At 39.2% G+C, this 249039-nt stretch overlaps 2 protein-coding genes across 6 annotated transcripts; one reads left to right on the plus strand and one right to left on the minus strand.

The window, feature by feature from the left end:
• Nucleotides 1-28836: 28836 nt before the first annotated feature.
• lace (serine palmitoyltransferase long chain base subunit) lies at nt 28837-100193 on the minus strand. Of its 3 annotated transcripts, none has more exons than XM_083124870.1 (12): nt 100081-100193; nt 59526-59746; nt 46956-47126; nt 45746-45900; nt 44132-44277; nt 43460-43678; nt 41974-42137; nt 40201-40362; nt 37300-37426; nt 35722-35857; nt 33860-33989; nt 28837-30646 (listed from the first exon to the last, which is right to left on the minus strand). In XM_083124870.1, the coding sequence occupies exons 2-12, from the start codon at nt 59697-59699 to the stop codon at nt 30539-30541; spliced, it is 1692 nt and encodes a 563-aa protein (XP_082980996.1). In that variant the 5' UTR covers nt 59700-59746; nt 100081-100193; the 3' UTR covers nt 28837-30538. The 3 variants fall into 3 exon arrangements, with proteins under 3 accessions (XP_082980996.1, XP_082980997.1, XP_082980998.1); XM_083124871.1 differs by lacking the exon at nt 100081-100193 and adding an exon at nt 80293-80382; XM_083124872.1 differs by lacking the exon at nt 100081-100193 and adding an exon at nt 59854-59871.
• On the plus strand, nt 59913-218293 carry LOC145989671 (uncharacterized). Of its 3 annotated transcripts, XM_083124873.1 has the most exons (7): nt 59914-61002; nt 164207-164242; nt 205843-206050; nt 206815-206856; nt 211372-211580; nt 215094-215199; nt 217029-218293. In XM_083124873.1, the coding sequence occupies exons 1-7, from the start codon at nt 60054-60056 to the stop codon at nt 217078-217080; spliced, it is 1602 nt and encodes a 533-aa protein (XP_082980999.1). In that variant the 5' UTR covers nt 59914-60053; the 3' UTR covers nt 217081-218293. The 3 variants fall into 3 exon arrangements, with proteins under 3 accessions (XP_082981001.1, XP_082980999.1, XP_082981002.1); XM_083124875.1 differs by lacking the exon at nt 164207-164242 and having other exon boundaries at nt 59913-61002; XM_083124876.1 differs by lacking the exon at nt 206815-206856 and having other exon boundaries at nt 59916-61002.
• The last annotated feature ends 30746 nt before the right edge of the window (nt 218294-249039 follow it).

Below are 249039 nucleotides of genomic sequence, written 5' to 3' on the forward strand. Positions count from 1 at the left end.
CGTAGAGTATGAATCAGGTTGCGCAATTCTAAAATTCCTTGTTTGGTGTCTGATGTACTTTGATAAAAACAAAAATCGTCAGCATATTGAATGATGTTGTGAGTGGCCCTTGGTATTTGATGTATATATTTGGTGTAAATGTTAAAGAGGAGGGGACTCAGAGGGGAGCCCTGTGGTATTCCGCTCCGAACCAGTCTCGGGCCCTTCACATCATTATGAAACCAGAAGACCAGAATACGTTCCTGATATAGATTCCAAGCTATTTTAGCCACAATCGGGTGAATGTTTATTGAATCAAGAAGATTGCATAATATTGAAATGTCAACGGAGTCATATGCTTTGGCGATGTCAACAAATAAGCTGAAGCAAAATTGGCTCAGGAGTTGGCTATTTTGGATGGCAACAGTGAGTGTAGCAATAGCATCCTGACTACCAAGACCGATGCGAAATCCTAATTGTGTGGATGGGAAAAATTGGCTTTTTTCTAGTGTCCAAACGATTCTATGTTGGAGGGTACGTTCGAATAGTCTATAGACTATAGGTCGATATAAAGAGGCTTGCATGGTTGGTTTGTTTGGTTTTGAAATAGGTATCACAATATGTTGGGTCCAGCCACGTGGTATTTTTCCTCTGCGATATACATAATTATAAATCGCAGCAAGAATTTCGAACCCTTGGACTGGTAAGTGCTTTAGAATTTCATAGGTAATACCATCGTAGCCAGGTGACGTAGATTTGATTTTATCAAGGATATTTTTTAGTTCTTTAACTGAAATAGCTGGGAAGTCATCAGTAAATTCGGTATGTTCACGGTCATGAAAGGGGGAAGGCATAGGAACGGATGGGGGGGGGGGGGGTGAGAAGATCCATAAAATCTGATTCCCAGGAAGTATCAATTGGACGTGGATGGGAAACATGGGGAAACATGCATTTCGCATATATAAAGAGAATTGAATTTCCGCCAAATTATACTAATTGGCACGTTAAGGTCAAGGGACTGACAATATGATTTCCATGCCTGACGTTTAGGTTTGATATATGTTTTTTTCGCTATCGCCTGGGCATTTTTTAGTTCTCGCCAGGTATCCGGCATAGGATATCTGGCGTATAATTTTGCTAATATTTTCTTTCTTTTTTTTTTAATTGCGGCACAGGTTGGGTTCCACCAATAGAGTTTTGGAAAACGGTCAAAAGAGTAAAACTTTTGTCTCGTTCCGCTGTCGTCGAGTGCGATTGTTAGCATTTGCAAGAATTGGGTATATGTAATGGTCCGTACTGAAGCCGAATCATCACTATAATATAAACGGAGGAAAGAAGTACGGAAATTTTCCCAGTTTATGGATCGCGTTTCCAGCGACGAACCGGAGGTACAGTTGTGCTTGTAGTCGATAAATTAGCCGGTAAAGAAAGGAAAATTAGGGTATGATCACTCTCTCTTAAATCTATGTCATTAAACCAATTGATGTTATTGAATATATGTGGTGATACTAAAGTGAGGTCTATACTCGTCGGGCTGGATCCGTTATGAGGATAATGTGTGGGGGAACCATCATTCAGAATAATAAGGTTATTTTCAGTTACCCAATTTTCTATTGTGGTTCCCAGCCTATCCGTCCGAGAGTTACCCCATATGTGATTATGTGCATTAAAATCTCCTGTTATCAAATATGGGCCCGGAATGATTATAAAAAGTTCGTTCAAAGCTGAGAGTGGGATATTCTGAGAAAGAGGGTGTGGTGGAAGGTACATAGATATAAGCGTAAATAAATAATGAGCATATTTAATTCGGGCGGCAGCTATTTCACCTTGGTATTTTTTTATTATTGGGAGGGAATGTGGAATGTTAATTACGGAATGGGGTATATTTTCATGGACATATACAGCAACTCCCCGTTGATTTTGGTCAAAGGGAGGGCCGTACATTATGTAGTGGGGTAACCGATAGTTCTCATGATGAGTACCTTTCACCTCCTGTAGACTGATAAGTTGTAGACGGTAATCCGCCAGCAGATCTTGAATTTCGCATTTACGTGCCGATAGGCTGCGCACGTTCCATTGTAGAGTAACAGGCAAGGACATGTTTTTAGGATAGGGGAGGGGAGGTGATATGGATAAATGTGAAAGATATCGGGGCGTATTAAAGACCCGATATAATAGACAAGAGGTGGGACGTAAGTTCTTGTATTCTTCTAATTATTTTCTTCTGGTCGTGTATTTCTGATATATTAACTTTTTGATTTGATTTGATTTAGTTTATTTTACTTCGCGTTTTGTGCCTCTTGGCTAATTTGCGAAGATGGGGATGAGTGATGAAATGATGAAATTGATGAATGGACATTCACAAACAACCAAGCCCGACCGGGATTCGAACCCGGGACCCTTGGCGGATATATTAACTACAGAGGCCCATAGATCCGGGATAAGATCAAGTAGAGAACGATATATTAATCGCTGTTCGGGAGATAATGTGTCTCTGGCACCATATGTCCGCATAGGGTGTAAAGTGTTATCGGAACGAGTCTCTGTTAGGCCTTGTTGACCTTGAACCTTCTCGTCCGTACGAATCGTGATACTTTCTGGTGTACTCTTGGGTGGGATCTCCCAAGTGCACCAGCTCCTGTGTTACGAGGTGGAGGAAAGGCTCGGGATCCTATTGGGGGCGAGGGATGGAAAATATCATCATCTGAGGCACTGGTAGAAGAGTCCGAGGTGTCAGACGTTTTCTTATTGTTTTTCTTCTTACGTCTTCTTCCTAGTGAAGGGCGCACCAGAGGTTTACAGTCCTGGGTAGAGTTAGCTTTATTATTTGTAGGAGGTTCTTGTCTCATGATGTTGGAATAAGTGTTTCTTCTTGTAGAGACCGGTGGTCCCCCAAAAGAGGTACCTGCTGCCAGGGTAGGTAAGGTTGGGTATGTATGTGGATCGTGTAGTGATCGTAATACCTCCGCCTTTGTGAGAGGAGCTACATATGTACCCCGTATTTTGTGGCTAGCCTCAAAGTAAGAAATATTTTCTATTGCCATACGAGTATGTATGGCATTAGCTTCCCTCCTAGCTGGACAATTCTTATCTACAGCATTGTGTTGTTCTTTGCAATTTATGCATTGGGGTGGTTTGTTGCAAGATTCCCCATGTTTTGTGGATCCACATTGTGGGCAATTTGCTTTCGATTTACACTGATTTGCACCATGAAACAGTCTGTAACAGCATTTGCACTGCAAGACAGGTCTAATACGAGGCTGTACGTCCTTGATTTCGTGATTTAATATAATCTTTTCTGGAAGTCTGTTTCCGCGAAAAGTGACACACACTACAGTGGAATCTCTGAGTGTGAAATTCGCATCAGAATTCCAAATTTTCTTTTGTTGTCGTTTGGCACTTATTGCCTGTATGGGGCCAGCATCAATTCCTTCCAGAACGTCTGTTTCTGTTAAGTCTAGGGCCACGCAAAAAATTAAACCCTCTCTTTGAACTAGCGATTGGGGTACGCGGGCCAGTACGGCCAGTTGTGTGTGTAATGTTCGGTCTTTAACGAAAGTGTTGGCTGCTTGTGCACTAGCAAATGTGACTCTCACACGGTTTCGTCCACATTGCTCTACTAGATCGACTGGGATTTCGTTTTAACGAAAGAAATTGCCCAAGCTTCCCCCATTAAGTTTGCCAATATTCTTATCCACTCCTTCCAATAAAACAATATATGGACCCGAATGATCCCTAGAATAAGTAAAGTTAGGTATAGCAGATGTGGGTGATTTAACTACTTTTTTCTGGCCTACTTCATTATTTTCCTCTCTTTGCCTTTTGGCAACACGTTTGCTTTTGTGATCCATCATGTCAACTTATTCTCGATCATTTTTATCTGCCCAGTCATTCTGGTTTTCCGCTACGTCTGCCAAAGTCAACATAGCATTTGATGCGTTAAGTTCATTACTATTTTCTTCCATGTTGGGACGATCTAATTGTTTCCAGGTATCTATCGTTTTGAAACAACTAGAATTATGTCTGTCACAACACAATCGGAGCACTCGATAGTCACACTTTTTTACGCTTTTTCGCGTTCAGAACCTGTCACGTATGTATTTATCGAATCCTGAACCTTTCACTTCTAATAACAACTAACTTTCAAGTCCACAAGTAATAAAAATCTTCACATTACTTTCACACTTTCAACCACCGATCATTTACAAGAGCTAACGACGATTCCATCTCGCTTATATCATTTCTGAAAGCAATAGAACAAAATTACATTCTAGTCATACGATTGTTAACAAATTCTAGGAACATTTTTTTGTTTCTTTGTTACGAAATAATTGTCTAGTCAACGGTTATTTGTATATGATAAGTGAGACATTTTAAGTGTGAAGAAAATCCATAAAAACAAGCAAATAAATTAAATTAATTGAAATAATCAAAATATGAAACTCATCCAAGGAGCCGCGGTGGTCTAGTCTGACAACCTCGTGGGAGATCCGGGTTCGATTCCCGGTATTGGTTTGAATTTTTCCATCCTTGTCCCCGCACCCAGCCTCATATCAATGAGTACCCCAGAGCAATCATGGGGGATAAAGGCTGCTGGAGCATAGTGCTGATCACATCACCTGCAAAATGGCCGAGATCGAGAATGTGTGGGGCTCCACCACACTACTACATGTGCCTTCATTGCACAGTGCTATATATAATTTACATTACCTTTACATATGGAACTCACCCAGGATGAAGATGAGGCGCGATGTAGAATACATGTTGCTAAATTCCACTGAGTCTTATTCTTGCGTTCAAAAGTAAGTTTAAGGACATTCCAACACATTTATCACTTCTAGGCGATCCATAAAGCACTTCTTCAACATTACGTATTTATTGATGTGGGTGTAGACTCAGCACCACTTGAGAGTTCACAAGGGGATGCGAAATCATTACCTGGAAGAACTTTCGCAATAATGTCGGCACACTGCGACGAAGCAAGGAATTTTCACAATTCTCGCGAGAGTCACTGCGCGACTTTTTACAAAAAAAATGGCAAAATTGAACTTTGCGGCCGCTTAGATTGTTTAGAAATATCGACGGATCCCAAACTACACTGTAAAGATTTATCAGAAATGCGCCAATATCGCTCTCAAAATCTACTATGCACGTGCACTATAATTCACATCTGGATTGTCTCGCTGTTCTTACCAACAAAACATTTCACAATTGTTAAGCTTATTGTAATTCGAATTCAGAAATTTAAACGTACCGCGTAAACAATGGGAAGGCGGACTGGTGATTGTGTATTCTTGTTGGCCTAGCATTTATCTACATTAGCAGCTTACAACGAACCAAGAACTTTATTTAGTTAATGCTCATTGTTCACAAAAAATACATGTTCGTTGAACATTGTTGCAGCTAATATACAAAACAACTTTTTTCTTTTAAATCATCCCTCATATTTAATTTTGAAGAATTCGTGGTTTTTTTCTAGGCATTCACTATTAAAGACGCGTGTGTTTGGAATGTTGTGCTTTTCTCCGTGCTGCATGGGAATAATAATTCAAATTATTATTATTATTATTATTATTATTATTATTATTATTACTACTACTACTACTGTTCGCAGATCTTGGACTGTGATAAATTAGCCATTTTTATTTTTTTCTATAGCATTTTATCTAATATTTCAAAAGCTGAAGGGGGGTTAAACCCAATAACCCCCGCCTGCGTACGCCACTGTCTGGGTTGGTAACGGCACACTCCCTCTTGTTTGAAACATGTCCGCCGGGCACGTAGCCAGGGGAGGGGCTCCTCCCAAAATCCTACAAATATCTAATTTAAGTAGTTTTGATTGATTTAGTGTTTTAAGTCCACTTTACAGTAGGGCTAATCGAGACTGAACTTACAGTTTAAAGTGAGATCCGAATCCGGGACCCCTTGACTGCAAGGTGACGACACTGCGCCATCGAGGAGGCCCTAATTTAAATAGTGTAATTAATTTTACTTCCTTAGCAGGATTAAACATCTTGTATAATAAGTTGTAATATACTGAGCAATTCATCTCCAGGACACTACACACACACACACTTTTTCGCCTTTAGATCGTGGCTGCTGATAAGGGATGAGCCCTCTACCAAAAATAAAATTCTGTCTACGGACCGGTGTCCGAGTTTTTCTTTTTCCTTTTTACTTTCTCAAAATGTAAAATCCCTTATATCTCCCACGGACACAGCCCTGGTAGATTGCTAGATTTTCATTATGCAAATATTGCTAGTTTTAACACCATTCTGTTGGGGTTCGCATCACATCATACAAAAATGAATAGACAAAGTCAGGATTATTCATCTAGAGGTGCTGGGGGGGGGGGGTGCGGAAAGAAATTTAGGGGGTGCGATTCTGAAAATAAGGAAAACATGAAACACGCATGCAACCTTTCAAAACTGGGGAAGGGGGGGGGGGCAAGGACAGTTTACTTTCCCTTGGTAGATAAGAAAAATAGCAAAAAGCGGGGTGCAACTGCACCCCTAATCGCTGCCACTGATTAACATAAATTACCAGTGGCGTAGCGTTATAGTACGCCCGGCGTTCCCAGATTTAAAATTTTAAAAATGCATAAATGCTGTAAATATAAAGTAAAACTTGACTTATTTCATATATGTTTGACCTTCATGGCATTATAATAGCTATTTTTCGCTATCCGCTTGCAACGCTCCACTAACAACACTCGTTCTAACATTTTTTTTTTTCAATGCCTTTCCTGGCCGTACGTCGAGCAGGTTCGGCGTAAAGGACTCTATATTCCTTGCTGCCTTTCTGGAGGGAAAGCTTGGATCTCTACAGTACGCGAGCAAATGCTCTCTCGTACGCCAGCGTACGGAGCAGAGGGCTACGGTGATTGGTTCATGTGACCCTTCCTGCCTTCTGAAGCAGACGACAGCGGTAGAATTCCTACCCGGTTCTTCGCTCATATCACTTGTGCTATGTGATGCTACAATACGCAATATTGACTGACGTAACTTTACCAAACCAAAATATACCACTTCTTAAGGGCCACTGCATTGTATAATTTATCGCACGAACAGCGATGTGCATTAAAAACTAAAAGATCAACACAGTTTTTGTCAAATAAGTTGATGAAGTCCTTGTGGTAGAAGTTCAGCCTGTGGCTGCTCTACCACTTAACCCGCAAAACTATTTTTTTTTTTATTATTATTATTATTATTATTATTATTATTATTATTATTATTATTATTATTATTTTGTTAGTTAGTATCTGTCAATGGAAATGTTTAGCATTCATTTGAAAACTCTTAACATCGAATGATCTCTGGACAAAATGATTTTAAAATGTTTATCAACATTCTCAAGATGTAATAAACAGTGGTCTGAATTACTAATCGGCACTGTTACGTCAGTTGAGTGTGCTATAGTTAAATCATCCACCCTCCGCCAAGATGACAGAGGCCCCTTATTCGAATCCCGGGGTGAGCACGGGTGTTCTTTGTGAGTGTCCCTTCATCAACTTTATCAATATCATCACTCATATTCATATTCGCGATTAACCAAAAGTGGTAGAAAAGCGAAGTAAAATAAACCAAATCAATCAGTAGTTGGATCACCCACAACAATGACGTCTACTGTTATTCAGAGGCGCTTGTGATTCAGGTAGGTTTCTTAATGACTTGCGTCATGCAGAAAGGTGTGTGTGTGTGTGTGTGTGTGTGTGTGTGTGTGTGTGTGTGGGTGTGTGTGTGTGTGTGTGTGTGTGTGTGTGTGTGTGTGTGTGTGTGTGTGTGTGTGTGTGTGTGTGTGTGTGTGTGTGTGTGCTACTTCAGGCAAATAAACAATACCTGTGGCGACTAATACCATAAGTAGATTATTAAGCAAGAAAGGACCGACCCTTCCTTCGGACTTGGCGTACCCACCCGAAATGCCCATGCTACGCCACTGTAAATTACTGTCTGAAATTAAAATATATTGTGAAATATATAACTTTAGATTGACATTCATTTTCTAGGGATGCTGTACCCCCTTACTCTCCCCCTGGACGCCCATGATGACATGTATTAAGTCCTATACTCCAAGAAAGTGGTCGTACAATACATTCAGATACACGTTGCAGTCTTATTGAACTATGTACTGAAATACAAAATAAAATAATCCTGCCCTTAAAAACACAATTTTTGAACCTTTTCAATCTAACCAATGGAGGTACAAAATAACGAGTGCATTATACTTTCCGTCTGCCACAAGACAAAACGCGAAGAGCACAGCAACTGTGTCATCTTCAAAAACCCTTCTGTCGCAACGAACTGTAAAATTTCTTCGTGAACATTGGGCCTCTTTCTTTTGAAAAAAGCTTGAAATGGTACGTTTACTAGACAGACATGTTACGTGGAACAAATAAATAGAACGTATTAAGAAGAAAACTACCCTTCGTGTTACAACTCGCACTAAATAATTTCCCGAGCACGACATGGTGATACCTTAAAAGCAGCTTAAATTTTTGCTCCAGTGTAGGCGGAAAATAAACCGTTTATCAACAATGCAAAAAAGAAAAACATAACACATTAAGCTATAGGCAATTATCAAAAACCACGAGCAGACCTCTTGAAGTAACAAAAAATGAAAAAAATCATAACAACAATACTGACACCTCTTTACAGAGGCTGCCGCCAGTACAGAAAAGTATCCGCACCTCTTTCAGTGCTTGCCTGTTGCATACAATAACAACGGTCTTACTTCAGTACCTATCATTCAGCACTCAATATGACACGACATAATATTACATATTAATGTTAGTGTTTTCAGTTGATCGTAGGGGGTGCGGAAGAAAATTAAAGGGCGCCCAAGCACCCCCAAGCGCTCCCCTGGTTAGTGTTGAGACGGGACAGGCTTTTAAAAATTCAAGACGAGACGAGATTGATCATGTGTCCCGAGACGAGACAGCATTTCACAGGATTTCCACGAGACGAGACAGGCCAAAGTCTCGTCTCGTGGGCAACACTACCCCTGGTTGAGAGTTACAATTACTTTCAGCATAAGCCGGCCGAAGGTTACTGCCATAAATCAATTGTAAATCGGCGAACTCATTTCTCTCAGATAATAGACATAAACAGTTAAGGAGTATCGGGTCTACATAAAACCTCTGTAACCAGGTGACTTATCTTGAAGGAAGCCTACACTTTTGCGATAAGCATTTATCCAAATAAGAACGATTGTTTAAGATACCTCACACATATAGATACAAAGTGCAAACAAAGATCCATTGCGACACAGAGGTTCGTTTACTCGTCTTCTTTCCTCGTGGATAGTGACCGCATAAAGTGCCCAGTTGGAGACAGGGAGTCATCCCAAAACACAGATAAATAAATGTTCTTCTAGCCAAAATATGCATTTGGGACAATCCATGTCAAGTGTTACTCATCCTTGTTACTCGACAATTTTTAAAAAATCTAATTTTTTCTGTGCAGTTACATTAGTTGAAAACAGTCATTATTTTAATTTTAGTGGCTGTAGGTTTTGAGTGGCAGCCATTTTGTTTTCAAAGATCCGCCATTTGGTGGTGTCGTAAGGGGTTACCGAATCTGAAATATATCAGCCCCTAATTATCCTATCGATGTGGAACAAAAACCAAAATGATCAGCAAACTGTAAGCTACAGGGCTGTGTATTAGCCATTGTTATACATGAATTATGAAAGGGTGAAATTTACGTTTGAAAAAGTAGGTCATTGACGCTAAAAGTCCCGATTTTAGCAGATAATATTTGCAAGAAAGGAAATGGTCAGGAAGTTGAGCTTTACTGGATAAAGAGCTCTGATATAGATGTGCTCATTCACCAAGTTTCAACCCTTAGACATGCCCCCTTTTTTTCTAGAAATGATTAAAAAGTTAGAAAGGTGAAAAAAAGTGCACTTTCACAGGTGGGGGACCTGATAAAAATATACAATCCCTCCCCATAACAGTTCGGTATGAATATATTATGTACCAAAAATTAGGATTTTCAGATTTCATTATAAGTACCTTTAATATTAACACAAAGTTATACCTACAAATAAGCATATGCCGAAGTACGGAGAAATGAGAGTTTACTGTATATACATCATAAATCAATTGACAGTGGACGAATAACTCACAAAGGGGTTTATCAAAGCATACAAGAAAAATTTATATGAGGTAAATAGAATAGATATACATGAGAGCAGTAAGCAGGTTTCTCGTTCCAAAATGCACAATCGTGTTCAGACATGCATCTCATGGGAATTCATCACTGGTGCCTCATTCAGATGCTTGCAGCTCAAGAGGAAGGTTGTGTTTCTGCAGTTCTGTGTATCGTTACATCCAGTTAGTGGCAAAATGGAATGTGATGTAGGTAAATTAAGTGGTGAAGAATGTCATAAGTATGTGTATGGGCCAGTATCAAGAAGCATTAAGGCACTTGGTGACTTCAGTGAAGAAAAGAGGAATCTTCTGATATTGAGAACAAGCAGTGGCATTGGAAACATATGCAACTACCATGAAGTGAAGTTTTCTCGAAAGTATCATCATCTTTTTGGTCAATCGTGTTGAGACTTTCAGAAATTACGAGTGCACACCTACTAAAGGAAAAGAATTATGTTGTAGATCTGATTCCTGGAAAATCATTATGTGCTACATGCTACACAAGACTATTTGTTGTGAAGGAAATAACAAAAACAATGATGTCACCTCCAAACAGGTGACATAGTTGCATGTATTTATGATGCAAACTGGTATATTGGAATTGTTGAAGAAGTCGGCATCGAACATGATGACCTCAAAGTTAATTTTTACGAGCCACAAGAACCACGAACTTCATTTCAAATTTCAAGAGACGACAAGACATGAGTACCTTTCAAGAACATTTTAAGGAAACTTACACCCATTGAGCTTACAACTGCAACTGGTCGGTGTCACACTAACACTCCTCAGTTGTGCGATGAAATCTCGCAACTTTTTTGTGGAAAACATTGTTTAAGTGGTAATAAGTAACCCAGTGTTGTTTTTGTATTCTTTGATAAACCCCTTTGTGAGTTATTCGTCCACTGTCAATTGATTTATGATGTATATACAGTAAACTCTCATTTCTCCGTACTTCGGCATATGCTAATTTGTAGGTATAACTTTGTGTTAATATTAAAGGTACTTATAATGAAATCTGAAAATCCTAATTTTTGGTACATAATATATTCATACCGAACTGTTATGGGGAGGGATTGTATATTTTTATCAGGTCCCCCACCAGAAAGTGCACTTTTTTTCACCTTTCTAACTTTTTAATCATTTCTAGAAAAAAAGGGGGCATGTCTAAGGGTTGAAACTTGGTGAATGAGCACATCTATATCAGAGCTCTTTATCCAGTAAAGCTCAACTTCCTGACCATTTCCTTTCTTGCAAATATTATCTGCTAAAATCGGGACTTTTAGCGTCAATGACCTACTTTTTCAAACGTAAATTTCACCCTTTCATAATTCATGTATAACAATGGCTAATACACAGCCTTGTAGCTTACAGTTTGCTGATCATTTTGGTTTTTGTTCCACATCGATAGGATAATTAGGGGCTGATATATTTCAGATTCGGTAACCCCTTACGACACCACAAATGGCGGATCTTTGAAAACAAATATGGCTGCCACTCGAAACCTACAGCTACTAAAATTAAAATAATGACTGTTTTCAACTAACAACATGGTAAAGTAACTGCACAGAAAAAAATAGATTTTTTAAAAATTGTCGGGCAACGATTTTCTCATATCCTGGACCACTTGACATGGATTGTCCCATTTGCGTATTTAATGTGACTGGCTCCCAAACAATATATGTTACTTAAATCGAATTTATCCAAATAAGCGACACTATCCGTTGAATTGCTGCCATACATTTCAAGAGCACATTGCGGGGCCCGAACAAATCACCTTCCATACGGCAGCTACGCCACTGCTCCTGCTCCTTATACCTGCCACAAGCATAAAGAAAAACTCACCGGTTGGCAACTCTGTTCAGGTGGAGATTCCATGGGAGTTTCCATCGCGGCACACACGTGTCTTCCAACGTCCTTGCCCGTGACGTGATTCTCTCCGTGCCTGCTGGCCTTGATTCCGATTCGTCACGTGATCGAACAACCTGTCAGTTTAATTCTTAACAGGTAGGCTCTGTGCGTCTATCTCTTTCGTCCTTTGTTTATTCCACCTTCTTATGTTCTACTCTTTTTCCCTCTTTCTGTTTCTTTTCATCTACTTCTTTCATTCCATCTCTCTCTTTCTTTGGCCCTTCGCATGCTATGACTTCGCCAAACATTCGAATGACAAGGGTTTATTTGTCATGTGGCTTGTGACTCGTGAAGTGGATAAGCACCAGTAGCAGCTGAAGTATATGTTTACAAGTTCTAAAGTTAACGCAGGACATTGTAAACGGAAACCCAGGACAATGGTGATATTTTTACACCTAAACGCCACGGAAGGATGCAGCAACTTTTCCGGTGGAGACGAGGCCAACTGATAAGAAAACTGCTTTGTAAGCATGTACGCGTGTAACTTTTCTCGAAGGGCGGGAGATTATTATTATTATTAGCGCGGTATTTGAGAATTTTCCATAGGGCAGGCAGCTACCCTCCTAGGAGCCACATATTAGCAAGCGCAAGGTGATGCGAAAACACCTTCAAATACGATCCTGATTGTAGGGTTACGAGAGACGTCCTCTTTTACCCCGAGGGCGGATATGTCCTCTCTTTCGGATCCTAACAAATGGTCCAGGCGGGGATTTAGGAAAATGAGGAAATGTCCTCTTTCTTGGGATATAGAGAACTTCAAGATCCGTAACAAAATTTTATATTTGTAAATAATTGTTAATATTGTCTTCGTGTTCATTTTCAAAGTAAGGAAATACAACACACTCAGGTCTCAGTTGCAAGCACAAAGACAAGAAATGTTTCTTCCAGGGGGTATTATGGCGCAGGTTGCTCCATCGAGATTTTTGGGGGGGAATTTTTCCCTTCAAATAATATAAAATTCAACATTTATGTCTTTTCCAAAATATATGTAAACATTTTACACCTTAAATGCACCATATTTAATCCATTAGATGAAGAAATGAAAGTGTTTAGGGCATTATCGAGGGGGGATATGAACTCGTACATATTAGGCCTTAATTGACACGTGGGTTATAAGGGGGATTCTGAATTAAACTTTGGGGGGACAGTATCCAACTGTAGGTCTTAGATTATGGCGAGTACTTTAGTTAGAGGGGGATTGAGCATTAAATTGAAGGGGGTATCCAATTCTTGTGTATTACTATTGTCTTAGACTGTTGCGGAAATTGTGGTGTGGAGACTGAGAATTATTTTTTTGGAGGAGGCAATATCCCTCTTGAATATTAACAGTAAGTCTAAAATTGGCATGGAAATTTTGGTGGTAGGATTGAGTATGAAATTTAAAGGGGGAGATAGAAAGCTCTTGATAAAGTGTTAAATCTTAGATTGTCAAGGGATTTCTGTAGTGGAGAGAGAGTTCGAACATTACATTTTGGAGACTTATTTAGCGATAAGGCATCCACACGTTTTCGACCCCGAATGTGCCAAAGGAAAAGGACTAAATATCTCGGGATCTTAAGAAATTATTGACACCCCATTAAATTAATATTCTTCAAAGCCTGCAAAGAAATGAATGTAAAAATGTTCTTGCTCGCTTCGCTCGCAATAATTTGTTGCTACGGTGTGTGCATTTCGCTTTAATGAGATGAATATGGAGTTTTTATACTAAAGCTGCATTACAAGACAAGCGATATTCTCGATTGATTGATTTGGTGTTTGAAGTCCACTTTATTCACTCTAGGCTAATCGGGACTGAACCTACAGTTTAAAGTGGGATGCACACGATATTCTCGGTTATGATGAACGATTTTACGGGTGGTCTTGAGTGATGGCAACCTGTTTAGGGAGAAGGAGCAGATCAATTATAATGTTCAGTAAAGCTAAGGAAAAAGTTATTTTCGGTAGACACGCTGACATAATTAAATATTTTGTGGGGATTACGATATGGTTTAAGGGCGCGAACGATATGATTTGAGGGGACGCATGACATGATTTTTGGGGGGAATGCGCCATTGGCGATCCCGCGACCACTGGAGTCTTAGAGCTAACCACTCCGCCACAGGGGTCGGCGCATGTTCCTAACAGTAGGTAAGAATATGCGAAACTTTGATTTGAGTTTCAATACATCAGAATTCAGAAATAATGATGCACAACACAAAAATCCAGTCTAATTTTGTGTAATTTTTTAAAAATAATTATTGAAATACCGAATGTTTAAATAAAAGGCAGATATAAAAACTTTAATTGCAAATTATACAATAGATGTTGACCTTGTAATCGACAATGTAAGGGTTTAGTTGAATAAATTATATTTTCTCGCTATGCCATTAACCGAGTTGTGGAGTAGTGTAACACTTCTGTAAAATCTTTTGTGGCATCTAAAAAGTCTTCCTTTTTAAAGTTTGTCATCTGGTTGTTAGCATTACTTAACTTATAGGCAACTTGACAATTGCAGGCTAACGGAATGAATGAGGAAGAGAAAACCCATCTTCAAAAGCTCCTTGCCAGACACGTGTCTTTATCAAGGTTTTGTACATTATAATTAGGAGTATTAAATTTCTCTATAAAAGAATCAATTCCGAAATTATTAATATCTACGCTATTTATGGGGCTCGGGGGCTGAAGCCTCCCCAGAAATCTCACAAATATCAAACTTAAATAGTACATAGTGGAAATTATTTTTTACTTGTTTAGCAGGCTAAACATTTTGTGTAATAAGTTGTACTTGTAATGTACAGATATATTCATCTTCAGGGTTTCTAACCCCCCCCCCCCCACACTTTTTCGCCTTTTGGTGGCGGCTGTTCATAAGGGATGAGCCCCTCCCGAAACAAAATTCTGGCTACGGTCCTGCTCCTTGCATTCCTTTATTCAGTGTAAAATGTTTGTTCCCCAGCGAAGGGGACGCGAAAGGACAAAACAAATGACTGTCGACTCTAGTCGCGAGTTTGCCAGGGTCTTTCTTATCTCGGCAGAACCGAGAGTGGATATGCCCCCTCAAAATATCCTGGGTACGGGACAGTATATTGTGCGAGACAACGTAAAACTTCTTCCAAAATGCGAGTGACCGTTTTATCGGGGGTCCTGTGTTCGATTCCAGGTGTGGAAACGTTGCAGAGTGGTTGGGATTTCACCTTGAACTGTAGGCACAGTTCCGGTTAACCTATCGGATCATTTCTTTCTTTCATAGATCCATTCTGGACAGGCACATTTGATGAGGGGGGTGTCCGAACCAAGCGTCTCCGGAATAATAAATAAATAATATTAAATGTTTAAATTAAAATAATTAAAATAAATAAACACTAACTATATATAATTAATTTAATATTATTATTACACGAATAGATAAAAAGACGCCAGCTTAATTGTAGTTAAGATCGGCATAATTATGCCCGGCAACGAGATTAATGTCAAATAATGAAGAATTGAATGTTTACTGAATAACAAAAAATATTTTAGATCCAGTTGGCGAAAAGTAAAGTTACTGATTAATATTTTAAGGATATTATCATAAATATTAGTGTGCAAGCATATATCTTTGCTACTGTCCTTCAAAGCCGCATGGTCCCAATATAATCCTTGCCTTCCAATAAGCTCAGAGGAAATTAATAACTATCGATCACACAACAAATGCTAAGCGAGTATATTTTCATTATTTAATTTTAGTACTTGGTAAGTCTTTCGGGAGGTGGAGGGGAGGTCTGAACCCAGTGACGGATCCAGATATTACAGTTGGGAGAGGCGAACTTCAGTCTGGTTACTCATCTACCGAGATGAGTAACACAGTTCTAACCTGTATAAACAATACAGATACGGTTCCCTTAGCAGGATTAGCTTTTTGGGGGTAAAAATAGAGGGCATGGGCTGGAATAGATGGTTATTACTGTGTGTCGTTATTATTATACATAATTGCTTCCATTGCCACGGTAAACTGAACGATCAGCTATGAGGAGTAAAATTAATAAACAAACAAAAACCCATTTCTGCAGTGATGGCAGGTTCGATCCCCTTTTGAGGCATCTTTCAGAGTGGTTCGGACTCAAATTTGAACTCTATATTCTATCCCAGGAATCTCTAGACCAATGCCGGGCATAACAGGAGAGAAATCTAGTGGGCGGAGCGAAGAAGTACACGCTGCTGCCAGGCACGTATCCAGAGGGGGGGGGCTCAGGGGGCTCGAGCCCCCTCCGAAAGTTTTCGATTTACACTAGATAAATGAGGTTTTTGGCTTGTGTCTGTGAAATAAAATATTGTGATTATAATTTACAGAGAGATATGATTATCGAGGAAAAGCGGAGAATGTTCTAGAACCCTGAGGGATAACCCTGTTATTGATAATATTGTAATGTAAACTTTTCTTGCTCTTTCGGTGTTGTCGCAAGAAACTTGAGCATTATTTAAAGATTTGTCAGCATTTGGAAGTTGCACAACAAAGCGATTCGTTGGATTAATAATTTTCTGAAAACCTCGGGAGGGAACGTTCTTGAGTAGGAGGTGGAGTCGAACTACAAAACATTTTATGTGCGGAACATTCCACAATATAATATGGATATAAATACGCGGATTCAATTTCACGGTTGGTCTGTACAACAGAATCATTCAGTAAGACTTCAGGAGTAAGTGTGACAGTCGATTAGTGATCAGTCAGTGTCGAGTGACAGTTTTATAAGATGTAGAGATTAGGGAGGGGAGAACTAGTGACACATTTTGCTGGAAAGTGCTGAAGTCTACCACTATTACAAGTTCGGGTCCAAAGCTGAAGACATTGCCCACAGTGTAGCTAGTTTCTGGTCATGAGCCGAATGATCGAAGGTCTCTAAAGTAAATATTTCAGCAGTAATGGGCATTGGAGCATTTTTTTTTTTTAAAAAAAAAAAAAAAGGAAATAAGCTACACAGATCGACTGAAATTCTAAGTTTTGAGTGACGATTTATTAGTGACCGGACCAAGTTTCCTGTATGCAGTCCGAGAGTTTCGTGGGTTAAAAAAGGACTTTTAAGTCAACTGTTTTGGAAAAACACTGAAACACTAACTACCACAAAGGGGCAGCCATGAAGGCCGAAAATTTTATGAATGTCGAGAAGACAAAGCAAGAAGATGTTGCATAGTATGTCGAAATTTTAGCGGAAAAAGCAAGCTCGACCATGACTCGAAAACCAGGGTCTCTGGTATATACCGTGCCATTCTTTGTCCTACCAAGTGAGCTACCGAGTCACCCTTGGCTTCGCTTGATCTTTTGCTGTCGCTGTAGAGCAATGGCACGGTATGCCTGGTGGAGCCTGCATTTTCCGCTAAATTTCTGCATGGTACATCTCTTCTGTATGCCCAACCGTAAGATGTTGCCTGTTTAATTAACAAGCACAGAAAAATGAGATAAAACTAAGGGACATTCCCACCGGTTGACAAGATATTTTTCTTCTGTGGTCAACACGAGCTGCCGTTTCAAGGTGACAATGAGATTCACTCACCAGGTTTCACACCGAAGCTACAAGCTATACGTGTCGCTTGAGGATTTCACAAATCGAACGCAGGCTTGTGCAGCCTGTCGTGCCGCTACGGTGTGAAAAGTTTCTGTTGATTGGGTCACTCGTTGCAAACGACGTGTGTGTGCCATCGGTCTGAATTCTTCCTAAATCTTGAAGATCCAAGTCACAAGGATGGAAAATTAGGATTTTTGTTAAAGTTACGTTTCGAAGGCAGGCGACAACACCATAAAGGATTATATCCAAACCTAGGAGAACACATTCGAATGGGCCCCTGTGGCTGAGTGGTTAGCACATCGCGCTGCGACGCCAAGAGTCCCGGGTTCGAATCACGCTCGCGCATGGTTGTTTCTGAATGACCATTCATCAATTTCATCACTCATCCCCATCTTCGCAAATTAGCCAAGAGGCACAAAACGCAAAATAAAATAAAATAAATCAAATCAAAACATTCGGATGGATTGTCCATTGAATAACAGCTTCGTGAAACGGACACATACACATACTGAGATCGTTTCGGCACAAACACAACGTTCGTACATTGCAACAGAGGAGTCGAGTGATAAAAAATATCCAGATATCACGTTCTGAAAGAAAAACAAGCAGCAGCTTAACAGTGGCAGATTTAGGAGACAGTTGCTCTCCATTTTTGGCCCCGTACTATGGCTCTTTAATGCTAACCTTTGTCTACCAAGAGAAAGTAAACTTTTCTTGACCCCTCCGTTTTGGAACTGAATCGCCACCATCGACCTTAAACCTTGCGACGTTCTATCTATACCCCTGTAAAAAAATGATGTTTAGCCCCCCCCCCCCCCCCCCCCCCGAAAAGAATTTCTGGATACGTGCCTGGCTGCTGCCAACATCTGTTAAGTCCACTCAATCTCGTTCCCTCTCGGGCGTCTCAAGTCGCAACTTGCGCAGATATTTGTTATCGTTCGCTTGCGCCAGAGATTCCCGGGACAGAGAATAGGACCAGTTCCCATTAGTCCATCATTAGCAAAAAGTGGGCTTAAATCAAACTTTAAAAGAAATATTCTCAAACTTGTTAAACTTTGAGATAAAAAAAGGGTCGCGTCTTGAAAAAATTGGACATAATAGAATTTCCAAAAATATGGCAGTTGGGAGGGGCGATCGGCCTCCCCGTGGATCCGCCCCTGTCTGAACTCACTCCCCCTAAATACGCGCTTCATTCTCAGCGCGGAATGCTGTAAGGCAGGTCACGGGGGAAAGTTGTTGAGAGTAGCACATTCTGTGAAGAGCCTTTTGCTGACAATTCTTCCTGTTCTCATGTACCTACCGTATGATAGGATGATGTAGAATTACTTTCTGGGAGGGTACAGAATATGCTGTTAACATATGATAACATATAGCGCAGGAAATATAATATGCAGACTTTACGAATTACGACACATTAAAAATTCATATCAAGACAATTACGAGCGCTCGTTTGAGGTCAGAGAAGCTAATTGTGACTGGACCTTCAGAGTGGCAGGAAACGAACCCAGGACCCTTGAATACGTACAGGGATAAGCTTTCCTCCACGCATCTTTCCCTCCAACTCCTGCCTCCCCCATGGCGCAGTGGTAGCGTCATTGCCTTGTAATCAAGGGGTCCCGGGTTCGTTACCCGGTGGAGGCACAAGTGGTTCGGATCCCACTTTAAACTGTAGGTCCAGTCCGATTAGCCTTACTGTGCATAAAGAGGACTTAAAACAGCAACTCAAACCCTCCAACTCCATCGGTTCAACTTGGGCGTAAGGAAGCATTCTCCACACTGCAGGCGCGGATCGCCTCTCCCAACTGCCAGGTTTTTGGCTAAGCCTAAGATTTTTGAAGACTGAAATGTTCTCTCTTTTATCACCAAGTTTAACAGCATCGGTAATATTTTTTAAAAAGCTGAAATCGACTTTATAGTCAAAGTAGGCCAATCGGAACTGCACCTAAAGTCTACATTTGAATCCGAACTACTGTGCAATATGCTTCAAAACGGGATCAATCCCGAGACCACCTGGTAGAATAGATTTTTGTTTTCTTTGTTGATTCACTTTATTCCTCACGTGACGGATCAGTTTACAGTGGCAATGGGAGGAAATATGATCGCACATGCAATAATAACAATCTATTCCAGTCGTGGGTTCCTATTTTTACAAAAGAATGCTCTAATCTCTTTAACATGGAAGTCAGATTGATTCCCGCTTACAGTGTGATGTATTGTTTATGTAAAAAAAAAAAGAGAGAGAGAGAGAATTCTAGGGTATACGGGAAAAGGCACACGAGCCACAATTTTCTGGTGCTTTCTTTCAAGTCTCACTGAACCAATTAAAGAAATTATTATAATTTTTTATGTTGGTCATGCGCAAAGATTCTTAAAAGTCAGGATCTAACGTCTATATCATGTGTGTAATGGTACAAACTATCTGCTGTAAAATTACGTTTTCCCAAACACCCTAAAATGGTTTCTTGGCGAGGTACACTACTGATATTCGCCCGCCTCTGCCAGCCTGCCCCTCTCCTCCATAGGAGTCACTGGTCTGCGCAAGCTCTTTTAGCTCTTTTGCGTGTGTTTTTGTTTATCAGTTTACGTTATTGCCTTGTAACCTACAAGATCTGGATTCGATTTCCGGCAGAGACTAATTTAAGTGTCTATGCCACAGAGTCTCGTAGCTAATGCCAGGGAATGAATGCTCTGTGTGTATATAGTCCCGATTATTGTATTTGTTCTAAACTTTGTTTTAATTTTTTACCATCAGCTGTAAAAATGAATGCTTCGGACTTCAACCTGGATGGGAAATTGCTACATTTTTTTTACAAAACTTCACGCATATAAGAATGTAATTCTTGAGAAACAAATCAAAAAAATCTTAACTAAATACAATTTTAGATTTCCAAATATTCAATTTAATCAAATCCCAGTACAGGTATATAACAATGTAATTTCATTATACTGTAAAATAAATATATATATGACCAGTGGTCGGAAGTAGCGTGCTACTTGTAGCGTCGCTACTGTAGCTAGCTACAAAATTTGTAGCGGGTGCTGTAGCGGAGCTACATTTTGAAAATTGTAGCTGTAGCTGTAGCGAAGCTACAAAATTCCCGTAGTTGTAGCGAAAATTTCGCTACAGCTACATTTCTTCTCTGCATTATGAGGAAACTTTTGAAAGTGACCACAGAGTTAAAAAAATCGACAATAACGCGTACTTTTGGAGGAAGTTCATAAAGACAGTCTATTACATGGAAATACGTATAATCTAGTTTATAAATATCTTGATATCGCAGATTATAGGTATCTGCGTAATATATTTCATTAGTATAGAATACATCTAATATCCAGATAACTAAACTGAACTGGCATATATGAATATATTCTGGCTAACTGCTACGTTTTTTTAGCTGCATCGCTATTTTGGAGAAACATGCCTCGTTTGCGGCAACCCTAAAACAAAGGCCTCATTTGCGCCACCCCAGGAACAAATCCTGTTGATATCTATGGTGTAAGAGGCAGGTAAATGTCATTACTCTCTGTGTATCACACAACTTGCAGCGCAAAAACTAGCAATCCAGTCTCCACTACAATGAGAAAGCAATACTGCCAGCAATCAATGGTTCAGCATTAATCATTGTTATCATATAGGATCTCACCAGCAAGAAATTATGCTGATAATTTGATAAATGATAGAAATGCACATTTTGGAATTACAATTATTTTCGATATAATAAAAAAAAAGGTAAAGTGCTCCCCTGTGCTTAGCACCACGCCATGAAGGCGTATACGGGGTGTGGGGGGTAACGCCCCACACTTTCTTGATCCGGTCGTGAGTAGGGGTGATGTGATCAGCATCACGCCCCTGACCGCCTTTACCCCCCAGGGTTTCCCCCAGGTACCCATGTTATTCGACGCTGGGTGAGCGCCGGGGCCGCTTCCATCGTTAGAAAAGTTCCCGGATTTGAACCGACCGGGGATCAAACCCGGGACCTTTAGCATGATAGTCAGACGCGTTACCGACTGAGCCACCGCGGCCATTTTCGATATAATATTTTTTCAGAAATTTTAAAATTGCAACACGTTTACAACACTCGAGTTTACACACCACTCTCCTCAACATATTTTATGATTTTGTAAAAAGTATGTACGAGATATTGACTTTTCTTCAGAAACGATCATTTTCTTTAGTTAATATACAGTTTCCAAATGCATGTAATTCTTCTACTTTTACGTCGCTTTTCTGTACCTTTTGCTAATGATGGCAATGAGGATGAATGGTTTATTTTCTTATTAGTCTCTCTTTCTGCCACTTTTGGCTAATTGTGAGAATGAGAAAGAATGGTGAATGATGATGATGAGCAGTGTGGGGAATGGAGGAGCAGGAGAATCCATCCTCCCAACTAGGTGTCTTTTCTAGTTTTTGTTTTATTTATTTATTTATTTATTTATTTATTCAAAGTTTCAGATACAGCACTTTTAAGGCCATTTTACACTGAAAACTCTAACAAATAACAAGAACAAGTCAAGATGGTTTAAGGTAAAAACAAGAAAAGTTAAATATAAACATAAGGCATAAACAAGGAAACAAACAAAGATTTACGTATTCATTTTTAGGGAAGATCGGAAAATGCTTTCAGGGGCAAAAATGTCTATGTTTATGGGTAAATTATTGTAGAACTGGGGCAGCCTGTGGAATAGAGCGCGCTGTATAAGAGATAGCCTAGCTGTGGAGGTGTGGAACAATTCAGTGTTTCGGGTCGATCGAGAGGGAACTCTGAAGTTGAATTCTGTAAGAAGAGATTCAGATCTTAATTTCCCATTGATGATTTTATAGAAAAAATTCATATCGGCCATATCGCGTCGGGTCTGCAGTAACTGTATGTTCAAAGTAGTCAGGATGTCAGGTTTCTGAAGATGCCGCAAAGAAGGAATTCTATGACGAACAATGGCGGTAAAGAAGCTGAGGACGGAATCCATGCTAGAAAGATTTGTATTGGAAGCCATGGCCCAGACTGGAGAACAGTATTCGAGAATCGGAGAAATGAATGACTTGAAAAACAGGCTAAGAGAAGTTGGAGTATCAATTTCAGTGAATCTGTACAGGAGGCCTAAGAAGCGCATTGCACTTTTAGTTGTAGCTGCGATGTGTTCCTTAAAGTTCAGCTTTCCATCTATGATAACACCTAGATCTTTTTGGGTCGCAACTGTAGTAATATAATTGTTTTCAAGAACATAATGAGAATGTATTTTTTTCTTTTTTAAAGAGACTGTGAGGGAGGAACATTTCTGTGGGTTAAGTTGTAGATTCCACTGGTTACACCATGTGACAAGTTCGGAAAGAGCATTCTGGAGAATCGCATCATCTTGCGTGGTTGAGATTTCTTTGAAAAGTTTACAGTCGTCAGCAAACATGAGTAAATTGACAGGAAATGAGGAAAGTCTTTGAGGGAGATCGTCCATGTATAGGATGAACAAGAGAGGGCCCAAGATGCTCCCTTGTGGTACCCCAGACAGGACAGGAAGAAAATCAGAAGAGGCGCCTGAAAGGGTGACACGCTGTGTCCGTGAGTGTAAATAATCCTGGATTAAGGAGAGAAATTTGCCATGTATGTTAAATCTAGTTCGTAATTTGTAAATAAGAAGAGCATGGTTTATTTTGTCAAAGGCTTTTGAAATATCCAAGTATATCACATCTAGCTGGGAATTTTTGGAAATAGCCCTGGTGGCATGTGAAAGGAGAACTGAAAGATTGGTCAAGCAAGAGCTACCTGGAAGAAACCCGTGTTGGGCAGTACCGATATGCGGAGATGTAAATCTGAATAATCTGTCCTTAATGATTTTTTCACAGATTATAGACAGAGGTGACAGGAGTGATATTGGTCTGTATGATGTAGCACTATTTTTGTCTCCAGATTTGTGAATGGGTACAACGTTGGCTTTCTTGAACATCTGAGGAAACACGCCTTCAGAGAAGCACCTATTTAGCAAGAGAGAGAGAGGATGAGCCAAGAAGTCGGCAGTGTTACGGAGGAAAATTGTGGGAATTTCATCTGGTCCTAAAGAGCGGTGTATGGGTAATGAGGCAAGGAGAGATTTAACTTCATGAGAAGAGGTTTTGATAGTGGAGAGAGAGTGTGAACAGACCGACTGCACGTCGGGGAGTGGGTTGGTTGAAGCATGCGAGGTGAAGTTTTCGTGAAAGAAACTGTTGAATAAGTGCACTCTTTTATCTCCACAGGCTGATTCCGATTTGTACTTGATTTCCATGGGGACGCGTGGTTTTTGCTTTCTTGAATTTAACAAAGTAAAGAATTTCTTCGGATTGGTAAGGCACTGTGCTGTTACGTTGTCTACGTAGTCCTTATATTTTTTCTTAAGTAAATACTTGGAGTGACGTCTAATACTACAGAACGTTTGGTGTGTATGCACATTGGGGCTTTGTTTCCACAGGTTCCAGGCTTCCTTTTTGTTTTTTAGCACCAGGAGAACTTCATTGTCAAACCACAACGGATATTTTGTCCACTTTATGCACAGAGACAAACTAATCCAGACTGGATCTGAACCACTGTGCCTCCGCCAGGTATCTAACCTGGAGTTCCTTTGATTACAAGGTGAAAAAGTTTCCACTGTGCCTTCAGGGAAGCATTCCCAACAGGAAACTTACATAAAGCATATCTCCACCTGTCGCTCATTTAGCTATACCAAAGAAGCACCCCCCAGCTATCCGCAAAGTTTGAGCAAACTCTAAGGAATTACGCTCGTATAACGATCTACGATCGTATTTTCCAGTAAGTACAACTATCAATCATACTAGGGGCTTCTTTTGAATATCCATGTGCTTGTTTAAAGTGTTTGTCTTATGCATAAGTAGCGCACATGAGTAGCGTAGCGAGCTACTTTTTAGTAAATGTAGTTGTAGCTGTAGCAAAGCTACATTTTTGGATAAGTAGCGGAATGAAGCTACTTTTAAAATGTAGCATCCTGATCACTGTATATGACCTACCCATGATTTCTTGAATGGTAGGCATTCTACCCTGGATGTAATTTTGGATGGGAAATTTACAATTTTAAGCTTTTCATTATTCAAAGTATTTCACATTTCATGTTCTTTTCCAAATTTTTAGTGCTTAGAGATCCAGGTTTGACTCCTAGTGCTGATTGGGGGGATAATTTGCAAAACTTTCTTAGCTTGAGATATACCACCCTCTGCATCCCCTTTCTCTTCTAGTATATTTTTACTGTAATTGACTTTTGTACTTTGAAATGGGAGGATAATATCGTCCCCACAGAGATAACATTTTTTTTCAAGGGATACTAGGCAGCTCTCTTAGTGAGGAGAATGGTGGGGGGGGGGGGATGGTATCCCACCAGAGAACAACATTTTCATCAAGCTTTGTATTCCCAGTTTATAAATTCACACCCTGAATGCGAGAGCTTATTATAGGGTGGCACACGAAGTAGCAGCAAATGCTACAGACTCTGGTTACTTTTTTGAGTCACCCTGCACTTTCAGGAGTTGTGTTCAGGATATCAGCACCAAAGATATTAATTATTTTGGCTGGCATACATTGCTTTATATTAATTTCTGGTATTTCACTAAAGTGTACATTATTTCTGAAAAGGTGACACGTTTCACTGGTATGTAAAAATTTTAAAATATTTAAAGATCATCATTCAATTTTACAATATCACTGTATTGCATAACTTGCATAAAATGAAAATCCTATTTAGAAATTAATTTGGTTTCTGCAAAGTCCCTCAATATGGCCCTTACACCACAAATTACATTTCAATCTGGTTAATGCCTGTAATTAAGATCATGATATCATATTCTGATTACCTACTGGTTGAGTGGAGGGATATCCTGATGATCTGCTGATGAAATAATATTGCACATTTAGGCACAAACTGGTGTTAAAATTTACAACTGGCACTGCGCATGCAGTTGTTGAAATTCATAAGATCTTGCATTCTAAATACCAAAACTCACCAATACACACTCCACCAAAAAGATACAAGTGAAACTCAATTGAGCTTTCATATTTTCTAATGGGTCGTACAATGTAACAATTCTTTCCAGGCATGAATGAACAAAGGTCTCCCCAATAGTGTAGTGGCTTGCATTGTCGTCTCCTAAAGCCTGTTCCGCTAAGGAATAAACTTCATACTGAGGGAAATAAACAAAGCGGTTGATAATATAAGACGTAAGTGAGTTACTTAAGATATATCCGGAAACTTACTTGTAAATGTTCTATTAATTTCGGTGGCCTCTTCCATCATCCACTTGGGAACTTGATGCTTTGCTGTTAAGTTGACTTCCGGTTCCTGTTGTTTCCTCGACTACCGCTAGGGGTGTTGGTGTAGCTATTTCGTCTGCTGCACGCGATTATATTTAGTCTTCGTTGAAAGCCAACATGAACCACTGAACCAATGGGCTTTGTCCAGTTGCCGTGGTGAGAGGAAATTCTCGTGGTATCCTGAGTAGCCAAATTTTTCGTTTCGAGATATTTTTGAAACAGTTCAAGCACGGTGAATGATAATGATTGCGGCCGCATAGAAAGCGAATGAGTCTCAGATTCCTAGCCTCTCCCTGAAATGCAAGTGAAGGGTGCATGTGGACAGCAAAAGGTGTCGTGTAAGACTGGACAAAAATCAGGCATGTCCATGGCATGTCCCACTCACCTCTCCAGAATCGATTCAGTCTTTCACTTCTTCCTAGCTATAGTCCGTCACAGGGTTCCCTCATTATGCAATTTTTCATCTCCGCATCTCTTGTCTTTTCTAAACTTACAAACTGCTTATCAGCGACGTTTGCAGAATGATTTCAGTTACTTATACAAAATTGTGAATGGCTAAATCCGCTGCAACACACTCCTTGAGGAATTCCACTTTAGAGTACCTATGCGCACAACTCGCAATACAAGGTTATTTTATACAAAAAAACCTAGACTGGAAATTCAAAAAAGATCTCTCTTTTATAGACTTTCCACACAATACAATGATCTCCCCTCAAATATTGATATATTTTCCTCCGAGTTTGCCTTTCGGTCTTCAATCAGAAAAAAATACTTGTAATTAATATCACATAGTGCCATCTCTTACTTATTTTTTTGTTCATTTGCTATTCACTTTTATGTTGTTTTGTTACTCTTAATAATTTCTTATTTATTTTTATTTATTGATTTTATTTTATTTTTTTATCTTTATGCTTATTATAATTATTGCTTTCTCATTGTTGACAATTTCAGTGTAAAATGGCCACCTGTGCTGTATCTGAAATTTTCTCAAATAAATAAATAAATAAATAACACCGCTTCCTCCCCAAGCCCCCTTAGGCGTCCATCATGCATGTGTGTTCGTGGGGGAGGGGAACTTCCTCTCATGTACCTACCTGGTTGACATGAACTCTTCTTGCTTCGGATTTCTCCCATCGCACATTCAGTGCCGACTTTGCAGTTATGTTTGCCAAAGTGTATGGGGAAGGAGTTTATTTATTCCTCAAGCCTTCTCTTGGACTATGATAACACTATTTCCGAAAGATTTTTTTTGCATCATTTTCAGGAATTTCAACAGCACTATTTCTGGCTCGCTTATTCTTATGGTGTTTTCCTTTTTGTTATTTAGTGTTGCTTTTCTTCCATTTTCGGCTACTTGCGACGATGAAGAGAGACTTAAAAAGAACACCCATGTTCAGGCCAAATTCGAATCCGGTGCCCTCGCATTCTAACGAATTGTGATAACTACTTCGTCACTAATGTCAAAAATTAGTTTCTTTTTCAAATAAATTTCAGGAATATTTCACATTTACATTACTTTGATTGTAGACGTGCAAATTCCAGTTAATTAATATTTACGCTGCAATCTTTCCGTTAGCACTTTTCTTCGAGTCTGAGCGAGACAAAATTCCCTGCATATGGTTAAATTGATTGATAGTAAGCAACACTGCTCCTTTCCGAACTCTTACTTCGGCTGTACTTCCAGCGACGAAGCTGGACTTTAACTCAAACAAGTGTGCCACTTTCTGTGAACAGAAGTGTACCATATATTCTATGTCTCAATCCTTGTTTGCAACCAAAACTGTCTCTTTATCGACTCTGGTGAGTTTGTGGTTTCATGAACCATCCAAAAGTGCAACAGTCTAGCATGAAGTGGCACATTCTGTTACAGAATCTAACACATCCTAAGAAGTCACGTGCTAAAGAACCCTTGCAGTTACATGGGATTCTTAAAGATACAACCACAAACTCTGTCAAAAATTAAAATAATATGCACAGAAGCTTTTAGAAGTACACCACAAACTAATTGGAATTTGTCCCACAATTTTGCAACAACCTATTCAGTGGTGTTAGTGACTTGTGTTATGTACATTGCCACTTGCTGCATACAATGCTGGTTCCTCTGAGAATGACAGTCATTCAGATTATGGATGTAGCAAAAACAAAGCAATTTAAGCAAAATATTTTCATTGCAGAAAATCCCCAACAGGGTCACATGGAGGAGTACTAACGAAGTCAGCAAAACCAAGGAAACAAGACAAGGAAAAAAAGGTAAGTCATATTTCACTTACACTAAGTATTTAGCAAGCAGGGTGGCTACTCTAGGACCATGAAAAAATTTAAGTATAATTCCCAGTTTTCATGGTGAATTTTCCAAAAATTTAAGGTTGCAAGCTGATGTTTTATCTATTTCAATCTCAACAGGCACTCAAAAATACTAACAATATAGAGTCTGCGTGATTCCAATGTTTCCAAAAATTCTAATTCAATTTAATTGAAAGGTATATTTAAAACATTTACTTTGAGATCCGTAGTTTACATTTGCCATTTGACATACTCAGACTCAAAATACAAGTTACAAATGTTACAGTGTATATTCTAATCTGCAAAAAAATGTTAATTGCGTAAGAATTCCAAACTCAAATCTACCTAATCATCTTCAAGATATCTTATCTTGCAATAATCTTCCGTCTGTCAGATTGCTCTACAAAGGACACTAACAAAGTAAATGGAGATCGAGAGAATTCAGTTTTATTTTTCAGCATTCATTTCCTTCCTCGATAAAAATAACAACTAAACTCTGAAAAACTCTCCTCAGGGCATTTATAAATATGTATAAATTAAATAGGATTTGGATTAATAAAAGTTGTAATTTTTCAAGTCTACGGAGAAAAATTCAAGCAGAATTCACACAATTCCCGGTGCCAATAATTCATGCAGAATTCCTGGCGAGTAGCCACCCTGGCAAAGTATAACAGCAAAGGTTTTGTTCATGGTATTTGCAGTATTAAACAAAGGTAACACTCGTTTTATAAAGGAAAACAGTGATCTGTTTTATTTTTAGCATAATTTCTTTAACAAAATGTTCTTTTATACAATGCGAAAGCCTTCTATAATTTTTTTAGCACATTCAATCAATTCATACATACAATCAGTGAAGTTAACGACACCACCTGGCAACACAAGTAACATCCATTAGATGCCATGCAATCAATACGAAGCTCCATACCCTGCTTCGTAAAGTCTCCATGCCATCTAATCTTCCGTATGTCACTACAAAATTAATCTTTTCACCTTGGTAAATTTGGTTTGTTTAAAAAGCAGGACGTAAAACTGTGTCACGTACGACAAGAGAACTAAGCTATTTTTTTCTCTCCACAGTATCATCTTTTATATGCAGCAATTAAAATGTAAAAATAGTTGTATCAAATTACACATGGTTTCAATAGCATAAATATCCAAAAGGTGAAAAGTAAAAAAGACAATTTCACAAAATACTCTCAAGTACATTCTCTTTTCATTGATATATACACATATGTATATATATATATATATATATTCTTAAACACGTAACACTCCTCATACGGCAGGCACTTTGAATGGTGTAACTTATATACTCATAGTTTTTGGTCTTGTACACAACAATCTTCATGGAATGTGACAAGGCAGTGCAAGGTTTCCTTAAACAAAAGAATACAGTTACCTCGCATTACAATAGAATATATCTACGAAATGTTTAAAAATATATTAACACATTTTTTAAATGTATGTGTGTAGAGTAACAATGTAAAAAAAAATAATAAAATGTTGCAGAAACCTGTTAAATCACTGGACATAATACCAGCAAGCATTTAAAGCAGTAAAATATACTGGTGAAATATTGATGGTAACGCTTTCTTCATTAGAAATATAATAAAGTCTCCAAAAGTAGAATATTGGTAGAGACATTGACTGTGAGGCGCACTTGAGTAACAAACATCGCCTGCAGATTTCCTGCCTCCTTCGTTTGTTACCTCACCAGATTCTATCAATGGAGAAGCATGGTAACACCCAAAAGAGACAGAAAACACTTAAAATTCACTTAAATAAATCAGATTGCCACTTCTTACAGTGCTTACATAAAACAAAAAAAAAAAAAGGCACTCTGCATGTGCAAAACTTTTACAATTATGAACACAAACACAACCACCTAATGACAATGCAAAAATCAGACTTTTCTTTACAAATGAAAAAAAAAATATGAGCAACCGCAAAATGAAAAAATCTAATTGGTGAAGGGCGACGTGATGAAAATGTTCTCTGCCATGTGTCCAACCACTTCCAGAAAAAAATAAATAATGCACTTAAAACAGCACATTTACACAGTTTCCCTGTATGTTTGGTGTGTATTTTAAATTCTATATATAAAAAAAATCATCCACTCCTAAGTTCCACTCAGCAGCAGTATGCAGCATGAAGCACTTGAACAAACATTTCGCTCGCTCCAAAAGTCCTCTTCTACCGGTTGTACAAGTAAACTTGATTTACAAATTGAATGGCAAAACTTCCGAGCATCCACTCTCATTAAGTGAAAGGAGTCAACGTCCGTCAGAATCACAGGAACTTACTTGTCTCCTACATTTAAGACTAAACTCGAGTGCTGCAAATACATTGTGCACAACCCGATGCAAAAGGCAACTTTTTCTTACTCCACAATACGTGAGAGCGTCCCTGCGCTGTCACTCCAACTCATCCTCTGTTCCGTAGACGATTGGTTCTTTGAGGCGAGGCCTCTGGGAGTACCTGAGGCCCAAGTGATCCGCTATCTCCTCGATCTTCTCCAATGCCTGGAAAACAAGATTGCACTGTGATACGCATTGTTTATTTTTGATATGTATAAGCTTCATTTGTTTATTTTCACATTAATCTGTTCTTATTGGTTTGAGTTTTCAAATTTATAGTTTTTGTAAAATGACAAGAAGCTAGTTAGGTTTCTAAATGTACGTCCTGAGAATGCTCAGTGCAGCATAACATTAAGGAGAGTCTGATAACTCTGCCGCACATGGAGATTGGGTAACTACCGTTACGTAGTAATCCAGGTGTCATGCACCGTAAGAAATGTCACAACGGTGAACCAGCGACATGCAAAACAGAAAATCAGCAGAAAGCTAAACACCTGTCAGACTTGTTGTTTCAGGTAAAGGTACAAGTATCGGCTGTGAATGCAATGAAAACATGGTGTTGGGCAATCTACAGGGTGATTCAAAAGTCGCCATACATAGCATAGAAAGCAGTTTTGTTGTTGCACATGTTCAATATGACCCCCGTTGTTGAGAATGCACATGTCAATATTAGTTACCTAAAACTAAGCGTATGTCAATGCCATTGTGTGTCATTTTACCTGAAAGAAAAGAACAGTGAGTGTTGAATCACACTGTATTGTGTAGAAGACACATGAGGCGATACGAACCAGATGATACATCATGATTGTATATCTTCTTCACAATTCTGTATATTGTGATATCAAATAGTCTTCACACACACACACACACACACAGAGCGAGCGAGCGAGAGAGAGAGAGACAATACACATATTGCCATCACATGATCACCTAGATATTCAGTGGCAATGCTTAGAAATCAGGAGGCTGCCTCCTCCAATTTTACAGTTTTTTGTACAGAATATCTTCCATAAAAAATCTAGTCCAAGATATGGCTCCAAGACTCTACCAGACCAGTAGGAACCCTGGGTCACACACAAATTCTCAACCTCTGTCACAGTGGTGGTGATATAAATCAGCACCACATTCTGGCTTCCTTTAACCCCTCCCCCCTCTCCCATTCACACCCACCCACCCACACCAATATTAAGAGGTTATGAGAGTCCACTCAATTTAAATTCACTCTTTACCAAAATTGAGCAGAAAGACTGGAATTAATTGCACAGTAAACTAAGGAACACAACTCAGGAATTCCGAAAATTGCTACAGGACAACAAATGTTGGTGCATAAAACAACCAGACAAAGGTAACCAATACGTCATAATGGAAAAATGCCAATACAGTGACATAATGTGTGAAAAACTAAACTCCGAAGGCTACAAAAACCCACAAACAGATACAACACAGCCATCCGCCGAGCCATAGAGAACTGTGCCCTCCTCCAAGAAAGTGAAAGGAAGAAATTAATCAACACCCACCCCAGCCTTCCCTGTGCATACGGCATACCCAAAACTCATAAACCGGGAACTCCTCTAAGAATCATAGTGGCCGGCTTCAATCAACCAAATGGCTCCTCCAGAAATTCACTGTTCACAATGACAAGCTAACCTACTGCTTAAAGAACAGCCTAGAAGCAAAAAAAATTGTCACCTCCTCCGTCAAAGCCAACAACTGTAAGCTAGCCAGCATAGACGTAGTTGATATGCACTACTCCATTCCAATCAGCCTTGCACTTGACAGAATGTGGCTCCACAGCAATGGCACGCCCCCATTGGTAACTGAAGGAATTTGCACCTCCTACAAGCCTGCCTCACCCACAACTATTTCCAGTTCGAAGACACTTTCTTTCACCAGACAGGAGGCCTAGGGATGGGCAACCCCCTCTCTGCACCCCTGTCCAACATTGTACTGCATGTGGCAGAGAAATCAATACTCACCCAAGCAGAGTTTGTTCATATAAGATACAGAAGATATGCCGATGACACCCTAGTCATTTACATGCAGGAAGAGGACTTAAACCATCTCAACAACATACGTCCTAACATAAAATTCACCGTTGAAAAGGAAGAAAATGGCCAGCTCAATTTTCTCGACCTCAGCATCCGATGGCACCAACACAAATTCATCACCTCCGTGTACAGGAAACCAGGCTCGGACACCCAATACATCCATGCAAATTCCAACCAGCCCCAAACTTCCAAGAAATACTACCTACCCAGACTTGCATTCCCTAGTGTCTACAAGGCTACATGCCAATACCACAACAGTTACATTGGCAGAACCATCCGCACTGTGCAAGAACGGATCGACGAACACACAAAAGATGCCAAAAAAGATCAAGCCTTTCACAATACCTCCACTCTACAAACCACACCACCTCTTCCATATCCATACTTAACCCATCCGGCTCTATCATAGAAAACACTGTCAAAGAAACCCATGCTATCGTGCAACCAATAGAAACCAGAGCTGAACCTGGACTTGGCACCCGGTCCCTAACAAAAATCCCAGCCACAAAAAGAAAAGATTCAGTGCACCCGCTCGACCCCACTAACGAGGAGAACAGAAACGACACCACACTGAGCAACACAACCAGCAGACAGGCCAGCCCCCCACCATCTCCAACTCCAGACACCGTAACCTTATTGAATAAAGGCAGAGAGCCTTTGAAATTAATCTGAAACAACCATAAAATTGTGTAATGCAGAAATACGAAACTTCAAGTAGGTAATTTTAAACCATGTTTACTGCATCCATCATGAATGTAAGTTTTAGTTTGCCACTTTTCATGTAGGGTTGATGTAAAGCCAAAAATTTGATCTACAATCCCAGTCACATGCTGAAACTGATTTACGATTGTTACTATCTCACAAATTCTCTACACATGACTGTTTTCACAATTTATTATATTAAATTTTAGCGATAAATTATATAACCTGTCAGTACTTTACTTGTATTTAGCTTCTCTACATGCAGCAGTTACGGAATTCCATTAAATGCTATATGAAAGAGGAGTTAGGGGGATTTTTTTCACAGCAAAATAGGAACTTGTAAAAATATTGATATTGTTGGCTCTTCCTGTCCCCCCTACCCCCAGGACAAAATTGATTTGATTTTTCTTATTTAGAGTCACTTTTCTGTCAATTTTGGCTAATCGTGATAATATAGGGACACTCGCAAAGAACATCCATGCCCAGGCCAGGATTCAAACTAGGACCCTTGGCTTTGTAGGGTGCTACGCTAACCACTCCACCAAGGAGGTAGACTATAAGAACCAAATGTAGGTGAACTCTTATACCTATTCTTTGGGACTACATTTGATGATGGAAGGTAACTTACCTCATCCAGCATTTCCTTTGTGTGCGAGGCAGACAAGCAAAACCTAATTCTGCCTTCCATAAGAGGGGTGGCTGGGAAACCAACCCCAACAGCAGCTATGTTTTTGTCTGTCAATGCTCTAACCACAGCCCTGTAACACAAAATATCACGTAAACAACAAAAACAGAGCAATTATGTTTCAACTGCAAACTCTATTCATGAAAGTAACAACAAAATGGAACACTAAACTACAGACTATTTACAGAAGTTACAATTAGGATATTGTATATATAGGCATATTGGAAAACTGCAAATATGATATTTCTTTAAAAATAACCTTTTTTAAGTATATCATAATGTTCTCCAAAGAACTGGGATCGAACTAGGGATCTTTAGACGTCCCGGTGGGTGGCGTATGTCGATCACCATTCCTCCTCATGATGAAAGAGCACTTGCCATTTGGACTTTATGCTTTCAAGTCTGGATCACACATACCGTATTTACTCATGTATAATGCACACTTTTTTCCAAAATTTTTGTGCCTAAACTGTGGTGCGTATTATGCACGGAACATTTTTTTCATGTTTAAAGAACCCTATCATGTTATTTATCGTTGTAAACCTTGAATTCTGTAGTTTCTGAATATGGCAACAGTATTCCATTCAAGATGGCGACAGTAATGTGCAATGCAATTGAAATAAGCTCATCACAAAATGAACGAACATTCTGATTTTTGTGGTACTTTGGATGAAAGAAAATAAGGAGAAAGAAAATAATAATTAAAATGTTTTACTGGCCAAATAATATAACATATATGAAAGAAATCTTGTTCTGCTAACTGCTTAGTTGAAGGTCCTGAATGGGCCTCTTATAAATGTTACATCAGTCATCGAAAAAGTATATACTTTGAAGGATTTTTTTTTTTTTAGAAAAAGTAAAGAGAGAATAAGCAAAACCACGTATAAAATTTTAAAGGCCATTTTCCACGATTTTTCACTTTGCTATGTAATGTTCTGCCACGCAAGAAGAGCAGGCAGAATTCAAGCATGCATCTCCCATCACATGGGACGTGTATCAGTGGTATTTTTTGGGCGAGAAATAACAGAAAATAACTTCCTGAGCACTGCAAATCCATAACGTAATTTTGATCTCCCTTTCTACTATTACAGAATAAATAAGGTGGTTAAAGAGTGAAAGCTTTGGGATGCTAAACACAGTGGAGGGAGAGGGGGAGGTGCATGGGTTGGTGACTTACTGTTTACTCAAGAGGATATTCTCCTCTTGGTCCACATAGCAACAGGTGACTTATTGAATAGGTATGATGTCACTAGCTCTTGATCGTCATAGCAACAGCTTTACAACATACAACAATTTTGTGAGCCTGGATTATACTGCACATTATACAAAAGATAAATTTTTTTGCCACTTTTCCCCATCAAAAACCAGGGTATGCATTATACACGCATAAATACGGTAGTTAGATGAGGCAATTACCTGCCTTTCGCAGATAGCTCTGATCTTCAAAGCGAACACTTAGGCATGAGCGTGTACAGTTCCACCAAAACTCTCCTGCCGCTTCCAAGCCACAATCTCGTGGTAAAAGACCTCTCACCGCCCATTGCACTCAATACTTATTCTCTCTCCTTTCTCCATTATGCAGAGTCATTACCCTATAATACCTTCTGGGTCAGCACCTTATATACTTGTTTGCGATACCACTAATTCAGGAAAGTTGTTTATCTTCTATGGCATTCCTTAGATACCTACGAGTGCAACGGCTGGTGATCGGGTTTATGAACTTCGTGCCAGATAAAGTTTCTCAGTTTTATGGCGATGTTACGATATTGGAAACTCGTGTGATATGACAAAATGAGCTCCCTTACCCTATTTTAGAATGCATGTAAACAAGCAGAGGCACGACTGGTGAATCCTCATTGCCGTATGTTATGACTCCCATCTGCTGCAGCCTTTTCCTGAAATACCTGCTGTTTCTTGCCAACTGCAACACACGCCTCTGGCCTGCAAATGGTTGAAAGCTTGTAAACAAACAACATTCTTCCACATTTTTGAGCACTACTAAGATATTGTGAATAACTTCAAAGAACTTTAATTGTACAAAAGAAAATCAGACAAAAAAAATGCAACAATACGTACACACACAGAATATTAGGCCTAAAAGATATTATCAAACTGCCTGTTATTAATTTTTGTTCTTCTATTTTGCTCACAATATTTTGTCTGCAAAACAATCACCATTAGTTCTTGACTTTAAACCACTAACGTGTCCCAACATGTGTGGTTAGTAAAAGACAGATGTCAACCAGAGATTTTAGGCTTCAGACAACTGCCTAAAAATGGTTAAATACAAAAATTTGTTGAATTTGTTTAATCTTACATTTCTTTATCTAAAATGTGTTTTATTCTATGAAATTTTATTATAAACATGTACCATTACCTGAAGAAGGGGGCAGTTGAACCCCCGAAACGTTCATATATCGACGAAGGAGACTCACGTTGCTGTAAGTAATTGACTTTTACCTTACATATTTATTTATTTATATAATAAAAATATATATTTTTTAATAACTGTATATCTTTCATATTTTATGTTCGGTACTAACGAGAATCATAATCCACATATAATTTGTGTAAAATAATAATTCTTGGTGACGACACTTTTGATTTTGGTGAATCACTGCTAACATTCATTTTACACATAGGATGCAGATACAATGTATCGCTAAAATCAATACGTATATCAACAGGCACCTATCTAGAAATATATTTCAGGATGGGAGGGGGTTCGATCTAAAACAAGTGTGTCATAATATTATTAATAATAATTTTAATTTAAAATAATTGTATTATATTAATTAACATTCAAAATTAACTAACATTATATTGTTATTATATGAATAGGTAGCACATATTCATTACTTAGCTTACAGAGAGTTAAGGTTGGCAAAATTTGTAAGAATAAAACACTTGCCATGACAAGGAAATTAATTTCAAATAGATAAAGAATTGCATTTTTATTGAGCACCAGAAAAGGAAGTTAGATCCAGTTGATGAAAAGTAAAGTTACTGGTAATATTTGAAGTATATTATTATAAGTAGTAATAAATCTTGCATAAATCTTCTATCGTGCTGCCAATCAAAGTTGTATCATCCCAATATAATCCTTGCCTTCCAATAAGTTCGGCAGAAATAAATAACCCTCGATCAAACAACAAGTATATTTTCATTATTTGTGTTAATATTTCATTATTTAATTTTTGTACTTTAGAAGTCTTTCGAGGGAGGGGGGGGGGGAGGAGTGGGTCTGGACCCCCTGGACCGCCCCCTAAATAAGTCCTTGCATATGAAATAGCAGTGCCAATACGGGAGAAAACAAACACCACCATGCATTTTCACCTCACCAAATAAAACAAAATAAAAAAAGCTAGAAATAGATAACCAACCTTCAAGAGTGCCATCCTCTCCCATAATAATCTTCATAGAAGTTATAATTTGTTGAGCAACTGGAGCGGACATTGACACTGCATAACAAGCTGCATGGCTGTGTATTCGGAGGTGGTCTATTAATTTCTGTAACAAAACACAAGCGCATTACTTTTTTATGCTGAAGGAACTTCAAATATTACTGCATGTGTGTGGGAATATAAGACCAGATAGAAATATATTTTACATGAATAACAACAATAAGTGGAAGAATAGATGAGGAGGTAAACAGAAGAGGACAAATGGGTGGTGGACTCTATCAATGCGTTCGAAGATTAACATGAAACAGGGATGTACCTATGAAACACAATAAGGTAATATATAAAACATACTATATGCCAATAATTATGTATGGAGCAGAAACTTGGACAATGACAGAGAGAGACAAAACAAAGATGCAGGCAGTGGAGATGAAATTTTTAAGGCGTATATTGGGGAAGACTAGGGAATGAGATCCAACAGACAGTGGGTGTGGTGAAGCTTTTGGACAGGATAGATCAGGCACAGATGAGGTGGTTCGGACACATGAAGAGGATGGATGCAGAAAGACTACCAGTAAGAGCTTACCATGCACAAGGGGTGGGAATAAGGCCAAGGGGAAGACTAAGATGTTGGTGGAAAGAGCAGATAGCGGAGAGTATTAGAAGAAGAAAATTTTGGAACACCGTGGAAAGAGAGTAGTGGTGGAAGACCAGGAAAAAATGGAGAGGCTTGACTTCTATGCCGACCCAGCCAGAGGCAAGAAACAGGGAACGATGATGAACTTATTAACAATCATCTATGGCCCCTTTGTACTGAGGGAGATTTCAATAAAGTGACTGGCAACATGCAACGTGGTGAAAGAGAAGTGGCATATGGTTGGTTGGTGGTACTGCAATTAGGCAACCAATCTATAATGTGCAGACGTCAGTTTTCGGGAAGATGTAGTTTATGGTATCTACAAAATTAGACATATGTTGGTGGCACCCGGTACAGCCCCTGGGTTCAAGCCTTTTTTCGGTCCTGCACAGATATCACAGTGAGCTTTATGTTGCAACTCAAAGCAATTTGTTACTTTCAGTGAATTGTTCTGATTTCTGCACGGGAAATACACAATGATTGATTTGGAAAAGAAATGAGACACTTATTCCACTTCTTTTTCAGGTAATGAAGATTCTTAATAATATTCATATTGTAAGAACCAAGTTCCACTTTCAACAATGTAGATGGTAACACTGTCGAGTTGCATGCGAGGCCTCACACTTAGGCTGTAGATGGAAATTTTATCTGCAGAGCTCTGTCAGCACTCCCATTAGTTTCCCTGCTCAGTTCGCAAAGAGGCCAATGGAATTGCTCTACTTGGTTTTGTAATCACCAGAAGATGCTGTGAACTTTCAGATTTTACCCAGTTTCAATGTGACTACAAGCACATTCAGATAAAATTTGAGATGTCTTGCCAGTATGTGTCAATATACATTTTGTAATCTAGTATCTCAATGGATGAGGTTTTATAACGTACAAAAACCTGGTGTTTTCTTGTTATGGGCAATGGAAGTTAAGGTTGCAAGACTTTCGGAACACACTGTGCTTTCAAGTTTGCGGTTGAAAATGTTTTCTAGATAGCTGTCACTGGGCCTTTCCTTGAGTTTACATACAGCCCATTGGGAAGAAACATTCACTGTGCATAAGCTCACCTCATACTCTACAATTAAAATGGTCCAGTTGGAGTGAAATGCAGTATGCCTTTCCAGTGAGAAAGAATTCATTTGTCTTGTAAGGTTTGTTTTCAAGTAGCACGTCGCTTGAATGAAAGGTAGCAATTCACAATAGTGTGAAATCTCCTTAGTCTGAGTTGGAGGACCACACTTTCACCCACGCAAGACTAATATTCCAAGCATTGGCCAGGAGCAACTTCTTAGACATAAATGCAAAATGTACATAACATATTTTATTATTTCCTCACCTAATGACATCAAGAGATTAACATAATAAAAAGTTAGTGATCTGATGTTAGTTCTAACTGTTTACCACCTTCTGCCATGTATGGCTCAAAGATACCTTAAAATGAGAATTAATTATAATTATTGTATAAGTGCATAGAATTTGTGCAAAATAATAATCCTTGGTGACTTGCAAAGAAATATTTTAAGACACTTTTGATTTTGGTAAATCACTGCTAACATTCATTTTGCACATAGAATGCAGATACAATGTATCGCCAAAATCAATACAGGATAAAATATTTCTTCATGTGTAGGGGCAAGCATATTTCGTTTTTGACGAAAAAACAAAATTTGAAAAAACACATTGTAGTGTTAATTTTTCATGTTTTTGAAAGGTGTCAGATGCATTTTGTGACCATGTTTTGTCACGAAATAATGCGAAATGAACTGCAAAAAGCGAAATGAACTCATAAACACGAAATTCAGGGTTTATTCACCGACGCGACACCTTCAGAGGTCGGAATTATCCTGCGAGTTATGCAATTCCCGGAAAATTGATTAATTATGCTGTTAATATTGGAGAAGCAAAAATGGACTCCTTTACACAGAAATAAACTTAATACTCTGATAACTACATAAATGTGCTATTAGAAGTGAAATGTTAATTCTGTGGAATAATTGTAGTTTTTACATCAAATTTAGGATTATATTCACAATTTTAAAACCAATATGTCTTTTTATATACCACTTTTCATCAATTTTTTCACCGCTATAACACTGATATTTTATTTTATTTACTGCTTTTGAACCCGAAATTGACTCAGTTTTTGTACCGAAATTTTGCTTTTTTATTTACTAAAAATATGTGCCTCTATTCATGTGTAACACACAATTTATTCAAGATCTGAATTTTAATCATGCTTGTGCCATGAACATTACCTTTGAACCAGCAATGTAACCACCAGCTGATCCAAAGCTTTTAGTGAAAGTTCCCATGTAAATATCCACGTCTTTGGGGTCGCATCCATAATAATCCACAACGCCTCGACCACCACTTCCCAATGCACCTATGCTGTGTGCTTCATCCACGTACAGATATGCCTGAAACAGAAAACAAATGCTTGAGGGAAACCATTAATTTAAGTACAAGTGTGCAAACCTGTTCATTTTGTATTTCATATGTATATTTTGCGTTAGTGCATTTCAAATCCAAACTCAAAGAAAACTATCAGTTTAACATGCAATAATAGAATACTACTAAAAAATGACGAAATTTGCCTTTGTTTAGTATATCTTGCGTTAGTGTATTTCAAGTGATGAATATTTTGGGATTTATTAGTTTAACTGGTTATAAATTTAAAGAACCAGTATCATGAAAGTTTACATGTAATATATGTAAATTAATATTGTAATACAATACGGCCAGTAGCTAATTACAACATCAAAAAAAAAAAAAAACAACTTTAAAAGCTAATGCATACAACATCCTATTTTATGTATGTTATTATTTCCACTGATGAGTTTCCCCATCTCTATTGTTAAATGAAATTTGCAAATTGTTATCAATAGCAGTCATGTAACAATGAAAAAGTGACTGAAGTTTCATGGACCTAAAATTCATGATCATGACTTTGCATTATAAAAAGAAAACTCCATATGAGGAATTTTAATAAACAAAGGTAAATGTATTACATTTTTACATAAATTACATCCAATTGTAGACTTTCATGATGCTGGTTCTTTAAATTTATCACCAAGTTAACTAATAAGCAGAGTTGTCTGGTTACCAATTCCGATAAACCACACACTGGTCTGTCCTGCAGTTAATGTACTTTTATAATACCACATTAGTATTTTTAACTTAAATGTAATAAATATAATTAGCCATAAAAGAGTCCCTAACTTTTTTCTGCGAAACTTACTTGTGGAGGCTCTATTAACCATACGTTAACCACCTTGCCAAGACCCTGAGACGGTTTGATATCAAAGTAGCACACAAACAGTGACCAAACTAGCCGGTGCTCTAAACAAACACAAGCGATATTTCTTCTCACCCTTTCACAACCCAGGAGTATATGATGCCCAGTGTGCATGCAATTAGCATTACATTGGCAGATCAATCAGAACCATCAAGGAACATATAGAACAGCACTTATCTGATGCAAAAAATCCCAGCCAACCACCAGACGCAAAGCACCTCAAGTTCAACAAATACATCAAAAAGTTTCAGTTAGGCATACATTGGACGGAATGATTGACACCAAAATCAGAGACGCATGGACTTATGCACCTTCCACCATGATCTGAATGACGTACTGCAACAACTTAATCTCGGTGCATGCAGCAGACAAACTGGCTACACTAGGGCTCCTAGTAGCATGTAGGGAACCGAAATCCAGCCCACCAGCGAAGCAACACGTTCCCATGCAGAGGCCACCGAAATTAATAGAACCTCTACAAGTAAGTTTGCAGAAAAAGTTAGTAACTCTCTTATGCCTAATTATTATCAACCACGTATTTTATTCCCAAACATTAATTAAATGCAATTTTGCTTTTTCATTATATTAGTTCTACCAAACACAAAGAAAGAATACTTGGGTTTGACTTTGCTTGTTCGTAAGTTTTTGCTGACAGGTCTTTCTCCTTGTGCATGAATTAATTAAAATACTTGTATTTGGTATTGTAAAAGTGGTACCATTTCAGTGCAATTACCTTGTACTTTTTCTTCAGTTCTATGATTTCCGGCAAGTGGGTGATGGAGCCTTCCATGCTGAACACACCTTCCACCACGATCAGGATCTTCTTCCAGGGACGGTGGGTTCGAGGCTGGCCATACACAATAGCCTTGTGCAGTAGATTTTTTAAAGACTTCATATCTGAAAATTACAACACTGCTAATTAGCTATTTAAGCGCCTGTGTTATTAATGCATGCTTAGAATACATCTCAGCACATATTTACTAAATAAAACAATTTAATCACAAAAAACCTAGGACAATGCAAAAATTTTAATTTCATGGCTGCATGCTGCATCGGTGGTACATTCAGAATGGCAGAGAAAATAAAAAGTGAAGGAAATATGTAATATAACATTCACTGGACAAAGTAGCACAGGAAAGAAATACACATTGATCTCTCCTTCGTGGCCTACCCACATTTTCAAGTTACTTCAATACATACAATCATGTATCAGATAGGCAACAATATAAAGCAGGAATAAAAATGTTAAGAGTTTTGGAAGCCTTCTCACCAAATGATCACGAAAAGTTTCATAATAAAGCACATGATAAACCAATTGTTCTTGCAGAAGCATATTATAAATTCAACATTTAATTAAGTTGACAATGACAGTTCAAAGAATGTAGAATGTACAATTTAAATATTGTTGCAGCCCTACCATTGACTTTTGAATTGAAATCTTGAATTGCACCCAGCATTCTTCAGACTGAAGATTAGTGCACTTTGCAGGCTGTTGCATCCATTAAATCAATGTACAAAGAGGAACACAAGCTCAACCGCTTGCCTTATTATCCCAAGTAAACTCTGGCAGGTGCTAGATGCACTTTTTATATTATCCTGAGAATAATCGGGCCAATCTACATTTCCTCCTTCCATTTTTTTTATCCCGTACAAACTCGGGATAAATGTCCACTTGGGAGCAGCATCTTACTCAGCTTGATGCTTGGAATGTGTAGTAAATGACGCTACTACTGCCCAGATTGCAATGCCCCTTATTTGTAGCTCCATGATTCAGAGTTCACCATACTGTGCATATCAAATATCTAATAATTTCAGAATAAGAACTGCAATATGTAAGCTTTTAAAAACATACTCTGTATAATTTTCATTTCATAAATACAATATTTAGAAGCAGTACAATACAAACTTTTTGTACAAATAAGTTTTCTTACATTATGTTCATGAAAATGAATGTTTTTCATGCATGTGTGTGCACCAGAGTTAACTCGGGATAATAAAGCATTAACAAGCATACAATATAGAACAAAGAAACTGAATTTTAAAAAATCCAAAATTTGAAATTAATTTTGAATTATTGGTATCCCTACAGCTACATGGCAGTTTTGAGATTAAAATTTCCCAAACCAGATTACGAAATTTACTCAAGGCAGTTGAACAACTAACGCTTCTCTGTCAGAGAAGTCTCCACACTTGTGTAAAACAAAGCAGGAACAACTTACTGTTGTGTTTGAAGACCCTTATGGTTGCTCCTGACAATCTGAGTCCTAAGATGAGGGAGGCGTGGTTCCTTTCGTCGCTGCACACCAAGCATCCTTTCGATATGAGGGTTGGCAGATTCAAAGCATTTGTAGCAAAGCCCATGCCAAACGTAATTGCATCCTCAGTTCCCATAAATCTCGCTGTGACCCTCTCCAGCTCCTGGTGAATACTCTGTGTTCCTGTAATCAACATTTGACAATCAACCATAACAAAAGTTGATATTTCAAGCATGTATCATCTACATCAACAAATTAAACAAGACTGACTGAAAAGTATTTCCAAGTTTAGAATTTCACACACACCTATGACCAACAAGTATCCTTGTAGGGGAGCAGTTCCAAAAGACATTAATATGGAAGGAAATTAAAATCATATGATCACTTTACATCACACCATGCTGTGAAGATTTTGCAAAAGTGACAACTTTCATTTGATTCGATTCTTTAAGTCAATTTTATGCAGAGAAAGGCTAATCGGGACTGGCCTACAGCTTAAAGTGAGATCAGAACCACTACGTGCGTCCACAGGGTATCGAACCTGTGACCTCTGGACAACTTTTCATATTCCCACCTTGGAAGCACATTATCAGGTACAATTTTCAACCCGAGGTGAAATATTAAAAAAATACTCACCCAATTCATGCCTTGAGCTGCACGTCCCAAGGCCACTTTCATTGATGGCTTCCACAGCAGCATCCGCACAGGGGCCGCTGTTCTCCGCAAAGCCCAGGTAATTGTAGGAGCCCAAATTCAAGCACTTACGAGTTTTACCAGTGAACCTATAAAGAAACAAGTGATTATTAAAGAAACACATTTGTAACAAGGAGGAAATCATGAAGTAAGAATCACTTTACAACACAGTGAAATTATCCTTGCATGTGTCCCTGAAAAACATAACTCACAAAATACCTGTTCAAGAATATTTTAGTGTTGTAACTCATTGTTTTAAAATTGTACACCGTGTGGTGGGTATGTTATGATGCCACAGAAATGCAAAAAATTACTTTAAATAATAATAAAATCAATTCATTTAGTGTTCAAGTCATGACTATACAGTTTACTATTGACATTTTATGAAACAAAAATGTTATCCATAAAGTAATGTGAAAAAAAACATGCTGGCGAACGTTTACCCCGAAAATAATTCACTAAGAAAACATTTTGTGAATTTGTATGTACATTTAAAAGACATATGTGAAATAAAATGTGCAATAAATTTTATTTATCTTACAAGAAATGTTGTTCATAAAGTTAAATTGCTCCTCAATCATTTCATGTGTTATGCATAATTTCATTGATGAAACAACAAAACTCATGAGTACACTTTATGTTACAAATAGAGTTTTTATAGCATATTTAGGTTCTTCCATTAGCTTTGTATTAATAATATACAGTTTAAAAAATAAATAAAAACCAAATCTATGTTACATGAATGGTGGTAAAAGTAAAAATCATATTGTACAAGTATAGATGATGTAGGCTATAAGAAATTTGTGGTATAAATTTCAACGTACAGTATTCATTGTAATAAAAATATACATACATAGCAAAAACACTTGCATGTGTTTCAATTATGTATTTCCGACACATAAAGCATAACTACTAATTTCATAGTGCACAATTGAGACATTTTATAAACTTTGAAGCATGCATATTCTCAGATTCGTTAGTGCATAAATCATGACTGTCTAGTGATCACAAACTGTTTGCACACACAGAACTACAAGAATACCAGCAGAATTTCCAGAGATTTTGATTGACAATTATTGTCATATAAAAAAAAATTGAGCAGCGCAGTGTCATCTTATTTATACACAGGCCGACAAGTGTGGCCTATAATCTACAACATGGCAACACACAAACTAGTCCCAAAAAACGTGAGTTGAAACATCCTCTCTACCATGATTATATCCAGTTTCTGAAAGTGAAGCTTGCTGGAATTAAGTATTTCTGATGAACACAGAGAAACATCCACCAAAATATGTAGTTTCATGCCAGTTGCTTTGAGTAATAAACAGGTCATGTTCAAATATTTTGTTTCCTTTTCATTTGGTAATGACTGCCTCATTACTTAATTGTTGGACTGTGTATCCTTAATTCTAATCACATCTTCAGCCAATGTGGATTTAAAGCTGAAAAGCACAGATAAAAATTTCAAGTAGAAACAACCACTGGAAGAATATCTGAAAAAATCTAACAGCAAAGATGAAACAAGTGACGATAAAATTATTGTTTAGCAATACTTACTCAAAACTCCAGCCATAATCTCGTGTGATTCTATCCTTCAACACTATCTCCGCTCCAGGCACACTGCATATGGGTCTGTTCCAACAATCTTTCATACGACGGTACACATATCTCAAGTAAAAACATTCAAATCTGTCATACAATGGTACATAGCCCTACAAGATGAAAAATGTGATTTCAAAGAATGCGTTATTTTCATTCAATTCCAAAATAATTAATCATTATCCTTCTATGGTCCTGCATAAGTCTTATTAAAACTAAGAAAAAGCAAGCAGCACATATTGTTTTAGATCTATCCTTTACCAAAAGAATGTTAATCCTGGATAGATGATTAGCATCACACAAACATTTTGAAAGTGCACACTTATTTGTGAATACCCCAGTTGACACAAATACTAAATATTAATGACAAATAGTAATGCAAATTTGACCTGACATGAAAATAACACTGACTGAATAAAAAGTACTATAAATTTTCATATTTTGTAAAATGAGAGGTGTGGTAGGGAGTAGTATGAAGTTATAAACAATACTCATTTTTCACAGAAATGTAAGCAAAAAATGCAGGCTCAACCAGGACTTAAACCCAGATCACTGACATACTGTGGTGTGGCATTCATTAGCTTGCAGATTCAGCTGCAGTAACACTGACAGACAATTCCACTAAAACAGCAGAAGCAAAAAATCAGGTGAAACCAGTCTTGGCTCAGTAGGCATGGTATGCAAAAGATTCAGGTTTGAATCCTGGTTCAGTCTGCACTTTTCACAAACTTCTGCATAGTAGAAGTGTCAAATTACGAGGTAACATTCTCTTTGCCTTTCCTACATTTCTTCTACTCAACAACCAAAGTCTGTTGGGTCAAAAGCATTCTTATCCCTTTGTTCGCTTCTAAATCTGTATTTAGAAAATAGAGGAAATTGGGATTCATTTTATAAGCCTCACATTTGTTGTTCTAGCATAATAAAGTTAGTTTCAAGATCATAAAATAAATACATTAATTAAGTTTTAAAGAACAAATCAATAATATGAATGAATTGTTTACAAAGTTGAACCCTCAACTACTCATTCAAAAAATATGACAAAGCAATGACAAGGTTAATTGTATCAAAATCTTGATTCTCATTTTCACTAACATTATAAACAATCTCCATGCACCCAATTCTAAGTTTTAAGATGATTAATTTAATAAGATCCATACAAAACACTTACCTTCCTATCTTTTTCTGTTGCTACTTTTGGTACAAAGACTAACTCATTTAAATAACCTAACAACATCAACAAATAAAATCCCAGGTAGGTCAAAACTGCGGTAATTAAAGGAACTTCTTCAAATGATTCTCTGGACTTCCTGTACTCTCTGGGTTTTGAATAGTTTGATACCTGTAACAGGAAAAGAAAATACAACTTCATCACAAATTTACCAAACAAACCTTACATCTATTACCTAATAACAAAAACTACAAGAACTAACTTCAGAAAATATATTCCTGAACCGCACATTCTTTTTCCAAAGTTGTCCGTATTAAATTTTCAAAATGACAAAAACATCACTCATTAATGTAACGTTTTCAGTAGTCTGAACATTGTTTTGATTTTTTTTTCTCTTTTTGATCTGGCATACTATTCAACCTATTTTCTTTCCCTTCGTGTGTCTTGTGCAGTTATATTAAGTAACATGTCTGTAAATACTTAAAGTAACACTTCATTAACCCTGCATTTGTTGTGCCATCTCCAGTTCCGGGTGTGTGCATTTAATGTCGCTATTTATCAATGATTGCTTTTCCAACACCCTTCTCTGTCTAGCTGAGTTTCTAACCTTCCTCTTCTACACCATGATTTTGTTTTTAGTTTTAGTAAGTTCCTCGAGCTGGTAAGGAGGGTTCGTTGAAGCCCCTTGCTGTCCGAGTCCATGCGCCACTATATGCTTGCCTAGTTTTTACTGAAAATCCAATCTGCCGTTCCGTGCCAGACTAATGAAGAGTGACTTTTTATAATTTTATAGAATCTGAATTGTTGAAAGAAAAGATTTAATCATATATATAATAATTGAGGATTTGGCATTTTAGACCATTAATTTAACAAATTTTCAAAACCTAGTCTAACACCATGTGTGACCATGGTCATAACTTTCCTCATGTGACCCACGAAGGGTTAAGTAACCCTGTCAAGTCTGGCTCCCATCTGACACCAGCACTTCATGAAGAAATCTTACTATTTTACATTATATACACAAACAATAATGCAGAAACAGTACATACAGGGTGTGGCAACTGAACCTGACTGTTTTTAATTACAAATAAAAACAATACTCTTTTGTGCAACAAAATCAATTTAATACTTGTTGAACTACATCTCAAAGTATTTGATGAAAATAACGTGAGTGGCAGTTTCATGCAGTTCCTTGACAAGGATGTTCATCTCTTGAATAGCACATCTGTGAGGTGCGGCAACTGAATCTGGCGGTTCATAAATCAACATGGAACGGAAGTTGCACGAAGTAACGACATTCAGCTGTTCGTCACCTCAAAGCATGTCAGTCAGCATGGAGCAGTGGTCGGCACAACACCCTTCTTTTGTTTGAGACATTTTTCATAATGAATGTGTGGTGGCAACACAGCGTGGCTTCCATCGGCACTAACATTCACCATAATCTGCCGGAATTCCATTTTACTGTGGGTAAGGAACTTCAAGGAGACGGTAGCAATGAAAAGAACACCTGGTGGACATCGCAAGGTGTAATGAATTAAATTGACCTGGTTGCATGAAAGTTTTTGTAATTAAAAACTGCCAGGTTCAGTTGCTGCACCATGTATATATGCACACACACACACATCTGTGTGCATGTGGAAATTAACAAGCTATTAGAACTATTAAAAAGAAGGTAAACATGCACTTTGCAATCTGTAGAGATATAAGTGGTTTTAATTTCCTTAGATGAAAAGAATCGTTCTGGACCCTTTGAGCATTACGTACAAGACCAATACATTTATTGTGGAAGTGTTTGGAACAAACCTGTCATAGCTGTGAATGAAAAATCAAAGATGCCAATGTTTGTAGCACTTTCATGCTCAAAATTCAAATAGCAATTTAAAGAGTTTGTGTCTCTAAAAAAAATTGCACAAATATCATACCTATAGGTATGAATGCAAGTGCAATGGTTATATACATAATTACTAAATTACTATAGTAATTAACTTTAATTGAAGACTGAGTTTTGGTCACTAGAATAAAATATATCTACTGATATGCAGTTCCATGCCAAAGGGTGCAATGCATCAACAATTCTGATGCATTATTGATATTCAATGAACAGAATTTCTTTAGAAAATGCACAAAAAACATGCATCTTGTGTATCACACATGAAGCAGTTTCAAAATGTGGAAGAATTTCTAAATTATTTAGGAAAAACTGAGCCAGCTATAAAATTGCATTGCTAAATGTGTTACTAATAAAAATTAAACAATAAATACATATTTGCATGGCAATGCAAATACACAAAATATTTCTCTGGCCACCAGTACTTGAAGATATTTTTAATATACTCAGCATTATCAACTTTATGGTACACAAATTCAACTGAGAAGTGCAAGCAGGCACTGGCAATGGATGTACAGTTTTCAAATGAACCTTAACAAGGAAATAGTTAGGTGGGAAAAGGATCTCCATATGTTGACAAAATTAATGGCATTATCCCAATTACGAATTTGCTCAACCCACCACCCCTTCCCATGTCTTTCTGATCCTCTCTCCCACCCACACATATTAACCTAAGAAACACCTCAATAGAATAGAAGTTGAATGAAGCTCACTGGCTGGGTCAAGACATGTGACATTCCCTTCCCCTGGACACACAAAAATAAAAATTACAGATTGTTAAAAATACAGATATTGCAATCATATCAACAAGAATACACAGCACATGCACTTTAGGTCATTTGTAACAAGATACTGCAGCAGTCATTTTGTGAACAGTGAATTTACAAATTAAACACTTCAATGGGTGAATTATTCCTCTTGTAGTTTATGGCTGTTACAGGCACTTAAACACTTTTTTTTTCATGTAACACTTCAGGAGAACACACACTCCCTTCATCAGACATTCATAAATCCTGAAACTTTACATCAAAAAATCTGTCTAAATGCTTGTAAGAATTCTAAACTACAACAGGCATATTTCTACAACACATACTAGGGGCATTCAAAAAATAATGAGACTGCTCCTAAAGAAAGAAAAAAAGACAGTCTAGTGAGTTTGTGTAGGAAGAGAGCATTTAGTAATTTACTAAAGTAGTCCACTAATTCAGCTTTTCATTAGAGGGTATCAACTAAATGCATGTAGGTGCTATCAAACAGATTTTAAATAGGAGAAAAGGATAGACTCAAGAAGACAGCCATGGAAACACATGAAATGATAAAAGAGGCTTATGGGAACAATGCTCTTTTGATTGACAAGAAATTTCACAAGGGCGAGATCACTGTGGAAGATTCGCCATAACCAGCATGCCTTGGCACCACTGAGGCCATGCTGAGAGAGAACACACGAATAACCATGCAACAACGAGATTATGAACAAACTGGGGATTGAGATCAGGGCTACCCATTCTACTCACCTGATTTTGCCTCCTGTGATGTTTACCTATTACCTGAGGTAAAGAAAAAATAAGTTTCATGGAGGCATGTTTACTTCTGATGATGAACTGAACAATGCTGTGATGGACATTTTGAACCAGCTTTCAAAATGTGGTTCAAAGCAGTTTGAGAAGTGGATAGGCACATAGCATTTATCCATTCAGATGCAAGGAGAGTACTTTTAAATGTTACCAACATAGTGCATTTACTGTGTTTCGTATGATTCACTCAGTCTTGTTCTTTTCTGAATGCCTCTCGTACACGAAGGAATCTTTATTTCAGTACTAGAGTATTTTCTTGAGTCTCTTGATGTTGCAAAAAGTGACCAACAGGAAACGTTCTTGATTTTTGCACCATGCTTATCCGACTGGTACCATAGAGGTTGGTTGTTGGATCTGAGAAATTTCAACGAAAAATGCAGGACTCAAAAACCAGATTTCTCACTGTTGATGTTTTAATTAATTGCTGTCACTCAAATTTCTACAAAGTACACCTCCAGCGTGTGCCATATCTTAATGCATAAGCATGTTTTGACTCTTGCCGACACACGTGCACCGAACATGTTAAGTCAAAAAGAGAAAATCTGAACTAAGATGAAATCACGATCCTAAATTGCCACCGTGCTAAAGTCCATCTACAGCATGCTCTAAAAGCTCAAGCAAAAGTGCTTTGTGCATACCTTTTTTGCAGGATTAAAAATGCAACAAACAGAATGTGTCTGCCTTGTAAAAAAAATGCGAAGCTTCCCTTACTTACTTCTACTACACTCATTTCCTTGTAGGTTGATCGTAACAATTTCACCAAACTTATAAGTTATTGCTGATGGTCAGCACAGTTTGCTCCCTCGCACAACCTGCATAATAAGTTCCTCCAATATTACTACGACAATGAAAAGAAACAAATGTGATAAAGGTAGACAAGAGGTGCCTCAACAGTTTTCATTACTTTTTACAAGGTATTGTTTGTCAAATACATACATCACGTTCCAAAACTGAACTGGGATATTTCGGCACAATTTGGTACCTACGTTGAGGACACACTTGCAAAGAATGTGATAGAAAAAGTCATAGTAAATGAAGACTGGTTCAAACCAAGAGGTGAAAAGATCAGCCTGCTTTTCTTAATGCAAGTCTACAGTGCTCACCCGTTTGTAGAAGCAAAATATGCGATGATCTTTAAAAGAAACATCATTAGAATTTTCAACTTGCTGCCACGCACCCTTTAGATATGACCTTCATGAAACGCAATATATGACTCTCCAAGAACTTGAAGTGACAATTCGCATGATATAGTTAAAAAAAAAAATCACATTTGAATTTTTCCTTGCAGGCACCATCAACCGAACATACCATATTTCACCGCATAATCGTCCCAGATTTAAGGCAATTTTCTATTTTTTTATAAAAATGGGGTGGAATCATTATGTGAACTAGGGATGGCCAAAAGTTACGGATCTGGATCCGGATCCGAAAGTTCCTGATCTCGATCCGGATCAGAGAGTTTCGTATCTCAATCCCATTATAATATTACCACACCTTAAAATGTATTATGATCTTCGATTACAAAGAAATTTTTCGTTAGTCCTACAAGAATTTTTTTCAAGTGTTGTTCCTAAAATACTTTGCTACGCATCCGCTAACACACTCGTGCACACATGTCAGAGGTGATTTTCTAAATGCCATTGAAACGAATATGTATTCATTCGAATGTATTGGAAATGAAAACACACATAAATGTGAGACATTCCATTCCAGGATGAAACCTTTAACACAAATAACAAGATAGAAATGTTATACAAAAATTATACAATTGTTCTACAGTTACAGTTCTACAAATTAAAATAAAATATTATAATATATGCAGTGTTAAATAATTACAAAGTGTAAGACTAACATGGGAGGTTATCTAAGTATCCCCCTCCGATTTCCATGAAACTTGGCAGTATAGTGGGGCCCAAAGGAAGAATTACGTGTTTTTTTGTTTCAGCTAAAAATCGGGTTTAGGGGGCAAAACCCCCTCAAATGTCAAGATGAAGACAAATTGAAGTGAGGATCTGACCCATGTGCCCCCCTCCGATTTCCATGATACTTGGCAGGTATATAGTGGGGCCCAATGGAAGAAATACGTGTTTTTTTGTTTCAGCTAAAAATCGGGTTTAGGGGGCAAAACCCCCTCAAATGTCAAGATGAGGACAAATTGAAGTGAGGATCTGACCCCTGTGTCCCACCGATTTCCATAAAACTTGGCAGGTGTATAGTGGGGCCCAATGGAAGAAATACGTGTTTTTTTTGTTTCAGCTAAAAAACAGTTTTAGGGGGCAAAAGCCCCTCAAATGTCAAGATGAGGACAAATTGAAGTGAGGATCGGACCCCTGTGTCCCCCCTCTGATTTCCATGACACTTGGCAGGTGTGTGTATAAACGGGCCCAAATAAAGAAATACGTGTTTTTTTGTTTCGGCTAAAAAACGGTTTTAGGGGGCAACCCCCCCCCTCAAATGTCAATATGAGGACAAATTTAAGTGGGCATTTGACTTATGTGTCCCCCTCCAATTTCCATGAAAGTTGGCAGGTGTGTGTATAAACGGGCCCAAATGAAGAAATACGTGTTTTTTTGTTTCGGCAAAAAATTTGTTCTAGGGGGCAACCTCCTCTCAAATGTCAAGATGAGGACAAATTGAAGTGGCGATCTGACCCCCTGTGTCCAGCTCCGATTTCCATGAAACGTGGCAGGTGTATAGAGGGGTCCAAAGGAAGAATTACTTGTTTTTTTGTTTCAGCTAAAAACTGTTTTAGTGGGCAAAATCCCCTCAAATGTCAAGATGAGGACAAATTTAATTAGGATCTGACCCCTGTGTCCCCCTCCGATTCTCATGAAATTTGACAGGTGTATAGAGAGGCCGTATGCCCCCTGTTTCTTCCTATGCCATATTTACGTGGTTTCGGGGTCAGATCCCCACTTTAATTTCTCCTCATCTTGACATTTGAGGGGGGGAATGAAAACACACAAATGTGAGACGTTCCATTCCAGGATGAAACCTTTAACACATATAAGAAGATAGAAATGTTATACAAAAATTATACAATTGTTCTACAGTTACAGTTCTACAAATTAAAATAAAAAAGTTCTGGATGTGGATTTCGGATCCGCTAGGATCCGGATCTGGCCATCCCTACTATACACCTGCCACGTTTCATGGAAATCGGAGGGGAACACAGGGGTCAGATCCCCACTTCAATTTGTCCTCATCTTGACATTTGAGAGGAAGGTTGCCCCCTAGAACAATTTTTTTGCCGAAACAAAAAAAACACGTATTTCTTCATTTGGGCCCTGCAAGTTTCATGGAAATCGGAGGGGGAGACTTAGACCTCCCTTGTAAGTGTATTAATTAATTACAAATCGCGCACGCACACTATATATATGTGTGTGTATGTATCTTATATATATATATTAGCAGGTAACAATATGTTATAAGCACATTCTTACTTTCCAAAGAAGCGCATGTGGGATGGCAAAACGGATCCGGATCCGAAAATTCTGGATCCGAATCCGAAAGTTCTGGATCCGAATCCGAAAGTTCTGGATCCGGATCCGAAAGTACCGGATCAGGATCTGAAAATTCCGGACCCGAAAAATTTTAGGATCCAGAACCAACAGGATCCGGATTTCGGATCCGGATCTGGCCATCCCTAATGTGAACCTTTATTTTTTTTGGTATTACCGGTAATTGATAAAAATTTATCACTAAGCTGTTTTGGTGCAATATTAGGAATTCACAAATTACTCGTGAGTGCACGTTCACAGACATTTTTCCGGTCTAAACAAAAGGTAACACATTACTTGTTAATGATTTGTGCATTACTGTAGAAATATTATACTCGACAAAATTTACTATAGATCTACCAAGCTTTCTGAAACCTCGAAAAATATGCAAACTACTGGCTTCCCCGTAACATTAACTAGTGACACTAGCGCCACTGCTCCTGCACCAGGGTTTCAGATGTGTTGGTGGATCTATAGTATTGCGAAGTATAGAATTACAATATTTTATCTTCTTTGCTGCTATATTTGGTTTCGTTATCTAGCATGCCGATGCAATGATGGAGTAAAAACAGGACATGACGATTATGCAGTGAAATGTGGTATACTACTAATTATCATCATCACTGATATTAAATATTTGCCATAAAATACATAATGGGAAATGCGTAAGAATTAAGAATACAGAGAATGTCCCCAATTTCTTTCCTACTTCTTATACTCACTAAATATGCAGTCCTCGTAACGTATCTGCAGTTAAGATTTGGGGGTCAGTGAAAAAATTGTACTTACGTCTATATGTTGAAAAATTACGTTCTTCATTACTGCGATCATTCTCCATACAGAAACATAGGAACCATGTTTGATGATATAAACAAGTGACATTCAGCATTCGTTGTGCTGTCTACAGCATTGCCACACTGTTCCTTCGTCACTTGCAGAGCATTAATTGTTGCTTCGTTACTTGAACGAGGTAGAAGAGCATGTGGAATGCTGACTTCGATTAGAGGTAAGTTAGGCAACGTTGTTCGAGCGTTCTTCTACAAAAATGGAGTCTTGCGCAGTGAGGAAGCTAGTGCTAAAAACCTAAAATTTTGTTACAATATGTGCTCATTGGCAAAACATTTAACTGATATCCCCACGAACCATTTTCGGTAAGGTTAAGGTAAGAAAGTATCTCCAATTTCGTTAATATTTGGTATATTAACTACTTTTGGCCTTCTAATCAGTACATTATGCACGGTTAGCCCCACGAACCATGCATAGGTAGCCCCACAAACCATTCACAGATAGCCCCACGAATCATTTCCGGTAAGTTTAGGCAAGCTTAATTAAAATTTTGATCCTAAAGCAATGCGATACAGCTGTAAAAAAAAAATCCACGTATATCGACTATTTTCCCTATTTCCACACGTGACCCCCGCATTTTAACAACAGATTCGTGATTAGAAGGCCAAATTTAGTTAGTATACCAAAAATTAACGAAATTGGAGACATATTCTTCATTCGCTCCGGGAAATGTTCCAAGTGTTTTAGCGTAATGTTTAATGGTTGTTGCAAGTTGTGGAATGATCTGCAATTCAATTACAATACTGAACACGATTGAGGATATCAATTTGAAGATCAGGGAAACTAATTTTAAAGATGCAGAATGTGATACGGTAATGGTTCCAATTGCTTTTTTCAAATTTTCCTACATGAAGACTAATTATCATAGAATTTTGGCAATCATGTCACATGGAATATGAACCTTCCTTAAAGTAATTAGCACTTTTTGGATTTCTAAAAAAAGTTATGTTGAAAAAAAAACTTAAAATTTACCTTATGCAAGCACATGGACACTGTATTTTCTGTTGACAAGTGACCAGTGACTAAGTATCGTAGACTAGTGGGATTTAATGTAGAAGTAAATCTGAACCTTAGTACAATGTATTTTAATGCTAAGAGAACCAAACCCAGCCTGCCTAACCTAACTACAAAAGCATATATTGAACAAAATCTTAAGTAATCGCTAAAACTCCACAGTATGAGTTTAACAGAAGTAAATCAAAATCAAACCATGTTATAATTGCATTCGTAGCATGATGAAATCGCAATAAAACAAAAGGAACTTGGTCCTGTTATAATTTCCACTAAGCACACAGGAGCATTATCATAATCTTAAGAGCATTACTCATATACACAGGGTGTCATTTTAATGGCACCCACAGACCACGTAAACGTACAGAGGACATCAAGACAAACAAAATTTTCTCAGTAACATATGGTGCGTAATTTCGGTGCTACAGTCACCCACAAAAGCCAGTTTTGCCACCTGAATTCTGGCAACCACACACAACATTTTATTGCATTTGTGACGCCATATCCCATCCTAAAGCGATGTGTTTCAGGGTTGCCAGGAACAGACATATTCTGTGAAAATAATAACAAAACACATTCTGTAACCTAACAGGAAGTAAACAAACGATATGAAAAATGGTAGAAAGAAAATAGAATTAAAGTGGAAGTGATCATATCATATTTTGTCTCAGATTACATGTCAAATACTTGCAAATCTAGTTACCAAGTTGGCATCTACAATTCAGCCTATCCACTTCGTCCTTCTGATACTAGTTGTCTGTGACACACTGAACAGATGACAAAATAGAAATGAAAAAAAAAAAAAAAATCAAAATTCCAAAGGTAAGCAACACATAATATAATGTATATTCAGGGCATTGTGAGGCAAGTGACAAAATGGTTCAAAATACAGGGATATAAGTAGTAGTAAAAAAACTCTCCGACGATGCGTGTTTATCTCCGCAACGGATACACATGTAATAGTTTGCAACTGTCAACAGGGGCAGTATATACGATACTGATTCATCATTAGATTGTTACAGTGGTTGTACGTGTTTTAGCCATAATGTAACAACGTGAACCTCTGATACTTCCGTTATCAGCACAAAAGGACTACAAGGCATCTGGACACAAACCTGTAGACATCAACCTTGCAACGAGATTTGCAAATATTTGACATGTAGCTGGGTGTAAACAGCCACATGTAAGCTGTAAGTCCAATAAAATTAATTATTGTTGATATTTGACATGTAGGCTGAGACAAAATCCGATATTGACACTTCATTTCGAATAAGTTTTTACGTTTTCTCATATCGTTGGTTCACTTCCCCCTTTCCCTGAGATGACTGCTGATCTTCTGGCTGGTAGACTATGGTCTTCGGTCTAGTGGATGCCTTTCTCGCTTCGTTTTACTGCAAATGTGGTTGGTAGTTTGTATTTTTCACAAAATGTGTGTTCCTCTCAACAATGCTGAGCGCTGTTTCGTCGCAGAAAGTGACGTCACAGATACGATCAAATGTTGTGTTAGGTTGCCAGCATGCAGGTGGCAAAACTGTCTTTTTGAACGACTGTAGCGCCGAAACTACGCACCAATAAGAAAAATGTTACTGAGAAAAGTTGTTTGTCTTGATGTCCTCTATACAAATGAAATTGTATTCTTATTATTATGTATTACTTTCGTCTCTTATTATTACTTATTATTTTTGTATTTGTAGTTAATCACTTTGTGCATTCATTTAATTTTGTGTATATCTTACAAGTATATATGTATTATTTTACTTTTAGCTCACTGCTCACATGCAGTTTATTATACATGTAACATTAGGTGACAAGGGTTAGGTGGCAGAGCAACCTATAGGCTGAACCTCGCCCTCTTAATAAAGAAATTTATTATTATTATTAACAACAACGATTGGAAAGCATGTTTGCTCATATGAACAAGTGACGTTCAAAATTCGTTAGTAATCTGCGAGTTGTTGGTGTGAGGAAGATGGCATCTTTGAAGGTAGGAAATGAAGTAATTTTGTAAGTTTTGCTTTGAAAAAAGTTATTTTTTTGTCTCTCTTTCAGTTTGGAACATATTAATAATATTAATATTCATATTTTGCGTACTCAATAATTTAGGACACTTAATGACTATTGTGTAGTTAAAATTTGTCGCTCAAGTGCTACGAAACTGACATTTTTTGACGGTGCCTGGTCGGAATCAGCCTTCAACCGTTAGAACGATGCACGGGTAGCTCCACGAACCATACACAGTAAGGTAAGGTTAGGTTAGGTTAGGCAAACTGTTAAAATTTGGGGTCATACTAATATCAGGAATATATATTTCGTTCTTAAAGTATTCAAAACGCAAAATCTTGCGATAAATAATGAGCAATCGTCCATTGCTGGTTTTTGCAAATTCAACATGTGAGCGCCAAATTTTAACTTCAGATTCATAATTAGGAGCCCTAAATTAGTGAGTATGCGAAATATGAACGAAATTAGAGAAGGGTCCGGTATTGTAAAATCGATCCATAAAGACAAACTATGTCTCCACTAAATAATGATTCTAGTCACCGTTCTTCATCCTTACAATTAATACATAGACAAAGAGGGGTTCGAGAGAGATAAAGTGGCATAATGTTACAATGTCACATATTCTGTTCCTTTCAAAGTAATCTTCCAGTTCCCAAAAAGCAAAATATGGGTGCCAAGGGACTAAAAAATATATCACTTCACAGCAAACAGCAACTGAACTAGAAACAACACAGAGATTGTGATGAGGCACAGCCATGATTTCAAAGCACATTAACAACTATATACATGACTTTACGAAGGCATTGAAAGGAGAAAACATACATTTTTATAAAGAATAAAATTAGGTAGACCAATAAGACTTGCAGCCACTTCTCCCCTCTACCTACACAGACATAACGTGTAGGTAGGTTGCAATAGTTGTGCATTTGAAATGCAAATTCAGGATTTTTCTTCTGAATGTGTGGAAGCAAAAATCAGGGAGGGAACATGATAAAAGATACATGAAGGTTGTTTTGGTAAAATACATCCAAGACAAAGCATGCATTGAACAGGCACCATATTTACATGTGATGGGTGGTGAAAGTAGAATCAGTGGCAGAGATAACAGTAGGTAAATTTTCCATCTCTTATTGCAGTTCATCTTTCTGCTTATAGTGCTTGTTTCAATTCTTTAACCTCACATTTCGAAAAACAAAATGAACAAACATTGACAATTTATCTCCAATCTCTTTGCCGGTGGCTGTACTAGGCAGTTCGATGTCACGAGCAAGATGCACATGCTTGTCCTAAGGTGATACACCCACCTTACCAGTAACCTAGCTATATTAAAAATTTGAGCCGGTTCTATTGGTAATGCAAAGAAAATCGAAGAACTTCTACTTCACATGTTACTAGTAAATATCTGAACAAAATAAAAGGTGTTTCAACTTCATGGTTAAATATAGCGTTTATATGGGATGCTAAAATACAAAATAATGAAAATACGATAAGTTTAAAATGAAGCAGAGTAGACAGAACAATTTCCCGCGTAATAAATTGAATTACGTTTGTGCGTCACAAAATTATTTATGCTCGTACAGGTGGCTGGCTCCATTATAAAAAATAACTCAAACTTTCGGCCAACTGTTTTAATGCATTAATTGCCGGCCAATCCCTAGTTATGGATTTGACACAAATCGTCTGCTATGCCAAACACAATTATAAATTACACAGACACTGATCCCTTATTATTACTAATAACTACACTTACCTGAGTATGATCAGTTTGTAGAAAGGTTGTGTGTCCATTTTTCTTTCCATTTTGGATTATGGTTCCGTTCAAGGCCTCTTTAGTTGTCACATCGCCTCCGACCCTGCCCTGTCTTGTGGCCATGTTTGATTCATGCACGGCACAGGAGTTGTGCTGCTGTGGATTGGGTGTCATAGTTCCAATTTCAGACGTTCTGCGCAAACGCAGGAAGAGTTGAGGTCCTGTAAAACGTGTATAATTTAATAATTGGATAATTGAACATAGAATATTACATTGTAAATGCTAAAATGAATACTAACATCTTAATTAGGAGGTACTTTATACATACCTACTGGTTTATTGTTTTTTAACACACTCTTGACCGGAAGTTTCACTTCACAGTATGACTCATCCTGCGGTTAGAGGGAGACTGTAAACTACCGGTCTGGTCTTGAGACTTTGACATCTGACAGCGAACGTAGCACGGAAAGAAGTTAGCCGACTTACCGGGAGCCACGTGATTTTTAGATTACTTTACAGTTTTCCAGTATGGAATCGTTAGGAGAAAAAGCGGTATCTGATAAACAAATACCTGAAGAAGTGAGCCACTCCCTCGCCAACTCAGGAGCTGAAATGAAGCGAGATCACGAATCTGTGGACGATTTCGAACATCTGGAGCCCGACTCATCGCCCCTTCGAGAAGGCGTAAGTCCAATTCTAGGAACAGGAGACGTCACCGAGAAAACGAGTGTTTTTGATTCAAAATCGGAATCTGTGAGTACTTCCCTAAAATTAGAGGACAATAAGGCCACTGAGTTGGATGATTTTTGCAAAAGTCTCTCCGGTGGTGATTCATCCCATCAAAAGGATGATTTTGCCTTTGCGGAACAAGAGTCATTTATCAAATCATTAGCAGGTACAGGTGCAGCCTTCCCAGAAAAGAACAATGAATTAGAACAAGCATCTGCTTTCTCAGACAAGAAAATGGAAGAGATTGATGATTTTCAGGCAGGACCAGGTAGTGTCGATGAAAACATGTTGAGTTTTGAACCATCGTTTAAAGGAAAAAGCACTGATGCAATAGGAAAGTTAGAAGAAAGTAGGGATTCCCCAATAGGATCTTCTCAACAGAAAATTGACAGCAGCTCGTTTGATCCGTTTCCTATAGAAGATAGCAGCAAGGTAAGTATTCAAGCTCCAAACAAAGATAATGAAGAAAAAGTTATTACTTCAGTTTTAGATGAATTTCCAAGTGAGGAAGAAAAAGTTGAAGAAGCCATATCCAATGCTGAAATTAAGGAAGATGATGCTTCAGAATTTGTTGAGTCTATCCAAGATGAAGAGCCACCTGTGACACCTAATGAAGATGTGTCGCCAACAAAAAGTGCTCCTCCCACTCCCTCAGCATCTCCAGAGCCAGTGGTAGCATCAGAAGGAAAAATAAGCCCAGTTTCAGTGGATATAGAGACCAAGCAGTTGCTAAATACAATGTGTCCATGTAAGTACAATACTGTTTATTTTTCTCACAGTATTTTTATTGCACTTCATAAGTATCAAGGTGGCGGTTAATTTTTCAGGGGAGACTACTTTCACTAGTGTGGTCAAAATATTTTCATTTTGTTATGTGGATTGCTTTTGATGTCGAAAACCAAAAAACTGTGATTGTCTACGCGTCACCCAACTTTCCGTATCCGGAAAACGCCTTGAACTCTCTATTTATTTCACTTTCCATATTCCTACTTACGTATTCTGCATTGAGAAACATTGCTGAAGGTGGCATTTCGCTTTTTTCACGGAAATAATCTATATTTTCGACGTATGAAGTAAGTTTTGTTAGTTTCTTTTCCCTTCGGTAACACGCTAAATGGCGGTCACAGTTTCACTACCGTGGTCGGCATGAAGTGTTTCCACCCTATTCCCCCCAAAAATACCTACGTAGCCCCACGAACCATTCATACATAACCCCATACTCCATTCGCGGAAACGTACCTTCTTCAGTTACAAAAACACGTGTTTGGAAACACTGACCGGGATTACGTCATCACACACAGGCAACATCCGGCTGGAAGGATATGGATGCAACAGCTTTCGTGCATCGGTCACACAATTATATAGAAAAATACATGATTTACTGGCAAAATTCAATGATTTCCTATCAAATTTTGCAGCATGGTAAATTTGCAATGAGGTTTCAGAAAGAAAACATACAAAAAAGAAATAAGAAAATGAAAAATGTGGCAGAGTACTGAATTATACAAGAAATACAGATTTTGAATATCGAAATGAGGCCCATAGTCTCTTCCTATCATCTAATTTAGATTGCAAGACCTCAGCAACGGAAGTCAAATGGGGACCTCAGTATCTGCCTGTGTCAGCTTCCGGGTTTTGTCTTGCAGCACTCCTCGCTGTGCTGGGCCAGGAGAGATGGCCAAATGGCAAAAGATGATTTAGGCAGAATCATACATTTTTGATGTTGTAAAGAATCTTATAACAACAAAATACTATGATTAATCATCATAGATTTTACTGTGTGATTATTGACACACATGAAGAATGGGTTAAGCAATATATTTTCTGAAATTGAAAAACTAGCGCAGAATATCTTTCTCTGTTAAATGTCGACACTTTCCAAAATTGCTACGAGAATTTTCTAGTAAATGGTTACAAATCATTATGGAAATCATAGGGGCCATATTTTGATTTTATCTTTTCGTAAACTAAACTGGGTGCCATTTATTCTTCATAAGATGTTAACAAATATTTAATATCAGTTGACCAGTCCAAAGAACTTGTGAGAGTTTTAACAATTCTGCAACCAGCATATCTGTTCTCTGCTTTGAACATACATGCATATAACAGAGATTCAGGAGAGAGTTCAGTTTTAAATTATGCTCTCTAACATCTTTGTGGGGAATAAACACCACTTGTATTTAAACTATAGTTGTCTAGAGAGAAATGGGGAAATGTTTATTCTTAAATTCACTTAGATAAAAAATCAAACTATTTTAATTTATTATTGATTTTTCCTAGTGTAGCTTGTTTTTATTGCCAGGTTAATCATTCTGGTAGAAACATGAATGATGCAACCTTCAATCGAATTTAAGAAAATAAAATTGTTACTGATTATAGGGATAGCCTTTATCGAGCTGGACTGTTCAAAAGGTTACTCTTTGCGACTGTGTATTACTCAAGCAACATATGGTTCATTTAGTTCAATATTCAGATAATATAATTAGTTTCTACCAAAAACACATTATTAAGAAACAAATAATGCAAAAATGCATCTCATTGGTGGTAAATTTCCTTTTAAACAAGAAAAAGGCATTTTTTTTTTAAAAAAAAATCCCAACCCTGCCAGTATATAATTGAAACTTGCATGTATTGTTTACATTGTAGAGTGTCTTTCTGCTTAATCTGGCCAGAGGACTGATTCTGGAAATAAATGTAGGAAAACTGAATATATCATAATTAATCTTGCTGCAAGATAACATGCAAAATTCCTGTCATATTTAGAAGGATCAGGATGTGATGTGATAAATTTGCTAAGTACCGTAACTGAAATTCGGCCCAGACTACAGTTTACTGTCAAATTTTGTGACTGAAACCTAATACATTCATAAGCATACTGCATATGTGTATAGAAGCATGTAACGATTTTCTCTTTTGTAAATGTGAGACATGAAAAAATATTCATAAACTGCCCATAATATATAAGAAAATAAGATTGAACTTTAGTAAAGTTTCAGACATCTGCTCAGATTTGTCTTTTATTTCTATTTGAGTTATTGAAGCATGAAAGCAGACTAAATTTTCATGTAAGAAAGTTCTAAACCTCACATGTAGTATTGTGCAATGTGTAATTTTCTTTTTCATTAACATGTGTTAACACTTCCAAAATGTATTAGTAAAATGCAGCTACAGTGACAATTCCCAAAGATGTTTGTTTTTGTAAACGTAGTTTATAAACTAATCTGCTTAGCTGAATGGTTAGCGTTCTCGTCTTTGGTTTGATTCCTAGTGGTAGCCTTCATGGACGTCCACAGGATTTTTTCCAGGGAGGGGCAAGGAAGGTATTTTTTCAAGGGGGGGGGGGGCAAACGAAGGCAAATTTTCACCAAAAATAGTGTTGTTCCATAAAAAACATTGCTTTAATTTGAATTTATGGTGTTCATGCAATAATTAACACAGATTATTGTGGCTAAAATGAAATTATATGTGTGAAATACATATTTTTTGGTTGACTTTCATTTTCCAGGGGGGGGTACGGCCCCCCCTTGCCCCCCTTCCGGACGCCCATGGTAGCCTTGAACATTTCTGTGTTGACTGAACAAACTGGGTGGTGCAACAGTCCTCACTTCGCCCAACAGAGATGAAACCATGCTCTTTAAATTAAACAACAAATATGCAATATTACATTGTATTAAAAAAATATTTTCAAACTTCCTTTTTAATTTTGTTGAAATTATTCTGAACTGAATGTGAGCCTGCTTTGAAGAAGAAACTAGTAATGAATCATGAAGACCCAATAGTCATGTGCCAGTAATAGAAAACCAGAGTAAGATAAGAAAGATAGAATAAAACTTGGACAGCCTTAAAACTTCACTACCTACTGAATGTAGTCGCCTTTGAAAATGCATGCTGTGTGATAATTTGGTGCCTATAATGAATTTTGATGTATTTTTTGTTTCTGTTATTTCAATTTCATTGGGTCCTTAGGGCATGTACTCCATTCGTTTATTTATAATTGTAAATGACAGAAAGATTAATGTGCTGTGTTTTGACTTGTGAAGATCTTGTACTTTTTTATGTTATCTTTTATGTATATATTGCAGTTTTATGGATTCCAGTAACAAAATAAATCAAAATATCATCAGAAACTTTATACAAGTAGTGTAATTTAAGTTTTGGTAGGGATATTTTATATTTTTTATTTCTTACTTATAGCAAATATTACAAGAAAGTAAAAGCATATAATTAATGATGGAAGACTGAATTTTATTTTCGTCAAATGCACATTGTATTCGTTCCAACTTAATTTTAAAGAAAGTTATTACCTGCTCATATAGTTGGAAACACTGTTCAGAGGGAATAGCATCTCCCCAGCTAGGAAAATTTTTGCTAAGCATCCTCCCAACTGTCTCACTGTCACCATTGTTAAACAATTGGAGCAGCTAACCCCAAGGCTCGACCAACCCCCTCCCTCGCAGCTAACATTTTCAGCTTCAATCGCTGGTTGGAAATATTGGGACTTTTATTTCACTAGTGACAAAGCACGGTGTCCAGTGAGGATACAGTACGAAGGTGTATGCCCTCACAAGCTGCGAGGACAACCACCAGAAGTTGGGTAGTTAGTGCTAAGGAACCTTTGAAGCTTCTTGCAGAAATGTTTCCAAATAAATTTTCAGTATGTCATATCAATATGCAAAAATAATAAGAGCAGCTGTAGTGTATGTGATAGTTCAGCATACATGCAAGGTTGTCAGCAGGCTTTTCCAAGGGCAGTGGCAAAACTACAAGGGGGGCTTCCCCCCCAGCCTTGGATGGAAATCAGTTCTGGGGGGGGGGGCAAAGGGCAGCTGCAGAAGCACAGAAGGCTAATTGCCCCTTCGACTTCAAATTTTATGGAAATAAAAAATACGTTTCGTAAAATATTCTTCCTCACTTTGCTCGCAATAACTGCTTTTCTTAGTCCCATCCAGTGAGGCAGGGGCCATTTTCCCCCAACCTTAGCTAGAAGTCAATTCTAGCTCACCTAGGGGCCGCAAACATTGAAGGAAAAGAAAAGCAAGGCTAGCAGAATCTAAGAGGAGCAAGACAAAAGAATACTCAAGATGTCCCTCCCCCCGGATTTCAAATTTTCTGCGAGTAAATACATTTCTTAAAATTTTCTTGCTCGCTTCGCTTGCAATAACTGTTTTTCTTAGTTTCATCAAGTATCGAATAGTGCAGAAATAACTTCACAGGTAACCTATTCAATATTTTTTAATTTTACAAAAGATTGGATCTAATTATCATTTCTGTGATGCATTGTAAATTACCAGAAATAGAAGGAAGACCAAATATGTATTTCAGACTGTTGCTGCTAAACAGTTTTGTATTAAATACACGAACAATTGTTTTGAGGAATAGGAACCCCCACATTTCTGAGACAATTTGTCATTTTTGCTGTTGGTTTGTTACGAGATGTATGAAGTTAATTGATTATGTAATGTATTTAAATAATATACGTATGTTACACGTATCTATTAAGAAAAACTTTGAATATGTATGCAATTAGTGTTAGTATGTTGCACATGTATTTTCTTATTTTACGTTCCACGATGTTGCATATGTGTAAAACATATCTTGTACATGAAAGATATGCATGTCATGTGTACATAAAGAATTATATTCGGAATGAATTTATCATGAGTTTTCTGTCTTTCAAAAGTACAGGTTGTGTAATTGTTTCCCATCATTAGCTAATGTGAAATTGAAGATGTTGAAAAAATATTTCAAAATCTTTGTTCCAACACATGCTTTAGCTTAGACTTCAACCCCCTTTTTGCGTGATTTACAAGGATAATAATGTTTTTGATACTACTACGACTAAATAATAATAATAATAATAATGGTATTAGTATTACCATTAATATTGATATATTATTATTGGCACGTTTATCCTGTACTTGCAGTGACGTGCACTGAGGAGTAGCTAGTCTAGCAGAGATAGATCAATCAATCTCAAATCTCTAATTATTTTCAAATCACAATATTTATTGTTTTGTTGAAGCCACAGTTCATATGCAACACTTTTTATCACTCGCTTCTCGTCCCTCGGTGCGTTCAGCGGCCTAGCTCGCTCTTTCTCCGCCTCACAGTTCCAGGTAGAAACGGGTTTTCGAAGGGAAAGGGAAGATTTCTGCCTCTACCTCAATTGGCCCCTCGTCCCCGCTCCAATGGTTGAAAGCCCGTGCTTTCAGGTCCTCCAGTCTATCTCCTATAGGACAGATAGGGGATTGGATTCCCTTCGCTTCCTTTGTAAATCCTCTAAAGAACTAAGGGGAAATTTTTCTGCAGTACTTCTGTCCTCTGTATTTACACTACTTTTTACACGTTGTACAATATGTATGTATAATATGGGATGTACTTTTATTATTTATGCAATTGGAACGTCTTATGTGCAGACAAACATTTTATGATATTTTGTAAAAAATATGGAATATATAATGATTAAATAACAAATATTTGCTCACGCTCTCTCTTGCTCTCGTTTTAGTAGTGTTTTATTTAAATATACTAATCTCTTGACCTCCAATAAAAAAAATAGAAGCTAAGCTAAACAATCATAAATACGGATGTATTTATTTGGGCAAGTGAACGCGCGTTCTAATTCTTGTTGTTGGTTTGGTTTATTTTACTTCGCTTTTCTGCCACATTTGGTTATCGCGAAAATGAGGATGAGTGATGACATAATGAAACTGATGAAGGGACCTCACAAAGAACAATTCAGGCCGGAATTCGTGACGAGCGTGCATTCTTGTTCTTATGTGTTGTACTCTGCCTGCAGTGAATAATGAGAAAATTAGAAATGAAAAATTTATCACAGAACTCAAAAAGCCAAATGAATATCATTAAAGAAAGTAGAAAAATGGTTTGTTTAAAGTTGTGTTTTGTTACCCATCGCTTTTTCTAGCTGTATAGATTTAATCAGAATAAGTAGCTAAGAGCTTGGAAAGTCGTGAGGGACAATCATAAACAGAGAATTCTAGGCTCCTGATTTCACAGTGCCCTGCGGATGCACTGGGAGGAAATTATTTGTATTTTCTTCTCTCTTCCATCGCTTTACCTAATGTCTGCCATGACGACGAACGTTGATTAAATTAAACGTGTGAAGAGTGGTTGCACATAAACACTCAAGCAAAGGCCAGGGTTCGAGACCAGATCCTTCAGTAACGAGATCGTGAGATGGGGAAATTATGGAAATCAAGCAATGCAAAATTTTTGAAGAAAAAAAAACAACAACCTTAATCATATATAAAGATGGTATTTGAAAAATTCAATTGAAAATTACTACTCAGGAAAAATGCAGTTTGCTTTACGATACCCACGTATCCGAATGGTTATTAGCGCCTTCCTCTCATCTTTGTTGTTGGCCGATCTCCGTGGGGGAGTGCAAGTGGTCGCGGATCGGTATCCGGTGGAGGCATATAGTGGTTCGGATCCCACATTAAACTATAGGTCTAGTCCCGATTAGCCTTTCTGTGTATAAAGTGGACTTAAATCGTCAAATCAACCATCAAATCAACCAACCGTGGGGGAGTGGTTACCACAGCGTGCTACAACACCAGGAGTTCCTGGTACGAACCCCTACCTGGACAAGGGTGTTCTTTGTGATTGTCCCTTCATTAATTTTGTTGTATCATCTTCGAGATTAACCAAATGTATAAAAAAGCAAATCAAATCATTCGTTGATTGATTGTTTGATTTGGTTTATTTTACTTCGCTTTCCGCCATATTTGGCTAATTGCGAAGACGATATGATAAAATTGATGAAGGGCAAGGGACACACGAAGATCACCCATTGCCAAGCCGAGATTCAAACCCGGCATCTCTGGCTCAGTAGTCAAATCAAATCGTTTTTGATTTTCAAAAGTGGGTGGAAGTTATGTGTTCAATTTTTTGTAGTCATTCCTAACTTTGCAATTTTTCCTTTATTTGACGTTCTTCTTTTAGGAATACTGGGCCCTAAAAGGGGGTGGGGGGATTATGACCCGTTGGGCACGCCACTCATTGCTACCCCAAGTGTCGACGTCACCGCACGTCACTGTGTACTTGCCCCCCCCCCCCCCCAGACAAAAATTCGTGGTTGCGCCTCTGGCATGAGAAGGTAAAGCAAAACTTCATTAAAAAGTCTGCTTCGGTTTGAGATTATTGTGTTCCATCAACAGCGTGGACCAGTCTTTCTTGTATTTGTCAGAATTTTAGGATGACATTCAGTTGGGGAGTGGCGCCTGATTGCCACACAGGGGACCCATGTTTGATTCCTGGGGAGAGTGGTATCAGGTGATTTTTTTTTCGACAGGCCCCTTGCTAATTATCGCCCTCTTCATGCTCGTGCTATTTTAGTCTCGAATTTTTCATCGTTGTTGGAGCATGCGACGTCATGAAGGATAGAAGGAACGCTTGGGCAGTGGACTGCAATGAAGCTTAAACAGGGTGACTCGGACGGACTGGAGGATTACGTAAACTTCGGGAACTTATTTCTTGGCTACTTACAAGTGAAAGCGATCAGGGGTACCCAAAGCTTTTCTATCCACGGTCAGCAATCACTTCAACTCCTCCCGGGGCATAATACACACTGATTCTAAAGAAAATACCGACTGGTGACAATGATCATGTGCGCCCGTGGATACATAATGGGCAGAAAAAAAAATATTTTTCCTTAAGCAAAAGAATCAAAGAGGCTTCATCTTGCTTCCTGACCGACAAGATCACCCGTGCCAAGTTTGGGTTCTGGAGGATAAATATCCCCTTCTCTGCTTTTGCACAGACAGGCTAGTCGGGACTGGACCTACAGTTTCAAGCGATGTGAAACCAAACCTGTTGTAAGGTCGACGACGTTGCCACTCTGCCGTCTGGGAGGTGTCTCTACATATAGTGAATGCGTCACAAGTTGTTTTTCTCGTTTCTGCTATATTTTCAGTCCTTGTATCCGGAACACTTTTAAAGGACATGTTTCCCAGGCGACATCCACCTAAAATGGTTTTATTTCCATTGCCGATATCGACACTACTTGTTGCTTCCTAGCATCAACCGCTGCCTATTCTCCCAAGAAAAATCCTCGGTCATCACTGGCGTACGCAGGAATTTATTAGGAGGGGGGTCGTATTGTGAGGGTGAATATCACATAACTGGGGGGAGGGGACACACTACAAAATATTTCGTATTTACAATTTTTAACCTTCGTTTTGAAAGATGTTCATCAAGCACCAAAATGATAACCGGCGCGGCGGCCATTTTGATGGGGGGGGGTTAGTATTTACTACCATTTTGGTTTTCCCGAGTTCTGTACTGCTTTCACATGAAAATATAGATTTTCTAAGAATTTCGGGAGGGGCTGCAGCCCCATCAGCTCCCCGCTGCGTACGCTAGTGTCGGCGATATATTTCAGGATATGCATGTTGTCCCCGATGGCGTAATGGTAATGATGTCGCCTGTAATCAAGGGATCCCGGGTTCGATACCCAGTGCAGGCGCACAGTCATTCGGATCCGACTTTAAACTGCAGGCCCAGTTCCGATTAGCCTATCTGTATACAAAGTGAACCTAAAACATCAATAGGACGGTAGACACTCCTCTTTAGCATCGTTGCTGCTTTCGTGTTGTCATTCTCCATTCTTTTTTCACGAAGGACTTCACCTTTGTCCACCCAAGTAACCTACAAGATAGATTTTCAGGGTTATTTCTACCACAGTTATAATCACACACACACAGAGGCGGCAATCATATAAATATGGGGGGGGGGCAAATGGACAATATTTTTTACATAATGTATATACTCCTTGAGGAAGTGGGGGGAGAAAGTGCCTCTTCCCCTAAGTCGGCGTTTACACACACACACACACACACACACACACACACACACACACACACACACACACACAGAGGAAGAGGGAGAGACAGGAATTGAGAAACCAAGAATTAGGGAGATAGACAAACATGAAGGAAGAGAAGTTGAAAACAGTAGAAGAAATAGAAGGGGGGTGAGAGAGAGATTGAGGAGCATAAGACAAAGGAAGATGAGGAACAAAGTGAAAAGAGAGAAAGAAAGAAAAATCTTAACAGCCCTGACGGATCTCCGCCACTGGTTATCAGATGAGCGATATCTGCTTGTGACCAACTCCCAGCGCATTGGAGTGCGTCGAAGAACCATTCCAGGAAGCCGTAATGTACACAGACAGAAATAGCGCCGCCCAAGTCATCCGGAAATTTCCCTGAGCAACGAATTCTCCTCCGCCAGGAGACTGGGGCGATTCCAGCACGGGCTGGATGGAAAGTTAGTAAAAGTTAAATTACTTATTCCTGTTGCATTGAACTTAAGAAGTTGTGTGCATTACACAGATATATGGTACCGATTCCAGACCTTTGGGCACTCCGAGAATGAGACAGATCTCTCTAAAATCGATACGAAACACAGGCTCTCGTTCGAAAACTTGGTGTGATGCCACAGAAAAGTCATGCATAATATATCATATATATTTTGTGTATACATTACAATACATTAATGTCAACAATGAGCCTGGTTGTATATACTCAGGACGTTTTTTTTTTGTTGTTTTTTTTTCATCTAAATGGTTTGTAGCATCGATTTTGAGTTAAATTTTCGTTGTTTAGCGTCGCTTTTCTTCCGATTTTTTGGTTCATCGCGCCATGAGAATTGATGAAGGGACACTTACAAAGAGCACCCCATGTCCAGGCCGGGAGTCGAACCCGGGACCCTCGGCGTTGTAGCGCGCTGCGAGGTCGGCGGTATGTAGCGTCGAAACGAAGCGTCAAACTAAATTTAATCGAGGCTGTATACACTGTGGAAATTTGTATGCTGGCCACGCTAGAATATTTCGAGACAGACCTTGTCGCGCACGAGACGAGACGACATTCAGCCAAATTTCGTTTCGATGCCATCCCCTATCGTGCACTCTTCCAGTGGCCAAGAGCGGGCTATGTACACCCGTTGAATTGCCGTTTGTGCTCCAGCGATCGTGCGATTTCTCTCATGTGGATCGAAGAAGCAAAGGGCGCTCAGACACATTGTATTCAGAGTTACAATGAACCGGGACCATCGTTTGCAGGATGGCTGTTCTCACGCACGCAGCCTTATTCCGGCGCTTCCATATTTATGATCCCATTGTGCACTTCTTCCTCTACGAGTAACTAACCCTGTGAAGAGATATCACCGAGAGAGATTGCCTCGTCTCGTGACTGACTCCATTCAGCGTGGAATTATATGAAATGCCCTTTCAACTCGTAAAATGTCATATTGCCTCCCGAAAGACGTGCATAAAATATGCTGAAGTGTTACTCGGCAAGGCTCTGAATTGACCCAGCGAGATAGATATTTTTTTTTTAATATTTCCCATTAACATGTTATATACAATTTGTTCATAGTTTTTAATTATTATGGCTACTAAATAATATTCTGAAATGTAATCGAACCTAAAATTTAACACATTTTCAATGCAGCATTTGAATTTGTTATTGCAATATTTAAACTTCCTATTATTGGGTAATAGATACTTGTTAGGATCATGCAATGTCATTGTGAATATCTAAATACATTTTTATTTGAAGCCCATCCACATTTTTTACAGACATCCAGCGTTCGACCCACATCAGAACGTGTGTAGCCGTCACTGATACAGAATGTCCTGTCGTTTTTGGCTAATCACGATAATGAGGATGAAATGATCACATGACACATTGGGACATTCCAGGCCAGGATTTGAACCTGAAACCTTTTGCGGCGCGACTGCGAGTTCGCCATTCAACGCACTCGGCCACCGAGACTGCTCGCATGTACGTTTAAGAAGGAACAATTGGTGTTTGCACGGATTTTATGAATACAACGGTTATTCCAAGTACGTGATTGTTTTGCGTTCCGAGTTCCACGCTTGATAGAACATGTTGATTGCATTTAGTCGCATAAAGTTTCATAACGAGATGCATTGAGGCAACCACTTAGTCACGCACTATTTTCTTCCAGTGCAGAAGAATTGTCGTGAACACTAGACAGCGTCATGACTTAAGCGTTGGTGACATTTATATTTAAATAACGTGTTGAGGTGCACGAAGGCTGTGAAGGCTGTGCGTCCGTAAGATCCCTCCGGTCTCTTGGAAGGGCATTGTGTGGAAATAAGAAGTGTCTTAATGAATTTTCTGAAAAGTCGTCCGTACAGGATTCACTTGTCACTGAAACGGAACATTCTTGACCCAACAAAATCCGACGTTCTTATTGGAAATTTCAAAAGGTCTGAAATTACGCTCTTACACGATCGAAGATAAATTTGACAAGGGTTTTACGTTTTACCGAAATGTGGCAGTGATTATAGCAAGAAAAAAAATAAGATAGCCGTTACAATTATAATAATTTTCCTTCCCAAAAGAAGACGTGTATCGAAAACTCGAAAGTAGTGCTGGTGGTACGTAGTGGTTCGGATCCCACTTTAAACTGAAGGTCCAGTCCAGATTAACTTTACTGTGAATAAAGTGGACTTAAAACACCAACTCAATCAAACAAACGAAAGTAGTGCGGTGTATTTTTTCTGCATTATAAATGTAATCCGAGACACCAGTGAAACTCTGTGATCGTAATGACATGAAATATTTCCACAAATAGGTGCCTTGTAATCAAGGAGTCCCTGGTTCGATGCCCGGTGTAGGCACAGAGTGGTTCGGGTACCACTCTAAACTCCAAACTGTAGGGGGGTGTAAGGGGTGACCTTCCAAGTAGTACACCCAATTGTCAACCTCACTTCCACATAGTACACCCTGGACTGCATTTTGCAGACGAACGAGGCTCTGGCGACTGGCCCCATGGCCAGTATATTTTTTTGTGTTGTCCTGTGTTTTGTCCTTGTGTGTGCTGAGTGCCTCTTTACAGCCTCAGCTTTTAACCGAAGTCAGAATATTTTAATATTTTAGTTACAACATGACGTTACAGTTTTGTTATTTTAGTTCTGGTAAGGGGCTGGACCCCCGCATAAAAGTGACTGGTGCAAAATGGCTTAAGTGCTGACGCACCAAAGACTTTAATTTCAAATTCTAAATTCTAAACTGTAGGTCCAGTCCCTCTCCCGATTAGCCGTACTGTGCGTGAAGACTTAAAACACAAACCCACCCTCACTCCCGAGATAGGTCTATATTTTGTTTATCTAAAATATCTAAAATAAAACTTAATATCAACAAAAAAGCTATTTTACAGTTCGTTGTTCAATGTCATTTATTATCCCATCTCTGTAGGCTGTACAAATATACATTATTATTTGAAGTACAATTATAATCGCCGTGAAATATCTAAAGACAATGTTCTACCGCTCTCCCCTTCTTTTCTCGCAAGTCACAGCCACGCGTTTGCACTTTGCTTGTCGGCTTCTGTTCACTGCGGAATAGAAATAAATGACATTTTGTGCCTCCATGCTTTTTTTATGTAATCTTGTTCAGTAGCACGTGCTCTGATTGGCCGACAGTCTTGTCTTGAAATGCTTTACTTAGAACAGTTCGTAAATAAGATTTCACGAACGTTGACCACAAACATGACATGCACTTTGACGTCATTTTCTTTAGGTGAGAAATTTAATATGATGTTCATGATTCATTTCATTGCGTACGTACAGCCTAAGGAATACGCCGAAACTCAAAGTTGGTATTCTTGTAATTTTGTGTCGGCTCCCTTTGTAACGCACCATGTTCGTCGCACTCGGCGGCGAATAAGGAGTCGAGGTTCTTTATGCACGGAGGGTCAATTGGGAAAGAACCTGCATCTTCGAGTGGATTTCCGACCACCGGATATCGAACCCGGGTGAAAACAGAGGCTTGGGAATATTTTCGGTCGCCCAAGTTCAAGACTACTGCCCGATGATAAAACCTTGTTCTGTCTTGTATAGTTTGAAAGTGCCAGGAATTCCCAACGTGACAATTACGAGTTTAACCCTGGTGACGTATTATGTTAACGTCTGCAGGACGTGATCGCCCGTGCTATTGTGAACTTCGATGAAATAATGTTAATGTGCGTGTGAAGAATACGTAACGTGATGCGTTCCACTTCCTCCTTCCTATCGCTTCGAGGTAGACGACCTGTCGTGGCATTGTGAATCAAACTGCATTAATTCAGTTGGCGAATTCAGACGCAGCTCCGTGGGTGCAATTAATCGGTGGCCGTAGAAGTTGCGGCACCTTTCTAAGTCAAGTCTCTAATGGGACTGGGACAACCTTCACGAGGAGGATATCACCATTTTCGAAAGAACTCTTCAAATTAGTTTCTTGGTTTAATATATTTTAAGATTGAAGTATAATTACAAGTCAAATGAAACCTTAAAAGTCCAATAAAAATTCTAGGGCAGACTGTACACAGCTCAAATTTACATGAGGTATTTACAAAACGACCTCCAGGCTGCAGCACTAATCAAGGGAGCTTCAAAACGCCATTTCTGTTATTTTAAAGATGGCGCCTCCTGTACACACTTGCACCAGTGAAGAGGAGCGGTTTCTTGCCCTCTGCCAGCCTAAAACTTACAGAAATTTCTCGGCAAATGAAAATTCAATATATCTGTGCATGCTTACCACACCAGAAAGTGTACTAATGGAGGTGAAAGTTCGACAATGGCCTCAGTTCGCAGGCAGAAGGGTGGAAAGGCCTTCGCACTGGCTCATAAGTAGACCTCGGACTTTAGGTTTATAACCTATGTTTTCCTTTGCAGGTAAATGAGGAGAACGTTACCTCAGTGTTTTATTTAAAAAACGCAACAACCGATGAAGTTTTATAGCGCCTAAAATAACCTATTTTGCTACCTTTTTTTAGGTTTTTATATATTTTTTAAGGTGTTATATTATTTTTACATCATACAGAGGTATTTGTTCTGTTTGGTAATGAAAAAATTCAATGACTAACTTGTTTGAAACATACTCTCTGCCGATTTGCCTCTCTAAGTCCATAATGTTTTGAAGTTCTAAACAAAACAAAACAAAATTTCTGGCGCCACTTTGCCTGTACAGTCCAAAGTGCAACCTTCTGATCCTTTTACTTTTGGTGCTTTCTAGTATTCAAATTTGCACCGTTGACTAAGCATCTGTTTAAAGATCATTTTCTGCATATAAGGTGATCCTCAGATAAAAAGCGGGATTTTGTTTGAGGATAATGTGGAAAATATTGTTAGGTATTGTGCAGGAAATTATACATAATTAATTTATCATATCGATAAATAACTTTTGCTAACAGTACAAGCATTAGTATTACAATAATTAGTGAATCATTTTGAAAATGATGCATAGACATGAGAATTTGGTTAGAAATTAAATTTTTTGATGGTTATATGTATATCTATTAAAATTCTCATTGTTCCTATGAAATTTTGTTTTTAACAATTCTGCCTAATTAGTTTTTTTCAGGATCTTTGAACCATTTTAAGTTTTTGGAACCTACTTCAGGATTTTTTTTAGTCTAATTTAATATTTTTAGAACCTATTTTAGGATTATTAGGACCTATTTTAGGAACCTAAAAGTAAATCCGAGGTTTACTCATAAGTGACTGCACGTGGACCCCAAAGACTTATTCTTCTTAAGGTATGCAGACACTAACTCATTCAAAGTTGAAAATATATGTAGATCAGCAAGAGGTCTGTGCTAAATTGCAGCCAACTTGTGCAATCCTATATACAGGATAACAAACAAAAACAAATTAAGGTTTTCTTTTGACTCTTCCTTGTACTTAGCCATCATTAGTATAAGTTTCTAATATTTGTTTTTTAACTCCTGATGCGGGGAAGCCGAACAAGTCTCACGGGAAAGTATCTCGAAAAGACTATTAGGAGATTTGGAAGACGCACTTTGGAGGATTGTCACTGAAATTGTTTCTTGAAAGTTTTCCGATGTGATGTTCGGTCCTTACGAAACTTCGCTGCTGCGGTAAATTGATTTTTGATGCATGCTTTCGTAACAAACAACCCAGTCCCATTTAATTCCGACATTTTGCATCAAGGATCGTTGAGAAGAGCGTACTCTTTTGAATCTTGCTCTGCCGAAAAGCTTAATTTGACGGAAGATTGACAACGTAAATTGGGAAAGATTTTACTACTCGACGAGATCAGGGGTCGTCGTATTTCTTCCTACCATTGAGATCATCGTAAAGGACAGTAATTGCAGGCAGAGTATGACCAACTCTTGCGTAAGGAAATTAAAGTGTAAAACTCTCAATTGGTGGAAGGCCTCGCGAATAATACATTGAAAATCCCATAAATCTTGGTAGTGATTGCTGCCACAACAGTTAAGCAATCCGTTTAGCTGACATGACGTCATTAGTGTGAGGTTAGGTTAGTTTAGATAGAAGAAGAGGAAGAAAACGTGTTGTGGTACTATTGCAACCATAAATCTTAAGTCTGCGTCTACTCAATGAGACTGAACAACCAACCAACCGCAATCGAAGGAGAAATCCTTAATAAGTGTAATGATAACAAATTACCTCTGTCTTTATAATTTGCTTATGTAAGTTGAGATGTTGGCCCGCAAATTAGATTTCTTGAACTTCACTACACTATTTTGTTAAATAACATTGTAACTCATCATTCTCAAAGCAACGCTTGTGAGCAGTTTGCAAGTTATATTAATAACTTACGATTCATGTTATTATAATTAATAAAATCTACACGCACAACGAAAATTCACAATTCAGTCAATCCTGTACAAAAATAATCGTAATTGTCAAAATGTTGGTGACACTTGTGTTTACACAGTGTTTGGCATACCCCCTCACCGTAACAGCAGAAGACGTGAGTGCATCAGCAACTGAGTCCACGTGATTTATTGGCCGGAAACCAGCAGGAGTTATTCCTAACTTTCTACAGCTTGCAATCGAAGGGTTAGGTCACCGATGTCAGAGGAATCAAGGGATTGCATCCAAGGGCAGAGAATATTTTACCTTGTTTCTTTTGGTTAACGGCATGGTAAATAACAAAAACACAAATATGAGAATGAATATAGAGAACAACAATAAGATGTGTGGACTGGGGCCGAATAGGAAATGAAGAATGATTAGCTGAAATCGATGAAGGAACACTTGGTGGAACCCCATGTCGGGATTCGAATCTGGAGCTTCAGTGTCAAGGTCGTGAGTCAACCATTCAAAGCGCTGGACCACCGAGCTCCGTAGTTGTATCACGTGGTGTTTCTTCATTCAGTCGTCTGCGTGCATCTATCATCTTAATATTTTTTTTATCTTTAGTCTTGCAACTTGCGCCATTCTTATGCAAGGTTGTTAAAGGTCCAGGAACCCATACATTCTAGTGGGTTCCGGAATAGGACCGGGACTTGACCGTATTTAAATTGATCCGGAAAGAGGTTCCAGGACCTTATTCTATTTGATCTGAAAAGAAAAGGGGGCTTCCAGGAACTTATTCAAATTGTAACACCATTAAGCCTTGTTTCCATGATTATGAAAAACTAAATATGCTGACCAAGGCAGTAATTTATTTTATTAAAAACATAAACTATACGTAACGTTTCAACCTTCTAGCAAGGTCTTCTTCAGTCTGGAGGGAGTAATGTTTGTGTGTATATATAATGCCCTGTTTTTGTATCTTGTTACTTTTGTACTTGATACAGAGTCTGAAGAAGACCTTGCTAGAAGGTTGAAACGTTACGTTTAGTTTATGTTTTTAATAAAATAAATTACTGCCTTGGTCAGCATATTTAGTTTTTCTTATTCAAATTGATAAAAATGGTTTCTGGACCGTATTTAAATTGGTACGGAAAAAAGGTTTCTGGACCGTATTTAAATTGACCCGGAAAAAAGGTTCTTTGCGGTCCAGAACCCATTTACGCTTGCTGAGTTTCTATCCTGGACCGGAATTGAATTTATTTAAAATTCCTGAACCTTTAACAACCCTGTTCTTTGGTTTTAATTTCTGAGTGACTGGCGAATCAAACTTCTTCTCGGCAGCTTTTATCCTACTTTCGAATTTTTTCTGTTGGGTTCAGTGTTTCTGCTCCAATCCCGGCTTATGTTTATCCAAAGCGAGAATTCTAATCTTTCGGACCAGGATTTCCTTCCAGCCAGCGATAACCGGTGGGAAAGACCTCTGCTCGCTCACTTTCTCCGCGGGTGGCATTGACTGCGAAGGTTCCAAAACATCACACGCCAGTCAAGTCGTCGGCTTCTGACCTTCAATATCAGCAAAACACTTCATTCACTAAAAAAAAAAAAAAAAAAGTTGCTTTCTTCAAGGCACCATTCAGAAACACTGAAGGAAAAAGTGGAGGCTGTTTTTGCTGTGCCATCAAACTTTATAAATTCCAAAAGTTCACGAGATACTGTAGGTCACTTGCGAAACGATCTTCACGCACATTTGCTTTAGTTACTTCTAAGAAAAATCGTTAAAAATGAAAAAAATAAAAGGTGTGAAGTTTCCATTTTTCGCTCACAACTTTTCTAGTCGCCACCTCGATGGCAGAAGTTGACTTACGATCTTGCCCTTTGCGAGTGCTTCGTGATCAGTTCATCTGAGCATCGTTCAACCTCTTTTTCACGATTAGCTCAAATAGAAAGTGAGCGACGCAAAAGAAAGAATAATACAAATACTTTTTCACTGTTTTTCTTTCTTCTGATTATGATGCAAGTACTGTGCAGTGGTTAAATAAGAAAGTAATCTTCACCGACAACCGTTGCTCCAGGAAGTATAACCCATGGAGAAATGGAAATACTGGGCATGAAATGTTTGTAAAGAGTAGACTAGAGAGCGATACAATGTTCAAGAGTTGAGCGTCTGTAAAAAAGATGTGATGAAACAACAGATACTCGTGTTTTGTCTTAAACCAGTCCTTGTAAAAACAAATTGCACAATTTTTTTGCCGCAGATTATTGTTTGTATGTATAGAACGGGATATATATTTACGAAATCTTTCCAAGTAACACTATGACAGTAGTCGAAACCGTAACGTCATACCTCGTACCTTGTAAACCCATTGCCCCCCCGTAAAGTAGCTTGCATAATGAAAATTAATCCCTTTCGAAAACGAAAGCTGCTCTGAAGCAGCACTTGTATATATCGCATTTACAATACAGATGCATTTTAGCACTCTATTTTGGGTGTAATCTATATCTTTCGTACTCACCTAGGTTGTAGTACCATCACAATATCGTAATTTTCATAGCCTTGTAATTAAGAGATCCCGCATTCGATTCCAGTAAGGGCTTTTCCCAGTGATTCACAAATCTCGCGCTAAATTTTAGATTGTCTCAATTAGCCTAATTTCACACGAACAGATACAGAAATAAGATTTAATTTGTCCGGGTTCTGATTCAGCAACATACAGATGGAGATGGTGTTTATTGCAGAAAGCAGCCAGATACCAATCAGCGTTCATCGTCCTACCTCTCGTGCCCGAGATGGCTGTCGACTGCTTTATACAACTTTTTAAATAGCGCGAGTAATCAAAGATTATTAGAGATTATAAGTTTCAATTCCGCCTATCCATTTTTTTACTTCCAATAGTTCAACGATTTCTGAGATATTGGTAACATCGGCGTATTATTTTTAGTACACTTTTCAGCCTGATCACCTACCTGCATTAAAACAAGTATTTTAATTAACGCCCTTCCCCATTTGACGCAAGTTCTGCGTGAGGTCCTCGAAGTTACAAACGAGTTGGTTGCAATAGTTCTTATATTTGGTGCCTTGCAGGAGTAATGCGAAAGAGAATTAGAAGTTCCACGGGATCCTGTTGAATTGTGCTAATTAATAATGGGGTTCCGTGCGGTGGAGTGACGTGGGTAGTGGTTGCAATGCATGCACCTTTACCCATAAATGGTGTTATTCGTAATTAACATTAAGCATTACGCAGCATAAAACTTTTTACTGGCATGCGTACACACGAATAGTCATCATCCCCAGGGAAACAATTGAATTCGCACACCTTAAAACCCACGCAGTAAACGTACCGCTGATTCCACGCACCATTCGCGGCCGTTTTACGATCCATCAAAGCGTGCGTGTCGGTTCGTTCGGATGCACTCTGCAGATTCCCCGTCGTGTTGACTTACCTTTCTCGAGATGCTCGTTCGTTCCAGTGTCCCACTTTGCAGACCCTGGCCTACTCCGACCGCGGCTGGAGGATGTCGGCGGCGAACTGGCTCTCGATGGCTGTTGCGTAATGCGTTGACCGTCAGCGTATATAGCCGCCAGGAAGAAGCAAAAGGGAGGGAATCCAGGATTCAGGAAACGGCCGCTTCCGACTGAGTAATTAATAACGCAAATCAACGCGCCGTGTTTTTCCACTTCGGAGGAACCCGAAGCGAATTCACGGCCAGGCGCTTGGGAAATCCCTTCGCTTTGTCCCTTCTTCGCTTATTTTAGGGTTACTTAGGGCCTCTGGGTCGGGTATTAAAGGTCGTCCCATTGTTCTTACTTCACGTCGCTGTGCATCATCCCGTACGTAAGAGTGTCGACTGCATGGGAGTACAAGCTTTGTGCAAATTCACTTTAGGCCTCCCCGATGGCACGGTGGTAACTTCGCCGCCTTGTAATGAAGGGGTTCCGAGGCACAAAGTGGTTCGGATCCCACTTTAAACTGTAGGTCTATTCCCGATAAACTCAAAAGTCCACTTGAAATACATGTCCACGTTACCGTTGTGACCATCGGGGATAGATTTTCAGTTATATAATAATGTTTACTACTTAAATACTATAAAATTGTAATAAATTCCATATATTCGTTTGGATATTGTCCATTGTAGTAAATTTTAGGATAAGATAGAAAAATTGTCTCCGATGGTTACAAAAGTAGGTAACGTGAACACGCTCATAAGCCAATGGAATTGTAGCCTGCGGTTTAATCTAGAACCTTTCTTTCTGTCCTTGTACGTCGCTCTTCTAGCTCGTGGGGTTAATCGCGAGGATTAGTATTTCTGATCTAATGAAGTGGATGATGGGACAAACAGTCAATGCCTTAACCAGAGTTCGAACGTGGGACCTTTTGTTTGTAGCCCGTTTCCTTGACCACTCCACAGAAGCCAGCGGATGAAGGACCAGGAATCGAGGTCAGGATCTTCGGGCTGGACTGACAACGTTAACCAGTACGCTGGTATTAGTTTTACAGTGTACACACAATGTACCAAAAATACAATATTAGTGGCTTGTACGTACATGCATGTGTGGCACCAATTGTGATGTGACATTTTAATTAGGAAATATAATTTAGTTACGGCAAATATATTTACTTTGTCTCTTGATTCTTTACATTTTTCTTACTTCGGTTTATTTGTGAGCTGCGTTGTCACGTTGTAATCCAGGGGTCCCGAGTTCGATACCCGGTTGAGGCACATAGTGGTTCGGATCCCACTTTAAACTGTAGGTCCAGTCCCGATTAGCCTTGCTGTGCATAAAGTGGACTTAAAACACCAACTCAATCAAACAATCAATTTGTAAGCTGATAAATACAACATTCCTTTCATATTATCGTAAGGAATCAAAATTTATTTTCCATATAAGGTAAGTAAAATCATCAAACAGTTGCTTAGAAAGAATTATGCATATAAGTGTGTAAATTGAAAGATATGCAATTAGATGCATAAAATTCTATCGGACGGGTAATTGACACACTAAGATGCATCAAAAGACACACTCCACAGTCGAAATTCCATTTGATGCAGTGGAAGTGCATCAAACCCCGAGACAATTTCCAATAATCCAAGATTACACGTTTAGGTGTGTCATTTGATGCACTAAAAATGCATCAAATTCGATTTGATGGATTTCGAGTTCTCTTGTGTGGGAGAACCGACAGACGCGGGGAAGGTGAAAGTAGTGTGAACAGCACCATGCTTAAACGTTCTTTACGATGATAGCATTGATGACGTGCTGAATAATCCCAAGAGCTTCTATGTGGATATATTAACTGTATTGCACAATCCCTGCTTGAAATCACCCTCCCTCACCCACGTGGCGGTCAGACGCGAACGGACTGAGGCATCAAGGAAAACTGATTTGTCAATTTAAAGAACAGTTTGGAAAAGTCGTTTTATTCAAAAGGACGTTAAAGCTCTCAGTCAATTTTATGTCATAGCAAGGTAACATCAGATAGTTTCCAGTTGGCTTAATTTTAAGAGATGAATAGAGTCTACGCGTACGGACGTTGTCGTTCATAAAGGAACTTTTTCTTTATTAGTAACTGAAAACAATTTCTTCATCCACTTAGTATTAAAAACTCTTAATACGTATTGCAGTTACATCATTGTCTAAGTTGCTACATTCGCGTGATCTTCCGGACCTGACGTCGTATTCCGGCAGCGTTATTTGCAGCGTTGCGGTTAGGATCGGGAGATACAATGAAAATGTAGCCGTGGCCTTCGTTGAACCTACCCGTCAGAGAAACCAGGAAGTATCAAGGGGAGGGTAATTTGCAAGACTATTTCGTGTGACGTCACACTTGATTTTCTTACCTTGTTAAAGTAGCATGACGAATGTTTACCCTGTATTAATTCCCTTTTCCTTTTTGTTCAGCTGCAGCGAATGAGTCGTCCACGGTGTGTCACGCGAAATACGTGAGCTAGATTCTGGGGATGCATTATCCCTGTTACAATTTTTTCCGTTAATCCCTGGGAAAGCGGCTCAAGGATTACTCAGCCCTTCCACTAGCGTCGAGATGGAAAATATTTGTGGAGTCCCACCTCCATGTCGCTATGTGCATTCGTGGCACATGGCACCTTCCAATCGCGAGATTCCCTGTTTGATGACAATATTGTAATCTCTATTTGATTACAATTTTTTATCACCGGGAAATGGCACGTAATGCATCGTTGTCAGATTATATTGCTACGGCTTAAGATGAATCCATAGGTAATCGCCTACATTTTATGATAATAGTGCTATGCAATATTTCCGGCTCGAAGTGCGTGTGTGGTGGAGGGAAGGACTTCATTTGTTCCAAACGTTAGCACAACAACACTAAAGGAAAAATAGAGGAAAAAGACCAATATTTTTTGTGTTGTATGAAAGCTGTAACATTCCAATGAGAAAAGCACATGCCTTTGATGGCAATGGTTCCGACAGTCGAATTTCAGTCTCCACACATGCTCAAGCACACAGAACCCAAAATGCGCCAATTGACACACATGTTGACTCCAATAACACATAATGTGCATTAACTGCAAATGATACACTTTTGGGTGTCGAAATACACAGAACTGCATAAAAGGGCACTTTAATCAGAATCTGTTCCGTGTGATTCGCTAAAAATGCATCGATTGGGAAGACCAGAGAAGATCATTTCAATGATAACAAGATTACACATTTAACTCTGTCAATTGATGCATTAAAAGTGGAATTTTGTTATTTTTGAAATGATCTTCCCAACGATGAGCCTAAGCTGATTTTTTGATTTGGCCGTCGGAAGTTCCGACAAGCTCTCTTGTTCGTAACATATCAAAGTACTGCGTTGACGCGGTTTTGAAGCGAGGATATCCTGAATGTTCGGCAACCAGATCAGCTCTTCTGTGCTGCTGCATTGCGAACACAAGGGGCGCAAGGTTCATATTTGCAAATTATTCTTTCGTACAATGTTTGTGAGGATCTGTTGGTGAACCCCCGGCCACCAATGTCCTTGTCCGTTCAAAAGGAATTTCGTGTTAATTGTTGTCGCTTCCTCAAATCTGAGAATTGATTTTACAATGTGACCGGAGCGCTTTGTGTTGCCCGGATGTTCGTGACCCGCGGGACGGAGATCGGACGCCCAGACGCCTACTTGCTGCGAAATAATGACATATATGTACATATATTGTACACTTACGTCGCAACATGAGATTGGATAAGCCTCGTCCATATTTTGCATTTCCGTGCTTCGAATTACCTTTGTGTAATTCTTCGTTTACTGTCAGTTCTACGCAGCTACTTCATTCTATGGTTGCTGATCTGGAGGGGAGCACAAAGTCTATATAATTGCATGTCAGCAAAACAAGAGAAATTTCCGTTAAGCAGATTTTATTATGTTTTCTGAGTGATGCAAAATTATTCCGCAAAATACAAGAAACTTAAAATGAAGAAGGTTTTAGGAGGGACAGTGCAATTCGAAATTAACAGACCTCCCTGAAAGATTTTTAGAAATAATTAATTTGTCGAGAACCCCTGTCTGAACCTACGAAACTCTTCTAGTACTTCATAAATGTATCCCGCGCCCTATCTCTCTCTCTCTCTCTCTCTCTCTCTCTCTCTCTCTCTCTCTCTCTCTCTCTCTCTCTCTCTCTCTCTCTCTCTCTCTCTCTCCCCCTCCCCCCCTCTCTCTCTCTCTCTCTCTCTCATAAATAGTAGAAAAGGAGCAGACTTCCTTTTGTCCATAGATAGAAATACAAACTACACATGTATATGTAAAAAGTATATAAATATTGCTCCTTCTCTCTCTCTCATAATCGGTCACAGTAACTTACAACAATGAGAGGGGATGGGACCTTGCAATCGCGAGATTCCCTATTTGATGACAGTATTGGAAATATAGATTACACATTTTTTTAACAGGAAATGACGCGCAATGCATCGTTGTCAGATCATATCTCAAACAGTGCGATTTGCTTACGGCTTAAGATGAATCCATACAAATGCTGACCACGTTACCTAGTAACTGGTTGAATGATCTCCACCTCTGCTGATGCATGTGGGTAGGTAGGCCCTGGCCCTCACGGGCTGTTGCGCCACGGGTTATTATTTATGTATAATTAATTAATTATTGTGGTTTTATAAATTAATGGAATAAATATGAGTTTTGAGCCAAGATAGTTGCTGTTGCTGACCGAGGAAGATTTTGTAAGATACACAGGGGTTATACTTTGTGGAGGCTCGGCCTGTGCAGCTCCCCCCGTTCAGCCAGGAGGCTCTTCCCCGCTCCCCTTCTGGCGGTGACCGTCACGCTCCGAAGTGTCGGGTCAACTGGATTCGCTTCACCTTGAAAGCCGTTGAGGGAGCGTCAAGATAAGGCGGCGTTTCCTCCTTTCGGCGGTTTCGTTTCGCAATGGCCATGTGTTCCTCTTTAACTTCCGACCCATTTACGCATCTCTCTGGTTTGGAATGTATTTTCCAAGTCGAACAGTGGCGACGCGAGACAAAATGCACAAAAATCATCATATCCTAAAGTATATTGAGTTAATCGGCCCATAGTAATCTGAGTAATTCGACAAAATTATCACGAAAGTACCTGTATAGGAAATAGGCTTCTGCAACTTCTATACATTTGTGTTTGCAGGCTCGGCGGTGGTCGAGCGCGGCAAATTGTCAACTTTCGCTGTCACCACCGAAATTCCCAGGTTTGAGTCCCGGTCTGGGTATGGTTGTTCTTTGTGCGAGTGTCCCTTCAACAATTTCATCCAATCATCACTCACCATCGTCGTCGCAATTAACCAAAAACTGCGATAAATAACAAAAAAAATATATATATGAAATTTATTTGTGAACGTGCGCAGAGGAATGCAAAGGTGAATACGTGGAGACTCGAGAAACGTGTCTGGAAGGTATCACAGAAGATCTGAAGGAGAGTGACAGAATGAATGTGAAAATTCCAAAAGTCGTTGGTTAATTAGTGAAAAAAATATTTCCTGGTCCCGTTTCGTTGCTCTGGTTGTCAAGCTAATCTTAGACAAATAAGGTTTCACCTTTCAGACTCTGAGAAGAGCTTAGGTGCTTGTGAGAATCCCTCCTGTCAATTAACCAGGAGGACCTCAGCAAAAGATGGCAGGTGTTAATGGCACAAGCCTGTTTGTTGATTCTCCTTTTCTAATGCAGTTTCAGAAAAAAACAAGATAGCATGTAAATTCGCGACTCTCCTTGTGTTCCAGCACCTCCCCGATAACGTAGTGGTAACGTCGTCGCCTTGTAACCAAGGTTTGATACCCGGTGGAGGCACTTTAAACTAGGTCCGGTCCCTGTTAGCCTTCTGTGCATAAAGTGGACTTAAAACTCAAACCAAACCAAACTCCTTTTGTTTGAGAAAAGGGAATTCTACATTTTCACCGACACACACTTCCTCAGATACCTCGCTGGCAACAACCAGTGTGTGTGTGTGTGTGTACAATGACACCACACTTGGCTGAATGAATTAGCATCCACGTGATGATCCCGAGCATCTGTGGAATGTTTGAGCGAAGTGCAATCCAGTGGACCCATTTATCATTGACATAGGTCAGAAGGTAGGAGGTTATCATTCGACTGGGTAACATGATGTCCGGGGGAAATTGCTAACAATGCCTGGAAGTTTTTGAAAATGATGCAGTATAAGCGAGTGTATTTGTTCATGACTGTTGTGTATTTTGCGAAGCATTTTATGAAGCTTAGCGAAGCGTCCAGTCTGTTGGTAGGTCTGCGTGTTGTTTTCTTGCAAGAGTCGTGAGCGAAGAACATTCGGGTGTGTAGTTCACGATGCAAATGACTTTGTCGCAGCCAGGCTGGAACAAAATAAAAATAAAAACATTTTGAGGAGAGTGATTCAGAAGAAAAGACGCCATTTGTTTAATTCCCGGCACGACACCACCCCATCCCATACTGTAGTGACCCGGAATCCCCTTGGATTGATGTCCGTCCACCTGCCGTGTTGCCTGGATTTTTTCACCGGAAGGTACCATCCACCATGCCATAGAAGAAATTCCTTCCAATTTAGTACCACATCTCACTGATTGCCTGATTTTTGGTTCACTTTAGAATTATACTTAACGTAAGTCAAAAAATAACCGTGCGATGTTCTTGGCTATCGAAATCACGTAAACCATTCGATCTAGTATCCTTAAACAGATCGAATAGTCCACAAAAGTCAATACTTGTGAAACACTGGATTTGTCCACGTTCTCATTTGTACCCGTGGGGCGTATTGCAATCAAGCAGTACCTTGTCTTTCGATGAGGAATGCAAGCAAATGCTACAACCATGCAACTACATAATTTCAACGAGGGTTTAACCAGGAATTTGAAGCTCATCGCTGTAAGGCCGTTTTATTTAGTGTAATTTTAGGGCGAAAGTTACCACCGTGTAGACATTTGGGAGCTAAACGTAGAACTAGCTATGCTGTGCAACATTTGATGATGTGTTCAAAGATTAGGCTGCTTGGTGATCAGCTCGAGTGGCCTTGTTGGGATGAAGCCTGTTTCTCACAATCTTTGCCATCACACAGTAAGGTGTTGTGTAGCAACACCTAGCTTACATGATACGGATGTGGAGAGTTCGCAAACGTGACTTTCCACGTTATCTGCGAGTTTTCGGTTGTGTAACAGTGATGATAAGTCATCACGTTGTGTGTACATGAAGGCGAATCCAAATATTATTCCACTTGCAAACGACACTAGAACGCATGACAAGGAACGCTGCAGCGGAGCCGTGACTGCCATTTTATGTATATATGTATGTGTATATAGTGAGATTTTTACCGTTCTGTATGTTCCACTTGAGTTTGCCAAAGTCAGTTGCCGACGGGGATAATCGAACGTGCTGTAACCAGCGATGTTGTGGATTGTATGTCTGCGTGTAAACAAGCCGTACACACACCCGTTGTTTACATGGAGAAATACGGTAGTTTACTCAGTCCACCCATATCATGTATCCCAGTGATCATAACCGCTGACACGTGCGTTAAAGTGGAACCAATGATACATGGTGTCTGGAATGGTTAGTTATTACTTGTAGTTACTTTAATCATGAAGTAGAAGTTGTGCCTACTGCCTATGATGTCTGAAGACCGTAATCTGAGGGTTATTTGTCATTGCAATTTAAGGACGCTGAAGTTGTATTATACATTCACGGACACTTCTGGGTTGTAGCAATCCCATTAACTTTCAATGTGATCGTTACAACCCAGAATTGTCCATGACAGTACATAAACTAAACTGCATGGCGCAAGATACACTCAGGGCTAAGCAAATTTTTCATTGGATCAGAGGTGCCCATCCCCCCCCCCCCAAGGGCCATGACGCACTCCCCCCCAAAAAGACAGAACAACCCCCCCCCCCCCCCGTTTATGCCGAATTAATGACTCAAATAATTTTTGTCAGACAAAATTTCCGGAAGAATATAATACCAGAGGTGCAACCACGAATTTTTGTCTAGGGGGGGGGGGGACAAGTACCCGGATAAACGTACCAATAATGATAACAATAACACTAATAATGGCTTTATTAGTATTATTATTATTACTACTACTACTACCAGTAGTAATAGTAGTAGTATCAAAGACGTTATTATCCTCATAAATTACGCAAAAGGGGGTAGATGCGCTAAAGCATTTGTTAGGAACAAACTATTTGAAATATTTTTTCAACACCGTCAATTTCACATTAGCTAATAATGGAAATCAAGCACATAAACTGTATTTTTGAATGGCAGAAAATGAATGATAAATGCATTCCGAAGATACATGTGTAACTTTCATGTACAACATATGTTGTACACATATGCAACATGGATCGACATAAAATAGAAAATACATATGCAACAAGTCAACACTAAATTGTGTACGTATTCAAAGCTTATTGAATACAAATATACAACACATATTATGTAAATACATTAAATTACAGAGCAAGAAAATTTTTAGATAAAATTTTTGCAATTGAAAACAATATTCATTTAATAGGGCGCAAATAATTTCATTGGACGCCATGGCATTCTCTCTTTTACAACTTTTTTTTAGATCATTCGGCACCCATGGCCGACTCCCGCCGCCCCTAGCTACAGCTCTGAACTTGACGAAAACGAGAAAAGCAGATAATGCGAGCGAAGCAAGCAAAAACATTGTACAAAATGAATTTTTATTTGCATAAAATTTGAAATCGAAGAGGTAATTGCCCCCCCCCCCTTTGCTACCCTAGAATTGGCTTCTGTTGAAGGTTGTGGGAGCAATGACCCCCCTGCCCCCTGTAGTTGCGTCACTGTATATTACAGACATATTTAAGCAATATATGTTTACTTTAGATACTTTAGGCTCACTGCCATTGTTCGTCAACCTTATTCTGCACAGTTTGTCTGCTCGACTAATCTTGTATTAATGCGAACAGCACGTCCCTCCCCCCCCCCACCCCATGCAAACCGATTCTAAAGGCATAAGAGGTGGTGTTTCATTTCAACCCTATCGCCACAATCACCCACAGGTAGGTAGAAAAACTAAACATAATAACCAAAACTAAAAATCAGTAACAAGTCAATCAAACCATGCGATCTCCCCATTTTTGTGTGAAGATATATAGAATTGGTATAAAATTTTGTCCCACCAAATAAATTCCCATGACGCAGGCGCGTCATGAAACCCCCCTTGTGGGCATCCCTGCATCTGATGTGTGCGTGGTCAGCGTATCGAATCCCATCGCCGCCATTTTGTGGCTTTAGAGGGAAGCCCATTCTTTCCAAGTTGCTCCCCAGTTGTCCTCAAAATACTGAGTCAGTACCGAAAGTACGAGTCATTGGGAATCGAACTCGAGACCGCTCGAACCGAAGACGAGAGTAATTGACCATTTGGCTACCCTATAGCCAGTTTAAATAGCCTTTTGACTTACACTAAAAGGCCTTCAACTGTCTGATCGCATTATCCGCATTATTTCCAATTCCTTCGTGGATAGCTTTCCACTAACGATGGCCGCATAAAAAAAATGTTCTCGTGCAAATGCATCTGTCACGCCGTTCGGAACGTGCTGGCAGAAAACAGGTGGAATGACTCTGAAGATGTGGTCGGTTGTAAAGTACTGGTTGGAAAGTAGGATACAACAATTAAACATTCAGAAGCACGTACATAAAACGAGTTTTGTGATGTGTTTGCCCTGATTGAAACAAGAATTGTTTTATGCGACACTTCATTTCAATTTGTGATGCGTTCAAAGAAAGTTTGCGAAATATATTTTTTTTACATTTTGTTAAACGCTTGAGCAAATTTACAAAAAAAAAACATGCTTCTGTTATTTTAGAAGTTATTTTGAAACTCTTGAAACCTATTTGCATTCTTGAGTCGATAATTAAGCTCCAACTCCAAGCTTGTAAGCTGTTTTACTTTTTCTTCGTTCGGGCACTTTAAAACATGTCAGAATTATTTAATGACCACGTCACCAAATTGCAATCTTAGCAAAAACCAATGGAAAGACAGCCGACTACAAATATTTTCGCACTTAAAATACTTCTGAGAGTGAGACAGGCTCGAAAAATTGTCGCCTATCCAAAGTGTGTTGTTATCTTCCGTGATGAAAATATTGTCCAACATCGTTGAGAACTGCATCGATGCAGTTCGTTCAAGGACAGATGAATGCCAACGTAACTCTTTCACGGCTTCAGGGTCATTAACATGTTAACTCTGCATGCTCTGGAAACGATTGCACAGAAATTCCTACACCGGTTAAATGGCTAGCAATGCGTAAATAAGCATTTCCAGATTGGTATCCAGCTAAGATCGCGTTTAAGTAGGAAATCAAGTTCAGTGATAAGTGTGTGTTTAGATTGATTGATTTAGTGTTTTAAGTCCACTTTATGCACAGTAAGGCTAATCGGGACTGGACCTACAGTTTAAAGTGGAATCCGAACCACTATGTGCCTCCACCGGGTATCGAACCCGGGACCCCTTGATTACAAGGCGACGACGCTACCACTGTGCCATGGGGAGGCCCCGTGTGTGTGTGTGTGTTTAGAGTAAGAAATATATAAGAGGGAAGATACGAAATGAAGCCAATCGTAAGAGGGTCGTTTTCTGAGGGTTTCGCACGGACTTGGCAATGTAAGTGTACGTACTAAGAACCTTTCAGAATAAGTAGGCACTAAAAGGTGAAGTTACACCAAGAGGATGGATGTTTGGAAATAAATTTTGACAAGAGGCAAAAATGGGGAGTGATGGCAATTAGAGGAAACTTTAATTGTTTGATGAGGAATTGCGAAATGCAAAGTATTGAATACCAGTCAGGTCTAGTACACTTTTAGCATTTCTATTTTTTTTCACCCCGAGTTCACAGCAAGAAGAAAGATCTGTGCTTCTGACCTTAAAAGGTTAACGACTGCCACTAACGAGCTAACGACGAAGGAGGTAACGTCCTTAGTCTCCGTCGAAAGAGCAACTCGGGATTCCACTGTGAATAGTGATGCAACTTTATGTACATCTCCAGACATTCATTCTTCGGCGGCTTGGCTTTCTTTTATGATAGCTATCTGGCATTTCTTTATTCGTATTGTTGGAGTTGGTTGTAAGTGAAAGGGTAGATTCATGTAGTAAACTCAACAGGTTTACGTCCATATACATAGCACGTATTGCATTTTATTGAGTATTGGACTCTGAGAGCAAACATGCACAACACTTGTGTACTAAACAGTGGCGTCGCATGCGGTTCGCATACGAGTGTTCACAATAATGTTTTTGTACTGAACGCAGATTTACTCATCTCCCTTGTTAACTTCATATTCAATTGAAAAAGTGAGACTTACAGTTCAATTTATTTTCAACAAGGACCTAGGGGAAATTGTCCCTCTCCCTCTTAAAATCCGCCAGGTTTAGCGAATTGTCGCTAAAGTTTGCAACTATGTAGCACAGACTTTTTCGAGTTCTCCTAGACATGCCTTGTAGCTATATGCTGCACTCTGGTGCCGAATGAAAGAAGTATTGTCGCTTGCATCAATGTTCGCACAGCGAAGTGAACATCTTCGGGGTATAGTGGCCAACAGCCCCGTAGCTGTCAGCTCTATGCAACACGCACAGCAATTGTGTTCAACGCCCTCCGTGGAACACTGTAGGAGTCAGTGTTACCAACTATCTAAAAAAGTTATCAGAAGTGAAATAAGTCGTGTCAGAGTAAATTGTGTGTATATACTCGCACATCAAACATAGTATTTTTCGAATAAATATACGTATGTGTGTGTGTGCATTTAATATGTACGTAATTTAAGACATATACATGAGTGTTCACGTGCTCATGTGAACATTATCAGGCGACGCGCCTGGTACTAAAGCATTTGAAACAAATCTGGTGTTTAAAATGCACAGGTGTGTGGAATACAATAAATATTTATAATTGCACAAAAAATTCCAAAAGTCAGTTATGTTGGTGAAAAACTAGGACAAAATACCTTCTTCCGTAAAGAATACAGGTAGAAGTGACGTTCCTGCTTGCTTATTCATTTTCAACGTTCAGCCCACGGAATGCCTCTTGGCAGGTCATGGCCCTTGAAGAGCCGTTGCGTCATAGAATTTAGTTTTATTAGAAATTACATAACTGTATACTTTAACTGACTCTCTAGCCTTCTTAAACCCGAAGGTTTCTAGGTGCAGGAACACAAGCTTTCCTTTTTCACAATGATATTTTTGTAACAAAGAACCGTCCTGTTATCTGAGCGACAAGCTGCAATGTTGTCATAGCTTCGTACTTTGGAATAGATAATCCTGCTGTTTTTAAGTTATAGTCAGTGTTCTCACGCCGATCATTCTCCAGATACGCGGTGTGTTTCTGATTTTAAATTGTAAATATGCAAAATATACCATCCGGCCAACCTCGGGGGCCATCTTGAGCGATGCTCGCTGATCAACATTTTCGCTCGTTAAGCAGACAGATCATTTACTTGACGCTTCGTGCTCACTGATCAAAGTATCATGTGATCAATGTGGCTGCGTCCAGTGGACAAGATTTCGGTGTTTGAAAAGCTCTTGATTATGGAAATAAAATAGTTGATGCGAACAAAACTGTCGAAATTTTATTTTCACACCCTTTCACAACTTTCCAAAACTACGTTGTATATTTAATTTAATATATATTATTTGGAATAAACAACACTTTTATTTTAATACAATTACAAAAACTGGAATATTACATTACCTTCTGTTACTTGAACTTCCTCTCTAATTACGCTATATCGCAAACCGTTAATCATAAATATTTCCTCATTGATCGCGAACCCGCCGTCCTCATACAGTTTTCTTCTTCTTCCCTTTGCCTAACGACATCGAAACACAGAAACGACATATTCTGTAGCTCAAACCTGTAGCGAGCTAGGTTCAAGTTCGCTCAGCGATCAAGTGAACAGCGCTCGCGGAGCAACGCCTATTTGGCCGTCAAGTAGCTGAGCGATCACGTTTCTCGCTGAGCGCTGAGATACTTGACGCGCTCCAGGTCGCAGAAATTATTGTAAATTAAAGAAATGGTAAATTTACAAATTAGAATCCCACCATCAAATTCCAAATAAAGCACAATGAAATGACCTCAATGCTGTATATGTAGAGAGAAAAAAGCCAACGAGTGTGCTGTTAAAAATTGTAAATAAACATCGTTTCCGCATAAGATGGAACGGATAGTTTGCAATCAGCACCTAGAACACCTGCACTCGTGCTGCTGAAAATTCTATTTACATAATCTTATCATCCAGTTAACTATTTCATAATGTCATGTGCGCGATGAGCAGAGGTAATACTGGTGCAGTGCTTTCCCAGAAATCACCCGTGTTATCTTGAAAGGCCTCGTGACCATCCACTTCCAGGAATGTAGCGATCGCTGTCCTAATTCTGTTACGTTTAGTGTGTTGGTGGAAACATTTCATCCTGCGTCCCGAAAACTGCTGTTCCAAGGCTTCGTCAAGGCACGGGTGCACATCTGTATTCATATAAAGTCTCCGTTGTCGACAAAACTGCCCCCGTGGCGCAGTGGTAGCGTTGTCGCCTCGTAATCAAGGGGTTCCGGGTTCGATACCCGGTGGAGGCACATAGTGGTTCGGATCCCACTTTATACTGTAGGTCCCGTCCCCATTAGCCTTACTGTGCAGAAAGTGGACTCAAAACACCAAATAAATTAAACGTCAAAAATGTCAGTGGCGGTCCTAAAGAGGGAGGCAGGGGCCCATGATCCTAAGAAAACTGTTGCCTCCTAGTGTTTTTCTTCTTTTTTTAAAAAGAAAAATAATGGCATCAATACCATGGGCAATAAAAATTGGACACGCATAACGTCAGAGAAGCGAGGGAAGTTTATTGGCCAGAGCGAAGCTGTACACCCTGCTTAAAGGCTGGTAACTGATGTCGTTTTCCGCAACTCCGTTCCTCTCCCGTGTTCATTGGTGGAGCCGTCTCGCGTCACTACTTGCGCAGAGACTTGCTTTCGTTTGACTGCTCCACAGTTAGCTGGGACGGAGTATAGATCGTGAACTATCCGCTTCCCTGCATGGCGTTGTGTGTTTTGCCTAACTGTACGGCGGGGGTAGAACTTGTCATTAAAAATTTGCTATAGAGCGACCACAAGAAAATGAACCTTCGCGCACCTTCCCCTCGATCCGTTCAACTCGGACCATAAGGAAGAGTGGAGACTCTGCCCCTCCCATCCACGCGGGAGTACGATGCACAGGAGTCGCGGGTCTGCGCATGCTCTTTTGCTGGCAGTTTCACTATACAGGGTGATTCTAAAGTCACTATACATTTCAGTGATATTGTGACAAAATACATTTCCTTTGCAGTAGAAGAAGAAACGGCCGTTTGTGCTCGTCTGCGTGGAATGACGTATGAACAAGTGCGGACGGACTTCGCTCGGAAATTAAGAAAACCAGGCTCCACCAGGTTCGCTATTAAGAACCTGGTCAACAAACTACAGCGAACAGGTAATATGGATGAAGAACGTCCTGGTAGGCCAGCCGAAACACCACAAATTGTAAAAATTGTACAGGACGCGATCACACGTAACCCCACCGCATCGACCATGCGACTCAGTATCCATAGCTCATAGCACGGTGGATTGGGGCACACCAAGCTTCTTACTATGCATGAAGAGAATGGGGCACCACCCCATTTTTCCATCATCGTTCGTATCATCTAAACGAAGTTTTCACCGGTAGATGGATTGGTCGTGTCTCGCAACGGGGAGTTGCCCCCCTCGATCTGATTTTTCATTTTAGGGTTTATCAAGCCTAAGGTGTACGAGGTGAAGATACACAGCATAGCCCAGTTGAAACAACGCATTACGGCCGCAGTTGCTGAGATTACACCAGCTATGTTGGAGAAGGTTAGGAAAATATTTGGACCTAAAAGGGATGAGGAGACTGCGATTGAAGAAGGTTACACAATTTAGAACTACATAATTTGTATTCATGTCCAGATATTATTAGAATGATTAAATCAAGAAGATAAGTCTTCTTGTGGTACAAATGGGAGAGGAAAGAAGAGTTTACAGGATTCTTGTTGGGAACCTGATGGTAAGAGACCTGTAGGAAGGCCAAGACGAAGATGGAGGGATAATGTTGAGATGGACCAATGAAATCGGTAGGGCTCGTATATCTTGCTCAGGATAGGGACAGATGGAAGGCCTGTGTTGCTACAGCCATGAAACTTCGGGTTTAAGAAGGCTAGAGAGTTAGTTATGTTGGAGAAGGTGTTTCGGACTGTGGTGGATTGTTGGCCTAGACTTGAAGGGTGTTTACCTTGAGTTACACTGATTTTGTCCTACTGTGATATATGTTTCAGTGTATTTTATACAATAAATCCTGTTTATGTAGAAATGTATAGTGACTTTAGAATCACCCTGTATTAGCCCCGTCTAGTTCGTTGCACCTTTTGACACTAGCTGTAGTGCAGGTGTATCCCGGTTTCTCAGGCTGGTGCAAGGAAATGAGGTTCAACCAAGTAGACCAAAAAGTACTACGTGACGATACACCGCTCCAGAACGTATTGCAAACGGTGCAGATACCAAATCGATGAAGTGGACGAGCCGGTGTTTAGTGCAGCGAACTAGATGGAGCTATTAAAATCTAGTCTCCCTTATCGCACAACACTAGAGCAACCTTCCGTTCTGACCTCAGACGAGGAATGTCTACGTTGTTAGGTTAGGTTTGGTTCTATTCTCGTAAATACACTGAATCTTTACTATTTATGCTAAGAGAACTAAACCTAGCTAGCGTATCAAGTTAGGTATTTAGCATAACAATAGAAGCATTTCCCGGTGACGTCAGAACGCAAGGTTGCTCTAGTGTTGTCCAAAAAGGGAGACCCATTAAAATCTACTCATCGCCGTATAGTTAGGCAACACACATAACACATGGCAGAGAACCGGGTATTTCATCATCTAGACACAGATAAACGTATTATGCGTCTAGGTGCCTGTGACTTTAACATTCTGCATGAAGTTTCTAACCTCCAAGAATTTGTGTGCGCCTTGTTAATTAATGCTTTGTCCGGCATCGTAATGGAGCAGCCTGGGACGGTCACCCGCCCGCACGATCCACCTGCAGAGGATTCTGAGGGAGAATCGACCGGGGCGATCGCCTCGTGGAAGCAGGGGAAGGGCAGCCACGTGCGCAGCGCTAACACTGCGGACTGCTCGGCGGCTGCAGCGTTGGAGTCTGATCTCGTTGAATTCCGATGAAGCCAGCTATGAAAAATAGGCAAAATGCATTGTGGTCCAAAGTCACAGGCAGGCGTGGTTATTTGGTTTTTATTCATATATATTAATATATCATGTATATTATAATTAATAAATGAACAAGAGATAAAAATTCAAAGGAACTTACTTCCTGGTTTATTTATAACGGTATCCCCTTAATGTCTATTGCATCCGTTCGCCATCGTTCCTATTAACGTGCGTCGGGACCTTTCTCCTGTTCTAGCAAACACTTACTCGATTTCAGAGCAACACGGTATCTACCAGTCAAGGAAGTCACGAAAGTCAAGAAAAAGTAAGAAGTCAATAAAAGTCAAGAAATTGTACTTGTGGTCAAGAATTTTCCCTATCACAATGATTGATTTAGTTTACTTCACTTTTTTGTCTCTTTTGGTTAATCGCGAAGATGAGGATGAATAGTGGTATGATAAGATGGATGAAGGGATAATCACAAATATATAGGGACAACAACATGAGCCCCACATAAGATTATTCTAGCTGTGAGTCGAGAATGCCACAACCTTGCTAGTCTGCCAAATGCAGTCCAGGATGCAATAATAGATGAAGCAAGTCTATTTCTCTTGTTAAATACAGCTTCAGGTTTCATCTTAACTGGCCCTTTGGTAGGGATTTTTAATTAAATAAATATGAATTTTCTTAATTCCTAATTTCCAACTTTACCTAAGTACGAGTATGTACATAAATAAAGGTTAAGAAAAACTGAAAAAGTAAAGAATTTTGAATTTGTTATTTTAGTAGATACCTTGTGCAAATTCTGAAAAATTCTTCAACTATTGTCTAGATATATCTAGAGGAAATTCTGAACAGGTCATTTTTTTAGAATTTGGAATACCTGAACGATTTTCGAAAGGAGAAATTGTCGGTAAAGTCTTTGCTGGCACAAGTCACAAACGAAAGATCCAGAAGCATGGACGTCCGCAGGATTTTTTTCCAGGGAGGGGCAAGGAAGGTATTTTTTCCAGAGGGGGAGCAAACAAGTCACATTTTCCCTCAAAAGAGTGTTGTTCCCTAAAAAAAATTGCTTAAAATTGAATTTATGGTGTTCATGCAATAATTAACCCATATTATTGTGGCTAAAATAAAATTATATGTGTGAAATACATAATTTTTGGTTGACTTTCATTTTCTATTGGAGACACGCCCCCCCCCCCTTGTCCCCCTTCCGGACGCCCATGTTCAGAAGGATGTTATCGAAACATCATCGAGCAAAAAGTCTCCTTCCGAAATTCTTCGCATTTCCGCCTTTTAGATTAATCGCGTCTCGAGCATGAATGGTTAGCAAGGTACGCTACCCATTTTGCAACGGAGGCTGGTTGCATCATTCCCAATCAGTTTTCACTACAAATATGAGTTAGCAGATTGTTGGTGACGTGATAGGCGCGGTATTTAATCAGTTGGGAAGATAATAATCTCACATTCATTTGACGGGTGTTTCATTCGACGTATTTCACGAAAGCCCTTAAGTCTTATCTGGAGTTCTTTCCCTATACGTTATCAAAACATTAGCCAGACATAAAGAGCGTATATTGAAGTGCAGATCATAAGAAAATTCCTTTATTTCGAAATCCATCAGCTGGTAATCTTCCAGGAAGGTAGCTTATTACTCAACGATCTTCGATACCACCGAAAGCTCAATGCAGAAACTAATACAAATAAAGATTGGTTTGTTTTAGGCGTTGAAGCAGCACCGTTATTTCCAGATAGGAGTTACGTGAAAATAAATAATAGGCTTGAGAGATACGAAAAGAGAAGAATTCCCGAGAATGAATTCTGACTTTCGTGTCTCAAGCAAAAATAGATTGGTTCTGACAGCAGTCTGGCATGCGATTTCTAAGGACCGAAAATTGAGATTTTTTCCTGGACATTGGAGCCGATAATTACTAAACGCGGTTTACCTTAGACAACATTGTTTTTAATTTGTTTCATGTTTAACTTTTTTTCTTTTGCTAATTGGTTTATTTTCAATATTTTTTTGCAATTTTGTATTCCATATTTTCTCTTTTTTTAAAAAATTTGTTGATTGTACTTTACTATGTCGTACATTTTATACGTATTTGCATCTTCCAAAACTCTAGAACGAAAAAATCGTCTTATAATTCGGTTCCAGTAAAGAAAGATAGAGAGATAGAGATAGGAAATACTTGAAGACTTGTAAACTTTGCAGGCAGGAGCAAATACAAAGTACAATAGGACTTACCCTTCCCCCTCTTCAGGTCATTAATCATCAAATATTCAGTTGACCAGTTATTGAAGGACCTTCACGAGTACCGCGACTCTCTTGTCGCTTATGAAAAAGTTCAAGCTTCATTTTAATACCCACAGCAATCTTAAAAATAATTTTCATTATTTTTTTTTTAAAATTTTTAGGTCATTGTTCTGAGCTATAGTTATGCCAAAGGACTGTAAACAACACTGAAACGGCTACTACCATTAAGAACGAACATCATTGTACTCGTAACTTTTAACAGCAGGTAAAGTGAATTGCATTAGAGTAGGTTTTGCAAGGAAGGATACCTAGTAACTAACCTATGCCTCTTTTGAACAGAGGCTTGCCAACCACATTCACCTGGCGACAGGGAAAGCGCTCGTGGTGTCATCCTCTCGTAAACTCGATCTTCCTTGTCCGAAGTTTTACATCTCGCGATAGACGAGCCCATGCGGGAAGTGCATACGCTACGCTTCCACGTACTAAGCTGCAACACTGTATGCACCGCAGATGTAGACATTTGTCGAGACGGTCATTTGTTTCCCAGAAGATTTACGACTTCCCGCAACCGTTTGCACAACCAGCGCATGATTATTTCTCCTCCTCCTCTCGTCAGTGTTCCACAATCGCATTCCTCGGCAAAGCTGCGTCACAATCGAAGGATGACGCACACAACGAGGTTTCCGTCCGGCCAAAACTCGGTGTGGTAAAATTAGCGGCTACTGTAAAGTGTTCGCTCCAACTTTTCTTTTAGGTCTCTTTTAGGGTGCCAACCTCTCTTCCTCCGGGTTCGATACCAGGTGGAGACACATAGTGGTTCGGATTCCACTTTAAACTGTAGGTCCAGTCCCGATCAGCCTTTATGTGCACAAAGTCAACCTCTCTTCCACGTGGGCTGCAGTTGACAGACTAGCGAGGCCACTGTTATCCTCTGTGGTGCTCGTGTGTCGTCTCTTCATCCATCATTCATCCTCATCTTCGGGGTTAGCCAAAAGTGGCAGAAAAGTAAAATGGAATAAATCACGTCAATAAACAATAAATCGTGGTTCGGTCCCGGAACCTCTACCTTCGTAACGCGTTACGCCCACGGAGCTCGTCCCTCCAGTGTGTGGTGAAAACTACGTCTGCGCATTTAAATATACCTTTCTCATAAACATGGGAGCTTTTGCAACTCTTTTAATGGCCCCTCTCGCTGCTTGGGGTGTCATGACGCAGACAAGCGACTTAAAGTAACACATACAAGTATGCATAAACGCAAATAGCAGATGCCTTACCTTTGTCGTGGACTGGTTGCAATTTAGGTTCCAGTTTTGCGTGTTGCTGCCAAAGTCACTCGTCACTCCGAATCGGAACATTCGCGTTTGAGCTTCCCGTCCGCAGGTGATAGCGGCAGAAGCGGCGTTATCGCGTTGCCATCGTAATCCTATTACGGTGACGTCACTTTGCATTGAATGGAACGTGATAAACGCAATCAGGCCACCAGTCAGAGGTTAATTCAATAACTGGAGATATCGCTTCGTTCCGAGTCATCCTTGGTGTTGCCTTGGCCGGGAAAAATTTCTTCGTCGTTGGATTCTGTATTAGGTTCGTCACGAATTATCACGTCGTTCTGCTTTTTGGTCGTTCTTATGCTAGGGATCGAGTGCCGGCCAGTGTTGTGTTGAGATTTGATTCCGATAAAATCACCCAGCAAAATTTCAGAATTACACCTACAGATTCAGATTTTAATGAAACTTTGTGTATTTGTTAATACTACAAAGCTATGGACACACAAATGTTTTCTTCTCTAGACTTCATAGTTACTGAGAAATTTTTCAATTTAAAGGAGAAACATTGGCATGATATCCGCAGTATCTTATAGTGATCATGCAAATTTAGTAACGTTAGACATTGACACCACAAATACATTACAAGGTTTTCTTCTGAGTCGCAGTGCAAAGTATCTTGGAGACAACTTTTTTTATGTAACATATATAGACCTGTACACTTAAACTTCAAAGCGATATGTCGATTTGACTCTTGAGATATAACTTTTTCTGTTAAGCATTGCTACCTCCATGGGCTTGGCAATGACCAATCGCGCAAAATTCTGAAACTTAAACCTCCTGTTTCTCGGTAACTATGAGGTCTACAGAAGAAAATTTTTGTATGCGTTCATAGCTTTGTAGTATTAACAAATACACCAAGTTTCTTTAAAATCGGAATCGGTGGATGTCATGGCCTGGGTGATTTAACATTGAATCAGTTATTAACAATAAAATGCTGAAAATCTGCAGTGCGGAAGGCATCAGGAGGCAATGGGATTTTTCTTCTCATCTCGAATCTAGATTGTTTGTTTTTTGCATCCCGGAAACAATCCCGGCGATTTGTTTTCTGCAGTTCTCCGGTAACTGTTGTAGAGCGTCTGAAGGGTGAGTGGTGGGTGGCCATGGATGTGGGGCAGAGGCGTGCGACCAGGAGATCAATAACTCCGTCTGCGTCGAGTCTGCCGGTGTGGCCGTGCAGCTGCTACCCCTGCGGAAGCGTCGTTCTGCGACATTTTGTTCGCCCTGTCAGATTTCTTACGTCCGTTTTCTCTGATAAACTTTCAAGTTAATAAATAACATATCAACTTATATTTTGGAACGTTGTTTACTATGTGGGCATTCAGATGTCTGAATGGCTCTACTCTCGTGTTCTTCCTTTAACATGACTTGTTGTCTGTGTAATATTACCTGAAAGTAAGTAACCGTGAAGTATAACTATTTAGCCAAATATATCAACATGAATCTTTAGGATTATATATTTTAAGATATCACGTGGAATGAAGTAGTTAGGAACGTTTTTATACCGAGTACTCTAAGCTGACATAAAATTGTTTTGTTGCAGAAGCTCCCACTAACGACCTCGTTCCTCCTCACCTTGCGCAGAAAATGTCAAGTTAATTAGCGTCTGTCAACAGTAGTATATCAAATTTTCTCTCCACCTCAATCCAGGAAGTATGATTACCTTATAATTCCACACATTCGGCCAATTTTTTTTAAAAAAAAATTGATGCCATGTTCAAGGTCTTTGAAAGATTTCGCGTGTTACCCAATCTCTCTCTCGCTCACACACAAAATTTTTGTGTGTGGTGTGGAACAAGTATTCCTTTTAGAATGTTGTAGGTTATTTTCTTTCCCTTACATGTGTGTGTTTACATGCAAATGGCAAGGGTGTAAATTAATTTTAAGCTTACACATGTGTGGAGGAACGGACTGAAACCAAGGGTTCGGAAACTCTTCTTGGTTGAACTGGCATCGGTCAACTATATTTTATAAGCGCCTGTTTGCTCATTGGTCAGTGCCTCTTCTCCTTTGCGAATCGACACCATCTGTACGGAAAGCAACAATTCAAAATACCGGATATAGTGATGTAGCAATGTCCTACGTGAGGATTCACCTGGAGCTACGACAACGAGAACCGCCCATGGAGACCAATTATTCCTGAGCAAACTAGAGTCTGGTGGTAACTTCGCAATCTGCGAGTTGAGGTAAATTGCCGAAAGCCCCTTCGCTGTCGCAAGAAGCTCTTTTGAGCAAAGGACATGCGCAGAAGCCACGGTGCGGCGGTTCGGTTCTCGGTGGTTGTAAACTTCCTTCTGTTCCTCTGCATTAAGAGTGAACAGGATTAACATAATTGATTTCTCGTCCTTTGTCTTGAGGAGGTGAAAGTAGTTTAAAACCAAGCTTGAATGAGGGAAGTGAATATGGGATTGAATTTCGCTCTCATATTCAGTGTAGCAATAATAACTTCGGAAGACCTTCCACCCCTGCGATTTTTGTTATTTTACGTCGCTTTTCAGCCACTTGTGGCTAATCTCTGCGATGAGGGTGAGTGCTGACCACCCCACCACGAAGATGGGTTTTCACCCCAAAGAGGGGCATCATTGTTGAATACACTTCACGGTAATAAATGCAAGGAACGCGCGCGCACAATCGAAATCTGAAACTGGAAAGGAGTTACCAAAGGAGAGGTGTTGGAGGACGGCGAATTAGCTCTGCAAAGTTGGCGGACGATGAAGGAGAAGAATCTTAAAGAAGATGTTGCACTGAAGGTAGTGAAAATAAACCAGCTAGATAAGAACACAAGATAGGGAGGATTGGTGTCGTAAAGTGAAGCTGGCGATTAGGCGCGTGTTATTATTTGAGAAGGCCAAAATAGGAATGGCAAGAAACCTTCAAGAGAATGATGTCCTTCGCAAGCGGTTGCTGGCGGGGAGGTTGTGTGTAGAGCGCCATAGAGGAAGTGGGCAATGGAAGGCTTTGCAGATCTGGACGTAGGTAACTCATTTAAAATTAAAGTTTAGAATGTATGTCTTAAGTTTAAAACGTGGCTTGTGAGCAAAGCCGCAGGAGGAGTAGTTACTCTGATTTGAGAACGCTCTTCCATCACACCACTTTGTCACGGGTATTTGAAAAGTCTCTGCTCGTAGTGGAAACTACTGCTATGTTAGAATAACGAAGCTCGGGTAAATGGAAGCATTTTGAGTAGCGATGTGTACAGGCTTGCTGTGAATGCCTGTGCACCTTCAGTTCGTTTGGTAGAAACGGTAAAAGGATTCGGTTATGGCGATGTGGATGTTTCATGTTAAAAGAGAGAGGTTTTCGTAGCCCGATTGATTGAGATGGGATTTCCCCATTCTATTTTGGTGTCCTCGATTTCTTCTGGTGAGTACCTACCCCCCCCCTCTCTCTCTCTCTCTCTCTCGTTTGGTCCAAACGGATGGTAGCTGCAGCCGTATTTTCCCCTCCATGCCCTCGCTTCCACTCTCATGCGTTAATTGGTCGAGTCAGTACTTGTCCAGATGCATGTACACATGCAAGAAAATTACTCTGGGGTGTTGAAATAAAATTGTTTAGCAGAAATAAAAAGATGCATAACAATCTACAACATTGCCATGAAACATATACGTTATAACATACGTACAATTCAATTCTTGTGTATGTATGATTTAACTCACGTCGATTATCTGTTTGAAAGGATGTCAATAATATGCATTCTTATCTACAGTCACCAGTTAATTGATACTTGTTTCTAAAATAAATAATATTGGCGTTCCTATGACATTGAAACAGATTTAAGTTGAAATATATGAAGAAATAAACAAATATTGCAAGTGAGGATATTTTTTTGGACAAACTGTACTATATATCCAAAAGTCACCGGACACTCAAGTGAAGGTGGCGGTATTGTCATGGTCTGGGGCTGTTTTTCTTGGTTTGGGCTCGGGTCATTAGTTTTGGTGAAGGGCAACATAAACAGTGATGTTTATGAGGACATTTTAGACAATATAGGTAGCATGCTGCCCACACTGTGGCAACGGTTTGGAATGATCCCTTTTCTCTATCAGCACGATAATGCCCCTGCCCAAAAAGCAGGTTCCATTGCATCGTGGTTTGAGGATGTGATTAGCTGGCCCACTCAAAGCCCCGATTTGTACCTCACGGAACATATTGGGATGAACTGGAGCGTCGGTTGCGTGGCAGACCCACTTGACCGAAAACCACTCGTGAACTATTCAATGGGAAAAAAATCCACCAACAATATACGAGAACTTAGTGGAAAGTCTGCCCCGAATGGTAAATGCTGTAAGCGAAGGGTGGTACGACATCTTATTAGTTACCTGGTTGGTGTCTTTGAAATGAACAGCACTGGATGTCCGGTGACTTTTGACTATATAGTGTGTGTCGACAGGCTTGAGTTAATTGATATTACTTTTTGAATGAGGAGGCCTATCGCCCGTTTTTGCACAGAGAATTCTTTTCAGTGAATAGGGAGAACGTGCACGTACGTCGATTGTCGTTCTTTTTTTTATGGATTCCAGATCGTTTTCTCTTTAACTGCTTACAAGTCAACTTAACACATGAGCAGATTATATTAAACGAACTAACAAAAATACACCGCAGAGGCATTGACGTCATCCGCCTTGAACAAATGGCAACACCATGCTCGCTTTTTTCCCATAATTTCATGCTGACAGGCAAATAAACTCGCATCGCTTAAAATATGCAAGTAGGAAAGCGGGAGGAATGGAGGGAACCGAGACTGCTACCAAGATTCCAAGTAGCTTAGCCCCCCCTTTTTTTTTTAAAAAAAAAAAAACATGCTTCTAGAAAATTCACCAAAAAACAATTTGGGGGAGCGGATTTTTCCACAATATTAAGCTAACAATTTTAAGACAACAAATAATAGACTCCTCACAAAAATTTGGAATATTGTTATATTAGGCACAACAAGTTTGGAATATTATTATATTTGGCAATAGGTGGTAGGCACGGTGGCAGAACGTACAGCAGATAGATACCATGTGTTGTTGCATTCCAAGGCCAAGTCTGTCGCCTATTGTCTAACATAACAATGTTCCAAACATTTTGTGTGGGGTGTGTAATTACTGTAAACAGTGCTCGGCAGAAGTTATATTATTTCAATACTCTCATTTAAGCTGTTCAAGAGTTTTACCAAAATAATTGTGTTCCTTTAGTGTTTATTTTTCCACAGGAAGGTAAATATTTTTGATACGGATTGCACCCCCCCCCCCCAATGAATTTTCCTTTTTTTCATTTTATTCCATCATCTTCACGGAGGGAGGTCGCCTGAATCCGGCCACACGCTGCGGTGGTTTTCCTCAATATCCAAGCAAGGACAAAGGACAAGGAAGTTGTTCGAGGACCATTGCAGTGCAATTGTGCAACCGAGGATGATAGGCCACAGTTGGCGAACAATTTACGATTGTCATTCTGAGCACGATTTGAGGAATATATATATATATAACAGTTCCTCTGCAAGTAGAACATTTTATGCCACTTGCATATAAATATACCTAAGAGACTGATATCTTATTTCAAAAAGTCAACCGCTGTTTCGATGGCAGATCTCAAAGTATTAATGGTCATTACACAGTTACCTTAAATGATGTAATTTTAATGATTTAGTTTGTTTTTTTAATATATATATCTATGGTGCACGTAATTGTGATTTTATAATCACTATGTAAATTCATGATAAAACATTCAAATGTAAAAAAAAAACCTACCGTTTTTGTGATTTAACACGTAGCCTGTTAAATGTTAACGGTAAAATATTGTAAATTTGGACGGTATCTTCCAAGAGTGTGGATATAATTTCGTGCAATAATGATTTTTCATCAGCAAAAGTAAAATTAACGAGCATATCTAAATTCCCGAACCCTCTCCCTGTAACCGTAGTGGTTCAGAAGCCACAATGACTATTCGATTCAGGCTTACACATTTCTTCTCGACAGGGATGCTGTGTTTGCATGCCTATGCTAATTTAAGGCGCGAAATCCCAACTACGGGGGATTTCCCTTCCCTGCCCAGGGCATGCAGGACCGAGTGTGTCGACACCAATGAATGGCCTTAGCGCATTGAATTGCTGATGAGAAAAACAAATTTCCCTAGATCCGGATACTTGCTCGTGAATATGGAAAAGAGTGGAATTGTTGAGAAGGCAAACATCCTGGTATGTACGATAACACGTTGCAACCGATCGTATCAAACCATTGGAGCTTAACTTATAAGGACTGACTAAGCTTAGAGGTTTCAGGTCGCTAACTGAGTATTATTTCGCAATTGTTCTGAAAATATCTTGAAGTTTCGAAATCTTGCGCTGCCTCCGCACTGGTTAGTGCACCGGAAAGCGTTCTTTAATGTTTACGCTCGTCTACAGACAGGGTGATTAAGAAATCTACGTATTGTTAATGACATGGGAACCGTAGGAGGCACTGAAACTTATTAATTTATTTATTGAGAAAATTCCAGATACAGCACAGGTGGCCATTTTACACTGAAATTGTCAACAATGAAAATGCAATGATGCTAATAATAATAATAAGGAAAAATATAAAAAATTTAACACATAGCAAATTAACAAAAAATAAGTAAAACATGGCACTATTTGATATTATTTACAAACATTTCTTCTAATAGATGACCGAAAGGCAAACTCGGAGGAAAATATATCGATACTTGATGGACGATCGTTGTAGTGTGTGGCAAGTCTGTAAAAGAAAGATCTTTTTTGAATTTCTAGTCTAGGTTTTTTTTGTGTAAAATAATCTTGTGTTGCGAGTTGTGCGCATAGGTACTCTAAAGTGAGTTGCAGCGGATTTTGTCATTCACAATTGTGTATAAATAACAGAAATTATTCTGCAAACGTCGCTGATAAGCAGTTTGTAAGTTTAGAAAAGACAAGTGATGCGCATATGAAAAGTGGCGTATTTTTTTGTATTATTATTTACCATCCACTGAAGGACGCCCTCCAGGGACATTTTTAAACTAGTCCGATATGCAGGCAATAGAGTTATTTAAAAGAGTGGATGAGGGGAGGGGGCCCTGTGGTTAATGCACCCCATCTGGTTGTAAAGTTTTGCCTCCATGTGTGGTTTAAGTATCAAATATCACAGTGTTTATGTGGCCAAATAGAGGGAGAGAAATATTCGGAGTTCATGTGTCACGATGTCTCCCTGGATTTTTAAGCCGACTTCCCTGGCAGCATGGCTATCACAACACACTACTGCCTCTTGATGTTTGCTACCACTTGGCTAGTCTACCAAGAAGGGCAGACTGAAGGAATTCAGGGTATATTTTAATTGCAATTTTCATCTCCTCGTTGTAAGACTTAATTCATTGCGTATAAATGTGTGATTGACACATGTGTGCTAGGCAAAATATTCACACAGGACATGGTACACTCCTGTTCAGACAAAATGGTACATTCTTCAACTGTTGAACCCTATAAAGAGTGCCACTTTGTGAACAGGAGTGTACATCGCAGTTGTTTCTATCGTTTATGAGCTCCGCACATGCTGTTGGTTTCCGATAGCAGAAAACATTTTAGCATTTGCACTTTTAAAATTTTGAAATAGTCTAGTTTCGCTAAATGTATGACGCAGATTTTTCGAAGGTCTAAGATATTCACGTGAATATTTAATTGTCTAGGATGCGGGGGATGAAAATGACTCCCCACTACCTCTTCCTCTCGTTCACACTCGGATCAAAGTCCTCCTCCAGCCAAGTGACGCAATCCCCCGGCCTCTGCTTCTCCTGCGTCCTCCATCCCCGCCTCCTTTGCTGTTTAGCATGATAAATGCAAGTTTTCTGGAACCTTGAAAAACTTACAACCAGCATCGTCACGTGATCCGGCACTTCCGACTTTTTCCTGTTGGCTTTGACCTGCAGAGCCAGTTCTTTCAATTAAGATTACGTGCGTTTCGGTTGTTACACAACGGTCGCAGGTAAATATTGGATAATGCATTGCAAAGGAAGGTTCCAGAAGTACAAGGACGGCAACAGAGATATGTAGCTGCATTCAGTGTATTGCAAACACGCCACTCTCGTAGGCAACCGTACGATATGGTAATTCATGTTCCATGCAATGTGTGATCTGTCCAAGAATCGCTGTCAGAATTAAAAATTAGTTTAGCGTCCAACTGCATCTTGTTAGTTCGCCATTTTGGGCACCTGCACGATGACGATGGGTTTGCATGCTTTACTGATCTTTTTAATAATGTAGAGACATGGAATATTTTATCTTTTCGGTAAATTTGGCAATGAGAAAGTTTATTTAGATTTTATGCGTCACTAATTTAAACCAGATCCGTTGTGAACCCTTCCCTGTCAGGGCCTCCCCGATGGCGCAGTGATAGCGTTGTCGACTTGTAATCAAGGGTTCCGGGTTCGATACCCGGTGGAGGCACATAGTGGTTCGGATCCCACTTTAAACAGAAGGTCCAGACCCGATTAGCCTTGCTGTGCATAAAATGGACTTCACGCACCAACTCAATCAATCAAGGTAAGCTCTTGCGTCACTGGAGGAAGTAAGCGACGTGATTGGTCAGTTGTGAGGTTCCCTTTGCTACGCGTTACAGCAGGCGCTCGAAACAGCCAATCAGATGAGCAAGCGTTTGAAATCTGGCCATGCTCTTGTGCCACTGGAGACCGGGTATAACGCCGGCCGTACACTTTAGTTGCGACCCTGGCTGTAACTGCAGTTGTGAAATCCAACAGAGAACAACCACAAAGACTGCCTCAGCCTGGAGTCCAACCAGAAGGTCTTTTATTCGCAACACAAGTCAATTTGTATACTTTACGCAGTCAAGACATTAAAAGTTCTCGAAGCATCGTGTTGTTCAAAAGGTTTCACCTATCAAGGGTAGTTTCAAAAGAAAAATACAGGCGTATTTTAAGTGAATTCATATCACGTGGTCCTAAAACTCGTGGAAAATTAGGTTTCTAATAGACCAGGGTGCGGTGGCTACTCACCGGAATTATTGGCTCCGGGAATGGGGCGTGATTTTTCTCCGTAGACGTCAAAAATTCAACTTTTATTAATCCAAATTCAATTCAATTCAATTTAATTTATATATATATATTTAGAAATGCCCCGAGGCAAGTTTTTCAGTTTAGCATTTATTTTTGTTGAGGAAGGAAACTGCATGGAAGATTAAACATAATTCAATTCTCTCCATCCGTTTACTTTGTTAGTCCTTTGCTGACAATCCGACGGGGGGGGGGGGGGGGAGATTTTTTCAAGATATAAGGAAGTTGATTAGTTAAATTTGAGTTTGAAATTCTTGCAAAATTAACAATTTTTCGTAGATTAGTATATCCCGTAACATTTGTGACTTGTGTTTCAGCCTGAGTATGTGAAATGGCACCTTAAATATTTTATATATACCGCTTAATTGAATTGAATTAAAATTTTCGGATATATTAGAATCCCACAGACCGTTTATATTAATAATACATTGTATATTTGTGTGGGTGGAGAGAGGCGGTAATACGTAAGGTTAAAATAGAGAATATATCTATTTGCTTGTACCCTTGAATATTTGGAAAGTTCGCCTTGAGAACCGGGAATTATACTTGAATGTTATCATGGTCCTAGAGTAGACACCAGTAGCGTAACTAACACGGTCTGCGCCCCCCCCCCCCACAACTTTCAGTTGTGCGCCCCTACTCGTTAAAAAAATGTTTATCTTCTAAAATTGTATTAATTCACGCCTACATTTAGGCTATATTAGGTATACAAATATGAAAATACATACATCAATTTAAATCAATGTAAAAACTGGTACGAAAAGTTATGACAACAGACAAACTAAAAAATAAGATATTGTAATTACATATGGCAGTACACTGTTACTACAAAAATTACGATGCTGTTAAATGCCCATTACTAGATCTGTGTTTTTTTATATAGAAACAAGTTCTTGTGCTAGTTTGGTTGAGACCAATTTTCGAGCTATTTCGTTTTCGATTCTTAAGAGCGCCAGTCCACTCAATCTTACTCTTGTCATTGTGATTCTCAAGTAATGTTTGATCAATTTTAGCGTGGAAAATGACTTCTCAGCTGATGAAGACCTCACATGTAGGGTCAAATACAGCTTATAATACGTTAGGAATGCTACTAGCTAGAAAATCAGGTAGAAAATATTTATTTTAAAACAGTCCAATGGGTTGAGAAAGTTACTGATATGATGTTGATAACATGGTAGAAATTGTAAGTAGGGGTGGGGAGCGGTGAAAGTCAGCACTTTTGACTCTCTCTCTGCACCCGCGCCCCTTGTTGGTTGCAAAGTGCAACACTGTTCGTCTACTTCGTTGATTTGGTGTTTGCACCGTTTGCACTACGTTCTGGAGCGGTGTACGTGAGGCGTTCGTTGAATCTTTTGAACTTGAACACAGCAATTCGTCTATTTGGTCGAACGTCATTTCCTTGCACCAGCCTGACACCAGGACACACCTGCACTACACCTAGTGTCAAAAAGTGAAGCGAATTAGATGGGGCTATTGAATCGCACTTGGCGACAGAAACCAAATGGCGCTTAAACATGGGAGAACATCTTCAAACTCCGGTAGCGTAGATATTTTGAGTGGACTGTTAGTTTTCCTTGCGAATCAAGAAATTCAATCCACCCTTGGTAGTTCATTATGTACAGGGTGGTCCATATTGATGCACATGCACATTTCTATGAATGGAACAAGCATATTTATTATGCACGTAACTAGACATCCGGATTTATATGTTCTAAAAAGTGTCCTTTTAGGTTCCTAAAATAGGCTCTAAAAATCCTAAAATACGTTCGAAAAACCTTAAAATAAGTTCTAAAAATCCTAAAATAGGTCATAGAAGTCTTAAGTTAGGCTTGGAAAATCCTGAAGTAGGTTCAGAAAACCTTAAAATAGTTCAAAATTCCTGAAAAATGCTGATTAGGTATAGTCACTGGCAATGAAAATGGGACACCTATATCCTGAAATACGCACTATCTTGCATAACGTTGTGTGTGTTGCCCAGCCCTACGGCGATGGCAGAATTTACTATTGGAAATTTGCTATTAAAATCCACTCTTCGCCCTATACTTAGGCAAAAAACTTTTTTCATGTTATCCACAGTCAAATTCCGCAATGGCCTCCCCTATGGCGCAGTGGTAGCGTCGTCGCCTTGTAAGCAAGGGGTCCCGGGTTCGATACCCACTTTAAACTGTATGTCCAGTCCCGATTAGCCTTACTGTGCATAAAGTGGACTTAAAACACTAAATCGACCAATCAAATTCCGCAAATTTTGTCTGCGAGGATTATTTATATGCTAAAAATTATATTTCAACATTAAGATGGTGGTCAGTAATGCAAATTTCAATGCTGAAACATTACTTCGCAAGGCATGAATGCCACAAAGCACCGAACTGAAGCGAGAGTGAGCAAGACCGCATTGGTTAGAAGTTTGCATTTTGGACTGTGCAGGCAATGATGGAGATAAACCTTTTGCTTTGATAAAACACCATAGACCTGGAGGAAGGGAAACCGACAGAGACTATGTTTCAAACACGTTCGTAACCTTTAAAAATATATATAAAAAAACCCAGAAAAGTCTTGATTTAGGTGCATAAACCTAAAATAGTTTCTAACAAGCAAAATAGTTTTTTTAGACACTATAAAACTTCATCAGTTGTTCCGTTTTTTAACGAAACGCTCATATAAATTATTATTTCTATCATACCTGTAAAGGAAAAAATAGATTAAAAACCTAGGTCGATACATAACCAAGATGCAGTTATTTATAGCACTATTCATCGTTTGAATATAACATCCTGTAGATTTCTTGTCGACATTAGCTGTCTCACTGATGTTTTTCACAGCACGCAAGATTACCTTCTCAGATGGTGCTTAACGCATCTTGAAATGTTTTCTGAATCTCCTTTGTGATGTAATGAAGTTTCCGCTAGCGAGGAACGCTTCCACATCATGAGCAATTTCAACCGGAGTGCACAGCACCATAATTCATTACGACAATAAAATGAAAATTGAATTAATATATACTCCCTGCTTCCAAATACCATGCATTTGAAAAATGTTAGAATATTCCTACTGTCTGAAAATACAAGATAAAATGTGTCCCATCAATATGGACCACCCTGCATTTTCAATCTTAGGAAGGAGGCCTCCCCGATGGCGCAGTGGTTGCATCGTCGCCTTGTAATCAATGGGTCCCGGGTTCGACACCCGGTGGGGGCACATAGTGGTTCGGATTCCACTTTAAACTGTAGGTCCAGTCCCGATTAGCCTTACTGTGCATAAATTGAACTTAAAACACTAAATCAACCAATCAATCTTAGGAAGGCGCTTCATGAATTTCGTGATCTCTGCCAATATCGCTATTGTTGATGCGAGTCGCAAATTATAATGCAGAATTTCCCGTTACTGTACTGCAGGAAGGGGTATAGATTTCAGATCACCATAGCTTCAATCAAAGGGACTAAAAAGGACAGGTTTTAATGGCCGTAAAGTTCTGATGGTGAACATTGTTCCTGGCGCAGGCCATCGTCATGCACGGATAGTAACAACGGATTTCGCTGTTTAACAGTTTTACTAGAGGTTTAATTGAGCATTCGTCTTGGACAATTTGCGTTAAATTCTGAGCCGTGTGTTGCACATTCCGTGGAGGTTGAATACACGTCGTGACATTCAGGCTTAATTTTTGCAAAACAACCATGACCGACAGTGTTGCCAAACTAGAGTAGTGAAAAAGGAGCCGAACGCACCCGAAATGGAGCTAATAATTGCTTTCAAGGAGAGAAATTCATGAAAACGTCCTTTCTCCAAACCCGCTCGAGAGCGAGTCTAAGGCTGTGTCCGAAAGCTGCAAGACCATACTTGAAGCGAGCATACTTCGAGAGCATACTCGCAGTGCGGTCTTGAAGCCTGGAAGCGGAAAGCTTTCGAACTGCACTTCGACTGCAGCGCCAACACAAGTGAGGAATGCAACAAAAGTTGCTTCGAAACTAAAATTATCAAACATCGACTGTATGTGCCACTCTTGTTTTCCGTGAACAACACACACATGACTCGGCGTGCAGTTTATATAACACACCACGTTATTAATTATAGAAATATGAAAGAAATTTGCTCTTTCAAATTAATTTTCACACATTCCGCAACATGGTTTACGATCGCGGGAAAATAAATTGTTTTCTCACTTTTAAACACCTTTTCACTATAGAAGAAAGAAACCACGCATATATGAATAAAACCAATAAATAAAATTACATAGTATTTTAAAAACTTGTTTACTTACATTTCCACACAATGGAAGAACTACAACTACCAGCTGATTGACTTCAGACGTCCATTTTTTTAACAAATGAAAAGCAAGCACAGATCGCAAGTGTGCACCGCTCGTGTGCTGCGTCCTCTGGTCTTGTACACTCGTTTGCTTGGCGCTTTCGAACTGCACTAGGTGACGTCACTTCCGTCAAGACTGTACTTCAAGTATGTACTTTGTACCTTTTGGACACAGCCTAAGCAAGGGACCAAGAGTTCGAAAAGCATGTCAAGGTGCGGACGTACCGACAGAGATAGACTGATGTGGATTGAGGCCAGCCTCCGTGACGTATTGCTTAGCACAGCGCGCTTCGATTCCCGCTCTGGGCTTGGGTGTTCGTGTGTGTCCCTTCATCAATTTCATCATATCATAACTCATCCTCGTCGTCGCGATTAGCCAAAAGTGACAGAAAGCGAAGTAAAGTAAACCAAATTAATCAATCGATCAATTATTTGTATTGACGAAAGAACAATCACGAATGCACAACACAACCCCCATACCCGCAAGTCCGAACGCCAGAGCCTCGTTAGTCTGCAACAATGCAGTTCAGGGTGTACCACGTGCAAGGGATGTTCGTTCCGAAACGTCCTCCTTTAAATCCCGGCCTTCCCGATGGCGCAGTGGTAGCGTCGTCGCCTTGTAATCAAGGGGTCCCGGGTTCGACACCTGGTGGAGGCACATAGTGGTTCGGATCCCACTTTAAACTGTAGGTCCAGTTCCGATTAGCATCACCAACTCATCCAATGAAACTCAATCCTTTAAATTCCATCGACTAACAAAATGAAACTCGCCATGCGTTTGAGTGTCTCCAAAAAGAAGAGTTTCCAAAATATTAGTGTTAGTGTGGGACAGTGACACTAAGCATTGAAGTTTGTTAGTGACAGGGGCGTGCCGTGACCTTTCGTGATAGGCAAGCGATGGGTTAATTTTTCGTTTCGGTTAATTATAAGAATTTCAAATATAATATAGGCCTACACACATCCCTACTTACAATAATGTGCATAATGGTGAAGTATCGGGCTTGAGTGTGTGAAGTGCATACATACCGTAAAATCAAATCTTCGCTGCAGGTTTATAAAGAAGAAAAAAGCCTCTCGATATAAACTTGTAAATTTCAACCATGAAGAAAATAATGATTTACTTGATATTTGAGGGCAACTGTAAATTAAATTACGTTCTTTTTTAACCCTAAAGATAATAAACATCCTATTAGCATAAAGTTTCGATCTTAAATAAACGGAGGGGTTTCGGTTTCTTATTTGGCTAGAATTATGAATCATGACTTGTCTTCAGTTGGATGCAAGCGCAGATGTGATTCTGGGAACGTTCATGTCTTTGCACTGCATTATAAAAATTGCTCAAGTCACTGTAGCTTGTTCCTAAATTTGTATTGAACAAAACACATGGCCAACAAAATAATTTATTAAGATCATTGCTGCCACATAACCACATAATATTGTTGTACTGAGATGTTTTAAACTGCCTAATGAAAACTTTCCCATCTTTCTTAGTTGGTTTGGTTGTGCACAGTTCAGGACACGGTCGCTCGACTCACAATCACAAGCTCCAACTTTGCACCATATGTTCTCGAACTGAATGGTTTTGAAAGAAGGTCCCTAATCAAGGTCTTACCTGCAGCACTGCAAATTGATGGCTCTTCTGGTATGTCTACCATGGCGGAAATTTTCAATGTACGTTTACACCAGGTACAAAAACACGACACAAAGAACAGAAAAAAAACAACACGCAACAGCAGCACCCACGCTTCTAAATTAACCTTCCTTTTCACCCTAACCTGCAGTGTTACATACCCTCCATATTTCCGAGTAACCGACCACATGACGAATATGTTCAAGTACCGGCTGTGATTTCATTTCTTATAAATAGCATACGACTGGTGATCACTGGCTAACTTCATAATGTAATTTGTTGATTACTATAGAGTATCAAACATGAAAATCGTACCGCGTTAGGTGGTGCTACGGATGGACAGAAAATTCTGGAAGTTAGCAACACTTGTGGCCGTGTGGACGAATTCTTTCTACCACCCTTGCCAAAGACAGATGCGGTCTTGGTGTTGCTTGCCCTCGGCCTTTTCTCTTCGTAAACGGGGATGGACAGTGTCCATGCAAGAACTGCATAAGTCACTCGAAAAGCGGAAAGAAAGGCGAGCAGTCCTCTTCTTCTAAACGCGGTCAATCGTGGCGCATCGCCCAGCGTCGTCAAGGGTGAAGCCGGTTTATGTTTCAAGCCAAAAGAACAGAAAATAGAGGAAATTAAAATTCTGCAATGTAAATATCTTATAGTAAATAAATTCCATTCTAATGTGTATAAAGGCATTGAAAAACACGAAATTAAGATATCAAAAGTGTTTTAAAAAACAACGCAAGCGGCGCTTGCCCCGCCTTTCCTTACCGCACGCTTCTGGTTAGTGAAGTGTTATATCAGCGACGGAGTGGGACATCCCTTCCATCTTGGGTCGCATCCGGCTAGACGGTATTGTTAATGTATGGAAAAGGTAAGCTATACGTGATTGAATCTTTACTGGGGCTATACTTTCAATTCCTACAGAAGCGTGCGACGGAATTTATAAGGACGCGCTGGTCATGCAGTGCGCGACGCTCATTCGAAATAGGGCAAAAACTAGAGGCACATATTTTTCATAAATAAGAAGAAAAATTCCATGCACTTTCGGGTTCAAAAGCTGTAAATAAAATAAAATGTTGGTGTTATAGCGGTGAAAAATCAGATCCAATGCAGTATATGAAATTACATTTTGGTTTTAAAGTTGTGACTATAATCCTAAATTTGATTAAAAACTGCACTTGCTACACAAAATAAACATATCCCTTCTAATAGCACATTAAATCATTACCAGAATATTAACTTTATTCCTGTATAAAGGGGTCCGTTTTTGCTTCTCAAATATACAGCAGAATTAATCCATTTTCCGTGAATTGCATATCTCGGAGGATAATTCAAACTTCAGCAAGTGTCACGTCGGTAAAGAAACTCTTAATTTCGTGTAAGTCTTTTTCGCATTTTGCGTCATTTCGTAGGAAAATGCACCTCGCACCTTTCAGAAACATGAAGAATGAGCATTGCAAAAACGAAAGATGCATGCCTCGAGCAATAACCACAAAGGTAGATTTAGCAACATTGAAACATGACGGCATCGTAGGAGGAGAAAAATCCGTAATATGCGACACACGATTTTTCTTTGCCATTCGTTACGCCCTGCTCCGAATCGAATTGTGAACGTTCTGTCGTTTCCTCACGTGATGCTGCTAGATTTCACAATTGGCGCAGAGAATACAGCCTCTCACTGTGCGTCATGGAAGCACCTAACGTGAACAACTTGTTTACAATACATATACATTTTCACCTACTTTAACAAGATATCCTGTAAAAGGGGGAGGGAGAATCCGTCGACCAATTATCTCGATTGTAATAGATCGCTAACAGCAACGATTGTTTTTATAGACTTAACTGAGGTGCATATTGATTATTTTTCTGCCTGCTCAGTGTCGGAACTTTCGATCCCGCCACCGAATTTCCGGGTTCGAGTCCCGTCCTGGCCATCGGTGTTCTTTGTGACCGTTCCTTCAATTTCATCTATCATTTTCGCGATTAGCCGAAGGTGGCAAAAGAGCGACACTAAATAATTAAAATAGGAATGATTATTTTTGTGGACGAAACTATAATTTTTTCCGCAAAAGCAGCTTGAATTTCCTTCTTAACTTCCTCATTCCGTTGCCACTTTCTGCCTTCCTTTATTATTGTTTTCTTCACTCATTATTAGGGAGCGGAAGTTGATGACCTAATAAATATAGGTATATGACCTATAGAATGTCCTAAAAAAATAACGTAAAATGCAAAAAATTACCATTACATTTGTTAGTTTCAGGTTGAAATGAAAAGGAAATTAAACAAAATGCAATCTTGCTTTAAAAAAAAAGCGCCAAATGATACCACATGTACATTCAATTAATATATGCAACGAGGATACACCTGGTGATTTCCCCGATACAACAAAGACTCACCAGTTCAGCAATTTTTTTGCTCGTAAATTGCATTCCTGCGAGATATATATAGGCCTATGTTCACCTTGGTGAAAAGACTCAAGAATATTACCAAAATGAAAGAAGTTACAAAATATGACGAAACAATATTGCGAAAAATGTCGAAAATCGGAGAAAATGACCTAAAACCTGAAAATTGGCAAAAAATGTCCTTTAAAATTACCTTCTTTGGGTTCTAGACGAAGTGTAATATTGTGTATATTTAATGGGCATCGTGTCCGAGATGTCAGAAAAAAGATGACATTAGAAAAAAGATGACATTTCATCAACTTCCGCTCCCTACTCATTATACACCTAACGTGCTTGCCGCCTTTGTTCTATACAGTCTCTTCCGGTTACCACGTTTCCTACATTGGGACCTCGGATAGTACCGAGACCAAAGCATTCGAGACTTAACGAGACCGAGAAAGAGACATGGGCGTGTAAATCGAGACAAGTCTCACCTTGTCCAAAACTTTAAATGTAAAGGATAAGAGAAATTAGCCTAAACCAAAATCACTGCATTATGCGACTTATTCAGACACCATCGTGGAAGGGGATGATTGTGTGATGAGAGGATTAAAAGATCGGTTTAATTTGCAAAAACGTTTCTTGTAATAAGAATTTTTAATATTTGTTATATTATTTCGAGACTATATGGAATTCCCCTTCTTACTTACTAGGAATACAGAACCATATGACCCTACAAAGGCAGTTGGGTAAGAACATTACAACAGACGGCAGTCGTGTGCATCAAGGCGGATAGAACATACATGTCAAGAGTTGTCCATTGCCTGCCAAATTATAATGTAATATTTTTTAAAAAATTAAGTTGCAACACCAACAGGACATTTTCGCGAAATTGTGTTCAGAGATTCTTCGCAGGAATGGGACAGAAAAAAAAGCAGCGAAACCGTTCAGCTCATACCTACACTATTTCGACGAAAGCTCCAGGTTCGATTCTTGACGTGAACATGAGTGTTCCTTTGCAAATGCCCATTCGGTAGTTTCATCTGATCACCATTCGATCATATCGCCATGGCTAGCCTCGTGAGGTCAAGAATCAACGGAAATAATAATAATAAAAACAAGTCCCTGATTGCATAATGGTAACGTAACGCCAGTGACCCCAGAAGATGACATTCTGGCTGCCATCTACAAACAACATTGCTTATGTGTACGCTTTCCTCTACATGTCTGCCACTACAGTTGCACAATAATATTTTTACTTTATATCACCATATTTGCGACTTGTCCACTTCCTTCGTAAACGATTTTCTTCCAGTGTCTTGGTCTTAGGACTGCTCTTGTATAGAATTTTAGCGAAATGGGTCAACGTACGAAAAATTCTGCTGATATTTTTAAGTGTCTAGGCTAGGCAATTCAAGACCAATCCATAGAGACGGCGATTTTAGGGCATCGCTTCGACTAGCTATGTATTATATATATATTGAATGAATAGGCGCGGCTGACTGACTCGTAAAATTAGAGTTTTGACCGGACCAGGAGTTTAAAGTGGGATTCGAAGCACTGTGTGCCTCCACCGGATATCAAACCTGTGACCCCTTGATCACAAGGCAACAGCGTTTTCACTACACCATCGGGGAGCCCTCTTATTTTACATGCACGACATTATAGAAAAATCATTCAAAATTTTCTTTCTTGTTTCCATGCAGGAGTGACGAAGCATAATGATAGTAAAGCTTATCGTTTCACGTGGAGACTCAATTATTTTATCTTACACCGATCTCACGGAACGTTGAAAGAAACTGTGACTTTTAATTCACTTCCGAAAAACAAGCATCTCGTACACAATTGCTTTTCAGGCTATGACGTACTTCGTTCGTCACATAAAGTATCCTGCACGAAGTGTACGTACGTGGAACAATATTTGGTCCATGTGGTTGCGTGCCACATCACAACGTATGTGGAAAATCAAAATGAAAAAAAAGAGGACGGAAGATGGCTGACGTGATTACAGTGCTGCAAAGGACAATAATTTCTGTGGGACAATTTACCCATCCGGAAACCTTGAATAGATTGCATGTTGTGTATGTGTGTATATGTACATATAAAATATTACAGTAGAATTTCCCGGCAGTTCGAATAATATGTTACGGCTACCCCCCCCCCCCCGTAATTTGTACCCAGAAACTTAGAAAATCTAGCTGAGAGGTTATTCCTATCCTAGTTAATGTATGGAGCCATTTTCCGCCGTCAAATGAGATAAAAATAGAATTTGCCGAAAGGCCGCCTTTTGAGAGTGCTAAATAATTTAATTCACGTATGTTTTAAAAAAAAAGTCCTTACCAATCCCCAATCTTTGTAACTAAGTCTAGAAAGAGAGAAACGGAAATCATCAGTTTTGGATAGCACCGGAACATGCTGAATGACAGTGTATCTAATTGGTAATTTATTTTTTTACCAATCTTGAGGACGATGCCAAATATAATAGTAACATGTTCTCCACGAACTAGAAACCGAAACGTTGCTTTTATTTCGCCCTTTTGGGGATTACTTGTTAGTATTTGTACAGGATTTCATTTGGAGGACTCGGGTGTAAAACATGGTAAGTGACATTCTGGTCATTTTTGAATTACAAAGTAAAATGTGAGATCCTTCAATTTTCGATTGAAATTGCCATGTCGTACAATTTGCATTGGACTCTGTGAAGCCTTCTGAAATTGGCAAAGAAAACACGAAAACAATTTATGTATAGTATAGCTTCTAATAAGCTTTTTTTCTTAATGAACTCAGAAATGACCAAAATATCACGTAACATGTTTTACACCCGAGCTCTTCATTTAATCTTTATCTCAATTTTCTCCTCCATGTTCAATCAATTCATTTCCTTCCCACGAACTTCGTTACAACGGAAAGTCAACCTTCAAAGGGTTCAAATGCAGAGAGAGAGAAGGCGTCTTCGTGGAGCCTGTTCGCAGGAAGCCACAGAGAGAGGAAGGGACAAAGTTACACTTCACAGCACATAAAATGTCATTTCCCCCTTAACCACCAGTCAGACAAGTAGAAGTATTCAGATCCTTTAAGTTACGTGAAACTCATGTGTCATAGATGAAAAATCAAGCTTCATTTTACATGTAATTTTTATCATAAATTTATTGACCTTGTTCCAGACTGTAGGTCACGAACATCCGATTCTGATTATAACCCAATACAGAGTATACAAAGGATACCAGGGACATAGTTTTTTTCTGGAGGAGTCCAACCTTCGGTGGAAAATAGTGTGTTGGAATTTTGTTAGGGAGAAATAGTACCGAAATAGCAACGTGAATGTACTGTCACTATGTGTATTAATTGTGACTGTTCATAAAATACTGCTTTGCCAGAATGTTACTGAACTCATCAAACCCGCACAGCAGGAAATTCCACAGAGTATGTGCAAAATGTGATGAAATAAGTTGCATACATTCTTAGCGATTGTCGGAAACAGTGTTCTGGCAAGAATATGTCAACATTTGGAGGCAGGTTGTTATATGAGCGAGGAAGCCTGTAGAAAAGAGACCGCTGTGGAAGGGAGAGCGTTGTGGTGGGATTGTGAAAGAGCTTAACGTTGCGGGTTGGCCGTGTGGGGACTCGTAGATTAAATTGATTGATCAGAAATTCTGTTTAAATTTTACCACCGATGATTCGCGTTACAATAAGGCATGCAATGCTACATTGCATTTCCTTCCATAACCTGTAACGGTTGGACTGACCATTACTGGTTTTGGTAAATGTTTATTAATTGCTGGCCAGCTACGAAGTGTAGGGTTAAGTAATATGTTTCCATGAGTGTGTTTTTATGTTATCATTGCATGTAAGTGTATATGCTTTTTGGATTGTGCTTTGCTGGATGTTAGATTCCCCTGTTTTTTTACCTCCCCGGTCGGGGGAGCTAGCTTTCTTTCAAAAGACCGTTGGCAGTGGAACGCTACGGGGTCCACGTCCACGGACGTTTACCCCGACTATAAAAAAGGCCAGTGGGCTTTAGAAAAAACAGTGTTTCCCCATTGATCGACGAAAGAGGAACGTCTCCTCAAGTTTAGTCCACTTATGGTGGCTAAACTGGATATAATACTGTAGCATCTGGTTATGCCAGCCCCTGTTGCTGTCCCAAGTCCCCTTTTAGAAAAAGCTTTGAATATGTGGATATTTCCGTATTGAATTAATTGATGCTCAAAAGAAGGAGTGAAGAAGTAAGGAAACGCATTTGTAATGAACGGAATATCATTTAAGCTGAGGATAGGCCGACAGAGATAGTTATGCTAACTCTGTGGTAAAGGAAGTGCCGATGGTTATGCCATAGGTGCGCAATTATATTGATTTAGAGATTTGGTAATTTGGTCTATGCAGACACACATGGAAACGCTATGTAAAATATGTATATATCCTACTAGAATGTTATGATTTAAAGAACTACGGTACTGTCCATTTAACAAGTTCACTTTCTATACATGTGTAAACGAACCAGGGACATAAAAATATAAATTATTATGTGAAACCCCCCTTTCTTAATTCCGGCGCAAATATGATCTGCTCGCTTGGCACCCAGGGTGAGGTGAAAGGAGAGATTGATTGGATAAGGTAGGAAGTAATCCAGGGGCCGGATAGAAACGACGGATAGGGGGGCCGAACTTTCACAAACCTGAGTACAAGAGCCCATCAACAAAAGTAAATGATTTTGACAATCTGCAAAGTACGTGCATCGCTACAACCGTAAGAAAATTAAAAGCAACTTGAAAGGCAAGTTTTTTTTAAAAAATTGAGAAAATCTTGTTTAAAGAATTCGGAATGTTTCGTGAAGTAAACTTCACGTTCCACACTGGAATGCTACGAGCTTGAAAGTAGGTTCGTCAAAGGAATAAGCAAAGCGCCACACGTATGGAGCAGTGTTTACACACTTATTGTACTTCCAGGAACCAGCTGCAAAATCTCTCCGCGGAGCATTAGAAGATACGTAAGACTTGAGTCATCGACACCTCACATGCATGTGTGACCTGCGTCACTTGCCGAAGGCTTCGTTTTAATGGAAGTCCACATAGGTTGATCCAAGAACGGGCCTACAGTTTAAAGTGGGATCCGTCTGAACCACTGCTGTGTGCAGTTAAGCAGTAGCTTGGAAGCAGAACTAAAATATATGCGCAGATAGCAGATGGAATTCTTAATTTATGGTGTAATTGATGTCATAGTATATTGATGTTCTCTGTCGCCTTGTTCGTGTCCTAGGTTCGATTCACGACGGAAGCACGTTGCACAGATTTACAGTGTCAACCGTTCAATTTATAATTCTTACTGCGCCCCCGAGGTTTGCGGGGCGTTATTTACGCCCCTGCTCTTTCCAATGCTACTTATACGAAACTGCAGGCCCGCCCAAGCACTAAATTGCCAATGTGTGAATATTGTGAATCTGAAAACGAAATTTCAATATACAAAACTTTTCTCCTTCAGCATTCAGTTTTCCGTGTTATTTATATTCTATATTTTTAAAAAAAAAAAAACAGATTAATTTGAGGCAAGTAACGCATGGCTGACTTGTGCGAGGTGTCGACTGCTGGTCTGCGTGGCTGTTACAACGCTGGAATGTACAGGAACGCAGAACATGCTGCGTAATGAATTTATTTAGAGCGTAAATGACCAAGGTTAAGAGGCTTGTGGGAATCCTCGGCCTTGTTACAGTTTCAAGACGGGTTATTGCTTCTCTTCTCAGGGAACAGGTGACATTAGATGTTCTCGTAATTCTCGCACTGCTCGTCAGGTGGCAGGGAAACTCGCCACCGATCTGCACTGTACGAACACTGTGGCGCCGCCGGCGGCAAAACTGTGTACTGCGTCGAGTACGTTCTCGGTATAGATCTTCTTGAAGAGCATTTGTACATCTACGTACGTGCGTGTTTTAAAATAACTAGGTTATTGGGTCATTCTGATGAAATAGCGATCATGCAGATGAAAGTAATAAGAACTGCCTTAAGACGCCAGGCTAATAAAGGAGATATTGATTTATAATTAAGGATCTTTAAAACTCGCTTAGAACTACTGCCGTAAGACTTAATGGAGAAGATTTCGGACAACAGTGTCGAAATTGGAAGATCAAAATGTATCCATCGTTTTCAAGATTTTCGATGGAATAATTCCTCCAGACAATATCAGAATCATAGTATCTACAAATAAGTGTGCAAGGAATAAATACAGTGCGGACAGCAACTCCCCTCAAATCGCTTGTGATATCTCCGCTATGGGAACAGCTAGCTTCGAAATGACTTCATAGTTCTCAGATTTACAGTTACAATTACAATCAAAATGAGCACGTTAATTGTTACAGGGGATGTTGGAAATGTTGTCCTCGTGCATCCACACATTTCTGGCATGTTTTTAGGAAATTTCGCGGAGCTTTGTATAACCTGACGCATGGCGATTTTCTCTTCCTCTACATTAAATTAGCTTTTGTTCCTGAATCTCAGGCCTTTAGGTTTCCCCACCAAACGTAGACGATAATGTCAGGCGCTAGACCACTTCGGTCCTCGGACAGATCAAGAGATTTATTTTAGTTGATTGTTCGCCGTCAAGTGGGCTTCTCTTCCTTGGACCACGACCTTCGGCGGGAGGGGGAAGGGGATCATTTTCCCCTTGTATCACTCCATCGCTTAACACTCATTTTTTATCAATACACACATAGATATATATTCATCAATTGGTAAAGGAATTAGAAACAAAATTTGATTTGTAAAATAAATTACTATTTTAGATAATTTTTAGAAATATGAAGGTTCCGGCTCGGAGTTCCCGGGTTCGAGTCGCTGCCTGCGGATGTTTGCTCTTTGTGAGTGTCCCTTCATCAAATTCTTCATATGTATCACTCATCCTCATCTTCGTGATTAACCAAAAGTGGCAGGGTACCTCCCCGATGGCGCAGTGATAGCGTCGTCGCCCTGTAATCAAGGGGTTCCGGGTTCGATACCCGGTGGAGGCACATAGTGGTTCGGATCCCACTTTAAGCTGGAGGTCCAGTCCCGATTAGCCTTACTGTGCATATAGTGGGCTTAAAACCAACTCAATCAATCAATCAACGAAAAGTGGCAGGAAAGCAATGCTAAATAACAAAAACACAAACAAATATGAAAAGTTCGAAAGTCGTATGTATCTATCTCTCTCCTACGACAGCAGAAATATGTTATTGTTCTCTTCCCCTTCCTCTCGCTCAATGTTCAGATATGCTAATCGGGGCTTGATCTACAGTTTAAAGTGGGGTCGGAACCACTTGCAATGCAGATCGAACCCGGGGCCCTTTGCAGTGTCATCGGAGAAGCCCTCTTAGCTACGTCTCCGTAATAGCTGTTAGTTGACTGATCGATTTGGTTCCCATTTCTGTCATTTTTGTTTAATCGCGAAGATGATGATGAATGATATGATGAACTTAAGTGACAGTCAGAAAGGACGTTCGTGCCAAGTCCTGGATTCGAACCCGGGACCCATGGCGTCGTAGAGCGCTGTAACCACTTTCGCCACGTAGGTCGGCTGGGATAGATGTTAGTGATGAAAACTGACAACCCAAAATACCCTCACCTGTGTCGATACGCACAGTGAATAATGAATCGAGTTCGTACGTAAGAACTGTGGCAAAGTGATGGAAGGAATGTATAATTAGTTTTGTTGACAACTGTGCACCTCCAGACTACAGCCTGCTGCTTAATATAGCGCTGTGAGGGATTATTTTCACAAGTGGTTGCTAAGAGAACTTGTTGCTCCCATGCAATCAGGCCACACGACAGCAATTACGAACGGAGGAAAATCAATAGAATCCTCTTGTTCTGCCTCTTAGGCGAATGACTGCGAACTGCGCAGACACCGATCGCTCTAGTGAAGTGGGTCGTTCCTGTCTCCAGGCTTCCCATTGCAAGGAGTGCCTCCTCAAACGACCGTCTTGCGTACTGGTCGGGAATAAAGCATGGACTACTTCTGGATTTCGTTCAGGAGGAAAATTAGCCACGACGAAACTTCATTTGGAACTGCCGTAACAAAATGTGTGCGCACAATCGTGTTCATCCCTCAAGTAAGGGTCTGTGTTCTGAAAGCTCTGACTGGGTTTCGAATCGTGGTCAGCGGCCTTAAATCTTTTTCACAAAGTCATCGTCGCGAGTAACCTTAAAAAAATGAATACATTAAGTAAGTAAAAAAAATGTTAATTGGCAACAAACAAACAACGAATCACCCATTCGAATGCTAAACCCAACGTGGCACCTAGAAAACCGAAAATTTTGGATGTAGTTTCGTAGAAAATTCTCGTGCAGAACTCTCCGGTAAGTTGCGCAGAGTAAGAAAGATGCCCTGACGACGTTTGGAATTATTCCCGTTCTCGATGCAGGAACGTTAGCTGTTGAGTTTTTCCAGAAAGTTCGATTGGTGGATTGTATATACCTCTTTTTTTTTTTTAGATTTGGTTTGATTTATTAAGGCAATTCGCAGCAGCCCCTGCCTCAAAGATTATGTATAATTGAATATGCATACGAATGTCCTAAAAAAAATTTTTTTAAAAAAAAGTAACGCTTTCGAATGTATGTTGTGTTTATTATTAATATTATTTTCGAAACATGAAAAATGCAAACTGCTGTTAAAAAAAATACATTTTTCTAATGTATTTGTAAAGTGTTCACTGCAGATGTGGATTATGTGACCTACATCCACACGATATTCCAGTTCGTGTCACACGAGGCTTAACATGTCCGGTGCTGTTTGCAAAATGACAGTGGCGTGCCTAGGGATGTGGGGGGGATACGTATATATATATTTTGTACACAGAGTGCAGCGCTTCAAGTATGCTCGGACCTCTGAGCGTGGAAATGTGGTGGAGCGCTGTCTTGATGAAACCTACTTGGACAGTTTCATATCTCGAAAATTATCAACAGATTTTCAAAAAAGTTATTTTTTTATGAAAACCCTGTACGTATTTTTAGAATATTTTAAATGAAAAACACAGAAGCCATAACATTGTAAATGTTTTATTATTCCTTAAGATTTGCTTCCGTTTGTCCGTCTTTTTGTAATATTTTTCTAGTTACTGTCCATCACATCGCTAGTCATCATTGCTGATTACTTTACAGAATTCTCATTGTACTCTCATAATTTTGACTTTTTCGTGAATATGAAAAGAAATTTGAATTTTCTCTGAAATATTGTTGTCGTTAAAGGCTGCATTTAGGCAAAGAAGTTCACTTTGTGCTCAGATAGACCAATCAGGACTTGACCGGCAGCTTGGAAGTGGAATCCGTACCACCGTGTAATGTGCCTATACCAGAAATCGAACCCCGGGACCTTTTGATTGATTATAACTAGGTGAAGGACATTTTTCATGAATATATGAAGGTTTTCTTCTTTTTTCTTCATTTAGGTCAAGACAAAGCTACTTTTTCATGCGACGTCTTTTTAAGCGTGTGTTTCACTTTTTTGTTATCTTTATTCCGCGTGTGAGTGACGTGAAACAAGGTGAACGAGGTCTCGAGGAAAGAGGACCGCTTGCGGAGGAAGCGCCGCGTTTTGCCTCAAGGTTTCCTTCCTGCGTGGCAGCCACCATACTTAGCGATTTCTTATCCTTCCTGTTACAAACTCGGTCGAATCTTCATGTTTTGTTTCACGTAGAACTGCTCATTTTTCATATTGTTAGGCCAGTGGCGGATCCAGTAGTTACAGTTGGAGGGTCGACTTTCAGTCGGGTACTTCACCTCACTGAGAATCAATTCTAACCTACACTAGAACAGTTTTCTGTAAGCTATATGTGGTACTATGAACAGCGACCAAGCTGACCTCAATGTTTTGCAAAAGTACAGTTCGGATCTGGAATAGATATTTATTATTGTATGTCGTTTTCGTCATTCATCTCTGGAGGCACATAGTGGTTCGGATCCCACTTTAAACCGTAGGTCCAGTCCCGATTAGCCTTGCAGTGCATAAGGTGGACTTAAAACACCAACTCGATCATCATTTATCTCATTGCTGCGGCGAGTATGCTATGAGGAGTAAAGAGAAAAAACAAAGAAAACCAAAACCTATTATGAAGGGTTCTCAGATTCCATCCCCTTTGGAGGCATGTTGTACGGTAGTTCCGACCCATATGTAACCTCTAGGTTCAGTTCCGATTAGTCTATCATGAACATAAAATGAATTTTCAACTTAAAAATATTAGGCTAAATAATATATCGAAAAAATGGCAGTGGGAGGGGGGGCGATCGCCCCTATCGCCCTCTCCGTAGATCCGCGCCTGTTAGGTTGACTGATTGATTTCCTTTATTTTACTTCGCTTCTCGTGCCACTTTTGGCTAATTTGGGAAGATCGGGATGAGTAATCATATGATTAAATTGATGAATGGACACTCGCAAACATCCATGCCCAGGCCGGGATTCGAATCCACGACCCCCGGCGTCGTAGCGCGATGTGCTAACCACTCCGCCACGGGGGCCGGTTGTGTTAGGTCAACGAAGGCTAAAGAGAAGCTGGAAGTACTAAAGTGAATCGAAGAAAGTCCGTTTGGTTGGAAGACTAGGCGGAATAGCAGATGCATCGCCCACGGCGGGCGTATTGAGATACCCTTGTACCACTGGCACGCAACTCCTTTCAAAATACTGCAACAGCCTGGGCCTCCCCAATGGTAATGAAGGTGTCCCGTGTTCGATTCCCGGTGGAGAGACATACTCGTTCGGATGCCACTTTAAACTATAGGTTCAGACTCAATTTACCTATCTGTGCTTAAAGTGAACGTAAACAAACAAAAAAAGAAACTCATTCAAAATTGGAGCAGAACCGACAATTCCGGGATCCGACGTTAGTACACAGATTACTGTACACACGAATTTATTTTACAGATCTTATAATTCAAAGTTCACTAAACGCACACCACATATTTGAACAAGGTACATATTTTAAAGTAAGGTTTCGATTGGAGATTCAACGAAATGGATAGACTCTGATTTTTTCAGTTACCATTTGAAAACTATACTACATACACTATGCTATAAAATACATTCTTCTCGACTTTTATCTCACTTTGTGGTTGTTCACCTTTCTACTTCCAGTAAGTTTCCCGCGTATAGAGAAGTCTATAATGATGTGGTCAGGGTGCATAAAAATCATGATTTTGTATTAACATTTTTGTTCATTTTTTAAATTTAAATCATTTAAAAAAAAAAAAAAAAACACGCTTAAAATTGCTTGTATGTGTTTTGGTACCGTATAAAGGGTTTTTCTAGTAAACGGCCCACTAGGATAGTTTAACAGATTAAAGCAAACAGAAAATTATATGTAAATAAACATTTTTTTTGTTTCTGATACTGTACATACTATGGAAATGTTTATTGATTGGGTTAATAAAACTATAACAATTTTCAGTAACTTTTCTTCCAGTAAAAATAAAACATTCTGGATGTAGCCTACTCTATAATTGTAACTTAAAATATTAACTAAAATACTGTTATAGTCCTTGTAGCAGACGTTTGGCAATTTTTTTAATGATAGTTTGAAAAATATCAGCTAGCATGTTTATTTACAGTGTAATGATAATGACACTATTTATGGTTTAACACGATTAGTATTTTGTATACTTTTCTACACAAAATGTTTGCTATTTTTGCCCATAAAATTATTGAATTTTAAATCAAGAGAAATGTGTTTACGTTTCCTTTCGTATGAGCTTCACCCCATCAGTACATGTATTTTAAGCCTTTCTTAGAGCCTAACAAACACTATTAAATGATTACGAAATTAATGTACTTCCAACGGCTGCCACTCCTTATTTTCCTAAAATGCTTTGACGTGTAGTACAGCATGTATTAAATTGACTTCGTTGCTAAAAAGTGCTCCCCTGTGCTTAGCACCACGCCATGAAGGCGTATAGGGGGTGTAGGGGTAACGCCCCACACTTTCTTGATCCGGTCATGAGTTGGGGTGATGTGATCAGCATCACGTCCCTGACCGCCTTTATCACCCAGGTACCCATGTCATTCGACGATGGGTGGGGGTCCGATACTCAGTGGAGGTACAAGTGTTTCGGATCCCATTCTAAACTGTAGGTCCAGTCCCGATTAGCCTTACTGTGCATAAAGTGGACTTAAAACAACAAATCAAAATCAGATGGGTGGGGGTCGGGACCGCTTCCAATGTAGAAAAGTTCCCGGATTTGAACCGGCTGGGGATCGGTTGCACGTTGTTTTTAATTGTATTTGTAATTAAAAACTGTCAGGTTTAGTCGCCGCACCCTGTATGTTGACAAACTCCACCTTCCTTAGAATGCAGCTGGCAGCCTGGAGCCAAAATCAATTCCCTTGGGTTTATAAACCTATTCCGTGCACGTTGCCGTTAAACTTAGTTAGCGGCAGGTCATGGAAATCGTTGCTACACAACTCCTGTCTGACAAGGCAGAATGCACTTCCGACAAAATGCGGTTGCAATGAAACATTTTTAAGTGAAACTGCTTTGCTGCATTTCACACTGGTTACTGGTTGAGGTAGACATTTTGGAGCTGTTATAACAATCTATGGTATAAAAAGAAACTAGAATAACTTCAGCAGTAACGTGTACCTTTTTATTTGAACTAATTAAAAATTGATTCATGAACGAAAGAGCACTTTTATTATAAGTGTTTTGCGTGCACTTCTTTGCCTTCTTCATTTTACTGTCGTGTCTCTGACGGTGAATCAAAGGAGATGACCCTCTCGGCTGTTGAAAGCGACAACTCCGAAACGTGTTGCTTGTGGGCTACAAGCAGGGTTTTTAAAGGTTCATGAATTTTAAATAAATTCAATTCCGGTGCAGGAGAGAGAAGCAGAAACCGTAAATGGGTTCTGGACCGTAAAGAACCTTTTTTTCTGTAAAGTGTTTCAATTCGGTCCAGGAACTTTTTCCCGGATGAATTTAAATACGTTCCAAGTTTTACATTGAAATGAAACAATGCGCAACTTGGACCGAATTTAAAATTGTGCTAGAAAAAATGTTCCTGTCCTGTTGTGGAACTCTAAAGAACCCATTAGAATGGATGGGTTCCTGGATCTTTAACAACCCTGGATACGCAGTTCTTTAGACCGAACCTTGTACACTCACGGACGCTACCGGGTTGCAACGATTCCGTTGAAAGTCATTGTATTCATTACAACCCGGCAATGTCCGTGACTGTACCTAGCAAGTCTGAAATGTTCGTGATCCATCATTTACAAATACGGCATATGGGACAGAAAATTCCGAGGTTTACAATTCTACCCAATAAACCAAATATTATTCTGAATAATATTTGCAACCTTTATTCTATTAAATTGAATCGGAGCCCGATTCTCCTTGCAATGCAAGTATGCTTGACCATGAAAACCTTCAACGCCAAGTCCACCGTTGCACGTTGTCCATGCGATAGTGGAGGTCGGGGGTCACCGCTTTCGTCGTTATCTGTCCTCCCTTGCCTTCACGTGGCCAGCTCGTGGGAGTCCTGGGTCACTAACACTACCTGTGTTGCAACCGTCGGATCGTTCTCATTGCTATATATTAGGGCCTCCCCGATGTGGTAGTGTCGTCGCCTTGTAATGAAGGGGTCCCGGATTCGATATCCGTTGGAGGCACATAGTGATTCGGATCCCACTTTAAACTGTAGGTCCAGTCCCGATTAGACTTTCTGTGCATAAAGTGGACTTAAAACAACAATTCAATCATTGCTATATTGCACGGCCGTTGTTTGCTCGTAAGCGTAACATAAAACTCGCATGAATTCGCGTTACCAGCAATCTTTTCAGGTGGAGATAATAGAGTGTGGTACTACTACGTAGCAACTGGCAAGAAAAATAACTTGTTTGGAGCAGCAAGCAAAGACCAGGTGATACGAGACGAAGGTTCGACCCAATCTGGTTTCGTACAACAACGCAATAGTGGCACCAACCAGTTATAATAACTAGTGGCGAAGGGGGAGGGGGCATGCTCCATTGGAAAACGAATAAGTTAAAGTCCAAGGCACATTTAGGGGATGTGGGGGTAGGGCCCCACACAATCTCGATCATTGCCACTGTGGTGGTGGTGTGATCAGCACCACGCTCCTGCCATCTTTACCCCCCCCCCTCCAGTGCCCATTAATCTGAGGCTGGGTGAATCCCGGAGCAGCTTTTATGGTGGAACAAGGCAGGAAAAATTCCGATCGTAGATCTCCCACCCCGGGAATCGAACCCGGGTCTCCCGCGTGGCAGTCAGACGCGCTACCGACTAGACCACCTAAAACCTTTGGACCATTGGAAGACGTATGTCAACCAAAATTATATGTTGCATTCATATAATTTCATTTAAGTTATTTATTAAAAGGACGTTGCAGGAACATAATAAATTAAAACTTAAGGAGTGTTTGAGGGGGGAAAATATGCCTCGTTTGCTCCCACCCAGAAAAAATTACCTTGCTTGCCTTCCCAGGAAGAATTCTGCAGACGTCCTGCGGCTCTTCTGGTTGAGGGAAATTGAAATTCCATCCGCCATGACGCAGCGCCCGAAATGCCAAGAGTCCACAAGAGCCAGTGTTGATTGCGGCGTGAATATTCGGCGGACGAAAATAAAATAACGCCGCGGTAGTGGACAGGTCGGCGTCCACTTATTTCTCATGTGTCGGGTTTGAAATGGTTACATTAGCGAGGATTTCCTGCTTCTCCTGTTTCGTCGTTTTATTCAGACATGTGCATCTTTACAGTGGCGGACAAAGAGGGCTATTCTCCCCACTGGCCTAAAATTTTGTTTGAAAAAAGTCAGACGTGAGATGGTGGAAAAATATGTACTGATTAGCGAAGAAACGAGTGTGATACTCAATTTACAGGCATTATAAATTATTTTGCTACTGAACACGAATTCCTTGAGGAAAGTTAATGATGATGATAATGCGCAATTTGCCCAGTAGTTCTTAAATGCATCCTACTGTACTTCTAAACTAAAATCTCCACGAGATGACGTCATTTTCCATCAACCTATGGCCGTTCGCAAGTCCCTATGGGCTCGCCTGTAGGCATTCCACTACTTTACTCTATTTTTTTTAAAATAATGCAATTGATATGTGTTGTCGTTAATTATTGATTGGAAATAAATGTAGTATTGTATTGTGAATTATCCACATAAAAACTTACTGCTTTTCAGAGTAAACTACACATGAATGGCTTATTGCAGAAAGGGACCTGAGTCACATTTTTGAGGTATCGGAGTTACAACCTTTTCATCTCCACTGTCGCTAGCATCATACTGCAGGGGGCCGCATTGAGGGTTGCAAAATTAACTATTCATTATGCTGAAAATGTGAGCCAACAACGGCACATTTCTTTCTTACACTATCAATATTATACGATTTTTCTTGTTTTTTTCTCAGAATTGTGCAAATGTGACTCAGGTCCCTTTCTGCAATAAGCCATTCACATGTATTCAGAAAACACAAAAGCAATACAAAAACGGTTTCGTTTCATGGTGATATAACAATTCGGTGATTTGGATTGCACGTTACTCTACAGGTCCAGTCCAGAAGCCTACGTGCATAAAATACATCTAAATGAACCAACCCTAGCTAAAATATAAAGTACACTCGTGCCAAATAAAGCCGCGAAATACCAGTCGGATGCTCCATTTCAGATTTCGTTCAATAAAATACTAACCAGAACTTGGTATTTAATACATTATTCATCGCCCCTTCCACAAACCGAAATAATGAATAGAGAGAAGCCAAATTAATACTTTATGAATATTGCATTGTTTATAAGTAGGATTTCGGAATCTCTTGTTAATTCTTTAAGACCATCTGCATGGCAGTGACCGCTTATTAGCAGCGACAGTTTAAGTCCATCGAGCTCCCACTCAACTTTCCTTGCAATTCTAACGCAGGATTAGTCTGATTTAAGAAATAATGCAAATTGCATTACTTTTGCGTTCATTTATTTCCTTTGAAGGTTCCGGGAGTGGCCCGCGAACGGTGGGCCGTCAACTTTAGTGGTGTGCCCCACGCGTCGCCCAGTACGCAACTCAGGGAGCTACGCATAATATTGATCCGGATCCCAGTTTTCCGCATATTGACCCCGCCCCTGTTCGTGCACGTTCCTTGCGTAGTATTTACGTTTTCTGGAAATTGAGCAGCTTGGAGCCACGGTTTAATTTTGAAGCAGTCGGTTTGTCTGACATCATCGCCGGCGACGTCCACGATATCATTTTAAGTGTCTTGCAGTCAACGGTGATCCAATGAGAAATATACCATGTAAAATATTTAGCATATTTACTTCTGAGGGCCGCAAACTTTATATGATGTAACGCAATATTTTTACCGAAATAAAATAGTGTTCTTTATTTTGACCTTATCCTCTGATTCGTTGATGTAATAGGTATATATAATTATTCCCGACAGAGTAACCTATTAATACAGGGTGTCGACCAGTCAAGAAAGTGTGCTTGTGGTCAAGAATTTTTGCTATTTTTTGCAGTGTAGTGAATTTATTTGATAAAACTGAATATTTGGAAATCTAAATTATATTGAGTTGTGTTTAAGGTTTTTTCGATTTGTTTCTTAAGAAATACATTCTTATAATATGCGCGAAGTTTTGTAAAAATGTTAAAGTAATGTGGCCATTCCCCATCCAGGATGAAGTCTGAAGGATTAATCTTTACTTGCATTAATAATGAAACGAGTCTAAATCTCTTGCTAAAGTACGGCTTCAGTTTTCATCTTAACCAGCCTTGTGGTAGGGGTTTTTCATTGAATAAAAAATATCTATATTCTTAATTTCCAACTAGTAGGGGGTGATTAAATACATGTTAAAAAAAGGAAAGAAAAGTGAAGAATTTTGGATTTGTTCTTTTGGTAGACATCCTGTAATAGTGTTCCTAGAAAGCTCTCGACTAAAGAAACGAGGCAGCCCCTTCTCTCTTTACAAATTCCTAGTTGGCTACTGAATATTGTCTTCAAAGCTACCTGCTTCAATTTGAGATAGGAAACAAACACTACTTCTTCCTTCCCTGTTCGGTTCTACTTTCGTTTCCTTTGTTGTTATTCTTTGTCAGTTGCAGTGTAAGCAGTCTGATTAAAGCAAACCAAATCGTCATCCAGACGTGGCGTTTCGATATTAAACATGTTAAAAGTTTAAAGCGCAAACATTGTTATCGATTCTACATCGCATATTAATAACTATTTTTTTTAAATGATGTGATTTTTTTTTTCTTTCAAAATGTACTTTTTTATTCCTTCACCCGACCAGATTCGTGTGCCAGTCAGAATGTAAAATTCTTTAGCATACGACGCCTTATTCCATGTTTTTATGGCATTTGTGTAAACAATAATAATAAAAAAGATCGAGTTTCGTCTTGCATGAAATTTTTCCTACGCAGCATTAATTCACCAACTTAATTAGAAAATATTCTCCCATTTTGATGTCTGCATTCATGACCATTAATTTCCATTAACACCGATTGTCTAAAGTGTTACCATGTACGCGTAGCTTTTGAATCGCGAAAAGAGTTTTCTAAATTTTCGATGCACATTATGTAGCTACACACTATGCAATCGATGGTACTCTACAATTACAATGATCATATGGGAAACTTATTGTTCCCATAACCTAAACTACGAAGGAATTTGCGAACTTATTTCCAGAGGAACTGAAGTGCATATGTGTACTTTAGTATAAGTGCCAAACAAAAAGGATTTTAGTTTTTATCAGAAACCTGGCTGTCAAATGGCTTCTAAACCAATTGTGGGCGCGTGCAATTGTGCAACCCCGAAATTAGATATGCCACCGAGGCAACCTTGCAAAACGTCGAGACGAGAACAATCTCATGTAACAATTGTCAGGATTGGCCCAAAAGTGTCAGAATGGGAATGGAAAATAACAGAAATAGAATAAAACCCTGAATGTGAGAGAACAGTTTCTATTTCAGGGCCTCCCCGATGGCGTAGTGGTAGCACCGTCGCATTGTAATCAAGGAGTCCCGGGTTCGATACCCGGTGGAGGCAAATAGTTGTTCAGATCCCACTTTAAACTGTTGGTCCAGTCCCGATTATTATCCTTACTATGCATAAAGTGAACTTAAAACACCAACTTCATCAATCGATCAAAGCATTTATATTTCATGAAACAATATACTTAAAGCCACGATGGACAGTTTGCGTCCTAAAGCCACGATGGACAGTTTGCGTCCAGCCAGACACGAGGTTCTTGAAAGAGCACAAAGCCTCCCTCGGCGAGCTGGAGAAGGATAGGCGTGTGCGCTGGTTGGTTGTAGGAGGAGGAGAAACATTATTATTTTACTTCTTCTCTCGGGAATCAAACTCCCGATGCCGTAGAAAACATACGAACGGAAAGAGTGTAGGTTAGAGATTTTATTTGTGATGGGAAAAGTCGAAACTTCATTTTGATTAGTCGTAAGTTGAAGTTGTTTCTCCATAAGGAATACATGGAATTCTGCAAATATTTCATCATAGATTTTACAGGGCTGAACCTCGCCCTTTAATAAAGGAAAATTGAATTGAATTGAACTTGAAAAACTCTTCCACTTGCAACACTTGTACGGTGCCTTATTTTCAGTAACATTGCCAATTCGACGACTGGTGCGAAGCTACCACTCGCCTTAAAATACTCTTTTTGGATAGTTTTGTTCAGTACACAGTAGTAGCAAGTAATACTGATTCCACAGCAAAGTTCTGGTTTGAATCATCTGCTGCTGCAGATGGAAGAATACCCGTCGAGCAGTTTGCCCTTCTTTTGTCTGTCTGCTCGTGTGCTCAAAGGAAGGGAAATTGAGGCCGCGGCGGTTAAAGATCACGTTTCAAGTATGCAAACATCCTCGTACGTCATTATCCTAATTTTTTTCTTTCCTTCACCTTTAAAAAGTGTCGCTTTTGTGTCACGTAGCAAGAGACACAGGAAATTACACTTTGTTTTCCTTCCATCTCTTTTTTTTTCTAATTTGAGCGAAACTCGTCCCTGAATTAATAACTCAGTGAAATGCGGCCAGAATTGCCACCTGCTCAATGCCTTCATTTCGTAATGAAATCAATTATGATTTACTTTGATATTGATCTTACATTTTGTGGAGTATTGTAAAATGATGGATATATCTAATGATTTGATTTTCTAACAGTATGTTTTATAAAATATTGAAATATCTTGTTTTCGTTATCTCCACTACAATTAAGAATATGATTTTAGTTCAAAGTTAATTTTTAGGCAGTCCATGTGCAAGAAACCTGACGAGACTGTAATGTCGATAAAGCCAGGGGAACGGCCATGTAAAAATCAAGACTGAAACAAACCGTTCCAGGCTTAAAGAGGCAGACCTCCGTAAAATCGAGACGACCGACACCTGGTACTCAGCTCACCAGTACTAATAATATTACGGATGAAAATGATGATCATTGACTTTATTTTCATCAGCTGGACTCGACTACCTTTTTGGTATTCAATAAATTATCAATTTATTTTTTTACGTGAATTTCTATTTTAGAACAAATGGTTATAATTAAATTTTAGTTGTCTTAAGTAGACATATGAATACATTCTCTTATATCATCTTTTTACCTGTTCATGTAATAATAAGTATGATTGACCTATTTTAATAATAGTATTAATAGTTATAATTGTGTGTAGTTATTATAAAATCAATTCGTTAGTGGCAATTGTGAGACACTGTGTGCTATGTTGGTGCATTTATATTCAGGATAAAATGCCATTTTTCTTTTCGAGGAGCCTTAGCTTTCGAAGCAGAAAAACGTGACGTGAAAATTCGAGCAGTGGTGCTCTGTGTGTCTTGTTTCCATACTAATCTGTATTTCAAGACGAGACCGAGCCACTTGCGAGAGTCCCCATCATTTCGAGCCGCGAAATAAGTTGAAGGTCGCTTCCCTTCTGCCGTGAGGCTCCTGTTTGTTCATTTGCAGCCAGTACATTTCCTGCATGTTAAATAAAGCCTAAAGGCCGGCAGTTGCTGTGTTCCGAAGCCTCCAATGGAACCAGTTCTAGTTGGTTACAAGTCCTCGTTCGTGCAGCCTCTACGTTCCTGTCAGCTTGGCAGTGTTGCCTAAGTGAAGGATTAAGAAACTGCTAAATGGCAGTAAAATACCTTTCGCGGAGCAAAGACACAACAATCTTCTTAGCATGGTGGCAACTTCGTCGCCTTGTAATCAAGGGGTCGCGGGTTCGATACTCAGTGGAGGCACGGAACACGGTGGTTCGGATCCCACTTTAAACTGTAAGTTCAGTCCCGATTATCATTTCTGTGCATAAAGTGGACTTAAAAGCAACAAATCAAACAACCTGCTTGCTTGTCCTTGGCTTGTAATCGTAACAATGGTGGTTTGGACTAGTAAAGCAATTTACGCAATGCAACACCATGCCCGGGTGGCTTACGAACTGGTGATTCTGGAACCAAATGCCACAGAGTTCTTGAACATTGGGATAACAAATCGGTGTTTTCTACTGCGTACCTAAGCCTTCCTGATAGCATAGTGGTAACATCGTCGCCTTGAAATCAAGGGTTTGAATTCGATACCCGCTGGAGGAACATAATGCTTGGAATGTCACTTTAAACTGTAGGCCCGGTTAGCTTGTCTGTGCATAAAGTGGCTTAATACTTCAACAAGACAACAACAACTCCTCTCTCACCATGACCGAGGACCTGCCAATAGTGAAGTGGCTAACGCTGTCGCTTTGTAATGAAGGAATCGTGGGTCCCATCCCCAGTGGAGGCGCCATTACACAATACTTCCGATCTTACTTAAAACTGTAGGTCAAGGCTCATTGTCCTGTCTGAGCATAAAGTGGATTTAATGCAAACTCTAATCTTGGTAGTTCCAATCGAGCTACTTACACACGAGCTTCCCTACAAAATGCGTCTGCAAGACTTCCTTGACATTGACTTCCCCGCGTGGGTTTACACGTGCTGCTTCCCCATGGAGAGGAGGAGGAGATGTGGAAGTCGTTGCGTGCAATACCTCCAAGCAGTGCCCCTTCCCCACTTGTTGCCACTTTTGCCCCCGCACTATGGCAAACCTTACGTATCAAGGAAAAGTAAACTTTCCTTGCCCCCCCCCCTCCCCGAGTTTTGGAACAAAATCGCCGCCACTGCCTCCAAATGCAAATAGCGATAGGCAATTTGCCTGTGAATATATTTATGCACCCACTCCCACGATTAAAAAATCGCCACATCTTACTCCAAACGAGCCCAGTTGTCAACCACCGTTGCCTGAACCAGTCTTAAAGGATCCTTGATAAGATGTATTTCAGTTGCCATATTCGGACGAGCAATAGATCAAGATTTTGTTCTATGTATGAACTCAGTGTTTTTGCCTTCGTTAAGAACACTGGATGTTATCGCAGCCGAACCAAAGTACGTCGCGTGTATCATTTTTTTACCCAGGGCAATGCACGAATGCACCATACGGTGAAGGCACGTTGGTTCAAGAAGAAGAAGAAAGCGAATCAAGACGTCCAGAAGGTAATACACTAAAGAAATGCGATTCGCCTGGGAATACGTCAGATGGATTTTGAAGAGTCAGTCTGCTATGCATGCAGGAAAGTAAGGCAGCTTTCGGACCGAAGCCACGGGCGACAAGCGACACGTGGGATCCACGTCGAAGTGGCAAGCAGTGCATCATCCCCCTCCAGTCTCTAAAAAAGCATTCACTGTGCATTCGCGACCACCAGTCCGAGGCGACACGTGCAGCTTGTGTCGCTCCTGAGCGAAAGGTTGAACATATTTCCGAAGGCTCGTTTCGTGTCGCTTGTCACTTGGGTCCAAAAGCTCCGTAAGGATCGTGTTTTACCCTGCATCTAGCTACCACTCTTTCGCGTCTCTTTTCGGACTGGCATTCAGGAGATCGTGGGTTCCCTCCCAGCTGTCCCGTCCGAGATTTATTTCGATAGAATCAGGAAATCTGTAAAAGAGGGCATCTACAGTATCGCCAGAGGAAATCCTTTTTTAATTCGTAGTGTGTCTTGGTGGTGAGTGTGCCCACCCACCTACAAAGTCGCCGTACACTTTGCGAAAACACAACTCAAAATCTGTCAAAGGACACAAATATATTGACTCCAGTGCATATTAAGAGTGCACAAACTGCCACTTCTGCTGCATCAAATACGCAGAAATGCATAAAGGGTGCTTTACGAGCTGCCGTTCCGTTTGATGCATCAGTTGAAAATATCAGAAAGAATCATTGCGTCTTGATCCTTGAATCTTGAATGAACTGACCAATAATCACAATTTATGTCCTAGTAAACTAATGTGTGATAAGATCTATCAATGCAGGGAATTTATCTACCATTGGGCATCTCCATAGCCCTAGATGGTGGGGTGACCAACTCTCCCGTATTTCCACTCCCGCATTAGAGCTAATTTTTTTGGATACTCCCGCTCCAATATTGGCATTTTATTTCTCCGGTATATTTCATTAAGGGAGAATTCACACCGAAGGGACACGCGACATGCGACACAAGACACGTGTCGCTTGGAAGCCAACACTCAGTAATCAATGCAACCTTTCGAACCAAAAAGACACGGCAAAATGCACGTGTCGCGTGTCGCTTACGTGTCTCTCGAACTGTGCCGTTTTCTCAGTACCGTGCAGCGTGCCGTTTGTTTGTTGTTCGCGTGCGCGCAGTGAATGCTTCATTGCAATGAGCTATATTTAGTCTCTGGAAGATAGATCAGCCGGGATCATATTTGATCCTCTAAGTTGCTGATATAATAAAGTATCGATAGCACAATGTTTTAAACACAAAGTTCTTTTCACTTAAGTCCATTTTATGCACAAATAAATTAATCAGAACTGGATCTGCCCGGTGCCTCCCCGGTTATCGAACCTGGGATCACTTCATTACAAGGAGACGACGTTACCACTTTGTCTTCCATATTTTTATATGTTTCAAAATCCTACACACGTAATCAAACTATTATTACTTTTTTGATTATGCTAGAATTTATTTATCAATATTTAATTTCATAGGTACATGTTAATTCATGCATAAAATCTTAAATAATGTAAAGATTTACGAAGAAAATTCTTCCGCTAAGGGCATTGACTTAAAAAAGACTTAAGAAAATACCGTGACATGGTTTCATGAAGGTTGAGAACCATTTCTCTAGTGTTTAGGTATTCGCTTTTTTCAGGCTGAAAAGTCTAGCGTATACAGTTTGAGGTCAGTTCATATCATTTCTCAGTTTCTCATGCACAACATGCCTCTCCCAAGTTTCAATAACTTGCACAAATTTTACAACGCAATTTACATGTAACAATGTATCTTGTTACATTATTTTCGGGTGACTAATAAACTGATTAATGCAATTATATCGGTACCATCATGCAAACTGAGCAAAGAAACCAGTGTCGCTTTCCGCGTGTCACGTGTATCTTGTCTCTTCGGTGTGAAACACTGGTGTCGCGTGTCTCTTCGCTGTGAATTCTCCCTAACAGTGAAGATCGCGATATAATAGCAGTTCGGCTAACCTTACAGAAAATTTAATTGTGAGTATAGTTGTAGAGAGTTTTTGAAATTTGCTCAAAATATTCTAAAATATGCGTGGTTCTGCAGCATCAGTGGACGAATGCATACAGGTCCAAGAAGCATGCAAATTTGTCAATTTTTATTCTATATTGTGACCTGTATGTTATATGCAATGTAAACTAATTCTTTAGTTGAATTTTAATAATCCCATGAACATTAAACGGAGTGACTCCGCACCGCTAAAATTGCGCAAAATTTTTCGCGACTAACTTTCCCGTAAATTCAATGCCGAAAGTTGGAAATCTCCCTTAAATTCATGATCGAATGTGATAGTGGCAAGGCACACAATTGCACAACTCAAAGCAAGCAATGACGGTGCACGAGGAAGGCTCATCCCGGATCCGGATACGCTTTGTCACTGAGTCATTCTGCACCTCGGACCATGAGAGGCTTCACCTAAACAGTTATTTTACTTTGGAGCAATTTATTTAATAACTCATTCCAATATACAGCATTAGCCATGCCATTGTACATACATTGGAATGAACCAACAGAAAATAACAACATAAACTGAAATTACGTGCCATAAAGTGACTTAACACCTTTTTTACACAACAGCATTCTAGAACGTGCCTGATTTTCAAAAATGTCTACTTGGTTTGGTAGATTGGCTGGATGAGGCATAATCTGGCTTCTTCTGACAAGCGAAAAGTTGAGTGCTTCTTGGTGTGCGAGACGGCACCCGAAGGCGATCATTTCTGATGTTCCCATTGGCTATTTTATGCAGAAATATATGGTCTGCCAGTTCGTGTGTCTCGCGAGGAGTGTGAATATTGAACATTTTAGAAGGATGGGCCGTTACGTGTCATCTATTCCGTTAATTCATTTTCATCATCGAAATTGACCCAGAAGGGTAGAAATGTGACAATGAACAGTGTAAAAGCACAAGAAAGGGAAGTAAAGATTTGGAGGTGGAGGTGATATTTCACTATCAAAGATTTGCTATTTTGGACCTGAAACTGAAACATCCATTCTCATCGGGTCAAGCCAAAGGATTTTTTTCATGACCGCCACAGCACCACTCGTTACAAGTCTGAACGACGTCAGAAGCTTGTTCCTTCGTTGTGTAATTACTTGCGTACTCTCTCGTTTGCCACATGCTGCTTCCGGGTAAACGTTTAGCTTGACAGGTGAAGCAACGCAGTTGCAATGATATTCGTTCTTCCTTCCTCTACAGGAAGGACGTGTCCTCCATGACTTGTCTCCTGCTGTCCTTTGGAGTTTGAACCCTCCAAGTTATCGTATGTCGTCACGGACTCTTGCTCTGTACAGATAATGTTATCACGGACTTCTAGTTGTTTCGTCTAATGGCTTGCTACAAAAATGGAAAATGTGCCCCACAATTCCCTGTGCATTCCCCCATTACAATTTTTGAAGCGTGTTCAAGTGAAGACTGTTCAGTCTCGATTTAGTCGCACGCCTCCACTCTCAAATGTCATGGTTCCTGTGTCGCGCGCTCTGATGCTACAGGCTTGAGTAGGAGCCAAGGTTACAGCATACGTCAATTTTGCGTCAATTTTATCAAATCATAATCCATCTTCGTGGTCGCGATTAGTCAGAGGTGAAAGAAAAGCGACGTAAAATTAAACAGTGGAATTACCACGTAACCAATGTTCCGACACCCCAATACAACTCTGAACAAACTATTCAACAAGAATCTATCCAATAGAACATGTAATTGAAACTTTCTTTTCGTGCAATTTTCCGTTAGCGGACCACTGTTATGTCATAATGTCTGAGACCATCGCAACTTCAGTGACTTTGTTTCATGAGGTAATTATTTTGATTGTTTGCAAATAATACATGATATTCTGCAAAGAATGATACGTTTAAAAACGCAAAAGAACGGGAACCGGAAAACAAAATAATTTTAAAGCTGGAACCGAAAAACTGATTTTATGAAATGTCATCAAAGACAAAGTAAGATATAAAGGCTTCAAAGCTATATTCAATTTTTCCAAGGGCACGATCAGAGGCCTGTTCACTGATGTTTTTGTTTTTAACCATAGAGTCATTCCATGCAAAATCAACACAGCTTCCGACCTGACCATCTCCGATTTTCTTGAAATTTGGGGAGTTAAAAATATGCATGGAACTTAGTAACTATGAAAATTTTTAGTTTCGTGCGTCTTGTAATTGTTAAATTATTCAAGGTCAAAGTTAGCAGAAATTGCCCTTTTTGAGCCCGCTTAGCTATACTAAAGGTGCTGTAAATCTGCCCCTATTTTGCCTAGGAAGCTCAAATAAAGCTTATTGTACAGGGAATTAAACAAGGTTTCCAGTGATATATAACAAGCACACCTTTCGATAAAAATATAATTTTGTCACGTGACCTTGACCTTGAATATCTCAAAACATGTCATCACCAAAAATCGTGAAAAAAATATATTTGGTCCCTCATTCCATACTATAAAACATATCAAAAAATCATTCTGGGACTGCAATGGGATCAGAAGATACAAAATAATATGTGTAACTATGTGACTGATAAAAGCCTCATTACATGAACTATGACGAGTCAAAAGTCCTTTAACACCCCCTACAAAATGTAAAGGAGTTATCCAAGTGTGGGGCGTTACCCCCACACCCCCTATACGCCTTCATGGCGTGGTGCTATGCACAGGGAACACTTTACCTTTTTTTTTTTTTAGTTATCCTGGTTATGAAAGATATAGGTTAGGCACAGGGAGATCCCTAGCTATGTGTGTCAAGCGCAAGTCCGGCACATTGTTGACCCCCATATTGAATTCAACGCAAAAATTTCAAAGGGAAGGGTGTGAAGTGATATATCAAATCACACAAATACACATATTATTTTGTATCTTCTGATCCCATTGCAGTCCCAGAATGATTTTTTGATATGTTTTATAGTATGGAATGAGGTACCAAATATATTTTTTTCACGATTTTTGGTGATGACATGTTTTGAGATATTCAAGGTCAAAGGTCAAGGTCACGTGACAAAATTATATTTTTATCGAAAGGTGTGCTTGTTATATATCACTGGAAACCTTGTTTAATTCCCTGTACAATAAGCTTTATTTGAGCTTCCTAGGCAAAATAGGGGCAGATTTACAGCACCTTTAGTATAGCTAAGCGGGCTCAAAAAGGGCAATTTCTGCTAACTTTGACCTTGAATAATTTAACAATTACAAGACGCACGAAACTAAAAATTTTCATAGTTACTAAGTTCCATGCATTGTTTCAACTCCCCAAATTTTAAAAATCGGAGATGGTTAGGTTAGAAATTGCACATATCTGTGTTGATTTGGCATGGAATGACTCCATATCATTTCTTCACGAAATAACGTAAAACTCATTAGTACAAATTTTCGCGAAAATAGTTGAAGCTAAAATATATAAGCGAAACGAAGTGCCCGGAACACGTGCAGCTAGCGTAATTTTGCCTCTCCAAATTCGTTCGCTCAGGTTCTGTGCACAGTGCATCTTCTTGAAGTAATCAGACATGCTGTTATAAAATTAGTATAAATCAATGTGCAACAGAATAACTTATTCACAGATACATGAAATTGATACCATTTGAACTGGCGGCAGTAGCACATTATGAATACTGCGTACATAGGAATCAAGTGAAATATCGAAGGATGACGCAAATATAGCAAGATTAACACAATATGACGTCTTTATAGCGGCCAATGCGATCGTTCCACGGGATATCAGCAAACCTTAATATAAATTTCTTTCTAACCGTTGCGTTGGGCTGATTAAGACTTTATGCTATTATACTTGCTTTTTTGAGACAAGCTGATATAAAATTGTAATTTATTTTTGTTAATGAATGAGTGAATGTAGTTATATAAAAAAGGTATTGAAGAGCATATTTGAACTTTTATTATTATTATTATTATAATAAAAGCGTCGAATAACATGGGTACCTGGGGGAAACCCTGGGGGGTAAAGGCGGTCAGGGGCGTGATGCTGATCACATCATCCCCTCTCACGACCGGATCAAGAAAGTGCGGGACGTTACCCCCACACCCCCTATACGCCTTCATGGCGTCGTGCTATATACAGGGGATCACTTTACCTTTTTTTTACCTTTATTATTATTATTATTATTATTAAAGTAGGGTTACAATTAAACTTACAATTTTCTTTACATTGATTCTATAACTACAAAAACAGCTTTTTGCCCTACATGAATTAATATACAGTTATGATATTTGTTTATAATTATACATAAAATGGAATATTAAAATATTATATAATTGGAAATATAAGAAATAGAATAAAATAAACATTTTTGCAGATGAAGGAGTCAATGAGGTAGATGAGGCACGGTGTCAGTATTCATAGATTAATGTCCCAATCTGTCGTTTGAATTTGGCTAAATTTCTGCCCTTTCTGCAATTTACAGGCAGTTCGTTCCACGCTTTACTTGCTAGAGATGACAGGGATTTTGATCCGTATGTTGCCTTGTTACATTTTGGTACTCTGGTACTGTTTGTGTTATTGGATCGCAGATTGGGATAATGTATATTACTAGATATAATTACTTTGATGAGTCGGCCCGCAGAAGCGGACCGTTTTGATCTTTTGAATGGTAACGGCACCCCGTCCGGTTGTAAAATTCATATTAAAAATGTATCTTATGCATTTGAAATGTATGCTGGACGTAAACAGCCACATGTAAAGCTGTAAGTCCAATCAAATTTTGTTGAGTTGAGTTGACTTTATGCTCTAAGAAAATTGCTCTATGCAAGATTGAATGCAATAGTGTCTCGTTTACTTTCTAACATTTTATCTAAAAATACGTTCGGCTGACTCATTGTCTGATGATGTTTCTCTAGTGATAAGGTTGACGAAGCAATGAGTGTCTCAGATGGACGCTATCATCGAATATATCATCCATTTGCTTGTACATTCCAAGGGCAGGCTCTTATCGTGAAAGAACTCTTATGAGAGAATCCTAGTTATCTGAGTCAGCTGCAATGACGACTGCATTTTCCAAACATTACTCCTTGAACGTGACTGATGTCAATACGAGGCTTCCATTTATTCTTTTTAACGCTGATCAATGCTGATCATGAAAACGTGGAAATTAAGGAAACTGATCCATTAAGTATTAACTTAATTTGCTGTATTCAACTTCCAAAAAGTTCTAAAATGTTGAGAATTCAGCCAATGACTAGTTAGACCTCGGCTGGCTAGTCAATCCCTCTACTGCCCCCACGCCACCCAGTAAACAAAATAAAATAAATAAATGATCTTTTTAATTCATACACTTGTTTTGTATGGAATGGCATTTGAGAGTATATTTAAAAAATAGGTACTCGAATGGAGGAAATGTAGATATAAAAATTGCCAGTGCCGTTTACAATTTTGAGACTGGAGCCATGAGGAACTGTTTTATGACAGGCTTGTGTTCCATTTCAGCAGAATTTAATAGAAGCTGGAAACACCGACAATCTAGTATTTATATTATTATCTCGTGAAAAACGCGTGAATCCCAAATTCGCAAAAATTTCTGAAACTAACCTTGCTTGCCCGTCGCAACTGTGACTCGTTTTCCATTAGTTTGCGTTGGACCAGGCCTTCCGAAATCCCGGATTTTCTGTCCAGTCCGTTTTCCAGACTTAATCGCGTCGATGATGAATAACGTTAAAGATAGCCAGCAGATGATCTGAGCGTGGGCATCGACACAGTCACGCTTACTAAGGCGTTCTTGTTATGCATCATACGTATTTTGACTAACGCGAGAATGATGTTGGTTGATGAATGATTGACAAAATTCATGAAGGGTTACTCACAAAGCAAGGTCCAGGCCAGAACTTGAACCCGGAAGCTTCTGTGACGAGATCGGGAGTGGTGTATTAAGGGGGGAGGGGGATTATGACCAGTGTGTGAAATCCTAGGAGCACGCGGTGCATTTCAACTATTACATAATAAAACTATTTCTAATTCATTGTCATCTGTATGCAGTTAGTAAAAGTTTACTTTATAAATAGGTTATACATAAAATTAACAAATTAATTCCTTTATATGTATTTAATAATGTATTCTTAAATATTTAGTGTCTAATTAATTTTATATTTAATAACATTATACTATTATTTTATATATCTTTCTCCCCCACCAGTCTTCAATGATTTCACACCCTCATGACTATATTATAATCGTTGAATGGATGGCAGCAGGGGACTTTCAGCTTGGCCAGTGAGGCCCTGTACAGCATGGCACGTGGGTTTTGCGAGAAAGACCTACCTTTTTGGCACGCCACTGGGCACCTTCCACGCTTGGACACTTTTTCAGCCGGAAATACGGTAGAAGCCTGACTATTAGGCAGCAGTTGTCAACCCTGCTTCCCAGGCAGAAGGCGGGAACAGCCGTTGGGTGGGACGCCGTGCAGAGGGCAGCAGCGGCGGCGATATTCGAGAACGCTGGATTGACGTTTGACTGCGGTGTTCACTGTCGGCGGAAATATTGCAGAGGCATCCTCGACAGATTAGCGAGTGAAGTGTCGGTGGTTGTGTGTCCGGTGCGTGGATTGGGTTGGCCGAACAAGAAGCCAGCGTGTGTGTGTTTTGTGTGAGTGATCGATAACTGTGTGTACAACCGTGTTCAGCAGCCATGGAAGGAGACGTTTCGAGCACCACTCTGTTATCCAATGGAGCCACGAGCGAAGTTGTGAAAGACGGTAAAGTGGCTGTGTCTTCGCCAGACTATCACTTTTGGAGCATACTTGACCCATGTAAGAATCATTACGATCTAAGAAATTTAATACTTTTCTTTACTGGTTGGGTTTCAGCCGCAGTGCCAATGAATACGCAGTTCACGCTGTAGTCCGCGTTTCATTTTTTTTCTACTTTGCCAGTTCAGGTCAGGTGAAACCTGTCAGAAATCCCGTGAAAACGCGTTGTTTCCTCCATGTACTGCCACCCGTTCCCTGAAGAGCAAAGCAGGTGTCGTCCAGTTCAATTTGAATAGTTAGTTAATCGTGCTAAAATAACCGTGACGCAAGATCATACTAATATTCTTGTGCTCGCGGACCCATTATGCGCGCCTTTCTTTGTTTCGTGTAGTCGATCTTTTGGTGAGTCGTATTAGTTTCACTGCAATGTCAGGTTAGCACTTGCGTGCCGAACGAGTTATGGTAATATCAGGTTTCGCATTTCGGAGGTGGCGGGTTCAAACTGACCTTCCCCAGACCTTCCATGCAGATGCCCCGGATATTTCCGTGGATACCCTTGCTTCCTGCCATCGCATCGCAGTTAACTTCCTAAGTGACCATTTTATACTTTTGTGTCGTTGCCTTGTAATCAAAGGGTCCCTGGTTCGATAACCGGATCCAACTTTAAACTGTAGAACCAGTTCCGATTAGCCGCGCTTAAAAACTCAAAGCAAGTTGCCATTTTACGTTTTAATAATTTGTATTTCACGTTTGTCATGTTTTAGGAGGTTGGCATTTGGTTGAACGGTATCATGGGCACAAGAATTATTGCTCATCTTAAGAAAACATAAACTCTGATTTCAGCCGCAACTATATTGCAAAGAAAGTGTATCTCCCATGAGGCTGTGATGAGAAAGTTACCAGTTGCTGTTGTAGAATTTTTTATACTGTGTCAAGCGGCGGCCAGTGGCATGCCCAAGGGTTGGGGATTTATAACACTTCCCATTTGGCCCAGCATTCCTAAAAATAAGTCAAATGTAGGAAAATGTGGCTAAATATAGGACGTGACAACTTAAAATGAAGACAATTCTCTCCAACGTTACGAAAACAATGCGCACGCCACTGCCGCGTGTGAGCAAATTGTCAATACCAATGTTTATTCTCTTGGCTACCGAGAATCGAGTCGTTCTTTGCATGGGCATTCCTTTTGTGAATGTTCATAGTCTAATCAAGATTCACCTTCATCGTCGTGATTAGCCCAATGTGGCATAAAACCTACGTAAATTTTAATAGAAATGCAATTATTTCACACCCTGCGTTTCTACTGAAAGTTCCTCTGCACCTCTCAATTCCCATTGCATAAAACAAAACGAATGAACATGTAGTGGATAATTTGCCTTTCACTGTACAGGGTCAACGAAGTTAGTAATAAGGTGTGTTTTATACAACGTATATTGATACACTTGTAAGTTGAATTGTATCTTCTGCAAATATGCTGTATATAAAAAAAAACAAAACTGCCGGAGTTCTAATTGAACGTGTCATGAATTGTCGAGCCATGGAAATATCGAGAAAACAAATAATTTCCATATTCCTTTGCGGGGAAGGAAACCACCGCGAAGGGGTTGTGGGCGTAACCTGTGTGCCGATGAAGGGGGCTATTATGTATTCTCTCCATATAAAAATGTAATTTTTCTGAAACCTTGAGTTTCATCGTATTGATTGCATTTTTAAATGTAAATATCATGAAAGGCCTTACAAGCATATAATTTTCAGCCTAGGACAGGTGTTACATGCCGTAAGTAACTGTAGCAGGCGTGTTGGAAAGGGTATATTGAACCATGTGTGTTCTGAGTAGCTCCACGTGCATTTATCGATTGAAAAAGGCAAAAGCCTGTTCTGGGTGCGGCATTGACTTCAGAATTTGAAGTCTCTGCAATGCAGCTTTTCTTCGCGGGTGCAGGCAAGTTTGCAAAAATCAAAACATCTGTAAGGTTTCTGCCTAAGAGGGTGTGGACAGCAATTATTTCTGTAATTGTTACTGCATCCGGAAACAACCACATCTTTCATGAAAATTAAGCACACTCAGGAGATGTACTACGTAGAAATTTCAGCGAAAAATGCAGGACTCGAACCCGGGTCTGGCATACCGTGCCATTGCTCTATAACTGAGCTACCGAGCCGGCCTGGCCTCGCCTCGCCTGATTTTTCGCTGGCGCTGTTTTACCTGTGTGGAATCGGTAGCTCAGTGGTAGAGCAATGGCACGGTATGCCAAACCCCAGGGTTCGAATCCTGGTCGAGCCTGCATTTCTCGCTGAAATATCTACAAACCACATCTTTGGATTTTAATTACATAAAACTTAAGCAGATTTTCTTTATAGGCCGGGTCAGTAGATGTGTTGTTCATTAATTAATATTTGCATATTAAAAATAAGTTGATTGATTGTCATTTGTAACAAAACCAAAAGAAAATCAGTTAAGTGCAAATAGTAAACAACTGTTTTGTAGAGGTTAAATATTTCATTACTCCACGTTTTTATGTACCAGTCATACATCTTTATCAAAGGGGAAGAGGGAGGCATGTGTAATACATCAAAACGTGGAGTAGTTAGAGGTTTTGACACTCAAAACTGTTACTAATTATTACTTGTTAGATTATTGTGACTACACGATCAATTTGCAAAAATGTGAGATTAATTTAGTATCAGTAATTTTCGCATGCAGTCATTGATAAAAGTAGATATATCTAGGTCCCAGGTTCCATTTCAAGTGTGAGAGAGATTTCATGCTTCATACATGTGGCAGCAGTGGCGTGCGGTGATAAATCAGGCAGGGGAACAGGTCACCTGCACTTGCTCCCCATCGCATGGGTGTCTTAATATAATACAATAGATCAAGTAAAATTCAACCCTTATTGAAATGTCAGAAGTGACAAACATGAGGCACGTTAAAATTATATGACAATAATAATTTTAAAGCAAATGTGATATAATATAAAGAAAACATTAAAAATAAAATTGTTGATGCGCAACAAAGAAAAATTTGATAATATAAATTTATGAGTCATCAGAGAAAGAAAATAATATTTTCTCGTGACCTGTTTCATCTCTTTATTCGTAGATTAAGTTGACGTTTTTTCATAGAGTTGAGTATTCTTGTAATTCAAACTTTCTCAATGCAATAATGGCACGCAGATGGTTGAGTTTTTCATGAAGTTCGCTAGATTAGTCAGGGTGGCTACTGTAGGACCATAATAAAATTCAAGTATAATTCCCGGTTTTCAAAGCGAACTTTACAAAAATTCAAGCAGATGTTTTCTCTATTTCAAACTAAGGTTTTACAGTCTCTCACCACCCACACACATACACACAAACAAATACTTATATTAACAATATATGGTTTGTGCGATTCCAATGAATCCAATAATTCTAATTCACTTGGACGGTGCATATATATAATTTAAGGTGCGGAGTTTACATTTGTCATTTCACATAGCTACTCGGCAGTGGCGTGCCCAAGGGGGGGTTTGTAGGGGTTATACCCCCCCTTTGGCCCAATATTCCTAAAAAAAAGAACGTCAATGGTAGGAAAATATGACAAAATGAGGGCGGACTACCGAGAAAAAGTATAGGTAACCCCTCCCTTACAAAAATACTGGGCACGCCACTGCTACTCGGGACTATAAATACATCTACAAACACAAGTCACATATGTTACGGGAAATAGTAATCTACGAAAAATTGTTAATTCTATAAGAATTTTAAATTTACCTAATCAACTTCAAGATATTTTATCTTGCAATAATCTTCAGTCTATCAGATGGATTGTTCTTCAAAGAACACTAACAAAGCAAATGGATTGAGAGAATTCTGTTTTATTTTCCACGCAGCTTTATTTACCTTCCTCAATAAAAATAAAACCTAAACTGTGAAAAACTTGTTTCAGGTCATTAATAAATATGTATAAATTCAATGGAATTGGGATTTTAAAAAGTTGCAATTTTTCATGTCTACAGAGAAAATTTCAAGCAGAATTCACGCACAATTCCCGTAGCCAATAATTCACGCATAATTCCTGGAATTCAAGAAATTCCCGGTGAGTAGCCACCCTGTTAGTAGAAGTTGTTAATGTGACAAAACCCGACCTGTTCCAGACTCCCTTCTCAGGATTAAACAAGGACAACAATATAATTTGCCACTGGAAGAATATTCAGTTAATAATTTACAGAGTTGTAGTAACTCGTTTGAAAATGCTCTGTGTATGATTTCGTTTTAGTTTTTAATTCAGTTAGAATATGTGTTGGTTTGTTGTATTTTCTGCAAAGTTGAATGAACTAAAGGCTTTCGTCCTCAGCCGGTCGATCATACCAATCATACAACACTCGCAACATTCGCTTCTTGTCCTGCCACTGCATGCCTTGAAACTTCGGTCTTGGGGTTGGTGGAACAGGTGGATGTGAGCTGTTCCCTCGGAAGCTATTTCCCAGCGTTAGCCAAGGCATTTAGCAGACGCTTAGACTGTAGAAGATTTTTCCAGTTCGTTATGAATGTCAGACGCAAGTTCTCAACGAGATTAGGAAGTTATAGACTTTCTACACTCAAATGTATCACTTGTGACGCGATTAAACTTCAGCACATAGCAAAAACTGGAAGAAAAGCGAATCCGCAATATCTCTCTGAGGGAACAGCTAGAGTGTTCAGTTTCCGTGGTGCCGTGGGCCGTGGGAATCGTTTAACTTCGGGCGTGGTCGGAAATACTCGGCTTCAGACAGTAGAGGGCATGATACTAAGAGACCATGGTAGAGCATGGGGTGAGAACCATGATGCGTTGGGGGTAGATGACGTCAACAAACGTCCAGCCACGGTGAAAGATTTTCTTCAGTGTTACTTTTGGAAACGTTGATTTCGAGAGAAAAGTGTTCTTATTATGTTAATATAAATAATTTAAATAGCCCAAAAGCGCAGTAAGTAGGAGGGAACAGCCTGTTCCCTCTGTTCCATGGAGGGACCGCCACTGTGTGGCAGCATACCCACTGTAATACGAGGGTCACTATTTATATTTTGAGCCTAACAATGAAAAAACAGGAATTTGGCATTGAAAACTGCTTTATTGTGTTTCGAAGTATTCTCCTTTATGGTCAATACACTTTTGCATTCGTTCGAACCATTTGTCAAAGCAGTTTTTCCAATCTTCTTGAGACATCTCCATAATATGGTTTTTGAACGCATCAACGGCGTCTTCCGCCGACGAAAATCGTTGTCCACGCAATTTATTCTTGACATTCGGGAACAAGAAGAAGTCATTGGGTGCCAAATCAGGACTGTACGGCGGATGACCCATCAATTCGATTTTTTGACTGTTCATAAAGTCGGTTGTTAGACGAGATGTGTGACAGCTGGCATTGTCTTGATGAAGAATGATCCGACGGCGTTTGTTTGTTTTCCGTATTTGACCGAAGACCTCTGGCAAACAAATTGTTGTGTACCATTCAGAGTTGACCGTTCTACGTTCCTCTAAAGGCACAGTTGCCACATGACCAGTTTTCCCGAAAAAACAGGCGACCATTTGTTTCGATGTGCTTCGAGCGCGAACAACTTTTGTTGGATTGGGTTCATCTTGAAACACCCATACAGTCGACTGCTGTTTACGTTCCGGCTCGTATGCATATATCCATGATTCGTCACCTGTTACAATCTTATATACGTCTTTTGAAGCACCACGATTGTATTTATTGAGCATTTGTTTGCACCAATTGACGCGATCGTCTTTTTTGAGTTTTCGTCAAATTGTGTGGGATCCAACGAGAACATACCTTTCTCACAGCTAAATGATCATGTAATATTTTATATATGCTGGTGGAACTAATGCCTATGCTTGCCTCAATCTCACAGTATGTCACATGACGATCTAGGTTTTGCACAGCATCAATGTTTTCTTGAACAACAACTGATTTTGGACGACCTTCGCGAATCTCGTCGCTGAGCGAATGGCGGCCACGATTAAATTCGTTATACCAGCGTTTCACAGTGGCAAAGGATGGGGTTTCGTCGCCAAATGTGGAAGTAAGTTGATCGATGCACTCTTGTCTTGATAATCCACGTCGAAAATCGTAAAAAAAATCATCGCACGAAAATGTTCGAGTTAATTCCATTTTATTGTTGTCGCGCAATCTCCAAGGCAACATAAACAACACAAATGAAGCTATTGACAAAACATTTGAAGTACGTTATGGTCAATAATGCCAGACGATTCCGTGCAAACGTCAAATCGCGCCTAACTTCAATCAGTGTTGCCAAGGCCCAAAATATAAATAGTGACCCTCGTATTGGAACTGCTTAAGGTGTAAATCGTTCCACAGTTGACACATAGGCCCCGCCGTCTATCACTCAGGAAAACATATTGCAATAGGTCAGGGGTAAGTAGGGGAGGAGTCAGCAGCATCGTAGTAACGCCCCCTTCTTACCGGGAGCATTAAATGGTTGGTAGCTTTATGTATATAAGCTATGTAGAGATAATTATAAAGCTATGCACCTATGTCTACCATAAATCAAAATTAAGTGCACTTAACGAAAGGGAGCAATATTTGTCACTATCTCGGGCACGCTATCTATCTCCCATCCGCCATACTCACTGCAGAACTGTTATTTTGACATTCCTGTTTCCCTGCTGTCCGCTGAGAGGAGGAGGGATTCTAATGCTGCCTCTTGTTACCCAAACAGGACGGCAGCGGTGGGCCTAATTGGCTGTTTGACCGGAAGTTTCTTCGTAGGTAAACACGCAACACCGAGTCACTGGCACAAAGACTGTCCCGCTCCTGTTCTTGGCTTGGCGGGACTAGTTTTTCTCCTATAGAAAAATTAGCAAAAGCATTACAATAGCTAAAGCACCTTAAATACTTTACTTTAAAAAAAATCATGTGTGGGATACGTAAATGTTATCAGGCAAATTGTCCATCATGTTCGTTAACTCTGCTATACGTAATACGAAGTTGAAGTATTGAAACAAGACGCCAGGTAACCCTTGCCCTAGCATCTGCACAGTTGTATTCCATATAAACGTGTAAACAATGAATGAAAGTAGCGATGGACAATTTCTTTGTCAATGTTTATGTATCCTACTGTACAAAGCCGTTTTCGTGTAGATCCATTTGGTAGTTGGTAGACAGCGTTGAGAAGCAGATCTCTCGGGGGAGAAGAAACATAAATATGAAGAAAAGCAGCGCAAAGCGAAACAGGTTCTCCGAGGTTCGTGATCGACGTTTACGAACCAGAAGTGCATCTCGTCTGCTCAGGAGGTTAAGGTCCCCCTGGGAGGATCTCCAGAAAGTTCCTTTCCTCCTGAAAGAAGAGACGAGGAATTCCCAAGCTTTCATCAACGCATGCTTCTGGGGAAGATGTGACCTTTTCGGAAGAGAGACTCAAATGTCAACCTCTTCCACTGAGTGCACCCTGCAATCGGCGTTTTAGAAGGCAAACAAGGCTCTGCTGTCTGCAGCCGCATCCATTAAATCTCCATTCATCATCAACGTTGCGATTACCCAAAAATGTAAAATAAACTCTCAAACGAGAGATAGGGTCAGGGTTCAAAATTAAACTGATTGTTTAGCGTACCGTAGCAACTACTGTTCGGATTAAAAATTGTAGATATTCGAGTTAGGACTCCAATTAAAAATTAACCAGTAGACCTACAAGAAAACTAGTTACATCAAAATTAGCTTATTCCATTCTGCGTTAATCTATGCTAACCAACATTTTTTTTTCGAGTTTGCCTTATATTTTTTATCGTCGTGAGAACAATAAAAGGGCCGATTTATTTTAGTTTTGCAAACTGTCGCTCTTTTTGAAATTCTATAAATCAAAGACTGGTTGTTTTTGCGATGTCCGTTGCACCGTGGAAACTGCAGACTGTCACTGCGAGTCAATTCAAGCGGTGCGTCCACGTTCCGCGTACAATTTTACTCCGCAGGGCCTCCCCGATGGCGCAGTGGTAGCGTCCTCGCCTTGTGATCAAGGGGTCTCTGGTTCGATACCCGGTGGAGGCACACAGTGGTTCGGATCCCACTTTAAACTGTAGGTCCAGTCCCGATTAGCCTTACTGTGCATAAAGTGGACTTAAAACACCTACTCAATCAATCAAGTTTTACTCCGCTGAATAAAAATCTATATAAAATCGGTTTCGCAATGTGAATTGACAATTATAATTGATTTTAAAAACAGATGCAAGAAGCTTCAAAACAAGACCAATATTGTATTTGTAGGACTACCCAATGCTAAGAAAAAGTTGTTTCACAAAATTCAAATTACGTTTTTGACAAATTTTAAAAATCTGAAAATTAAGAATTGTGTTTGAAACCTTTCTGCCTGCATAATACTAAAAATTCAACACGATCGGACAACCCGTTTATTTATAGAATTTCAAAAACAGCGATCGGTTGCAAAACTCAAAAAAAACTGCCTTTTTGTTCTCACGACGATAAAAATATAAGGCAAACTCGAAAAAAAAATTCGTTAGCATAGATTGACGGAGAATTGAATAAGCTAAATTTTTATGTAACTAGTTTTTTTTGTAGGTCTACTGGTTAATTTTTAATTGGAGTCCAAACTCGAGTATCTAGAGCATTCCCTGACATTCTCTACGAGATTCGGCGGCAAGCGGCCCGGCGTCAGAGCTAGTCTTTCCCGGTGAACGGGATCCGCGACAGTCACTAGAGTCGGCTGTTAAAATTACAGTTTTCATATTGCGTACTAACCTTGACTACAGAAGGTGTTGAAAATGATGTCCCTCTGCTGCAACATATTCCTGGCATCTCCGAAGGAAATTGGCATTTACACGTGAAAGTTCGTCTACTGTAATTCTCCCGATTTCTCGTACAATACTCTTTTTAACTCACGGATGGTGTGCGGATTGTCTTTGTATAGTTTATTTTTTTATTCAGAACTGACCCTTTTACTCTAAACTTTTTTACGAGGTTTAATATAGTGGTCCTATGTGGAAAGGAAACACCAGGAAATTTCGTTGCAAAACGTCGTCGCACTTCTCCACAATTCCTCTTTCCGAAGTAACACTCGACAAGATAAATCCTTTGTTGTAATGTAAACTTTTGTGTTGCCATATTAAGCCACAATCGTCAACACACGGACAGGACACAACACAACTTCCGAGGGAGGATTATATTGGCGTCAGTCTGCAACGTCAACAGAAAGGGAAAGAGAGAGAAAAAACAGACTGTAGCGTGCGACTGTCGCGGACCCGTTCACTGGGAAAGACAATCGCTGACGCCGGGCCGCTTGCCGCTGAGTCTCGTAGCGAATGTCACGGAATGCGCTGTATAATTTTTAATCCGACAGGTTCCAAAGTTGGCAGCGTAGTCTCAAATTTCGATGGCCGAGAACAGGTGCTAAAAGCTCCAAGGTCTTGTCTTAAGAATATACACATCTGATCGCCAGACGGTAGTGAGTGCAAGCGACAGAAGGCTAAAACTGATGCTGGAGGTGGGTTTAATGTGACGTCAGGATGACAGAGCCGCCATGTTTGCAAGGAAATGTCCACCAGCTTAGCATTCGTTACATCTGCACCAATTTCACGTTTGTTTTAAATCACGAATGCCTGCGTTGGTATCTCCCGCCCGCCCGCTTCAATTCCGTATGTTTACAAGAACTGGCCTCAATCATAGCTGCTCGAAGCCGCAATTCAACTGTTTGTGACGTAGGTGAAACATCCCTTGGAGAGGTGGCACCAAATGCGTATTTGTAGCCTACATTTCTCAGAATTACCGTTCAAACTGGGAGTCCTTGCAGGGTGTCAGTAGCTGTTCGACACTTTTGTAATATCGTCAAAATCCAAATTCTTGAGTATGAAGATTAAAACACGCAGAAATGAAACTCTACAAAATCCATTTCTGACCTGCAAGATATCACGCGTTGGAAAAGCCATCTGAGACCTTTAAGGGTGATATTAGGTCACGTGTGTTGCATAGTGTACAGAGGCTTCTTTTTTTGGTTTGTTTTAATGTTCTTATTTTTATGTACTATTTCCGGGACAAGTTACAGAAGGCGAGAAGCCTCATTCACGAGATGAGATTGCATAGTCAGTCTCGTTGGAGCATCATCCTTAATGAAGAGTTCCAGTTGCCACCTACAGCCGTGTTAGTCCCTGTAAAGGTAATGTGCGTGAGAAATATTGCACATTGCGAATGTCAAGGAGTGTACTGCTCCAGTAAGGTGTGAAGGATCTCGCCCACCTACTGTTTGGAGATGGCAGCTAATCTGGCAGAGCAGAGCAATGCGAAACATTTTCATCGCAACGCAGCATTCATGGTGAATGCTTTGCCGTCACCTTGGAAAAGACAATGATGGCAGGCCTAAGCTTCCATCTTGACGACTTTGGACAGGCAAGTTAAGAGTGTGGGAGAAGGTGAGGTCCCCAGTAAGAGTGATGGGATTTTCCCTTAAAAATGAAATAATTGTATGTACGTGTGTGTGTGTGTGTGTGTGTATACATACATACATGACTACCATTTCTTAGTATTTGGCAGTAATGTAAATTAATAGTTCCTTTTCATCGGTATTTGAGATCTTACCTTGTTGCTGGTGCAAGAGGATTTATTTGGAGTGGAACGATCAGCCCTCTGCTCCTCCGATACGTCGTACCAAAACAGGGTTCTCACTCATCTGGAAAATCAAGGGAATTCAACCAATTATATACTGTATCTGTTTTAATTATAAAGAACATCCAAATGCCTAACAAATTCGGGAAACAACTACTTCCGTTCAATTAGTGGCACACAACTATAGCGAGTTCCACTTATACGAACGAGAGTTTAATTGCCATGGGTGACATATCGTTACTTGTTTAGTCAGCTTATGGCTGTAAATATTTGACACAATATATTCAAAGGTCAAATTACTTGTTCACTTAGCTTTAGCATTGTTCAATAGACTAATTCTATTATCGATATACCTAATGTTGAAGGTAATATACAGACTGGTTTGTCTATTTTAAATTACTTCGAAAAGTCTGTAATATCTTTTAGAAGATTAGTGGAATCCCTGTAATAACAAATAGCCACTAATCGCCAGGTATTTGTGGATCAATCAGGCGATAATGAAACTTGGAAGCATTCTCACAAAAATTTAGAGCGGTACGTATCATCTTTCGACCTAGTTATCACAGTAAAAAGATAACATGGTATACAATTAGCGTCTATTCACGAATTACATTAGTGTGGGAAAGATAATATGTAGCCCTTTGGATATCCACTTAGTTTCATCCTGGTGTCTTTGTGAAGAAAATTCTCCTTATCACAATCTTATCAAGATGAGTTCCATCTGAGTTTGAAAGACTTCCCGTGGGAATCGGACAAGTGGGATTCCATTTTTTCCAACTGCCTTTTTCAGTTTGTTCAAGGAATGTGCACAATGTCCCAGAAACGCATTCCACGTAATTTGAAAGCCAACATCCCACGTTAATCCAAGGAAATGAATCGTGCCAGAAACCTTCTACCCTCTTCAGTCGTCCATCTTCCTTGGGTGGGTTCTTCGTGCCACTCACCACTTCACAAAATTTTAGCCGCATGAATCGATCCAATCCGAATCTATTTAGGTCATGGGAGTTTTCACTGCACAATGCTAGGATAGGGTGGAGCCCCATAACCGACATGCAATGTCAAAGGAACGACACAGTTCGGATTGAATTATTTGCAACTTCTTCAACTGGGTGAAAACTGTATTTCCACCTTTGACACTCTGCCTATCTTCAGAGTTGTTGCAATCTTGTAGTACAGTGATCTCTATTCCAGCAAAATCCAGCTTCTAAACAGACCTTTCCTAGTTACTGGTCGTATATTGTTCTAGGTTTAACGCAGGATTTAAACAATTTGCATATACGCAGAGTTAGTATTGCTATTACTCCATCAACAGAAAACCAACCTTTCTCTTTTTCCAGAAATTGCATATGTAATAATTCCGTGAGACTTTTGAAAAAATTAACTGTTTTCGTCTATACATTTCGGTGACTCGCTGTCACCAACCTTTTACTTCGGTGCAAGTACAGAGAGTAGACGTCCTTTTGTGCTTAGTCACATATAAGGGCAGAAAGAAATGGGAAAGAATGGAATACGTTTAATTGCAAACAAAATGTATACAATTACACTTTAGTGCTATTTTTCCCCCATTGGCTTCAGAAATTTAGGCCTAAACTACGAAACATCTAGTCTGTTCCAATTATTCAATCAGTTTCACAAGTACATGACTGTTTTGTCATTTCTTAAAATTTCAAGCTTGATTATTATTATCTGAATTAATTTTACAGGTCGTGACATTATAGGTATGTTTACATTTTTTTATCCCTTCTGTTTTATATTAGCCTAACCTTTCTGAAAAATCCTAAAAGTGTGTTTATGAGTAGAATTTTAATAACCTTGGTAGAAACTTGGGTAAATTTCTCGTATCGGACAAACGGCTGAAATTTGCTAGTTCATTTAATTTGAATATTCGTACTTACGTATTCTGCATTGAGAAACATTACTGAAGGTGGCATTTCGCTTATTTCACGGAAATAAGCTGTATTTGCGACATATCTAGTAAGTTTTATTCGTTTCTTTTTGCCTTCGGTAACACGTAAAATGGCGGTCACAGTTTCACTACCGTTCTCGGCATGCAGTGTTTCCACCCCACTGCATCCAAAAATACCTACGTAGCCCCACAAACCATTGACGCATAGCCCCACGAACCATTCATACATAGCCCCACGAACCATTTCCGGTAAGGTTAGGTTAGGTAGGGTTACTATAGGTTACAATAGTGAAAAATTGGTTTCGAAAAAAATATGCGTAGCCCCACACACCATTCTCGCATAGCCCCACGAACCATTGACGCATAGCCCCACGAACCATTGACACATAGCCCCACGAACCATTGACACATAGCCCCACAAACCATTTGCGGAAACGTACCTTCTTCAGTTACAAAAACACGTGTTTGGAAACACTGACTGGGATTACGTCATCAGACACAGGCTACATCCACCTGGAAGTAAATGGATGCAAGAGCTTTCGTGCATCGGTCACACATTTATATCGAAAAATAGATGATTTACCGGCAAAATTCAATGAACGATGCAAGAAAACACTTCCCCAAACTTCCACAAGTCTAAAGAAACTGCATTCGGTAAGTAATTTCTCCTGTAAATTTGAAGAAATCTGTTTGTCCGATACGAGAAATTTACCGAAACTTGCAACTCCATTTAGTCGATACCTAACAAGTGAAAATACACAGCGAACCTCGCTAACTAAATTACTGTTTTTCAAAAACAACCATGAAGCCACCACGTACCTATTGTATTTAAATTTCCATAATCGTGCGTTTCTTGCCATACAAAACTTCTTCCTAGAATGGCTTCAATCGACAGTCTATTATCGAGCACAAAATATCAGTAGTGGGTAAATGTACAGTTGACACGGCAAGAATAAATGCTATTTGCTTTCTGTGCTACTGTACACCACATCACTGTTAGTTTTCACTTTAATTCCAAATTATCAAATTAATATTGCTGGCTTAGCCAAAAATACAATATGCTAAGTTGCCATCGACTATTAGGAATTTAGTTCTGTTAAGGACGAAACATTAGTCTTGTATGTCATTTCCCATAGAAATCATAACAGTGATCAGGAATAAAGTTATGCAAGCAAGTCTGTCCGGAAAAATCAACCATGTTACTCGAGGTAACTTAATATACTGGTAGATGATGTTCCATGGCCTGTGATTTTCTGAATAATATAATTTTACCACTTACTTGCCATTACTTTACCGCAACTTGCGTTGAATTACGTTATCTTTGCATATTTTGTGACACTTCTGAACAGTCCATGCCAGTTTGTGAAAACTTGCAACCTGTGTCACGAAATTCCCAACACCAAAATATGTCTAACGGGGCCCACCTCTATGTAGTGCGCCTTTGTATATAGACGTGCGAATTAATTGGACGAAGCCAAATTTATTTAATGTACGACATCCAAGGCGCCATTGCTTAGTCATTGTTGTCTTTGAGCGAGTGTTGTTGGTTCAAATTTCAGTCCAACTTTTTGTATCCATGTCAGCACAACGGAAGAAACTTTGAAATGGAAAGTGGGGATATCGGAGTAGATGTTGTACATAAGCCAAATATTCTTGACGTTATCGTTAAAAATATTACACAACGTTGTAAGTGTTGTTTTGTGTATCTGTAGTTTCTTTTAAATTGTACTCTTATTAAAGCAAGAATATGCTCTCGATATCCATTGGAAGCATACAGCTATTGTCAGTAGAATAGAATTTGTGTGCAAATGCAAAGCCTGTTGCAGAATTGGAATCATATTAGATTCAGCTTCAAATCCTTAAACTTATTATCAGTCTTGTGGAAATTATGTAGCCTCTGCAGCAAAGTTATCGTGAATGTAGCTCATAGTTTTTACCTACCTTTTATGAAAATAAAGATTTTCGTGGGTATATAAGTTACATAATGCAAGTATTAAACTTTAAATTAAGCTCTATATATAGTTTCCCTTAATAGTAGTCATGTGCCAGTATCAAATGAGTTGCCTTTATTTTTACGAGCTTGAAAAGAAAGGTTTACAAAGAACATGACGCATATATGAAGACAATGAATTTAAAAAAAGAGGCCTGCCTAATTTTAGTTTTTGCTTTGGCAGTTTTCCAACCTTTCTTGATGAATTGAAAGTTCGATTTGGAAGGAGTAGCAAACCTAACCACATTCTTTTTTTGAAGCACATATCGTTACCGTGTGGTCATGTCAAGATTTTCTTGGTCAGTTTGGAAATACATTTCTGGATTGTGCAAATTATACTCTTAGACGATGGCCAATGTATATATTCACTTCTCTGCACATCCAACGTTGGATTGAGCACGACATGTGTCGTTAGTCTTTCGCAGTATTTTACATGGAGTGGATTTACTGTGCGGTAAAACAGTTGACATCAGATTTACAAGGATCAAATACTGAACGAAGTACTCGTGCAAAGTGCACCGGGCTTCGACCTCTCACGGTCATCAAATAGATTTGTCATGCAATTAGCATGTGAATCTTGGCTATTTTAATCTGCTTAGTTAAAATAATCGCATTGGTCCATGAGAATTTAGATATATTCTTGCGGTTAGGCTGTACAATTGTGTATCTTTAGGTGATTCATCTTGTGTCCATCACTTTAATCTAACGAAATGGATTGAGATAAACTTATTATAGTTTTAATGAATCATTTTTGTTCAGTAACACCTTGTAAAGTACCTCTTGTATATAGTATCGCGCGGTACGTGTCGGAAAGAAGAAAGAATGCGTGTTAGGAGCGAGTTTGTCTTACTCTGTCGTAACCTTCAAGCAGAAGACTTCGACCTTCAAAAGCGATGGTGTTAACTCGAGATCTTACATAATTCCTCAGCCAAGAAGCTTCAAGTAGCGGAGTGACCGACTTGTTAGCAACAAGCTAATGCAGCCTCGGAACGAACATTGCGTGGGTCAATTTGCTTTTGGAAGACGTTACTCGGATTCATTCGTAGTGCGTTTGGTAGGTTAAAATTGCCTTAGTTTCCGATGATTATTCATATTTTCCTGTCACGTTGATATTTTGAACTAGGTAGGGATCGCCCACTTTGAATTCTGAGGACTCGCCAAAACTTTAATTCTTACCTTGGGCTTAGGTATTCTAAGAAACGCGCCACGATGCTGCCAGTGTTAATTTGACAAAATGTTGAGCTTTTCTGCAGCTCTTTCTGGTAATCAGTGCAGGGAAGTCTTTTAAACTTGCTGCTTTCAGCTGGATGAAATAAGGCTTGCAGGTAGCAATTTTGCATTTCCTGCACAAGGAAAAGTTACAGGTCTGTTTTTTAAAATTTTTTACTCTCAAAATAAAATTATCTGCGTCTTTGAACTTGACAATTTTTTAAACGTTTGAACAAAAAGCTAGCCACTTCGATTGTTGAGCATACTCAATGCTGTATTCGTGATCCCCCATTAAAGGCCGAGATATGGTACTCTTTGTTCTTTCATCTAATCATCGTTAAGTGTGAGCCCCCATCGTCACGATTTACATAAATGGATGGAAAAACGACGTTAAAAAAGTTCTGGACGTACAGTTTAAAATTGGATTCAAAGTGAAAGTTGAATTACAATAAGACCGGTCAAGAAATATCTTGTTTGTTCTTCCCACTGTAGTAAAGAAGTACATAACTGTTCTTTTAGATGTTAAATTGTTACCTTTGCAAGAAAATCGTGAACAGCTTTCTATCGTGAGTCACTAATGCATATAAGCCACACGCTTATTGCATTGTGTATTTCCTGTGCTGTGGTTTTTCTTCCCAAAACTAAAATTTATCAACACAGTTATCGCATGTGAAATTACTCGAGCACTTAATTTGATACTAACGTTAACACGCTTATAAATCTCGTTGTAGACTGCATGGTCTGGATTTTGGAAAGAATAATATCGAGAAAATTAATTGTATTGAAATAATTTAACAATTAAAATCACTAACATGCTTTAACCTTCTCTCTTGCAGATGCCTGGTTTAACCCTGAAAAACTCAACCCACGAGGTAAGTAAATAACTTACATCTTGAGTAGGTATCTGTTACTAATTGCTGCTACATTAATTGCACATGCACTTACCATTAATGACTAATTGTAATTTTTATCAGTATATTAAACTATAGTGGAACCACAAGCAAATAAAAAAACCTGCGCAGACCCGCGACTCCTGTGCACCGTACTCCCGCGTGGAGGGGAGGGGCAGACTGGAGCATGCTTCCTTATGGTCCGAGCTGAACGGAGGAAGGGAAAGGTGCACGGAGACTTTTCGCCGAAGGTGTGGTCGCTCTATACAATAGTTATAGTGTACACTACGTGGTACACTTTTGAGTGTCATAACAGATTAAAATTTAAGCTACTTTTCAGTCTATTTTTCTTGGTATAATCGTACTGCTCCGTTGGTAAGGTAAAGTTTCCCATGCCATGAAGGCACATTTTAGGGGATGTGGGGGTAGGGCCCCACCCATTCTCGATGTCGTCCATTTTGGAGATGGTAATCAGCACCACGCTCCTGTCGCCGTTACCCCCCAGGGTTGTCCCCAGGTACCCATTGATTTGAGCCCCAGAGGCTGGAAAAATTCCGACCTTAGATCCCCCACCCCAGGAATCGAACCCGGGTCTCCCGCGGGGAAGAAAGACCAGACCAACGTTTTCCGATGATAAAATCAAATTATCGTACCGATTGTAGTAAATCAAAGAAACATTCAGGAAGAGTTTACTGAAGATTTTTTTTTCCTAATGCAAAGTTAACAAGGCGCAGTGCAGGCGAAACGTAAGAGCTGTGCATAAAATTTTCCGCTCGCTCCGTGTGAACTGCGTGACCTGTGCCCCTTTCACCTTGCTTCTCCCTCGTGGCTTGGAAGGCTGCCAGGGGATCCGCTCTGACGACATTGTCTGCAATCCAAGCTTGCTACTCGTTTTTGTTGACGTATTGTTGTTACAGGTAGAACTACTAAAAACTCTGTTTATAACCCCTTGAACTTAAGATTCCGCCAAGTGGAGTTCGTCTCTCTAAGGCGGATGGACCATTCTCTGCATCGGCGACAGTCCTTCAGTCTAATCTCTGAGGCGCGTCGAGTGTCCGAACACTCAGCGAGCGAACTTTGACTTCGTTCTTCAAAGTACAGGGTGATCCAGAAAAGGCAGACATGTTTCAGAGGTGTCAAATAGCCAGTAAATTCAGTACAACTCGGTGTTTCATCTTGGTCTATAATTTCTCATTTTTATTTTAGGAAATAAAAATAGGAAGGTAAAGTCGGTATGCTTTATTTTTGTGACTGCAGTTTGTGATATTTTTGTTTTTCGTTACTGCATTTTGATGGATGCTTGACAACTTAAGTGAAAACCACACAGGTCTCAATATAAACACGCTAAAAAATACTTTTTTCCGTAACTTAAATTTTGTGATTGATACCATGCGCAGCTCGTGCTAGGCAGTGGAGAACGCAATGAAAGAAGAGAATAACAAAAGTAAGCGTAATATTTACCTTACAGGAATGTAATTTCCACTGTATTTTGTTCTCATAATTATTTTTAATCTTCATAAAATCATTAGTTCTATGTTCATGAAGAATGTGCGTAGGCATTATGTTGGTCACAACGCAACAAGCGAGTTGTCACCAACTAGAGTACGGACAAGCTATGCCTTTATGGCAGTGACCCACTGTTGCTCCGTTTGCCTACGAGGGAACGTGGTCGAACAGCCAGTTAGGCCTACGGCTGCTCCCCTGTTTGGGCAACAAGCGGCAACCTTAGAATCCATACTCCCCGAAGTACCCAGCAGGGAAACAGGATTTCATCAAAATAACCTTTCTGCGGTGTGAGTGGGGTCCGGGAGATAGCGTGGCCTTAGTATAGTTAGGCCACAGAGAGCGTCACCGTAATTCGACGTGAAATTGAGCGTGATTTCTGGAGAAATTCAAGAAGGCGTTTTGTTATTCGCTTTTAATGAATTGCAACTAAGTATTGTTGTAAAATATGTCCACATTTACTTTTGGGGCAATGATCGAAACGCTAAAAACTGTCAAGTAAAGGATCAGGCGAAATCCTTGCTTGCTCGTCGATGGGACACTTACTTGAGGCGCCTCGGGCTTCTTGCGGTGCTGGGTCAAGAGCAACGGAAGACGCCAAATGACTTCTCAGGTTCGTACAACTTCTTCCGTCATGATGTTGTGAATCATTGAGAGATTTGTTTTACATGTTGGGAACCGTGATTAAATTAATGTTAGACAATCGAGGAAGTGATATAGCACTCAAGCGGGATTAAGGAAGGTGCACGAACTCATAAATTCTAATGCGTTTCGCTAAAGGACCGGAACCTTTTTTGTTCTCATAATTTAAATTCGGCCCAAGTTGCGTATTGTTTCGTTTCAATACGAAACTTGGACCTTATTTAAATTGATCCGGAAAAAAATGTTCCCGGACCGAATTGAAATACTTTACGGTCCAGAGCTCATTTACGCTTGATGATTTTTCTCTCCTGGACCGAATTTATTTAAAATTGCTGAACCTTTAACAACGCTGCACTCAATATTTGAATGGATAGTCTTAAGAGAACCGTGTCATCCCACCAAACTACGCTTCCCTCGTTTGTGTTAATCAGCAAAGTTGGAAGTGAAAAATGCTGCAACGGCACTTTTAAGAAACGATAACATTTGGCGGACTGAAATCCGTATTTCTTATGCTTCTAGACTTCTGAATTGTCCTATGGCAACTTCTCCAAATGCCGGTTGGGTCACGAACTGAGCAGCCCGAGTGCTTCGTGTCTTGTGGCGAGTCCTTCCGTCGTCGAAATAGGCTGGCCACGCGTTCCCGATTTCAATGCCCCCGGCTCAGATTTCTCCACAGAATGCCCTCGATTTTGAAATTCTTCGTTGGAGCTATTTTACCTCGAAACTCGGTACGCGCACCGAACAAGTAATTATGCGCGATGTGATGATAACATCAGATGTACACAGAGTGCAATAGGGGGAGGATACAATACAATTCGGGAACCACTCAAATATCTAAGTTATAATCTAAGCATTAAGATTTAAAGATTGTAAAATATCGTAACGCAACTCCCATGCTGCGTTTGGGATCGAACCAAGAACCTCTAGATTGAATTGGGTGATGTAGTTATTTCTCATTCATCTCTCAGATGGTTATCACTCGCTTGGCCTAAATGTGATAAATGCAAAAGGTTACATTTAAAGGAATGGCGATAGAAATTAACTTAGGTTAGATATGGGTTTTATACTCTCCATGACTGAACCGATATGGATTGGTTTAGAAAAGGATATTACTTGCCTTACAAATAGATGAAGATTGTTCCTACACTTGTCCTCTCAAATGTCACTTGTCTGACCTCCCTGTCAGACATCGATTCAATCACACACCATCGTCCAATAATCGTTCTCCACTTTGCTTCTCTCTCACAATCCGCAGTCCTTACTCTCGCTCTCGTATTCTCGCCAACTTAAATAGGTAAATACATGAAAATGAACAAAATATGTAAAATCCTGTATTTCCCATTCTAAATTTCATAAAACTAAATCTTTACGACCAAATTTGGCCGCGGTGGCTCAGTCGGTAACGCGTCTGACTACCATGCTAAAGGTCCCGGGTTCGATCCCCGGCCGGTTCAAATCCGGGAACTTTTCTAACGTTGCGGCCCCGGCGCCCACCCAGCGTCGAATAACATGGGTACCTGGGAAAAACCCTGGGGGGGGGGGGTAAAGGCGGTCAGGCCCCACTCACGACCGGATCAAGAAAGTGTGGGGCGTTACCCCCTATACGCCTTCATGGCGTCGTGCTATGCACAGGGGAGCACTTTACCTTTTACTTTTTAAATTCTTTTCGACAAACAACAATAAATGAAGACTAGGAATTGGCGATTAAAATCTTTTCTATTTTTGCTGACCAGAAGAGGGGAGTTTGTGTCGAAGTCTTTGTCGGTTCGCAAGCAAAAAAAATGTGTAGATGATCCTCTCGATCTTTTTATCAAGTTATTGTTATTTTTTAATAGGTGGGTGAAGGCGACGCTCTAGCGCTTCCCACTTCCTAGGGACCCCCCTCCCCTCAGCGCATTACCGCGCGTGCCATTGAAGATTCCAACCCCCCTCCCCCTTCCTTAGGATGCCAATGGTGCTAAACAGTCGGTGTTATGCCTGGGTGCCCTTTCACCAGGATAAACGTGATTTATTTCATGAAATTTGATTTGTATGAACTTGACGAGAACGAATTTCAGTACGAAATATTATTTTAAAATACTCATTCGTGAGATGGCCGTCGTGTGTTAATCACAATCGGTGCACCAGTGACGTATATTGCCTTTCCTCTCTTGAAATGCAATAAAAAGAGCATCAACTTGTGAATCCTATTCCGTCCGTGCGGCGCTGCTAGTCATTTCCGCCCTTCCTTGTCAGTTATTCTCCGTGAGCATTTGTGTATACATGCTTTCGAGATAAGAAACAATAGTACGAGAGACAGGATTCGCGTATCCCCTTGGAGACATTTCAGCTGTTGCTTTGCTTCTGAGGACTTCCTGAATGCGTCCATGTGAGTTCCAGGCCTGCCAGCAATGGCAGAAAATCGAAGCTGACTGAAATAGACTGCAGGGCAATGAACCTAACTGCATAGCTGAAATTTTTCAAGCAATGCAGTATTGATCAAAAGTTTGTCAGGAATTAAACAAAACTCGAGAATCAGTGTTGCCAGCAAAGCAACTATTTTTTCAAATGTTCGCTAGTGGAAACTTCGAAGTCGGTACTGTGGTCATTACATTGCAGATGGGAACCATATCCAGAATTGTCCGTGCCGCGTTTTCCTGTAACGAAACACAGCTCGTAATAACTAGTAGTTGTTGCGACATATTTCTCGGTAAGAGAGACTGCACGCTATCCTCCTTTAATACATTAGTCATTCGTGGCAACTCGAGAAAATAGGACAATTTGAATCTTGTGTAATGATAAAGTCGATGTCCCGATCCCAACAATTTTACTCGTAGATAGCTTTCTAATTTTTAAAAGTTTATACGTTAATAACATGTACCCTTGAAATTTAATATTAATAAATAATGGCATAGTCATAGTGTGTTCGTTCGATTATCACTCGGCTTGTTGACAAATGTAAAATTTGGTTGAAATTAGTTGGCAACACTGGATGTAATGGAATCTTTGGAAGTGCTGATTTTGAATAGACTGACACGCCGGTAACTCGAAATTGAGAGAGCTATCTATATTGCTCGGCTCGTAGGCTTATATCTTTACATTTACAGTGCGACATGCGACAGTTACTAGCTACCGCTTGACCAAGATAAGTATACCCCTGTAGCGCTGTAGTTGCCAGGCTCTCGAGCACAGAGAACATGAAGCGAGAGGAGAAAACAAATGACTGACAGTGCACGTAAGTTCGCGAGTTTGGCGGGAGCATTCAGCAGTTTCGTCCCCCCCTATTTTGACCTTCAGATTATTCCCAATCTGTGTAAATTTAAAGGCCTTTGCAAGAGTGGCAGAGTGGTTAGCACATCGCGCTACGACGCCAGGGGTGCCGGGTTGTAATCCTGGCCTGGGCATGGATGTTTGTGAGTGTCCGGTGTCATCATTTTCATCACTCATCCACATCTTCGAAAATTAGCCAAAAATGGCAGAAAATGCGAAGTAAAATAAAGCAAATCAATCAACCAACCAACCCCACCTTATCGAAAACTAAAATAGGGGACAATTGGTGGTGTTATGGCATTCATCTTTGATCTCAATATATCTGTATCTTCGATGTCGATAATATTTATATTAACGTCGTTATCGATATATCGGGGTCGATATTTTTACGATATCAACGCAACGATATTTTGAAAACCAAGGCACATCAGGAGAGAGGAATTACATATTTGCTATCTCTGTCGTAGTGGATTTGGTGTTATCAGCATTATACCTCTGGGGCGCTCGCCACACATTTCCCAACATTTGGTGATCGGAATTTAATCAATTTCTAGTTGTGAGTACGACGGGCTTTATACGCTACCGTGAGGTTACGTTACGAACTTTGTACTGTGCCTGTCCCGTGTACATCCCGCGCATTTACCTTCAATCGTGGGTTCTCTCCACCTCCTCTCACCCTTTTCAACTTCACGCATGGATTTTAAATAAAGGCTTTCCCGAATAATCCGACATGTGCAAGTTCCTCGAGTGGTGGTGGATCCATGCGTGTTAGCACACTCCCATTGACGAGAGGCTGAGTGAGACTGAGAGTAGTCTATGCAGACGAATTGTAATCAACAGCTGCAGTATAGAAACTACAACTACTTGTAGTTTCATAAACACCGTAAAAACTCTATTCTTGCGTTTATTTTTCGCCCGGTTGTCTTAGCGAAGCCATGATCATAGTGGAAATCCCAATTAAATATATTGAGGAGCTTCTCGGACTGCAGCACGGGCGTCGCCACCGATTGCACAACTTGAAGTATTGATTCGCATCGATTTCCCGAAATGCGTGCGAACAATGACCGCAAACGCAGCTTGTTAAGGTGCTTTAGTTTACGGTACGTACACTTGCGAGCAGAAGTGGGTTGGAGTTCGGTCACGCAGGAACAATAGGAGGCGTCCGTTTAATTTGAACCTCTATAACCCTTTGCGGATAGGCAACCCGAATGATATAACTTGTTGACTTGTGGCATATCATGTCAGGATATATTTTCTGGTAGATAGAAACTGCGGACATCTGCGAAGTGGACTTCCGTAAAGCATGCAACATAGCAGTATTTCCTCTGCACACACTTTCCAACGTGTTGCATTTCGAAAGTACCAAGCAACTTGCTCCTAACATTACTCTGATGATTAACTGTCACCTTGTAATCAAAGGTCCCATGTTCGATTCCCGATGAGGCGCATTACAGTCTTTCGATCCTACTTTAAACGTTTTTCGTAAGTTCGAACTTCTTCTCATTAACCCAACCTAGTGGAATTAAAAATAACTAATGCAAGAAAACTATTTAAAATGTAACACTAACCCAATGTTTTAGTGTTTTTTTGATGACTGAAGTTTGTTGGCGCTATCTTCGCGTGCTTCCTCAGCGTTCGACCACGCCTCCGAAGGTTCTTGGTTCAGGTCCCAGCCAGAGCGTTCGCGTTCCATTGTATTTGCCTTTCCATCATCCTCGCCGCGATCAACCTAAATGAACTGTTAAGCTTACAGGGGTGAAATGTAGGTACCAAATTGCAGGTAAATGTCACAATCTAGTTTTGAACCCCTGCGGGGTAGGTTAGACTAGGAGAAAATTTGTTAACAAGGGTTCGTCGTTGCATGCAAGGGTAGCACCACCGCAGAAGTACGTACGTGTAGAGGCTCCCTTCGGACGCCGTCTCGCGTGCGTTTGCGCGTCGTCTCGATCCGTCGGACAGCGCTGCCACCTGGCGGGCGATGCCGGAAACTGTTTCCCGTGGCACGACGGCCGTCGTATCGATCCCGGCCCTCCGAAGGAAAGAACGGGCCGCTTAAATTTAGCAGCGGGAAGATTGCCAACGTAGGGACCGTGGGTCAGGGCCAAGCCGAGCTCCGATACATACTGTTGCCACCAGCGGGCACCGCCGGCGGATTTTCGGGCATCGCTGCGACTCTCACCAGAGCTACCCTCGTCCCTCGGGTAGGTTAGTGTTCCGTGCATGTTCGTGGGAACGCGATATAGGCCGGCTGGCTCGCTCCCGTGAAGAACAGACGAAAGTGGGGTCGGAATAGGCTTTGGGAAAAGAGGGATCTCGGTGCTGGCTGGAGTGGTGAAATCCCTGAACTGGATTTAGAAGAATGGCGATCAGGAGAGAGGACAGTAAGTACCTTTCAACCATGGAACTGGATTTTCATAATGGACGTTTCTGGAATATTATAGTTTGTAGTGCGGTTTGTATAACTTGCAAGGGGTTCAATGTATTTTAAACTAGTTGTTTCGCTTGATTTGGTGTTGTAAATAAGATAAGCTTTAAATACAACTTAAGAAATGTCACCATATGTGACACGCATGCTAACAGCAGCTTGTAGTAGCCGGTCCCCGTGGCGGAGTGGTTAGCATATCGCGCTACGACTCCTGGGGTCCCGGATTCGAATCCTGGTTTGGGCATGGATGTTTGCGAGTGTCCATTTATCAATTTCATCACTCATCCCAATCTTCGCAATTAGCCAAAAGTGGAAGAAAGCGAAGTAAAATAAAGCAAATAAATCAATCAAAAGCATCTTGTAGCCTAATGGCTGTGTAATCGAGCGGTCATGGATTCGATCCCTGTGTGGAACGCGAAAGCAGTTTGGGTCCCACCTGTAAATCCCCTATCAACCTGTTCATAACGTGAAAGTGTAAAAGTAACAAACCAGTAGTAAGGAGAACCCAGCAACGCTGTTGAATGCGTGTGTCTATTGACCACAAGAAGAGCTCCCTCCCACTCCCGATCACTGTGACCGCGGGTATGGTGCGGCCTCTGTTTCCGGGTGCTTGAACCAAAAGTTCAGTCCGGGCTGCGCCGCGGTGTCAGAAATGCGAGGGTGTACGACAGGCAGGAAGTAGCGTGCTTCGAAGCAGGCGATCGACTTCTGTCGGAAAGACGCATTGATATGCAGTAGTGAACATGTACGTCAAGCCATGGGTTCTATTTTCCATCCTGTATTGTGATTCGCCATGGGAAAATCTATCGGAAGTGGACGATGACACCACGACGCGCCTTCCTACGGGTAATGTAGGTAATAAAAGTATCTCAATAGTTGAAATGTCGGTTCACGCAAGGCATGGAAATAACCTGCCACGACAGACATCAACCCGAGCAGCGACTCGACGTACCCAGGATCCCTGGCTGAGCGACTAAATATACATCAGACGTCCAAGAACTTATATTGTATAACATATCTGGGAAGGTTGCTCTTTGTTCACGATGCGAGGAGAAGAATTAAGGATTGGCAGTGCTAGGAGGCGCTAGGGGTTAGCTTATTAGTATGGCATTCTCCTTCCCAATTAATATAAATTGATAATAGTTTGATCTCTGCTGTTCAAAGCACGACGAAAGTACAGTAAATTTTCATTGATTCCAACACGTCACAAGTACGTTTACAAGCTTAATTGAACTACCCTAGTTAGATTATTCCACATGGTGATATTACTCGAAATGGTATAAGGTTTTATTGCAAAAATTACTTCACTGCATTTCATCCTTGCTCGGTGTGTTGTTTTAAACAATCACATTATGTACTTTGTACTGAACTAATGTGTACATGCAGGTATGGTCAAAAGTTTTTAAGCCAAATTTGCCGCATATTATACACAACTTCTGCTCCATTTAGATTTTTTCTGCATTTTTTCAAATGTTCGTAGCTACATTTCTGAATTCATCCCGATTTCTGACAAAATAATCGTCTCCATTTGATACAGTTATTTCATACATAATTTTGAAACACAGTGAACACAGAGAGGTGTTATTTTTGTGTTCGTTTGTTTACTGTGGTTAGTCTATTGATTTTTTTCTGTACCCATGCTGTCAATTGAAATAAAGTGCAAGGGCACTTGCGGAATTTACCGGTATTTGTAGGTGATGGGATTTCGCACGTATTTGTTACTCCAACATATTCAGTTCCGTCGTTAAGAAGTGTAATGTACGCTACTGGTCATAAAGTGTGACAACGTTTACGATCTACAGTCATGGACATACGTATTCATACAAAGGCATTGTCTGAATGAAACGTGTTATTATACAAAGAAGACCGCAAACACAAGTCAAGTCTGTAGCACATATGCTCCATTGGAATGGCAAGAATAGAAACGGAAAGCAATTGTGTGCATACAATTGAAATTGTCATGAGAAATATGTGTAATCCTTAGATAAACTGCTTTCTGGATGGTCATAAGTATTCATACGCCAGGTTATAAACCCCCAAAAAAGTTCGTGAAACAACCGTTTCCATCATCCAGTGCCAGATATTTGTTTACTGCACTTGCACCTGGGTAAGGAAGTGGTTGGTTTGGTGTTGGCGTGCTGCAGGAAGTCAAATGGGCCGCAAAGGGAAGGAAACCACGATCAAAGAGAGGAGAATTATGATATCATTATACCACAATAAGAAATCATATTCTGAAATCGCAGACATAGTTGGGAGAAGTGTGCGACTGTGCAAAGTGTCATCAAACGATATAAAGACACAAAAGTGCTGATAAATAGGGAAAGGGTTGGACGTCCTCAGAAACTTACTTAGAGAGAAACAAGGACTGTTGAGAATGATCAAGAAAAACCCAAAATTAACATCGTCAGCAGTGTCGGTACATGTTTACAAACACCTGGGAAAACAAGTGTCCTCAAGAAGTATTAGAAGGTTTTTCAACCGAGCAAGGTACAGAGCTAGGGTACCTAGAAGGAAGCCATACGTCAGTAAGAAGAACAAGAAGGCCAGATTAACATTTGCAAAGGAGTATGCGAGTAAAAGTTTGGACTTCTGGGATAAAGTGTTGTTTACGGACGAGAGTATATTTAATATTATCCATAGTGATGGTAGAATTTTGGTGTGGAGAAAGCCCAATACTGAGCTTGAGCCTCGAAATCTCTTGGCCGCAGTTAAACATGGAGGTGGTGGCGTTATGGTCTGGGGCTGTATGTCAGCCTCATGTGTTGGAGAACTCGTCTTTATTGAGGGAACTATGGATAGATTTGTCTATTTGGATATTCTGAAGAACAATTTGCAGCAGAGTATCGATCATTTGGGTCTTGGGAATGATTTTTACTTCCAGCAGGACAACGACCCTAAACATACAGCTGAGATTGTCCGTTTTGGTTGTTATACAATACTCCCCACCCACTCAAAACTCCACCTCAGTCCCCCGACCTTAACCCCATTGAACATCTTTGGAGCCATTTGGAAACCAGACTCCGAAAACATGACATAACAAGCAAGAATAGACTGAAAGAGGTCATTTTGCATGAGTGGCACAATATTACATCTGAAATAACCACGCCTCTTGTTCATTCTATGCAAGAGAGACTTACAGCTGTTCTCCATAACAGAGGAATGCATACTAAATTCTGACGACATGGTATTTGTTTCTTTCTTTTCTTCAAAGTGAACTTTTATGTTGGTGTATGAATACTTTTGTCCAGCCAAAGAACCGGGTATTGAGAATGTATTGTATTTTATTTTTCTACAAGCATCATCTGATATTTATTTTTGTTGTCAATATATCGTTTGGTGCATACATGGTAAAGCATTAACAGTTTTGACTTCCTTATTGTTTTCCTAGCTGCTGCAATTCGTCCTTTCTTCCTTTCAGTTCCACTGTATGATTACTTTTGTCCATCATTGTATGTGCTACTTGACATGAAAAGAAGTGTACAAGGCCGAGTGATTTTCATCAGTGCTGTGGATTAGCAAGAGAATCCTGATCAATTTAATTAACCTTAGCGACGACCCACTGCATGACCGAATGATGAATTGCCTTAACAACGCCAGGAAAAGGGGAGAAAACTCACATAATTGGGTTAACATTTCATCTCAAATTCAAATGTTTTTCTTGTGTTTAATCCCATCACGTTGGTAAGCGAGAACGTGAGTCTGATGTTCCGGGTTCGAGTCGCTCTCAGTTCATGGTGCCTCAACTATTTTTGTTCATTTCTCTCTTCCTTCGAAACTGTTTTCCAGCTAAACTATCTGCGCGTACAATGGCTGCACCTATTCATGACGTAATTCACTGTAAATGACGGGCGATGAGTCACTTGCGCCTTCCTTACGACGTGTGTCGCCACAGGTTGAAATGACAAGGTTCAAGTGACAACCAGTTTATAATTTCCTTTGTAAAGTACATTTCTCTTTCGTCTAAAAAGTGCAGTAACTTAGTTTAATTTCAGGCATACCACGCGTGAGCAAATACTTTCAAACGTTATGAAGATATTTAATAAATAATTGATTTATTGCATGTATGTAATTATATGAAATGCAACTGAATCATATTATTTTAATCCATTTCATTTCCAAGCATTTCCAAATTACTTTTATTTGCGGTATTGCTAATGGCTGAGTGCGTATATGTTTGCTCTTTTTTGGTCCGAAGTATTGTTATACTGCATTCACTGTTGGCAGTGATATAAGCAATAGGATTAATAGCTTGCTCCACGAACAGCTTTGTATTGGTATCTTTGAACATGCCCTCTGTAAGTAAGAAAGAAAAGAGAAGTATAAATATAGCATCACGGAGCTACTTTGGCACGAGCGAAAGGAAAGCGTGAGAAGAAATTACTTGGCTATCCACTTTAGTTCGCGAGTTTGCGTGGGTTCTTCTCTTCTTGGTAGATCTGTATGTGTACTGAGGTGAAAGATTTTCCATGACAAGCCTTCGAGGCTCAAGCTAACTAGGTACCCGGGACCTTCTGACTGATACGAAGGCCGATGCACTCTTTGCATGTAAACGTCGGTGGGTCGCGAATCTGAAGAATATGCATCACAGTCGCAAACGTGTCTTGAAAAGCGGAAATTGTGTGTGTCAGTCGTGTGCGCGCGTAGATGGTCTATAATTTGCAATTGGTAACAATCTTGATATTGCAATGATTCTGATGGGAGTACCAATAATGACGCTGCTTGTAAACAGTCGCTGCGCAGGCCTTCATTCACCCCTCGCCCTTTCCATCCTTGAAAACCTTCCATAGTATTCCGTCGCAAAATTCGAAGTGACTACGAATTAGTGCAAAAAATGATTGATTAATTTTGTGTAAGGCTAATCGGGACTGGACCTACAGTGGTGGGATCCGAACCACTATGTGCCTCCACCGGGTATCGAACCCAGGACCCCTTGATTACAAGGCGACGACGCTACCACTGCGCCATCGGGGAGACCATACAAAAAATGAGAAAATAATCATTGAAATTGTGTGCATTAATACACCACCAACATCCCCTGCCATTTTTTTTTCTCGAAAAACCCACTTTGTGGCCGTTTTGGCCGCAGATAACCACTACACCCTCCCCTAGGTGAATAATCCTGGATAAACCCCTGCACGCAGATAATGTCTTGATTTTCCGGGTGCTGTGAAATTTCTGAAAAGTCGTGACCCACGGGTCAATTTAGGTACCGGCATGCTCGCGTCTTGGAAGGGGAATGAAATTGATTTTCATCTTTACTTTTCCTGTCTTCAGAAAATAAGCACGAGTAATTCGGTTTGAAACTTCCCATGCAGAAACCTGTTCTGTTAAATGTTCTCAATCCCAGTTCACCGCAACATCGCTGGAAGAAGGCGTAACTTCTAAGGTTTCTCAACAGATGGAGGCACCGTACGGGCACGGTCTACTTCGTGTTATACGTGCATCGAATCGAATCAGTTGTGTAGCCAGCCACCTATAGGTAGCCTGTGCATTCATATAAATTACCACATACCAACATAGCACAGAGACTGCGCTAGCAGGAAATTTTCTGGGGGCGACAGTCACATTTAGGATACAACAAAAAAATACTTTTGCGAAACGACCCATTATGTATCTAGTTTTTCTTACTTGCGGGGGGCGGGGGCGTCCAGCGGGGGTCAAATGCCCTGCCCCCTCCACACTCTGGTACAGTCACTGTCGTAATATTCCGTTGCTGCCCTCTGCTACAACAACCGGGATCCTTGGCTTGGTATATGCTTTCTCATTATCCATCTTTAGGGATTCGTCACTTTATTCTCCTCTGACGTGCACCTAAATTCATGGACACGTATAGTGCTCCCCACACATGCCAGAATTATTTTAGGAGTCAAGCCTCTATAGAATACTAAAAAAAGCAAGTAATTAAAAAATGTAATTATAATAAATTTATCAAAATATCCACGGGAGGGTTCTTCTATTCGATACACCAGCTGAACGAATACCCGGCAAAACCTCGTATTTTCAGCATTTCAGTGGAATGCATAATATTCAATTATGTTGCTAAGTTTTTCACACCTTATTAAAGTAAATTTTTACGAAAGTTTTGGGAATATTTTAATCATCAAGTTTACGTTCCATGACCTCTCGCGTAGAAATTTTATTTTTTGGAATTTTAAATAGTCATGGAGCCACATGTATTTTTTGAATAAGTGGTAGGATATGAAAAGATGAAGTTCTGACCTGCACTTCACTAACGTTATTTTTCTTTGGCAATTCTGCTGGATTGTGAGTTAAAGTTTATTGATTGTCGACTGATCGTTTCGACCTCCCTCCCGACGCCTTGCGACCACAGGGTGTAAAGTTTTTCGAGATTTGTGTCTCACTACAACCCCCCCCCCCCACCCCCGTCGAGGAAACGTCTCTCCGGACTGTCCCTCCCCCTCCGCCACACAACGTAGGTGTTTCATCCATCAAACTGCAAACTGAGCGATTATTTCTTCCTGCAAGGTGGTATTGTTCCGCCATTGTCCCAACCGTTACAAAGAAAGGTTTCGGTTTATAAAAGTCAATTGATGTTGTCTGGAATCCACTAATAGATTGTTGATTAGTAATGGCAATGCAACTCTTCAAAATGACAGTGAAATCAATGTTGTAGTGCTCTCGTCCAACTGTCACCGATAAATGTCCCATGTGAGGACCCTGAAGGTTTCGTAGAATGCAGTTTATTTCAGCATTGCCCAAATTGCCAGTGTTGCCCCACCACGTACTTCTCTCGTTTCAACTTTTATGCAAGGGATTCTGTATGTGCAAACATCTCTTATTTTATTTATTTATAGTTAATTATAGTTTTTTGTTTATGTACAATCAACAGAAAAGATAATGATAAGGAAATTGCCCACCCCTATTTAAATTACTTTTTTATTCTACATCCTGTGTTGTTTTAAGGAAAGAAACTACATATTAGTTCGAAGCGGACATTGCCCTCTGCTTGTTCATGTCATTATTTCAATTCATTTATCCCTTCCTTCTGTAGAGTTGCTTCTGGATGTGTATGGTGTGAAGTAATGTCTTCCACAAGCGAGCAACATCTAACAAAGAGATTCTTCCCATGAGGTGAGGACGTTCTTTAGCTGGGTTTATCTTGGGAACGCTCTGACGTGTCCTTTGGTCGACGACCGGCTGTTCCTCAGAATCTCTGGTGCTTGGAAGCCCTCCAATGGGCAGGCGCCTTCTCGCTGCATTATTAAGTCCAATATCCAAATCGCCGTGAATGTTCCTTGGATTTATGAGCATAACACATTGAAATTCCTTGCCCCTCAACTAAGGAATTGACCGAAAACGTGCTTGTTGAAGTCAATGAAAGTGCCTCCCAAATAAGAAGTGTAACCATGAATATAAACCGAACATCATTTTTTTTAGATAGAACTGTTAGTAAAGAATTTGCCTTTGCACCTCAAAGGTCAACGTGCAAAATTCCATCTTGCTAGCACTTTCTGTTTGTGGATTAGGCAAATGCTCAATACACTAGCTATTATATCTCCATAAGGGTCAACCTCTCAACCAGTTCTCTCATTTTGTTCCATTCCGCATTATATTCTTCAAAGCTGTGTTGCAAATTCTCTTGATTGAGACATGGTGGAGGTTCGTAAAAGTGATGCTGAAAATATTCCTTTTTTGAAACTTTATAAAAAAGATTGTTACCCACATACCTTAAATTTGAAGAGAGTCTCATATTACAAACCCATACTAGCTTAACACTTATATTTACTCTACGTTATAAGGCAGGGGTTTTCAAACTTTTTGCTGCCATGGTTCCCCTCAATAATAACAAAAATAAAGTACATGTGACCATAAAAAACAAATACAAAATCTCTTTGTGTTTATTTCCTGTTGATACACTGAAAAGATGAGTGATTAATGAAGTTGATGGTGTTTTTTTTTTTTTTTTTTTTTTTTTTTTACAAGGTTGTGTCAATTCGTGGGAAAGGGGATAAATACAGACATTTTGCAATGTTTAGCAGTCAGTGGGATGTATGACCTTACTTGGTGTCGCACAGTTTTATCGATTGGGGTACATATTTGAAAATTTCAAGACGCATCTCATTCTGGATATTTCCTCTTGACTTGTCTTTGAACTTGATCGCCGCCATGGCAGGAAAGCCAGTTGCATGCGGATGAGAAGTAGCAAAAATGAAGCAGAATGCTCAAGGCCGCCTTCCTTAACTCTGATACTCGTTCCTCACGGAGCTCCAAAATTCAGGCAATGTTGTCTGAGGAAAGATCAATAAGCTGGTCCTCTTCTGCCGTGGTAAAATTTGGTGGAGGATCTGCGTTGAATGGATCTCTCGTTAGGTGGGTGCTCTGTGTTCTGTGGAAAATGACGTCGTGAGGAGTCTTCCATAACACAGAATTTGTTTCCTCACAGAGTGAAATTTAAGTGTATCAATATGTACTGTATAAAACACACCGTATTGCTAAACTCGTTAACCCTGTTAAACCGGGCATCGAACCTAGGATCATTTGGTTACAGCTTCAGCCACTAAGCTTATAGGGAGAGTCCGGTCGCTTTTAAGGAAGTGCCAGCAGAAAAACGAATGACCTGGTGTGCCAATTGCCTTACTGAGGTAACCACAGCTTTAACGTTTCTTCCAAGATGTTTTGTAATTATTTCCAAAATGTAGTGGAAATTAGTAAGGAATAGTCCCGTCTTCACGCCAGCCAGCCAGCGTCACAGCTGACGGATCCTAATTAATATTCCTCGCCTTCGTCTTCCGGTCGACGGCTCCCCTGCATGCAGTCTCTGCCGTTCTAGCCAAGTTCATGGGTGACTTCCCCACTAACAGCGGCTCGTATTCACCTCAATAATGAAAACTTTTACGTCGTCAGGGAATCAATCTGCCCAGTAGCAAACTAGAAAAATTACATTAGACAAAATATTTTAGTTATGGAGGCACTTCATTTGGACTGCATTTCAGTCCAAAATGGCAGCTTTTTTTAGGAATTGCGACTTGATTTCTAATTTCAGCTTTTTTTTACCAAAGCACAAAATTTGAGTTTTGTTTGGCACCAGGGATGGCAAAGGCTGACGGTGTCTCTCTTGTGGAAGACTTTTAGGTTCAGGGTTAAGTTAGGATCTTGAATTGTGAGAACTTTCACATGTTTATCATCAAAATGTATTTGTTTAGACCATGCCCTTTTACTACAACTTGCATACTGAGCACTAACATATTCCCATGTAGCTACAGTATCTCTAGGAGAATCGCCGCCATCACGGAAAGCTTGTGTAAAACTTTGTCTGTGGATACTTTGTTGCGAGACGAGAGCCGCATCTCTCCTGTTCTATTTTGCTGCACTCATTTTTGACATGATTCCAGAGTCTCACCTTTTCCCAGGCCGTCGGCGCTCCACACCTCACCCTTGTGGCGTGCGGTCGAAGTATGCACGTTGTAATTGGAGCATTGCTACATCGCGGGGAATTAAAATACAATGTTGGCGATGAGAATATGTTCAGGGCACAGCGCGGTGGAAGCAAGAATCTACATCGTAATCGAAAGAAGCCAAAGACAAGGACTTGGGGTAAACGAAGGAAATCCGTCGGGAATGGATGTTGCCAAGTGTGAGACGGAAGCAGCGTGCAGTCGGCTGAGTTTATATTTAGTTTCTGGCAACATTGTCGCCACGCTAGACGACAGAATAAAGAGGACGGAACTCTGCAGATGTCTTCTGCATTTCGAGATTTAGCTGCCTTGGAAGGGTCTATACGGTCGGTGGAAATTCCCTTGTTTCCCTTCAGAAATGGGTCATCGTAGGATAAAATGTTGTTCCCACTGCATAGCAAATTTCTGAACTGCTATACAAAATGCCAGACCTTGTATTCGCATTGTCTTAGCGTGGCGTTTTAACGAGCATTGTCGTTCACAAACTTTTGTTCCGGAATATCGAGTGAAACGAAGACTTGATGTCGTCTAAGTCTGCTACTCTTGTGGCTTGCTGATTAGTTCAACAATAATATATTGGAATCATTTAACACAATCTTGAAAATCTGCTGCATACAAGGGATATGTCATATTAGTAAAATGTACACTGAATCCTTTGTCAACAGCCTCCCCGATGGCGTACTGGTAACGTCATCACATTGTAATCAAGGGGTCCCGATTAGCTTTTCTGTGAATAAAATGGGACTTCAAGATAAATTCCACTTTTCAACAGTTTTGGAGCACATACTTTATTTTGTATCAATGAAAATCAGTTTTTGTGGTTTTAATTTTACTTTATGCAGAGATGGACTAATCGGGACTGGACCTTCAGTTAAAAGTGGCGCCCGAACCACAACGTCAAGAATTACTCGTGACTGGTACTTATTTGTATGGGTACGACCCATTGTTGCTTTGCATTGGACAAAATGTCGATGGCAACGATCTGGACGTGTTGATGAACCAAACCCATCATGGTCTTCTGTAGAGAAACTCACTCGCATAACTCCCCCTTCCAAAAAGAAATAATATAAAATGTTTAGTTAAAACTGGTCGCCGTCCGGACGTTTTATTCATTCTCTCAGGGAAACAAACAAGATATGCACGCGAGTTATTATTAATAAAATTTGCTTCTTGCATGGCTGTTAAAGCCACATTTACAAAACTAACCCTTATCGTGGGCATTATGAGGTCCTCGGAAATAATCTTCGCGTTTTCATAAAATTAGTTAAAACTTGCGAAATATAAGAGCTTTGCTTATATTTTCCATCAGCTATCGTCGTCATTTCAACTTGCACTTGTGACGTGAATTTCCAGATTCTTTCGAACATTAGCTTTAAATTAAAATTTGTTTAACCTTTTGAGTCCCAAGGCCTTTTTCACATGTAACCTCCTTGGTGCCCGAGCCTTTTTTGAGCAAAATGCAGAGTTTCAATTAAATGAGTGTAGATCGCAGACTAATTGCCCTAGAGAGATGAGTGATATACCGTTGTACGCGGAATGAACCAGAGATTCAGACGATATATAATTTATGCACATTCGGCGTACATATGGAGGGGGAAAGGGGGGAAATCCCCAGAAAATACTTTTTTTAAAAAAATGGCGTTTCGCCCCCCCCCTGCCCCCCGAAAAAAAGGATATGAAAAGTTCAAAATGCACATAGAAATTATCGCTAGCATGTAATAACCAGAAAAATATTTGCATCATTGTCGTATGACCAATGTAACTTGAGTTGTACACCCAAAAGGAATGGTGGGCACGCCACTGATTTAAGCTTCGAAATGACTTTAGCTCAGAGACTATTTGCCCTGGAGATATGAACTATATACTGTTGTACGCAGAATGAATCACAGTTTCAGACGATATATAATTTATGCACATTCGGCGTATATATCGATGGGGAAAGGGGGGAAATCCCCTGAAAGTACTTTTTTTTAAAAATGGGGTTTCGCCCCCCCCCCCCCCGAAAAAAGGATATGAAAAGTTCAAAATGCACATAGAAATTATCGCTGGCATGTAATGAACAGAAAAAGATTTGCATCATTGTCGTATGACCAATGTAACTTGAGTTGTACCCCCAAAAGGAATGGTGGGTACGCCACTGATTCAAGCTTCAAAATGCAGCGGTACCTTGGAATGACTATAGCTCAGAAACTAAACGCCCGAGAGATATGAAAGATATACCGTTGTACGCAGAATGAATCGCAGATTCAGACGATATATAAGTTATGCACATTCAGCGTACATATGGAGGGGGAAAGGGGGGAAATTCACTCAAAAATACTTTTCTTAAAGAAAAATGGTGTTTCCCCCCCGAAAAAAATGTCAAAATGCACAAAATGCAAAATTTGTGCAAATTTGACGTATATATGAAGGGGGAAGGGAGAAAACCCCCAAAAATTATATTAAAAAATTGTTGAAATGTTTGAAATTTATCTTTTCCCTTGAAAAGAGACGCAAAAGAGAAGTCCCTTTTCCCGCCTTTTCACCTCCATTTTCAAGAAGAAAAAAAAAGGTGCAAGAAACATTTCTGTTAAATACATGTGTTAGGAACAACATATAGAATCGAAATTCTAGCCAGAAATAGAAAAGTTATAACATAAAAACTACGACCTGACACAGGGTATCTCGATCGAGATACTTGGGACTCAAGAGGTTAATGTGAAGTTCCTCCTCGCCTGTTTCAATGGCCTTACGTTAAATGAGACAACACTTTCCACACTTCGTGACCGTGACTAGATAGGAGCATTGTTATTCGTGGCGAGAAACCAATAATTGTTCGTAAGTTTTTTTGGACTTTTAACCAGTGTTTTGAATTTTGATATACCAACGGTTTCGCAGACTGATTGTCTCCGTCCTCAGGGTACCGTAATTGTTAGTAGTCCCCGAACACGTGATGTGTTTGGGTCACGTCGATATAAATCTGCTGCCTAGGAGGATTATTTTTCGGTGGCCGAAGCTGCACCTCGTGTGGTGGCCAGGGTAGAAGACCTACCTGTTTTTTGTGCAAAATGCCAGAGAGGATTATATTTTGGGTGGCCGAGGTTTCACCAGTCTCCGAAACGTAGGTATAAAAATTTAAAACAGTGGTGGGGGGGGGGGAGTGAATCACCACTGATCAGCTACAAAGAAGAATGATTGTTCACTAGAAACAAATTCTTCTTGTAACGTGCACATTTATTTAGTTGCCAAAAATTTAGTCAGAATTACCGAATTTAGTAAAGGCATCTTTTGCTTGCGGTTACCAAAAAGCTTAGCGAAACGTGTTTTGTTTATTCAAACGAATAGTTTTTTGTCTGTATATCTCGTGTTGAACAAGAAGTCGTTCGAGTAAGCGTTGGAAAGGGAAGCAGTCGTTGAAGATTCCCAGTGACGTGTCGGTGCTAAAACTAAACTCCGTGGGCAACAGCCCCTTCGAGGCCCATGGCGGATTTATTTCCCAGTTGGTCATCGCATCGAGTCACCGTTTTCAGGCCTTGTAGACTGGCGAACTCCATCACCCCCTTCAAATATCTCCTCAATCGTCCTGGCGATGCTGGATCGGTGCCGACTGGGATCAAACTTGGTTCACTTGTAGAGTTGGATGCATAAGTATTGCTCGGACTATTTTCATTGATTTTTCTCTTCCATCCTGCGTGTTTTAAGGGCCGAGTTCTTACGAATCCTGGTGCGGAAGTTGTCAGCAGCTTGTTTTTGTTTCAATTCTTTAAGATCTCGTAGAGTAAAACAAACTGAATAAACAGGCGGTGGAGAATTTGCTTGGGAATATTTATGCATCCAACTGTACCAAAGGCAAGAAGGCTAAATCCAAATGTAAAGAGCAAGTCGATAAGCTATCAAATTTTCCAAACCTAGAAATCTCGTGGTAACCGTGACCAACACGTATTATATCACCGATTTGCGTGTCCATTGTGGAGAAACTCGCGAATTGCTGTTTCCCGTGGTTTGCCTTTCCTGTGGTAATTAAAAAAGAGTCCGTGTGGAATATTGGCGCTTGCAGGAAGTTGGGATGCAGTTGGGCGGCCGCCAAGTAATACGAGACAATCGAGCACTGCCAAGTGGGGAGGGGGGGGGGGCATCTGTTGGGATTACTGTCGAATTACGAAGCCTAAGAAATGGAAGCTACCACGGTACCAGTTGGTGGCGATGGAAGAATAACGAACCCTGCCCATCATATTCCACGGGGAGGCAAGATATTAGTGGAACAGTGGGATGCATCGCTGTTACCAGTGCTGTCGGGAACGAAAGTGTCAGAATTTCAACAGCGGCACAATTGTCCACCACTATTTTAATTCACTTTGAAAGCGATCCAAGAATTGTAAAGCTAGCAAAGCAGTTGACGACTCCTCGGCCACCATCCATATAAGATGACGATGGACAACTTGTGCGGTATATTTATGCTTCCTACTGTGCTAACACTGTGCAACTATGTAGAAAGCATGATTGAATTCTGAGGTTGCTGCTTTTACATTGGTGTCGTTGGTTGAAGGACCGAAAAAGTAAATTTTTAGACTAGTAATACCTAAAGAATAGTTCCAAAATAATTAAACCTAGGATTTCGTAAAAATATAACAATTTCTCCGTTAACGTCACGTGTGATGCACTGTATTGAAATGACAACAACGTAATTGCATGATAAAATGGGGGAGAGCAACAGATGCTCCAGAAATATTTTAACTCACAATATTCTCAATGCATGTAAAATGTGAAATTATGCAAAGTGCTTTTCGTTGTGAAGTGCCAGTTTCCAACAGACATGTGCTGATATGCCGACAGAGCGCATTGAGCATTTCTCATATTGTCGCCTACGAGAGGTCCTGGCTTCGGATTCTTTCCAGAGAATGGCTGTTCGTTCTTTCATCCTGATGGCCCTGAAGAATCACACGTGCATGTATGTTTTAAAGTCGGATGTCGTGAACTTTAATTAACCAAAAGTATTTTACGTGGACCCATTACTGCATGAGCATCGAGAAACATGATTGCACATAAAAAAACACCGCATAACTTCTGTTTTAAGGAATAGCCATAAAAATATTGAAAAGGCTGAGTTTTGTACAACGGCTTGCATGCAAAAGAGTGCATACTTTTTTTTCGATGTGTACTATAAAAAGTTTATGAATTAGTTTTCATGCGATGCCTGTGTTTGTGTATACTGTCACGGTGAAATCTGAAATCTTCAGCCAGAAACCCGAATTTTCAATCGGCCGCTTACCCGATGCACCGCTTGTTCTGCTCGAAGCGCAACCGCTGGTTCCATCCAGTCGAACGGTGCAGTCATGCGTGGAGGATGGTTCGCTTGGTTTCGGTTTAACAGCGTTGCCTCTTCCAATTGACGGTCATTTCCTCTTTCTTATGTAATCAAGGACACTATCATTCATGTCCTGCGCAACCTAAAGATGGTAATTTTGGTAATGGATCGTCGATAGCCTAATTGAAGATTGATAACTCACTGTTGCGGTCTCTCTGTGGACTTGGGTAGATGATGCACAAAACTTGGAGAATTTGTAAAAATCTCTTCATTTTTGTATAATTGTATCTTCTCACATAAACTTCCCGTACATAGACACAAGCATACGAAGTTTTTTTTTATATATTAGATGTATCTACATCAGTGATTCTCAACCGGGGAAGGTGCTGCGAATTAGTTTAAAGAAAAAAATAAAATATATTGGAAAGTAGGCAAGAGAAATATTGGGTCGAATTAATTAATCTAATGCCCAACCGATGGTGATAATATGTTTCAACAAATAAATAACTTTAGTACTGGAGTAGGTATTTATTTGACAATAAATTTAAATTGCTCCTGACAACATAGTCTACTTCGATTTAAGATTAAAAATTTGAAAAAAAAATTCCAACAAGGGTGCCGCGAACGTAAAAGGGTTGAGAATCGTGATACATCTGTTTAGCTGATTCGCCATAAAATGGATATATTCCATAATGTGATTGATATAATCCTAACCGATCTTTGTCCATACGTGTTGGGTAGCCTTTACATAAGTTTAGAAAGGCAGCATCTCGCGTCATGAAACTCATGATATGCAATTTTTGAGTTTCCCTTTATGTTGGCGCTGTAAACACAAAATATATATGGTCATTTTAAATTGGATTAATCGTCTTGAATTAACAAATAGTTGGAACATATTAAAATGCTCTAGGTCAGTTCACACGTCCTACGTAAAGTAGTAGTAATAAATATTTGTATTTATTGTAGAAACTAAGCGGAAATGCAGGCTCGGCCACGACTACGCAGAGTTTGAGATGCCGCTGTATTCTTGTCAGCTGTCAGCCTTGTCATCCGATTATAGGGAGAATCGAACTCGGGGAAATACTACCACAAGAACAGATAGAAGTTTCAGAAAATAATTTTCAGAAATGTACCGAATGGTGATGTCTCGTTTTGAGCTGAACATTTATGGTCTCTCCAGTGATGGAAAAATGAATTCAAAGTACGTTGCCAATCTAATGGTACAAGCGTGTTAGCATATACCAGTTATTTTGAGCGTATTTCAACAAGAGTTAACGGTCGAGAAACAGATCTGCAGTTCGTTTGGAAACGCACTTACAGGCATGTACAGTTACGGAGAGTCGTTTGTCGTGTAATGGCAACAAGTTCCATATCAATTATTCATTATTACCAATACACGTGCGGAAAAAAATAGTACAGTAGGTCAGCGCTTAATTTTTACGATGCCTATAAAACGTACTAAACCGTAAAGTACTCTTCGTAAAATGGTTTTCTAGTCTGTGAAGTGTTTGTCCATTCAGCACGTGCATAATTATTCTCGCCGTGGCAAATATTTTTCTAGAAATTCCTTCGACGAGCGAAGAATCGCGATCTGACAAGGATCACTTTCTGCCCCCAAGAATTCGTCGTGGGGAGCAGGTATAATACGAATGACTTCCCCCGAAACTTGTTTGAGGTCGACGCCACTGACCTGAATTAATGTTGAAGATAAAAGTTGCACTCGGGCGTCACGTGCTATCTCGGCGCTATCCCAAACCCCGAGGTGGATCCGACAATAGTGGATGCTTGAACCGCCGCCAATTGGAGAGCGCGTGTGGCAGCACCTGTCCCTCCGCGTCAAGAGACTAGGGGTACGCGAACCAGCGTGCGCCACAAATAACCAGGAAAACTCCTTTTGACGTCTCTGCTTCAATCGGAAGCCCGTTAAAACTTCATCAGAGACAATTATGAGCACGTAGCTCTTTAGCGCCCAAACCCTCCACCACATCATTTAAACTTAAATCCGGTTTTTTCACCGACCTCGAAATCCATCACCAATTAACTGTTCATCTTCGTCTTCACGATTAATATAGAGGTAGAAAAGTGGCGTAAAAAACTAGGTTATATATTCCCCGCGTCTATAATGCCCAGTGTGCCATAGACGTGTTGATGTCTGGAATTGAGTGGTAGGAAGATAGTACCGTGCGTCCATTTCGATCTTCAGCCGAGAGATCGGGAGAAGCGTGGCGGGCGGCACTGACGGAGATGCCGACATTAGGGATGGCCAGATCCGGATCCGAAATCCGGATCCAGTTGGTTCCGGATCCTAAAATTTTTCGGATCCGGAATTTTCAGATCCGGATCCGGTACTTTCGGATCCGGATCCACAACTTTCGGATCCGGATCCGGATTCGGTACTTTTGAATCCGGATTCGGAATTTTCGGATCCGGATCCGTTTTGCCATCCCACATGCGCTTCTTTGGAAAGTAAGAATGTGTTTATAACATATTGTTACCTGTTAATATACATATATACAGGGTGTCGCAAAACTCTTTCAACAACGCTTGGGTGTTGGTAGATATCATAAAAACAAGTAACTTTTCCCTATAAAGTTTACCTCGAAAGCGCTTAGTTTCTGCGCTATAAGCGCTTAAAATCTATCCTGTATGTATGCAACCCAACACAGCAAACGCTTGCTGGGACATAACTACCAGGGGCGCGTGGCAGGGTTGCCACTAGCGTTCCTCGTTAAGAGAGGCGACTTGAAAACAACAACTTGGGAGTCTTGCCTGAGCAAAATCCAAAACATTAATGATAGTTGCGATGTTGTAAGAAGCATTGACAGTATTTATAAAATGACCAAGATAAATAATGGGCAGACTGAATTTCAAGATTACTCATTCTAAAATATCTCCATTATTGATCGATTGATTTGGTTTATTTTAATTCGCTTTTCTGCCACCTTTGGCTAAACGCGAAGATGAGGATGATATGATGAAATAACAAATGATAGCAATGTCTAGGCCAGGATTTAAACCCGAGACACCTGGCGCCATAGCGAGCTGTGCTAACCACATCACCACGGAGTGTTTCGTGTATCATGCAATATCAACAATTGCAAGGGACACGTGAGATAGGAGAAATCCACGAACGAACGAATGTAAATAATACGCAAATGTGCAATACGAGTGCCCTTTACAGTTCAGCATTTGATATAAGTATGCATTTCTTGGCTTTGGTTTTTAATAAGCACTAGTTTTAATGTGTGAATTTATTCATGTCTAAACGACGTTTTTCATTAAATTGAAAGTCAGCCTCCTGGCGGAGTGGTTAGAACATCGCGCTACGATGGCAGGAGTCTTGGATTCGAATCCAGGCTTCGGTATGGATGTTTATGAGTATCAATTTCATCATATCATCACTCATCCCCATCTTCGCAAATTAGCCAAAAGTGACACAAAACGCGAAGTAAAATAAAGAAAATCAATCTATCAATCAATCATTAAATTAAAAGAACCTTGCAATTATTTCGCCTCCCTGATGGCGCAGTGGTAGCGTCATCGCCTTGTAATCAAGGGGTCCCTGGTTCGATACCCGGTGGAGGCACAAGTGGTTCGGTTCCCACTTTAAGCTGTAGGTCCAGTCCCGATTAGCCTTACTGTGCATAAAGTGGACTTAAAACACCAAATCAACAACAACAACCTTGCAATTATTTCTTTATGAGATGAAGACGATTAGCAATAACGCTAGCACAGATAGGAATAATTTTCAAATAAATTGTAATAACATTACAGTGTGCGTGTTCGAAACGAGGCATCAAACACATCATGTTTACATTTGTTCGTTCGTGGATTTCCCCTACCTCACGCGTCCCTTGCAATTGTTGATATTGCATGATACACGAAACACTCCGTGGTGATGTGGTTAGCACAGCTCGCTATGGCGCCAGGTGTCTCGGGTTTAAATCCTGGCCTAGACATTGCTATCATTTGTTATTTCATCATATCATCCTCATCTTCGCGATTAGCCAAAGGTGGCAGAAAAGCGAATTAAAATAAACCAGTCAATCAATCAATAATGGAGATATTTTAGAATGAGTAATCGTGATATTCAGTCTGCCCATTATTTGTCTTGGTCAGTTTATAAATACTGTCAATGCTTCTTACAACATCGCAACTATCATTAATGTTTTGAATTTTGCTCAGGCAAGACTCCCAAGTTGTTGTTTTCAAGTCGTCTCTCTTAATGAGGAACGCTAGTGGCAACCCTGCCACGCGCCACTGGTAGTTATGTCCCAGCAAGCGTTTGCTGTGTTGGGTTGCATACATACAGGATAGATTTTAAGCGCTTATAGCGCAGAAACTAAGCGCTTTCGAGGTAAACTTTATAGGAAAAAGTTACTTATTTTTACGATATCTACCAACACCCAAGCGTTGTTGAAAGAGTTTTGCGACACCCTGTATAGTGTGTGTGCGCGCGCGTGCGCGATTTGTAATTAATTAATACACTTACAAGGGAGGTCTAAGTCTCCCCCTCCGATTTCCATGAAACTTGGCAGGTGTATAGAAGCCCCCCCTCAAATGTCAAGATGAGGAGAAATTGAAGTAGGGATCTGACCCCGAAACCACGTAAATAGGGCATAGGAAGAAACAGGGGGCATAGGGTCTCTCTATACACCTGTCAAATTTCATGGGAATCGGAGGGGGACACAGGGGTCAGATATTCCCCACGTCTATTTGTCCTCATCTTGACATTTGAGGCGGGTTTTGCCCCCTAAAACAGTTTTTTAGCCGAAACAAAAAAAAAACACGTATTTCTTCCTTTGGGCCCCTCTATACACCTACCACGTTTCATGGAAATCGGAGGGGAACACAGGGGTCAGATCCCCACTTCAATTTGTCCTCATCTTGACATTTGAGGGCAGGTTGCCCCCTAGAACAGATTTTTAGCCGAAACAAAAAAATACTTATTTCTTCATTTGGGCCCGTTAATACACACACCTGCCAAGTTTCATGGAAATCGGAGGGGGCCACAGGGGTCAGATCCCCACTTCAATTTGTCCTCATATTGACAATTGAGTGGGTTTTGCCGTGTAAAACCGTTTTTTAGCTGAAACAAAAGAACACGTATTTCTTCCATTGGGCCCCACTATACAGCTGCCAAGTTTCATGGAAATCGGAGGGGGACACAGGGGTCAGATCCCCACTTCAATTTGTCCTCATATTGACAATTGAGTGGGTTTTGCCCTGTAAAACCGTTTTTTAGCTGAAACAAAAGAACACGTATTTCTTCCATTGGGCCCCACTATACAGCTGCCAAGTTTCATGGAAATCGGAGGGGGACACAGGGGTCAGATCCCCACTTCAATTTGTCCTCATATTGACAATTGAGTGGGTTTTGCCCTGTAAAACCGTTTTTTAGCTGAAACAAAAGAACACGTATTTCTTCCATTGGGCCCCACTATACAGCTGCCAAGTTTCATGGAAATCGGAGGGGGACACAGGGGTCAGATCCCCACTTCAATTTGTCCTCATATTGACAATTGAGTGGGTTTTGCCCTGTAAAACCGTTTTTTAGCTGAAACAAAAGAACACGTATTTCTTCCATTGGGCCCCACTATACAGCTGCCAAGTTTCATGGAAATCGGAGGGGGACACAGGGGTCAGATCCCCACTTCAATTTGTCCTCATCTTGACAATTGAGTGGGTTTTGCCCTGTAAAACCGTTTTTTAGCTGAAACAAAAGAACACGTATTTCTTCCATTGGGCCCCACTATACACCTGCCAAGTTTCATGAAAATCGGAGGGGGCCACAGGGGTCAGATCCCCACTTCAATTTGTCCTCATCTTGACAATTGAGTGGGGTTTGCCCTGTAAAACCGTTTTTTAGCTGAAACAAAAGAACACGTATTTCTTCCATTGGGCCCCACTATACAGCTGCCAAGTTTCATGGAAATCGGAGGGGGACACAGGGGTCAGATCCTCACTTCAATTTGACCTCATCTTGACATTTGAGGGGGTTTTGCCCCCTAAAACCGTTTTTTTTAGGTGAAACAAAAAAACACGTATATCTTCCTTTGGGCCCTACTATACGCCTGCCAAGTTTCATGGAAATCGGAGGAGGACACATAGGTCAAATGCACACTTCAATTTGTCCTCATCTTGACATTTGAGGGGGTTTTGCCCCCTAAAACCGTTTTTTAGGTGAAACAAAGAAACACGTATATCTTCCTTTGGGCCCTACTATGCGCCTGCCAAGTTTCATGGAAATCGGAGGGGGACACTTAGATAACCTCCCTTGTTAGTCTTACACTTTGTAATTATATAACACTGCATATATTATAATGTTTTATTTTAATTTGTAAAACTGTAACTGTAGAACAATTGTATAATTTTTGTATAACATTTCTATCTTGTTATATGTGTTAAAGGTTTCATCCTGGAATGGAATGTCTCACATTTATGTGTGTTTTCATTTCCATTTCATTTGTGCACGAGTGTGTTAGCCGATGCGTAGCAAAGTATTTTAGGAACAACACTTGAAAAAAATTCTTGTAGGACTAACTAATGAAAAATTTCTTTGTAATCGAAGATCATAATACCTTTTAAGGTGTGGTAATATTATAATGGGATTGAGATACGAAACTCTCGGATCCGGATCCAGATCCGAAACTTTCAGACCCGGATCCGAAACTCTAGGATCCGGATCCAGATCCGAAACTTTCTGACCCGGATCCGGAATTTTCGGATCCGGATCCAGATCCGTAAATTTTGGATCCGGATCCGAATGGATCCGGATTTTTCGGATCCGGATCCGTTTGGCCATCCCTAGCCGACATTTGCGGCCTGTAATGCCCGCTTATTTTTATGGACATATGCAGACATTTATATAAATATTGCAAAACGAGCACTAACCTGTGTTAACACGCAAAAGTTCTTCTGTAATTCATTCAAGTTCTGCCCTTATATACAAAAATAAATACGTTATAGAAACGATGTTAAGAGCCACAGATAATAAAGCATTTTAATCATAGTTTTGACCAGTAACGTCCTGCTTAAGTTTATATCCTTGAAAAAGTTTTGTGGCCATGGGAATCGTTTGGAGGTTTTGAATGTGCAACACTGTATCAAGATTACGCTGCAGACGAAACCGTTAAAAGTGAATGGTTTTCGTGAGCTTCCTTGCAATCCGAAATATCCGAGCTCGAGTTTTTTTGTTCCTTCGCGACTAGATGAAGACAGAGTTGTGAATATAGTGGCGAGCAATGTAAACCAAGAGCGTGTTAATTTCGTGCTGTGCGCAAGAGTGTTATTCTTGGTTACTTGCAGTTACTTGTTTGTGTTACTGCAGTGTGTATGTGTGTTGTGTCAGTGACACGATTGGAATGCCAGCCGCAAGGTTCACGTTAGAACAAAGATTTTTTTATGTATGACACGTAGGTGAAAACAGACTCGTGTCGAGACGTGTGTAGGCAATTTGTACAGAAATTCCCAGGCGTTTCAACTCCACACAGAGATACGGTTAGACATCTTGTTCTTAAATTACGAGATACTGGATCGTTAAATTTTAAAACACCTAAGCAAAAGCGACGGATTCTAACCGAAGCAAAACTCGATGATATTGGTGCAGCGTTAGAACGTTCTCCAAACAAACTCTACGCCGTGTTTCACAAGAGGTGGGCGTGTCAAAATCATCGGCACATACAGCCACTAAGCTACTAAAATTAAAACCGTACTCTTATAACACAGATTAGTGCTCGTTTTGCAATATTTATATAAATGTCTGCATATGTCCATAAAAATAAGCGGGCATTTCAGGCCGCAAATGTCGGCATCTCCGCCAGCGCCGCCCGCCACGCTTCTCTCGATCTCTCGGCTGAAGATCGAAATGGACGCACGTATTTTCATGGACGTATTAGAGGGGTGCATAAATATTGCCAGGCAAGTTGTCCACCGCTTTGTTTACGCATTTCGAGAAAAACAAAAGGCCACCAAAGCAGTTGAGAACCTCCTCACTAGCTTCGGTACAATTGGATGAAAACTGAAAGTGGTGGATAATTGCAGAGGCTCCATCCGACTATACCAACTCAATTCATATATTAATAAGCTCATAAGCACAATGTCCCGGGTTCAAATCCCGGTATGGGTGTTCTTTGTGAGCACTCCTTCATCAATTCCATCATATCATCACCCATCCTCATCTTGGCAGTTAACCAAAAGGAGCAAGGGAACGTAAACCGAATCAAGCACAATGTACCACATTTGTCTGTAGGTTTTAACAAGAGAACAATTAGTACGTTGGAGTATGTAATGTATATATTTGAGTATGAAAGTTACTGTAACAGGTTTGATGTAACTAACTGCAACTGAAGTTGATTTTTAGAGATAACGACAGCTACTCTGAATACATTACAGCAGTGATTAGTGAAGGTGTTTTGTTAAAAAATAATAATAAAACTATTAAATTTCATATAATGTAATAGTTGATTTTAAATGGTCGTTAATAAAAGAAACAGCGCGCTTGCGGTTCATCCATACACCACGTTTTAAGAGATACAACCCGTCTACATTAAAGTAACTATTGCTTGCTATAACTAAGCACATGGATGAACCAAGCAATCCAATTCCATATTCTGCTGCTCATTTGCAACCACTTTTTACTGCCACTGTAAAAGGTCATACGATTTGTGCTCCACTACTTACAGGATCACGTGAGGCCTATTTCTGTCTGCCCTTGCGCTACATTAATTAGTACCCACGGGGCAACACTGCCTGGAAATTAAGGTCTTCTCTCTCTAAATGTTGTAATCTTGTATATCTTGATATTTTAGTATTTTTTAAATGCGAAACTTTAGAAGTTCTGTTTGGAACAAGTTTTGATTTGCACCCACACGCAGGTACAGGTTTGTTTCTAAATTTATATAATAAGCCAGAACACGCGTTGTTGTTATTCTAGATAAACGGTGAAAGTTGTTGCTCGTGGGCGTGATGTGGAAAGAGTGGAATCGAATCTCGTTAGGCGACTGATTTCGACATCCAGTAGTGGAACTATGTGGAACGGCGCTCGAGCTACTTTGTATCCATCCAGGGAGGAACTCCGACACGTTGTTGGCGAAACTAAAAGAGCCGCCTGGGTGGCCAGTTGAGTGGTCTACGCACGATTTCGGCGCAGACATTCCTTCGCGGGTGTCCCTTAATGCATTGGGAAAAAACGGGAGGGATACCTGTCTCCTTGTGACGGAATGGTCAGAGGTCCCAGGTTCGCAACCTGGCCAAGGTACGGATATTTCTTTGCTCCGTCATCCATTCTCATCTTCGTGTGATTAAACCAAGAAGTTGGAAAGCGACGTAAAATAATCAAAAGAGAATTAGAAAGAGTTACTACTTTTTTTTTATGTGAGCATTCGTTGGGAAGAACAAAGGAATATTGGACCTTTTAAGGAAGTCCTCCATCAAATTCTAAAACTCGCAAGAGGCATAATTTTTGGAAAATGTTAAAGTAATGCACGATTTTGTCAGAGCACTGAGATTTTCTTCATATTGATGTTACTTAGCCGGCAATGAAAATCGCTATACAATTTAAACTAGGAGGTGTGACAAAGTTTCCGGACTGGTGCTATAATAAATCATAGACAGCTGAAAACGAGTGTAATTGAAACCTTCAGAGGAGATCGTTAATCCACTGATTTCGGGAACCATAAATACGGGGTTGCTGTCCAATTTCGGATTGCGCTTCACAGAAGCGACGACCGGCAGCGTCTCTGAAGTGACGGAGCTTCAAGACACTCGTGATGAACCGGAAAGAAGAGATCTCTCTCCCAACTGGTTTTCATCGCACGCGGGAAATGCCCAGTGGTGAGAAGTAGCGCGCTACTTGTAACATTTGTAGCTGTAGCTGTAGCGACGCTACATTTTGAAAATTGTAGTTGTAGCGGTAGCGAAGCTACAAAATTCCTGTAGTTGTAGCGAAAATTTCGCTACAACTACATTTTTCTCAACATTTTGAGGTAAATTTTGAATGTGGCAACAGCGTAAAAAAAAATCGACAATAATGCTTACTTTTACAGGAGGTTTACAAAGACAATCTATTACATGGAAATTCGGATAATCTAGATTATAAATATATTGTAGATTACCTAGGTATAGATATCTGCGTAATATTTCATTAGTATCTAAATAATTCAAATATGCAGATAACTAACTGACATATATGAATATATTCCGGCTAACAGATACGTTTCTTTGAGTTGCATCGCTATTTTGGGGAGAAACATGTCTCGTTTGTTGCACCGCTGGAAATCAAAATGTCTCGTTTGCGTCACCCCCGGAACAAATCCTGTGGATATCAAAATGTCATTAATTACTGTGTAAAACAAAACTTGAAGTGCAAAGACGATCCATTTTCCACTACAATGACTTTAAGCAATAGTGCCAGCAACTAATGGCTCAGTACGTTAACAGCATTGATAATTGTCAGTGTATAAGGGTCTCACCAGCAAGAAATTATTGTTACAAGAATGATAGACATACACTTTCTGGAGATAGTTATTTTCATCATATTATTTGTTCACAGATATTAAAATTTCAATACGTTTAGAACACTTGGGTTTGCACGTCAGTTTCCTCATTATATGATATATGATATATATGATATATGATATTTTAAAAACTACGCACAAGTTATTGACTTTCCTGCGGAAACGACAATTTTCTTTAGTTAATGTGCAGTTGCAAAATTTATGTATTTCGTTAATAATGACAATGAGAATAAATGGTTTATTTAGTTATTATTTTATCTCTAGTCGCTTTCTGCCACTTTCGGCTAATTGTGAGCATGAGGAAGAATGATGAATGGTGAACAGTGTGGGGAATGGAGGAGCAGGAGGATCCCATCCTCCCAAGTTGGCGTCTTTCCAAGCTTTTGTTTTGAGTCCATTTTATGGATATACTGATCGAGACTGTATCCGAACCACTATGTGCCTCCGCCGGGTATCGAATCTGGGGCCCTGTGATTACAAAAAGCCCCAGATACTTTTAATTCAAAACTGCCTTCATATCAGTCTATTAAAAAATTAAATATTTATTCTCAAGAAAAATATGTTGATATGTGAACATAAATACGCAACCTTACCAAATTTTATTTGTGTATAGTTGTAATCATTAATTTGGGTAACACCCTAATTGCAATATTCATATATCAAATTTGAATTGATATGCCACTTGCATAGGTACGTTATTCTCTAACACTATAGTAAAAATAAGTAACCGAACTGCTATCAAAATTATCGAATGACGGGAATCATGATAATAAATAACAGAATCTACGTATTTTCCAGTAAGTACAACTATCATACTAGAGGCTTCTTTTGAATATCCATGTGGTTGTTTCAAGTTTTTGCAGAAGTAGCGAAGAAGCGAGTAGCGAACAGGAGTAGCGTAGCGAGCTACTTTTTGGTAAATGTAGCTGTAGCGAAACTACATTTTGGAAGAGTAGCTGTAGTTGTAGCGAAGCTGCTATTAAAATGTAGCGTTCTGATCACTGGAAATGCCTCACAACGTTTCACGGAGCTAACTCCTAAGTCGAGCACTTTTCGAACAGGCAATCTTTATTACGCGTCACTGCACGTCGTACTTTAAACCCCACTTACACAAAGCACTTTGTTCATATAAATCAACCCTCTACAAGTTCAGCCCCCATTAAATACGCCCCTTCCCATGATTTCGTGTTTCGATCCTCTAAATCTGGATTCCAATTGGTGGTCTGCGCAACTCGTCCAGGCGGTCCATGATACGTTTTCTCTGCGTGTTAACTTAGAAAATGTTAAGGACTTTTTTAGTACAGGACATCAATCACTAATTTTAAAAGAAATATTTGGGGGGGAAGGCGTCGGCATGGTTTGAATAACAGGGGACGGTGATTGTGTTCTTTATAAATGTATCTCCTAGAAATTGATATTTAGCTCCAGCAGTAACTTCGCTTGATTCTTTTAAACACGAAACGACGTGTGTTGCACGTACAGTACCACTCGTGGCATTGCCCCGAACCTGTGTTGCAGCACGTGATGCCAATCTCGTTTAGTGACAAACGCTGCCTCCTTTTAATAGACAACAGACTTCGATTCTATCGGACTTGAAACCCTATGTCTAATTCTGATTAGCTTATCTGAGCATAAATGTGCCAAACAAAAAATACCGAGGGTATCTGTGCTGTGTATCTGAATGAGAAGTATAGTTTTGCTTTGTGACACTATTGTGCCTGTATGTTCATTGTGCAAAACGTTTTATTGTGATACCAGTGGCGGCGACTGGCTTCCGAAACTGGGGTCGCAAGGACAGTCTACTTCCCCTTGGTACATAAGGTTTAGCATAGTGCGGGATCAAAAGTTGCAAAAAAATTAGTGGGGCAACTGCCTCCACCCTAATCGCCGCCACTATGTGATACCGTACATTGATTTTTCTGTATGTAAGATAATGCCTAATGATATTGTTGGCACAGAATGTTGAATATCATGTAACTTTTGGAGTTGTTCATCACTTTTCAATGAGTCGGTAAAATTAAGGATCTGAACTGATGAAATTGCAAATTAAGGCCGTAGTAAGTTTGTCCCATTAATTCCTATGTACTCTCGTAATTTCAACCTTTGTTGTATTCCAAAGTATTTAATATTGGGAGGGAGAATGTAATTTACATTGTATCACAAAAGTGTGCTTTTTTACATTCGATGCCAAATCGAAAAGGCAGCTGTTAACGTGAAACATAACCTTGTTCGGTAGAAAGCAACGATCAACTTTTTTTCTGGCATTCGTTGCGAGTCCATGAACTTGTACCAAAACAAAAGACCGTCGCAGAAGGGAAGGTGGCGACAAACCGTTGTCCACGCAACTCGCGTGCATGGTTGCGAACATGCAACGGCTGGGTGTTATTGAACTGCGCGGCTCTGCTTGCAGGCGTGCTCGTGACAATTCACTAAATTATATCTCTCTGGCTTAGATTAAGCGACCAGATATGCATCCGTCCTCGCCCACTCTTCCACGTATTGAGCGATGTGCTTGTTCCGTTCGTCCTAAGAACTTCAAAACCGCGAACTTCTCGCAGCTTCGCTTTTTTTAATAATAATTACAAGTGGAGAAACTCGGGAGTTTCAAGCGAAATGTTATCTGGAATAAGGACAGTTTATTTCTAGAGTTCAGGTGGTGTGATAGTAATGCGATCAGTACCTTATTTTCGTCTAGTAAAGTACTATGTGATCGATTGGCCATTGTAAGACCCAGGACAGGGATTTCCAAAACGCCGAACGGGAGGTATGGTCACCGGCAATAAAATACTAGTTTGCCTGCATGGCGTTCTGTGTAATTACGTCGGTGGTAAAATTTAGAAGTTGGCATTAGGGCTGTACGATATCGAGTCGATATATCGATATGGACGTTCCAGACAATACCGACACACATAAATCTTTGAAAGTTTCGCCCCTGCCCTCTTCTAGAGCTGTCACTGCTCGTAGCGTCGAAACTATATATCAAACAGAGAAATGTTATAACAAAATAGTTTGTGCTGTCACACGCTGTAGATGCTGTGTCGAGGCGAGACTAAGAACGAGACGATCATTTACAAATTGGGACCAAGTATTGTCTCGTATCGTATCGATACCATCCCTATATTTGGGCACACAAGGTTAACCAGCAAGGTCTATAAAGTAGGAACCTTACTCTTTTTATTGGTTATTGCACGTATTTGCTATCCTTGGTAATCAGAGGCAATATCTCATCATTCACCTCTCCAAGTTCTGTCCCCGCGTGGTAAGCACATTACTTGTTATCTTAAAATCCTTATGCTTGACTTGTGCTACATACGTAAGGAATGCAACACCAACATACCTTGATAATATCGAATATCGACGTTGATATTATCGATATCGGTATATTGACGTCAGGGTGCGAAATCCTGGGTTGGATTTCCCCCACCTACAACCTTGGCCTCAAAAATCCCCACCACCAAACATTTCCGGGGGGGGGGATAGTTATAACATAAAAAAGATAACAAATTACATTTGAAATATACCTTACTAAGATTAATATCCAAAACACACAAATTAGTGTAGTTGTGAGCATTGAATGCTTTCTCTCTCAAGAGATCATTAACAAATATACATCAAAGCGCACAATAAAAGTAAAACGAGAATACAAGACAATAATAACTGAAATCTAATTGTTTTATATTAACATAAAGCCCAAACTAAACAAAAACTTACACATAATACAACCACTTGAACTATTTCATAATTTATCAAGATCTTTAACCAGTTAGTAAAGGTAGCTGCTGTACAATATCTGATGTGTAAAAGTAACAAATTAATTTCATTTATGTAATTAATAATAATAATAATAATATATATTTTAATTGAGTAATTTATTTTTACTTTTAATAACATTACAAATATGTATTACACATGTCTGTGGGGGAGGGAGGTTTGAAGATTAAGAACTTTCTCTCCCTGCCAACCAGTTTTCAATGATTTCGCACCCTGATCGACGTCGATATTTTTACGATATCAACGCTTCGATATTTTTAAAATATCGACGATATCGAAATATCGCACAGCTCTAGTTGGCATTGAAAATTTGCTATTAAAATCCACTTATCGCCGTAGAGTTAGGCAATACACACAACGCCTTACAGGAAAGCGAGGATCTAAGTGAACCATCTTAATTGCCGGTCGATGTACAGTCACGGACACTGCCGGGTTGTAATGAATACATTGACATTCAATGGAATCGTTACAACCCGGCAGTGTCCGTGACTGTACATGTATCTAGCGTAGATCTTGTCGATAGGTCGTGAATGTTCGCATACACACTTCAGGTACTGGCAGCGATATTGAGGAAACGTCGCGTATCCGTGCTGATTGTTCCCCACCAAGGATCGAGTGAGAGGCACATCCAGCTGCTAGCACGTCGCGAAAATTGGTAGCTAACAGCCTTAAACCTGACCTCCTAAACTAACAACGTGGCATTATTAGAATTGTAATTTTAAAATAATAATAATAATAAATTAAGTGGGTTAGGAGGTGTAAGTTTGATCCTATCAGCATGTTAGAGAAACCTATTTTTGCCAAGTGTTGGCAGCTGAACTGACAAGCGCGAAGCCCACCCAACATAATCCTAGCTCTACTGATGAGCAAACTGTACAAAAAAAAAGAGGAGCCATCCGTCTATGTAAACTCTTTGCATCTCCGCACTGATAGAACTATAAAGATACATTTTGGTGGACTGATAGCAAATAGTGGCGAAAGGCATCTACAATTTACTCGTGAGACACCGCAATCAATGTACAGACTTTCCGAACAAAACGTGGAAAATATAAAGCCATGAAATGGTCTAGTGACAGTTCTTATACTCTCCCGTCCGACTGTCTATTAAAAAGAATACTTTCATTACATAATAATATTTTCAAGTGTCGGTAGCAGTTCCGTGTCTCATGAAGTGATCTCTGGTCTAGAACTCGTTACTGTTAAAATTCTGTAACTGCCATCTAGCATGTTTGACATCACCTTTTAGACAGTCTCGTTGTTTTTTTTTTTATTATTATTATTTTAGATTCACGCTTACTATTTTCGTTAAGGGCCTGGCAACGGTGTCGCCTTGCAATGAAGATATTTCGGTTCGATTGCCACTGGAGGCACAGCGCCTCTTTTAATCTACCAGTTCCGATCACACTTGTCGATTTGATAGTTTTAGACGGTTTTTGGCGAGGTGAGAGTTGCCGAAGTTTTAGACATCGAAGGCATTTTGACCGGTTTCTTGTTAAGTTTGGATGTCTCTCATGGAGGGGCGAACGAACATCCCTGCGCCCAGCTCAATCCTCCCATGAGTTGAGAATGAGAACTTTGTCATCATGCGTATTACACAATCTTCGTGTGTTGTGTTCGAGAATATGCTACCCTTGCACTATCACGCTGTCATTACACGTGACTTGATGGGACAACGAGGATGACGAAACAGGTGAACGAAGCCAATGAAAATCCTCCAGGCTCTGCCCGGGACTCGAACCCATAACTTCAGGACGGGGGGGGGGGGGCGAGATCAGAGAATGACAAGCACATGAGCAAGTGTGGTGTCGAGGTTCCGAGAAGTCACACACGCCGACTGAATATCGCACATGAATCATTAATGCCGAGCAGACGAACCATTAACGCTCTTGAGGTATGAAGCAAGCGGTAGTTCATTGAACTTGCTACCGACATCAACGCTCTCGTCTACCGAGGTTAGAATTCTGCCGTCTCGTTCTGTATTGATATCATAGTCTCATACCATTCCCCGTGCGATATTGCACCACATTTTCCGGAATAATCTGTTTGTTTTAGCATTGGTGACGGTGAGAGGCAGTCTGTCACCACCAGACCAGCCACGGTTGGCCTTGGTCACGTGATCACTCAACGTCACGGCCGCGGCGTTCCATGTGGAGTGTCACAAACGCGGCCCTTTGCTTGGAGCACCTGAGAAAGGTCGGGTGCGAAGGGAGGAAGAATCTCGTGTTCAGTTTTCTTTGATTTGAGGTGTTGGTGTGATCAACATGGGGAGGAAGTCGAAATCCCACGGCGCAGATGTAGACGTCGAGGTGGAAGAGATGGACCCGAGTAAGTAGACTCGTACACTTTTGCATCCGTCGACTGTTTTCTTTTATTCCCAACAACAGCTGCGTCGATATTGTGTGCACGTGTCTCTCGCTCGCACTGCAATATGGGACGATCGGGAATCGTTTTTAAAGTTCTCGAATAAGGTTTTGGCGAGAACCCCACGTAGCACTTTGTTTCAGCAGAAGATTAGAAAAGAGATACACATAATTATCGTTCGATTAATCGCAGCCAAAAGTGATACCCTCAAAAGACATACATTGTGAACTAATAAGTATGTTTATCCTCTTCCGAACCAAAAAGCACTTCCTTCGCATGCGCTTGTTACACGGGATGGTGTTTGAAAGGGATGTGATTGCCAATATTTGTTCCTTGGGGAAATTCTCTGTAAAATGTAAATAATATCAAGATGCTTCAGAAGTAAGTTACTGGAATCACCCCCCCCCCCCCCCCGGGGGTCGAAGACAGGAGAACGGGGGCAGGTAGAAATTTTCACTCGAGCACTGCCCCTCCACACGCTGTTGTTACACATCGTTGAATGTTTACCTTTTATCATTAGATGGGATGGAAAGTAAATAGTGGAGCAAGTTAGTGTTAACCTTGGTCATTATCACATCAACATTTAAGATAAGTTTGAAGGAAATTTCATAGAAAATTCTTCCCAAAGCATTATCCCAAAAACTTCACCATATGACAGTAATCGTTGAAAATGAAAACAAATGCATATGAACACGCGAACAGTGGCGATCCCGTTGTATGATTTAGGTTGGGCGAACTCATTTGGAACAGGAATCTTCGATGGATGTAAAACAACATAACGACGACCAGAAAAAGTATTCCATCGCTCTTGTAGGTATTTTTGGCAAGGTTTACCAGACCCAAAGTAGTTCGTGGTAGCATCGCAATTACCGAATTTGCCAATATCAACGCTTTACATGTGGAGGTAAAGATCTCAAACAGATAAGGTAATTATTCTTGATGAATTGAGTAGTTCTTCATTATCGGTAAATGCAAACAGAGTTCTAGTTGAAGAACTCTTCACCTACAAAGTAGTCACTTGAGATTATTTTGTCGTAATCAGTAGCAATAAACGTGGGGCTTTTGTAGGTGTTTAAGAGACCACAGTTAACTTTAAAAACAAAAAAGTACTAGTAAAAATTCAAAGATTGTCAGCAGGTGTACGGATTTAATGTTTTATGAAAGAAACTGTTGAGACACGCAGAAATTCCTTTCCTGAAATGCAAGTTAAAAACCGTTATGCGAGTTGTCTGCCATAAAGAGGCATAGATTTTGACCAGGGGTTTATCAAGAATTTTGCATGCGAGCCAAATGGCCATAAATTGGACCTTGGGGAAAACATTTTAGAGGGAGTTGGGGGTCTGTGGATAAATCAGATTTTGACATTTCAATGATTCCATTACAACACTCCCTAAATATCCCTTGATCTGTACGAATATCTTTCTGCTTCCAACATAATTAGGAATGACATTTTGGTACTGCATAAAATTTGACAGATGAGACCATTGTCGTGAAAAAATTGGCTGGAGTGTGTGAAACAAAAGTACTAGGCTGATACTTTCTTTACCTGGGTGTGAGCTAAAATTGAGGCGGTCTATTTTTGTGTGAAGGTGGGGGCGATGATATAATTTGTTGTGTCCTGTCCTGTCTTGCTCATATATTCATTATTTATGTGCTTCCAAATCAAAAGTCTGAGAAAACTCAGTATTAGTAACAAGGTTTTTATGGTTCATTGATTTCTAAGATTTCAGGTTACCTGGTTTATTATGTGCAATTAGCCCTTGACCTGATGTGTCATCAGTTGACAAAAATCTGTTATTTTATTTGCAAATTGTGGGGGAAATTAACACAAAAAGTAAGAGCCAGGCTCTACTCAGCATTAAAGTGTTAATCCATGTGTATACTTCGTGTTTTAGACTCATTAGAGAACTTGGAGAATGACAGAACTCCCAAATGAATCAACTGATTGGAACTTTTGAAAAATCCTGTATGGCTAGATTCTCAAAATTACTTTTTCGGCGACAAACAAGAGATGGCTGTAAGGTGAATGGCCATGCAACGACTGAAAATTCTCACCTTTGATTGACAAATGTAAACCTCGAATGACTGGGACTTCGCTGACTCAAGGTCCATCTCCTGCGAGATTAAAATTTCGGTGTTGACCCAGCACCGTGAGGAAGAAGTTGTGAAATTCGCGAGAAACACTAGAAAATCGTGTAAAGACCGAACTTGGTGTTATTTCATACCTTCCTGTGCATTTTTTAAAAATATTTAGCACATCATTTTAGCCACTTGTAATCTCTGACAGGCTACGATCCAACATTTTTCGCTATTATCGCAAATGCGAGAAGGTCCGTAGTGACTAGTATACATATTGTTATGTTGTGTAATTACTTTTTAACTGAGGTTAACACTTGTTTTTTTTTTGTTTCCAGTTGTGGAGCTAGTCTACTGGAGGGACCCCAAAAAATCTGGCATCGTGTTCGGTGGTATCCTGGGCGTCCTCTTGTCGCTATCATACTTCTCTCTCATCAGCGTCATCGCCTACCTGTCCCTTGCACTCCTCACAGTGACCATCAGCTTCCGAATCTACAAAAACGTGCTCCAAGCAGTTCAGAAGACTCAGGATGGCCATCCTTTCAAGTAAGTCGCCTGTTTTGCATTGACAGGAATGGACTGTGCAGATATCTTAACTAAGGGTGCTTTCTTTACATAATTTTTATCATCAATTTCTTTATTCTTATTCTTCCTTTTCTTTTTGACAAACAAAGCATAATAGGTAGGGTTTTTATTTCCCTCAAATAGGGATGTAATTCCAATGTAAATTACTTTCTTAATTCTGAACAGTTATCTAATTCAGGAGTTTTCAAACTGAGTGTCTCAAAGCCACAATCGGTGTTGGTCTGCGACAGCTGTCGACATACAATCAAAACTGGCTTATACAGTGCAACTCAACGTGCATAGAGAATACTTCAAATTTTCAGTGGGTACGTTTTTAAAAAGAGTGGAATAAACAAGAAAACAGACTTCACGCACTTTTCTTGTACAATTCCTTAATGTTATCCTGATTTTATAATTTAAAATTAATAATACTAGGAGCCACTAATGTAAAGGAATATTTTTTTTAAAAAAAAAAAAATACCATCAAATCGAATTAGAGTAATTTTCTTTCAAAGTACAGGGTCATTGAAGGCAAATATAACATATGAAAGGTCACACTCAAAGTTTGGGAATTCCTGATCTAACGTGTGTTGTAAATTTTGTTTTATGGGAAGTTTTAATATTTTCTATTGATTTAAAAATTATTATTTACATGCAACCTAAATAATGAAAGTAGCTACAGATGTTTGTTTACTTGATGAAATGATTGTTGCACTACTACATGAGAGGATCCCGTGTTTTTCTAGATCCTCGCCGGGAACGCTGCTTGGTGCTCTTCAAAGCTTAATGTAAGCTGCTTACGTTTGTGCTAAGGTGGCAGTGGTATTGTTGCTATAACAGAACTAACAAATTGGTATTTGGAGTAGACTAATTCTTTCTAAACCACTAACATTGATTAGGTATGCTAGAAGATTGAGTTTTAATATACTGTGTTTGACTGCATTGGTGGAGGAAACAGAAGCATGATATTGGCTACTAATTCTTTAAATTACTAGAATTTCCTAGTCGTAGTTTAACGAAACAAACAAGAAGAAAATGTAGAATATGTATATTTTTTTCAGATTGTATCAAATCAACTTCATTTGAATTACTTAGATGCAAAAACATCTTTTAGCTTCAATTTTTTTAAAAATAAACTTTTAACATGTTACTGAAATTACACAAGGACAACGGTAATTAAATACTTACATTACTCGATTTGTACTACCTTGAAGAATTCAGAACTCGAATATATTTGCCGTGTGATCTAAGGCATCATGCTTTGGACTCAGCTACGAGATGCACGTAGGTTTGAGTCTCCTGGGTGAAGCTAACAACTTTTCTCTCAAGATTTCAGTCTGTGTATGAGACCGGTGGCCACCCACCATCCTGAGGAAATTAGGGAGCTACGGATGAGTAGCGTAACCCTGTCATGGAAACCTACAATGACTGGGGGTTCGTCGTGCTGATCACACGTCACCCCATGACTGGTTGGATGATCTTCCACCTCCGCAGGTGGGAGTGAGGCCGGCAGTCGATAGGTAGGCCTGGTCCTTCACGGGCTGTTGCGCCACGGGTTATGATTTACAATATATTTGCCAGGACAAGACATACACTGTTGTGTTGCTTCTAACTTGTGCATGGAAAAATATGCACCACAGAAAAAAACACATGGTGCTTGTGTGAACAGATAAGGCCACGCTGGATCCTAGGTTTGCACCAGCAAAACAGCTGATATTCCAAATTCTGACAAAAGAAAATGCATCTGTTGAAAATTCCTTCTGGAGCATTCAAGTGAATCTTCCTGTGATTTCCTTTTACTGTTGTCTAGATATTCATGATAGATCCCATGCACCATAAGCTGGTTTTCTATCACTGATATCTAGACAGAGAATTTGTCAGAATTGGGACATAATAGCTGGTTTTCAGAAGATGAATTTTGGTAAAATTCCTCTTTTGGCTCAAGCCAAAGGTCTAGCAAGACCTGAAATGTCAATTGTATGACAGAGCGATGGTAATGAATTACTTTTGGAAGCAACAGGTTACTCTTTGTAAGTAACTTACCCACTCTGATGCTGCAGTGGTGTACACGTGTGTGGTGAAGTGTCTCACAGGCTTAAACACTTTCATGACAACCCGGATCTCTGAAGAATCAGGGTTGTTAAAGGTCCAGGAACCCATACATTCTAATGGGTTCTATGGGGTTCTGCAGAAACGTGCGGTAAAGGAAGGCGGAGCAATCGCCGCTTGTGTTGTTTTTTAAAAACAATTTTGATACCTTAAGTTCTTTTTTCAATGCGTTTATACACCTTGGAATGGAATTTATCTACTTTATCATATTTACATATGCAGACTTTTCAATTCCCCTATTTCCTGTTGTATTGGCTGCAAACATAAAGCGGCTGCAGTCTTCACGAGGCTCGGCAACACGGCACAGCTGACCCCGTATTAGAAGGAAGAGAACTGCTCGCCTTTCTCCCCACTTTTCGAGTGACTTATGCAGTTCTTGCATAGTTACTGTCCTTCCTCCTTCACGAAAAAAAAGGTCGACTGCAAGCGATCCAACACCCTCGTCCACACTGGCCACAAGTGTTGCTAACTCCCAGAATTTTCTATGAATCCATAGAGATGGGACTTTGTGTATTTGGTGTCATCCAAGGAAAAGCCACTTGGCAGGCCTTAGGGGGAGAAATGCAGTGTCCTTGAATGTTGAGAAGTTCCTTTTTTATTTAATTTATTGTATTAATTTGAATCTCTCTCCTTAAGTAAACATAAAAAACATCTCTTTCTAAATATGTCAAACTTACAAGAATTACCTTATGCCATATAATTTTTCATTGACTCTATATTATTGAAAGTTTGTAAATTTTGTGTGTGTATCAATTTCATGTATGTATATGCCCAGTTTCTGTAGGAAGTTAACCCACATAATTTACACATTTTTTTTTTCTCTTTTTGCAGTTAGACATGTAATTACAGTCATTTCAATTTATGGTAATTGTTTTGTTTATAGAAATTTATTTTGAAACCATTGCTGTAGGTATAATGGTTTTTTGTATGCTGCCTCACTGTAAGGTGGTCATCCTTTTTATTTTCCAAACTGGAATTTATTTTTAGTGCTTTGTATTGTATAATAGATTAGGACAATATTTAGAACAATTAACTTAGCATTGATTTAATGGCTTGAAGAAGGTGACAACGAGCCATAAGTGTGTGTGTGTGGCATTATTTACTTTCCTTCGTAGTTGCTTGTAGTTTAGTAGATGTAGTGTTTGAAAAATTGTATTGATTTAAGGAGAAGTAAAATTAGAAATTGTAGTTTATTCAATTATGAAAATAATGAGATAGATTAAGTTCAAAGTATATTATTATATTATTGATTAAGTTCAAAGTATATTATTATATTATAATGCTATGTAGTATGAATGAAATAGTATTCTGTCTGTGAATGGTCAATGTTTGATTCAGGTCTAAATTCTTGAAAATTATTTGTGTTCATAGAATTTCTCTAGAAGCATCTGTACACACGGCCATGAACTTAGGCAGGTGGCAGAAGTTGGTGCTGTTGCAACGTCAGAGCACAACCCCGTGTATTCGGAGGTTTAAGATAATGAAAGATCTCCATGTAGAGTTTGTCTTTGTAATCCAAGAGATACAAATTGACAGTATTTGCTCGAAACGTCCGAGATGACAACTGTATGCCCTGGAGAGAGGTGGGTCTGATGCTCAAACTAGGTGACTTTTGTCCTCTCGCTTGGCTTTTCCCACATGTGGCACCAGTGCAATTCTGCCCAGATGCCTATTTTCATGGCCGTGCATTTAGGAGAATCTTGTAAGAACCTTACATTTGATCTTAATCTAGCAAAAGTCCTGTATGATAGTAAAGTTACGAGATCTCTTTGAAGTGCCACATTGCTCCTAATGTCAACGTTGTTTACATATTGATATAAAATATGTCACTATGATGTGAGGGGTCCTGGGTTCAAATCCCATCCCGGGCTTGGGTTCTTTGCGACTGTCACTTCAATTTCATCATATCCTTGCCCTCACAATTAGCCAAAAGTGGCAAAAAGAATACTTAAAATAACCTAATTCACTCAATTTTAATTAAAATTATAAATTTCACTCTCTGATATGTACTTGATGCATTTCTTCTTAACCTCAAGCCTTTCACCACATCATCAAGAGGATTGAAGAAGATTAAAACTTACAAGCTCATTTTACGGTAAAAGGTGGTCAAATGTAATGTAAATATTAGGAATCTGTTGGCCTCTCAAGATGTTTCTTGATTTAAACATTCCTCTTTACCAATATTTATCTGTTTATAGTTTTATATTGTTTACCATAAAACGAGCTTGAGAGTTTTAATCTTGTTCAAATCTGCTGAAGAAGCCACATGATGTGAAAGACTTGAGGAGTAATAAATACACAATTACGTGTCACGTGAGCAACATTTATATTCATTTATGTTAATAATGCTGGTACGAGCTTTGCATTTTCTAAACTATTGACTTGCTACATACATTGGTATATTGGAAGCCAGCCCTCCCAATGATGCAGTGTTAATAATACCACCAGAGTTCAATCCCCAGTAGACGCACATTTCACAGTAGTTCAAATCCCACTTTAAACTGTAGCTCCAGTCGTGATTAGCCTGTCTGAACATAAACTGAACTGAAACTTCGATAACATTGCAGCTGTTATAATTTGAGATGAAGAGTGTCATTTACCTAGATATTTGTACTTGGCTAATTGTACATTTTGCAAGTTTATCCACCACCTTTTTAATATCTAATTCCTGAACATCCCTGAAGAAGGAACCAGAAATGGTTTATAAGCATTGGAAGGAAGGATGTGGTATTCAACCACGTGTTGCGCACTTTTTCACACTTCTGGATTTGTTTCATTTTATGTTGACTCAAGTGGTGACGTGAACATATAACAAGTGCTAAAAAATTATACACAATCGTTCAATTTCCACAGTTCATTATACTCTGTATGTTGTCTTACTTCTTAGATGCTGTGTGGATGAATAACTAAATACTTGATAATGAGAATTGTAAAAAATTCCACTCCGTACCCTTTTCAGAATTTAGAATCAAGTTATTCATTGAAACTCGAGACTTTCAACTCATTACTGAGATAAGCCCAAAGGTGAGAGGGGACCCTTGATATGTTTTCATGAAGTACATTCCAGTAGTTGTTACACTTTGACATAACTTCCCCATACTCTTTAAGATCATCCATGCGTGTCCGTATGAATTGACAGGATTTGATTTTAATGAAGCTTTAGGGCTCTTGATCAACTTGACAATGTCTTTCAGGGAATTCTTGGAGATGGACTTGACCCTTCCGCAAGACAAAGCCCAGCAGGTGACAGAGGTGGCCGTGGCCCACTTGAACGCTGCCGTGAGCGAACTGCGACGACTCTTTCTAGTCGAAGATCTGGTTGACTCGATCAAGTTTGGTGTTCTGCTGTGGTGCCTCACGTACGTTGGCGCTTGGTTCAATGGAATGACCCTCATCATCATCTGTGAGTATATGAATGCAAGGTTTTCACGTCTTGGGGACAGCAATTCGACATTAACTATTCATAAAGAGGTTTTTCTATTGTTTTCACTCAATAATAATATTATTGTCTGTATTGAAATCAAGATCCAAACACCACAAATTGACAACCTTCATTTGACTGTATTAAAATAAATTTCTATCCATATTAACATTCATATAATAATCCTAATAATCCTTTTGCGCAACAGCCCTGAAGGGCCTTGGCTTACCTATATTAATTTTGTTTAAATTTTATGAAGATTATTCATGAAGGAGCACAGTATCGTCAATATTCAATACAGTAAATTATAAAACATTGTGGTACCCCCTCTACACAAATTCCCCTCCACTGTGTGAAAATGCTAATATTAACTTCATTGCCCAGAAAATGTCAGCAATTGACTTAACCACGGGGATACAATGAACAGCTGGAGATCCTATACTTCAAAATGAATTTCTTTAAATTTACTAAATTTGTAACAGGAGCAAAGATTTCTTCTACACACGTCTTTTTTACACATGTATGTACTTTTCTGGCCTTTCATTTCTTCTTTTTAGTCTGTCTGAAAAGTAAAATATTCAATTTGAAAATGTGTTAATTGGAAAGGGCTTGTTGAAGGCATGAACCAACTTGTGTATTTGTAAATGAGAGGTTTTGAAATGTGTGTTTGTCGGCACCCAATTGGGTTAAGATACAATAAAGGGAGAAAACGTCTTCACTTTAGTTTCTTTCTAGTTTTTGTGATCAGAAATGAGATCAGCTTCTCTGTTCAATTTTTTGATAAATGTTACGCAGCAAGAATTGTCTTTTGGAGAATAGAAAATAGTTGTACACACTTGTAATGTCAAAAATTGATTATGCTTCCCCCATATTTATAAACATCAACAGTACTCTAAATTACAAGCTATCGAAACTTCAAACCAGTTGCGTTTTATACTGAATGTCAAAAGAAGAGAACGTATTTCCCCATACTTAAAGGAACTTAATTGGTTAAACGTTAAAAATAGGAGAACATTTGGCATTGGCTTTACTATACAGGATTATGAACAACAAGAAACCTAAATATGTATTTGACCAAATTGACCCGTACAGGAAGAATGGAAAACAAATTTAACTTAGTCAGAAATGTAAATTCACGATTCCCATACACAACAGCACTTTACGGAAACTCTTTCATAGTCACCACATTAAAAGAATGGAATGAACTCCCCCCACCACTAACCTCAGGAGCAAGGACGTATTGGGGGTCTATGGGATCCGCCCCTTCCACCCTCCCCCGAAAGACTTACAAAGCACTAAAATTAAATAATCAAAATATACATGTTAACCATTTTTTAAGTAATCTGTGGTTATTTATTTATGCTGAACTTATTGGAAGGCAAGTAACTGGGATAATATGGCTTTGAAGGACAGTTCCAAAGATTTATGCACACTACTACTCAACTTACGATATATGCAAAAAATATTAGTCAGTTGAATCTAACTCCTTTTTTGTTATTCAATAATATTTGACATTAATTTCTTTGCCAGGGAAGTCATTCTGATACAAATTTGGGCCATCTTAACTACACGTAAACTACGCAGATAATGAATTTGTGCTGTTATATCTAAATTTATTTACCATCTTTTTACCTATTCATGTAATAATAACAATACAATATTAATTTACATATTTAATTAATATTATTTTAATCAAATATATTATTATTATTGAGACACTTGGTCGAACCCTCCCCCCCTTCCCCCCATTGTATTTCTAGGTACCCGCCTGCTCAGGAGAGCTCCACCCTACAACATAGAAATTTAACTTAAGGAAACCTCTACTGTCCAAACAATAGTGCCTGGCTTTGTCTTTCCTTTAAGGTACAGGAATGAGGTATTGCCTTAAATTTTAACTCGAATAACATTATAGTAATTGTGGTTTTAGATTTTACTCTGTGTAATCAGTACATTAACAGTTTACCTTTATGTATACAGCATCTGTTATTTTTCTGTTTTAACTTCTCTACTGTCAAACTGGTTTTCTGAAACTGTTACGCAAATATCAATGCAATATGTACATGACAAGGGTTTGTTGTAAGAGCAACCTGTGAGGCCTAAACATGCCCACTCAATTAAGGCGATTGATTCTATTCTATTTAATATGTAGCATGTTCTTTTTTTACCAAAAATGGTAAACGCTAGATCACACCATTGCATGTTGATCAAAGCACAATTTGATTGTCTTCTTTTGAAGTATTACCAGTGAAACAAAAACCCAAATTATATGTATAAAATATTTAAATAAATATATATAAACCTCTAGGTCCAAATTACAGTAGCATCTGAAAGCATCATAACATGAATACCAAATGGTTTCACTTACTCCATTATTCTAAATTATTAAGTGAAATATTTGTTTAATGACCATTATTAAATAATCCATCACATAATTTTTTCTTTCCCACAAAACAGTGGACTTTTACTCACACAGTCGAAACATTTTTTGCATTGTTAAAAAATATATAGGGGTCAACACTGTAGCAGAATTAACATTAACCATTTCATTTTGATTGTGATACATGGTCTGTGTTTTTGAGTGTGGTGTTTCTCAGTATTGCTTAATTTTTGTTATTGCACACTTGTTACTTTGTTTTTTTTAACCACAACTCAAAATTCTATTTATACAGTTGTGCGATAATGCACATTGACAATACACTGAAAGTTCTTCTTGTGTAGGTCTCATCCCATATTCTGGTACTTGAACATAGCAACAATTTGAAATTGTTAGTGTTTACATGTACGAAAATAATGGCGTATTAATCTTCTGGTTTCATTTTAAAATATTGCATGATCAGCTTGCGATTCAAGTCAAGAACCAGTGATAGCAAAGTCATTTTTGAAAATTCCTGTCTTTTTTAAAAACTTCTATGGTATTCCAAATTATGAAAAACTGCATCTGTTTAGAATTTCTCATGGAGTATTCACGTGAATTTTTGGATGGTTTGTTGTTGCTGTTGTCTATATATATCGAATAGTTTGATGGCATCTTCTTTCATAAAAATCTTAACAACAACAAAGATTCAACTGAATGCTGTAGAAGAAATTCTAGATAGGTGTTATTTTCCAAAATTTCTTCATAGCATAGAGTGCAGCCATAAACACACTTGAGCTGATTACTACAGTTATTTATGAAAATACAGAAACAAGAGGACAGACAGAATGAAGGCAGTTTAGGGATACGGGAATGAATTAGTTCCTCGGAAGCCTCCAGCAGGTGTTCCGTTTGATCTTTTCTTTTATGCTTAATCAAAATGTTGTTTGTTACCACATTCACATGATTTTCGATACATTTAATCTTTGTAAAAAGACTGATTATTCTGTTTATTTGAAAGTTGCATATTAACACTTGACTATTGTTAATTGTGATTTTGTTTTACTATATATTTACATAAGTTGAAAGTGCATTTTAAGAAACTAAAAGAATTTCATTGTTTTTGTTTTTTTCTTTTTCAGCATTCGTTGCTCTTTTCACCCTTCCAAAGGTGTACGAGAACAATAAGTCTCAGATCGATCAAAATTTGGACATTGTTAGGAGCAAGATTGCCGACATCACATCCAAGTAAGTTACATTATTTTCCTTTGTGCTTTGAAACTGGCCTTGACCCTTTGGCTCATAATGCACCAAACTTAGTTGCCAAATTACATCACAATGTGTGAAAGATGCAAAACACATTTGTTTTGCTTTTGTAGTCACGAATAAAATGTAATTAATATCATGTACAAAGTCAGGAAAACACCACCAGGAAAAAATGAGTGGTGAGGTAGAGGGGAGTGGGAAGAGTCACATACCAAACAAGAATTGCATTTTTGGGTTAAAGGAGCATTTACATGTTTAGTTTTTGTTTGCTGGGGAATGGATTAGTCACTTGAATAGCCTACTTCAAGTTTATGACATTGAAACATGAAAGGGAAAATATCCTCTTAACGCTCTTATGCACTGTGTAAGAAATTAGTAACAGCAACTGTTGTCTAGTTGTTGACAACTTGAAAAATCGCAAACACAGTGATTAGCACAGATGGTTACAAAGTGTAATAAGTATATAACAATTCTGTTTTTACTAGGGTGCAGATTTTTGCCTATTTACCTTTTTTATTACCATTTTAAGTTAATTTAACGGCATTTGCAATCTGAAAGCACTTTTATTGTGCTTCTGAATGCCTATTTTGAGGTTTGGCAGCTATTTTGCTTAATCGTAACCATAAATGCCTTTCTGCTATTTTTTGCTTACCTTGGCTTTTTTACGAACCTTTTTGCACTCACTACATTGAGAAACATAAGCTTTTGTTTGTTGATCTGACTGAAATCTGGTATTCCCCAGAACCAGATTTGAGGGTTGCAAGAGATCTCTGATCTTTAGAAATTCCAAATGTCCCTTTAAAAGGGTAAGCAAACTGGACAAGTGGTTGGTAACTCATACTTTTACAAAATGACGCCAACTCACCCCTCCTTCTTTTTTTTCTCAGATAAAAGCTTGTAAGAGTCAATCAATACACAGACAGTTCTGCCTGCTATTCCTGAGCTGGGCAAGGATGTTTCTTGACAGTGTACATTTATCAATTTCATTTCATCATCCTCCACCATCATGCCCCAATTAGGCAAAATGGCAGAAAAGCAATGTCAAATAAGAAACAAAAAAACGTACAAAAGAGTGTCAGTTTTTAGCTAATTTTAACTTTTTATTTTAGAGTGCCTTTTTAATTCTATAGTGCCTATTTTCATCATTTTGGTGCCTATTTGAGAGGTTTTTAATGCCTATAAATCCATACCCTAGTTATTACTTATGTAACTTATAACTCCTCTGTTTTTCTCACTGATAATGATTTTCTTGCACATCATTACTGTTTAGTTTATAAGAAAACAACATGCTTTAATGTTTTTGAATCCTATCTGCCGAATGTAAATGTATTTGTTTATTGTGCTCTTTTAGATTTATCTGTGTGTATTTACTTTGTAGCAATTACGTCTGAAATGCGATTGTATTGACAAAGCATATAAAACTTTATTTTGATTTCAATTTCACTGCACTGGAAAAAAATTAACTAAAACACCAGATTAAATGTTTGTGTAAATTGAAGGGCCCTGGAGTAAAACATGGTGACTTGAATTCATTTGTTAAGCAGAAACGTTATTAGAAGCTATACTGTAGATAAATTGTTTTCGTGTTGTGTTCACCAATGAGTCTAATGTAAATTCCATGACATGGCAGTTTAACTCGAAAATTGAAGGATGAGTTACTTTGTAACTCGATAACTTCCAAAATGTCCCTTATCACGATTTACTACCAAGCCCTTCAATTTACTTTCTGTCTTAGTTTAGGGAGTGTGTGTTCCACTTTGCTACCCTGTTCAATCCACAATGGAAATATTGACATAACATTTGTGTTTCAGAGTGAAGGCAGCTATTCCAATAGGCAAGAAGGAGAAAGACAAGGAGCAGTAGAATGGCCCAACTGAAGAAAATAACTAAAAAGCACAGTGTGTGTGAGGTGTAAGAGATTGTGCATTTCTTACGTAGAAGTGCAACAGACACTTTACAACTTTAATGTTTTGAACCTTTTTGATCCCAAAGTGACGGTGTCTGACTTGTTAAGAGAAGTTTCCTTGTTTTTTTTCTGTGTATTCATTTCTATTGGGAGCCACTCCTCATTCAGCTCGAAATTCAACTTACTAACGCGAGGAGGTCTGTCGTACCAAAACTCATTGTCAGCTCTGTACAGTGTTAGTTGTGCTATCGCCTTTCACCACAGTTGAGTATCAATATTTTAAGAAAAGTTGGCCATTAAAAAAATCTCACAGTAATATTCTTACATTTGTCTCTTCTGAAATATTTTTATGAGAACAAACCATTTGCTTTCATAGACAATACTATTAACATTTAGCTTTTTAAACCCTAAATGTATGATTGCAATGCTTTGGGTAGTTGCAACCATGATATTGAAATAAATATATATATATATATATGTAGTTAAGATAAATTATAATTTATGCACTAAGGAAAAAGTGTATTTCAACACGGTTTTTGAAAAGGTGTTAACAGGTAGTTCGTTGTTCATAGTTCTCTGTAATTGTTGTTTTTTGCATGAGACCATTTCAAAGTGCAAGGTTTTTTATGTATCTAATGTTACAGTTTAAAATTTAAATATTTGTTGCTGAAGAAAAAGAGGAAACGAAGCTTCTTGTGCTAGATTATAATATTGAATGTTGAAAATTTTGAAAATTGTTGTTAGTGAAATCTGTTTGGAAAGAATTAATCGGCAAACTCATCATCAAAAGCTATCAACAGTTCTTTCAACATACTTCGATGTATATTTTCCACTATGATCGATTTTTGCTGCCAAATATCAGAGTACGGCATCTGACACAATAATTGGAAATCGCACAGAGTATATTAGTCATACGGTGGGGGAAGTTGAGGCCAAACAGCGCTGTTTGTTGGCCAAGAAGGAAAATGTCCAGCTGCATTTCATACCAGGTGAATTCATATTACAAATTAGATGTAAACTAGATACTACTATTATTAGGAGAAATTGTATGTTGCAATATGATGAAGAGGTGTCTGTGTTTCAATTATGGTACATGCAGAATTTTTAATTATACCTTGGCATAAGTTGTAACAGGATGTGCTTTGTACACAATAAACTATTTAAAATAGAGCTGTTTCTTTCCTGACATTAACACAGTAGATACTGCATGTCCTGACAAAGGTGCCATTTTGTACTACGCATTGATCTAATTGTCACACACATCTGCAGAGATGCTGGTGCAAATCATGCCAAGGTCATCCTAGTTCAGCAACCTGGCAACAGATTACAGGTCAGTGCCTTGAAGTGTTTTGGGCTTCCCCGATAGCATAGTGGTAATCAAGGAGTCGCGGGTTCGATTCCCGGAGGAGGCACATAGTGGTTCGAATCGAACTTTAAACTGTAGGTCCAGTCCCGATTAGCCTTACTGTGCATAAAGTGGACTTAAAACCAACTAAATCAATCAAACCTTGTAGTGTTTTGCGACACTGCTAAGATTTTGTCATAAATGTAAGTGTGTCTCCATTCTGAATAGTGAAGTTGACATAACCAGACCTTATATGGATAATGAGTATATTCTGTTGTAATTGACTTTGATGTGCATCTTCATTGGATCACCTATTTTAATAATCACACAAATTCTGGTGAAATATGAAATGCCATTTCAATTTTTAACCTTTAGACTCCCGAGCAGGGAGTACCCCCGTTCTCGCCCGGGCTTCTTGGCGGGATTTTAAAATTCGAACACTCTTTGGAGGAAAATTGTTATAACTCTGGCACTATGGGAGCAATCTACTTCGGATAACTTTTGTTTTGCAGCTAAAACATCAGCGCATGCAACCGTGTACAATTCAGAACGCCGGACCGAAGAAAGTGAGGGTTTGGGTGGGGGGTGGGGGGGGGGGGGGCAAAACCCCCGAATTTCAATGGAAAAAACAAAAATCTGGAGTTTGCCCCCCTCTTCTCTCCCTATTTTGGGGAGAGGGTGCAAACCTTAGTATTCTTTTCAAAGAATGGACGTTTCCAAAGAGAATGAAACGTTTTTCATGTTCCTGGGTGCCATACAAGTTGAATAATGAGCCAAAATGTGAAACTCTGTTGGGAAATGTGGCATGGATATGTTGCGAGAGGGGGGGGGGGTGTCGGTTTTTCTATGTGAATTTCCCAGGCTTGCTCCAGACCTGTGTCAAAGTTTCCACCCAAACATAAGAGCATGAAGGTCCAAAAAGCACATTCATTTTGTAATCAGCACCATGATACCATATGGTATCATCGGGGCAGTACGACCTTACTCTGATGATACCGTATGGTATCATCGGGAGAGTAAAGGTTAATGGTGGAAGTGATAAACCTGGCAGCATTGCATGGCAGGTTCTTCCCACATACACCTTTCCAAGGTCTTGAGTTCAGTGCTGCTATTTATATCTTCTAAAATAAAGGGTGATCCGTAAAGAACGCCGGATTTGAAAAGTACACCTTTTTCTTTTCTTTTTTCCAGCATTGTTTGTGTGATTGTTGTTATCATTGAGGTGAGAAGCATTTCAGTTGTTCTACTGTTTGTGTGTGTTGTTAACGTCATGGAAAGGAACAGCGAGTTTTGATTGTCAAAACACACTACAAGAATGGCGAAAGTTTCGCGGTAACTGTTTGGAAACTCCGTTCGATACTTGGTCATTTTCATGCACCGAACAAATCAACTGTTCGTAGGTTGATCAAGAAATTTGAAGAAACTGGATCAACACAAGACATCAAAAGCCCTGGATGCCCTCAAAGTCGCCGGAGTGAAGCAAACGTTGCTGTGAGTCCTCCAAATTGTATCGCCGTCGTGCTCAAGAACTGCATATGGCACCAGCAACAATGCAAAGAATCTTGACGAAATATCTACACTTGCATGCATACAAAGTGCAGTTAACACAGGAACTGAAACCAGCGGATCATGGAAAACTACTGCAATTTGTTGACTGGATCCTTGAAAGGAAACGAGAGAACAAGGGTTTCGCAAAGCGCATCATTTTCAGCGATGAAGCTCATTTTCATTTAAACGGGTTCGTAAACCAGCAGAATTGTTGAGTCTGGGGATCTGAGAACCCAAGAGTGAATCAGGAAAAGGAAATGCATACTCAGAGAGTTATGGTTTGGTGTGGGATTTGGAGTGGGGGTTTGATCGGTCCTTAATTTTTTGAAGTTTATGAAGGAAATGCTCTTGTCAGTGAATGGAATTTGTTACCGTGCAATGCTAACTGATTTTCTTTGGCCTCGTTTGGATCAAATGAACATCGAAAATGTATGGTTCCAACAACACAATCAAGAAACAATCAATCTGCTGCGTGAGAAGTTCACTGACAGAATAATCTTTGGGGGTACACCAAGTCACAAGTTGACCAGAACAAAACCCCGAAATATGTTGGAACTTAAGCAAGAAATTCGACATGTCCTCAACACACTTGATGCGGGATCTGGTCATGGTGAATTTCATGGACCGAGTGATTGCATGTAGGGCTAGTAAAGGGGTCATATGCCCGATATTGTTTTCCATGTTTAAACCTTAATATCTCCTGAAGAGAATAATATATATATATTTCCAAAAATAAATTTCATTTATAGCAACTTCAAATCTGGCGTTCTTTATGGATCACCCTTTATAACCTTAGTCAGGGTGTGGACTAGTCTGGAAATCCAAGGAAAGTCATTGAAATGTTAAATAAATTTACTGTGTTTCTGGAAAAGGTAAACATTTAGGTAATATTGCACTAAAAGTAAGTTGTTGAATAAAGAAAATGAAAGGACAAGCAAGGAATTTTTAATTTGTGATGGACAAACTATACTTAAGTTTGCTATACTGAATATTACCAGTAGTTACATCATATATTAAATAATCTAGGAAAAGTTTTGAACTATTTTCAAGTAGAAATTTACTACAGTAAGTGGCTATTATCATTTACCACTATCTTATTGCAATTTTGGGTGGTTCATATTAAGATTAATGCGTTAATACTAAATTTTAGTGTAATTATGTATTTGTTATAATTAGGGAACTGATTTCTAGGTCCATACCTTTTTTTTCTACGTCCTAGACACATGCTATTTAAAGATCTTTCCATTTCATGTACACTGCACCCCTCAACTGAAATTATGTAGGACCTAAAAATGCCTACATGAACTATAAATTCCTTAAAACCCTATTTTAACTTGAAAAATGCCTTTAAACCATCTGCTTAACTACAAAAATAACCTTTATTAAGAAGGACCCTTAATTTCTACCACAAAGGTTTAACACCCGTGAACCTTGAAACCTTGAATGAATCCGAAAGGTGCTTTGCTTTAAATTCTAGTTAAACATTATATACATCAAATCAGGGGTGTAACATACAGGCAGGTGGCCCCTAAGCTTAAGGGGACCAGAAAAAAGTAAAAATTGTCATATTTCTCATGTGAAACATTTTCGCAAAAAAAATACATAACTTGCTTGAACATTTTTACCCATTTATTATTATATTGAATAAAAAGCACTTTGTCTTATCTTTTCTTCTTTTGACCTTGCACTTCTGATTTTAATATTATAACAATAAATCACCTTCAACTGCCATGAAGCAAGTGCGAGACATTCAAATGCTTGCGTTGTTTTCAACGGATAATAATAGCGGTTTCAGATTTCAACTCCAGGTCATTCCACGTCAATTCATCCAGGCCATGTCACCCACCAACCCCGATTTTGATGAAATTCGGTATGCTTATAGAACTTTTGATGCTGATTACAAAAATGACAACTTTTTAAAAATTGGTCAAGGGGTTCAGAAGTTATGAGCTTTTTAAGATCTTCGTGTACGCCACATGTGGCTCCACTTCGAATGACACGCATTAGGTTATAAACGATCGTATCTTCCCTCGGGTTTGCCGTAGAAACTTCAAGTTTGTTTTCTTTGGTTCAGAATAGTATAAGCTTTAATGTAAATAATCTTTCAGATGAATGCATTAATAAACATGTATTTTTATATATAGTTTTATGTATTTTTTAGAAATATAAATGACCAACTTCAAGAGCGAATTTCATGCAATGCCCCCCCTTCAATTTCCCCCAATTTTATATGTAGGTAGCTCAGAGTGTGTACTAATGCCTGATGGAAAAATTGGGATGGGCGGTTCAGAGACAGGGTGATAAAAAAATCATTTGCATAAAATGACATTAAAAGTAAATCTTATTAAAAATGCTTATGTATTTAGCACAAAGCCTGAAGTACAATATGTTTCAAGCTACAATATTCAAAATTTATGTTCACTATGTGTGAATGTAAGCATAGGCGTAACCTGGCGGGGGCAAAGGGAAGTTCTTGTCCTCTCCTAAATTTATAGATTAATTTAAAATTTGCAAGTGATAATTACAGTGGAACCCCGATTTAAGTTCCTCGATTTTACATTTTGCTTAATTTTGCATTCAATCTTCGTGGTCCCAACATATGAAATTGTTTAGAAATTTTCCAAGATTTTACATTTTAACGCGTATTAAGTTTTTTCAGCTTGGTCTCCTGGATAACGTAAAATCGAGGTTCCACTGTATCTAAGTTAGTTTCAACAGTCTTCATTTTTTTAAAAATTTTATATATTATATAATTATAATCATTATTAACATTCCCAAGTTTAGCAAATTTATCTTCGAGAACATTCTTTTTGTACATTTTATCTCAATATGGAAGTTCGTTTTTGGCTACTCTTCATGGGGGATACGTAATATGAAATAAGAATTAATACTACACATTTGTGCTGATTGAAGTTTTTTCAAATGGAGCTTTTTTAGCCACATACCACAGAAAATATCCTTGTGACGGGATGGTTGGAACAGTAAAAATACTTGTATAGACTTCTATAGTATAAAGCAACAAGTACGGCAATTATGTACCAATTCCGTAGAAATAGTAGTCAAGGCATAAATTTCTTAGTAATCATCTAGGGTGTAATGACAACAACCCAAACTACAATGTGTCAGCGATTTCAAAGAACTACAACAGTACCAGGAAGTATGCACTATTTTGAACTTGCAGGTTTCGTAAGTTACTTTTTACAAGTAACTGAGTTACAGTCAATCATTAAAAAAGTTACTCAGTTATTGTTACTGGTACTTTGAAAGTAACTGAGTTTCTTTTACAGTTACTGTAACAGTAACGTACTGTTAATGATCATTGATTTGTGTAAAAGTTACACAAAATCAATGATCACGAAGACTTTCGTGTTTTTACTTATGTTTCTAGTACATAATATGTATTCATATATTTACATTATTTCTGTTAATAAATGATGGAAAACACAGTCAGCTTTGCTTGAACGATTATAATTTTTTTTAAATCATGTTTATGCTGACCACGGTATTTTGAAAATGGTGTCATTGATTCCACTTGCACCTATTTCTTTCTCCTCCATTCCAAGTTCAAGATCCAAAGATCCATTCCCTCGACAATGACTTTTTCCTAGCTGGACAACCACATTCCAAACTAACGCAGCAGTCTACCAAAAACAATGTAGTTTTCACATACAATTAGAAATGAATTACGGTAAAGCGTGGATGTTCTAAATTTAGCATGCAACAAAGCATAGCTTCCTTGCCAGCAATTCCAAGAAAATCGTTTCACGTAGCATCCGGAGAAGGTACATATTTTATTTTTATAGTCTGGCACAGAATTGTCCAATTTAGCCATTTCCCTACTGCAAAAAGTAACTCTGTTGCCGTTGTTAACGTTACAGGTACTTACTTTTAAAAGTAGCTAGTTACAGTTAATATTCCTAAATAAAAAGTAGCTGTACTTGTAACTTTGTAACTATTTACTTCGAAACACTAGTTGTTTAACAGCCAGAGCAAAAATAGTAAGTGCTGATGTAATATGTTTTGTATAACAGTATGGTTTGACTTTCATGAAGAAGTGGCTTTCCGAATTCCAACTGTAAACAGTTATGTAGTTGTAGTAGCGTGCGTGTGCGTGACTCAAACTTGTTTGTAGGATTGCTTCAAAAGTCCACGTGAAAATGGAGATGCAGCTATTAAATTCTTGCATCCACTTGCTCCATCAACTTCCTACTACTGGCCAAAACGTATGCTGTGTCCAGTGGACATTAACAACACAAATGAATGGACATATGTACTTAGTGATAAGTCAAATACATTAGTGTGTTTGAAATGGCCAAAATATCCATCTAAAATGTGAACGGCACAATTTATAGTACACGAAATTTTGGCAATGCATAGAGTACAATTTTTAGGTACTATCTTAATGGGTGTCACTTGGAAACTATCTTCGGGTTGAGATAATCACAAAGTTTTCGATTGCATAAAAATAGTGTCCAGGATTATTTGATAAATACATTTGAAAAATCACAATTATTACTCTTTATTCGTTTGTTCCTCAAGTGCCAGGAGGATCACAAAATATATTTAACTTGTAAATTTTAATTACTATATAAATTTGGGAGGGGGCAAGTGCTTCCCTTTGCCCCCGCCAGGTTACGCCTATGCTTACATTCACACATAGTGAACATAAATTTTGAATATTGTAGCTTGAAACATATTGTACTTCAGGCTTTGTGCTAAATACATAAGCATTTTAATAAGATTTACTTTTAATGTCATTTTATGCAAATGATTTTTTTATCACCCTGTCTCTGAACCGCCCATCCCAATGTTTCCATCACGCATTAGTACACACACTGAGCTACCTACATATAAAATTGGGGGGCATTGCATAAAATTCGCTCTTGAAGTTGGTCATTTATATTTCTAAAAAATACATAAAACTATATATAAAAATACATGTTGATTAAATCATTCATCTGAAAGATTATTTACATTAAAGCTTATACTATTCTGAACCAAAGAAAACAAACTTGAAGTTTCTACGGCAAACCCGAGGGAAGATACGATCGTTTATAACCTAATGCGTGTCATTCAAAGTGGAGCCACATGTGGCGTACACAAAGATCTTAAAAAGCTCATAACTTCTGAACCGCTTGACCAATTTTTAAAAAGTTGTCATTTTTGTAATCAGCATCAAAAGTTCTATAAGCATACCGAATTTCATCAAAATCGGAGTTGGTGGGTGACATTTTTACAAAATTCTGGATGATTTGACATGGAATGACCCCTCCGGAAAACAGAAATACATTTTCAGGGTGGTTATTAAATATCATTTTCGTCGGTAATTTATTATTATTACTTAAATATGATAATTTGCTGACTATAAAAAAGGAAAGTTAAAAATTGTACTTACGTATGTGAGTATAGTGCTCTTATTGTAGAACGACGTTTCAGAGATTGACTATCTCTTTCCTCAGTTTCGTATAAAAAAACTAAGTACTTGACATTGTACTGCGTCAAGAATGTAATATGAGGATTGTGGTTAAGGGTTGGTTAGGATACATTTAAAATATTAAGTTTTTGCTATTAGAAGTATGTAAAAACCAAGTCGTTCCCTAAAAAAAACTTGTACAGTAGACCTATTCACAGTTAAAAAAGTTAAAAATCTAAAAACCTGCATGAATCACAATGCAACCTGCAGGTTTGGCCTTTCCTACCCAACTGTGGTTCTCAATCCACATTAAGGTCAATTCTCCACGAATGTTACCCCTCCCCTTAATTTTCTCGTTTCCCCTTATTAGGTCACATTTCCAACGTAAATTCACGTTCCTCTCTTGCAGCTTGCATAACTTCCGGAGTGACGTGGAAACCGATATTGGGTTCAATCTTCCAGGCTTTGTCCCATTTTTTGAGGAAATTGATCCACCCTTTTTCCAAATTTCCTTCGTCCCTATTAAGATTATTCTTCCCCCCCCCTACAAATATTTGCTGTTTCATACACGTTTCTTCCTAATTTCCTCCCCTCTTTTCTGATTATCTCTTTTTTTGGGATTCTATGCCCACTTTCCAAAATGTGTTCCGAGAGACCCGTTTTGGGAACTTTTTCCCTTATGTCCTTTTCATGCTCGCTCCATCTTTTACCCATATTTCGGCCCGTCTGTCCTATGTACTCCTTCCCGCATTGGCATTCTATTCGATAAACCCCCTTCTGTTTTTCCGGTATTTCCCTAGTTGTCTTTCCTTTCTTATAATCGGTGAAGTATTTTTCTACATTCTTTGGTGCTTTCATCCCGCAAACGATTCCAAAATTTCTCGTTATTTTTCCGATTTTTTCCGATACAGATTGATGGTAAGGGATGCCAACGTACTTTACCCTCCTATTTTCGATTTTTTCCTCTTCTTTTTGATCCCCTTCCTCTTTATTGGTTTCTTTCCTAATAATTTTCTGTGCTCTCTCCGCTATCTTATCCATTTCTCTATTTGTATATCTGTTTTTTAATCCTGTTTTTCTTATCCACCGAATTTCGTTGTCTTTTTCTTTTCCATTATTGCATAGTCTTCCGGCCCTAATAAAAAAAGTTAAGGAATACGTTTTTCTTTGTTATTTCGGGGTGCGCCGATTCCTTGTTAATATATAAGTTCCCCGATAGGGGTTTATGATGTACTCCTGTTCTAATCCTATTCCCTTCTTTCAAGATACTAAGATCCAGGAAATTGATTTTTCCATCACTTAAGTTTTCCCTAGTGAAGTTTATTCTTTCGTCTTGTTTTTCTAATTTTTCAAATAACGCCTTCATGGCGTGGTGCTAAGCACAGGGGAACACTTTACTTTTTCTTTACTTTTTACCTTGTTCAGTGCTGCCCCCTTTCCTATAATCAAGATATCATCAACGTATCTCCCATAATATTTAATACCCATTCTCGTTTTTTCCAAAGCTGCCTTCTGAATGAAGTGCATAAAAATGCTCGCTACTATACCAGAAATGGGGTTTCCCATTGCCAAGCCTTCTTTTTGTCTATAAATACTGTCATTGACAGAAAAAGTTATATTCCGTTACAAGGTTATACCATCGTACATATTCCCAAGCAGTTAGGATGTCTATTCCTTTTTCTAACAGCCACCTTAGTAAACAATCTCCCGCCCGCCCCCTCGGTACTCTTGGGTATAAGTTAATAACATCAAAACTACTTATTGTATCCTCGTTATCAATTTCAAGATTTTCTATACATTCTTTAACTTCTATGGCATTCCTAACGCTATATTGGGTGTTCTCATTTATCTTCCTTATTCTTTTTACCAGCATTTTTGCTAGCCCATATCCCGGATGTTCGTATGTTGGTATAATAGGCCTAAGTGGTATGCCTTGTTTGTGTGTCTTAGGTATTCCAAAAGCAATTGGTATGTTGCCAACTTTAATTTCCTTAATAAGGATTTTTTTTACGTACTTCTAATAGCAAAAAATTAATATTTTAAATGTATCCTAACCAACCTTTAACCACAATCCTCATATTACATTTTTGACGCAGTACTATGTCAAGTACTTAGTTTTTTATACGAACCTGAGGAAAGAGATAGTCAAACTCTGAAACGTCGTTCTACAATAAGAGCACTATACTCACATACGTAAGTACAATTTTTAACTTTCCTTTTTTATATTCTGGATTTGTGAGTAACACGCGACTAACCTACAAAATAATTTGCTGACTTATCCCTGAAGATTTTGTGTAGATTCACAATTTCAGACTGAAAATTCAAATGTAAAGAATCTCGCCCAGGTCCTTGCGATATGTTGCTACGCCACCGGCAAAGGGTGTCAATGTCTGTGCAAATTTTTACCATCTTGCATCATGAAATTTGAAAAATGTGGAGCAAACTGACTGGATAAGGCGTTCTCAGTTGTTAAACGCTGTACCTCCAAGCCAATTAAAGGGACCGTATGTGTAGTACATCAAACTTCAAAATCATTTAGTTGTTAAAACAGGGTCAGCATTATTCCCAGGCTCCAACAGTGTAAGAGCATGGAAGATTCCAAGAATACCTCTGCATGATTAGCTGTTTCGAGTGCCTGCTGTGACAGGTAGGAAAGGCAACCCTGCAAGTGACCAATCACATTGCCTATTTCCCCCATTGACACAAAAGTTAGGTGAAAGGGGTGGGTTTGCACCGGAAACTACAACTGCCCTAGTATAGATGCTGTTCATCAAGGAGGCAAGACCACTGTGAACCTATCTGGTTGAGTTTTTTTTAGCACACCTAATGCATAGATAGACTAATAGGGACTTGACCTACAGTTTAATGTGGGATTTGAGCCATTATGTGCCTCCAGCGGGTATCGAACCTACAACCTCTTCGTTCCAAGGCTACGTTCCCACTCTGCCTCAGGGAGAACCAAGCCTGCCTTGGGAATCAGCAGCACTTGCATTTATGAAGTTTGCACCAATAAGTTCGTGCAGCGTGGGGAGAAGGTTCTCCTTGGACACTTCTGAGTTGTAAGGATCACATTGAAAGTTCATGGGATTGTTAAACCCAGTAGTGTTCGTGACTACCCATGGACAACTGGAAGAACTTCACCACGGAGAACATTGAAAAGCATATGGTTGTGCAGTACTTCAAAATATGATAAAAGTATTTACAATGGACAAATTATATATTTTTATAATCAAAAAATAGTATTCATTGCACTAAGAATAGTAACTTTTGTATACAAATTGCACTTTTTTTAGCACCTAAAAATACGTTCCCTACTTATAATTATGATTTTTTATAAAGAAAGAATTTTTTTTGCTTTACCATTAGTAAATATGTGGCTAGTAATCTGTAAAAGCTCACCCCTGATGCCCCTACTAAAGTCAATTTCTCACCTTGTAATCAAGGGGTCCGGGGTTCAATACCCGGTAGAGGCACATAGTGGTTCGGATCCCACTTTAAACTGTAGGTCCAGTCCCAATTAGCCTTACTGTGCATAAAGTGGACTTAAAACACCAATTCAATCACTCAAGTCAATTTATGTACATTTTCCCTTCTTGTTACTACTTTTAACAAGTGAAGTGAGTATTTGAGTAACTTGGTTAAGTGTAAGCGTGATGTTTAGCTAAAGTGTAGTGACCATCTTATACACATATTTACCTAGGTAAATACAATAATGACTTGATCTGGAGAATTTTGGTTCTTTGTCGGGGAATTTTGTTTTTACAAATTTGTAGACACCCTGTTAGTTCTTACAATACTAACAGTGATGAAAAATCTTCATTGCTCGTGAAGAAGTGGAATGAGAACTTTCTTTATTCTAATCGTTGTCCTTTTATCATTACATGTGAGAAGCATTCAAAAGCAGAAATTACTTTAGACTCTTAACACTAGATTAGGTGACCTGCAACATTCAACCATACGATTGAATATCCACAGAAGAAGATTTACATAAACAAGGGACCTAGGGAAGGCCTTAAAAGAAAAAGTGGCCACACTTGTCTAGATTGACCTTGGAAAATCTGCTTACCTTGTAGTACTGTAGCTGGAATAGGAGAAAAACATGTAGAGGGCGGAGAATATATATCTTGAAACTTAGGCTATTTTTAGTTTGCAATGTTACTTTGATATTATCCATTGTCTAGTGCTTTGAACTATACAACACTGTACTCTGTCCCAGGAATCTTTGGAGCAAACAAACGAAAGTAAGTCTGCTCAAGTAGTGACTCAAGAGGGCTCGACCGAAGAACATGCGAGAGGGTGGGATGTGGCATGAAGGGGGCAATGCGACTGCAGCTATGAGCCGTTTGCAGTAGTGTGCACTGCTTTTGCTCTGCCCACTCACTTTCTCCCCCCTCTCTACTATTATCCGCTACTTTTTTTCCACAGATTACACAGTGCAACAAATTTGAACTTTGTGTCTTGCCACAAGATGAAAGAGGGTGTTCTTTAATAAATCAAATATGCTGATTACGAAAATGAAATCAGAAATGTTCCATCATGTACCAATTTTTCTGGAAAAGATACGCCACATGTACCACTTAGCCTATATTCCATATAGTAAGCAATATATTGTAATTCATGAAAAACAAAGTAGCAACTTTCGCGACACTTGGAAACTACTCCATTACAGTACAGGGGGAACCTGTAGCTGGATAAAATACTGATCATGGAACAAAATGAATTGTTTGTATTACAAAATATTAAAAAAAAAAGGTACAAGAAAGCTGCAAAAAGCTTGAAATGTATTTACAAGTTAGAAACATGTCATGGAGATTTTTCGTTTGTGGGTGGATGGTGAAACTTCTTGTAGGAGTGTCCAGCAGTAATCTGCCAAAAGGTTTGGTGACCATCTTTCATATATCGTCTTTCCATGGCAGCGATGTCTTGGTGAAATCGCTCACCATGTTCGTCACTCACATCTCCGAGATTAGGTGAGAAAAAATCAAAATGAGAATACAGAAAATGTATTTTCAAAGACATGTTGCACCCCATAGCCATGTAACAGTCCAAGCATGTGTTCCGTCAGTTCCTTGTAATTGTGAGACCTGACGTTACCCAAGAAATTGTTGCATACATCTTTGAAGGCAAGCCAAGCTGCCTTCTCAGTATCTGTCAGCAACTCTTCAAAGGTTATGTCATTCATCAAGTCACGAATCCGAGGCCCGATGAAAATACCTTCTTACATTTTTGCAGTACTAATTGCAGGAAATTTGGGCAGTAAAAATTTAAAACCCCTGTCATCTTTGTCCATTGCTTTCACAAAATTCTTCATGAAGCCCAATTTCAGATGGAGCGGTGGTAAGAGCACACTGTCTTTGTCAACAAGGGGTTCATGCCAATTCTGCCTGTGACAATGGCTGTGGGTGGGGCTGTGATGTAGATGGCGTGTAATCAAGATCTTTGTGATCTATTGGTTGGTCACTACCATCGTCTGTTTCATCTTCCAGTGTCCATTCCGTTGGTGGTTTTGGAACTGGGAGAGAATCAAAATGCGGAACTGGGCACATTGCAGATTCCAAATTTGGATATGAAACTGTGTGTTTTGATTTACTCGAGATTCCAGTTACTTTCGTTAAACAAAAGTAGCAATCTGTCTAGGATACCTCCACAACTGTGGTACGGAAAATGGCATAGATGGGTGGGTTCCATGCAATCAACCTCTTAAATAGCAAGAGCAACAGTTCTGTGGTGCCCAACACTTACCCTCATCTACTTTTGATTCAAAATACAACTCGTATGCCTTTTTGACAAGCGGTGAAATGGGATGTCTTTGAGACTTCGTCATAAACTCACCACACACATAACAGAAAAGGTTTGGTAAATTAACACACTTCCTATCCATTGCTGAACACAAGAAACACGCACACACAGTATTCTTCACGTTAGGGGTTTTGCATGACACACACTGCAGGAACATACACTGCATGATCCCACTATCAACTGACTGATGCAAATAACTGCAACTCCATTATACCTTATTATACCTCAACCAAGTGTCTATCTATCCCTTCCCTCTCCACCCCCTCCCCCACACACTGTCGAGCCCTAGTAATAGGCTGTGCTGATAAGTGCCGCGACAACAATAACGTGCAGTAGTGCGCTGATAAAATTCAGTTTCCAGAGAAAACTTTAGGTGATAGCGAAAAACGGTTTTCACTATCGTCATCAGGGAACTGAACTACATAGGATTCACATGTTTTTCTTCTGCGGCAATTTTCATTGTCGCACAGTGTTACTGGGAGAGTAGACAGTGGATAATATCCAATTAACATTGCATGCTAATGTAGAACCATTGTCACTCGCATGCCGATAATTATTAAGCTATTTTACCTACAGTTAAAGAGAGCAAACACTTTTCAAGGATGAAAAAAAGTTGCACATGTATAAACTTACATTCCCTAAAGAGTATGGAACTTTAACATGGGTTTTAAGAGAGCTTTAATAGCCAATAGAGCCAGATTAAGGTCATTGATGGACAAAGGGTCAGAGGCGAAGATATAGTACAAGCACTGCTTACATAATTCGAATATCATTTAATGTACTTAATGTTCTAACCATATTTAGTTTCCATCGCACTCGATTTCGCGAAAAAATGCGGCCGCAAACTCCCCCAGCAGCTCTGTAGCAAGCACCAGCCTCAATGCTTGCAGCCGTTCTGCGGGAAAATAAGGCCTCCGAAGGAGTCACATGGCGAAGCGTGAAATTCTGGTGGAACCCGTCCACAAAGCTTCTACAAAAAGCTGTGCTTTCCGAGCTTGCGTGATTCCCGAAAATAGCCGAGTTCAACCGAAAGCAGAAGGATTCATCTATGGGTACGTTGCCAGCAAAAACTAGTAACGAATATTTGTCTTCATGAACACGTAAACAAGATCGCAAATATAATAATAATTGTTAGTCATAAAATAACTAAAAGAAGTTATTATCACTGTTCTAAATTCCATATATATCATATTATATTACAAATTATTTTAAATTTCGCGAAATGTAAAACGCGTAAAAAAAGTTGACATTGGGAGTTGGGGCAGTGGAATTTCTGCACCCCCGTGAAGAGTTTTCTCAGGGAGGGAGGGAAGATTGGACGGACCTTGGTCCTGCACCCTGCTTCCTGGTCGGTCCAGCTCAAATTACGCCAGAAGTGTTGACCGCTACCAGTGTTTGCAACTGCCAAATTATTTACGCAGTAATTCAAGTGAGCTCTTTCACAAATTTTACAATCAATAAATTGACTGCTTTTGAATAAAACTTGAGGTGAAAATAAAGCTATCTGAGAAAGAACTATCTACTGATATTTGTACATGGCATAGAAGTAAATCGTATACATTCTGCATATTATGAGCACAAGAATATGTTTTAATGATTGATTGATTGATTTGTTGTTTTAAGTCCACTTTATGCACAGTAAGGCTAATCGGGACTGGACCTACAGTTTAAAATGGGATCTGAAACACTTGTGCCTCCACCGGGTATCGAACCCGGAACCCCTTGATTACAAGGCGACGACACTACCACTGCGCCATCGGGGAGGCCCGAATATGTTTTAAGTTCTATTATTATGACGCAAGTGGTGTTCCCAGGGTCTTTTTACGGTCCCCATTTTGTCATCTTTTCCTTCCTTTGACGTTTTTTCTTAGATATACTGGGCCAAAAGGGGGTTATGTCTACCATCCACCCCCCAGCCCTTCGCCCCGGGCACGCCATTGAATGACACTTTATTACTTAAATATTAATGTACATACTCGTTCTGCTGAAATGATTCTGATTCCTCCGCGTAATTTTTATCTCCAAACTGATATATCTTTCCTTTGTGACGGATAAAATTAAGGAAATAGGTTGGTATCACTTTCTGTTGTTTCAGAGATTTTCAAAGTGATCTTGTGTGTGTGAATGCTTGCATTTGCAGTTGTGGAAAGCGCGTGGGATAGTGTGAGTGTTTGTTGCTTCGTGTTTTGTGCTGTGAATTTATCGGAATGAACGCGTATTTAGGAACGGTTGATGTGAAGTGCGGGTGTATTATTGAGCAATTGAAAATTGCTTCGTTTAGCTCGAGAGAGATAAGTGTTAAAATGAAAATCGTGGAAGGGGGTCGACCAACACCAAGAGTTTGAAATTTATTGTGCTGAGTACATCGTCTATGCATGTGTTTCTTTGCTTTGAAATGATTTTTTTATTGTTTGTGTTTAACTTTTTATTTAGTGTTTAAGTTACTCCAATGCGGTTTTTAGGGTGCCCAAAAATACTAAATTACATCATGCAGCGTAAAATAAACAAATGATTCCCATTTTTTTTTATCTAAACCGGTTTGGTCACCGTTTGACCATATTAAATAATAATGAACAAATAAAGGTACTAATAAGTAAGTAAGAAATTCCGTCTCCCTTTAGTCGTATGCGGAAAGTTCGCATATGCAAAACGTTTAATATCATATGAATAACGTTACCTGGAATTTTTTTAAAAAGTGAATGTGACGTTTGCGGATCATATGGTTTATTTTTAGTACAGTCACTTTATTACGATATTTTGACAAATCCAGCGACTGGGTAAATGAGGCTATAAACCTTGAATCTTTCCCCTCGGCATGTCGTTGTACTACATGTTTTGTTGTACTGAAACATTGCTTGCCTCCTTCGTAAGACTACGCTTCGCTACTGCAATGGGTATTAGACCGATGCTCAACATTGATAAGCGAGTGATATGTATGTATATAAAGGTTCCAGGGAAGAGGGTGGGAGAGGTACATACCTTGAATTCCAATAATGATTTGCCAATTTGTCAACCCATCCATTCCTTCAGAATATTACTAGATTATAAGTTTGTTTCACTTTTCCAGTGCTTGAAGGGAAAATTTCTAGGTGTGGGAATGCTTGTATGAATAAACATGGAGACCTTGCAGTAGATGGGAGATGCTTATGCGAAATATCCTGGCAGTAAGATGAATTTTGAAAATGTTCTACCGCTTTGAGCACTTCACTTTTCCCATGCTACTAAACCTAAAAAACAAACCCTTTCACACATGGCTATCACAGTGACAACTTCTCTAAATACAATACCTCTCCTTCACAGTTTGTGAATGACAACACTCCATTGTTGTTGCTTCCAATAACATGATAATTCTCCAAAGGAAGCATAACCTCGCCTGCAGAGGTCGAATTGGAAGAGTCTATATGATAGTTAGCATTTTGTAGGTTTGGTGCGTATTACTCACAATTCCAGAATATAAAAAAAGATGTTAAAAAATTTTTAACATTAAAAACTGTACTTACGTATGCGAGTATGTTGTTCTTATTTTTCTTTCTGTAGAACTACGTTTAGGAGATTAACTATCTCCTTGTTCAGGTTCGTATGAAAAAACTAGGTACTTAGCATAGTACCACATCGAAATGTAATATAAGGATTGTGGACAAGGGTTGGTGTGGATACATTTAAAATATTATATCCTCGCCCTAGAGGTATATAAAAAGCTCATTGTACACTAAAAAACTTGCACAATAAACCTATTCTCATGTTAAAAATGTTAAAAAACTGAAAAAACCTGCATGTATCACTATATACAACTTGCAGGTTTGGCCATTCCTGTCCAACTGTGCTTCCTAATCTACATGAAGGTCAGTCCTCCAGGAATGTTTTCCTCTCCCCTTTATTTTCTCATTTCCCCTTATCACGTCACAAATCCGATGTAAATTCACGTTCTTCCCGGGCAGCTTGGATAACTTCCGGAGTGGCGTGGAAACCATTATTGGGTGCAATCTTCCAGGCTTTGTCCCAATTTTTGAGGAAATTGATCCACCCTCCTTCTAAATTTCCTTCATCCCTATTAAGATTATTCTTACCCCCTCTACAAATATTCGCTGTTTCATACACATTTCTTCCTAACTTCCTCTTTTCTTTTCTAATTATCTCCTTTTTTGCGATTCTATGTCTGCTTTCCAAAATGTGTTCTGAGAGACCTGTTTTGGGAACTTTTTCTCTTATATCTTTTTCATGTTCGCTCCATCTTTTACCCATATTTCGACCAGTCTGTCCTATGTACTCCTTCCCACATTGACATTCTATTCGATAAACTCCCTTCTATTTTTCCGGTATTTCCCTAGTCGTCTTTCCTTTCTTATAATCGGTAAAGTATTTTTCCACATTCTTTGGGGCTTTCATCCTGCAAACGATCCAGAAATCTCTCGTTATTTTTCTGATATTTTCGGTTACGATTTGATGGTAAAGGATGCCAATGTACTTTACCTTTGCATTTTCGATTTTTTCATTCTCTTTTTCCTTTTCTTTTTGATCTCCTTCCTCTTTTTTGGTTTCTTTCATAATAATTTTCTGTGCTCTTCCCGCAATCTTATCCATTTCTCTATTTGTATATCCGTTTTTTAATCCTGTTTTTCTTATCCACCAAATTTCGTTGTCTTTTTCTTTTCCACTATTGCATAGTCTACCAGCCCTAATAAAAAAGTTTAGGAATACATTTTTCTTTGTTTTTTCGGGGTGCTCCGATTCCTTATTAATATATAAGTTCCCCGATAGGGGTTTATGATGTACTCCTGTTCTAATCCTATTCCCTTCTTTCAAGATACTAAGATCCAGAAAATTGATTTTTCCGTCGATTAAGTTTTCCCTAGTGAAGTTTATTCTTTCGTCTTGTTTTTCTAATTCTTCAAAGACCTATAATCAAGATATCATCTACATGTCTCCCATAATATTTAATACCTATTCCCGTTCTTTCCAAAGCTGCCTTCTCTATGAAATGCATAAAAATGCTTGCTACTATACCTGAAGTGGGGTTTCCCATCGCCAAGCCTTCTTTTTGTTTATAAATTTTGTCATTGACGTAGAAAAAGTTATATTCTGTTACAAGGTCAGTGGCGCAGGAACGGGGGGGTACAGGGGTACATTGTACCCCCTCAAATTTTTGAAGGGGGGTACTGTACCCCCCTAAATCCGTAAATCGAGTTGTACCCCCTGTACCCCCCTTTGGTAATTTGACAGCATGCGGAAGGTGCTACTGTTAAAGGAACCTATTTTAAATTCGCCCAATAAAAAAGTGAATATTTTTTATAACTTATAAGCATTATCTTTACCACAGAAATTCAAACCATTGTAAACTGATTCTAATACATTGTGCTTGCTACTAGTTAGTTCATTGACCTATGTTCTTGAAAACATCTTTAAGGAGATGTTTAAAATGTGTGTGGAACGATGGAATCAGATTTGCTCTCAGAAAATCACGCTGCAGACGAATGCTCCTTTGCGTAAGGGGGTACACTTTTCTAAAGAAATGGTCGCGTCAATTCGAAGATAAGATACAAATCTTCATCTGAAGAGTGTATGACTGACCCCATTTTCTTTTGGATATTTTAAATGTAATTTTGCGAAACAAAATACTTACCCGAACGAGAGGAGACACGACAGGCCAACTTGGGGGGTACAATGTACTACTACTGTACCTCACCCATATTTTTAATAACTTTGTAAGAGGGTGTTCGGAAAACTATACTTAAACCTATAAACTGTATTAAGAGATTTTTTATAAGCCTCAAGTATCTATTTTTTGATAAGCATTAACTGAAAATTATTCATAATCTGACATTAAGATTTTGCATACTTGAAGTCCGATTATTTTAGCACCTCTATGGAAAAAATCAAATGGAAATTGAGATCTTTATTAGATGCTTCAAAAATTGAAATTTTAGGGAAACTTGAAATGAATAATTGCAAATTCAATGAAATTGTATAAAGTCTTTTATAAAACTTTGTCCAATTCCAGAAGTTTGACTTGTGTATCTTAAGTGTGAGAGATATTAATTATTATTTTGCTCTCCTAATATTGTAATGATAAATGTGCACATGACGTATAGTGGGATGCAGCCAATCTCATACTCCACGGGTTGCAGGTGCATTGCCGCCTCGCTGCATGGCATACAGGGTTCTTGGATGTACATTCCGTTGGTCCAATCCAAAACATTATGGAAGAGTAAAATAATGAATAAACTATTTGTCATATGAATGACAGCCACTTTCTTTGTGTATTATAACTTTTGTTACATTTTCTAGTCTTTTAGCAATTTTTTATAAACCATTTTTTCGATATTTTATGTTGCACGATTTAATTAAGTCAGTGAAAGGTCTTAACAAAAATTCAAACCTATGATATCTGATTTCGCAGTCTCTGTATACAAAGATTACATGCCTGCAATGTACAGAAACTTCATAACAAAGTAAAAAGGGAAGAAAAAGTGCACGTAAGGATTGTTATGGATATGTGTGAGTTCTGGCAAGAATTCATGGCAGGAATACAGGAGTAATAAAAGAAAATTACAGCATGAGTCAATTGCAGAATCTCAACAATACACTTATTAACCCAAAACTTTCGGCTCACTTTCCATGTCAAACCTGCTGGCTGGATGCAGAGTTTAAAGGGTGAGCAGTGACATGTGGCAACAAAGCGCACTTGCTCCACGTGCATTCCTAGCAAGGAGGCAGAAAACATGCCAGCCGGTTGACAAGAAAAACAATTCTATCTGTCGTTTTCAATTCACACAATGTGACAAGATATGGAAAATTGATTATTATTCCACAGTCATAATTTGGATATGCATTGCATCGCCATTGGGCTGACCATTACTGAGCTGGCTACATTGTTATTAAGCATTAATTGTGGCTGTTCCATACGTGATAGCCACATCGGATATGACCAACATATTTCCACATAAACAAATTTCAATTACAAAAAAAAATCACATTTTTACTACAGGTTTACAAGACGTTACACACAATTTAATTAGACTTGCATAAAAAACACAAGAAGAAATACATTACATTTGTCTGAATAGAGAACACAGTTAAATGTCTTACTTTTGTCTAAAAGCAGATACTTCTCACTTTCCACCCATGGGCTACAATTTTACAACCACGCAAACAGATGGCTCAATATTTTTGATGTTGATAGTAGTCACATTTATGTGGTTATGTTAGTCTCGGCTTTTTTTGTTGCTTTAAAGTAATAGTATTTACAAATGATGTTTGAGTTATTGGTCATATTTAGGCTATACATTTGGTATAATAGTTTTGTGGAATCCTTCCATATTTTCTCAAAAAATGGAAAATGAACTTTCTCAGTGTCCAACATAACATTGAGAGGAGACACATGCCTTGACCTAATAATGGTATTTACAGAGCCATATATGAAGGGCTCGGTGCAATAAGGAGCTAACCCTCACTTCTGTCAAAATTGAGATACACCGTGCAGTACGTGAGACATGAACGTCTGCTGCATTCACCAAGAGGTGGTGCTGGTGGCGTGTCACATTCGCATGCAATCACATGGTACCCTTCTTCGAAAGGAACATACGAACGGAAAGTTCTGTGCAATAAGGTGTCAAGCCACAGTAAAATGTCGGATAACGAGGAAGATCTGCAGAGCACCTCCTCATATATTTGTGATTCTGATGAGGAAAATGGCCCTCTGTGCGGTGACAACAGCTTTGGTGATCCAGACTATGTATGTGGAGTGTCGAGCAGCGAAAGCACCGACTCTGAGGTAAAAAAGAAGTTTCTATTTTTGGTATGTTTTGAAAATGTTGGTTAACACCTTATTGTCTTAGACTTGGGCACGGTGAAAACGGTTGGTAAGTGTGCGTCGTGATGTGCATGTTAATGTGCAAATCAGCTCACTATGCATTCGTCAGGCCTCTTGCAAGTTGGTAGAGTAAAATCATGAACTTATTCTGATGACAACTGCTGCTAACATAATGAATGTAGGTTAGCACCATATTGCTGAAATGATTAATCACGAAGAAATCGACATGACACAATTCCCTAATAATGACAAATTCTGACAATGTACCATCAAGGACAGTGCGATAAATCGTATAGAATAGGAAAGCTGGCCTCCCGGATGGTGCAGTGGTAGCATCGTTGCCTTGTAATCAAGGGGTCCCGGGTGCAATTCCCGGTGAAGGCACATAGTGGTTCGGATTCCACTTTAAACTGTAGGTCCAGTCCCGATTAGCCTTACTGTGCATAAAGTAGACTTCAAAGAACAAATTAATCAGTCAATCAACAGGAAAGGTATTGTAGAAATAATATAAAGATAGATAATCAGAATTGTTTTGTCATTTGCAAAAATGATGTGTTTCGGAAATTTCTGTTTGTCGAGTGGATTGGACTGTTATTGCTTAGTGCTAGTTTACATTTTGAAATAAATTTGTTACTCTGATCCATTTCAGAAAGCTGGCCTCTATAATATTAGATTGATGTGCAACTGTGGAGATTGAAAGAAAGTATTTTGCAGTTTCTAAAAATAATATTTTATTTAATTAGAAGATTGTGTTGCTGAACTAAGTGTTGATTATAGGGCTGAATCTTATGGTCAGTTAGATGTTGAATATGAATCCTAGTATTCTGCGTTAAGAATGGAAAAGTTTGTGTTACTGGGATGGATATTGCTACCATATTTTCTTCATTTTTATATTACTTAGTTCAGTAACTTTAGAAATCTTAATTAGAAATAACTTGATGAGATTTTAATATTAGTTATGTCTCAATTGTCTCAAATAGTTTTCGAGTAAAAAAAGTGTACTGAATGAAGGTCTGTTTTTCCGCTGCCCATGATATGGCCTCTTAAGTGTAAGGGTGAACTGGCTCATTTCATACTCTTCACTGCGTTGAGAAAGGGCTTTGAAAAACTATTCCAGTAAGATACTACAGATCTTTATGAGTCCTCATTCATTCAACACACTTCTCCTTCATTTTTTGTATCTTCATATCTTAAATCGTCCATATTTCTACTATTATGTAACAATATATTGTGCTGTCTAATGTGTTTGTGTTCGTCTTGTGTAGTAGTTCCTCCATTCATATTGGGGGTTTGGCGTAGAGCTGACAACTCTGCACTGTAAAAACACATGTCAAGAAACAACAATATAAGGCCATGGATGTTCCCAAGGTAAAATATTCTGGAGGTAAAATAGTCCCCCGTTCGGATCTCTGGGTGGGGACTACTTTGGGAGGTCTCTGGACTAAGGATAAGATCTACATTAGGAATAAGGATATTAAATTAGGCACCTGGAATGTTCTGAGCCTTTACCGGCCTGGGGCATTTCAGTGTACAGTTAATGAGATAGTTAAGTATAAATTAGATGTAGTAGCTGTCCAGGAAGTTAGGTGGCCAGGAGAAGGGAATTGTAAAACTAAAAATTATACTTTTTTCTATGGTGGTACTGAAAATCATAATTTTGGAACAGGCTTTTTTATAAATAATAGAATTATCTCGGCTCTTAAAACAGTAGAATTTATGAATGATAGGATATCATATGCAGTTTTACAGGGTAGGTGGTGTAAAATTATTTTAATAAACATACATGCACCAACGGAAGATAAAGATGATAATACTAAAGATGATTTTTATACAGAGTTAGAACAGGTCTTTGATAAATTTTCTCAGTATGATATGAAAATTCTGTTAGGTGACTGTAATGCACAAATTGGCAAAGAAGAGACATTTAAACCCACAATTGGTAAAGAAAGTCTTCATGAATTAAGTAATGATAATGGTATAAGATTGATTACTTTTGCAACCTCAAAGAATTTAATTGTGAAAAGTACCACTTTTAAACATAAAGATATCCATAAATATACCTGGTCTTCTCCAGATGGTAAAACTCACAATCAGATAGATCATATTCTCATTGATAAGAGAAGGCATACTAGTATAATTGACGTTCGTACACATAGAGGTGCTGACTGTGCTAGTGACCATTATTTAGTAATTGCTAAATTAAGAGAAAGACTCTCAGTGATAAATCATAAGCAACAAAATCTAGAAGTTATAAAATTTGATACAGGAAAGTTTACTGATGAAAGAATTAAGAAAGATTACCAAATTAAACTGTCAAATAGATTTGATGTTTTGCAGGATTTAAATGATGATGAAAATATAAATGAAACAGACGTAAATAAGAATTGGGAGCACATACGTAATGCAATAGAATCAGCAGCTAAAGAAAGTATAGGGTACCATAAACCGAGAAAAAGTAAGCCATGGTTTGATAATGAATGTCATAATCTAATAGAAATAAGAAATCAGGCTAGACTTAGGTGGTTAAATAACTCTGATGATACAAATCTAAACAATTATAATAGAATAAAGCGAGAAGTTAACCGCACGTTTAGAAGTAAAAAAAGAGATTACTTGAAAAGCAAAATTAACGAAATTGAAACAAACAGCAAAAATAAAAATATCAGAGATTTATATAAAGGTGTAAATGAATTTAGATAGGGGTGGCAACCTAAAGTAAACTTGATAAAAGATAAAGACTGTGATTTTCTAGCTGACCCAAGTGATATTCTAAATAGATGGAAGAACTACTTTAATGACCTTTTAAATGTCCATGTAGGAGATAAATCAGAAGTGAATGAAGTACACACAGCAGAACCTTTAGTTCCAGAACCCAACTTGACTGAAGTTAAAGATGCTATTAAACGGCTAAAGAATAACAAAGCACCTGGCATTGATTTAATACCAGCTGAGTTAATTAAATATGGTGGAAATTCATTAATGTGTCAAATTCATAAATTAATTTGTTTAATATGGAATAAAGAAGAAATCCCTCAACAGTGGAAAGAATCCATAATTGTTCCTGTGTTTAAAAAAGGTGATAAAATGAACTGCAATAATTACCGTGGAATTTCTCTACTCTCAACAACATATAAAATATTATCTAACATTCTTTTAACAAGACTAACCCCATATGCTAATGAAATTATAGGTGATTATCAATGTGGATTTAAACGTAACAGATCAACTACAGATCAAATTTTTCACATCAGACAGACACTTGGAAAAAAGTGGGAATATAATCAAAATGTCCATCAGCTATTCATTGATTTCAAAAACGCATATGATTCAGTCAAAAGAGATAAACTATATAATATATTAGTCGAGTTTGGAATACCTAAGAAGCTTGTTAGTATGATAAAAGTATGCACCAGTGAAACAGAAAGTAAAATTCGTGTGGGTATTAATATGTCTGACAAATTTACAATTCATGATGGGTTAAAACAAGGAGATGCATTATCTCCATTGCTCTTTAATTTTGCCTTAGAATATGCTGTTAGGAAGGTAAAAGAAACTAAAGAAGGACTAAAATTAAATGGTGTGACTCAGTTGTTAGCATATGCAGATGATGTAGACTTACTGGGGGATGATGTGAATACAATTAAGAATAATGCTAAAATATTTTTCAAAACTGCTAAAGAGATAGGTTTGGAAGTTAACAAAGAGAAAACTAAATATATGCTTACAGGCCGAAACCAAGTGTTAGGTAATAATCAAAATCTAATTATTGATAACAACTCGTTTGAACCAGTTTCCAAATTCAAATACTTAGGAGTAATATAACAAATGAAAATTATATTAAAGAGGAAATAAAAAGTAGGCTTAATTCAGGAAATGCATGTTACTTCTCTCTTCATAAATTTTTGTCTTCTCGTTTAATATCTAAGAAACTAAAAGTTAAAATATACAAAACAGTAATTTTGCCTGTAGTATTATATGGATGTGAAACTTGGTCCCTTACATTGAAAGAGGAACATAAATTGAGAGTATTTGAAAATAAGATCCTTAGGAAAATCTTTGGACCTAAAAGGGATGAGGAGACAGGTGAGTGGAGAAGGTTACATAATTTAGAACTACATAATTTGTATTCATGTCCAGATATTATTAGAATAATTAAATCAAGAAGACTTAGGTGGGCAGGCCATGTGGCACGAATGGGAGAGGAAAGAGGAGTTTACAGGATTCTTGTTGGGAAACCTGATGGTAAGAGACCTGTAGGAAAGCCAAGACGAAGATGGAGGGACAACGTTGAGATGGACCTAAGGGAAATCGGTAGGAATGGAAAAGAGTATATAGATCTTGCTCAAGATAGGGAAACATGGAAGGCCTGTGTTGCTGCAGCCATGAACCTTCGGGTTTAAGAAGGCTAGAGAGTTAGTTAGATCCATTTCAGAATGACCTTCACATCACAAGGACGACAGAGCGATCTCCTGTGAAACATCCTCCAGCCAGAAAGAGACGATGCGACCAGGATAACTGGGAGAGAGTGAATCGTAAGACAAGAAGAAATAAAGGGGAGCAGTACACATCCGGGCACACAAAGGATGTTGTTCCAGCCAGGAAGATAGGTGAGCCATGTACTTGTCCAAAAAAATGCTGGAACAAAAATAAGGGGGATGCAGAGTTCATTTTTCACACATTCTAGGACTTGGCTGATTATGCATCACAGAACACATACCTCATGCAAAATATTAGAATTCAGAATACGAAACGTTCCTTCACAAAGGGACAATCTTCCAGCAGGTCATTCACATTTTCATATAATATACAATATACAACAGATGAATGGGCAGATGTGATCAGCAGTGCAAACAGAAAGAAGACATTTCATGTAACACACATGCAGCAAACCGACTTCAAGGATCTCACACCACTTGTGGCATCAATTACCAAGAAAACCACCACAGATGGTAAGGAGCCCCTCAAGTTTAAAGAGGCTGGGGTGTTCATGATGGAATCCGCTACTCACCATATTCTGCATGAGAGTTATTCATACCAGAAAGAAGCGCCAGTATGGGCTAGGTGCACCCTAAAGAAAAGAGGCCGTCCACTGCCAGAGGTACCCCTAAGTGATTTGCCCTGCGAGTACAAGAAACATATTCCCATAGATGTCCGGAAATATTCAGAAATAATGTCCCTGTTGGAATGGATCCCTCCAATATACCATAATTTTTATCTCAGCCTTGTTCCGACAAAAGTAGCTGCTGAGAAGAGTGCAGAAATTCTGGATGGACTTGATGACTGATACATTAGGAGAGCCTTGATCAGTTGAATTCAGAATAGTTTGTGCGACCTGCATTCATATGCCACTATTTGGTGTCAGTGCTGAGAATATTTCGGCTGACACTGCATGTGAATTAAACTTGTATGTAATTTTTTTCTCCCTACAAAATTAACTTTGATTTTTCATTCTTATGTATATTTTTTTGTTCACAATATAGTGGTCATGCATTCCTGTTTGTTGTTATTCCACAGAACTGACACCGAAGATTGATTGATTGATTGATTGATTTATTAGCATCCATTCAACTTTACAAAAGTTTGGAATTGTCACATTGTACATGTACATTTAGAATACATCTATAAAATTATAGGCATAATATAATATAAAATACAATAGATAGTATGAGATACAAGATATCGTATAAAGAGAATAAATGCATGCTCAATGTTATTTTCTTGAGACAAATTGGCTAAAAATATGTTTTCTATATTCAATGTTCGCTTCATTTGCAATGACATTATGTACACACATGTATATATATATACAAACATATATAACACACACAAACATAAATTGAGCATTAAATAGTCACCTATACTTACACCTAGATAAATTACATCGAACAGCAAAGGAAAAATAAAAAAATAATGATGATAGGGCAGTTCTACTTTGTTATATTATTGTTATTATTCCTGTCACTTACGGTATCAATGTACTCTTGCACTGTGTAAAAACAATGTTCCTTTAGGAATCTTTTTAGATGTAACTTGTATACTGGCAATGACTTTATATTTTTGAATGCATTTGGTAGCATGTTAAATAAGCGTATACCATTATATGTTACCCCTTTTTGGTAGAATGTGGTATTGTGTACTTCCATATGTAAGTCATTCTTTCCCCTGGTGTTGTAGGTGTGGTAGTCCTTATTTGCTGTGTGTGTATTTTGACAAATTTTCATGCTTGTTAGGATTTCATATAGGTATATGCATGGAACTGGCAATATCTGTAATTCTTGAAATAATGGTTTGCATGGTGCATCTGTTGGAGCATTTGCCAGAATTCTAACAGCTCTCTTTTGTAGTCTGAATAATGTAATGCTTTTGTTCATGTTCCCCCAGAAAATGATGCCGTACCGTAATACAGAGTGAATGATGCCATAGTATAGTGTTTTTGCTGCTTCTAGATTTACTACATTTCTTACTGTTCTTATCGCATAACAAAACCCACTAACCTTGTTTGCTGTAGCTTCAATGTGTAGATCCCACTTTAAATTTTCAGACAGTTGTACACCAAGAAATTTTATGTTAGATACATATTCTATGTCCTGATCTTGAAAGTTAATTTCTGGAGTTTCACTGCTACAGCTGTTGATTTGAAATCTAATTGCATTTGTTTTTTTAGTGTTTACCACAAGACCATTTTTTTCTATCCACTCCGAGATGTGAGTGATTGTATTCTTTACCTTGTGTTTTAACCGTTCTGTGATGCAATAAGGATCTAACCAACAATGGGAAACAATGAACTGAAAAAAAAACTAATTTAATCATCTTTGCAATAATTATACCACATTTGAATGTGTCCATGTAAACTGGAAACTTCAGACATGCTTTTTAAATCAACTATACGACAATACAAACAAAATTCAGATGTATGGATTTTTTCAAACTTTCAAATGCTAATATCTCGGAAACAACTTTCTGAGGGTTAGCTCCTTCTTGCACCGAGCCCTTCATGTATTACTTGACAAGTACTGTAGTTCATTTCCATTTTTGTTTTCTTTCCTAACCTTCCTGTCATCCAAGTCAGAAGTTTCTTCAAAACAATATTCATTACAAGATTCCATAAATTAAACAACAAAGAAAATGAATTCAAGGTGTCCGAGAATCATGGAATGACCCCACACATCACATTGTTTGAACTGGAATTGTGAAGAAAAAATAATGTGCATTATATAAAAAAGTATAATGAATATGATGAAATTTCTTTCTTTTATATGTGCAGACTGCAGGATTATTTATAAAAAAAACAAGGCTGTAGCAGGTGGGAAGAGGATTAGAAAGTCAGTGGACCTTGTTTGGAAATTGGCATTCTTCGTTATCTAAATGGGAAAAAAACTAGTGGGTATTTATCTTTTTAATTCCAACCAGAGGCAGATAGTTGATAAAATGTTACAAATAAAATTTGGAGAAGTTTTTCAAAAAATAAACTGGATATGATAATCTAGTTTGGAGAGAAAAAGAGGGAGAGAAATGCATTTTAAGCAATTCTCTACATTAATGAATTTATGCGAAGTATGGTCTCTTGTCAAAATAGCACTAATCCTGCCACCATCCATTGATCAGCGATAAATAATTATTTATATTATTATATTAAATATTTATAATTATATATAAATGCTAAAATTATCAAATCACAAGAAAAAATATACAAAGGATAGTCTTTCAACAGACTCTTCTTTTCCAACAGTAATTTCTTTATCCTTTTCCTGTCAAGGCAAATGACCTGGGACTTAAATAACAATTAGGCATATATATCGCAAAACCTCATCTGCATGGTTGGGAGGGCAGTCGCCCCCGTCCTCACCGTCGATCTGTACTTAACACTTTGTGACTTAAGGTTTTCCCCAGTGGTGGATTCTAGAAACCATCTTGAATCATCGGGATACTAAATTATATATATTTCCCCCAGTGTCAAATAATTATGAACCAAAGGGGGGAATTCTCCCTTTAAATAACACTGGTTTTTCCCCTACCTACTATCATTGAAGTAAGTGTAATTTGTAAAAAATTATGAGATTTGCCATTAATTTGCTCAAATCTGAAACACTTTGAGGCAACAAGAAAACACTTAGCAGTTTATTGCTCATCTGTGTATCAGTGTTACCGAAATTATAATAATTATTATTACATAATTTTTATAGTGATGACCTGAAATCAACTAAGAAACTATATACTGCCTATTGCCATGCTATAAATAACTTTTGAAAATGTATGTCACCATAAAATCTGCTTGGTGGAAGTTTGCAACAACTGGCAACATTGCATTGTACCAAATAACCCAATCCCTGAAGATGATATTTGGACTTACGTGTATTGGTTTTCCAATTTTCGTCATTATGCAGTTTCGCGAAGTCTGACCTTGCGTACAGAACATGCTTTTATGATTTAATACCGCGTGGCAAACTGACAACACGTGTTAATTCGAAGGATGAAGCCAGATAAGATAGTTGTTACAACTTAAGTTATAGTCGCTGCGTGAAACAGGGGTGTTTGGTAGATGGTTTATGGACGAAAGTCTCTGATGCCAGCCAGCTGAAATCATCGTGAAATTCACGCAAAGATTTTTCTTCTTACGGCTAATCACGACGACGAGGATGAATGCAGTCATTAACTAAAATTTACGAAGGGACGCTGAAAAGAATCCTTTTTTCCAAACGAAGACTCGAACCTGGAACTTTCAAGGACGAGGTCTGTGTCGACCACTCAAGGATTTTCTATTACACTTGTTTGTTGCCCCAAAATCCAGTGGCGTCTCGTCCTTTGGGGCTTCCGGGGCTTAGCCCCTAAAGAAAAACGGACGTATTCACGTAATTATCAATCATCACCATAACGCATAACTATCACACAGTCTTTCAAAGGCGATTTTTACCCACGTAAATTCATCGTCTGTTGCAATGGATACGACAGCGCTCCTAGCGGCATTGATGTCAATTATCGTTTTCCGGGGCACGTCGCAAAGGAAGGCGTGGCCTACACCCACCTACGCTACAGTGAAGGTCACATGCTAGCAGAGAGAGGAGGGGAGAGTGCAATGGATTTGAGTGCTGATTCGGGGCTAGTTCCGTTGCGTCGCGTTCGATCTCGCGTGTTGTTCTGTAGTGTTTTGGTGGCTTTCATTCGCTATGTTTGAGTGAGTTTGGCAGGGTTGACGTTAGAACACAAATTGATGAAGGACATAGGCTGTCAATTACAAGACACAATGAATTTGTCCGGAAAAATAGGCATATATTAAATAGAATTATCGATTGCTTAAAATTCTGTGGTCGACATGAACTTGCTCTACGAGGACATAATGAAAGAGAACAATCTTTAAACAGAGGCATCTTCCCAGATTTATTATCCCTTCATAGAAGAGGGAAAACTAAAGAGGGAACTTCGTGTTTTTTATTGTAGTGAAGAGTTGAAAAACATAAACTCTATCAGTAGATTGCATTCATTTTTTATTTAAAATTATTTAGAGGATACCTTTTCAGAAACAGTGAAAATGACAAACATAGTTTTAATAACTCCAGTGGCAACAGCTGAATCTGAACGATGTTTCAGCACATTGAAGCGTATTAAAACCTGCTTAAGAAATGCAATGGGACAAGACAGACCAAATGCCTTGGCACTTGCTTACAATAGAGATAGAATACATTTCAAACATAGAGGGCTTCAACGAAAAAGTATTAACAAAATTTGCTGAGCAGAAGAACAGGAGTCAACGTTCGTAGAAAGGTATGTTTCACAACAATACCTGTTTCTTTTGTAATCATGTGAATTGTCATTATATTTTAAATTCTTTAAAAAAATAAGTCCAGTTTTGTAGTTTAGAATAAGATAAATACCCGTTTTTTTGTAATTGATGTAATTTGTCATTACATTTTAAATTCTTTCAAAAAAGTAAGTCCAGTTTTGTAGTCTAGAAGAAAAAAATACCTATTTTTTGTAATTCATGTGAATTGTCATTATATTTTAAA

This window comes from Lepisma saccharinum, chromosome 7, assembly GCF_977018435.1.
Source record: "Lepisma saccharinum chromosome 7, izLepSacc3.1, whole genome shotgun sequence".
Classification (NCBI taxonomy): Eukaryota; Metazoa; Arthropoda; class Insecta; order Zygentoma; family Lepismatidae; genus Lepisma; species Lepisma saccharinum.

Bases quoted from the DNA above. Each gene is read 5' to 3' on its own strand.
- LOC145989671 (XM_083124873.1), top strand. From the start codon at position 60,054: ATGGAATCGTTAGGAGAAAAAGCGGTATCTGATAAACAAATACCTGAA. The intron at 61,003-164,206 runs GTAAGTACAATA...TCTCTCTTGCAG, and splicing joins GCTAAATACAATGTGTCCAT to ATGCCTGGTTTAACCCTGAA. The intron at 215,200-217,028 runs GTAAGTTACATT...TTTGTGTTTCAG, and splicing joins ATTGCCGACATCACATCCAA to AGTGAAGGCAGCTATTCCAA.
- lace (XM_083124870.1), bottom strand. From the start codon at position 59,699: ATGACACCCAATCCACAGCAGCACAACTCCTGTGCCGTGCATGAATCA. The intron at 35,858-37,299 runs GTTGGTTATCTA...AACCATTTGCAG, and splicing joins AGAGGATGGCACTCTTGAAG to GCCAGAGGCGTGTGTTGCAG. The intron at 33,990-35,721 runs GTAAGGGAGCTC...TTTGTGTTACAG, and splicing joins TACATGCATTCTAAAATAGG to GGCTGTGGTTAGAGCATTGA.